The sequence below is a fragment of the Staurois parvus genome, unplaced genomic scaffold (assembly GCF_062004578.1).
Source record: "Staurois parvus isolate SC_StPar_1 unplaced genomic scaffold, SC_StPar_1.0 ptg001110l, whole genome shotgun sequence".
Classification (NCBI taxonomy): domain Eukaryota; kingdom Metazoa; phylum Chordata; class Amphibia; order Anura; family Ranidae; genus Staurois; species Staurois parvus.
Window position 1 is genome coordinate 1,018,642 of NW_028318906.1, and position 288,358 is coordinate 1,306,999.

General features: G+C 43.5%; 3 protein-coding genes and 1 pseudogene across 4 annotated transcripts; 2 read left to right on the plus strand and 2 right to left on the minus strand.

Moving 5' to 3' along the window:
- Window positions 1–1,512: 1,512 nt before the first annotated feature.
- LOC149440223 (NACHT, LRR and PYD domains-containing protein 12-like) lies at window positions 1,513–61,586 on the minus strand. The gene is made up of 11 exons (XM_089658887.1): window positions 61,463–61,586; window positions 54,957–55,062; window positions 54,791–54,848; window positions 48,843–49,112; window positions 35,745–35,780; window positions 33,718–35,497; window positions 28,930–29,085; window positions 17,532–17,702; window positions 3,255–3,422; window positions 2,260–2,342; window positions 1,513–2,172 (listed from the first exon to the last, which is right to left on the minus strand). Exons 3-11 carry the CDS (start codon window positions 54,810–54,812, stop codon window positions 2,144–2,146), a joined length of 2,715 nt encoding a protein of 904 aa, XP_089515013.1. The 5' UTR covers window positions 54,813–54,848; window positions 54,957–55,062; window positions 61,463–61,586; the 3' UTR covers window positions 1,513–2,143.
- Window positions 18,101–18,216, plus strand: LOC149440224 (U2 spliceosomal RNA; annotated as a pseudogene).
- Window positions 61,587–85,160: 23,574 nt separating the features above from the next.
- On the minus strand, window positions 85,161–226,264 carry LOC149440225 (NACHT, LRR and PYD domains-containing protein 3-like). 2 transcript variants are annotated; one of them, XM_089658889.1, is made up of 10 exons: window positions 226,162–226,264; window positions 202,169–202,221; window positions 190,699–191,001; window positions 187,386–187,424; window positions 185,378–187,136; window positions 169,852–169,938; window positions 162,778–162,927; window positions 134,619–134,789; window positions 94,449–94,628; window positions 85,161–85,889 (listed from the first exon to the last, which is right to left on the minus strand). In XM_089658889.1, the coding sequence occupies exons 2-10, from the start codon at window positions 202,191–202,193 to the stop codon at window positions 85,826–85,828; spliced, it is 2,778 nt and encodes a 925-aa protein (XP_089515015.1). In that variant the 5' UTR covers window positions 202,194–202,221; window positions 226,162–226,264; the 3' UTR covers window positions 85,161–85,825. The 2 variants fall into 2 exon arrangements, with proteins under 2 accessions (XP_089515015.1, XP_089515014.1); XM_089658888.1 differs by lacking the exon at window positions 226,162–226,264 and adding an exon at window positions 219,680–219,810.
- Window positions 226,265–249,647: 23,383 nt separating this feature from the next.
- Window positions 249,648–254,448, plus strand: LOC149440226 (E3 ubiquitin/ISG15 ligase TRIM25-like). Its single transcript, XM_089658890.1, has 2 exons — window positions 249,648–253,516; window positions 253,801–254,448. The coding sequence occupies exon 1, from the start codon at window positions 249,684–249,686 to the stop codon at window positions 251,277–251,279; it is 1,596 nt and encodes a 531-aa protein (XP_089515016.1). The 5' UTR covers window positions 249,648–249,683; the 3' UTR covers window positions 251,280–253,516; window positions 253,801–254,448.
- Window positions 254,449–288,358: the final 33,910 nt, after the last annotated feature.

Sequence of the window (288,358 nt, forward strand, 5' to 3'; positions counted from 1 at the left end):
CATGGACTGGAAGCAAGGGAATTCTCTATTTTTCTTATATAGCCATTTTTCATGGGATTTTCAATCATGTCCAAATGTCACTGGAAGTTCCGTGGAGCTTTATGGGCAGGCCGACATATGATAGACTTGTATCTGTTTATATCCACCTGTCCATCCAGGTTCAGAAAAAAAAGCTAAAAAAGAACTGTGTCCTTTTTCTGTTTTTCTGATCAGAGGTAGCCTAATGTAAATCGACACATGTCCATTTACATCTGGCCATTCATAGAGCTATCACTGGTCCACTCATGTCTGCTGGACACAAACTGAGCACAGATGTAAAAAATCTGAATCCTTGTTAAAGAGCCATTGGACTCTCTCCACTTTAAAATGTATACTTTCCTTCCTTTCCTGGTGGTAGAGCATGGACTGGGAGCAGGGAAAGTCTCTATTTGTCTTATAGACTCTTTCTACTATAAAATGTAATCTTTCCTTCCTTTCGGCTAGGTTTACATCTGTGCGGGTGGTGCTGCTATGGATCTGCATGAAAATCTGTGCAGCCGCACCACCCGCACAGAGAAATGCAGACCCGCGAGCGAGTGCCATTAGTTCTAATGGCATGCCGCCCACACTGGAAAACACAAACATACTGGGAACCGAGGTTCCCGTGCGGGCTGTGTTTTTAGAAGAAGTGCAGGGACTTCTTGCCTGCGTGTCACGGGCATGGGAGTCCATTCAAATGAATGGGCTCTTGTGCCCATGCAAAATGCGGCCTGCACGGTCGCATATATGTCAACTGGGGCTTCCTGGTGCTGGAGCATGGACTAGGAGTGAATAAACTCTGTTTATAGATTATCTCCACTATAAAATGTAAACTTTCATTCCTTTCATGGTAATGGAGCATGGACTGGGAGTGGGGGAAGTCTCTCTTTACCTTATTAACTATCTTCTCTATACAGTGGAAAATGTACTTCCTTTATGGTGGTGGAGCATGAACTGGGATCAAGGAAAGTCTCTGGGTTCAGCACTTACTGAAAGACAGGTTCACTTTCATGACTATGTAGAAGAATGCACCAATCAGTCGGCATGTTGGTCACTGTTCAGTTTATGCTATTGATTCAGAATGTGATTAATCAGCGCTCATCTACTTTAAATGTTGACTTGGTTGCTTTCTTGTATCATGAAGATTCTTGAGTTAATCCCTCCCTTGCATTGTTTTTTAGGTAAACGTTGATCAATGTGCCTCTTGTATTCAATATCAAACGCATGTCATTTTCACAATGTTACAGGTAGGGCGAACAGATCTCTATAAAACTGGGTCAACAGGACAGTAAGTGTTCTAGAACTACAGAAGAACCTCAATGTTATAAGGAGAAGGAGAGGGGTTTGGTTGTCCTAACACACTTCCTGTTGTGGGGTTACAACACTGCTCCTCCATAAATACAGTAGCGTGAGTGAATGTTGACACCCTAGGGCAGTAAATGTGTTACTGGCTGGAACCACATGTCTCATCACAGAGCATTCTATAAGTCACTATTAAAATCCTCAATTTTATTTTACTGCCATGATTATATATACACAATATTCTGCTAAGAATGTTTACTATCACCATTTCTTTTCTGACATTATCAGTATTTTTTAAATTTTCTAATTAGAAGTGAACACAATTTTTGTATATACGGGGGGCTAGGTATTAAAAATAATCAGTACAATCCAAGTATAAAAGTTGTAGCATCAATCCATATGGAGGAGTCATCCAAACCATGCACCAGTATGTAAACGTCAGATGAAATATGCCATATGTCACACAGTGCAGAACTTGTAAAAGACTGGAGACAGGTCCTTGAAGCTCCTTCAGATACAAGAAGAGAGTCCCAATGTGTCCTCATCCGTCCACAGAGGAGAATTGGGATGAAGGATGGAGATGGCCCCACACTGTAGTCACCAGTCACTGTTTATTTAGGTTCTTTTACTTGCGTAGGGTGAATCTTCATGTCATGAACACACATTTCCCAGTGTGCTGGTCTCCTAGCTGGAGGCAATTTTGGTGTGAAGATCCAGAACTCATAATTTGTAGTAATTAATACATTAAGGAGTAATTACCATATAATATAGAGGAATCAGAGGATCACTGCTCAGATAATTCTGGAATAATGTTCAGCAGATGTCACAGAATAGAACACTTACCCCCTGATCCTGGAAAAAAAAAAAAGGACAATGATGAATAATCACAGGTTAATCTGATAAAATTCCATTCTGGACATATCAGGATCCATGTATTACCTTCATAGTAGGAAAAGGAGACAGGCTCACAAAGACCATTTTCTAAGGTTCTTCTGTATATAATTGCATGCCAGATTCCATCGCTTCATAAAAGAATAATTTAAGAGTGTTAGATGAGAAAATGTTCCTGTGATGATGGAAAACAGGGAGCTCGTACTATTGACTGTAAGAATTGATAATTTTTATAATGGTAACTATTTTTATGTCTTCCTGGAAATGTGTGTAATGTAGAAATCTGCAGCCGTGTAATGTACGTCAGTGGTCCCCTATGCTGGGAGTAGATCTGACGTAGATTTTACAGTATGTAGATTAGATGTGAGATCTCTTCTCTTCATAACTGACCACACTATGCAAATTCACCAAACTATTCGCCCTGTCCTGACACTTTAGATGTTTTAAACGTTTCCCACATTTATAGGGCCCCACCACCTTGTGAATCACCCAGCTAATACTGAGCGGCTGTCACCATGGCAGGGGTCTGCACACTCATGGCTGTCCAATCTTTGGGATATCAGACTATTGCCTAGTGCGCTGGGCTTTCCTGTGTATAAGCTGAAAACACACATCAGATTTGCTCTGTTAATCCTGCAAAGTTATTTTTCTTTGAAGGTAAAACTTTGTGAAACTTGACTAAAATTATTAGTGGTGGAGCAAGTTCCTCATCCCCCCATTTGTAATGATAAAACTTGGGATCTGGAATAAATTTATTTATCATCTGGGAAATCTGTGACTGACACAGCAAATCTGAATTGTCTCTCTCATTATCTGTATAAACACAGAAATCTCCAAAGGGTTCTAGCAAAAATTATATAGAATGTTTGTTTGTCGCCCTGTCCTTTGTTTTTTTCATTATAGTGCAGCCTGGGTGTCAAAAAACCTCACAATAACCTTCCACTTCAACATCTCATACCCATCCAATGTTGTGTACATTTTAATATTCAAATTCTAAGGCTTAGTATGTGCATTACTCCCAAACATTTTTTCGATTTCTATACCTGGTGGATGTTGTTTCCTGGAGGACTTCCAAACAACAATCCTGCATTGGATCTAATCTCGCCTCATTATAGCCACCCAACCTTATCTTCAGTCTGGTCAGAGTTTGCTTTGTGCTGATATCTGAATGAAGTTCATCACAGGCTGATGTCTCTTCATGTTTACAAACACTGGTGGGAGAAAAAAAAGAAACAGACTTGAAATATTTTTCCAGTGACTGGCAGAAGTGGACACATTAAAATTAATAATTGGTAGACAGAGTCTTAGAAAATTAAATGAAATGTTTGGACATTGGGATGGATTATTCCAAGGAATATTGCTTGGCCCTCCCCTGTGAAATGTAGTTCAGCTGTCACCCACCTGAAAAGTCTTAGTCTGGATTTACACTGTTCCAGATACATTTCAGAGTGCGTGGTAATGCACACGTAGGTGTGAATGGTCCATATTGATTCCCTGTCACAATAAACTGCAGCAAATAGATGTTACCCAGCTACATAGGAAATAACAAACTTTCTACTTGATATGCATTTCCATGCAGCAAAGTGCATGAGTATTGCTGCATGAAAACGGATAAGTGCGAAAAGGCCCTTGAGGTTGATATCACATATATAAAGGAGACTCATCTGACCAATACTTAACTCCTTAACATAAAAACTGATTGGGTAAGCCCACTTTATTTTTCTCTTCATACTAGCAATGGTGAGTTAACATCTTTAGTCAGTAGGTATGAACTTGTAAGGTTTCTTTTTAAATCCATCAATTATTTTTTGCATGGCCTTTAAACTATGACCAGAAGGTTGTGAAAAGAAAAAAAACAGGGCTTTCAGATAAACCTGTACCCTCATTATAAAAGGTTTAGGGAAGCTGAAAATTTGCATTAAACTGCACTTTACTTCTGATTGCTAGCTCTTTGGGCAATCAACCCTTTTGCAGACATTTTTTTCTTATTATTGAATGCTTTAAGTTAATTTTAAAGGAGTATTTTGGGTTTTTTGGTGTAAATTTGGTGTTTCTTTTATATTGCTATGGTATTTTTTAAAATCTGAGATGCTCAAAATGTAGCTTTCACTTGCTTCTGGCCATCTGTTCTTGGGGTTGTTTTTTGTTCACAGAATGGTACTGCATGTTTCAAAAGAAAAAAACAAAGTGCAATAAAGGGGTGTACCTAACCCACTTCATATAATATTCAAACTCCCCAAAGTAAAAATTAAATTTAGGCATACACCTGTTAATCCTGTTCTCCCTGATTAAGAGTTTCTGCAGGCCAATTCTACATTGGTATATCATCTGTGATCTCCCAAATGCTGTAGTGAAATACCCATCTGTGCTTTTTGCTCTGTGTCTCTAGTGCATTATGGCCTAGTTTTGCTCACTAAAACTGTCCTAATTTTGGCCAATTTTTCAGTGCTCTGTCATCTGAGGTCTCCTAATTCTTAATGAGCGTTTGTTAGAAATTTCCCAGTGGCAGTGAAAACACGATTAATATCAGTAAACCACTGCACAATTTCTAACTGCTGTCAAAATGGGTATATTACTGCATGTAAAAGCATGTGTTCCTTCTAAAACTACCTGTATTTTTTTGTTAGCAGAAATAAATCAGATTGAGTGTGTTTTTGCTAAACGTAATGCACACAAAATCACAAATAAATTCAAACTCGTGTGAAAATCCATATAAAAAAACATGACTCCTGTGCTTCTAACTTATGAATCTCTCCTAAATTATTCACATGACGTGGCATCTACATTCAATAGTGTATGCCTAATTTTATACATAGTTCTCCAAATCCTAAATATTGTTTAATCTGATTTTATTGAGTTTTCAAAAAGAGAAAGTACAGGTCGCATTGTAACAAATGAAAAGGTGAAATTTAGCGCTAAACATCTAATGATAAAATTAAAGTGCATCAAAATAAAATAAATAAATAAATGTCCGTGAGGTCCAAGAACAAAAGAGGAAACAAAAATTAAGAATGTTGAAATTATGCCCATCCACCACCATAAAAGTGTTCTTGCTTGTAGCAAAACAACTCCAATCTAAATTGCCATCACCGTCTCCCAGTGAACTGAAAACTCACCAGAAATTATGGCTGCCACTACAACAGCATAAACACCCATAAATTTAAGCAGAAACGCATATACTGTATCTTGACATGAGACTCTGTAAATAAGTGTCATTCTGTCTGGCCAGGCTGTGGTGAAATAAAACTCATCAGGAGCAAATAAACTTCCAATACTGTAGTATTTATTAAATACCAAATGAATAAAAGTACATAAAACCAAATAACATATAGCAAAGGATGTCAGCTTACATGAACAGCTGCTGCCAACCTGGGATCGTGCAGCGGCATGACGTCAGCACTGTAAACAGTGAATTCTCTTGATAGTCACCTGGAGGGAGAACACAGACCCCCCCTCCCCCCGAGTCCTGTACTGATCACTATGGCCATATTGATGATGGGGCACGCAGATGTGCTCATTATTATATAGAAATGTGCTTGGGTGTCCTCTCCACCACACTGCCAGGAAACAACCAATCACATTGTCTTCACTGCACCCTGGACATTCCAACCACTGACTTCTCTAAGTGTAATAGTCCCTAGATGTGGGAAAACTGGGCGCTAAATAGGCTCAAGGATGGCGCCAACAGATAAACCGAGTGTGAAGTAGGCACCAGTAGACAAAACCCAGATGCAAGATAGCCGCTAATAGACACAAACTGGGTGTAAGAATGAAACCAAATGGGCATAAACCGGGTGTAAAATTAGAATTCCTAACAGATTCCATAAGCAATAAATTAGCATGATTGTACACTGATCACACACCTCTATTAGCCGCCCTCTACATCAGTTATCAGGTAACAGCAGTATCTGGAACTCCGGTCCAGCCTTTACACGAGGGCAGCTAAATACCAAACATTTTAATGGCTCCCAGGTCTGCTAGTCTGTAATAAGTGGGTGGAGAATCGCATAGGACAGCCCCCCACATATGAAAACTAAGATCTTGTGCATTTATTTCAAGAAGTATTGTATCCTCCATGCAGACTGGGAACCTGAACATCGATGGGACATTGATGTAAGGAGTGATCCCGGGGCTCTTTACTCCTCCTTCCTGTTATGTGGGGGTAACCTTTGCGACCCTGGTAGTTCCACCACTGGATCATATGGGTGGGCTAAATGCAATACAAAAGAGTCAAAAGAAGAGAGAGGGAGAGGAGTAGTGCCTGCAGACATGTTACCTCATACAGGAGTAGGGTATTTGTATTTACAAGCATTTGTTAAGGTAGTAAGTTATTGCAGAGTAGCAAATATTGATAGGAAGAAGGGAGATGGAAGAGAGAAAAAAATCTTAGATGATAGGGAGAAGGTGATTTCCATTCCTCTATGAATGCCAGAACCAATGCCAGAAGTCTGCCAAGCAAAATAGGTGATTTGGAAGCTTTTGGTGCATGAACAAAACTTTGATTTAATTGGTATTGCTGAATCTTGGCTTCATTCTTTACATGACTGGGTCATTAATATTCCTGGCTATGTTCTCTTTCGGAGAAACAGGGTAAATAGGAAAGGTGGTGGTGTCTGTCCCTATGTGAGAAGTGAGCGAGTGTGAAAGAGGACCTAGTTGATGAAGAGTGTGATGAGGCTGAAGCATTATGGGTAGAACTGATAATAATGGGGGGTTTTATTACCTGGAAATTTATTGGAGTAATGGTACTGCAGGAACAGTTAAAGGGTCAACATTTTTAAATTTACTACAGGACAATTTTATGGTATAGTTCATAGAGGCCCCAACTAGGAATGATGCTCTGCTGGACCTGGTAATCTTAAACCTTGCAGAGCTTATTACAAATGTCCATATAAATGAACATCTGGGTAGTAGTGACCATAACATGATTTCATTTATTGTTAGCTGTAAACAGCAAGCACATACGGGAAAAATAAAAACGCTCAATTTTAAGAGAGCTAATTTTCCAAGGCTGAGCGCTGCTCTCCAAGACTTAGACTGGGAGGGAATATTGACATCAATGAACACAACACAGAAATGGGAGTTCCTCAAAAAAGTCTGTATGTGAACACACTGCAAAATATATTCCCATGTGTATAAGTTTAACAATACAGCCAAAGTTTAAAAAGCCATAGATAATAAGAAAAGAGCTTTTATTAAATATAAAAATGAAGGAACACTATCATCGTTTAAACATTACAAAGAATATAACAGAATATGCAAAAAGGAAATAAAGGCCTCAAAAATTGAAAACAAATTACAGATTGCAAAAGATAGCAGGACAAACTCCCAAACATTCTTCAAATCTATTAATAGTAAAAATGTCCGGTCCGAGCATGTAGGCCCTTTACAAAATAATCTAGAGTGGGTGACTGGGGACAAAGAGAAGGCAAAATTATTAAATACCTTCTTCAGCTCTGTGTATACAAAGGAGCATGGGGGAGCTCTTGTCCATAATGGGCATGGTATTGACACAGCCCCAGATGATCCACATTGGCTCACAATTGATATGATCCAAAAATATTTAGACAGTATAAAGGTGAATAAAGCACCTGGACCGGATGACATACACCCACGGGTCCTTAAAGAATTGAGTTCTGTCATTTCAAAGCCATTGTTTGTAATTTTTAGGGACTCTTTAATAACTGGCATAATGCCACTGGATTGGCGTAAGGACAATGTGGTGCCAATATTTACAAAGGGGCCAAAATCTTTACCAAGTAATTATAGACCTGTTAGTTTAACTTCTATAGTTGGGAAGATACTGGAGAGTTTAATAAAAGACCACATAGATGAGATCTAGCTGGAAAATAATATTTTAAGCAACAGACAGCATGGATTCATGAAAGACAGAAGTTGACAAACAAATCTGATTTCTTTTTAGGAGGAGGTGAGCAAAAATTTGGACAGAGGGGTGGCGGTGGACGTGGTATGCTTGGACAGAGGGGTGGCGGTGGACGTGGTATACTTGGATTTTGCAAAAGCGTTTGACACAGTTCCCCACACATGGCTAATGTGTAAGGTAAAATCTACAGGCTTGGAAAAATCAGTATGTAAATGGATAGAAAACTGGCTAAAAGATCAGTGTCAAAGCTTATCTGAAACCTTTGCTCTGGGACAAATTTACTAAGCAGCCAAGTGGGCTGGTATTTTCTCACCAAGTATTGGGACTTTGTGAGAGTTCACTCAAGGTGACCTAGTGCTCCTTAAAGTAACATTGTATGCATGTATTGTATCTGTATGTAAATGAATAGAAAACTGGCTAAAAGATCATATTCAGAGAGTAGTGGTTAATGATTCATACTATGAATGGTCTAGGGTTGTCAGTGGTGTACCCCAAGGTTCAGTGTTGGGACCCTTACTTTTTAATTTATAAACACTATAGGGTCTGGGATTAAAATCCCATTTCAGTCTTTGCAGATGACACCAAGCTGTGCAGTGGAATAACGTTCTTACAGGATGTCTCCAATTTACAAGCCGACCTCAATGCTCTGTGTAATTGGGCAACTATGTGGCAAATGAGGTTTAATGTTGATAAATGTAAGGTTCTGCACTTGGGGGCTAAGAATATGCATGCATCATACATACTAGGGGGGGGGTCAATGATGGAGAAGGATCTGGGAGTTCTGGTAGATCACAAGCTTAATAATGGCATGCAATGCCAAGCTGTGGTTTCTAAATCGAGCAAAATCCTCTCTTGTATTAAGAGATATAGACTCCAGAGAGAGAGATATCATATTACCCCGGTACAAATCATTAGTAAGACCTCATCTGGAATATGCTGTTAAGTTTTGGCTACCAATTCACAAAAAGAACATTGGGGAACTGGAGAAAGTATAGAGAAGGGCAACCAAACTGATGAGGTATGGAGGACCTCAACTATGAGGAAAGATTAGAGGAGCTGAATTTATTATCTCTTCAGAAGAGGAGATTAAGGGGGGATATGATTACTATGTATAATACATAAGGGGGGATATGATCAGCATGTATAAATACATCAGTGGTTCATATAGTGAACTCGGTGTAGAGCTATTCACCCTGAGGTCATCACAGAGGACAATGAGGCACTCTTTACGTCTGGAGGAAAAGAAATTTAATCTCCAAACACGGAAAGGTTTCTTCACAGTGAGAGCTGTGAAAATGTGGAATAGACTCCCTCAAGAGTTGGTTCTGGCTAGCTTAGTGGATTGCTTTAAAAAAAGTCCTGGATTCTTTCTTGGATACACAGAATATAACTGGATACTAATATTTATAGGTAAAGTTGATCCAGGGAATATCTGATTGCCTCTCGGGGGATCAGGAAGAACATTTTTTTTCCCCTGCAGGAGCAAATTGTATCATGCTTTGCTGTTTTTTTTTGCCTTCCTCTGGATCATCTGTGGGTGTAGGATTATATCTTTTCTTTTTTTTTAGTGGTTGAACTGTATGTACTTTTGTCTTTTTTCAGCCAGACTAACTATGTAACTATATAATTAAAAGTATGACATGATTTTAAATATGAACCAGAGGCATAACTAGAACCTTCAGGACCCAAGTGCAAGGTCTTGGGGTCCCCCACAGTGGTGGAACAGCAGGGCCCAGTCGAAAGTAAGACCCTGGTAGTTCTACCACTGCGGTGTGTGTTTTGTAATGGTTTTCCACACTGCATTCAAATCACACTGTCCTTGTGATCTGCAACAAGTTTCCCTTAATGACACTCCAAATGCAGGTCACAAACGCCGACGCTCGGAGGTCATGCATTCAAGCCTGAAGCTGCCGCACCCTTCTTTGTCCCTGATGTTACATGTGCTCCTGTATCTCAGAAAAAAATCTATGCATATCAGCAGAGGCTGTTCCAGCTGTTGCCAAAGATTGGATATATAAGAGGAAGTGTTAAATGGCAGTATTGTCTGCAGCACACCATAAGAACTACATTAAATGAGAGAGGCTGCCACATTTGCATGCAAATGTATATGTAACACCCTCTAGTGCTAGATAGGATTTTTTGTGAGCTAGAGGCTTGTTAGAAGAGTTGGGATGAGTCAGGCTGGGAGTGAGGTAGTGGGTTCACCTCAGGACAGGCTGGTAGGCTCTACAGGTTAGGGCTTCTGGAGCTCTACCACCCGTCCAGAAACCTCTGGCACTTTCTGTAAGAGAAGCAGAGGAGGCCTAGATTTTCATGTTTAGAGGAACTTGGCCAATCCCAAGGCTGGAGGCTAGGCATGGTGGCCAAAGCAAACCTTAAAAGTGACAGTCTGTGCAGCAGGGGAGTCAGGTAGAACATGGACTGAAGGAAGGTGCTGGGGAGTAGAGCCTGTGAGGGGGCCCCACGGAGGGGAGCCTACCTACAGGCTGGTTGTTGGACAGAAGGATCTCCCATTGTGCCAAGTCCTAGGGAGGACAAGCCTGTCAGCAGGGAAGAAGCAAGCCCAGCAAAGGCCTGAAAGCAGCTACGGACCCACCACTCTGACAGGAGAGTGTAAGTACTCCTAATCACCTTGGGCCAAATAAAGGGAGAGGGTGGTCAGGTGTAAGATCCAACTAGTTTTCATCTGTGGCTAAGACATTGTTAGATCTTGGAATCCCTTGCCCTCAGTGCAGCCCGGAGAAGGAAAGAAGGATTTATCTGGGGTCCGAGGAGGTACATCAAGGGAACTTCAGTGCTTCTTAAACACTGCTATTTTTCCAATCCCCATTTTTGTACAGTATACAGTTTGCTATGAAGTCTGTCTTCAAGTTTGCAGTTCCTTGGGCATCCCATATACCCCTAGATCCCATCAAAGTTGTTAACTGCTCAATAAAAACAACAACATTTCTTCCATTAACTCTGGAGGATGGATTCTGAAAGGAGTGTTTCAGCACCCAGCAGGAACAGCTCAGATTTTACGGGATTATGTTAAGAGACAGATGGGAGGTATGCTAATGTGACAGGCAGGCCACCTGAGCCCTCTGGAGTGTGGGCCCTGTAACCCCTGAAGTTACGCCAGTGCTATGAACTGGTCTAGATGTCAGACCGAAATCTTAAAGGTCAGTTGCTTCCATAACAAGGGAGCCACCAGTTATTACTAGTGTTACGCAAAATCTGTGATTGTATTGTTGTGGGCAATGAGAGAAGCCAACAAGCTGAGGAGGAGTTAGCTATGGTTCTATTCACTAAGTGCATGGGTATGCAGTTGGTCATTGTCTTCCCGGAGATAAACTGAAGAAGGCATAAAGATAGATTATGAGAAAAATGTTGCCGTAGACTCTTCTATAAAACAAAATAAGTCAACTTCATGGATTATATTACATATATTAACTTTAAAAAATGTGGACATGTTTCAATGTATATACAGACACAGTTATGATTATCAGTATGTTTATAGGTGATTGCAATCTTTAGAATAAGAAATATGTACTTTTAATTATTGACACTTTTGGGCTCACGTTTTGTAAAAGGATACAAAAAGGGAATATCGTTGGTTCTACATATGTATATACAAGGTATAATAATATATGAAAAGACTTGATCAAGACAAAATATCATACTACCTAAAAAAGATTAATAATATTGCCATATTTTTGTTTGTGTGCAGTCATAATCATAAGAAAAGTGTTTTATCATTTAGATACTCAAGACGTTAAATGGAAATAGTTCAAATTGTGTACACATTATTTTTAAGTGTATAATTAATATTTTAATGTGGATGGCTATGTATATATAATGTTATCCCTGAAGCAAAGGTTCGTGTTTATATGGTAATATACAAAAGTTTAAAAATAGTGACTAATGCTGCCAAACCCTCAGAGATATTTATATAAAGTATCCTCTGAAAAAAATAACATAAATAAATCTTTATAGAATTATCACATAAAAATTGGATCCAAATAAATCAGTCTTTCCCTGAAAACCTGAGTTTTAAATTGTTAAATTGGTAATTTGCACTCCAATCAGAGCTGAGTAAATAATACTAGAGTAAGAATTTAGATTGTTTTTGGGAGATAAATAGTAAGCTTAGGTAGACACATGGGATCATGCACTCATCTTCTACAGGATGTCATTATATAGTCATCATCCATCATCACACATCACGGGACACACGTCCTCCATCTTGAGTAGATGCCATTAAGAGTCCATCTAAGCTCAGTTCATCTCCATCCATTGGACACCATTTTGAAGGCTTGGTCAGCAGCCATCTTAAGGTCATCCATACCTAGCAATCCACTCCATTTGCTTCTTAGGATAACTGTAGTGTCGTATTCTCTTGATGACTTGTATTCATATTCCAGTTGCAATCGTTTTTGGTGAGTTTTTATTTTAAATCTCACTCATGATACCCAAACACCTGGGGATGATATTTTAGCCATATTGGCATAATTTACAGGTGGTGCCCTTTAATTTGGCTAAAATTGGGCACAGTGGATATAGACAGTACAGTGCCTAAATGGTTAGCACCTCCACTTTGCAGTACTAGGGTAGTTGATTCGAATCCCAGCCATGGTAACACCTGCCTAGAGTTTTTATGTTCTCCTGTGCCTGCATGGGATTCCTCCGAGTATTCCGGTTTTCTCTTACATTCCAAAAATATGCTGGTAGGTTAATTGAATCCTGTCTATATTGACCCTAGTATGTGTATGTATGAATGTGAGTTAGGGACCTTAGATTGTAAGCTTGAGGGCAGGGACTAATGTGAATGTACAATATATACAGTCAGGTCCATAAATATTGGGACATCGACACAATTCTAACATTTTTGGCTCTATACACCACCACAATGGATTTGAAATGAAACTAACAAGATGTGCTTTAACTGCAGACTGTCAGCTTTAATTTGAGGGTATTTACATCCAAATCAGGTGAACGATGTAGGAATTACAACAGTTTGCATATGTGCCTCCCACTTGTTAAGGGACCAAAAGTAATGGGACAACTGGCTTCTCAGCTGTTCCATTGCCAGGTGTGTGTGTTATTCCCTCATTATCCCAATTACAATGAGCAGATAAAAAGTCCAGAGTTCATTTCAAGTGTGCTATTTGCATTTGGAATCTGTTGCTGTCAACTCTCAAGATGAGATCCAAAGAGCTGTCACTATCAGTGAAGCAAGCCATCATTAGGCTGAAAAAACAAAACAAACCCATCAGAGAGATAGCAAAAACATTAGGCGTGGCCAAAACAACTGTTTGGAACATTCTTAAAAAGAAGGAATGCACCGGTGAGCTCAGCAACACCAAAAGACCCGGAAGACCACGGAAAACAACTGTGGTGGATGAGCGAAGAATTCTTTCCCTGGTGAAGAAAACACCCTTCACAACAGTTGGCCAGATCAAGAACACTCTCCAGGAGGTAGGTGTATGTGTGTCAAAGTCAACAATCAAGAGAAGACTTCACCAGAGTGAATACAGAGGGTTCACCACAAGATGTAAACCATTGGTGAGCCTCAAAAACAGGAAGGCCAGATTAGAGTTTGCCAAACGACATCTAAAAAAGCCTTCACAGTTCTGGAACAACATCCTATGGACAGATGAGACCAAGATCAACTTGTACCAGAGTGATGGGAAGAGAAGAGTATGGAGAAGGAAAGGAACTGCTCATGATCCTAAGCATACCACCTCATCAGTGAAGCATGGTGGTGGTAGTGTCATGGCGTTGGCATGTATGGCTGCCAATGGAACTGCTTCTCTTGTATTTATTGATGATGTGACTGCTGACAAAAGCAGCAGGATGAATTCTGAAGTGTTTCGGCCAATATTATCTGTTCATATTTAGCCAAATGCTTCAGAACTCATTGGACGCCGCTTCACAGTGCAGATGGACAATGACCCAAAACATACTGCAAAAGCAACCAAAGAGTTTTTTAAGGGAAAGAAGTGGAATGTTATGCAATGGCCAAGTCAATCACCTGACCTGAATCCGATTGAGCATGCATTTCACTTGCTGAAGACAAAACTGAAGGGAAAATGCCCCAAGAACAAGCAGGAACTGAAGACAGTTGCAGTACAGGCCTTGCAGAGCATCACCAGGGATGAAACCCAGCGTCTGGTGATGTATATACGTTCCAGACTTCAGGCTGTAATTGACTGCAAAGGATTTGCAACCAAGTATTAAAAAGTGAAAGTTTGATTTATGATTTATTATTCTGTCCCATTACTTTTGGTCCCTTAACAAATGGGAGGCACATATGCAAACTGTTGTAATTCCTACACTGTTCACCTGATTTGGATTTAAATACTCTCAAATTAAAGCTGACAGTCTGCAGACAAAGCACATCTTGTTCATTTCATTTCAAATCCATTGTGGTGGTGTATAGAGCCAAAAATGTTAGAATTGTGTCGATGTGCCAATATTTATGGACCTGACTGTATGTAAAGGGCTGCATGAATTGATCGGGCTTTATAAGTACCTGTAATAAATAAATAAATAAAATTAGTCTAGTGCCCCAAGTGGTGTTTCCTTGGTTTTTCAGCTAGAAGTGCTGCCTATCAATCTGAGGAACTACATCCTGTCACACAGAAACACTCAAAGGTGATTATACAGTGAAGGAAATGCATATTTGATCCCCTTCTGATTTTGAATGTTTGCCCACTCACAAAGAAATGATCGGTCTAAAAACCGAATGGTAGGTGCATTGTAACACTAAGAGACAGAATAGCAACAAAAAATTCAAAAGAAATGCATGTCTAACAAATTATGCACTGATTTGCATGTTCATAAGGGAAATAAGTATTTGATCCCCTATCATTCAGCAGAATTTCTGGCTACCAGGTGTCTTTCATACAGGTAACAAGCTGAGATTAGAAGCAGTCTCTTAAAGGGAGTGCTGCTAATCTCATTTTGTTACCTTTATAAAAGACACCTGTCCACAGGAGCAATCAAACAATCAGATTCCAAACTCTCCACCATGGCAAAGACCAAAGAGCTGTCCAAGGATGTCAGGGACAAGATTGTAGACCTACACAAGGCTGGATTGGGCTACCAAACTTTCGCCAAGCAGCTTGGTGAGAAGGTGACAACAGTTGGTGCAATCATTCGCAAATGGAAGAAACACAAAACAACTGTCAGTCTCCCTAGGTCTGGTGCACCATGCAAGATCTCACCTTGTGGAGTGTCACTGATAATGGGAACAGTGAGGAATCATCCCAGAACTACACGTGAGGATCATCTCAATGGTCTCCAGGCAGCTGGGACCACAGTCACCAAGAAAACAGTTGGTAGCACACTACGCCAACAAGGACGGAAGTCCTGCAGTGCCCGCAAGGTCCCTTTGCTCAAGAAAGCACATGTCCAGGCCCGTCCTGGAGTTTGCCACTAAACATCTGAATGATGCAGAAGGACTGGTTGAAAGTGTTGTGGTCAGATGAGACCAAAATCGAGCTCTTTGGCATCAACTCAACACGCCATGTTTCAAGGAGGAGGAATGCTGCCTATGACCCCAAGAACACCATCCCAACTGTCAAATATGGTGGTGGAAACATTCTGCTTTGGGGGTGTTTTTCTGCTAATAGGACAGGACAACTGCATCGCATCAAAGGGATGATGGACAGGGCAATGTACCATCAAATCTTGGGTGAGAACCTTCTTCCCTCAGCCAGGGCATTGAAAATGATTCGTAGATGGGTGTTCCAGCATGACAATGACCCAAAACACACGGCCAAGGCAACAAAGGAGTGGCTCAAGAAGAAGCACATTAAGGTCCTGGAGTGGCCTAGCCAGTCTCCGGACCTTAATCCGATTGAAAATCTGTGAAGGGAGCTGAAAGTTCAAGTTGTCAAATGTCAGCCACCAAACCTTAATGACTTGGAGAGGATCTGCCAAGAGGAATGGGCAAAAATTCCTCCTGAGATGTGTGCAAACCTGATGGCCAGCTACGGGAAACGTCTGACCTCTGTGATTGCCAACAAGGGATTTGCCACCAAGTACTAAGTCATGTTTTGTGAAGGGGATCAAATACTTATTTCTCTCATAAACATGCAAATCAGTGCATAATCTGTTAGACATGCATTTCTTTTGAATTTTTTGTTGTTGTTCTGACTGTCTCTGTGTTACAATACACCTACCATTCAATTTTTAGACTGATCATTTCTTTGTGAGTGGGCAAACATTCAAAAACAGCAGGGGATCAAATACTTATTTCCTTCACTGTACATGCAAGCTGCTATGTGTGATGTGTAAGTTGTCAGTTGTCTTTTGCAACAAATGTTTTAAACCCTTACACTCAGATGAGCCCTCTACTGTTCCTAAGAAAGAAACATTGCACCTCCGATCTATGAATCGCAAGAGCAATGCCAAGCTCCTGCACACATTGGCTGCAGCTTTGTTGCCCATACCTTTGACACAGAGCTGTAGGCAGTGTGAATGGACTATGTACATTTGCAGTTCATTGAGAACTACAAGATGTTTGCTGTGGAGGCAAACTGGACTTGTAGTAGATTGCTGTTTTCAAAATGTGACAGCAGGTGCAAGGACAGGATACCCCACCCACTGTCACAGGGAGGGGGGATTTAGGATGGAGGTGCAGGTCTGGAGCATGTTACACCCTAAATATGGGTTTAAGGCTGCATTCACACTTGAGTGTTTTGTAGTTTGTAGCTTGAAGCTCCAAAAACACTCATACTGATATAATCAATTGTTCTCTATGGTGCCTGTTCATAGCATCAGGTGTGAACAGGCACCATATAGAACAATTGGCTTTTTATGTTTGAACATTTTTGGAGCTTCAAGCTACAAAACACTCAAGTGTGAATGCAGCCTAAAATGCTCCAAAAGGTGAACTTAGCTTTATCTTTCAGCTAGGTAACATATCTGGATCCCTCACACAAAAGTTTTAGTCCAAAATCTGGCAGAATATTATATAATTTATAGTATAACACTCCATTCATCTTCTACACAACTGTTGGTCATCAAGCTGCGGCCCTTTGCATGCTTTTCTCAGTCCTTGGGCGCTATTTCATCCACTGATACCAACAATGGGGCACAAATCCGCCCACTAACACCAACAATGGGGGCACTATTCCTCCCACTGATACCAACAATGGGGCACAAATCCTCCCACTGACACCAACAATGGGGCACTATTCCTCCCACTGACACCAACAATGGGGCCCAATAACACCAATAATGAGGCACAATTCCACCCAATGACACTGATGATTTGGGCATTGTTTTTTCCAACTGTCCTCAGGACCTTTTCTACTTCCAATGGCAAAAGTAAACTGGTCGTTTACCCCAGTGTCCTACAGGGTAAAACCTGGGTGTATGCATCCTACATGCATACGTTTTACTCACGCGTCCTGCAGGTTACTATATAATTTGTTATAATTCTCACCTCAGATCCGGAGGAGTACTGCCCAGTTCTCTGATTCCAGCAAACAAAACGTTCATTCCAGATTCCTGCAGATTGTTCCTTGATAAATCCAGTTTGGTGAGAGATGAGTTTGTCAAAATAAGTGAGCGGAGATCATGACAGTGCAATGGAGACAGATCACATCCACGGAGGCTGCAGGGACAAAATAGATCCAGAAACTATTTTAGGTGATGATTAAAATACCTAATGCTAGTCTTTATTTTTTACACAAATCATGTTATTCTCAGGCCCTCTACACATGCTGAGAATATCAGACAAATGCAGCCAGGCACATTCACTTGTTTTACTTCTGACTAGTCTAGGGGCATTGTTTTTGTTTCTTTTTTTGGAGAATTTGGATAGGGATTAGTGAGATGAGTGGGATATACCAGAATTAGAAACTTCATACACTGAGGACTTTATCTAATCTTCAGGGCAAGCTATGTTGTAGTCTGTGCTTGAATCAAACAGCAGACCTCATCTTTAAAGGCAGTAGTAAAAGCAATAGTAGTGGCAGTAACAGTGATAGTAACAGTATTAGTAACTTCTTTAGAGTTTCTCGGCCTTTTGGCTAAGATCAAGTGTAGTATCTGTTCTTATCAGTGTCCAGTGGGGGTGCTCCCGGCCATTCTAGCTTTGCGGGGATGGCTGTTGTATAGTACCCTCACTGGTATGATGGGGGTCCGGAAGGCTAGTACCGGAGGGACAGAAACCAGGGAGCGCCATGATTCGTTCTGGGGCCTTGGGAGTAATTCCTCTGGGAACGCTGGAAAGACCCAGTACCTCCTGATTTGGACGGATCTACCTTGGTCTGGCCAGGGGCTGAGGAGGCAGAAAGTCAGCAAACTCGGTGCCCCCTGAGTAGACGCTCTCAGGGGTGCCACTAGTAACACCTGGGTGTGGGACCCCACTGTGTGAACATGGCACATGGTCACTGTTTTTACATTCTTTTTGCACAGCGCCCTAAGGACCAGGCCTTTTGGCTAGGACCAGGGCAATTTTTGCTACGGGCCTCAGGGCCTGGTCTGTGCACAATTTGGCACGGTACCACTTTTTTATTTTTTATTTATTTAATTTATTCACCTCCCACGTTTGTCACTTTTTCTGTTACTTATGCGTGTGTTTTCACGGATGGAGGGTGTGGGTCCTCGGGCCTACCCTGAAGTCTAGGGGGAGGATGTGTGGCCTTTTGGTTCCTTCCTCCCCTGACCCCTAGGGGGCTTTTCTTCGGGAGAGCCCCCTGACCAAGTACTGTGTGTCTGGTTTCGGCTGGACACAAGGAACGGTGGCCCACCAGGCTTTTTGGCCAGGAGGACCAATTGGGAACCTTGTCCCCGTCAGGAGCTTCGTGCCCCGGGGGAACAGGGTAAGTGGTCCAAGCCCCTTTCGGGGTAGGACACAGCACACCCCTAAGTGCCCTTTTTCGTGTGGTGTTTTGCACTTGCACATTTTTTGTGAACACTTACGGGTTTTTACGTTATAGTTGCACGTTTGCGGACTTAAAAAAAAAAAAAAAAATTAGTAACTTCTTTAGAGTCCCAGAGCAATGTCCCTTTAAGTAGAAGGACAGGTGAAAGATCTTTGGAACACCAACCAGACCAGTGTAAAAAAAAAAAAAATTCTGCATCAATTTCAGCCAAAATGTATTCTGCGACATGTCTTTGCTAAAAATATCCCAGCATGTGTAAATTAATTGGTTTAAGTAAAAGTTATAGTGTTTACAAATGGTGGTGTATATATACTGGATTACACAGACACACAGACACACACACCTCAAAAAATTAGAATATCGTGCAAAAGTTCATTTATTTCAGTAATGCAACTTAAAAGGTGAAACTAATGTATGCAATACATTCATTACATGCAAAGCAAGATAGTTCAAGCCGTGATTTATCATAATTGTGATGATTATGGCTTACAGCTCATGAAAACCCCAAATCCACAATCTCAGAAAATGAGAATATTGTGAAAAGGTGCAATATTCTCGGCTCAAAGTGTCCCACTCTAATCAGCTAATTAAGCCATAACACCTGCAAAGGGTTCCTGAGCCTTTAAATGGTCTCTCAGTCTGGTTCAGTAGGAATCTCAATCATGGGAAAGACTGCTGACCTGACAGTTGTGCAGAAAACCATCATTGACACCCTCCATAAGGAGGGAAAGCCTCAAAAAGGTAATTGCAAAAGAAGTTGGATGTTCCCAAAGTGCTGTATCAAAGCACATTAATAGAAAGTTACGTGGAAGGGAAAAGTGTGGAAGAAAAAGGTGCACAAGCAGCAGGGAGCAGAGCGAGGCTTGGCTTGTGTGGAGGAAGAGGCAGCGAAGTGTATCCAGCATGATATTGAAATAGGTGATGGTCCTGTGTATTGTCTTCTCACTTCAGGAGCGGACAGGTCAGCGGGAGAAGAGGACAGCCTGATTCACAAGATCCATTGGAAAGCATAACAAGTGGACTTTCTGAGATCCTGTGCTGTGTAACTTCTTCACTGACTGCTGCATTCTAAGATCTCTTCTTGTACAGAGGTTTTCACCTTCATCTACCGTGTCAGCTTATTACCAAGGTTATAGGAGTCATTTTTTTCCCCTTCTGCCCCTTCTCTGATTTACAATCTCTGTTTTTTTATGAGTTTGGAGTGGAGAACTAAGAGAGGAGAAGGAATGAGTTTGCCAGGAGGGATATACCACTGAGGTGGAAACAGCTCTGCGGCCCTGTGAGGGTCAAGGAGGGGAGGTGAGCAGGCATTGCTGCCATTTAGAGGATTCATTTTACACCGAGAAGTGGAGAACACGAGTGGTTTTAAAAGCACAGAGTCACATGCATGGACAATTTTTTTCACCTATGATGTATATATAATGTGTGCAAATTAGGCACGAAATCTTAGTGGATAACTGATATATTATATGAGTTTTCATTCACCTGTAAATTCACTCTTAATTTGATTTGTGGAGTTTTTTTCACAGTGTACGTTAATTCACTATTATAAATAAGTTTGGTTGCACCATTTTTCTTCCTCTATTAGAGGGAGACATTAGTGTATATTATATAGCGTTGTCACATATTATTATGAAATTTATTTATTATAATTTTTGAAGGCACTTTTTATTTTTTATTATTTTTTATGTAATGTAAGCGCTTCACTATTTCTTTTTATTTAGCTGCACTAGTTTAATTGACAATTGCGCGGTCATGCAATACGGTACATAAATGAAATTTATGTCCTTTTTGTCACACAAATAGAGCTTTCTTTCTTTTGATGGTATTTGATCACCTGTGCACTTTTTATTTTTGGAGCTATAAACAAAAAAACAATATTTTGTCATTTCTGTCATAAAAAAAATCCAAAAAAACTAAAATTTCGGCAAATTTAGGCCAAATTTAAAAATTAAAAAAATCCCAATAAGTGTATATTGATTGCTTTGTGTGAAGTTATAGCATCTACAAACTATAGTATAGATAATGGAATTTGCACAGCTTTTACTTTCTGACTGCTCATCACATTTCTTAAGGCGCTAAAATACCAGGATAGTACAAACACCCCCAAATTACCCTTTTCGGAAAGTAGACACCCCAAGCTATCTGCTGAGAGGCATATTGAGTCCATGGAAGATTTTTTTTTTCCACAAGTTTCTGGAAAATGACAAACTTTTTTTTTTTTTTTTTTTTTTACACAAATTGTCATTTAAAATGATATGTGTAAAAGAGATCAGCGAGCGCTTAAAATCATACAGCAGCAAAATCCACCAAAAAGGAACCTGTAACCTTCAATAGCATATGTGATAAGAAAATGCAGAGCTCAGAAATCAACCAATGATAATGCAAATGATGAAAATATATAAAAATATTAAATTATATAAAAGTGCCAAGTGCGTATAAGCCAAGTAATAAATAATATAGCAATGTGCAATGAATAAACGTATGAGTAATCAAATAAATACATTTCAGTAAATCAATAAAACATCCAATGTGAGTGTGATATTGTCCTTAATTAATGCAAATCTTGTGCTCATGAAATAGAATCCTCTGTTCAGGTGAAGATATACTCCATGTAACAATTATTCCATTCGGTGAAGTGCAGAATGTGGTAAAAATGCACACTCACCAGATGCGCAGTTTAAATACGCAGTGTGTTATATATGGTGAAATCAGCCAGAGGTCCCCTTTAAGGTGGAATGGATGTACAGCCTGGAAAGGATATCCCTCCTCTGGATACTGGAGCTGCTTTACAGTTTGATGTCACCTGGGATTCTGCGGATTTAATTGCTCACTTCCTGATGCAGCACTGGACTGTCACTTGAGCTTGGAACACCTGGGAACCCCCTCCCCGTGATCCGCTCCGCTTTGCCTGTAGTCCCAGCCCAGCCAGCCCTCTCTGAAAGTCACTGATTGCCGCCATAAGTCGCTGATCACCGCCATTATTAGTATACAAAAAAAAATCCGGTATCTATACCGCCATCTGTAAATGCTATAACTTTCAAGTAAAACAATTAATTTACACGTATTGGAATTGTTTTTAGCAGAATACATTTTTGGCCAAAAATTTGACGAAATTTGATTTTTACATTTTTTTTACTGGACATGTTTTATAGCAAAAAGTCCAAAATGTTTTTTTTTCTCAAAATTGTTGGTCTTTTCTCTTTATAGCGCAAAAACTAAAAACCGCACAGGCAATCAAATACCACCAAAAGAAAGCCCAATTCATGGGAAAAAGGATGTAAATTTCATTTTGGCGCAGTGTTGTATTACCACGCAATTGTCAGTTAAAGTAACGCAGCGCCGTAACACAAGCCACTTATGTAACCACTTCCTGACCACTCTATAGAAGAAATACTACTGCTACAGGGCGGTACAGGTGCGCAAAATTACATATATACAGTATATATGTGATTTATGCTCCCATGGTTTTAACGCCCCTCCCAGAGAGTGTCAGATTGCCTGTCAGTACACCAGTCATCACATTTAACCCCTTGATTGCCCGGAAGACTCATACACAATAAACCTCCATTGCTAGTATAGTGTCTGAAAGGATCAATATCTTTGATCAGATCAGCACTATACCAGCATTATTATAGTGTCCCCAGAAACGCAGTGTTCGCAGAATCAGCTCCCCCATTCACTGTCCAACTTGGAATTCAGGTGAAAACAGCACATTTAACTCCTCCCCTTGATTTTCTGGAGCTGTTTTTTAGGGAAGATCTGCATGCATTGATTGTGGATCAAAGCAATTTATATGCACAACAATATATCGCCGCCAAACCAAATTCAAACCTTGCCAGACCATTCACATGGAATCCCATTACGGTTTCCAAATTTACATTTTTGGGGGGCCTAACCCTCAACATGGGCATTACTAAAAAAAATGAATTGCGGTTGAATTGGTCCACAGACCCGATTCATCATATACAGTGTTCTCTGCTGCCATGGCCAGGCATAGATATGAGAGTATAATGTGTTTTATGCATGTCAACGACAATACACTCTGTCATCCTTGGGGTAACCCTGAATTTGTCCGGCACCACAAAATTCAGCCCCTCGCAAATCACCTTAACCAAAAATTTGCAGATGTCTATACTCCCCAGCAAAACATCTGCGTTGATGAGTCCCTCATTAATTTTCCTGGCAGCCTTGCATTCAAACAATTTCTCCCCTGCAAGCGTGCCAGATATGGGGTCAAGATGTAGAAGACCTGTGAAAGGGCAACAGGCTGTACATATAAGTTTTGGATTTACGAGGGAAAAGATAGTCACGTGGAGCCCCCCCCGGATGCCCAGAATACATGGGGAGCAGTGGCAAGATAGTTTGGGACTTGGTGTCATCATTTTTCAATATGGGGTACCACATATACGTGGACAATGTTTATTCAAGTGTGCCACTATTTAGACATTTGTTCAATCTTGGAACTGGTGCATGTGGTACCATGTGACCTAATGTGTGCTCACCATTAGCAGTGGGTGGATGCAAAAAATGAGATCTACAAAATACTCACCATGCCTCTTTTCAATTCCTTGGGGTGTCTACTTTCCAAAAAGGGATCATTTGGGGGGATTTGGTGCTATCCTGGCATTTCAGGGCCTCCGAAACTGTGATAGGTAGTGAGGAAGTGAAATGAGGAAGTTAGGGCTCATTCACCCTTGACTGGCAAGCATTGGTCCAGCGTTTGCGGAACGTTTTTTAACGCTCGGCAAACGCCGCATGCGCGGTTCAGCGGTGGTTGCCAGGCCTTTGCCGAACATTAAAAATGCCCCACAAATGCCTATAATGAAGTTTGAATGGTGTTACCGCTCCTCAAACACCCCGCAACCGCGTCGCAAACGCCAGCCAGGCGTTTGCGGAGCGGCACCATAGACTAGAATAGGAGGCTTCAACGCCTCCTGACTCGACCAGAGGTGTCCGTTTTTGCCGCGACGCTAACGCTCACATTAGAATAGCACCATGTGCTGCAATGTGCAGAATTGTCCGAGGCGTTTGGGAAGCGGTAAAGACGCTTCCCAAACGCCTTTCTGCTGCCTGCACACAACGCTAATGTGAACGTAGCCTTATGCACCTTCAGGATTTCAAAAGTGGTCATTGGATTTCAGGCTCCTGTATGTGGCTAGGCTCCCAAAATGTCTCTCATATGGTATCCCCATACTCGGTAGAAGTAGCAGAATGTATTTTTGGGGTGTAATTCTACATATACCCATGGCTTGTGTGAGGAATATATAATTTAAATGACAACTTTGTGTAAAATAAAAAAAAAAGCTGAGTAAACACTTGTAGATTTTCATTGAAATTGTCATTTTAAAAACTATCGTTCAATTTTTTAATCATTAATGGGGTCAAACTGACATTTGTTTTTGACCATAGTGAAAGGAAAAATTTTAAGGATCCGGACATGGTCATCTAGATCCTATGGCAAACATGTCAAATTGTACCTCCCTAAAATGCATAAACATTGTGGGGTTGATTTACTAAAACTAGGAAGTGCAAAATCTGGTGCAGCTGTGCATAGTAGCCAATCAGCTTCTAACCTCAGCTTGTTCAATGAAGATTTGAAAATAAAACCTGGAAGCTGATTGGTTTCTATGCAGAACTGCACCAGATTTTGCACTCTCCAGTTGTAGTACATCAATCCCTATGTGTCAGCAAAAATCCCCCCACCAAAAAAAATTGAGCACTAATCTGCATGTTTACCCCCTAAGCATAAATTCCACCTCCTCTCAGTAGAAATCTTCCCCCTGCTGAAATCCCCCCTCCCAACACAAATTGTTGCCCCTCCCATCCCCCCTAGATCCTCAAATCCTCTCTTTCCCCATATCCTCCTAGCACAAATCCCCCCCCCCCCCGAAAAAAAATGTATCCCTCCTAGCACAAATCCCAGCCAATTTCCCCTTTTAGAACAAATATCTACAATCATCCCTACTAGCACAACCCCCCCCCCCCAAAAAAAAGATTCCTCTCCTAGCACAAATCCCCACCATATCACCTTTTTGCTTAGCACAAACCTCCCAAATCCTCTTCCGCCATCCCCCCTCCAAGACACAAATCCCTCCAAATTACCACTCCTAGGACACCTCCCTAAATTTGCCCTACTAGAACAATTCTTACCCCCACCACTCCCCAAATTCCCCCCCAACACAAATCCACTCCCCAGTCTCCTTGTTGTGCCCCCCCCCACACACCTCACATACAGTGCCTTGAAAAAGTATTCATACCCCTTGAAATTTTCAACATTTTTATCATGTTACAACCAAAAATGTAAATTTATTTTATTGGGATTTGATGTGATAGACCAACACAAAGTGGCACAGAATTGTGAAGTGGAAGGAAAATGAGAAATGGTTTTCAAATATTTTTACAAATAAACACAGTATGTGAAAAGTGTGACGTGCATTTGTATTCAGCCCCCTTTACTCTGGTACCCCTAACTAGAATTTAGTGGAGCCAATTGCCTTCAGAAGTCGCCTAATTAGTAAATAGATTCTACCTGTATGTAATGTATTCTCAGTATAATTACAGATGTTCTGTGAAGCCCTCAGAGGTTTGTAAGAGAACATTATTGAACAAACAGCATCATGACGGCCAAGGAACTCACCAGACAGGTCAGGGATAAAATTGTGGAGACGTTTAGAGCAGGGTTAGGTTATAAAAAAAATATTCCAAGATTTGAACATATTACCGAGCATTGGTATGAATACTTTTTCAAGGCAATGTAAATCTGCCAATCTGTGTATGTAGCATTGAAGCTTGAGGAGGTAGAGACCTAACATGCCACTAGGCCCCTCCCACCTATAAACAGTCTCTTTATTGTTCTGTCTCTCTCTGTCTCGGTCTCTCATTTTGTCTCTATCTCTTTATGTCTCCTTTGAGGGTCTCTCTTTCGGTCTCTCCCTCACTAATGAGTATATCCTCCATGACCCCCTGATCACATTGCTGACACAGTCTATTCTCCCTGGGTAGGTCTTTCTGTGCCAACCTGATTCAATTTCCAGGCTGTGGGCACTCAGTCTGTACAGGCTAAAGGTTTGTCTATTTTGGGGTCTTGTAGCACCTCCAGGTACATTGCCAGTTTGTAGTCTGTCTGCCATGACTGGTAAACAGTTTCTTGTTGTTATTTCATTTCTTCATTCTCCGACATATTTTTCTTTGGAATCATTCATTATGTTTTTTATTTGAGATTTTGTCAGGCTTAATTGTTGAGCGGTCTTTATTGGTCAGTAAGGCTTTATGGTGGTATGAATTGGGACTGCTTTTTTGTAGGTGTCCCAGAATGATAGCGCCCTCTTCTGTACTGTGACGAGTAAGGGAAATCTGCCCAACTCCAACTGGCAAGTACTGTTGAAGGTGGTCTGATGGACTTTTGAGGAGGTGCTTGCAGAATTCAAATGAAATGTTTCTGTTGGGCTGGAGTCCCATTTGGATTGGTCTGGGTAGGTGACAGGACCTTAAACTGCTCAGAACACCAGGGAGGATCGTTGCTGACAGAGAGTACAGACAGGTGTTAAACTCAGCTCAAACACTTTCTACTGATGATCTTTATTCATCCCACAGACAGAGCCAGTGCTTCCACTAGGCAAACTAGGTGGCCGCCTAGGAGGCACTGCCACCTAGGTGCAGCACAAGCCGTCACTTTATCTGTGTCGGACGCTGCCATCTCATAAATGATCCTTCAGCTGAGGGGAGGAAGAAAAGACAGAGGAAGATGCCTGGTGTCTGGGGCCAGTGTAGAAGCTGATCTGCCGCTCCTTTCAATGTTCCTCTCAGACTCAGTCCCTAACTGCAGGCCGGCTGGTGGCTGCTGATCACTGTGGAGTTCCATTCCTTCTCTTCCCAATCATCAGCAGAGGCGGAGCTGTGCCTGTGGAGGAAGATAATGTCTGACTCTGATGTCTCCTGTCTGTGTGAGTGTGACCCGGCCAGCCATCCATCACATGTGCAATGTGTCAGTGAGTGATGACATCATCATGACCCCACAGCCTGCTCTTCTAGAGCCTGCTGATTGGTGTCAGTGTTGGTGGGGGTGTGCTGTGTCAGATCTGTCACTGTGTGGGACCACTCCGTTCAGGTGTTCTCTGTGTGTGGGCTGGGCTGCCTGCTGTTATAGCGTTTTATCTCCCCCCATTGGCTGGGGAATTCCAGCCTGGGATCTGTCAGAGTGTGGATCCATCATCCTCCACTCACTGCAACTGTCACCCTGCCACTGCCAGCCACAGATACAGTCCATCTGTGACACTGATTTTGCCTTTAATATCGATGCTGGTGGCACCTTATGGCACTTATTTTTGCAAATTAAAATAATTTTAGCAGTTTCATGTTTTGTTGATCTAATATGTTCTACTGTTTTTAAAATGTTTTATTTATTTGGTTTTTTTTTTAGGGGGCTGGTCTTGCCTAGAGTGCAGCACCCGCACTGGAAACATGTTACATGTTCCACCCTAAAAACGGGTGGAATATGTAACATGTTCCCAAAGGCGAACTTATCCTTTAAAGCCATTCCAGACCCAAAGAACTGGGTATGAGTTTTAGGGAGACCCTACACTATTTTTTTGACCATCCTGACCCCTTAGTGTACTTTCACCTTTGTCAGCTAGGAACTCCAGATAAAAGCTGAGTGGGCCAGGCAAAGATGAATCATGGGTGTAAGGAGGCTAGCAGTCATCAGCTTCCTAGCAGCTAAAAGCCCTGAGCTTGGAGAATATATGCAGAGGTAGCAATACCCTTCTGTAGCCAGATGCTAAACATGACCAAACACCCAATTAGTTTGGTTGTTGAAGAATGTTGGACCAAGCTTACAGCTTATCATTGGCCTTGATCAGCAAAGAGTAAAAAAAAAAAAAGAAAAAAAAAAAGGAGTTGAAAATAACCCAGGGAGAGCAGATTCTGAAGGAGTACGCATTACATCAAAAGGCAATAATAGTAGATGCAGACAATCCATTTAGAGCTTATTCAGTAATAGTAGGTGCAGACAGTGACCGCTTATTCTAAAGGCACACTGTACATTAACAGGGCAGTAATTATAGGTGCAGACAGTCCAGAAAGAGCTTATTCTGAAGTTATATGGTACATCAACAGATGGTGTTAGTACAGGTGAAACTCGAAAAATTAGAATATCGTGCAAAAGTTCATTTATTTCAGTAATGCAACTTAAAAGGTGAAACTAATATATGAGATAGACTCATTACATGCAAAGCAAGATAGTTCAAGCCGTGATTTGTCAGAATTGTGATGATTATGGCTTACAGCTCATGAAAACTCCAAATCCACAATCTCAGAAAATGAGAATATTGTGAAAAGGTGCAATATTCTCGGCTCAACGTGTCCCACTCCAATCAGCTAATTAAGCCATAACACCTGCAAAGGGTTTCTGAGCCTTTAAATGGTCTCTCAGTCTGGTTCAGTGGGAATCACAATCATGGGAAAGACTGCTGACCTGACAGTTGTCCCGTGGTGTGTCCCCCGCAGCCCGTTTCACCAGCCGTTCTGTGTTCCAGGCGCCGGCATCTTCAGTGTGGGCACTCGGCTGTGAGAGCTTGCGGCTTCACAGCCGGGTACCCACTGCGCATGTGTGAGTAGCGCTGTGCTTCATGAATGGTCCTGTAGTCTTCTGGGACCTGTCACGTGTCCCAAAAGATTACAGGGAGGGAGGACACCTAGGCGATCGGACCGGAAGTGGGAGTGGGTACCTGTAAAAAAAAAACGTTACAAACCACCCAAGGCATGAGGAAGAAACCTGAGGCTCATGTATGAGTTAACAAAGGGGGAATATATGAGAAGAGGACAGGTGATGGAAGATTCTACATCATGAGGATGGAAGACACCCAGAGCTACAAGTAAACACCAAGAGACGGGAATAATCAGAAGATGTAACATTTACTGATTACTGCAGGAATCATAGATTTCTCTTACCATAAATCCTGAATATTACTCTCTGGGTTAATTAGAAAGGAAAGATTAGCAGGCTTCATTGTATCTTCTGAAGAGATGGACATTTCTTCATCTTCTGCTCTGTCCTCGCCCATATTATCTTCACCATGCCGTCTATGAAATGTACAACTCACAAAGCTAAAAGAAAATGTATATGACCTTTACCACCAAGAATATATTACACATTGTACCTCTGATAAAAAGAAAGAAAATGTGACAATCAACATTTGAAGTACTGTAAATGTAAACCCAAACTGGATAATAATTTTGCTCTGCGCACTGCGTATCATAAACCTTTGTCATGCTTTTTGTCCATTAAATAATATTTTGACCTTTTTTCCTTCTGAGCCCTGCTGATCTCCTGCAGCCACTTTGCTGCCTCTTTATGTCTCCATGTACTCCCGTGATGGCTGCACAGAATATGTCACAAATGATGAATGCATATGTTATTCAAAGACATCCAATCAAGAATATTCACTTGGTTATTCATCAGTCATTACGTTCCCCACTGGAGGATGGATGAGCCTCTAGTTTTAGTTTCAGTACCCCAGGTTAAGGACACAGCCAAGGTAATCCAACCCTCTCTCATTACTGAGATACTCAAACCCCCTCTCATTGAAAAGGTAATCCAACCCCCTCTCATTACTAGATAATCCAACCCCCTCTCATTACTAGATAATCCAACCCCCTCTCATTACTAGATAATCCAACCCCCTCTCATTACTAGATAATCCAACCCCTCTCATTACTAGATAATCCAACCCCTCTCATTACTAGATAATCCAACCCCTCTCATTACCAAGGTAATCCAACCCCTTCTAATTACAAAGCTAAGCCAACCTCCTCATTACCAAGATAAACCAACTCCCTCTCATTACCAAGATAAACCAACCCCCTCTCTTTAACAAGATAATCCAACCCCCTCTTATTACCAAGATAAACCAACCCCTTCTCATTACCAAGGTAATCCAACCCCTTCTCATTACCAAAGTAATGCAACCCCCTCTCATTACCAAAGTAATTCAACCCCCTCACATTACCAAAGTAATCCAACCCCCTCTCATTACCAAGATAATCCAACTCCCTCTCATTAGCAAGATAATCCAATCCCCTCTCATTGGCAAGGTAATCCAACCCCCTCTCATTACTAGATATTCCAACCCCTCTCATTACCAAAGTAATCCAACCCCCTCTCTTTACCAAGGTAATCTAACCCCCTCTAATTACCAAAGTAATCCAACCCCCTTTCATTACTAAATAATTCAATCCCCTCTCATTACCAAAGTAATCCAACTCCCTCTCCATACTAGATATTCCAACCCCCTCTCACTACCAAAGTAATCCAACCCCCTCTCTTTACAAAGGTAATCCAACCCCCTCTCATTACCGAAGTAATCCAACCCCCTCTCATTACTTGATAATCCAATCCCCTCTCATTACTTGATAATCCAATCCCCTCTCATTACCAAAGTAATCCAGCCCCCTCTCATTGCCAAGGTAATCCAGCCCCTTCTCAATACCAAGGTGATCTAACCCCCTCTCTTTACCAAGATAATCCAATCGCCTCGTTACCGAAGTAATCCAACCCCCTCTCATTACCAAGATAAACCAACCCCCTCTTGTTACCAAAATAAACCAACCTCCTCTTGTTACCGAGGTAATCCAACCCCTCTCGTTACCGAGGTAATCCATCCCCCTCTCATTGCCGAGGTAATCCAACCCCCTCTCATTGCCGAGGTAATCCAACCCCCTCTCATTGCCGAGGTAATCCAACCCCCTCTCATTGCCGAGGTAATCCAACCCCCTCTCATTGCCGAGGTAATCCAACCCCCTCTCATTGCCGAGGTAATCCAACCCCCTCTCATTGCCGAGGTAATCCAACTTTCTCATTGCTGAGGTAATCCAATCAACTCTCATTGCTGAGGTAATTCAATCAACTCTCATTACCAAGATAATCCAATTAGCTCTCATTACCAAGGTAATTCAACCCCTTCAAATTACCAGGGTAATTCAACCCCTTCTAAGTACCAAGGTAATCCAACCCTCTCTCCTTTCTGAGGTAACCCAATCCCTTCTCATTACTGAGGTAATTGAACCCCCTCTCATTGGTAGTCCAACCCCCTTTTTTTTACTGATATAATCCAACCCCTTCTCGTTACTGAGGCAATGCAACCCCCTCTCATTATTGAAGTACTTCAACCGCCTCTCATTCTTGGGATAATCTGACTCCCTCTCATTACCAAGGTAATCCAACCCCCTCTCATTACTGAAGTGATCCAACTACCACATATTCTTGGGGTAATCCAACTTCCTCTCATTACCCAAATAAATCAACCCCATCTCATTACTGAGGTGACCCAACACAATCTTTTTACAAAGATAATCCATCCCCCTCTTCTTTCTGAGGTAATCCAACACCCTCTCATTAAAGTGGTTGTAAACCCTTACATATACCCAGTGACGTGACTAGCCTCAGGTGATACACAGATAAAACACCTCCTACATCCTCCCTACATTTGTACCTTTTTATCTATAGCCGTCTGTTCCCTAAATCCATTCAATATTCCAAATGTACACAAGATCGCTCAGCTCTGAAAAACAGGGGGTGGGGACCTGAAGTTATACTCAGTGAGGAAAGATCTGACAGCTGAGTGGAGGAAAGGGACACACCCCCTTCAGGAACAATTAGAGGCTGTCCATTACAGGCTGTGCCCTCCCCTGTCACATTTTTTTCTCTTTGGGTCAGGAAAATTCATAAGAAATTATTCACTCTGATAAGAGATGAATAGGAAAACAGACAAAAATTACACTTAGTGCTCTGGATTGAGGCACTGCATACTATAAGGGGCAGTTGCAGGGGCGGACTGACCATTTGGAAACTCGGGTACCGCCCGAGGGCCCGGGGTCAGTAGGGGGCCCCATGAGATGCCCCTGGTACCTTTTTCATAGGCTTTTTTGAGCTTGGGAAAGGACACAGGGGCCCCATGAGTTGTCAGTCCACCCTGATAAGGGGATATTATGCTGCTATGGCTATTTATATGTTTTTTTTTTGCATGGATATTCTTAGGCAGGGTCAGATCAGGTACAGGCAACAGAATCAGGTTATGGAGTGCAGAACGTTCTAGACCAGAAGGCATAGGCTAAACTGTGTTGGTGGTTTAAATAGCCCGCATTGCAGTGACGTGTACACTAGTGCACATGTGCGCACTAGCACGCTCCTGCTCATGCATGCCCGCACGCTCCCGCGCACTCACACCACTGCGGCCAGAAGGGATCCGGCGCCCACGCACGGCTGAATGAGGGAGAGATCCCTGACACACTCACTGTGATTGTACACAATGGTAGTCTGTCAGCAAGTTCTGGCCAATGATTCATGGCCATGATCTGCTGATCAGCTGTGTGCAATCACAGCCCAGAGCCCTGACAATTAACACAGGCACTGTACAGAGGAAACAATCTCTTTGTTTCTTATCCCTACAAAGCAGGGATAAGAAACAGAGAACCGTTAGCAAAAACATTTTATAAATTTACCACTGATTTTTGTTTTGTGAATAGGCAGGGGCACTATGTACCCATTACTCATTCATATAGGTAGGCCAGGATATGGGGGCCTCCTTATTGTTAAAGGAGGCTTGAAGATTCTAGCTCTCACTTTGTAAATGAGTAAAGGGTACATAGTACCTCCATGTTGAGATCATGTGGCCTCAGTTGTGCTGAACTACTTTGTTTACTTGGCAGAGGTGCCCCACTTCAGGCAGGTTTAAGGGACCCCCAAGCAGTTTTTTTTTTAAAGAATAGTGCATTTTTAATATTACTCTTTCAGCATTATTAAATTTATTGCTACCTGAACAACAGTATTTTTTAAGCTTTCTTGCATTGGTACATGTCCCCTGTGACAGTGCCCCCACCCCCATTTATTCCATGGCTATTAATCCTAAAATTGGAGAAAATTGATTTGACAACTTCTCATCCTATTGACCTCAGTGGGTTTGCATTCACCATCTGTACTTTTGAAATGTTTGGCCTCCTTGAATCAAACTCAGGTGTGTCTGACTCATCCCCACTCTGGGGTTTTCTCTGTTACATTATCTACCAGACTAGGCTCTGGGGTGTGGTGTTAACAGTATAATATGAGTAACATTGCCTGTTTCTTGGATGGACAATCCCCGGTGAGTTGTCATCAGAGGACTGGACCAAGCTTTGACAGGCAGGGAAATTTTTTGGAAGGGTGTTTTTTTTGACAGGAAGTAGCCTGTACTTTAATCCTGGGGCTAAGGACAACACTTAAGGACCAGGTCCTCAGTGGGCAATTGTCTATAAAAAGCTGGTTGGTTGGGGAAGACATTGCCAAACTGTTCCTGTGAGGAACACCAGCGTACTGGACAATATCAGCCTAGGAAGCAGTAGGAACTGTGCTTTGAGTATTTCACCTTTTCACCTCAAATTCTGCAATAAAAACATCCATGTGCTAGATCACCTTTCTACAAGGAACTACAGTAAGTAAGTGTAACTACCTGGGGACAATCTTACCTCAGTTGGGGGTCTAAGTTGCTTGACCTTGACAGTAGGGCTACTTATCTGTAACCATCCTTTTGGAACGAGAAAGGTATTCGTTTCCAGGCCTTCTAACAAGTATGGTACAAGTGTGGAGAAAACTTCTGAAAATTACTGTTATACTGTATGCAGGTTCCTGCCGACTACAGCCTATAAAATGTTAAGATTGAACTTCGTTTTTCTGAATTCATTTAGGAAATATTCACACTCACTTACCTAACCTCCTGACACCTGTGTAGTAATGGAGATACAATTTTCTGGCACTCGGAATCCACTGTGACAGTTTGAAAATATAAAGACTGAAAACTTTCACTCTTCAAAGTTTTCAAGCAATAGCTCAATTGCTTGGAATAATTACTGTCCATATGCATGTATTCAGTAGAATAGCCATACACCATCAAATTTGAACATGAAGACAGAGTTCTCCTTATGAAGTCCTCATCCTGAGTCTCATACAGACAACAAATAGCATGAGTCGTGAAATTCCCATCGATGTCCTTCATACCCCATTCTTTTATTACAGATCCAGCTCGCAGTGAGATGTTGATGCCTGTACTCTTTGTGAACACCTTAACCTCCCTTTCATTTAAGAGACCAAACAAGAACTGCACAGCTAAAGCTATATGTGAATGATCAAATGATAAGTCTAGGAGTGATGTCACTTTACAGATTTCTGGGAGTGAAGGGTCTTCTCTCACTTCAGAGGCCCCTTCCTCATTTCCAGAACCATCATCGAGCACATAATACAGAGCACAAAGGAACTCCTGTACACTCAGGTGGATGAAGCTGTAGCAGGTCTGGGTGCGGATGTCCCAATGAAAGATGTTCTCATTCAGAAACACAGACTCCACATCAGACAGGGAAAGTCCATGTCTTTCTAGATCTTCTTTCTCAAACAAGATTTGTTGGTTCAAAATTCCTTCATTAGCAAGAGCACACAACTTCTTTAGACAGGTGTGTAAGGCTTGGAGTTTCCTATCCACAGGTTGGTCCTTTTTGCTATGGTGGTTTAATAAAACTTCTAAATAGAGAAGGTAAATAGAAGTCATTGTTTTAAATTGAATTAAATCCAAATCGTTTTTTATTTCTTGTTTTAATACAGTGCACACAATCCAGCATGTGATGGGGATAGCACACATGGTGTAGATAATTTCACTGTCTTTTATTATACTAAGAACCTTGTTTGCATCTTCTTTATTTCCAAAGAATTTATGGACATATTCTTTACGATCCTTCCTTGTAAATCCCTGGATTTCCACATAGCGATAATCAATGCTAGAGTCATCAATGAATTTGTTAAGTTTCTTCATGGCCAATGACCTTGTAGTGATAATCAGAGAAGATTGTTGGAGAACCTCTTTCCTGAGCAGTTTTTGGAGAATTATTTCTTTGTGGGTTTCCATAGAAATGTCAAGACAACCCTCAAATTCCTCCTCCACAGTCCACCTCAGTTCATCAAAACCATCAACTATAAAGAGATGTTTTCTTTCATTTCGAGGATCCTTCAGAATAGACACAAAGTCATCTGAAAACTGCAGTCTGCAGGTACTGGATAAAAGTCCCACAAGGCTTTTGTTTCTAGTGATGGCTGTGATTTCTCTACAGCTCAGAAAAAACACAAAGTCAAACTTGTCTTTCCAGAGTTTCTCAGAGGCCCATTCCAGCATGATCTTCTTAGAGGTCATTGTTTTTCCAATCCCAGCAGCTCCTTCTAACACCACAATGTGAGGAATGTTACCATCTTCATCAGGGTCAAAGAGAGCCTGGATTGTGGTTGGGGAGTATTTATCTACAGATCTTTTCTCCATGATTGGTAGATGTCTTTTGCCTGTAAACATTATTTCTTGATCTATTTCTTCAATTTTCTGGGATCCCTTTCTCATGAATAAATTGGTGTATCTTTCCTGTAGATTAACGGTCTTCCCCCTACAAGAATTATATTCTCTATCTCGCTGGAACTTCCTTTTCATGGACTCTTTGTATTCCTTTTTAATGTCTTTATAAGAGAAAGGAAAATATTTTATTTTTTATACACACATAAAATAGTATTTATAAGACAGAGTCATAAATGTTGAGTTGTAACCATAAGCACCCAGAATTTAATCAAAGTAAAATACCCTATGAAATACAGGAATATTGTAGAAGAATTCAAAATATTCACTCACCATCCAGGCTACAACAGAACAAAATAATTATCCAAAGAACAAAAGAGATTTGATATCAAATTTGAATGTCCTACTAACCTGTTAATGTGTTGTGTGTCATCTTATTCAGTTCGGCTGGAAAAAAATAATATATTTAGGTGGATCATTATTATTATACAGGATTTATATAGCGCCAACAGTTTGCTCAGCGCTTTACAATATAACGGGAGACAATACAGCAACAATACAGTTCAATACAAGAGGGTTAGGAGCTTACAATCTAAGAGATCACAGATCACAAGTCTCAGAACACCAGAAGAATGGAAAAATCACTGGGAGTGTTGTGTATAGTCACAAGGTGCATACTAAGGAGACAATGTTCAACTGTAAAGTTTTTCTATAAAATATTTTTTTTAAATATCATTCTCATTACTTTCTTGACTCACCTTGTACAGTCATAGATGTGAAGGTTCTGTGAAATAGGCAAAGGGCTACAGTTTTATCACACTGTCTGGCATGCTGACTGATGCTGAGAAGTCGTTAAAGGGCATTTATCAAGGAAATTAGTGGTGCAGTTGGATTGAAATCAGGCTGCCTCTCATTTAACAAAATTTCGGTGACAGGCTTAGAGTGCATTTGCGACCCTGTAATGAATTCCTGTGCAGCTGAATGCAACAGATTTATTGCTGAATACACACACTATATTGCCAAAAGTATTGGTCCAGCCCTCCAAATCATTGGATTCAGGTGTTCCAATCACCTCTATGGCTGCAGGTGTATAAAATCAAGCACCTAGGCATGCAGACTACTGCTACAAACATTTGTGAAAGAATGGGTCACTCTCAGGAGCTCAGTGAATTCAGGTGTGGTACCGTGACAGGTTGCCACCTGTGCAATAAGTCCATCCATGAAATTCCCTTGTTATTAAATATTCCATGGTCAACTGTTAGTGTTATTATGACAAAGTGGAAGTAACGGGGCACAACAGCAACTTCATGAAGTGGTAGGCCATGTAAAATGACAGAGTGGGGTCAGTGCATGCTGAAGCGCACAGTGCATAGAAGTCACCAACTGTCTGCAAAGTCAATATCAGATTTCCAAACTTTGTGTGGCTTTCAGATTAGCACATCAACAGTGTGTAGAGAACTTCATGGAATGGGTTTCCATGGCTGAGCATCTGCATACAAGCTTTACATCATCAAGTGCAATGCAAACCGGCAGATGCCGTGGTGTAATGCACACCGCCACTGGAGTCTAGAGCAGGGGAGACATGTTCTCTGGAGTAATGAATCACTCTTCTCTGTCTGGCAATTTGGGTTTGGTGGTTGCCAGGAGAATGGTACTTGCCTGACTGCATTGTGCCAAATGTAAAGTTTGGTGGAGGGAGGATTATGGTGTTGGGTTGTTTTTCAGGGGTTGCGCTTGGCCCCTTAGTTCCAGTAAAGGGAACTCCTAAGGCATCCGCATACCAAGACATTTTGAACAATTTCATGCTCCCAACTTGGCAGAAACAGTTTGGGGATGATCCCTTCTTGTTCCAACATGACAGCGCACCAGTGGACAAAGCAAGGTCCATAAAGACATGGATGAGTAAGTTTGGTGTGGAGGAACTTGCCTGGCCTGCACCTCAAGCCAACAGAACACCTTTGGGATGAATTAGAGCGGAGACTGAAAGCCAGGCATTTTCGTTCTTATCAGTACCTGACCTCAAAAATGTCAAACCTTCCCATAGACACACTCCTAAACCATGTGGACAGCCTTCCCAGAAGAGTTGAAGCTGTTATAAAAAGAGTGGGACAATTCAATATTAAACCCTATGGACTAAGACTGGGATGCCATTACAGATCATGTGCATGGAAAGGCAGACGTCCAAATACTTTTGGCAATATAGTATATTTTCACTCCAAACAGCAGCAGCATTATGAAGGGGTTAGGGTCAGGTTTCATTCAGTCTTAGGGAGATATTAAAGCAGCTAATGGAAAAAATGTATTACTCAAGCTGTACTCCTGTCAGGGATCTCCTCGATCCCCGCCGCGATGGGCTCGGCGCAGGCGCACTGCTCCACCCAGCGCACGGGCACTAGGTCCGGGCCGGCCGCGGCGTTCGAGTTCGCGCATGCGCAGTAGAAGCCGCGGCCGCCCGCTGGGCACCAATGGCAGCGCAGGGCGGGATATTTAAAGGTCCCTGAGCTGTCATTTCGTTGCCTTCTGGTCTTACCTGCTTCCTGTGTTCCTGTACCTGTGCCTAGTAAGTTATTGACCCGGATTGCCTTTGACCTTGCTGATTTCTCCTGCCCAGACCCTTGCTTGCCTGACCTCTCTCCCTGGATGCCCCTTATTAGATCTGACCTCCTGCTGCTGACCTGGCGTGTGACCCGACGATTCTCTGCCTGCTCCCTTGTACCTTACCGTCCTCTACAATACCGACTCGGCCTGTCTGACTACGCACTTGCTCAGCCATCCATCCATCCATCCCATCGGGGTCACCCGACCTCCTCACATCTGGCTCTCCCTGGTTGGAGCCCCTGGCGAACACCACTACCACTGACAGGTGTGCTCAGCAGAGGCGACCTGGTCTCGGGGTACTACAAGTCCATCCCCACCATCAGGGGCCCTGGTGAACAAGTACCCTGGGGCTTAGACTCCGCGCTCTGGGCACGCCTGACCAGTGGAGTGCTAGTGGTGCCGCTCGGCGGTCCCTCACAACTCCTGTAATGAATGTATCACATGAACTGTTTCTTTGCTCCTGTTTATCATCACCTTACTGTGCAACAGAATCGATAAATTCCCCCATAGTGCTATGGTAACAAAAGGGCATGATGATCAAGGAAAAGAAGTTCCAGGAGCCACAAATCACACAAAGCCCTCATCTAAAGAGTGGAAGCAGCCTAAGCCTAGACTCTGTCCAGGCCACACCTCTGACATTTTTTTCACCTGGACCATGGGACTTTTATTTCCATGAATGGGTGGGGCAAAATGTGTTGGGGGTGTAGCCTGGATGTAGTCTAAGCTGAGACTGCATCCACTCATTACATGGGGGTTTTGTGTGATGTCCGTCAGGGAATGACTAAACCCTGTGGGAAGGGCAAAACACGTTGGGGGTGTGGCCTGGATGGAGTCTAGGCTGAAAATTCCTTTCCTTCCTCATTGACTTCTGTGGAGCTCACCTTACTGTGCAACAGAATTGATAAATTCCCACATAGTGCTAAGGTAAAGAAAGGGCTTGATGATCAAGGAAAAGAAGTTCCAAGAGCCACACATCACACAAAACCCCCATCTAAAGAGTGGAAGCAGCCTCAGCCTAGAATCCATGCAAGCCACACCCCAATATGCTTTGCCCCACCCACAGGGCTTAGTCATTCCCATGATGCACATCACACAAAACCCACATGTAAAGAGTGGAAGCAGCCTCAGCCTAGACTCTGTTCAGGCCACACCTCTGACATGTTTCACTCCGCCCATGAGACTTTAATTTCCATGAATGGGTGGGCCAAAACATGTTGGTTGTGTGGCCAGGATGTACTCTAGGCTAAAGCTGCATCTACTCATTACATGGGGGTTTTGTGTGATGTGTGTCAGGGGAATGACTAAGCCCGGTGGGTGGGACAAAATGTTTTGGGGGTGTGGCCCGGATGGAGTCTAGTCTGAGACTTCCTTTCCTTCCTTATTGACTTCTATGGAACTGGGATGAGTTCTTTCCCTGCCTGCACTCCCAGCGGTTATCAGCATATAAGTAAGGACCTACCAGAGCCTGAAGTGACACCCTTAATTTCTTTGTATGGGGGCACAAAGGAAGGGCTTAGCAACAGGTTGGTGGCCTTGAAGAGAGCTGAGAATGTTCCATACATATTGTACATATTGTTCCATACATATTGGCAGGGAGCTTTCTTAAGCGTTCCATGACCTTTTAGTGGAAATGTGAACCCAGAAAAGGCCCTCCATTCAGTGGTATAACCATAAATAATATATTCATAGTATGCACAGTAGATGCACTGATTTCACTCTTGTGGACGAATTTCCCTTGATTTACATAAAAAGGATAATTGTAACAAAGCAGAATGCACAGCCAATACCTTGGATATGGAGCACTGTTGCGTGACTAGGACCCCCCCCCCCTCAATGGAACACACACCAGGTGACCATGACTCCTATGGGCCTGTGTGCTTGACTAGACTTTTGGAACTCTAATCTGAACCACGACTGTATTGCAGGGTACTACATGCAGTGTGCTCCAGGCACATGGGGGTTGTTTTGGACTTGTATAGAAAGGATGGAGTGTTAATGTCTCAAACCATCATCTGTGCATGTGTGTGGCAGGCAGGCTTGTTTGAGAGGGCCTGGCTGGTTACAGTGAACAGAAGATGGTCCTGAATAGCCTTCTTTTCCTTTGGAGCATTATCTAAGAGACTTCACCTTGAAGAGTAACTAGTGCTACACTTACAGAATTAGTGTAGTTGGCAGGAATGGCTGATGTGGAGAAGGAGGCAGGCCTAAGGCCAAAGTCATTGTGATTGAATGCTGATAAGAGTTGGGAATTCCTAAGAAGGTGATACAAAGAAATTCAACATCTAAGAGGGAGTACATGGTAAAGCCAGCATAGAGCTGCACTGAGAAAGATTGCTTCTGATTGACAATGATCTGTTTTTCTGACCTGTGCAAAATGGCTCTTCCCTGAAATGTGGGTCATAATCTGTTCTTTGCTTTTTGTGTGACCTGTCTTGAATTTTGCAAAGAGGCCAGCCTATGGGCACGATGTCCATCACATAGGGCTTTCTTGTTTGAACTGCTGTCAGAGTGAGAAGCTGCATAGGACATACCAACCAGAAATTGAGACTGGGAAAAACTGGTGGTTGTTGTACCCCCTATGGATCCAGCTGTACTATTTGTAAAGCCAGAGTACCCACTAGCCCTCTTGTGGACCTCTAGTCCCTGTTTCCCTGAACTTTGCACAGTGGAGTGTGGGGTATAGGGTTGAGCTTCCGCAGGTTAATGTTGGCCCTGGCAGAGTTGGAGATTGAGGAAGACTAGCAAATTGGCTCAGTGCTATACTAGGAGAGCATGGTTGTGATTTACCCAAACAGAGTAATGCTTCCAGTGCTGCTGCACCAGAACCCCCATAGACAGGTATGGCAGTGTGGAATAAAAGTCTCAGGGCGCCCAAAGTAAAGTTACACTTTATGCCCACCTGCAATGTAGGCAAAGCGATGTACCCGTGTGTCACTGCCTACCGCCGGCACCTGCTATGATTATACACAGTGGGAGCTTGTCAGCAAGTCTTGGCCAATGATTCATGGCTGGGACTCGCTGATCGGTTGTGTACAATAACAGCACAGAACTCTGTGTTGATAAACAACACAGAGCTCTGTACAGAGGGAGCAATCTCTCAGTTTCTCATCCCTGCAAATCAGGGATGAAAAACTGAAAGATCATTAGTAAAAATCAGCACACTTTACACATAGTAAACATTGTTGATTGCCCAAGATGTTATCCCCTTTCCAGACAGTGTATAGTATTATCACTGATCACTGTATTAATGTCACTGCTGATATCAGTGGCAATTAGTCAGTTCCACCCACATCAGTTAGTGTCAGATTGCCCACCGCACTATCACAGTCCCACTATAAATCGCTGATCACCGCTATTAGTAGAATTAAAACAAATGTCAGTATACAGTATATACCATAGATTGTAGGCACTATAACTTTTCTGAAAACCAATCAATATACACTTGAGATTTTTGTTATCAAAAACATATAGCAGAATACATTTTGACCAAAACTTATGAAGAAATTGTATTTATTTTTTAAATTTTTTCATTGGATATGATTTATAGCAGAAAGTAAAATATATATATATTTTAATTTCAGCCTTTTTTCATTTATATTGCAAAAAAATATAAAAACTAGTATTGATCAACTAGTTGAAAATAGGAGTGAAACCCCTGTGCTACCTCAATAGTGAGAGGAAAAAAAAAACACACACACACAAAACGCACACAAGCAAAAAGGAAAATAAAATCATCAGATGCATAAGACATGAATAGTGAGTTCAGCTGACAAGTGAAGCCGGCATCTGATGATTTTATGGCATTTTATTCATTTACTACATTACTGACTTTATTACTGCTTCTTAATAACTTTTTATATTACTACATACTCCACCATGAGAGTGTCCTTTGTTCCCTTTCAAGGATAGGAATGCGTGACCTCCATCAACTTTTTAAAGGGACCAATCCCTGGCTCTAGTTTGACAATCTACTGAAAGCTCAAAGGTGTTTGATTACTATCACATGGCTGTGGATTGAAAAAGTGAAGAATCCCTTTGCCTATTTGATATCATAAAGCACATTTCCATGTGCTCCGAGGTGAAAGGTCTGTGAGCACTGAGGTGGCACTATATGTTATGTGCACTATTTTACTTGATGGTGTTTGGGATATCAACACAAGAAGAAAACAGATGAATTATGGAAGAATCTTTATTACAAATTGATTGATTTTACATATATGGACTCTTTATGGACGTTTTATTCAGCTAAGTCACTCTTTTATTTTTTGTAGCTATTATTTAGCTATATTACGCCCTCCCAGGACTGGACAACCATGCTGTAGCTGTCATTCGGCTATAGCGGGGTTGCCAAGTGGTTAAAGCGCTCTAAAGGTTCCATCATGAATGAAGAGTCAGCATGGTTTACTGGCTTCTAAGCCACCTCATCTGGGAATTTATGGACAGCAGCAGCCTACAACCCAAATACAGGCACAGTGATGCAGAAGGATACAGTCAGTGTGCAGAATTGAAAGCTGTAGTAAAGACACTTCAGCAGGATTCTTCTTCCTATGTCACTATCTAAGCTGACAGCTGGGTGGTCTTTAACCACTTGGCAACCGCATTATAGCCGAATGACGGCTACAGCACACTTGTCCAGTTCTGGGAGGGCGTCATATGACATCCTTCCAAAAGGCTCCCTCCCGCGCGCTCCCAGTGGTGCGCACCCAGCGATCTCTATGATCGCTGTGTCCCATGGACACAGCTGATCACATGATGTGGTAAAAGGCCAATCACAGCGGCCTTTTACCATGTGATCAGCTGTGACCAATGACACCGCAGATCACCGAGTAAATGCAGTTGTCGGTTATCGGCTGCACTTTCCTTGCACTGTCACAGCATTGTCAGAAAACAGATCGGCACTGATGATCAGTGCCCAGCAGTGTCATCTACCTGTGCCTAGCAGTGCCACTCACCTGTGCCCATCAGTGCTGCCTATCAGTGCAGACTCATCAATACACACCAGTGAAAAATTTAATAATAGAAACAAAGAAAAAAGTTTTTTTTTCAAATTTATTGCTCTTTTTATGGTTATAATGCAAAAAATAAAACACCGAGTGGCGATTAAATACCACCAAAAGAAAACTCTATTTGTCTTAAAAAAATTATAAAAAGTTCATATGGGTACAGTGTTGCATGACCGCGCAATTGTCATTCAAAATGTGAAAGTGCTGAAAGCTGAAAATTGTCCTGGTCAGGAAGGTGGTATAAGTGCCCGTTAGGCAAGTGGTTAATGGACTGACAGCTTGGATACCCACGTGGAGGTCCATTGATTGGATGATTGATGGAAAAGTTGTGTGGTGAGGCAACAATCTGGAAAGAAGCCCACTTGTGCACTATAAAAGTGGGGCATGTTGGCACACATATGCCCGTGCTCTCAGACTTCAAAAACGACTGTAAAATAGAATGGCAAATTAAATTGCAAAGGTGGCTGCAATTGTGCCATTTGATCCTGTCTTGATGAACCTGGCCAATTGGACTCCAAAGCAATCAGGACTTTTGGAGCAGAAAGAAACATGTGAATGGGCACAATAGAGAGGATTTCCCATATCCATGAACAAGTTAAAGACTGTAATAGGGATCTGTACAGTGTGTGGAGAAGTGCGACAATAGCCATCATAAAAAGTACTCCACTGGGACAATTAGGAGAGGTGAGAGGACTGCAGAGATTAGGCAGGTTGACTTCATTGCGGTCCCTTGCCCTTAAGAAACAATTGATTGAGGTATTGTTGTACTGCAGCAGATACCTATTCAGGATAATGGCTCTCATTTCACTGGATCAGCAGCATAGCAGTGGGCCAAAGATTCTGGAGTATACTGGCTCTGCCACATTCCACACCATCCACAGGCAGCTGGTTTGGTTGAAAGATACAACGGGCTATTGAAGGGCCAGATATGTAAACTTACACCCACAAACACACACACACACTAAGGGGATAGGTATGGGTCCTAATGCAGTTAGTTCTGTTAAATTCTAGGCCAATAGCCAAACATACTCCATATGAGAGGATGGTCGAGGCTGGGGTATGGTCCCAAGGCTGGAGTGCAGATTTTAGTATTTACATAAGGTTCCTGAAAAAACAGGTCCTAACAGGTACGAAGTCACTGCCTCCAATGACAGAAACAAAAAGTGACATACACTATATTGCCAAAAGGTATTGGGACAGCCCTCCAAATCATTGGATTCAGGTGTTCCAATCACCTCCATGGCCACAGGTGTATAAAATCAAGCACCTAGGCATGCAGACTGCTTCTACAAACATTTGTGAAAGAATGGGTCGCTCTCAGGAGCTCAGTGAATTCAAGCACGGTAACGTAATAGGTTGCCACCTGTGCAATAAGTCCATCTGTGACATTTCCATACTATTAAATATTCAACAGTCAACTGTTAGTGGTATTATAACAAGGTGAAAGCAACTGGGAACAACAACAACTCGGCCACGTAAAATTACAGGGTGAGGTCAGCGCATGCTGAAGTGCGCAGAAGTCGCCAACTGTCTGCAGAGTCAATAGCTAAAGACCTCCAAACTTCATGTGGCCTTCAAGTTAGCACAACAGTGCATAGAGAGCTTCATGTAATGGGTTTTCATGGCTGAGCAGCTGCATCCAAGCCTTACATCATCATGTGCAGTGCAATCCAAAGCGTTAGATGCAGTTGTAAAGCACGCCACCACTGGACTCTAGAGCAGTGAAGACATGTTCTCTCAAGGGACCAATCACGCTTCTCTATCTGGCAATCTGATGGACGTGTCTGGGTTTGGCGGTTTCCAGGAAAACTCATTAGCAGTTTCATGTTTTGTTGTTTTAATATTTTCTAATGTGTTCATTTTTTTTGGGTGGGAGGGCAAAAGTAGCTGGTCTTCCCTAGGGCGCAAAATAGTCTAGCACCAGCCCTGACCACAAGAGCTGTGGAATGCAAGGCCTTTAATGTGTTGCAAGCCTGGATTTGTTTCTAATGAACTTTGCTAAAATATGGAAACACCTTCTCAATGGTAGAAATATGGGCGGTGGTTGTTTTCATGGTGAATGATTGTTTGGTATGAGGGTTGCTTTAAAAAATTAAGTCATTTTCTATGTGGTGTCTGAATTATCATTGGCTAAATGGGTTGGAGGTTCTGTGATTTGTCAGACTTACAAAAACACATTTGTTGTTTTAGGATTAAAACAGGTGCGGACTGATCATTTGGAAACTCGGGCACTGCCCGAGGGCCCAGGGTCAGTAGGGGGCCCCATGAGATGCCCTGGTACCTTTTTTTTTTTTTTTTTTTTTTTTTTTCATAGGCTTTTTTGAGTTCGGGCAAGGACACAGGGGCCCCATGATCCCCTATTGCCCGGGGGCCCCATGAGTTGTCAGTCCGCCCCTGGATTGAAAATCAGTTTTCTAGTGTGAACACTTCTCAAAAAAATGAAATTGGAACAATGTCTGCACAAAGACTTGCTTTTCTGTTCTCTGACACAATATAGAAACAGATACTATAATTGTTGTATATCTGGGCAAGTACACATTTTTTCAAACATATGACCCAGAGCTATGCCAATAGAGGTTAACAAAAGCCTGACTTTTTGACATATTTGACCCATGACTTGTATTATATTACAGTTCCATTTAGAGCAGACCTGAGCAAACTGCAGCCCCTGAACCACATATGGTCCTTTGGCTGTCCCTATCCGACCCTCTATGTCTCCACTGTCAGCATGCCTCTCTGAGGCTGTCATCTTCCTCACTCTGGAAGGTACCCGCTCCTCCCAAATAAGTGCCAAATGTGGCAGTGGAGGGGGTATTATACAAACAAGCGGAACTTCCACTTCTGGGTGTTGTTCCACTTTAACCCTATAATGCTGCACTACAGCTCTGGAAACCCATGTATTGTATGCAGTTCCAATAAACTCAGTCGAGTTTGACAAGCTGTGCCACTTGTCAAACTCTGCAACCCGAATAAAAAATGCATCGTGATCACAGGATGTGAACAGCGCCATCTGGCTGTTATTTTACAGTTGGCAGCCATTCGGAAGGCAAAACCACAGCTCAGCCATCTATTTTTACCACCCCTGACTGCCCTTCTCAAAGAAACCTTTTTCATGGACAGTATCCATTCTTGTGCCAGGTGTGTGTACTCTATACGTAGTCTATTACGTACATATGGACCTGTCCAGCTCCAGAACAGTCCCAGTTTTGCATGTGGCCCATTGGCAAAAATGAATAGTACACCCCTGATCTAGAGTTTGGAGTTAGAAAATGCTTCTCTAATAGAAACTGATGAAAGGAATAAGCCCATGTGGGAAAGGCTAACCAAACTTTCTACAATGTAAATATAGGGCCAGCAACAAAAGCTGAAAGGGGGACCCCACCAGATTAAAGAAGGGACCTGACCTGAGGTTGACAGTAAATCTACACTACAAGAGAACCCAGTTTCCTGCAATAGGTTGAGTAGCCTGGAGTCCTGTTTGTCAGGGAGATTGTGAACCAACTATAATGCAAGCTAAGTGACTTTTTACTGCAATTCTACAGCATACAGACCATTGTCAATACTTATTTGGAATTAGAAATTTTAAATAGTATGTGTTGTATGCATAGTTGTTGTACTCTGTGTTTTATATTGTTTTTCTACATTTGTAAATAGTTTGTTTAGCCACTTGCCTTCTGAAACATGTACTCCCCTTTATGAGTAGGCCATTTTTTGCTACGCAGCGCCAAATTACTTTAACTGACAATTGCGCGGTCATGCAATGCTGTTACATAGTTAGTCTGGCTGAAAAAAGATAAAAGTCCATCTAGTTCAACCATAAAAAAAAGTTATAATCCTACACCTACAGTTGATCCAGAGGAAGGCAAAAAAAACCCAGCAAAGCATGGGCAATTTTGCTCCAGCAGGGGAAAAAAATTCCTTCCTGACCCCCCGAGAGGCAATCGGATATTCCCTCGATCATCTTTATCTATGTATGTTAGTATTCAGTTATATTTTGTGTATCTAGGAAAGAATCCAGGCCTTTTTTAAAGCATAAATAAAGAAAACGTATATCTTTTTTTCACACACATAGAGCTTTCTTTTGATGGTATCTGATCTCCTTTGGGTTTTTCTATTTTTTATTATATAATAGAAAAAAGACACAATTTTGGAAAAAAAAACAATATTTTTTACTTTCTGCTATAAAACATATCTCATAAAAATTTTTTAAAAAATCATATCTCTTAAACATTTTGGTCAAAATGTCTTTGGTAAAAAAAACACAAAATGTATATTGATCGGTTTGTGTCAAAGTTGTAGCGTCTACAAACTATGGGTTATCTACTAAAATTATTTATTTTTTTTGTACTAGCAATGGCGGTGATCAGCGACTTATAACGGGACTGTGATAGTGCGGGGGCCAATCTGACACTAACTGACACTTTGTGGGAACTAACTTCTACTGACATCACCAGTGCCATTATTACAATGATCAGTATAAACCCCCATGGCTGTATTCCCGAGTGTAGCTCGGGGTTAACTTTCAGTACCAGAAGCGGTAACCCCGAGCTACACTCGGGAATACACTGCAGCGTTGCTCAGAGATTCCCTCCAGCACTTACCTTGTCCAGCGCTCCCGCGATGTCCCCCCTGCAGAGTCCCCGGCCATCTCCTCCGGCTGATGCCGGCATCCATCTTCTGGGTTCCGTTCCCTGCGAGCATCATGACATACGGGGACGGAATCGGCAGGAAATTCAAAAATTTTAAAATGTGACGTCTACTCAATACACTAAAATCATATAGTAAAACATTACTGCATCAAACCATTTCACATACATTTTGTCCCGAATGCTTTGTCCGGCGCCCTGCCTGCATTTTTACTGTTCTTTCTGCCTGGAAACGGAGAAATGTCCATGGCGTCCAAAAAGCGTCCCTTTAGGTCAAAAGTGGTTTTAGACCGGCTAGAGAACAGCGATCGTAAATCAGAACCACTTGCAGAATTGAGTGATAATGATTCGTGGGGAAATTCGTCATCAGACACTGAAAACGATTCTGCGACTTTGCTCAGTGATGTGCGAACTTGGAGCTATATTTCAAATTTCAGTTTTTTTGGTTTGATTACATTATTGAATTAAATGTATTATTATTATATTATTATTTTTTTATGATTATTATATTATAATTTATGATTTCGTGTTTCAAATTTTATCATACCCGGGATGTTTACTAGACTCTTGTTCGGACAGATTTCAGTGAGTTATTCCTAAAAATTACAGGCCTACAATAAAAAAAAATACATATTTCCATGCAAAAAATATGTACCGCTTTGAGCACAGAAATACTGACATAATCAGACCGCTAGGGAGGTTAATAATATGTACTGTCACTGTACTAATGACACTGGGCAGGAAGAGGTTAACATCTAGGGTGATCAAGGGGTTAAATATGTGCCTAACAAGTGTTTGTGTGTGTACTGAGTGCTGCTTTTATTGGGGATCTAGTTTTTTTCATTCCCCGCTTAGCAGGGAATGAAAAGCCAATTAGATCCCGTGTAACTGAGCACAGTTCTGTGCTGTTTACACTCAAAGAGCTGTGTTCTGTAAGACTCAGAGCCAATCGTTGGGTGCTGCCGGTCAATCATTTGCCAGGACCTGGTGATCGGTATGTGCTATGATAAATCACAGCACAGCTGGGCGGGTGTGTGCAGGCGCGCCCCCACCCGGAAATGCAGAATCACCTATGCATACATGATTCTGTGCAGAGCAGCCACCCTGTAGCAGAAAAGCTACATGAGCTGGTCACCATCTGGTTAATGTAACATTCTTGTTTAGGAAAAGCATGTTAATATACTACAGGGTTTTGTTTGTTTCCTTGCCTTACCACGAAGTAGGAGAAAAGATACAAGCAAAACATCAGCGGATAACTTTACCTGATAATGATGTTCCTTCCAGCTTTTCTATGACCCCAGGATTGTTGGCTTTGAGAGCTTGGTAGAACATGTCCTTGTCATGGTTGCTCCATCCCCTGCTAAACTGATACAGGCACCTCATCTTCTCCTGGGTTGTCTCCTTAGCCTTCACCGTGTCATAATGTTCCTGAGTCAGAAGACCTCTTTGAAGTAAATAGTCCAAGACTGGATGTACCATAGTGATCTTCCGGATGAGCTCTGCCCGGTGCTGACACACAAAATGTGTCCGATCTTAATGCAAAAATATAAATCACATGTTCACATTATTATTATTATTATACAGTATTTATAAAGCGCCAATAGTTCGCTCAGCGCTGTACATTACAGAGGGGAACAGAACATGTGACAGAACAATACCAATATAATGCAAAACATGAGGGGATCGAGGGCCCTGCTCTTTCGAGCTTACAATCTAGGAGGGAGGGGATGGTGGCACAGGAGGAAATAGCTGTGGGGGATGGAGTGGTAGGAAGAGTGGAGGAGGTCGGCAAGTTAGCAGGGGGCGGGGTAGGCTTCCCTGAAGAGATGGGTTTTCAGGGTGCGCCTAAAGGAGAGGAGAGTAGGTGATAATCTGATGGGTTGGGGCAGGGAGTTCCAGAGGATGTGTGACACCCTGGAGAAGTCCTGGAGGCGGGCATGGGAGGAGGAGACCAGGGAACTAGAGAGAAGGAGGTCTTGTGAGGAGCAGAGTGTGCGTGCCGGGCGGTACTTGGATATTAGGTCAGTGATGTAGTTTGGGGCAGTATGGTGGACAGCTTTGTACGTCAGTGTTAGGATTTTGAATTTGATCCGTTGCGCAATCGGAAGCCAGTGGAGGGATTGGCAGAGGGGGGTGGCGGAAACGGAGCGGTTGGAAAGGTGAATGAGTCTGGCAGCCGTATTCAGGATGGACTGAAGCGGGGATAGCCAGCGGCGAGGCAGGCCAGTGAGGAGGGAGTTGCAGTAGTCGAGTCGTGATATGATGAGGGAGTGGATGAGCTGTTTAGTGGTTTCTGGAGTTAGGAACGTGCGTATTTTGGCGATGTTGCGGAGGTGGAGTCTGCACGAGTTTGTTAAAGAGTGGACTTGGGGCTGGAAGGATAGGTTGGAGTCCAAAATGACACCAAGTATTCTGGCCTGCGGGGCGGGTTTTATGGTGGCGTTGTTGGACATGATGGAGAAGTCAATGGGGGGTGGTGTCCGGGCTGGAGGGAAGACAAGAAACTCGGTTTTGGAGAGGTTCAGTTTAAGGAAGTGGAGCGACATCCAGTCTGATATGTCGCTCAACAGGTGTGTGATTCGGGCGGAGACCGAGGGGGTGAAGTGGGGGGTTGAGAGATAGATTTGTGTGTCGTCGGCATAGAGGTGGTAGTTGAAGCCGTGAGAGTGTATGAGTTGGCCAAGGGAGGAGGTGTAGATGGAGAAGAGAAGGGGCCCGAGGACAGAGCCTTGAGGGACCCCAACAGAGAGGGGGAGTGAAAGGGAGGTGGTGGCATTATAGGTAACGCTGAAAGAGCGTTGTGACAGGTAGGATGAGAGCCAGGAGAGAGCAGAATCTCTGAGGCCGAGGGAGTGTAGTTTTTTGAGGAGGAGGGGGTGGTCGACTGTGTCAAAGGCCGCAGAGAGGTCAAGGAGTAGGAGCACTGAATAGTGGCCATTAGCTTTGGCGGTTAGCAGGTCGTTGGAGAGTTTGAGTAAGGCAGTTTCGGTGGAGTGTAGGGGACGGAAGCCGGACTGTAGGGGATCGAGGAGGTTTTTGTCGTTGAGGTGAGAGCATAGGCGGGCGTAGACTAGGCGCTCGAGGAGTTTAGATGTAAATGGGAGCAGGGAGATGGGTCTGAGGTTGTTCGGGTCATTGGGGTCCAGGGAGGGCTTTTTAAGTATGGGGGTGATGTGTGCATGTTTCAGAGGGGAAGGGAAAGTGCCGGAGGAGAGGGAGAGATTGAAGATGTGGGTGAGGGAGCGTAGGATGGAGGGGGAGGGAGGTTGCAGGAGTTGTGAGGGGATAGGGTCGAGGGGGCAGGTGGTGAGGCGGGCATCAGAGAGGATCTTGGAGACTTCTTCGATGGTAGTAAGGTCAAAGGTGCGGAGTGTTGGGGTAGCTTCAGTATGAGGAATGTAGGGTGGGGTGGGATTGCTGCTAGTTCATATGTAATTGATAAAAACTGCACATACACTGGCCAGCCATAGATTATCTTGTTACAATGGAAGGTGGGTGGGATACTGTATATCAGGCAGCAAATGAACATGTTATCCCTGAAGCCGATGTGTTGAAAGCAGAAATAATAGGAAAGCGGAAGGATCTGGGCAATTTTGGAAAGGGTCAAAATGAAATGGCTAAACTGGGTCAGAGCAACACCAAAACTGCAGCTCTTGTGGGATGTTCCTGATCTGCTGCAGTGGTCAGGACCGACCAAAAGTGGTCAAAGGAAGGAAAACAGGGTCATGGGCAGCCAAGGCTCACTGATTGTACATCAGTGCCAGGACAAGCTCATGTAGAGCCCAGGGTGAACATGCCAAATCACGCCCCCTCCCCCAAAGATGTTTGAGCATTATGTGTCAGCAAAAATCCCCTCCCCTCAAAAAAAAATAAAGCACTAATTTGCATGTTTACCCCCTAAACATAAATTCCCCCTTCTCCCAGTACACACCCCCCACTAAAATTAAAGCCTCTATCTCCCCCAGCACAAATCCAACCCCAAAATTTTCTCCTCCTAGCACAAATCCTCTATCCTCCAAATTTCCCCTCCTAGCACAAAACCTCTATCCTCCCTACTAACATGAATTTCCCTTCCCCAATCCCCCATCCAAACACAAATCGCCCCTTCCCCCAAATTTCCACTCCTAGTACAAAAACCCCCAATCATCCCTTCTAGCACAAATTCCCCTTCCCCAATCCCCCATCCTAGCACAAATCCCCCCCTCCCCCCAATTTCCCCTCCTAGCACAAAAAACCTCAATCATCCCTACTAACATGAATTCCCCTTACCCAATCCCCCATCCTAGCACAAATCGCCCCTCCCCCCAATTTCCCCTCCTAGCACAAAAAACCTCAATCACCCCTACTAGCATGAATTCCCCTTCCCCAATCCCGCATCCTAGCACAAATCCCCCCCCCCCCCAAATTTCCACTCCTAGTACAAAAACCCCCAATCATCCCTACTAGCACAAATTCCCCTTCCCCAATCCCCCATCCTAGCACAAATCTCCCCCCCTCCCCAAATTTCACCTCCTAGCACAAAAACACCCAACCCAATCATCCCTACTAGCAAAAATTCCCCCCCCCCCCAAAAAAAAACAAAAAAGCCTAGCACAGATCCACTCCCCTCTTACCATATCATCTTTTCTAGCATGAACCTCCCCAAATCCTCCCCTCCTAGCACAAATGCAAAGAAAAAACAGATTAATATATGGCCTGCTAAAGTAGGAGTATGCTGATGCTGTCCCTGTTCCCACTGACACAAAACTGTCTTTCGGCTGGACCTTTTCTATGACACTCATCTTAAGAACTAAGAGACCACAGATGATGAGTAAAACTGGCCAGCAGCATGACAACTTTAATGAGGGAGAATATGCCTAAATATACTAAAGAAAAAGAATACTGGCACGTTTTACTACAGGTATTAAAGGACTACAGAGGATACATCAATGTAACATTGGCAAGGAGCAGGACAATTTTAATCATTAAATAGGAGCTCCAGTCAAATTTGTAAAAATGTAAAGTCACCAGGTCTCTCACGCTTTCAAAAACTGTAGCTGCTGACTTTTAAAAAACAGATACTGACCTGTCCCAGGATCCAGCGCTGCGTTCACCCGAGCCATTTGTTCCGCCAGTCTTCGGTCCCCGTTGGCAGCATCTTAACTGTGGGCAGCTGGCTGTGACAGCCAGGAGGTGGTACAAAAGTTAATATATGGAGTGGATGATCTGATGGGAGTGACTCTATTACAGTTTTTTTAGGTGGCGGTGGGGTAGGCTTTCCTGAGTTCATGAGTTTTCCAGGATTGCCTAAAGGTGGACAGGGTAGGAGCTGACCTGACATACTGGGGCAGGGAGTTCCAGAGGATGGGAGAGATTCTGGAAAGGTCCTGGAGGTGAGCATGGGAGGAGGTAACAAAGGAACTAGAGCGCAAGATGTCTTGGTTGCACCAGAGAGGACGATTTAGACGATATCTGCAGATGACGTTGGTGGTGTAGCTAGAAGTGCTCTGGATGACTTTGTATGTTGTTATTAGTGTTTTGAATTTTATACGTTGGGCTAGTGGAAGGGGGTAAGATTTAGCCAGTGATTGGATGTGGGCCCAAAAGGAGAAGTGAAAGTCTAGGATTACACCTAACACCCTGGTATGTGTGGAGGGATAAATGGTTGTGCTATTGAAAAAAAGTATTTTGTTAAAGTGGTAATCAACTCTTTTTTTTTTTTTTACTTTTACCTATAAGTAAGCTTATAATAAAGCTTAGCTGTAGGTAAAACCACCATTTAGGAGATATTCACTCTTTTTGAGAGACGGCGCATGCGCCCTGAAGGAAAGGCATACTCTGCCGTGGTCTGAGACTAGTGATGGGCCTAACACCCCCCTGTTCATCTTACAGTCGAACATTCGAATCTACTAAAAGTTCGACCACGAACTTAGAACATGGACAATTTACTGAGCGGTATATTACCGCATCTGAGTATGTGATAAGATACCGCTCAGCTACTAAAATACTGCATGAGTTATATTATTAATTTATGCAGTATTTTAGTAGTGAAATATTCTTTCTATGTTTCAGCTGTCAGCCGTTCGCCGCTGACAGATGAATGTCAAAAAAAATTGCCAGCATTGGCTGACAATTTTTTTTTTAAAAACAACGTGGGGCCCCCTTCCCTTCCATACCAAGCCCTTCAGGTCTGTTATGAATTTTGAGGGGAACACCCCACGCTAACATTTTTAAAAAATGGCGTGGTGGTCCACCCAAAATCCATACCAGACCCTTATCCAAGCATGTAGCCCAGCACGTCAGGAAAGGGAGGGACGAGCAAGCACCTTCCTTCCTGAACCATACCATGCCACATGCCCTCAATATGGGGGGGTGCTTTGGGGCAGTGGGGCTCCCCCCCAAAGTACCTTGTCTTCATGTTGATGGGGACAAGGTTCTCTTCCCCACAACCCTGGCCAGTGGTTGTGGGGGACTTATCGGAATCTGGAAGCCCCATTTAACAGGGGCCACCAGATCCTGGCCCCCCCATGTGAATGAGTATGTGGTACATGGTACCGCTACCCATTCACAAAACAAAAAGTGTAGTGTAAAATGACACGAGACAGACTTTGACAAGTCCTTTATTAAAAATAAAAAAAAGTCCCCCAAAGTAGCTCTGACGTCAATCATGATGCTGGCCACCACCGCCGACCCTAAAAAAAGAACAAAAAATGCTTCGCTCTCGACGTTGGCTCAACTCGAACATAAAGCTTAACACTATCTGAGACATGAGTGACGTCATTGAGGCTCGGCCAGTCAGATGATCAGATCTCGCAAATTCGGAAGCCTGGTTGAAGATGGAAGCCCTGGCAGTGGTGACGATGCGCTGATGGAGGGCTTCGTTTCAAGGTAATTCCTTCATAATGTGCTAGTATGCAATGCATACTAGCACGCTATAACGTTACCTTGCAGGGGATGTTTTTTTTACCTGTGATTTACTAAACTTTATTACATGTTCCTTAATACATGTTCTTTAATACATGTTAAAACCCAGTCCTTCAATTCTTATTATCAAATAAACCTTACTTCTGAAGATGTTTACTGGCTACAAGATTGGACTGGCTAGTTCCTGAATGGCATAGGTATCTGTCTGTTTCTGTTCTACATCATATTTTCTTGTGCCTTTTTCTAAATTAACATAAATTCTACAAGAAAGTAAAATGAACAACCTGTCCAGCATGGTAGTTCTTACCTCTAGGAATATTGGATGCCATCGTTTATGGTATGAGACCCACTGGCCAGATATTGACCTGGAATTAAAAGGAAACAATTATTATAGCTAAATTGTTTAAATTGTAACATATTTTTGTAAACTCAGGCATCAGGCCTCCAAATTAATATCACAGCTAGACAAATACCTATCAAAAACTGTAGATGACCCCCCAGGATTTTTCTCCAGCTGACACCATAAAGGACCAGACCACTCTTCGTGTACTTCTACGGTTGAATAGTCATAGATCTGAGCTACAAGTCAAAAGAAACATGAATATCAGAATTATGAGCATCACAAACTATCTCTCATTTCTAGGGTTGCCACCTCATCTTTTTGAAACTGAGCACGTTAATTACAAAGATTCTGTGGCTGATTACTGTGGTAATCAAACTCACCTAGTGCCTTATCTGCATTGTTATTCTCAGAAACTGTATAATTAAGATGTGCTCACTTTTTAAAGAGATGAGGTGGCAACCCTACCCGTTCCCCTTTACATTCCTTACTAGGCAGGTGCTGTGGCCCCAAAGAAACTCTGCATCAGTATGCCATGGTGTTACAACCTCTTACAGGAAAAGGTCTACAAAACAAAAGGATCTTTGCCCTCAGTTATCTTTGAGAAATGTTCTTATCATTCAGAGTGAAAAACGGAGACAGGTCATAGTATTGGCTTGTACATGTTTATTGCTGATATAAATCATATAACAAACATTACTTGATTCCAGATGTTTGGTTGGACTTTGTGACAGTGCGATGCCTTGCCAAGGAGAAAGTGATACAGGATTTGCACATAGGCAGACTGCAGGCTCCAAAATGTAATTTTAGAGAAGAGAAATGTGGTTTTTCATCTTTCTCCAGGATTTGTAATTACCAGATCAGGGTCTGGAGACTTTGAAGTGTCTTGGTTGGGAAGAAGTCTTCAACACAGTGTCTAGGTTTTGCAAAAGAGCAGCAGGGTCTGTTTCTGAGGGCACCACCCTTATAATGAATGCTTGGGTACAGGGGCGGACTGACCATTTGTAAACTTGGGCACTGCCCGAGGTCAGTAGGGGGCCCCATGAGATGCCCCTGGTACCTTTTTTCATAGGCTTTTTTGAGTTTGGGCAAGGACACAGGGGTCCCATGATCCCCTATTGCCCGGGGGCCCCATGAGTTGTCAGTCCGCCCCTGCTTGGGTATAGATCAGGGCTCCACCCAAGAGACAAGAGATCTTTGCATAGGAGTCAGGATGACTCCAACCTTCTCCAGGAGTCAAGGAGTTTGCTTGGGGCAGCCAGAGTGTGTATGTCTGCAAAGTTCATGTGTAGTTGGTGACAGAACAGCAGGGATCTGCAAGAGAGCCAGGATGTCAGGAGAACCCCTATCCTGAAGCCAGGAGTGGTCCTGTGCAACAGGGTGTTGTGACTAAAGGCTGAGTGAGCCAAGGGAACCAGGAAAGCTGGGTGATACCGTCAGAACCACTGGCAAGAATAGCAGCTGTGCTGGTGACCAGGAAGCAAGGAGACGTGGCATTTTTAGATGCTGTTCAGGTTGATGGTGGAAACCCCATGTGTTACCTGTTCTGTTTTAATATAATTGGGCTGCCATGTCCTCAAATACAGTTTGGACTAACAACTCATTGGAAAAGGCTTCTACCACATAAATATTATCTCTCTAACACCACACCTCATAAACACTTCTTTCTTCTCTGTCACATGTGTGAAAAAAGGGACAAGCTGGGATGAAGACCTTAGTGCAGAGTGGTACAGATTGCAGATTTTTGTTTTTTTTTATTTTTATCTCTATAGAATGAGAAGAATTTCATTAAAACCAGAAACTTTTGGGACAATGAACACTTTGGTCAGGATTATGTAATGTACAAAGTGCAGGTGTCAAGAGTAACTGTCAGGTAAGGCTTACCCAGGCACATACAGTACGTATGCATATGCGCAGGAAGACTACCGGCCAGGCAGATGTGCGCACATGTGTACATGTATTCCCATGTGTGTGCCTGTCAGTAATACTGGCACTAATGAGCCATTTAAACAGGGCTGTAGCACTGGCTCATTGCTGTTTGGTCCACTGCATTCCATGTGCTTTATTGCCTGATTCCTGTGCCTGACCTCTGATCCTGACCCAGCTTAATTCCGACCACGTTTGCTTGCTACCTGCCCTGACCTCAGCTTGTCCACCGGACTCTTTTTCTGCCTCCTGCCTGATCTGCTTCATCGTTGTGACCCTGGCCTATGACCTGACTATTGTCCTGCCTTCCGCTTATACCTGATCTGACTGTCTGTTATGGACTCAGCTTGTCTAACCGTGCATCTTCCTCCCTGTATTCCAAAATCAGGGTCCTCAGTCACCCCCCTTTATGTCAGGTTACCCAGAGCCACCCCCTTATGTCAGGGTTCCCAGAGTCTACCCCTTTAACATCAGGGTCCTTAGAACCCCCCCTTACATCAGGATCCCCATTGTCACCCCACTAACATCAGAGTCCCCACAGTCATCCTCTCTTACATCAGGGTTCCAAGAGCCCCTTTTGAATTATAGACCACAAGAATTAAAGATAAAAGGTAAGGGTTGCTTCTGAAGTCGGCCATAGATGGACTGATATTTCAACATCAAAACAACATATAGAGTGCAGCATTAGGACAAGCCCACCTGTTCACATCAGATTCCCTCTTACATCACCACAACTTAGAAAGCCATCCACAACTCAGCCCCTACTTGCATCACTAACCTGGTCTCAAAGTACCAATCAAAATGTTCTCTTTGTTCCTCCCAACACCTCCTGCTCTCTAGCTCCCTTGTCACCTCCTCCAATGCTTGCCTCGAGGATTTCTCCAGAGCCGCTCCCATCCTCTGGAGCTCCCTTTCTCAATGTGTCCGACTATCTCCATCTCTGTCCACTTTTAGACAATCCCTGAAAACTTATCTCTTCAGAGAGGCCTATCCTACCTCTACCTAACTGTACATGTATTTTGTCCATCAGCCAATCCCTCACAGTTATAACCTTTTGTACCAACCCTCAACCCTCCCTCTTAGATTGTAAGCGCTAAGGAGCAGGGCCCTCTGAATCCTCCTGTATTAATTTGTATTGTAATTGTACTGTCTACCCTTATGTTGTAAAGCACTGCGTAAACTGTTTGTGCTATATAAATCCTGTATAATAATAATCAAGAATCCCCATCAGTCTTCCCCCTTACATCAGGGTCCGCAGAGTCCCCCCCAACATCAAGGTCCCCAGAGTCACCTCCCTTATATCAGATTCCCCAGAGTCACCCCCTCATATCAGGGTCCCCAGAGTCTGGGTTCCTGCTATACTGGGTGAATTTTGATCCATGTATGGGCAGGCTGGCTGTACTGAAGTCGATCTATCGATCGACTTCAGTACAACCAGCCTGTTTGAGTTTTTTAATACAATTACTTCCAGTGGCTATAAATAGCAGCAGTTATTGTATTCTGACGGCGGGGAAACCTTCCTCTGTCAAAATACAATAGAGCATTAGAGGGATTCCCCCATCAACACTGACTGTGTTGATGGAGAAATTGAACAATTTTCTTTCTTTCAACCCATGTTTGAAATAAAGAAAATTGCTTAATGTATGGCCAGCCTAAGAGTAGCCAAGCAAACAAATACACAGAAGTAAAGGGTTAAATTAAATACACTGTCTCACATGATAACAGAGGCCTACATTGAGTGGAGACTAATAGAGAGAGGTAGTTAAGCTGTTGACATTTTTAGGAGAAACCCCATAACATTTTTGTGGGATCACCATTAACATCTATATCAGACTCTCATCCAGGATAAAGGTCTGGTGCAGATTAATGGAATCTCTGGTCACTTTTTTGCAGCAACAGTAAGTAGATGGGTGCTGTTTTGTTGGCAATTTAAACAGCAATTTTATTTTTTGTAAAGGTCACTTTTGCTGTAGTAGGTTATAAACAGATGTGCCTCTTCACAGGCAGAGTCAGAGCATCTCCCAGACATGTTCAAGAGAATTTTGCATTTTTAATGTTGTTATACGTTAACCCTTACCTTGCAAATAATCCATTCTGTTTACAATAGAAATGCATGGCAAAGCATATTTGTGTGTGTGTATGTACACGCACACACACACACAATATTGCCAGAAGTTTTGGGACACCCCTCCAGATCATTGAATTCAGGTGTTCCAATCACCTCCATGACCACAGGTGTATAAAATCAAGCCCCTAGGCATGCAGACTGCTTCTACAAACATTTGTGAAAGAATGGGTCGCTCTCAGGAGCTCAGTGACTCCAAGTGTGGTCCGGTGATAGGTTGTCACCTGTGCAATAAGTCCATCCGTGACATTTCCTGGCTACTAAATATTCCATGCTCAACTGTTAGTGGGATTATAACAAAGTGGAAGCAACTGGGAACAACAGCAACTCAGCCACGAAGTGGTAGGCCACGTAAAATGAGAAAATGGGGTCAGTGCATGCTGAAGCGCACAGTGCGCTGAAGTCGGCAACTGTCTGCAGAGTCAATAGCTAAAGACCTCCAAACTTCATGTGGCCTTCAGATTGGCACAACAGTGCATAGAGAGCTTCATGGGATGGGTTTCCATAGCCGAGCAGCTGCATCCAAGTCTAACATCACCAAGTGCACTGCAAAGTGTCAGATGCCATGGTGTAAAGCACGCCGCCACTGGACTCTAGAGCAGTAGAGACGTGTTTCCTGAGTTACGAATCATGCTTCTCTGTCTGGCAATCTGATGCGTCTGGGTTTTGGCCTGACTGCATTGTGCTAAGTGTAAAGTTTGGTGGAGGGGCATTATGGTGTGGGGTTGTTTTTCAGCGGTTGGATTTGGTCCTTTAGTTCCAGTGAAGGGAACTGTTAAGGTGTCAGCATACCAAGACATTTTGGACAATTTCATGCTCTCAGCTTTGTGGGAAGAGTTTGGGGATGGCCCCTTCCTGTTCCAACATGACTGCGCACCCGTGCACAAAGCAAGGTCCATAAAGACATGGATGAGCGAGTTTGAGATGGAGGAACTACAGAGTCCTGACCTCAACCCAATAGAACACCTTTGGGTTGAATTAGAGCGGAGACTGCGAGCCAGGCCTCCTTGTCCAAAATCAGTGCCTGACCTCACAAATGTGCTTCTGGAAGAATGGTCAAACCTTCCCATAGACACCCTCCTAAACCTTGTGGACGGCCTTCCCAAAAGAGCTGAAGCTGTTATAGCTGCAAAGGTGGGCCAACTCAATATTGAACCCTACAGACTAAGACTGGGATGCCATTACAGTTCATGTGCGTGTAAAGGCAGGCCGACCAATACTTTTGACAATATAGTGTATGCAGTATACTGTATGTATGTACACATATTTATGTATTTTTTTTCTTTATAGGATATCACATGATTGCTGTTCTCAGCTGGATAAGGGACTTAGAGAGGTGAGGATGGAGGCTAACTTGTCAGCAGAGGGAAAGAAACAGCAGTACACTGAACTTTCCAGAGAATGGCTGTGCATGGGGGGTTGTCAGCACAAGTCATGGCAGTCACAAAGGAAGCAATGCAAAGAGAACAGTACACTTTTTAACACAAATACAAAGCAGAACAGATATATGGAATATGAAATATTGGTTTAGCATACTCTTAAGCATTATTAAAATTTCTGTTCCAATTTTAAAATGTCTTGGTTTGGTAAATGTTTCTCAGGACAGTGTCTAGCCTCCTATGCCATTTGTGACAATCTCATGACTATTAGTCTAGAAAATGGCCATAACTGATCTCCAAGATTCAAATTCTATTGAAGTTGATGGGGTTTGGACTTGGCACCAGAACTTCTGTAAAGTTTGCCGAACCTGCCAAACCCAGATACGTTCAGCTCATCATTAGTTGCCATGATGGAATGAAATATAGTATATAATGAATAATTATATACCTTATACACAGTGTGTGGTCTTTTCTGATGCTGCTTAATCACAATGGATCATTCTAATAACTTTTTGCTGTCATACAAGGAGCATTAGGGAAAGCTTTCAGGAGACCAAGTCTAGCCATTAGCCACTGTCACTTCAGAAATTGTTAATCAGAAATCAGTAGACTGAAAATCATTGACCACATTAACAATCTCTATGTGGACATTTGTGGGAAGAACTCCATCACACAAGCTGAGATCCTCAAGTCTTACAGATATAACAGAAACATGATATACAAGCCCTGGTGTTAGCAGAGATTCCGATTTTATATGGAAATGATTCCATCAAATGGAACTCCATCTCCATTCTTCTTAACCAGGGTTCCTCCAGAGATTGCTAGGGGTTCCTTTAGCAGTGAGCAAGTTCTGCCTCTCAGACACAGTGGGGTTTATTTACTAAAGCTGGAGAGTCCAAAATCAGACTCCCTTCTGCATAGAAACCAATCAGCTTCTAACCTCAGCTTGTTCAATGAAGCTTTGGCAATGAAACCTGGAAGCTGATTGGTTTCTATGCAGAAGGGAGTCTGATTTTGGACTCTCCAGCTTTAGTAAATAAACCCCAGTAAGTTCTCACTGACACTCAGGGTTCCCTAGAACCAGAACTTTATTTCAAGGATTCCTCGATCTTGAAAAGAACTGTTCTAAACTATAAACCAGATCATGCAGATCTATGTAAAAATGTCATAACGCACAATGACAGGATAGCCCCAATATGAAATACTCACCCAACTCCAGATACTCTTCTCTACATGAAACCTGAAGGTATTTATGGGTGCTCATTAGATCAGCTTCTCTGCAGTATAGGAAAAGAACTGAAACCACCTTGCATATCCTGTTATAGAAAATCCACGATAAACGGCCAAGCCCTTTTCATTGTGAGCAATGTTTATCTGTAAAACAAACTCCCTCCTTCTCTACGAACCAATCATATACCCTGAATGAATTTTTCCTCATATTTTTCTTGTTTAAAACCATGAGAGAGAAAGCTTTGACCCAGACAGCTTCACTAGGACAACTCTTCAACTATAAATACATTTCTATGGATAAGAGGACCAAAAATAGGAAATACAACATTCTATAAATGTATATGTTTGTTTGTGGCAGTTTTACATTTTTATAGCTCTGACATATTCTGCCGTGCTTTACAGAGAACATTGAGCTAGTCAATCGGTCTCTGTACCATCGGTCTCTGTACCATAGGAGCTTACAGTCTAATGTCCTCTTCATATGCACACCCTATTAATTGTATTATACATTTGTATAGCTCTGACATATTCCATACTGTTGTACAGAAAACACTGTGCCAGTCACACCAATCTCTGTACCAGAGGAGCTTACACTCATTACACTCTAATTTCCACCACAGTCAGACACTATTATTATATACATCTTTATATCTCTAACATATACCACAGTGCTGTATATCAGCCATTCACATCGGTCTCTACATCAGAGGAGCTTACACTCCAATATCCTTTTAGTAGTTAATGGTAATAAAAATACAATTAAAATGTTTCTTTGTATATAGTTCTATTTTTTTTTCAAATTTTTGCAAAAACTGTTTTCTTTTCTATTACAGTTTGCTTGTTTTTGTTATGTATCTATGTTTTTTTTTATTTTACTTATTTTTGTATATATGTAAATATATCTTTATTAACAAGCTGTTTGCAAGATTTTTAACAAACACAAATGCATACTCTAATGTCCTCCCACAGTCACGTTATTATTACTATTAATATTATACATTTATATAGATCTGACAGTGTTCTCTGTGCAGCACTGTAGTATACAGTATGTCAGTCAAATCAGTGTCTGCACCAGAGGAGCTTACACTCTAATGTTCCCCCACAGTCACAGAGGGCCGGATCTAGCCTATCTGATTTGGGGGTGCAGTAAAAAAAAAGTCAGGGAGCATAATGTCAATACAGTGTGAGTCACTGGCAGTCTATCACACAGTGTCACAACTTGGGAAATACTGCTATGGATTAGGCTTTGAGATTAGGGTGATTAAAAAGAACCTGTGCCCCCTTAAATCAGATGTCCCTATCAGTCCCCTTTTATTTAAGGAGTCCTCATCAGACTCCCCCCTTTATATCAGGTTCCCAGCAGATTGCCCCCTTACATCAGTGTCTCCATCAAAGTCCACCCTTACATTACAGTCCCCTTTAGAGTTCATCTTAGAAGTCCTCCTTCACATCTGGGTCTCCATCTGAGCCCCCCTTGCTTCCAGGTCCCCATCAGAGTCCCCCTTTACATCAGTTTCCCATCAGAGTGCCCCCTTACATCAGTGTCTCCATCGAAGTCCTCCTTTACATCACAGTCCTCTTCAAAGTCTCTTAGAAGTCCCTCTTCACATCTGGGTCCCCATCTGAGCCCATCTTATATGCAGGCCCTCATCAGAGCCTCCCTTGCTTCTAGGTCCCCATCAGAGTCCCCGTTACATCAGGTGTCCCCATCCCCGATCAGAGTGCACCTTACCTCATGTATCCCCTTCCCTGATCAGAGTGCACCCTTACATCAGGTATCCCCGTCCCCCTTCAGCATGCCCCCTTACAGCAGGTGCCCAAATTGGAGTTCCCCCTTACATGGATTGTTGATGTAAGTGCCTCCTTACATCAACTGCAGGGGCGGACTGACCATTTGGAAACTCGAGCACTGCCCCAGGGCCCGGGATCAGTAGGGGGCCCCATGAGATGCCCCTGGTACCTTTTTCATAGGCTTTTTTGAGTTTGGGCAAGGACACAGGGGCCCCATGATCCCCTATTGCCCGGGGGCCCCATGAGTTATCAATCCGCCCCTGATCAACTGTCTGCATTAGGCTGACTTATGGATTAGTAGATGCGCTCTCAGAGACCTGGGAGGGGCACAGCTAAAATCTGGGGAAGGTACAGCCCACCCTAGCACCCACCTAGATTCAGCCCTGGTCACAAACCATTATAATTTTACATTTATATAGCTGTGACATATACTGCAGTGCTGTACAGAGAACACTAAACCAGTCACATCAGTCTCTACATCAGAGAGGCTTACATTCTAATGTACCCCACAGTTACATACTATTATCATACATTTATATAGCTGTGACATTTTCTGCAGTGCTGTACAGAGAACACTGAGCCAGTCACATCTGTCTCTCCAGCAGGTGGTGCTGTTCTCCAAGGTGCTGCTGGCTCACTCTGCTCTGATCACAGCTAGGAGCAACACCAAGCCGGGGGCTCTCCTACAGCCCTTTCCCCATCCAGGATGCAGCAGGCCAGGGAAGATGAAGGCAGGGGCTCTCCAGAGGGACTGAGGCCTACGGCACATGCTCAAGCTGCCATGGATTTTGGGCTTGAGCCCTTACCCGCTTTCCAGGACAGAGTGGTGAATAAACTTTGTTGCATAACTAAGGAGGAGCAGAAGCTTGCTGTCCTGAAAGTGGAATTCAGGAAAAAGAAGACTCTGCATGGCAAGACATGGAGCAGTAAGAGGCAAGACTCCAAGGTGAATCTCTGGAGGAGGCATTGAAAAAGCAAAAGAAGTTAGTCACCTCTCTGAAAGAAAGCAGCGGAGTGTTCAGGTAGACCTTTGAGAATAAGGAAAGGTTCCAGAAGATGAAGAAAGGTGCCTGTGCTAGTCCTAGCCAGAGGGCGGATACCACAGCAATGGTGACAGTATGGTTGGGGGGTAAGGAAGTGGTTTCACATGCTGGCCCCAGTACTACCCCTGTCTCAGGATCTGTTGCATCCAAGTCCGTATCTGCCCCCCTCTCTCCCCAGCAGCCTGAGTCATCTCTGGATGAGGTTGAGGAAAATGGCAGATTGTTGCAAGTCATTGAGGAAATGGAATCTCCCTTGAGTGGCAGGAAGTTTCAATTTCCCACTGACTTGTCAGATAAGGAGGAGCATGTCGTCTCTCGGCTTGTAAGGGAGAAATTTGTGGACAAGTTATCGTTTGTTAAGTCTCAAGATGGTGGCAGTAATACAGTGTCTGCTGATGGAGGACATGCTGGAACTTTTTCAGTTCACGGAAATGTGGGTAAAGAAATGCTTATAGAAAATCTCTCTGTGTGTGGAGGACTTTCCTGTGATTGCTGCTACAGAGAGAGAGACTGTGTCTGCTGACCGATCTTTACAATCAGCAAGGGATGCAAGATGAGATGGCGGGAACAAGGAGCAGGAGTCCCACATAGACACTAAGACTGCAGAGCAAGATTGCCATATGGACACTAAGACAGCAGGTGTTTTTTTCTGAACAGAGGACTTTATCTGATAACAGGACTTCTGGTAATTGTAGTACTTCTGGGAGTATGGTGAGTGGGACTGCTGTGCTGGAGGAAAGATCATGTGGTGGGTAGTCTGCCAAACCTGAGTTCAGAGGATCCTATGCAGCTAGAAAATGTATCTAAACCTGGGAATTCTGTGTCATCTGTCCCAGGTAAGAGCTATGCTAAGGCTGTATTTGGACAAAGTCATGCTGCTGCTGATAGGGAGCCAGTTGTGAATCTTTTGCCTAGCTCACCTTATGCCATTAAATGCAGGAATGTTGTAAAGCTCAGGTGGGAAGGAGAAGGTATTCCACCTACCAGTAGGGTGGTTGTGGACAGGATCCTAGCCATGGGATTTAAGACAGAGGATATGTATGCTCTAATCTCTAGCCCTGTGGGTTCCTATGAATATGGTTTATCATTTGTACATCCAGAATCGCTAGATCTGTTTTGGGAATGGTAAGAGCATGTGTATAGGGGCCAGCTGGACTGGAAGGGGCTTGTCCCCAAGGTAATATCACGGCAACCCTTGATTAAAAATGTGACTATCTTGACTAGGAATGAGTGAATACACCTGGAGGATTTATGGGTGTGGTTCAAGAGGTTTGGTGAAATGTGGTGTCCCTTAAAAAAGATTGTGGATGATAGAGGAATATGGGTGGGTGTCGATGAGGTTGAGAGTGTGTGGGAATGTGGTCCAGCATTTGCCCTCCTCTACCTTTATTAGTAGAAATAGGATTACCATTCCTCTACCCTGGTCAACCTAAGCTGTATCATAAATGTGGAGTCAAAGGACATTTCTTCTCTTCCTGTCCAGAACAGAAGTGTTCTTTGTTTCAGGGCCTGGGGCATCTGCTGAGACACTGTACAGTTATTAGGTGCAACTTATGTGATCAGATTGCTCACCCTTATAGCTGGTGCCCCTAGTCTATGCCTAATAAGCCAGAGTTAGTGGAGGAATTATTTTGCCTGGACAGGAAAGAGTCTGAGTTGACTGAGGTTGTATCAGGGAATCTTAGTGTCTCTTTCCCATCAGAATCTGTGTCTGTTAGGCCATCTGAGGTGTTGGTGCCCCCCCCCAGTCTGTGGTTCCCCAGTTAGTGTCAGAAAGTGTGGTTATCAAGTCTGTGCCTGAACCTGTTGATTCTCCCAGAATAGTAAAGGGCACTAGACCAGCAAGTATGGTTGTACCAACCCTTCTTCTTCGGCGTAGCAGAGGTCAGCAGATGCCAAGATATGGAATGGGTGATGGATTGGATGTTGGTGGTGGAGGGGGGTAGTTGTGAAGGAGATGAGAGTGGCCGATAAAGAAGGCGAGGTGAATGATGTGAAGGTTGGTTGACTGATGTGGGGAGAGGGGTAAATGGCGGAGCTTTGGCTGAGGATGTCCTGAGTAGGTTGGGGGGGTTCTGCCATCAGAATTGTCAAGTAAGGATATGGAATGGTTTGAGGCTAAAAGGACACCTGGTAAAAGGCAGAAGAGGAGGAAGGATGTCAGTGCTCCAAAACTGGTGGGGGTGGAGGTGCCAAATATATTTGAGGAGTTTTCTGAGGTGGAGGGTGAGAATTTTTCTGGTGAGAAGTCAGTGATTTCTATGGAAGAGGAATCACAAGGAATATAGAAGCGTGTAGGATCTCTGAGTGGGAAGGGGGGTAAGCAGGCTAAGAAAAATCTATCTCAATCTTTCTGATGTTATTTAAAAAGTCACCTGGGCCAGATGGATTTACATATGAGTTTTATAAGCACTTTATATATTTGATGGAGGTTTTAAATGGCTGTCTGAGAGAGGGTTCGCTTTCTCCCTCCGTGTGACAATCTGCAGAGATTCTTCTGTCAAAGGGTAAAGATTCTTCGAAAATTGAGAACTGGCAGTCCATTAGTCTTTTCAATGTCAAAAGGAAGATACTTGACAAAAATCATTTTCTGGGGTTTTATCATCTGTAGCGGGCAATTTACTTTCTCATTGCCAGCACTGTTCAGTTCAGGGTAGAAGCACTTTTTTAGCTGTGTTAGCTGTCCAGGAAGCCCTGGAACAGTGAAGGGCTGCATGCTGAGGAAAATTCCTGCTGGCAATGGATAAGACTAAAGCTTTTGATTGTGTCAATAATGAGTATCTATGGCTGTTTCTTGGCAAGTATGGCCTGGAGGGGAGCTTTATTGATTTGTTGAAGACCTTATACAGGGGGGATGAAATGGTTAATGGTTGGATCGGACAGCCCTTTGAGGTTAGCTGAGGTTTGCATCAGGGGTGTCCTTTATTATACGTGTTTGAATCGATCCCTTTATTAGCAGGTTAGAGAGTGGACAGTTGTGTGGAGAGTCTTTTGGGCATTCCCGGTGAGCCTCCTCTTAGGGTTGTAGCCTATGCTGATGACGTATCTGTTTAATCTCTGGGACAGAGGAGGTAGGGGAGGTGCCCTCAGTGATGGAGAAGGATGCTGAAGCATCTGGCTTAAAGATCAATCAGGAAAAGAGTGAGGTTTTCTGGATGAGAGAAGAAGGCAACGGCTTTGCGCTTCCAGAAACCTTCCCAGAGCCCCAAAAGGAAATTAACGTTTTAGGGATCAAATTTGGTCCCAGACTACAGCCTTGCAAATTGGGTAAGTAGACTAGAGATGCCAAGGTTGCCAGCTGGAAGGATTAGAAACTCTTCCAGGGAAAGGATTGACCTGATTAAGACTTACCTGATCCCAGAATTTCTGTATGTCAGCTTTGTCTGTGTTTTGCCAGTGTCTCCATATGCGAAGATCTCCCAGCTATTTTTTCCAGCTGTTATGGGGGAACTGACTGAACCTCATTAAGAGGTCTTTAATCCACCTTTCCAGGTGGATGGGTGGTTTAAATATGGTCAACCCAGTGGTTTTCTTTTCTCGGATGGTTTTGAAACATAATTTTGATAACATGCTGGCAGAGGAACCACCTGGGTGGGTGTTTTTCTGTCCTGATTTGGGCCTTTTTTATGAAGCTGGCAGAATGGTGAGCCAGTGAAAAGCCTGAGGGTCCGACATGGTAACCTAACAGCATATGTTGCTCCATGCCTGAAAATGCTTCAGCAGTGGCGAGTGAACACGGAGGAAATTAGGTCTCTTCCTAGGAAGGCCCTAGAGAGGAAGGTTGTTGAATCTCACTTTAGCAAGCCACTGGCCTTGAGGGATTTCCCAGGCCCTGTTATGAGGGAGGGTCTGCATTTGATGAACCTGGAGAGAATCCCTTTAAAGTGTTGGGATTTGGCCTTATGCTTGTTTTACGGCAGACTCTATATGAAGGGTAACTTGAAGCATCACTTAGTGACAACCGTAGTTGTCCAAGAATGGCATGTGGTGGGGTGGAGGAGACGATGAACCATTTCTTGCTTCAATGCCAGTTATAGAAGTCTATAAGCGGGTGGGTGAGGTTCTGGGTATCCCTTTCCTTTTCTGCTTGAGTTACACTGAGTGGTCATACAGAGCCTTTCAAACTCACTGAGATTTTGTTTTTAAGACCCTTTTTCTAGCTAGCTCTGAAAAAAGTCATTCCTTTTGAAGGGGTGGTGTACAATGTTCTTGGTGAAGTTGGGAAGATTCAGGGTCTTGAGAAGGATGGGTGGCGGTGGGAGGCCTGGAAAAAGGCTTAAAGGAATGTCAAGTCCCCATAGCTGCTGTCTGTCAGTCTCTGGGTGTGTGGCTTTTCTTTCTGTCCTTTCACATCCCCTAGCTTTTTAAAGGGTCAGATTTTTTAAAAAAGCCTGAATGCATTGGTTCAATGTTTAATCGTTTCTTAGCCTGAGGGTGTATATAGGTGGAGGTAGGGTTGTGTACCTGAAGGCCTCCTCTTTCAGGCTCACACTATTTGGTCACTGCCAATGTTTCTTCTGCCTCCTCTTGCTCCAGCGCAACTGCATCCATCATTCCACTTATTCTCTGTTGCAAAGCTCTCTGGACTGGCTTGGCTTTCATGTCCACTATGAACTGATCCTTCAACATGTGGTCTGATGTGGTGCATGGCTACTGCATAATGAGTAAGACTTTCATCCTCTTGATGTTCCCTAATAAACAATTTCTGCTTCCACTCTGAGATACTACACCAACCATTCGTGTTATTACACTCACCACCAATGCAAGTTAATACTTCTCAATTGTCCACCAATGCAAGGGGACATTAAATTGACTCAAATGTAAGGAGACACCACATTGACACCAAAGTTATCATATACTACACTGACCACCAATGTAACAGATCACTTCTCCACTTACCACCAAATTATAGAGAAACTACACTGACCACCAATATAAGGAGACACTACACTGACTACCAATATAAGGAGGCACTACTCTGACCACCAATGTAAGGAGACACTACTCTGACCATTAATATAAGGAGACACTACACTGACCACCAATAGTATCAGCTACTACACCGATTATCAGTGCAAGGGATTACATCTCCACATACCACCAATGTAAAGAGACATTTCACTGACCACTAATGTAAAGTACTACATTAACAATTAATGTAAGGGGTTATTGCACTAACAATGTTTGATACTACACTGATTTCTAATGTAAGGGGTCACTTATTCACTGAACACCAATGTAAAAAGACACTAGACTGACCACCGCACGATGTATCCTGTAATGAGGCATCCACTTTACATACCCTGCCGGAAGTGACGTATCTCTCGCGTGCAACGAGGAGGATCAGGTGAACCGCTCGCTTCATGTGATATACAGATACCCTTAACAGTATTTGTGGATATTTTGTCATGCTTTCATTTATTTCATGTGAGTGCAATACTTTCTACCCAATAAATGGTTTTTAATGGATTCACACTGAGTTTCCTTGATTACGGAGTGTAATAGTTTGGAGGATGTCCCTCCATCATATCCGGCTCTAATTGATGAAGGGCTTGTTGTTTGATGATCTGTACTACGCTGACACTCACCATAAGCGCTATTGTCTATCAGGTTTGGATGGGCCACAATATCTCGTGAGTGCTACTGAATTGGGGGAAGATTTCCTCTGGAGCACGTGGCAATATCTGAGTTCATCTTACTCAATCAATTATCGTTAAGTTGTTCACATGGTGATTTCGGTGGATCAATAAGGACTTTGCACTTCATCACAATTTTCATTTCTCAGTTGATGGACTTGCGTCAAATGATTTAAATATTTGTGTACATTTACAGTGTTATATTTTGTGCCATATTTTCACTCTGCTAGTGTGTGTGTATGTATATATGTATATACAGTTGCAAGAAAAAGTATGTGAACCCCTTGGGATTACGTGGAGTTTTGCATGAATTGGGCATAAAATGTGCTCTGAACGTCATCTAAGTCACAACAATAGAAGAACACAGTCTGATGAACATAATACTACACAAACATTAGATATTGCCATGGTTTAATTGCACATAACATGTAAACATTGACAGTGCAGGGAGGAAAAAGTATGTGAGGCCCTAGCTTAATGACTTCTCCCAGAGCTAATTGGAGCCAGGAGTGAGCCAACCTTGACTCCAATCAGTGTGATGATATTGGATGTGTTGCTGACAGCTGTCCTGCCCTTACTGCTTTCAAGAAGCACTGTCTGATGTGAAAAATTCCAGGTAATCCCAAGGGGATGCAAAACTCCAGGTAATCCTAAGGGGTTCACATACTTTTTCTTGCAACTGTGTATATATATATATATATATATATGTATATATATATATATATATATATATATATATATATATATATATATATATACATTTATTTATTTTTTTGCGCTGCTTTTATTCACCATTGTTTCATGAGGTGATTATTGCATTATTCACTATTAGGGCAGCTGCATGCTTACATATTCTATGCACTCATTTATTACATTTATTAACTTGAGTGATTTATTATGCATTTTTTCAGGTGTTAGATGTTTTTTTTTTTCTTCTTTTTCTTTATTTTCACATCTCATGTGCGTGGTGAATATACGGTTTAAATATTGATTTTGAAGGCAATAGAAAATAAATATGTAGAATAACTAAAAAATCTCCATATACAGAATTCTATAGCCGAAGTTGATTAAGAGGAAAGCAAAAAAACCCCTATAAACCACGGTCCAATTTTCTCCAGCAGAGGAGCAAATAAATTCTTCCTAATCCCATAGAAGACAGTTGGATGAACAATTCCTGGTGTTATTGGCTATCAATGTTAATATCAGTTATGTTTTGTTCTTTTTGAAGGCATCCAGATCCTTTTTAAACAATCTACTGAGCTTGTTAAAGGGGTCTTCCAGATTACAATAAGCCCCCACTCACAGACCCTCCCCCCCCCCCCCCCACACACACACACACACAATCACTGGGCCAGGGATGTGAGGAAAAGGCTCTTATTTCCATCAAAATTGGGACAAGGTGCTTTGCCAAGGAGGATTCCCCTTGCAAAGACCACCCATGTTTAGGGCACATGGCATGGTGTGGCTCAGGCAGCCAGGAATGTGTTTAATCCAAGAATGTATGTGAGTCTGATAAGTCAACTGTCTGCGGTCAGCTGAGATCTGTTCACCATGCCCCCCAGACCAGTGCTGGCCATTCACTATGCATCCCAGGCTCTGCTGTCCCACCTGCTTTCCCAAGACTGGCAGAGCAGATGCTACTAAATAGAGAGGAGGAAAACTGGTGAATATCCTTTAGCTGATCTTCCTTACCTACAAAGGGCCTGGTATGAATTATGAGGGGAACCCCATAGCTTTTTTTAATCTATCCTGGTATCCCAGCCACTTTGCTTACATGGCTGGCCTTTCACAGCCAGAAAATGAATGGGGGCAGTGATGTCACTGGTTTCTAAGGACTGGAAGGTGCCAGTCAGCAGTAAGTTGCTTCCTTGACAGCAAAAGATGGAAGCTGTCATACATGGTAGCAGGGGAAAATCCCTCTGAATATATAAAGTTTGGCTCCTGCTGAAAGGACTGAAAGTCTGTATTCACATTATTATTATTATACAGGATTTATATAGCGCCAACAGTTTCCACAGTGCTTTACAAAATGAAATGCTTGAACAAGCAAAGTTTTTTGTTCTGAACCTGTGCTTGGATGTAACTGGGAGATCATCCCTATTCATGTTAAAATGGGTAGATAACCACAAGTGTAAGGGGGTACATGAGTTGGGTACAACAAATGATCTGAGAAACCGGAATGTGATGTGCAAATGACATTTTTAGAAATGTATTTCACTATTCAATCTGCAATAACTACTCTGCACCATCATGACGCCACGGACAAATAACCCTCTAGAGTCTTTTCATAAACTAGCCAATGGCTGGTTTAGGGAAAGGCTAGTTTATGGAATAGCTAGTGCTTGGCAGGTGTAAGGAAATATGTCTTAACTGGCATCCATTTTGTATAATGCCTCCATTTCTACATGTGTGAACAGTTAGTTTCGCTTGTAACTCCTCTCTTGTTTTCTGAGACTAGTTTCATTTTACTGTAAATGGTACCACCTTATATGGTATCCCTCAACTACTTTCAGTTTCTGTTCTTCCATGTAACTATATTGATAATGGAATGTTTCTTTGGTCATCCTAAGATTAAGCAACATCTATTGAGGTTTCTGTATGTTGAGTTCTCTCTCTCTCCCCCCCCTCTCTCTCCCCCCTCCCCCCTCCCCCTCTCTCCCTCTCTCCCCCCTCTCTCTCCCTCTCCTCACACCTCCCTCTCTCTCCCCCCTCTCTCTCCCCCCCTCTCTCCCCCCCTCCTCCCCCCTCCCCCTCTCTCCCTCCCCCTCCCCCTCCCCCTCTCCCCCCCTCTCTCCCCCTCTCTCCCCCTCTCTCTCCCCTTCTCCCCCTCTCTCTCCCCCCTCTCTCTCCCCCTCTCTCTCCCCCCCTCTCCCCCCTCTCTCCCCTCCCCTCTCTCCCCCCTCCCCCTCTCCCCCTCTCTCCCCCCTCCCCCTCTCTCCCTCTCCCCCTCTCTCCCTCTCCCCCCCCTCCCCTCTCCCTCTCCCCCTCCCCCCCTCCCCTCTCTCCCTCTCCCCCTCTCTCCCCCCCCCCCCTCTCTCCCTCTCCCCCTCTCTCCCTCTCCCCCTCTCTCCCTCTCTCCCTCTCTCCCCCCCTCTCTCCCCCTCTCTCCCCCTCTCCCCCTCTCTCCCCCTCTCCCCCTCTCTCCCCCTCTCCCCCTCTCCCCTCTCCCTCCTCCCCCCTCTCTCTCCCCTCCCCCCTCTCTCTCCCCCTCCCCCCTCTCTCTCCCCTCCCCCCCTCTCTCCCCCTCCCCCTCTCTCTCCCCCCCTCCCCCTCTCTCCCCCTCCCTCTCCCCCTCCCCCTCTCCCCCCTCTCTCCCCCCCTCTCCCCCCTCTCTCTCCCCTCTCCCCCCTCTCTCTCCCCCCCTCTCCCCCCTCCCCCTCTCTCTCCCCCCCCTCTCCCCCTTCCCCCCTCTCTCTCCCCCCTCCCCCCCTCCCCCTCTCTCTCTCCCCCTCTCCCCCCCCTCCCCTCTCTCTCTCCCCCCTCTCCCCCCTCCCCTCTCTCTCCCCCCTCCCCTCTCTCTCTCCCCTCCCCCTCTCTCTCCCCCCCCCCTCTCTCTCCCCCCCCCCTCTCTCTCCCCCCCCCTCTCTCCCCCCCCCCCTCTCTCCCCCCCCCCCCTCTCCCCCCCTCTCCCCCCTCCCCCTCTCTCTCCCCCCCTCCCCTCTCTCCCCCTCTCTCTCCCCCTCTCTCTCCCCCCCCCTCTCCCCCCTCTCCCCCTCCCCCTCTCTCTCCCCCTCCCCCCTCCCCCCTCTCTCCCCCTCCCCCCCTCTCTCCCCCTCCCCCCTCCCCTCTCTCTCCCCCCTCCCCCCCTCCCCCTCTCTCTCCCCCCTCCCCCCTCCCCCCTCTCTCCCCCCTCTCTCCCCCCCTCCCCCCTCCCCCCTCTCTCCCCCCCTCCCCCCTCCCCCTCTCTCTCCCCCCCTCCCCCCTCTCTCTCCCCCCCTCCCCCCTCCCCCTCTCTCTCCCCCCCTCCTCTCTCCCCCCCTCTCTCTCCCCCTCTCTCTCCCCCCCTCTCTCTCCCCCCTCTCTCTCCCCCTCTCTCTCCCCCCCTCTCTCTCCCCCTCTCCCCCTCTCTCTCCCCCCTCCCCCTCTCCCCTCTCTCTCCCCCCTCCCCTCTCCCCCTCTCTCTCCCCCCTCCCCCTCTCTCTCCCCCCTCCCCCTCTCCCCCTCTCTCCCCCCCTCCCCCTCTCCCCCTCTCCCCCCCTCTCTCTCTCTCTCTCCTCTCTCTCCTTCCTACAAAAAATGTAAAAAAATAAAATTGAAAAAATGTAAATAAAAATAAAAACCTACTGGCACTAGTGGTGAAACTAACAGGGTCGCAAAGGCTGCTCTTACGACCAGACCCTTGCTTTCCAGGCTCTGAGGAAAGGGTCCCTGGGCTTTTTGCTGCTCAGTCCAAAGTGCCCGGGCCTATTTTTTGTCCCAGTCCAGGCCTGGCCATGACCAATAAAGGGCACAATGTCTATGAAGATCTTGAGGTTCTAGATCTAGTACAAGATGGCGTCCGGAGCGGCCGCATAACTGCCAGCTCCGGCGCCCCCGGAATATAAACATGAATATAAATTATTAACTTACAAAACTATCTTGACTTCCCCTTTGGACCTGCTATGGTCCACAATTAGACCCCAATTATACTCTGCACCAGGAAAAGGTCTGCAAAACAAATGGATATTTTTGCAACCAGACCATTATCAGTGTTACTGCTGGCTCTTGTTTGTGGCCCAAGTAAGCCTTATCCACCACCCGGGGACCACAGAGATAGAGAGAGAGAAGATATGGACTGCAGTGCCTGCTGGGAGGAGCTGGGACTGATAAGAAATTAATTATCCACACTATAATGCCAATATTCCCATCGCACACATTCCTGGATATGGGTTCATCAGTAGTGGGTGCTGCAGCGATTACTAGCTGGAAACGACTCATCACAGATCAATGCATATACATTATATTGCCAGAAGTATTTGTCGGCCTGCCTTTACACATATATGAACTTTAATGGCATCCCAGTCTTCATCCATAGGGTTCAATATTCATTTGACCCACCTTTTGCAGCTACAACTTCAAATTTTCCGGGAAGGCTGTCCACAAGTTTTAGGAGTGTGTCTATGAGAATGTTTGACCATTCTTCCAGAAGTATATTTGTCAGGTCAGGCACTGATGTCAGATGAGAAGGCCTGGCTCGCAGTCTCTGCTCTAATTCATTCCAAAGGTGTTCTATCGTGATGAGGTCAGGATTCTATGCAGGTCTGTCAAGTTATTCCACCCCAAATGTACTCATCCATGTCTTTATAGACCTTTTTTTATGCACTGGTGCACAGGCATGTTGGAACAGAAAAGGGCCATCCCCAAACTGTTACACAATAAAATATGTTAATTACTTGCGAGCCACTAATAAGAGTTGAAAAAGGATCACTGACAACATCACATTCTCATACTGTGTATATAAAGCATAAAAAAAACTCTACAAGTCCCGCTCCCAATATACTACAAATAATTGAATTCAATTACTACAAGTAATTGAATTACAACCCCCTGATGAAGCCACGTGTCCAATGGAGCAACACGTAGGGGAGGGGCTACAACGTCACTCGACGCCAGAGGATAACGGCAAGTACACATGCTGTGAGGCACACACAGACAAAGACATTGATTTTACAAAGTGCTGTTTGCTTTTATACTATGTGAGCGCATTATTTGGGCACCTTAATAAAGGTTTACTTATAAAGGATAAAGCACTATGTCCATATTTCTTTTTTGCTCTATGACATCGAGGAATATCTAGGAGAGGATTAAGGAGGAGATCCATAGAAGCTGAAGGAGTGAGAGATCCCTGCAGGGATAACGAGCAGACAAGTGCTGCAGAGCACTTAGGAGACACCCAACATCTATGTTATGCTGCAGCAAATCATAGCAGGTTCCATTTATGTGAACAATAAGCCTATCTGTTAGGCTTGTAAGGAGGTGAGCATACAACTTTACCATTACAAGGATTCACAAAAAGTCACAATTATTGCATTTTGGATCACGCAATCACTTTTTTGGGGGACTTTTTTTGTATATATAAAATTCTTTTATTTTTTATTTTTTGAATGATCAAAGGGACGTTTTTGTTTTATGACACTTTTTTCTTTCTGGGGATTATTTTGAGATTCACGTTTTTTATATTATTGTTATAATTTAATAAAGGTGTTATTATTTAGGTATTTTTGATATATTTTTTTTTTTTTGTTTTGATTTGATTGATATTTGTAGTATATTGGGAGAGCGACATGTAGAGTTTTTTTATGTTTTATATACACATCCTCAAACTGTTCCCACAGTTGGGAGCATGAAATTATCCAAAATGTCTTGGTATGCTGATGATTTAAGAGCTCCCTTCACTGGAACTAGGGGGCCAAGCCCAACCCCCTAAAAACAACCCCACGCCATAATCCCCCCTCCAACAAACTTTACACTTGGCACAATGCAGTCAGGCAGGAAGTACCGTTCTCCTGGCAACCGCCAAACCCAGACTTGTCCATTAGATTGCCAGACAGAGAAGCGTGATTCGTCACACGTCTCCACTGCTCTAGAGTCTAGTGGTGGCGTGCTTTACACCACTGCATCCAACACTTTGCATTGCTTTTGGTGATGTAAGGCTTGGATGCAGCTGCTCGGCCATGGAAACCCATTTCATGAAGCTCTCTACACACTGTTGTGCTAATCTGAAGGTCACACCAAGTTTGGAGGTCTTTAGCTACTGACTCTGCAGACAGTTGGCGACTTCTGAGCACTGTGTGCTTCAGCATGCGCTGACCCCGCTCTGTCATTTTACGTGGCCTACCACTTGGTGGCTGAGTTGCTGTTGTTCCCAGTTGCTTCCACTTTGTTATAATACCACTAACTGTTGACCGTGGAATATTTAGTAGCAAGAAAATTTCACGGATGGACTTATTGCACAGGTGGCAACCTATCACGGTACCACACAGTCTGCATGCCTAGGTGCTTGATTTGATACACCTGTGGCCATGGGACACCTGAATCCAATGATTTGGAGGGGTGTCCCAATACTTTTGGCAATATAGTGTATGTTAATGCACATAAACCAATTTGTAGATTTCTGTCCCTGTGAAAGTTTCCCTAAATTTAATCCTATCCCTTGAAATTATTATATAGGATTTATGTATTGCCAGTAGTTTGCACAGTACTTTACAATATAATGCAGTTCTGATCCATCTCCTGATAAGGTAGAAGAAGACTATAGTCTCCAGAGATGGATCAGAACCACATTATGGAATGCTATAACATATCCATTTTGCTAGTCCATCCGATCCTGTGCATTACCTAGTGGTATGGATAATAATTTTTTATAAATGCACATTTTATTAATAAATACTGCAGTAGGAGCATATTTTTTTTGGTTTCCATTACTCACCACCCATGAAAGATGAATCTATGGGACACCAGTGAAGGGCCAGAAGTGCTGGGGAACATATATGACCAGAGCAGTGCAAAACCCATCGGTTGATGCAGAAACCATTGTCTGAGGAAATGCTGAGTGCATAGAAGGTCACTTTTGTCCACCTGTAGGTGGCTGGGGAATGCTGACCTTGCTGAGATCTCCATGGTACTGGGATCTGGGAGTCCGGTTAGCAGCTTTATTACTTCTTTGGAGAAGGCACACTGGATTCACTATTACAACACAGAAAACCTACATGATTACACATCTATAGGACATTGTTTTGTGTTATTATTCATTCAGCTGTGGAACTTTAGTTACATCTGTTGAATTCTCTTTTATACAATTTTAATATCTGATTCCCATATGAAATATTATTGTTTTTCATGAGCACTATTTTCGGTAAGAAAATTTGATCTTAAAGGCATAGAAACATTTTTTAATACATTGAAGCAGTGCAACACAGTTTGTTTTACCATACTAAATGCACACATTTAAACAGACAGACTGTAAGGGAATTAAATGTGAGAGACCACAATAAAGGCTAGACCAGTAAAAATATGGACTGCCAGAATAAAGTAAGATTTGGGGCAAGTATAAAACATGTGTTGTGATAAACATAATGTAAATGAAAATGGTGGATTAGTCAAAATTCTGTGCAGAAAGTGTTAGGCAAGGCAGTATAAGCTTTGATGATACTAACATTTGGTGTCCTCAGTAGTTGGGTATATGGAGTTAATATGTTGAATCTGTAGTCTCATTTATTCTTTCTGAATGAAGTATTTTCAAGGTGAAGATCCAGAAAGGCTCTGTTGCCTTTAGTTCTTTGAGCATATCTCATTTATCAGAAGCTGTTTTTTCATAGGATTAACATTGAGTGTCAAGTCATTTGACATGTAACAGAGTATAATGTTTGGATACGCTAGGGTCCAAAAAACTTTGGGGATGTTTTGCCGTGCTGTCTAATTATGGTTCTAGATTTTTGGTGTAGTTCTGGCTACATATTGTAGGCCACAGGGACATTCAAACAGGTATATTGAGTAATCTGTGTCACAGGTTTTGATTTGATTTTTTATGTTTCTATTGCATTTGGGATTTTGGCTTGGGCCCTACTGGAAATAATGGAGCATGCTAAACATTTGGGGTGTTAGTGCAGTGCTTGCCCCAATGCCAAGATCAGAAACTATAGCTGGTGAGTGTCACCTTACAGCAGCTTTCTCTTAAAGCTGAAGTTTAACCAACAACAATCTTCCCTATAACTTTAGTGGGCTAACTTAATTGAAAAGAAGTATGTCCTGTGATGTATATTCCACATTCCTGAAGAAATCTCACTGCAGGAGCCCCTGATGGGGACCAAACCCCTGCTACCTCCTCCTCCTTTGCGAAAAGTTGTTTCATAGTGTTCACAGCATGTGACACAATCCGTGAATGGGAGAGAGAATCCTGTGATTCATCAGACGTGTTACAGTAAGATATGCCCATGTGTATTGGGCGTTTTTTTTAATTTCTTTATGCTTACTGTTGTATTTGGTTACTATATGCATATTGTAATTTAAGGGGTCTTGTTGCTTTTGGACTTTGCGTAGTTAAGATTCATGGTCAAGATTTCTAGCTTTCATCATAAAGTTGTGGATTAGTGTTAGGGAGAATGCTTTACTATTAATTTTCGTGTGAGGAAGGGGGATTTTTGGTCATATTCTTGTAATGAAGTCAGTTTCTGCAAATACTTTGGGGATATTAAATTATCATCTATGTTCTGTTTCAAATTTTATTTATTACAGTACTTCTATAGCGCCATCAATTTACGCAGCGCTTTACATATATATTGTACATTCACATCAGTCCCTAACACTTCAAGAGGCGGACAATCTAAGGTTTCTAACTTACATTCATACATACACATACTAGGGCCAATTTAGACAGGAGCCAATTAATCTACCAGCATGTCTTTGGAGTGTGGGAGGAAACCAGGGTACCCGTAGGCTCAGGGAGAACATGCAAATTCCAGGCAGGTGCTGCCGTGGTTGGGATTTGAACCAACAACCCTAGTACTGCCAGGCAGAAGTGCTAACCATTTTGCTACTGTGCTGCCAATGCCACTTTATGCATTGACATTCCCCCTTAGACCCAGTCTGTCTGGACAGTACTGTATGGTCACCTGCTTACTTCCCCATCCACAGGCAGTTTAACTCTCCAACAAGACATAGAAGTTGAATCAAAACAATTTTACTTCAGCTTATTGCAGTTCAGAAGATGTTTTTCCAGTATTTTTGAAGTGTAAGAAAACAATAACTTTCCTAAGCCTTGTCTCTGTTAATAATTAACACTGACTAAGGGAACATGGAAGAGGTGGGGGGGGGGGGGGGTCTAGCTAGGATTAAACTAACTAGCACTAAACAGGAGGGGAGGACAGAAGGAGCTACAAATATCACATTGTAAACAAGTTTCAGTGACTGAAATTGCCACTAGATGTCAGCATACCACAGAACAATAACAACCTAATTCCTAATTCAGTTCAAAACAAGATATAAAAAATGCACAGAAGGTGGAGGTGTAGCTGGCGCTTGAAGGAGGTGGCAGCCTGAACACACAGCGCCTACACATAGCAGAGGTGTGTCAGACACTACCAAAGGCAGTATACTGGAAAATAGCTGAAACCCCAGTGACCCTTGGGTGCATGACCAAAAAAAGAAAAGCAGAGGAAACTCCAGAAAATAACAGCGTTCTCCCTCCGGCCAGATCAAAGCACAATCCAAGATGGTGGCGGCTCAGGATCTCCTTACTCCCATTCATCACGCAGGCAAGTTCCAGCAGCTTCTCCTCCCAATGGGGCTTCTGAAATAACAAATCTACTAACACTGTCCAGTGCTCTACTGACACAACTTATGTTTTAATACAATATATATATATAGTGAAGGAAATAAGTATTTGATCCCCTGCTGATTTTGGATATTTGCCCACTCACACAGAAATGATCAGTCTAAAAATTGAATGGTAGGTGTATTGTAACACTGAGAGACAGAATCACAATTAAAAATTCAAAAGAAATGCACGTCTAACAAATTATGCACTGATTTGCATGTTCGTGAGGGAAATAAGTATTTGATCCCCTTCACAAAACATGACATAGTACTTGGTGGCAAATACCTTGTTGGCAATCACAGATGTCAGATGTTTCCTGTAGTTGGCCACCAGGTTTGCACACATCTCAGGAGGAATTTTGGCTCACTCCTCTTGGCAGATCATCTCCAAGTCATTAAGGTTTGGTGGCTGACGTTTGGCAACTTGAACTTTCAGCTCCCTCCGCAGATTTTCAATTGGATTAAGGTCTGGAGACTGGCTAGGCCACTCCAGGACCTTAATGTGCTTCTTCTTGAGCCACTCCTTTGTTGCCTTGGCTGTGTGTTTTGGGTCATTGTCATGCTGGAACACTCATCCAAGACCCATTTTCAATGCCCTGGCTGAGGGAAGAAGGTTCTCACCCAAGATTGGATGGTACATTGCCCTGTCCATCTTCCCTTTTGATGCAGTGCAGATGTCCTGTCCCCTTAGCAGCAAAACACCCCCAAAGCAGAATGTTTCCACCACCATGTTTGACAGTTGGGATGGTGTTCTTGGGGTCATAGGCTGCATTCCTCCTCCTCCAAACACGGCGAGTTGAGTTGATGCCAAAGAGCTCAATTTTGGTCTCATCTGACCACAACACTTTCAACCAGTCCTCCTCTGCATCATTCAGGTGTTCAGTGGCAAACTTCAGATGGACCTGGACATGTGCTTTCTTGAGCAGAGGGACCTTGCGGGCACTGCAGGATTTCAATACTTGTCGGCGTAGTGTGTTACCAATTGTTTTCTTGGTGATTGTGGTCCCAGCTGCCTGGAGATCATTGACAAGATCCTCACGTGTAGTTCTGGGATGATTCCTCACTGTTCTCATGATCATTGACACTTCACGAGGTGAGATCTTGCATGGTGCACCAGACCTAGGGAGACTGACAGTTGTTTTGTGTTTCTTCCATTTGCGAATGATTGCACCAACTGTTGTCACCTTCTCACCAAGCTGCTTGGCGATAGTTTGGTAGCCCAGTCCAGCCTTGTGTAGGTCTACAATCTTGTCCCTGACATCTTTGGACAGCTCTTTGGTCTTTGCCATGGTGGAGAGTTTGGAATCTTATTGTTTGATTGCTCCTGTGGACAGGTGTCTTTTATACAGGTAATGTGATTAGTAGCACTCCCTTTAAGAGACTGCCTCTAATCTCAGCTTGTTACCTGTATGAAAGACACCTGGTAGCCAGAAATCCTGCTGAATGATAGGGGATCAAATACTTATTTCCCTCATGAACATGCATTTCTTTTGAATTTTTATTGCTATTCTGTCTCTGTGTTACAATACACCTACCATTCGATTTTTAGACTGATCATTTCTTTGTGAGTGGGCAAACATTCAAAATCAGCAGGGGATCAAATACTTATTTCCTTCACTGTATACATACATGTGTGTTTGAGCTTTGGGGTGCACACCCTAGTACCATAGGCTGTGTACACCCATGCACCCTAGTATACATCAAGTGAAAAATCATGTCTATATATACAGATCTATTTCATGTACTTTATATCCGCACTTTTAGGTCCATTAATAGCCAAAGAATCTTTTTTACAATTATCCTGCACCTATTTATAATGTGTTATTTTTTCTTAAATGTTTTTCTATTTGATATTTTACCTGTTGTAGAATTTGTTACACCTTGTGTCTGAGGAAATGACAAATTGTCACAAAACCCATCATTGGTGTTGACAAATAGCTTTTTTTTTTCATCATGAGAACACTCAGGGCTTGTTCACACCATACATACCTGAAAACTGATGGAAACTGATGTGCAGGTTTCACTTGCAGAGATATCAGTTTACATTAGTTTTCATAAGAGTTTTATAGACGTTGCCATTTCCTGCACAGAAAAAAATCTGCAGGTGATACTAGTGTTGTGGTGTGAACAGGGCAAATAGAGAACAACTGATTTTGTTCTGCCCTTGCAGATCGTGTGCAAAAAATACTGACGTCTCTGCACATTGTGAATGAGGTCTCAGAGATTTTTCTTCCTTTATGGTCTACATGTTTGTGAACACATTCCATCTAAAGGCGTTTCTGCAAAACCAGATACATTTGGTATTTTTTTTCACAAAAGATCCAAGAAATTCCATGGATGAGAATTGGAATAAAGGATGAAGATGTCCAATGTCCTCATTGCTCTGTCACTATGCGTTTGATGTCTTCTACTTGGAAAATACCATTTAGTCCTAAAAGGACAAAAAGTGTTATTGGCCATACATTTAGTTTGGCTAATATAGGAGGTGAGCGTACACCTATTCCTTTACACCGAGAGTGTTCCACGGCACATATTTTGGCACCAACAAGACTGCAAGCACAGAGTGGACTGTAGTACATTTTATATGCACTTTGCACAGTTTTTCATTGTTTGAAGCACTTTTTTCAGCACTTTTTGTTTATTGTATTTTTAAGTTTATTGATGATTTTTTATATCGTGTTATATAGTTCTATTGTTTTGACATTTGAATGCACATTGTAGAGCACGACATATATGGTTATATTTATACAATTTATTTATGCACAGTTTATGTGTATAGTGTTGATGCACTACTATTTTTATTGACATTTTATAAGTTTATTTGATTAATATTTTTATTCACATTTTCATTTTTGCACAAACAAAAAGGGAATACCACATTTTAGCTCACAAGTATTTTTATACAATTTTACTCTGTTACACAAGCTGTACAGTCAATACTTTACATTGTGACAAAGTGTCATTTCTTTAGTGTTGTCACATGAAAAGATATAATAAAATATTTTCAGAAATGTGATGGGTGTACTCACTTCTGTGAGATGTGCTTTTTATATATATATATATATATATATATATATATATATATATATATATGTGTGTATATATATATATATATATATATATATATATATATGTGTGTATATATATATATATACACACAATATAAAATAAAACAGTTAACTCTGTATGTATATGTGTGTGTGTGTGTGTGTGTGTATGTATGTATGTATGTATGTATATATATATATATATATATACACAGTTGCAAGAAAAAGTATGTGAACCCCTTGGGATTACGTGGAGTTTTGCATGAATTGGGCATAAAATGTGCTCTGAATGTCACCTAAGTCACAACAATAGAAGAACACAGTCTGCTGAACGTAATACTACACAAACATTAGATGTTGCCATGGTTTATTTGCACATAACATGTAAACATTCACAGTGCAGGGAGGAAAAAGTATGTGAGGCCCTAGCTTAATGACTTCTCCCAGAGCTAATTAGAGCCAGGAGTGAGCCAACCTTGACTCCAATCAGTGTGATGATATTGGATGTGTTGCTGACAGCTGTCCTGCCCTTAAAAAACACACACCTGTTTTGGGTTTACTGGTTTTAAGAAGCACTGTCTGATGTGAACCATGCCTCGCAGAACAGAGCTCTCAGAAGACCTACGATCAAGAATTGTTGACTTGCATGAAGCTGGAAAGGGTTACAAAAGTATCTCCAAAAGCCTTGATGTTCATGTGTCCACGGTAAGACAGACTGTCTACAAATGGAGAAAGTTTAGCACTGTTGCTACTCTCCCTAGGCATGGTCGTCCTGTAAAAATGACTGCAAGAGCACAGCGCAGAATGCTGCATGAGGTAAAGAAGAATCCCAGAGTGTCAGCTAAAGACCTACAGAAATCTCTGGCACATGCTAACATTTTTGTTGACACATCTACAATAAGGAAAACATTAAACAAGAATGGAGTACATGGGAGGACACCACGGAGGAAGCCATTGCTGTCCAAAAAGAAGATTGCAGCACGTTTGAAGTTTGCAAAAGAGCACCTGGATGTTCCACAGCACTACTGGCAAAATATACTGTGGACAGATGAAAGCAAGATTGAGTTGTTTGGGAAGAACACACAACACTATGTGTGGAGAAAAAGAGGCACAGCACACCAACATCAAACCCTCATCCCCACTGTGAAACATGGCGGAGGGAGCATCATGGTTTGGGGCTGCTTTGCTGCCTCAGGGCCTGGACAGATTGTTGTCATTGATGGGAAAATGAATTCCAGAGTTTATCAAGACATTTTGCAGGAAAACGTACGACCATCTTTCCACCAACTGAAGCTCCGCAGAGGATGGGTGATGCAACAGGACAGTGACCCAAAGCATACAAGTAATTCAACAAAACAATGGCTGCAACAGCACAGAATACGCCTTCTGGAGTGGCCCAGTCAGAGTCCTGACCTCAACCCGATTGAAATGCTGTGGCATGACCTTAAGAGAGCGATTCACACCAGACATCCCAAGAATATTGCTACACTGAAACAGTTTTGTGAAGAGGAGTGGTCCAAAATTACTCCAGATCGTTGTGCAGGTCTGATATGCAACTACAGGAAACGTTTGGTTGAGGTTATTAATGCCAAAGGAGGGTCAACCAGTTATTAAGTCCAAAGTTTCACATACTTTTTCCTCCCTGCACTGTGAATGTTTACATGTTATGTGCAAATAATCCATGACAACATCTAATGTTTGTGTAGTATTATGTTCAGCAGACTGTGTTCTTCTATTGTTGTGACTTAGATGACGTTCAGAGCACATTTTATGCCCAATTCATGCAAAACTCCACGTAATCCCAAGGGGTTCACATACTTTTTCTTGCAACTGTATGTGTATATATATATATATATATATATATATATATATATATATATATATATATATATATATATATGCATATATAAAATTGTTTGGTTAAACATACAAAGTTGTAAAAATGTTATTGTCCTTGGGATGGCGAATTCTTATCAAAACAGGAAGAGTGTGATTTAATGATGAACACTTTGGGCATCATACAGTCTGTAGATAAGGATTTTAACTGAGTAAAACTTTAGCCAAAATCTGGTATAAATAATTGTTAATAAACATATAGGAATTGTGGGAATCAATAGGTTTGTCTGAATGTATGACAGATGTCAGATTTATGGTTAGTTACAATGGCATAGATCTTAGCAACCAATCATATTGTACCACATGTGAAACTGTTATAAAAACGGCCTGTGCCAATAAAAATCATTTTAAAAAAACAAATATTATTTTAAAAAAAGCATTAAAATGTATTTTAAAAAAAGGCCTGCATGCCTTATTTCTTTGAGCAAGTAATGCACTCGTTCCCAGTTGCATCCACCTTGTTAAATGGACTGTAGTGTGTTTCTCCAAAATACACTAAAAAAACACATAGATGTGAACCAAGGGTAGCACGGAATATGAAAGAAGGGAAATGATAAAACATCCGTTTCGTGAACAGGTTAATCTGATCTAATTCCATTCTGGGCATTGTCTTCTTATCAAGATCTGTGTATTGTGTTAACTCATGGTACAGCTCTGATTTTTTCTTCTGTATGTAATTAGAATCTGGCGTTCTCCATCCCTTCATAAAAGAATAAAATAAGAGTGTTAGATGAGGAAATGGTACTGTGATGAATGGAAAAGGGGGGAACATGCACTGTGGTCTATAAGAAATTATGGTAATTTTTACAGTATCCACACTAACTGGAAATGTAAGGTTGTCCTGGAAATGTGTGAGATGTGTAACAGCCTCTGATGCTGGGAGTAGATCTGAAGTAGATTGTATGACTCCAATAAGCAAATACACTAAACTATCCCCTCTGTCCTCATACGTCAGGAGTTTAAAAAGTGGCCCACATTTACAGAGCCCCTTGTGAATTCCCCACCTATTGCTGAGGGGCTACCACCATGAATAGGGCCCACACATTAATCTAGCCATTGGGATACCAGATAGTATGCATGGTGTGCTGGACTGTTATGTATAAAGGCTGAGAACACACATCTTGTTTTCTCAGTTATACAGACAAATAGGACAGACGGCAGGGGAGGGGTATCTTTTAACCACTTGACCTCCAGAGGATTTACCCCCCTTAATGACCAGGCCTCTTTTTGCTACTCAGCGCTGCACTAATTCAACTGATAATTGCGCGGTCATGCAATGCTGCACCCAAACAAAATTTACGTCCTTTTTTTCACACAAATAGAGCTTTCTTTTGGTGTAATTTGATCACCTGTGCGCTTTTTATTTTTCACGCTATAAACAAAAAAAGGCCAAAAATTTTGAAGAAAAACAATATTTTTTACTTTCAGCTATAAAAAATATATAGTAAACTCAAAGTTGGTTATAATTTTAGGCCAAAATGTATTCTGCTCCATGTTTTTGGTAAAAAAAATCCCAATAAGTGTATATTGATTGCTTTTTGTGGAAGTTATAGCGTCTACAAACTATGGTATAAATACTGCAATTTACGCCATTTTTCTGCTATACAGCACTGCGCTAGTTTAATGGACAATTGCGCGGTCATGCAATGCGGTACATAAATGAAATTTACTTCCTTTTTTCCCCACAAATTGAGCTTTCTTTTGGGGGTATTTGATTGCCTGTGCGGTTTTTATTTTTTGCGCTATAAAAAAAAAGGCTGACAATTTTGAGGAAAAAAAAACAATATTTTGGACTTTTTGCTATAAAACATGTCCAGTAAAAAAAATGCAAAAATCAAATTTAGTAATAAATTTCTGCCAAAATGCATTCTGTGACATGTCTTTGCTAAAAAAAAAAAAAACAAATACATGTAAATTAATTGGTTTACGTGAAAGTTATAGCATTTACAAATGGCGGGAAAGATACTGGGATTTTTAGTTTTTTTTTTTTTATACTAATAATGGCGGCGATCAGTGACTTATGGCAGGGCTGCGGGACTGCGGCGGACATTCTGACACTGGGGGGTACTGACTTGGGGTCACTGACATCCCCAAAAACACTAATACAGTGATCAGTGCAAAAAAAAAACACTGACACTGTACTAATGGCACTGGGGAGGAAGGGGTTAACTTTATTTTGCAGGGAAGGGTTATCTGAGTGAGGGGAGTGTTTCACTAGGGGGCGGGGGTGTGTGCTGGACGGGACAAGGCTGATCGAGAGAGAGAAACTGTTCTTTCTTGATCAGCTCGTCCTCGAGCTGTCAGGGAAGTGACAGACAGCACAGCTACTGCAGCTGTGCTGTCTGTCACTGTTTGCCGCCGATCACCGGGAAACAGCCGGTAAGGACCGGCTGTGACCCGGCGACTCACATCCGCGGCAGTGATCGGCGGGACAGATAGGGCGGCGGTGCACCTTGCGCGCGCCCCCTATCTGTTTACAAAACACACATTTTAAAACGTGGTGTTGCCTGCCAGTGCCGCCCTGCCGCCGTATTTCTACAGTGGCAGGGCGGCAAGTGGTTAATGAAAGTAAAGTTATTTTTCTCTGGGGGCCAGTTCACACCACAAAAACGCACTCCGGATGCATGCATTTTTGTCCTGGACCTTGCTGCCCAGCTATGTACTGATCCCAGCTTGTGTCCTGACTCTGTCTCTGCCTGATGTTCCTGTACCTCGCTGCCCAACTGTTGAAGATCTTTTGGCTTGTGTCCTGACTACACTCTTGTCTGCCAAGCAAGTGTCCCCATGTTCCAAATCCCGGTTTCCCGCCTAGTGATCTACAGTCATTTGCTTCCTGTAAACCCCAGCTGGTGCTGCCTGCTACATTGGCCCTTGTGCCACTCTGTGTCCGCACACTCCCTGTCTTCACTATCAGTGGTGTTGGACAAGAGGAACAAGAGAAGCCCCCTCTCCACATACAACACCGACTTTGACATCCTGTAGGGTGCGACTCCATACTGGCAGGGTATGGGGGGACAGCAGACCCAGCTGGGGCTCTTTACTGAAATATGGGCAGTAAAAAAAAACATTGATTTTTACCCTGTTTGCCTTGGGAGATGGCGTTTGGTGTGGTGGAGTGAGCACAGAGAGACCTATGTCCTTGGGTATGTTTATACAAAGGGGGCTGTTCTGGCCTTTTATGTAGGTTTATTTTTATAGGTTCTCTGTGGCATGGCATATTTGAGACTCTTCCTCTGTTTCCTTATATACTGTACTTCAGCCTTCCTCTGGTGACTCATGAAGACATGGGGAATTCAACAATTTTCTTTCTATTGGATTGTGAGGGACCCAATTTTTTTTACTAGAGAGGTAGGTATAGGATGGGACTGGCCCAACTTCATATTAAATTGACATGGTGTTATACAGGTGAAACTCGAAAAATTAGAATATCATGCAAAAGTTATTTTATTTCAGTAATGCAACTTAAAAGGTGAAACTAATATATGAGATAGACTCATTACATGCAAAGCAAGATAGTTCAAGCCGTGATTTGTCATAAATGTGATGATTATGGCTTACAGCTCATGAAAACCCCAAATCCACAATCTCAGAAAATGAGAATATTGTGAAAAGGTGCAATATTTTAGGCTCAAAGTGTCCCACTCTAATCAGCTAATTAAGCCATAATACCTGCAAATGGAAGGCACAGTCCTCCATTTTGTTAAGAATTTTCCATGTTGTACCATCTCTCACTCCCAAAGCAGGCTTCCTCCTACAATCATCCCCCCCTCCCTCTCTGTTGAGTGGCGTGTGGTCTGGGTGATAACAGAGGTCACAGGCAAACCAGGCACAGTAGGAGAGCTCCGAGCTATAAAACCCCCAATGGAGCTGGGGCCTAGCTGTCTGGTAGCTGTGCAATCTGGGATATCGTAAAAGTGTAAACCAAGTCCTTCACGGGAGTTCAAAGACATTCCAGAGAAGGCATAAAACTAGACACCACATTCAACATCCATTTTCCCCTATGATTTAATATCTTGGAATATGACAGACTTACATAAAAACCAGGCATATCTTTATATTGGTCACGTTAATACAAATCGTTTGGTATATTACATTCCCTAGCTGAGATCAACAGGAGAGCAGAAAATAAAATCTCCTTAACAATCCCAGCAGGTATGTCTTATTTCATATGTAGACATTTAGCAGACGATTCTGCATATTAATCTACCCGTGGGTGGAATGTCACATGACCTAGGAAAAGTTATGGGTCAAAATATAAGCTATGAGAGTTTCTGGTTATAACTTAGGTCTCCACCTGTAGTTCCCTCCCCAAAAGAGACGATTGGGTTACTGCTCCAGGGAGACACCCTGTGGATTTGCTAGAAAAGCTAGGCTGAGTTGAGCTGGGTGTGAGAGTTGAAGGTATCCCTGCTTTAACATCGAAACTAACAGTGGGAGATCAAAGCATCCTTTTGGCTCATGAGACTTGAAGCTGCTTAACCCAAGGCTTTTTGGCAAGTACTTATCTACCTAAACTTCTTTCTGTTATCTCTGCGCTATGCTATTGTTCCTTGTATTTATATATATAGTATATTGGCTACATCTTTTTCTGTAAATTATTTTTATTGCACTCTTTTGACCTTTTAGTAATAAATCTTACTTTCTGAAAGTGTTGAACTGTTTCTAATGCCTTTAATGCAAACTACGAATTCCTGCCTCTAAAGAGTGTTTTAAACTTGGGTATATCTCTGCCTGTGGTGACAGTGGTATACCGACGATTATTCAACCATCATAGTGTTATTGCTAATATTGCCGAGTTTCCTCTTTCTCTGTACAAAAAGAAGGTGGTGGCAGCAGTGTGAAGGGTTAATTGCGTAATTAATCTGACCCAGTAACAATCGCTACCAGGCTGCCGGTACACAGACTGTGGTCTATTAGCTGGAAAATCTGTGTGCAGGGTGCAGCTGGGCGTGGCATTGTTACGCATGTGACAGCGCGGTTTTAGATTGGCTAGTCCTTCTGTCACGAGTTTGGTGAGAAGGGCTGGGGTCTGACGCCACGATCGTCACAATCATCCCTTCAAGGAGTTAAACCCTGGAGACTTAACTTAACAGGCCTGTGCAACACATAGACTCACACAGTGTTACAATCCCACAGTATACAAGTGAATTTGGGACTGAGCCTAAAGAGACTTCAGTTCAGTTGGGGGACATATTGCTGCTATAGGGGGTTAATTCTGATCTATAGCTATACTGAATATATATATATATGAATATTGTGTTTATTGATGTTATTGTGCCAATTCTAGAAGGTTTGTGTATTCAGTGCATTTAACTATTTTCCAAGTTAATTTGCAGTCTATTTGCAGAGTTTTACCTGTCTTATTAAATCTGTTATAAAACTTCCCACAAAGTGTACTGGTGTGCTGTGGATCCAATATATATACATATACAGTAGATAGGCTCAGAAAGAACCTGAAGGCAGACTATGAAAAGGCACCAGAAGCTTTTGATAACAGATCAGTGGTATAGGAAGAATTATGACCTAAATGTTCGGATCCATGATTTACAGCCAGGTGACAAGGTGTTGCTATGGAATCTGGGCCCCTCTAGAAAGCATAAATTAGCTGATCGGTGGAGTTCTCAACAATACGTCATTTGCAGGCAGTTCTCTAGCCTGTCTGTATACCAAATCCAGCCTGATGGCAAGACAGGTCCCTTAAAGACCTGGCATCAAACCACCTACTGCCCCTTAGTGAAACTGTCAGAATACCTGTGAGAACTTCATCACCCAAACCATCTTCCTCCAGGCGAGTTCCAGTCATCAGGTCTCAATCTCTTCCATCAGATGAGGCTGCAATTGGAGGAGATGATAGTGATGATGATTTGGAGGTTGGATGGTTGTGGCCATATGAGTCCATGGATGCCACTTCATCCACGTCCACTGCTAACCAGCACTCAGACATGCTTCGGCCCGATTCACCTGAATTTATACCGGAAAACACAGAGCTAATAGAGGAAGACTATATCCGTCTCTGAACCGGATGAGGAACTTCTGGATGAGAATGCCTCTCAACCTGAAGAAGGATTTTCTGAGGAAAGCCACCTTGGACCTGATGAAGAACCCTGTGAAGAGATGAAACTTGAGCCCAAAGAACAGAGAGTTAAGAGAACAGTGAGACCCCCACTCAGAATAATAAATTACACCCCTGGAACCAGCTCAGAAGAAACCCCTATTTCTCCAGAAGAAGAGAGAATTGAATCCCCTCAACCTGTACTTCAACTAGAAGATGATTGTGCAGATGAAGGTCCCTCATGGCTTCTAGAATCAAGATCTAAGCAACCGGTGCGACCTCCTCAGAGACTCACGACTTATCCAGTAATAGCACAGAAGAAGCTGTAACTACTGTGCGAAGATCACCTGAGGTGTCCACCCTGTCCATAGACGTATCAAAGGACTTGAGTCCTCCCCAGGCCATCAGCACACCTTGGTGGAATTTCCCCCTACCCACCTCATTTGTTAAGAGGTGGTGCAAATTGAGTCTACCTTCTCAAAGAAAGGGTGTATAATTTGAAATGTTGTGTAGTTTTTGCAAAATTGTTGAAATTTGTAGCTCCAAAATCTCCTGGCAGATGGCTGCATTGACTCTGGACTTAATGAATCACAGTGGACCAACACCAGCAGATGACATAGCTCTCCAAATCAACACAGACTGTGGAAATTTCACACTGAACTTCAAGCATCTTGCAGTGTGTGCCTCTCCATTCTTCCTCCATACTCTGGGTCCTTAGTTTCCAAATGAGATGCAAACGTTGCTCTCATCAGAAAAGAGGACTTTGGAAGAGGAGCAACAGACCAGGTCTGTTTTTCTTTAGCCCAGGTAAGACACTTCTGACGTTGTTTGTTGTTCAGGAGTGGCTTGACAAGAGGAATATGACATTTGAAGCCCATGTCCAGGATCCGTCTGTGTGTGGTGGCTCTTGATGCACTGACTCCAGCCTCAGTCCACTCCTTGTGAAAGTCCCCAACACTTTTGAATGGCCTTTTCCTGACAATCCTCTCCAGGCTGCGGTCATCCCTGCTGCTTGTGCACCTTTTTCTTCCACACTTTTCCCTTAGACATAACTTTCTATTAATGTGCTTTGATACAGCACTTTGGGAACATCCAACTTCTTTTGCAATTACCTTTTGAGGCTTTCCCTCCTTACGGAGGGCGTCAATGATGGTTTTCTGCACAACTGTCAGATCAACAGTCTGTCAGGGCAGGAACGCTGGAATGGGCGGGCAGGCAGGCCTATGGTACGGTCACGCTGCGACTGACGACAGCCACTACCCACAGACCAGAGTCCCTCAGGGCGCGGAGTCTAAGCCCCAGGCTACCCTTCACCAGGGCCCCTGATGGTGGGGATGGACTTGACGCAGCCTGAGACCAGGTCGCGGCCCCCGAGTGACCCCAGCTGCGATAACGACTGCCGCCAATGGCGTACAGCTGGTGGGAGCTAGATGGGAACACGAGTAGAGTAGTCAGACAAGCCGGGTCAATAACAACGGAGCAGACAGTACTAGACGGTAGGCAAAGAATACTCAGGTCACGGGCCGGGTTCAGCAACGGGAGGTCAGATAAAGGGTTAACGCAGAGAGTAGTCTTGTCCAAGCCGAGTCGGTTACCAGAAGAGCAATGGGAACAACACAAGAGCTTGCAACAGGGCAACATACAGGACACAAGTGCAGAGCACACTTGCAGACAGCAGGTTTAAATGTGCTCAACCACACCCTTCTGAGGAGGAGCCGCAGAAGCCTGAAGGCATAAAGGTTCCCACCATGCTTTGCAGAAAACCAAGATGGATGCCAGCTCATGGAGATGCACAAGCTCTGAAGAAAGGTAGGACCTTGACACTTTCCCATGATTGTGATTCCTACTGAACCAGACTGAGAGACCATTTAAAGGCTCAGGAACCCTTTGCAGGTGTTATGGCTTAATTAGCTGATTAGAGTGGGACACTTTGAGCCTAGAATATTGCACCTTTTCACAATATTCTCATTTTCTGAGATTGTGGATTTGGGGTTTTCATGAGCTGTAAGCCATAATCATCACAATTATGACAAATCACAGCTTGAACTATCTTGCTTTGCATGTAATGAGTCTATCTCATATATTAGTTTCACTTTTTAAGTTGCATTACTGAAATAAATGAACTTTTGCACAATATTCAAATTTTTCGAGTTTCACCTGTATATGGTTCATCACAGAATTAAGGAGAGAAGTGCCCGTTAATTCCAGTGGCTACTTCAGGGGTGAGCGCTACATACACTTAATACAAGAGACAAACAATTGAAAGGTTTCTGACTGGCTTATCAAACACTTGTGATCTTGTTGTTAAGATAAAAAAATCCTACCCTATCAATTGATGCCAACTGTAGTGTTTACAACCTTTGTTTACTAGGACATTAAATAATTGCTTAATTGCCCAATTAACATAAGGATGTTTTTACACTACTATTTGCATTGGTCTTTGGAATAGAGTTTGTGTAGGGAGAGTCTGCCAATTCTATTCTATATTTGATTATTATTATTATTATACAGTATTTATAAAGCGCCAAAAGTTTGCTCAGCGCTATACATTATAAAGGGGGACAGAACATGTGACAGAACAATGACAATACAATGCAAAACATGAGGGGATTGAGGGCCCTGCTCTTTCGAGCTTACAATCTAGGAGGGAGGGGATGGTGGCACAGGAGGAGATAGCTGTGGGGGATGGAGTGGTAGGAAGAGTGGAGGAGGTCGGCAAGTTAGCAGGGGGTGGGGTAGGCTTCCCTGAATAGATGGCTTTTCAGGGTGCGCCTAAATATTAATTTCCTTTTAATGTGTAAATGGAAATCTAGCTGTTACCAAATTTTCTGTCTATGCATGTTCTTTCAAGAATATAAATACATTATGTCACACACATATTGCATATCCTGCAGATTGTGGGTGGAGCTACTTTCCCTTATCCGTTTATCTCAAATGAAAAAACTTGGAATCAACATGGCCAGGAAATCTAAATAATTTCTCTCATTATCTGTCTAGCTACAAAGATCTCCAATGGGTTCTATAAGAATGTATAGCATGTTTGTCACTAAATGCTTTGAATTTTCATTACAGTACAGCCCTGATGTCAGAAGACATCACAACAATGTCCCACTTCCAACATCTCATCACCATCCAATGTTGTGTAAATTTTTCTATTCATATTTTAAGGCTTAGTATGTGTGTTACCCCCAATATAACAGTTCTTACTTGTCTCTATCCACAGTGAAACCAGCTTTCTGGAGAGCCTCACAACAATGATCAGCTTCTGAGTTCGACATCTTCTCATCACGATGCAATGTTATCTCCAGTGTGGTCAGAATTTTGTTTTTGGTGATAACTGAGCATAGATCCTTATAGCATGCTAATGTTGCATTACAGTAACAAACCCTGGTGGGAGAAATATGAAACAGGTTTGGAATCATTTTCCAGTGAATGGCAGACGTAGAAACATTCCAATGCATAATTAGTGGACGGGGTCTTAGAAAATGAAATGTTTGGACATTGAAAAGATTATTTAATGTAATATTGGATGACCTCCCCTGTAAAATGTACAACTTAGGTGAGCTGTCACCCATCTGAAAAGTGTTGGTCTGAATTTACACTGTTCAGGGTACATTGCAATGTGTGTGGTAATGAGCCAATATAGTTTCCCTTTCACACTAACCTGCAGCACATAGATGTGAACCATAGTAAATAATGGGATTTTTACTTCACATGCATTTTCATGCACCAGAATACACGAGTATTACACAAGTGTGAATGGGCCATTAAGGCTGATATTGCATACATAAAGAAGACTCATCTAACCAATACTGAACTCTTTAAAGTGATATTAAAGCAAGTTAAAAAAAACAACAACAAACATAAATAATGTTATACTTACCTCCTCTTCTGGGGACCCACACCAGAGCTCCTGGCTCCTCCCTCCTGCCCCATAGCAAACAGCTTGATCCCGAGCTGCTGCTCTGTGTGTCCATTTACACATGAGCCATAGCTCAGCCATGCCCTCTCTCTCTCCTCATTGGCCGTCTCAGCCAATGAGGAGGCAGAGTCTCCGGTTAACCGAGGCTCTCGTGCACATCGCTGGATCGTGATGGGGATCAGGTAAGTATCTGGGGGCACTGCTGCACACAATACATAGAATGCATGAAGGTAAACAACCTTAAGCCTTTAGAACCACTTTTTCCTAAAAACTGATCAGGTAAACCCAATTTGTTTTTCTCCTCACATTTACAGTTTATTGACAGTTCTAGTCGGTAGGTATGGACTCAATTTTTGTGCAAGTTCTCCAGACACAAATGTTTTAAACCATAATGCACTGTTTAGTCTAAAAACAATGGCAGCAGTCTTATAAACCAGGCCCCTCACAACAAAAGGGGGTATAGTGTTAGTGTATTGGAAGCTTGTTGGCCGGTGCAGTTAGATGACTCTGTCCCCATTACTGTATGACAAAGGGAAAGTTTTAGTTAGTTGTTAGCTCCCCTTTTAGAGAAGGCCTTCCTTTAGTGATGCAATGGGTAAAGTTAGTGCCCACATATATGCCAGTGGTGGGAAAAGTCTAGTGTAGCTGAGGCATGGGGACAAGATATCCTAGAGCTGATAAGATGTACAGTCAGGTCCATAAATATTGGGACATCGACACAATTCTAACATTTTTGGCTCTATACACCACCACAATGGATTTGAAATTAAACGAACAAGATGTGCTTTAACTGCAGACTGTCAGCTTTAATTTGAGGGTATTTACATCCAAATCAGGTGAACGGTGTAGGAATTACAACTGTTTGCATATGTGCCTCCCACTTGTTAAGGGACCAAAAGTAATGGGACAATTGGCTTCTCAGCTGTTCCATGGCCAGGTGTGTGTTATTCCCTCATTATCCCAATTACAATGAGCAGATAAAAGGTCCAGAGTTCATTTCAAGTGTGCTATTTGCATTTGGAATCTGTTGCTGTCAACTCTCAAGATGAGATCCAAAGAGCTGTCACTATCAGTGAAGCAAGCCATCATTAGGCTGAAAAAACAACAAAACAAACCCATCAGAGAGATAGCAAAAACATTAGGCGTGGCCAAAACAACTGTTTGGAACATTCTTAAAAAGAAGGAACGCACCGGTGAGCTCAGCAACACCAACAGACCCGGAAGACCACGGAAAACAACTGTGGTGGATGACCGAAGAATTCTTTCCCTGGTGAAGAAAACACCCTTCACAACAGTTGGCCAGATCAAGAACACTCTCCAGGAGGTAGGTGTATGGGTGTCAAAGTCAACAATCAAGAGAAGACTTCACCAGAGTGAATACAGAGGGTTCACCACAAGATGTAAACCATTGGTGAGCCTCAAAAACAGGAAGGCCAGATTAGAGTTTGCCAAACGACATCTAAAAAAGCCTTCACAGTTCTGGAACAACATCCTATAGACAGATGAGACCAAGATCAACTTGTACCAGAGTGATGGGAAGAGAAGAGTATGGAGAAGGAAAGGAACTGCTCATGATCCTAAGCATACCACCTCATCAGTGAAGCATGGTGGTGGTAGTGTCATGGCGTGGGCATGTATGGCTGCCAATGGAACTGGTTCTCTTGTATTTATTGATGATGTGACTGCTGACAAAAGCAGCCGGATGAATTGTGAAGTGTTTCGGGCATTATCATCTGCTCATATTCAGCCAAATGCTTCAGAACTCATTGGACGCCACTTCACAGTGCAGATGGACAATGACCCAAAGCAGACTGCAAAAGCAACCAAAGAGTTTTTTAAGGGAAAGAAGTGGAATGTTATGCAATGGCCAAGTCAATCACCTGACCTGAATCGGATTGAGCATGCATTTCACTTGCTAAAGACAAAACTGAAGGGAAAATGCCCCAAGAACAAGCAGGAACTGAAGACAGTTGCAGTAGAGGCCTGGCAGAGCATCACCAGAGATGAAACCCAGTGTCTGGTGATGTCTATGTGTTCCAGACTTCAGTCTGTAATTGACTGCAAAGGATTTGCAACCAAGTATTAAAAAGTGAAAGTTTGATTTATGATTATTATTCTGTCCCATTATTTTTGGTCCCTTAGCAAGTGGGAGGCACATATGCAAACCGTTGTAATTCCTACACCGTTCACCTGATTTGGATGTAAATACCCTCAAATTAAAGCTGACAGTCTGCAGTTAAAACACATCTTGTTTGTTTCATTTCAAATCCATTGTGGTGGTGTATAGAGCTAAAAATGTTAGAATTGTGTTGATGTCCCAATATTTATGGACCTGACTGTATACTCCTGCAAAGATGATCTAGAGGGCCCTTTGCAGGGCTGAATTCCTGGGCAAGGTGGAACAAATCATTTGTGGATAGTGGTGGAAGCTTGGGAATAAGTGTGCCATCAAGAAGTGTGCTCACCTGGGTGAAACTATAGAAGGGATTGGGAGGAGACTGGTACACTAAAGAAAGCACCTAGATCCCCCCAACCCTCAACCATAAGTCCTGTGACTTGGTGAAGGAAGCTTAATGCTGTGAAGTTAGTATACTTGGAGAAGTGGTTCGAACTCTGTGATGCTCCCTAGAAGGATTGGTTGTGTAGAGGGAAGATTGCAAAAAAAAAAGTGTGCTTGTGCTCTGCAATGAAAGGACTGCTGCAGAATGTTTAACCTTACATGTGGCATTCTGCGACAAAGAATTCTGCTACTATGTCCAATGTGATACTGTATGTCACGTAAAAGTTAGTAAAGTGCGGAAAATGCATTTTTTGTGTGGACATTCATTTTTTCATCAATATTAAAGTGTTACTAAACCCATAACAGTAAAATCAGTTTGTATATGCAGTAAAGTATGCTTGTTTTACTCACTGTGGAACCTAAAGTGGCAATCCTCCACATTGTGTAAAAAGGCTGTTTGATCCTGTCTTCTTTTTTCCTCCCTTTCTTTTACTGTCTCCAGTCTATCTTCTGATAGTACAGAGCTCTAGGAGTCACTCTAGCAATACACACTAAACTGAGCGTGTGCAAAGATTTTTTTTTTCTTTGGGAGGGTGCATGTGATCAGCACAAGGCCAATCAGCAACTGTCCAGACAGAGGGTCAGGGGTTATGCAGCCTCATAGGACAGCCAGAGCAGAATGAAAACTCTTCTTATAAGCTTTACCCAGTGATCAGCTGAACACTGATAGAAGTCACAAGACTGCTATATACTGATGAGAAAAGGTATTTAGCAGTTTATTTTACAAAAAAAATTGCATTTCGGTGTTCTGTGTACTGTAGGAGACCAGATATAGTGAATGCAGGGTCCTGGGTTCAGTAACATTTTAAGGCCTTTGGTTGGGGTTGTCGAGAGTGGGCCTCAGGCCATATGACACAAGATGGTGGAGAGTTTAACGCAGGGTGTAACATGTTATGAAAGGAGTAGGAAAAGCTTAGGGCCTACGTCTGTATCATCAGAAATCTCCTGTGTTGGGTTGGACTGGGCAGGCTTCACTCTGCTTTTCTTGGCAGGTGCTGCCTTGAGTTCAGGCCTATTCAGCGCTGACTCTCCACTCCATTAGTTGTAAGTTCCTGGTTTGCTGAGCTTTCCCGCTAGGCTGTTGTACTGTTTTTAAATTCTACAATACATCATTTCCTGCATTCTGAGCCTGTGTGTTTACTGCCGCCGCACTACACTGCACCTTTCCCACAAATGCACTGGTATTGTTCCTGTCCTGCCGTTGGCCATTTCACACTGCTGTATTTATCTACAGTCTCCTAACTACTGCATTTATAGACCTACCAATGTTCTGCATCTCTTGTATATTTTGGCCTAGTCTTGCTCAGTAAAACGGGATCTTTCACTTACATGTAAAATCTTTTTTATAAAGCATATCACAAAACACAGGGTTTAGTAACCGTTACTGTTGGGTATATATTGCCACATACAAATTAATGGGCACTGACGCTCAAAGTGAACAGGGGGTTAAACTCAACAAACTGGCTACCCTTCTTTCTCTCCTCTGAGCTACCCACTATCATTCTTCTAGACTTCAACATCCCTATCAATATCAATAACCCGGCTACATCCCAACTCTTCCACATAACCTCTTCTTTTGCACTAGCACAGTGCATACAGTCCTCCACTCACTCTGATGGGAACACTCTTGACCTTGTCTTCTCTCACTTTTGCACTCCCTGCAACCTCACAAACGCCCCCTTTCCTCTCTCCGATCACAACCTCATCACCTACTCCGTCTCCTCACCCTCAAACACCTATCCCTCCAAACGGCCAACAATTACCAGCAGAAACCTCCGGAACTGGAACCCTGGTCCCTTCCACTCTGCAACTGACCAACTTTACGACAGTATCCTTCCCGTCATGCCTTGACCTGGCCACTACTGTCTATAACAACTCGCTTTCAGCCACTCTAGACTCGCTCGCACCCCCAACAACACGAAGCATTAGGCCCCGACCTCTACAACCCTGGCAGACCGACCACACCAGAAACTTCATACGACAATCATGCGTTGGACCGACTATGGCGTAAAACCAAATCCCAACAAGCTTTCACCCACTATTAATCTGCCTTCTTAACGTACACTTCCTCCTTTCACGCTGCAAAACAAGCCTACTTTATTACCCTCATTAATACCTTCTCCTCCAGTCCTCGCCGGCTCTTCACTTTTAACACTCTACTTTCTCCGCCTCCACCTCCACCCAGTACCTCACTTACCGCCCACAAGATTGGTAACCACTTCAAAAACAAGATTGACACAATTTGTAGGGACATCGCCACTGCTCAGACACCCACCCCACTTAACACTCCTCACACAATAACTCCCTCAACACTTTGCTCCCTTGACCTCACTACTACCAAAGAGGTCACTAAGATTTTCTCCGAAGCCCACCTTACCACCTGCCCCCTGGACCCTGTCCCCTCACAACTCCTGCGGTCCCCCTCCTCTTCCATCCTATGCTCCCTCACTCACATCTTCAATCTTTCCCTCTCCACCGGTACCTTCCCCTCCCCTCTAAAGCACGTGCACATCACTCCCATACTTAAGAAACCCTCCCTGGACTGACCTGAACAACTTAAGACCCATCTCCCTACTGCCATTTACCTTTAAAGTCCTAGAATGCTTAGTCTACAATCGCCTAAGCTCCCATCTCACCAACAACAACCTTCTCAACCCTTTACAGTCCGGCTTCCGCCCCCTACACGCCACCAAAACTGCCCTACTAAAACTCACCAATGACCTACTAACCGCCAAAACCAATGGCCACTATACTATACTCCTACTACTTGACCTCTCTGCGGCTTTTGACACAGTTGACCACCCCCTCCTCCTCAAAAAACTGCACTCTCTTGGCCTCAGAGACTCCGCTCTCTCCTGGTTCTCCTCCTATCTATCGCAGCGCTCCTTCAGTGTTACCTATAACACTGTCACCTCCCCTTCACTCCCTCTCTCTGTTGGGGTCCCTCAAGGTTCTGTCCTCGGACCCTTCCTCTTCTCCATCTACACCTCCTCCCTTGGCCAATTGAAAAAATCCCACCGCTTCAACTACCATCTCTTTGCCGACGACACACAAATCTATCTCTCTACCCTTCACCTTACCCCCTCAGTCTCCAATCGCATCACCAGCCTACTAAGTGACATATCGGACTGGATGTCACTCCACTTCCTCAAACTCAACCTTTCCAAAACTGAACTCGTAGCATTCCCCCCAGCCTGTGTCCCCCCCGACTTCTCCATCAAGATCAACAACACTACCATCAGTCCCACCCCTTACGCCATGGTACTAGGTGTAATCCCAGACTCCCATGGTACTAGGTGTAATCCCAGACTCCAATCTGTCCTTTCATCCCCAGGTTGAATCGCTGACAAACTCATGTAGTCTTCACCTCCGCAACATCTCCAAGATACGACCGTTCCTAACCTCAGAAACCACTAAGCAACTCATTCACTCCCTTATTATATCACGCCTTGACTACTGTAACTCCCTCTTCACTGGCCTACCTCATCGCAGGCTATCCACACTCCAGTCCATCATGAACGCTGCTGCCAGACTCATTCACCTTACTAACCACTCTGCATCTGCCACCCCTCTCTGCCAATCCCTCCACTGGCTTCCAATTGCCCAGCGGATAAAATTCGAAACACTAACGTATAAAGCCGTTCATAACACTGCCCCTAATTGCATCACCGACCTTGTCTCTAAATACCACCCAAACCATACTCTCCGCTCCTCGCAAGACCTCTCCTACCACTCCATCCCCCACAGCTAATTACCTCTTCTACCACTATCCCCTCCATCCTAAATTGTAAGCTCCAAGGAGCAGGGCCCTCTAATCCCTCTTGTACTGAATTGTATTGTTACTGTACTGTCTCCCTCCATAATGTAAAGTGCTGAGCAAACTGTCGGCACTATATAAGTCCTGTATAATAATAATATTAATAACTGTGAGCTGAGGGTCTAAAAAGTCAGGTTCAGAGTCACACTAATGCAATGTCAGCTGCCCCTCCCTGAACTCTCAGCACACTGACAAAGGACTGTTGGGAAAGCAGCCTTTTATAGTATGCAGAATGCTACTTAGGTCAAAACCATCACTGGCTAAAGTCTTGCACTTGACCAGAGGCAAGGTGCCAGTCTTTGGACAATGAGGGCTTTGGCAATGCATTATGCAATGCTTGATGGAGCTATTCCTACCAAACATCCCAAAAGTTTGATATTCGGCCGAATGTATGAAGAGCTAATGTGCAATCCAAACTTAGGTTCAGACTGAACACTTAGCTTATCCCACATGATCAACAAGGTAGGCCTGTCTCTCGATCAATATACTGAATTGGAGCAATTTGTCTCTCCTTACAACACTGGACATTACAGCTTTATGGATCATATTTTAGGGTTTCTTCAGTGAAAGTTGTATCATTTTTTGACTCTTGGTAGTATTAGAGGCCAGATTTAGGCTTTTGGTATTCTTTTCCTTTGTATTTGACTGTAAAGACAATTGTGTAGGGGGATTAGGTGCATAGCTACTCCTGTACATAACTAATAAAAGGTATAAAGTGAGCGCTCCTAAGTAAGCAGCTAAGGCACTAAAGGTAATCACAGTATACCTACAAGTAACAGATAAAAACAGAGTGCAGCGCTAAAAAATATGAATACAAACGAGAAAAGTCCGTAATAATTAAATAGATGTATATCTTAAAGAATCCCAAGGAATAGCTGATAAAGCCCGGAGACAATGGAAAGAGTGCGCACTCACCGGACGCGCATGGAAAATGCGCATATAATAAATATCCCCTGGAATCTTTATGGAAATGAAGAGAATAAGCTCCAACTCTGTAAATCAATCAGCCTGGAGATGTATGAGAGAAGTCCGGAGATCCCCTTTACAGGTGGTAAGGTAATCAGCCAGGATCCAGAGCTCCGTCCCTCCGGTGGTGGTAAACACACACTACAGGAATCCTGCAAATGGATTTAGCTCCCAAACAGGAACCAAAAAACAGGTGCCCATAGTGTAGTAATTCAAACCAATTTTAATAAAACAATCAGGATAAAAATACAGGGTAGTAGGCTGTGTACAATGGATATATTACAGCAGAGTACGCAGCAAAAGGTACTGACCCTAAGTTAAAATGGCCGCCGGGCTATCTCGTGGCTCCGGGCGGGAGATGACGTCATGCTCTGTCGGTTCCTCCTAAGGCCTTTCGTGCCCAAGCACATCATCAGAGGGGATACCAACCAGAGCATGACAGACGTCCATCTAATTTATACTGAATAGCGGCACTCGCGCATGCGCAGTACGGCGCCGCCATTTTGCCGAAGTTCATGGAGTGCGCATGCGCGGCTCCATAGAGGCCATTTTGCCGTGGGTGAAGTCATATGCAGTTTGTAATAAACAAAAACGGTTGCTACCAACATTCAATGGTGCAACCAGAAGATTTATTCTTTACACCAGGGAATTAAATAAGGTTAAACACTGGTGTTATAAATAGTAGATGGGTAAGATGAAAACCCATAAGGTGCAATTACACTGCCAAATGAGGATCAGCATTATTATACTCTGCACTACGGCAAAAGGGACACAAGGGGGTGCCAAATCCACCAAAAGGATAAAACACAATTTAAAATATATATACATTGCAGATCATAATAACAACCTATTAAATGGTTGTAAAAATCAATACATGATTAATTCATATTGATAGTAAAAGCATAATACCAAAATATACAAAACCCAGAGAATCATAATATGGCTCAACATTAAAATTAATGAAATGTGAAAGAAAAAGAAAGATAGGAAAAAATACCAGGAATCCAGTAGTATCCAAATGACCTTATGTGGCGAAGACTGTATAGATGCATAATATATTATCAATCAGTGATTTGCAATAAAGCAGTTGACATCAATTTCAATATTGTGTCCTAATGGGTATAAAGTACCCAATTCGTATACCCACTTGGTTTCTGCTTGTGAGACTGCGCGTGTTTTGTTCAGGCCTCTCCAATGTGGGGTAATGATATCAATAGCCGTGAACTTAAGCGAGGTAGGATCTTGATTGTGATAAATCCTGTAATGATTAGATAGAGCATGATCCTTGTATCCTTTCTTAATATTGGATACATGCTCGCGTAAACGATCACGTAATCTTCTAGTGGTACGTCCCACGTATTGCTTTAAGCAGGGACATTGGAGTAAATACACAACGTACCTGCTATTGCAAGAAATAAAGTGTCTTATAGTATATGTTTTCCCAGTGACATGTGAATTAAATAAATTCACCCTGCGTTTTCTGGTGTTGTCACATTTACATATAACACACCTATTGCATGGGTGAAAACCTAATATATCAGCAAATAGTTTAATATTTTTAGGAGGGTCAACTACATTCGGTGCCAGACTATGTCTCATAGAGGTCGCTCTCCTAAAAACAATCTCTGGTTTATCTGGCAGAATCTTACCCAGAATAGGATCAGTTTTCAAGATATCCCAGTTCTTTTTTATTAATCTGCTGATAGATCTATGTTGTACTGAAAATGTTGTAACAAATGGACAAACTTTAGCTTGTATAGGTCTAGTACTGTTCTGTAGCATTACACTTCTATCAGTGTTGGCTACATCATTGAGGGTATCTGCCAGAGTGTTCTTATCGTATCCCTTTTCAAGGAATCGATTTTTCAGGATCTGAGCTTGGGAATGATATACCTCTAGATCTGTACAATTTCTCCTAATCCTCATGAATTGACTCTTGGGTATATTCGCCAACCAGTTAGGATGGTGACAACTGTTGGTAGGGATATAGCTGTTACGATCCGTATTCTTAAAGAAAGACTTGGTCACAATTCTTCCGTCCATGTTAATGAGTGTTAAGTCTAGAAAATTGATTTCTTGCTTACTATAAGTGTATGTAAGGTGAATATTTAATTTATTATTATTCAAGGTGCCAAAAAAATTGGTCAAAGATTCCTCATTACCATTCCACACCAACACAATGTCATCTATATATCTTTTATAAATAGTTAATTCCGGCCAGTCTCTAGCATATATCAAATCTTCCTCCCACCTTGACATAAACAAATTTGCGAGACTGGGGGCAAACTTTGCCCCCATGGCAACTCCCTTAATCTGCAAGTAATAGGTCTTATTAAACCAGAAATAGTTTTTCATCATGGCAAAATCCAACAAACGTAAGATGAAATCTTTCTGTATAGTTGGTAGGGAACTATGGTGTGTTAAATAAAAATCAGCGGCCTCCATTCCATCACAATGATTAATATTAGTATACAATGAAGCTACATCCGCTGTCACTAAAAATGTATCTGAAGAAATAGTGACATTATTCACGAGATTTAATACTTGCTTAGTATCCTTTAAATAGGACGGTGTCTGTGTGACCAAAGGTTGCAAGAAGAAATCGATATATTCTCCAATTTTTGAGCACAAAGACCCTATTCCACTAATTATAGGACGACCTGGCGGTTTAATAGGGTCTTTGTGGATCTTAGGCAATATGTATAAAATGGGTAGTTTAGGGGCAGCTGGAATCAAAAAAGCCTTCTCTTTCTTATTTAATATATGGTTATCATACCCATAATTAATAATATCCTTGAGAGACCGTTTAAAGTTAGTAAGGGGGTCTTTTGCTAATGGGACATATGTAGTCCGGTCTTTCAAAATATTTTCGACTTCTGCTATATAGTCAATTTTATTGAGTATCACTACCCCGCCCCCTTTGTCTGCCGGTCTTATTACCAAGTCTTTCTTTTCAAGAAGTGATCTGATGGTTTTATAGTCTCCTGATCCATCAAATGGCCGTTTAACGGATAAATTACCCAATTCTTTAAGAACTTTATCTTTAAATATGTTAACATGAGAGTTAGTTTGTGGAGGGGGGTTGAAAGTTGAAGCATTACGTAAGTTGGAATGTGTAAAATTATCATAAGTTGTAATGTTATGAGGACGGTTAGCAAAAAACCTTTTTAAAGATAGTTGCCTAGCAAATTTGTGTATATCCATGTATACTTGGAATTTATTCAGTTTACAGGGAGGGGCATATTTAAGCCCTTTATCAAGCAACCTAAGTTCATCATTTGTAAGTTCTTTATTACTGAGGTTAAATAACCCTTTACCTACTACATCTTTCTTTTCTTGTTTGTGTCTATTAGTCCTCCTCCCTCCCCTTTTTCCTCTGTAGTGTTTCTTCGCTTTCGTGTATTGCCATTCCCTAAAAAAGGTTGTCGTGGATTCATATTTCTATTGGGAGTCATAGGGGGTGCCTGGTAACCATACGATTGATTAGGAGGTGCCTGATAACCATAAGATTGATTATTCCTTCTTGGACCTTGCCAGTATTGTCCATTATGAGATGGTTGTGTCCTTCTATTATTATATTGACGTGGAGGATAGTAAGAATTGTCATATTGGCGTGAAGGAGGATAATGAGAAGAGTTATCATATTGGCGTGGAGATGGATAGTAAGAATTATCCCCATTACGCCTTTGGAAATTATCGTGTCGCTGAAACCCATTTTGCTTAGGGGTATGAGTGTGCATATATGTCGATGTCTCCATGGTAGGGTGCCAGCGAGAACCAATATTATCATCATATGGTTCATAACGAGGTTCAAACCTATTATGAGTCTGAATATTGTAATGTTGAGTCTTTTGATTACCGGTATGATATGTAGGTCGAGATACAGGACCTGAAGTGTTCGGTATGGGGTTATTGATAGGTGGTACCGGTTGAGTTTCCTTATTTTGCCAATTAAATACAACATGTTCAGAATAGTCTTTATGGTCCCTCTGGTATTTTTTCCTTTTCTTAACCTTCTGTTCCTTTTCTACTCCTTCCAGATGTGTTTTTAATCTGTCTGATTCTATTTTATATTTCTCATTATCTTTATATGGCATGAGTTTTTCTCGAACTGTATTAATTTCCTTATCAAGATTTATTAATTTTTTCTTTTTCCTCAAAATGAGAAATTTAAGTAAGTCTATGCCAGCAGCATTAAAAAATTGATACCATTCCAAATGGCCTTTAATATCATCTGAATCGGGAGGTACATCCCATCGTAAAGATCTTGGCACCATTTGCTCTTTTACATATTTATCTAAAAAAGAGATATCCCATAACGTTTTTATTTCTGCTGTGGTGAGATTTTTAAGATGTAGAAAAAGACCTTTAAGGTCATCACTATCACTGTCAATAGTGAAAAAATCGTCAGATAACTCTGTCCTAGATAATCTGAGGTCAAATATATCTCCCATATTAAATGGTGATAAGTAAAAAGTCTCGCAAATTTGTTTATGTCAAGGTGGGAGGAAGATTTGATATATGCTAGAGACTGGCCGGAATTAACTATTTATAAAAGATATATAGATGACATTGTGTTGGTGTGGAATGGTAATGAGGAATCTTTGACCAATTTTTTTGGCACCTTGAATAATAATAAATTAAATATTCACCTTACATACACTTATAGTAAGCAAGAAATCAATTTTCTAGACTTAACACTCATTAACATGGACGGAAGAATTGTGACCAAGTCTTTCTTTAAGAATACGGATCGTAACAGCTATATCCCTACCAACAGTTGTCACCATCCTAACTGGTTGGCGAATATACCCAAGAGTCAATTCATGAGGATTAGGAGAAATTGTACAGATCTAGAGGTATATCATTCCCAAGCTCAGATCCTGAAAAATCGATTCCTTGAAAAGGGATACGATAAGAACACTCTGGCAGATACCCTCAATGATGTAGCCAACACTGATAGAAGTGTAATGCTACAGAACAGTACTAGACCTATACAAGCTAAAGTTTGTCCATTTGTTACAACATTTTCAGTACAACATAGATCTATCAGCAGATTAATAAAAAAGAACTGGGATATCTTGAAAACTGATCCTATTCTGGGTAAGATTCTGCCAGATAAACCAGAGATTGTTTTTAGGAGAGCGACCTCTATGAGACATAGTCTGGCACCGAATGTAGTTGACCCTCCTAAAAATATTAAACTATTTGCTGATATATTAGGTTTTCACCCATGCAATAGGTGTGTTATATGTAAATGTGACAACACCAGAAAACGCAGGGTGAATTTATTTAATTCACATGTCACTGGGAAAACATATACTATAAGACACTTTATTTCTTGCAATAGCAGGTACGTTGTGTATTTACTCCAATGTCCCTGCTTAAAGCAATACGTGGGACGTACCACTAGAAGATTACGTGATCGTTTACGCGAGCATGTATCCAATATTAAGAAAGGATACAAGGATCATGCTCTATCTAATCATTACAGGATTTATCACAATCAAGATCCTACCTCGCTTAAGTTCACGGCTATTGATATCATTACCCCACATTGGAGAGGCCTGAACAAAACACGCGCAGTCTCACAAGCAGAAACCAAGTGGGTATACGAATTGGGTACTTTATACCCATTAGGACACAATATTGAAATTGATGTCAACTGCTTTATTGCAAATCACTGATTGATAATATATTATGCATCTATACAGTCTTCGCCACATAAGGTCATTTGGATACTACTGGATTCCTGGTATTTTTTCCTATCTTTCTTTTTCTTTCACATTTCATTAATTTTAATGTTGAGCCATATTATGATTCTCTGGGTTTTGTATATTTTGGTATTATGCTTTTACTATCAATATGAATTAATCATGTATTGATTTTTACAACCATTTAATAGGTTGTTATTATGATCTGCAATGTATATATATTTTAAATTGTGTTTTATCCTTTTGGTGGATTTGGCACCCCCTTGTGTCCCTTTTGCCGTAGTGCAGAGTATAATAATGCTGATCCTCATTTGGCAGTGTAATTGCACCTTATGGGTTTTCATCTTACCCATCTACTATTTATAACACCAGTGTTTAACCTTATTTAATTCCCTGGTGTAAAGAATAAATCTTCTGGTTGCACCATTGAATGTTGGTAGCAACCGTTTTTGTTTATTACAAACTGCATATGACTTCACCCACGGCAAAATGGCCTCTATGGAGCCGCGCATGCGCACTCCATGAACTTCGGCAAAATGGCGGCGCCGTACTGCGCATGCGCGAGTGCCGCTATTCAGTATAAATTAGATGGACGTCTGTCATGCTCTGGTTGGTATCCCCTCTGATGATGTGCTTGGGCACGAAAGGCCTTAGGAGGAACCGACAGAGCATGACGTCATCTCCCGCCCGGAGCCACGAGATAGCCCGGCGGCCATTTTAACTTAGGGTCAGTACCTTTTGCTGCGTACTCTGCTGTAATATATCCATTGTACACAGCCTACTACCCTGTATTTTTATCCTGATTGTTTTATTAAAATTGGTTTGAATTACTACACTATGGGCACCTGTTTTTTGGTTCCTGTTTGGGAGCTAAATCCATTTGCAGGATTCCTGTAGTGTGTGTTTACCACCACCGGAGGGACGGAGCTCTGGATCCTGGCTGATTACCTTACCACCTGTAAAGGGGATCTCCGGACTTCTCTTATACATCTCCAGGCTGATTGATTTACAGAGTTGGAGCTTATTCTCTTCATTTCCATAAAGATTCCAGGGGATATTTATTATATGCGCATTTTCCATGCGCGTCCGGTGAGTGCGCACTCTTTCCATTGTCTCCGGGCTTTATCAGCTATTCCTTGGGATTCTTTAAGATATACATCTATTTAATTATTACGGACTTTTCTCGTTTGTATTCATATTTTTTAGCGCTGCACTCTGTTTTTATCTGTTACTTGTAGGTATACTGTGATTACCTTTAGTGCCTTAGCTGCTTACTTAGGAGCGCTCACTTTATACCTTTTATTAGTTTGCCATTTATCCAGTGCTAAGTTGAAGCGGCTCTTTTATTCAGTGATACTACTTTTTACTTATCACCATTTAATATGGGAGATATATTTGACCTCAGATTATCTAGGACAGAGTTATCTGACGATTTTTTCACTATTGACAGTGATAGTGATGACCTTAAAGGTCTTTTTCTACATCTTAAAAATCTCACCACAGCAGAAATAAAAACGTTATGGGATATCTCTTTTTTAGATAAATATGTAAAAGAGCAAATGGTGCCAAGATCTTTACGATGGGATGTACCTCCCGATTCAGATGATATTAAAGGCCATTTGGAATGGTATCAATTTTTTAATGCTGCTGGCATAGACTTACTTAAATTTCTCATTTTGAGGAAAAAGAAAAAATTAATAAATCTTGATAAGGAAATTAATACAGTTCGAGAAAAACTCATGCCATATAAAGATAATGAGAAATATAAAATAGAATCAGACAGATTAAAAACACATCTGGAAGGAGTAGAAAAGGAACAGAAGGTTAAGAAAAGGAAAAAATACCAGAGGGACCATAAAGACTATTCTGAACATGTTGTATTTAATTGGCAAAATAAGGAAACTCAACCGGTACCACCTATCAATAACCCCATACCGAACACTTCAGGTCCTGTATCTCGACCTACATATCATACCGGTAATCAAAAGACTCAACATTACAATATTCAGACTCATAATAGGTTTGAACCTCGTTATGAACCATATGATGATAATATTGGTTCTCGCTGGCACCCTACCATGGAGACATCGACATATATGCACACTCATACCCCTAAGCAAAATGGGTTTCAGCGACACGATAATTTCCAAAGGCGTAATGGGGATAATTCTTACTATCCATCTCCACGCCAATATGATAACTCTTCTCATTATCCTCCTTCACGCCAATATGACAATTCTTACTATCCTCCACGTCAATATAATAATAGAAGGACACAACCATCTCATAATGGACAATACTGGCAAGGTCCAAGAAGGAATAATCAATCTTATGGTTATCAGGCACCTCCTAATCAATCGTATGGTTACCAGGCACCCCCTATGACTCCCAATAGAAATATGAATCCACGACAACCTTTTTTAGGGAATGGCAATACACGAAAGCGAAGAAACACTACAGAGGAAAAAGGGGAGGGAGGAGGACTAATAGACACAAACAAGAAAAGAAAGATGTAGTAGGTAAAGGGTTATTTAACCTCAGTAATAAAGAACTTACAAATGATGAACTTAGGTTGCTTGATAAAGGGCTTAAATATGCCCCTCCCTGTAAACTGAATAAATTCCAAGTATACATGGATATACACAAATTTGCTAGGCAACTATCTTTAAAAAGGTTTTTTGCTAACCGTCCTCATAACATTACAACTTATGATAATTTTACACATTCCAACTTACGTAATGCTTCAACTTTCAACCCCCCTCCACAAACTAACTCTCATGTTAACATATTTAAAGATAAAGTTCTTAAAGAATTGGGTAATTTATCCGTTACACGGCCATTTGATGGATCAGGAGACTATAAAACCATCAGATCACTTCTTGAAAAGAAAGACTTGGTAATAAGACCGGCAGACAAAGGGGGCGGGGTAGTGATACTCAATAAAATTGACTATATAGCAGAAGTCGAAAATATTTTGAAAGACCGGACTACATATGTCCCATTAGCAAAAGACCCCCTTACTAACTTTAAACGGTCTCTCAAGGATATTATTAATTATGGGTATGATAACCATATATTAAATAAGAAAGAGAAGGCTTTTTTGATTCCAGCTGCCCCTAAACTACCCATTTTATACATATTGCCTAAGATCCACAAAGACCCTATTAAACCGCCAGGTCGTCCTATAATTAGTGGAATAGGGTCTTTGTGCTCAAAAATTGGAGAATATATCGATTTCTTCTTGCAACCTTTGGTCACACAGACACCGTCCTATTTAAAGGATACTAAGCAAGTATTAAATCTCGTGAATAATGTCACTATTTCTTCAGATACATTTTTAGTGACAGCGGATGTAGCTTCATTGTATACTAATATTAATCATTGTGATGGAATGGAGGCCGCTGATTTTTATTTAACACACCATAGTTCCCTACCAACTATACAGAAAGATTTCATCTTACGTTTGTTGGATTTTGCCATGATGAAAAACTATTTCTGGTTTAATAAGACCTATTACTTGCAGATTAAGGGAGTTGCCATGGGGGCAAAGTTTGCCCCCAGTCTCGCAAATTTGTTTATGTCAAGGTGGGAGGAAGATTTGATATATGCTAGAGACTGGCCGGAATTAACTATTTATAAAAGATATATAGATGACATTGTGTTGGTGTGGAATGGTAATGAGGAATCTTTGACCAATTTTTTTTGGCACCTTGAATAATAATAAATTAAATATTCACCTTACATACACTTATAGTAAGCAAGAAATCAATTTTCTAGACTTAACACTCATTAACATGGACGGAAGAATTGTGACCAAGTCTTTCTTTAAGAATACGGATCGTAACAGCTATATCCCTACCAACAGTTGTCACCATCCTAACTGGTTGGCGAATATACCCAAGAGTCAATTCATGAGGATTAGGAGAAATTGTACAGATCTAGAGGTATATCATTCCCAAGCTCAGATCCTGAAAAATCGATTCCTTGAAAAGGGATACGATAAGAACACTCTGGCAGATACCCTCAATGATGTAGCCAACACTGATAGAAGTGTAATGCTACAGAACAGTACTAGACCTATACAAGCTAAAGTTTGTCCATTTGTTACAACATTTTCAGTACAACATAGATCTATCAGCAGATTAATAAAAAAGAACTGGGATATCTTGAAAACTGATCCTATTCTGGGTAAGATTCTGCCAGATAAACCAGAGATTGTTTTTAGGAGAGCGACCTCTATGAGACATAGTCTGGCACCGAATGTAGTTGACCCTCCTAAAAATATTAAACTATTTGCTGATATATTAGGTTTTCACCCATGCAATAGGTGTGTTATATGTAAATGTGACAACACCAGAAAACGCAGGGTGAATTTATTTAATTCACATGTCACTGGGAAAACATATACTATAAGACACTTTATTTCTTGCAATAGCAGGTACGTTGTGTATTTACTCCAATGTCCCTGCTTAAAGCAATACGTGGGACGTACCACTAGAAGATTACGTGATCGTTTACGCGAGCATGTATCCAATATTAAGAAAGGATACAAGGATCATGCTCTATCTAATCATTACAGGATTTATCACAATCAAGATCCTACCTCGCTTAAGTTCACGGCTATTGATATCATTACCCCACATTGGAGAGGCCTGAACAAAACACGCGCAGTCTCACAAGCAGAAACCAAGTGGGTATACGAATTGGGTACTTTATACCCATTAGGACACAATATTGAAATTGATGTCAACTGCTTTATTGCAAATCACTGATTGATAATATATTATGCATCTATACAGTCTTCGCCACATAAGGTCATTTGGATACTACTGGATTCCTGGTATTTTTTCCTATCTTTCTTTTTCTTTCACATTTCATTAATTTTAATGTTGAGCCATATTATGATTCTCTGGGTTTTGTATATTTTGGTATTATGCTTTTACTATCAATATGAATTAATCATGTATTGATTTTTACAACCATTTAATAGGTTGTTATTATGATCTGCAATGTATATATATTTTAAATTGTGTTTTATCCTTTTGGTGGATTTGGCACCCCCTTGTGTCCCTTTTGCCGTAGTGCAGAGTATAATAATGCTGATCCTCATTTGGCAGTGTAATTGCACCTTATGGGTTTTCATCTTACCCATCTACTATTTATAACACCAGTGTTTAACCTTATTTAATTCCCTGGTGTAAAGAATAAATCTTCTGGTTGCACCATTGAATGTTGGTAGCAACCGTTTTTGTTTATTACAAACTGCATATGACTTCACCCACGGCAAAATGGCCTCTATGGAGCCGCGCATGCGCACTCCATGAACTTCGGCAAAATGGCGGCGCCGTACTGCGCATGCGCGAGTGCCGCTATTCAGTATAAATTAGATGGACGTCTGTCATGCTCTGGTTGGTATCCCCTCTGATGATGTGCTTGGGCACGAAAGGCCTTAGGAGGAACCGACAGAGCATGACGTCATCTCCCGCCCGGAGCCACGAGATAGCCCGGCGGCCATTTTAACTTAGGGTCAGTACCTTTTGCTGCGTACTCTGCTGTAATATATCCATTGTACACAGCCTACTACCCTGTATTTTTATCCTGATTGTTTTATTAAAATTGGTTTGAATTACTACACTATGGGCACCTGTTTTTTGGTTCCTGTTTGGGAGCTAAATCCATTTGCAGGATTCCTGTAGTGTGTGTTTACCACCACCGGAGGGACGGAGCTCTGGATCCTGGCTGATTACCTTACCACCTGTAAAGGGGATCTCCGGACTTCTCTCATACATCTCCAGGCTGATTGATTTACAGAGTTGGAGCTTATTCTCTTCATTTCCATAAAGATTCCAGGGGATATTTATTATATGCGCATTTTCCATGCGCGTCCGGTGAGTGCGCACTCTTTCCATTGTCTCCGGGCTTTATCAGCTATTCCTTGGGATTCTTTAAGATATACATCTATTTAATTATTACGGACTTTTCTCGTTTGTATTCATATTTTTTAGCGCTGCACTCTGTTTTTATCTTTTAACTCCTGTACATAAACTTTTGGCATCATGGGGACTGAACCTAGTGTCAGTAGCTCTCCAACATTCTCCCTTTGAATCTGTGAGTAGCATCTCTCCCTCTGGTGTTACCAGGAAGGTGGTCTTTCTGGTGGCCATTACTTTGGCTTGAAGAGTATTGGAATTGGCAGCCTTGTCCTGTAAAGTGTCATTCTTCATTCTACACAAAGATAAGTTTGTTCAAAGGCGTAGGCAAGATTTATTGCGTAAGGTTATTTTATTATTTCACATTAATCTAGACATTATCTTATCTTCTTTTTTTTCTTACCCTTATATGCAGTTTGAACTATAAGGGCTTATCTCTCAGCAACAACATCTATATGTAGGTCAGACTCCCTGTTTATTTTACCAGAGGGGTCATGAAGTGGTCAAGTAACCTCTGTGAAGAACCTGTCCCTTTGTGATAACATTTTGCCTTTTCCATTCTGGTTTTATCCCCTTGTTAAGTGGCCTTCCCGTTCTACCTTTTTTAAAACTGTATATGTTTAGCAGCTGTTATGTAGACAGGCATTCTGCAGTTTGCTTACATAATGGGGACTTGTAGCCTTTCACTTATCCAGATTTCATACTGCGCTGATTACTGCTGTATTGTACTGTAGAGTTTTGGGTGTGGGTGGGGAACCAAGTGCCAGACTGGTGGGGGTGGAGGGGGGCAGGGATTACTGCCAGCATGTACTGTAAAAGTTGAGTTGTGTTCAATAAAGCAATGCATTTATTCACCCTACACAAAGTTCTGACTCATGGTTTGGGATATCGGGGAAGGATTGCCTTTGAGCTTTAATACCTGCCTTGTCAGAGCGCTGGAAGACTTGCCAGAAAAGTAGACCATTGGCTGAGACTAAGCCGTGGACGCCGCATCACTCCACAAGAGGAAGCCCAGGTGGAACGGTTCCGCCACAACCGGTTGGCAGTGGTGGGATCTTTCCTCATTGTGGAGAAAGTCCAAACCACCAATCGGGACCCATCTTTTTCTCAAAGATGTCCCTGCTCAGCCAGATGGATGTATGGTACCAGCCAGTTCTCCAAAGCCTGCTTGTCGCTCGGAGAGGTATTGCTGGCTGCAAGACCAGAGAGGAACTGTTGGCCGAGATTATGGCCCTGGACCAAGCGGATGCCACAACCTCTCACTCTACTATTGTTATACAGATAAGACCGGTTGTTATTCAGGTTTTTAACCTGTAAGGGAAAGTAAGAAGCACATTCTATGAGGGACATAAGCACTTCTTCATGTTGACATTTCTACATCAAGCCTCAGCTTCTCAAATCTGTGTAACGTGGCTACTTCGTGACTTCGGTACATGTCATTACAAATTCCATAAGGTGGATGTTCAAGCATCAGCTGATTAACGTTTTGGACATTAGGTCCTTTAGGCATCGCTACAGTAGAGCCTGTTCCCTCCTCTCATAGCATTGAATGGGGGCATCCCAATGGTAATGATTAGAAAGCCATGTGCTCTGGAATGTATGATGAAGAAAACAGAACTTTTTATTTACGTGTTGTGGCAGGACAAGGCCATGCCACTATGTATAATGGTAGTCTAGGCCAGGTTTTGGATAAACCAGTCACGCTAAGGGCAGAGGTGTGTGCTGTTTTTTTTTTTTATTTATAGCAGAGCCAGGATTAGAGGTCAATGCTCCACCCTTCTGAGGGGGTCAGTGTGTTGTAAGAGAGAAGAGTGTTGCATGTCTGCACAATGCTGTCCAAAAAAAGACAGACCAAGGTCCGAGCCAGAGAGAGAGTCTGAGAGATGCAGCAACAAGGAAGGACACAGAGCTGGAAAAAGTACAGCATTTGTGCTCGAACACTGGGAAGTATATTAGATGGTCTGGAGGACGATGGCTTGAGGCCTGAGTAGTAGAGCTGCAAAGAAGAGGCAAGAGGCTGAATACTATGTTTATGTGTCATTTGATGGTGGAAACCCCCTGCGTGGTGTTTTAAATAAAAGTGGGCATAAAAAGCCCAGAAAAGACATGTCTGGCTTGGAGTAAACTCATTGTTTTATGCTACCAATGAGCTAAAACCCCCCAAGCTGCATTAATCCATTATTCACCTCAGAATTTTTAAACTCAGTAGACAAGCAAGTTTTACCACTTGTCTCTCTGCTACACAGGACACTGCATGGGGATGAGTCCTTATCAGTCCTCAGTCTCGCTGCGGGTTCAGTTTCCCCACTACACAGGGTACTTTTTCAGGGCTCCAGGTATGACCAGAGGTGTATGAACTGACACAGGGAAACGCAGGCTTCAGATATAGTATAAACAATATAATTTATTTAAGACTAAACAATACATAAACGCAGTGCAAGACTAAACATAAACACAGTGCAAACAAACCAAACCAAAACCCCCAACAGATAACAAAAGAACAATACTAAGCGTAGTCAGGCAGGCCGGGTCGGTAGCAAACGGGTAGGCAAGGTACAAAGGAGCAGGCAGAGCGTAGTCAGACGGGCCGGGTCAGGAACAATCAGGCAGACAAGGTACCAAAGGAGCAGGCTGGAGAGTGGTCAGGAATAGCCGAGGTCAGGACAGGCGGAGTTCAATCAGAGTCAGGGATCAAAGCAGGATCATACAGGAAGCAGACAGGATGCAGGTACAGGGGCTCTTGGGAAACATACACCAAGGCACTGACTGCAGGTCTGGCCATTCCTTAAATACACCTCCTGCAATCAGCCTCAGGTGTTTGGCTGATTGCAGGAGTGAGCTTCTGGTTGCTGAGAGCACCCGCTGGCCAGCCCTGGTACTGCAGCCCACAAGGCAGGTGAGTCCCACCACTATTGGCGAGTCCATTCCTGACAGTACCACCCCCTCAAGGAGTGGCCTCAGGACGCTCCAAACAGTCCTAAATGGGCCCGGGTCTGGTAACTGGCGGGATATAAAAGACTGGCACATCAGGCTGGGCACCGGACAGAGGCACTTCAGGCTGGGCACCGGACAGAGGCACTTCAGGCTGGACACCGGACAGAGGCACTTCAGGCTGGGCACCGGACAGAGGCACTTCAGGCTGGGCACCGGACAGAGGCACTTCAGGCTGGACACCAGACAGAGGCACTTCAGGCTGGGCACCGGACAGAGGCACTTCAGGCTGGGCACCGGACAGAGGCACATCAGGCTGAGCAGCAGGTACTGGGCCACCAGGTGAGGCAGCGGGCACCGGGCCTTCAGGCGAGGCAGCAGGCACCGGGCCTTCAGGCGAGGCAGCGGGCACCGAGGCAACTGGCAGAACAGCGGGCACCGAGTCATCTGGCAGCACAGCGGGTACCGAGTCACCAAGCACGACAGCGGGCACCGAGTCACCAAGCACGACAGCGGGCACCGAGTCAACTGGCATGACAGCGGCTACCGAGTCACCAAGCTCGACAGCGGGCACCGAGTCACCAAGCTCAACAGCGGGCACCAAGTCATCTGGCAAGACAGCGGGTACCGAGTCAACTGGCACGACAGCGGGCTCCGAGTCACCAAGCTCGACAGCAGGCACCGAGTCAACAAGCTCGACAGCGGGCACCGAGTCATCTGGCAAGACAGCGGGCACCGAGTCACCAAGCTCGACAGCGGGCACCGAGTCATCTGGCAGGGCAGCGGGCACCGAGTCATCTGGCAAGACAGCGGGCTCTGAGTCATCTGGCAAGACAGCGGGCACTGAGTCAACTGGCAAGACAGCAGGCTCCGAGTCATCTGGCAAGACAGCGGGCACCGAGTCATCTGGCAAGACAGCGGGCACCGAGTCAACTGGCACGACAGCGGGCACCGAGTCAACTGGCACGACAGCGGGCACCGAGTCAACTGGCACGACAGCGGGCACCGAGTCACCAAGCTCGACAGCGGGCACCGAGTCATCTGGCAAGACAGCGGGCACCGAGTCATCTGGCACGACAGCGGGCACCGAGCCAACTGGCACGACAGCGGGCTCCGAGCCATCTGGCAAGACAGCGGGCTCCGAGCCATCTGGCAAGACAGCGGGCTCCGAGCCATCTGGCAAGACAGCGGGCTCCGAGCCATCTGGCAGAACAGCGGGCATCGGGTCGTCAAGCTCGACAGCGGGCACCGAGTCATCTGGCAGGCACCGAGTCATCTGGCATTGGATCATCTGGCTTGACAGTGGGCACCAGGTCATCTGGCAGGACAGCAGGCACCAGGTCATCAGGCATCGGATCGTCCGGCACGACAGCGGGCACCGGGTCATCTGGCTCGACAGCGGGCATCGGGTCACCAGGCATCAGGGTATTAGGCTGAATTGCGGGTGCCGGGCATCAGGCTGAACCACGGAAGGCGGGTTCTCCAATGGCAGGCTGACCGGTTTGGATACTGGCAGAATGGTATTGGTTGGAAAGAATTTTCGCCTTTTCCTGGTTTTAGTTACTGGAGCACAGGAAGTAAGCTTAGGTGTAAGGGACCGCCCGGCGATACCACTAGCACTCCACTGGTCAGACGTCCCCAGCGCACGGAATCTAAGCCCCAGAGTACTTGTTCACCAGGGCCCCTGATGGTGGGGATGGACTTGGAGTACCCTGAGACCAGGTCGTGGCTACTGAGTACACCTGTCAGTGGTAGCAGTATTCGCCAGGGGCTCCCACAGGGAAGAGCCTGATATGAGGAGGTCGGGTGACCCTGTTGGGATGGATGGATGGCTGAGCAAGTGTGAGGTCAGACAGGCCGGGTCGGTAACTGTGGGGACGGTGCGGTACAAAGCAGCGGGCAGAGAGTAGTCGGGTCACACGCCAGGTCAGCAACAGAAGGTCAGATCTAATAGGGGGCATCCAGGAGAGAGGTCAGGCAAAGCAAGGGTCTGGGCAGGAGAATACAACAAGGTCAGGTACAATCCGGGTCAGCAACTCACAATTCACAGGTTCGCAGATACAGGATACAGGGAAAGACCAGAAGGCACTGAATGACAGCTCAGGGCCGTTTAAATATCGCGCCCTGTGCTGTCATTGGTGCCGAAAGCGCGCCCGCGGCCTCTACTGCGCATGCACGGACTCGAACACCGCAGCCGGCCAGGACCTAGTGCCCGCGTCCCTGCACAGGGCGGCGCACTGCGCCTGCGCCGGGACCAGCGCCGCGGCGATCCCCGACAGCAGGTTTGTAAGTGGATAGAGCAGCTGTAGGCAGAGAAGAGCTGAGGGATGGAACAAAGGAGGGAGCAGTTGCTACAGAGGACTTATTTACAGGGTTAAAGATAGGATAGGTGCAGCGAGGGGGAGCAAGGGACTGATATGTGGTAGTTAGCAGAGCATACTGGGCCGTCACTGGGGGTGCTGTCGGGGATGAGGAAGAGTGCCTTGAGCAGAGGAATGATGTTTTAAGCTGACTGAGGCTGGGTGCAACAAGTCTGACCAAGTCTGCAGTATGGGTTGAACAAAGCTCAGCTTACACAAAGCCTGTCTGGTCAAAGACTGCACTGCGTTTATACAATCTTTTAGCACCTGTTGTGAACATGCAGAATAACTCTCCAAGAAGTAATCCACATCGTCCTCCAATAACCATACCAGGGACTCTACCTGGTCGGCACTAAATGGCGGCAAAAATTCATCCCTGCTTTCGGGGGTACCAGATAAAGCCAACTCTGCACAAACCTGAATCAATGGTTGCACCTCAGAGAACTCTGTGCCCTGATCTACTAGGCAATGAGCGATCCTTATGCATTCTAGTAGTTGATCCCTGGTATACTCCTTCAGAGTCTGATAAGCATAATCTCTGTTATCAAACACTAGCAGAGACAAATACACCACCTCATCAAGATGCATTCTTCCCAGCAACAATAAGCCAAGATGGCTTCCCTGTGCAGCCACTTCTGGTCAGGAATGGCCTTGGTGTAATGTCAGGGCTCCAGGTATGACCAGAGGTGTGTGGACTGACACAGGGAAACACAGGCTTCAGATATAGTATAAACAATATAATTTATTTAAGACTAAACAATACATAAACGCAGTGCAAGACTAAACATAAACACAGTGCAAACAAACCAAACCCCCCAACAGATAACAAAAGAACAATACTAAGCGTAGTCGGGCATGCCGGGTTGGTAGCAAACGGGCAGGCAAGGTACAAAGGAGCAGGCAGAGCGTAGTCAGACGGGCCGGGTCAGGAACAATCAGGCAGACAAGGTACCAAAGGAGCAGGCTGGAGAGTGGTCAGGAATAGCCGAGGTCAGGACAGGCAGAGTTCAATCAGAGTCAGGGATCAAAGCAGGATCAGACAGGATGCATGTACAGGGGCTCTTGGGAAACATACACCAAGGCACTGACTGCAGGTCTGGCCATTCCTTAAATACACCTCCTGCAATCAGCCTCAGGTATTTGGCTGATTGCAGGAGTGAGCTTCTGGTTGCTGAGAGCACCCGCTGGCCAGCCCTGGTACTGCAGCCCACAAGGCAGGTGAGTCCCACCACTATTGGCGAGTCCATTCCTAACAGTACTACACAGTAGCAGGTCTCTCTTGGAAGAGGATTTCCTCACCAGACTTACTGCCTTTTCACTGGTATTAGACACATATTAGGTCTTTGTCACATTTACAGCAGCAACATTCTTAACACTCCACGTTGCAGTTGTGGCAATTTTCCTTTGCGTGTGTCACCTCCAGGAGCCATTCCTCTGCGGCACTTTCCCTGTCACATTTCCCCATGCGGCCTAGGCATCACATCAGAGACTCTTGGGCATTCCAGCCCTCTCCAGACCGACTTGATGCTTCGTTGAAATGGGTAACAACACCCATCTGCTCTTGTGATTGGACACAGCCATCATGTGATCAGAAGGGCCAATCACAGAGCTCATCTGCCAAGCAGTGGTGTGCTGTGTCCAGGGGGCACAGGCACACTGGGGGTGTGCAGCTGCATGGTCACATTCTGAGGAACATATGGGTACATCCACTTAGAACAGCACTTGTCCCACCCGGCCATTTAAGTGCACTGGCCGAGTGGGAAGCTCGGTTAAAGAAACTAGTGTGAAAAAATGTGTTGAAAAAGGTCAGTTGGTAGGACAATTGCTTATGGTGTATTGGACAACAGGAGGTGATGTGGGGAGTAACTGCTTGCGCATACCTGGTCTCTCTGCAGACACTGTTTTAGCAAACAATGGGACAAGAGTTCTTGATGTTGAAAATAGTGAGTTCAGTAATCCATTGTGGAATATGGCTATTGATGACTGATAAACATAACAATGTTATGATAATGCTAAGATAACAATCTTAGATGGTTTGGTTGCTGAGGGTAACCACACAGGTAGTAGCAAACCTGAAAAACAGATGGCGATGGCTGAAGCTAATACAGGTAGTGAGAGGGGTAGTCCCCTGACATATGCTGTAGAAGTAGGTCCTCAAGACTCCTGGGAGACTATTTCTGGCGGAGGTAAAAAGAAAAACAAGAACCCAAGGACAGAAGGTAGAAGGGATGGTAGATAGACCAGTGGGATCCCAAGGTTTAGGAAGAGGTGCTTGTGAAAACACACTCGTAAAAAGAAAATCAGACAGGATAGGACCCCTATTGGTGATAGTTGGCAAAGAGGTGCCAAGCTTAAGGATTGGTGTGCTTGTTTTTTAACAAAGCCAGGATTGGGGTTCAGTGTGTTGTAAGGGAGCAGAGAGGTGCAAGTCTGCACCAGGCTAGACAGGACAGACCAAGGCTTGAGCCTGAAAAAGAGTCTGTGAGAGATGGAGTTTGCAAAGATACAGTGTTTGTGCATGGGAAGTGTGTTAGACGGTCTGGAGGAACAAGGCCTGAGCAGTAGACCTGCAAAGAAGAGCTAGGAGGCTGTGTGGCAGGCGCAGCACCCTTTGGTGCCTAGTGCGCTGTGGCATTAGAAAAATTATGCAATTGCTGTTTCTTTGTTTGATTAGATTGACTTTACTCTGTAATTCCTCCAATGCCGCTCTATGGATGCAGTAGGTTTAAAGAGCACACCGAATACTTTAGTTAACTTCTTTAATAACTTCAATCTTCTTCATATAACACTGCTTACAATGGCTTGTTTCTTTCATATTACAATGGTTTAATTCGTATTACAGTGGGTTGATTCGATAGCTTATCTCGATAGGTTCAATAGATTTGATAAATTAGTTCTGTATATTTCGATAGATTGATAAATTCACTTGGATTTATAAATTCGTTAGATTACTCTACAGTGACTTGATTCGTAAGTTCGGTGGAACTACAAGTAAACACATACAACAGTTTTTACATACAGATCTACCTGCATTACTAAACAATAGAGGAACACACAAGTGCATTAAATACCTATTTGGCCTTCTCTGCCTCCTTAAAGCTTTTCTGACTGGAACCTTGTCTGTTTCCTCTTCTGTCTGGTGAGCATGTGTCTCTAGAAAATCCTAGCAGGGAGTTTTACACAGGCACAAATGTGAAACTGGCTGGGATTGGTTAAGGCTCTGTACAGTGTGAGGCTGTCTGTGATTGGCTCACCTTTAACTAACTCTTAAAGGCATATTTTCCTTTTCTGCTTCTGCTAACACAATGAATATAGAAATGTCATATAACAATTAAAGACATAAATCACAGCAATGATTCTGCTTTTGGCTTTAACATATGCACATATATACTGTACTGAGGTTATTGGCAGATTTGGTATACACATATATGTGAACCATATTAACAACCTAGGACTGGTCTTAGCTGGCCAGCTACAGGCTGATAACCATATTTATGTTTAATTTGATGGAAAATTGGTGGAAAAGCCCCGCTTGGGCAACTGTCATCTTGTGTTGAAATTTTCTTTGCTGACTGTTTTGCACTACCAATGAGTTACAAAACCCCCAACTTGTCACACTGTCAAATCCTTTTTCATTATCCCAGGATAGGAGGATCCCACCCCCGTCTATTTTCAATTGCTTGCCACTAAACATGGAGCCTGCTGGACTGGGAGGGGTTATATACCTGGGATAAGGTCATCCCCTTTATCACCTTTTTTTCTGAGGTTTTATTCTTTCTACACATACTATAAAGGCTATCGTAGGCTGACTATGTGGTAAGGCATGGCTGTCGCGCTTTGTTTCCTAGTAGAGACTGCATATTGGTATACAGTACATCCTTTACAATTTTGTGATCTACTAGTTGGAACCGCTATAGAGTATAGTCCTGGCAGGCAATTTCATACATGACTTCTGCATTCATTAAATTTATGCAAATTTAATTACTTTACCAGGCTTGGTGCACAGGATTTCCTTCAGGGTTTGAGTTAATTATTATTTTCTTACAGCGCCGTCAATTTACACAGCGCTTTACATATATATTGTACATTCACATCAGAGTTAGGTGGGTTAGGATTACCCTTTGAGTCTGGTATGGTTTTTTAAGAGCACAAAAAAACAAAAATATATACCAGACTCTTAATCTGTATGCATGCAGCCTAGCTAGACAGGAAAAAGGGGATGGGATTCTGAGATTTAAAATGGCCAGGCTAGGAGAATAGTGGTAGTGGTGTGGCAATGATTTTGGAGATTATGTGAAAGATGGAAAGCCATCTTGGCTAACATTTTACAAGACCAGAGTATGTGGTACAATATGCTCACCTGTCCACACCCTCTCCAACATAAATTAGATGTGTGGTGGTAGAACTTGGATGATCGATATGGAGTTATATATCCACTAGAAATGTCAACCAGTGGGAATTAGAGAAAAATATAATATTGGGTGGGTACCTAAGTAGAGGATAAAGCTTGTTCCATTGGGTTGTGGTAAAAGCAGATCCTACCTCACTTTCCCAAACTATAAAGGGGAGGCCTTGGTGAAACAGGTTTTACCTTGCAAAAGTGCATAAAAAGGGATATACCCTCTGTAGCTACTTTGGAACGGTGGTAATAGTACACTGCATCACCCAGATGCTGACAAGTTGCCACAGGGAAAGAAAATAAGTTAGGTACTGTACTGGGGAGAGTTTTGAATAGGTACAGTAATTGAGGCAATACCATCATTTTGAAAGCTGCTAGTTGGCCCGACAAAGTTTGTATTTTGAGATTCTAAGCAATGATGTATGTACTTTATGGAAGAAAGGCATGTCATTTTCTCTAAACAACAAGGTAGTAGAACCAGTAAGCTCAATGGCAGGATAAGTAATAACTTTTGTCCTTCCAAACGTAAAAAATAAGAAGCCTCCAGTTTCTGTTTTACATTTGAATTCTAAAGAGGTCTTAAATATAACACTTATTCATATTAACTTTATGGTATAAGATAGAATTAAATATAATGCATCCTGAACCGATCCCAGTTAGACCTCAGCATTAAAATTATATCGACAGTAAAGAGACTAATAGTGTGGATAAAATTATATGCAGAAACCACCAGTGGTTCCATCAAGAGGTTAAATATTAGGGTAGATAGTGGGCCTCCTTGCTGGGTGTTGTTGGTTATATAAAAAGGTTGAAACATCATACTGGATGTATATACCTGATCTGAGGGGCAGGTGTAAAGGGTCATAACGGCTGAGAATATACACCCTGACTCCGTTTGGTAAATCCACATTAATCAGGATGCATCAAAGTAGGCAACACAACCACCAAATGAAAAGAGAGGAGTTCTGCATAAAGCTTCAGGTCATTGTTCAATAGCGCTTCGTTCACACCAATGCATTTCTTAGTGCTTTTTGCAGAAATGCACTACAGTCCCTTTCCTATGGGACATGTTCACATCTATGCTTTTTTGAGCTGCTGCGTTTTTGGAAAGGGTCAGGAACTTTTTTAAAAGCAAAAAGCAATGTTTTTGCTACAATAGAGTTCAATGGAGAAGCGTTTGAAATGCATGGTAGTATATTTTTGCCGGGGTTTGTGTTTTGCATTTGTATTCTGTCCAGAAACAAAAAGAAAAATCCACTTTAACTGCTTTACTGCTGCCCTATAGCAGGAATACTTCTACAGGGCAGCAGGGGTGCGCCAAATCACGTATCTATACCCGTGCCATTATTCGCGGCCTTGGCTGTCAATCACTGGGTCCCGGACGGTGATCGCCCCAGTTACTACTACTTAAACAAAAAAGTCAAAACTATAGTTTTTCTCTCAAAATTGTCGGTCTTTGTTTGTATATAGCGCAAAAAATAAAAACGCACAGGCAGTCAAATACCACTGAAACAAAGCTCTATTCATGGGAAAAAAGACACAAATTTCATTTGGGTGCAGCGTTGCATGATTGTGCAATTGTCAGTTAAAGTAACGCAGCGCCGTAACACAAAAAATAGCCTGGTCAGGAAGGGGGGTAAATCCTCTGGAGGACCAGAGCTGAACAAAATGCGGTATAAACACATCACAAATGCCTCAAAAATGTATGTAGAAAAATGCAAAACAAACTGCAAAAAGCACTGGAGAAAGCATTAAATGCAACACGCATATACAGTATGTTAAAAGAGCCTAAAGAAGGGTTCCAAGGAGTGTTGGGAATTTTCCCAGTTTGCAATGGTATAAAAAGAGCTTTGAGCATTTTCTGGGTAAAGAAAGAGGAGGCTGCAGCAGAGTTATAAATCGTGTTTAGATAAGGAGCAAGTAGAAGTTTGAAATTCTCCTCCATACCCATCACAACATGTAGTGATGTTGATAGCACTGAATAAATCATAAATAAAATAATGCTGCACTGCAAAATAAATCAAAATAAAATTGAACTGAATTAAAACATAACTGAAATAAAGTGTCCATAAAAATGAGTCCATAAATGTAAAATCATCAATAATGATTCCGTGGTATAACTTTTCACACATTAATATGCTTCTTCATGTGCTGATATCCCAACACCATCAGATGAAGTGCTATAGATCATACAGGCAGTGTCACCTCACCTCAGAGTAATAGAAATGTGCTTTGTAATACCAAATAGGGAACAGGCTCTTCACTTTCCCGGTCATCAACCATATGAAAGTGGTCAGACACCATTGAGCTTTCAATAAAGTATCAAGCCAGAACTAGGGACCGGTCCTTTTAAGGAAGTTGGAGGTCACAGATTTCTATCCTTAATAGAGGAAACAGAGGACACTCTGGTGCAGTATGTACTATCAGATGTATTTATTAAAACAGTGGTACACTCACATGTAAAAAATTAATAAACCGCCATGTAAATAGATAAAAATCACCAGCTCCAAACTGCATTTCCTTGCAGCTATATTCGCAATTTGTGTCTGCCCAAAGCCACGCCTCCTATGAGTTGCGTCACGCCCACGTGACTTCATCAGAAGATTGGTAGAGGTGAGATGAGGAATCCTTATATAGTGTCTGAGAGCCAATGAAACGGTGGCCATTTTGCCAAAGCCCATGGTGGCCATTTTCTATTAGTGCAGAGTTCTACAGTGGCCATTTTCTCTTGGACTGAAACATAATTATTAAACCACGGCCATGATAACAGAAAGGAGGAATGGCGGCGGCTATTTGTTAGTAGTGCAGCGTTCTACGGTGGCCATTTTCCCTTGGACTGAGACATAATTATTAAACCACGGCCATGATAACATAATGCTCGATCATCATGCAATCTTACAAACTTCACGATCCACGGGATCTAAAGTGACTTCCAGTTGCACTCACACCTCCTCGTACATCGCAGACACTGTATCCCATCTGCACATGGCGAACGTATGGTGCCTTTCTCACCCAACTGACAGGGAATTTACCTACTACTTGACTCCGCATGACACTATGTTCTGTATTGACTATATATTCTACTCCTCCTCCCTTTTACCTATGGTGAGATACTCAGAGATCTTGGTAATAGACATCTTGGATCACAACCCGGTTGTGGTCACCCTTGACAATCTACAATCTAGCGGTAACCCACCCCCTTGGCGGTTCCCCTCCTACTTCACAGACAACAAGGACTTTCGCCATATGATACTCAATGCTTGGAATGACTATGTCCTCACCAACGCAGTACATGCTACTGACCCCATTTTATTTTGGGAAATGGCCAAGGCGGTCCTGCGGGGTAAAATTATATCTCATGTTTCCCAGTACAAGAGGCACTCTTTGGACCAGTTCTGCCTGGCTACCACAACTCTTCGAAAGGCCCAATTAGAACTTGGCCAGAATAGATCCACGGAAAGGAAACAGAAATGGCAGGAAGCTAAAAGAAATTTTGAGCTATGGGTCGAACAAAGGGAGCGAATTAAAACATCTTATCGCTCCCTACAGTTCCATAAATACAGCAATAAGGCCGGAAAACTTTTGGCCAACCTTTGTCGTGGCCCCCTATGCTCCTACCCATATTATGGCACTCAAGGACCCTCGTGGAAATCTGACGACCTCCTCGTGCGACATATCCTCTTTATTAATGAATTTCTACCAACAACTGTACTCTGAGGAACAGGTAGATATGGAAAAAGCAGAATTGCTCCTACAGTCTCTTCACTTACCCCGTCTTTCTCAAGCTCACTTAGATGTGCTGAACGCACCTATCTCTTCGGAAGAGCTCCTGACGACTAATGCTAATCTATCTAATTGTAAGGCCCCTGGCCCAGATGGCTACTCATCTGAATTTTACAAGTTATCCCGTGAATATGTTCATCATACCATGTTGCAAGTATACAACAATATATGGAAGGGTGGTCCTTACCTCCCTACGGGATCCACAGCATTTATAAAGTTACTGGCCAAAAAGGACAAAGACCCCACTCTTCCTGGTTCATATCACCCTATCTCATTCATTAATGTGGATGCTAAGATCTTGTCCAAAACAGTCGCCTCACGTCTGGTGAGTATTCTCCCTGGCCTGCTGCACCCTGCTCAGTCAGGGTTTGTCAAAGGTAGATCAGCAATTCTACATATCCGCAAAGTCATTATGGCGCTGGAACAGGTTAAGCTTCACACGATCAAGATATGACCATTCTGTCTCTTGACGCGGAAAAAGCATTCGATAATATTAATCTCCACTGGCTCTTCTTAGTCTTGAGGAATCTCGGTTTTCAAGGAACAATCCTGGAATTTATTTCTTTCCATGTATTCCTCTCCTACGGCTAGGTTAATCACTCTGAGTACAGTACCCCACTGGGTTCATTTGTGTCTTTTGTCTGCTCAGAGTGTTACTGAGGGCCTGGATATCCCCTCACAGCCCTACCTTATCCTCTGTCAAGAAAGATCTGAAATCACTTTTATACCTTGAACAATTGGATACTCTGATCCAAAATGTTGGCCCCACCAAACATTTTTTCACACGTTGGAGGTCTTTTATCGAACATACATTTTCCCAACGGGAAATAAATCAACTTATGGTTACACTCCATTATACTGCCTGGTATACTAAATCCAACCTGGCTAATACCCTAGATCGCCTGAAGGTCTCTGACACCACATCTACTATGGGAAATGCTCTCCCCCCCATCCTGGGGGATTTTCTCTTACACCTGTCGGGCAAACGGAGTAGGAGTAGTTAATCCAAGCACCTATCCCTACTGGATTCTCATTAAGTATCTCTGTTCTCATTTTTGGAAATCTGCCTGATGTAGATGTAATCTTGACCATGTGAAGTTTACTTTCTGTTACCATGACCCGTATATGTGCCATTTTGGGACAGAGTTGAGGTCTCCAGAGTTCGGCTTTCCTCTGTATATGTCTGAATATGATGTGTCTGACTTGTGAATGACAAGCTTTCCTCTGCTTATTTGTCTTGAAGTGTACATTTGTCAGGAATGGGCTCACCTGCCGTGTGGGCTGCAGTACCAGTGCTTGCCAGCGGGTGTGTCAGGAATGGCCTCACCTGCCGTGTGGGCTGCAGTACCGGTGCCTGCCAGCGGGTGCTTTCAGCAGCCAGGATCTCACTCCTGCAATCAAGCCATCACCTGCGGCTGATTGCAGGAGGTATATTTAAGCAGCAGGAGGTATATTTAAGCAGCACCAGGCCTGCAATCAGTGCCTTGGTGTTTTCCCATGTGCCCTGTTGTCCTGATCCTGTTTTCTGTATCCTGTCTTCTACCTGCTTGACTCTAACTCTGCTAGAACTCCGCCTGCACCGACCCCGGCTATTCCTGACCATTCTCCTGCCTGCTCCTGTTGTACTTTATCTGCCCGATTGTTCCTGACCTGGCCAGTCCTGACCACTCCACCTCTCCAGCCATGACTACAATTGTACATATCTATTATTAGTTGGAGGTTTGGTTTTTGGTTGCATGTGCGTTTGTATATTTGTGCTCCTAAAAAAATTTTATTATTATTTCATCATTTCTGAAGCCTGCTGTTCCCTGTGTCAGTCCACACATCTCTGGTCATACCTGGATCCCTGACAACATTACATCTAGTTACTCTGTTGATTTGTTATTTCTTTTGTTGCTTTTGTCTCCTGCCTGGTTCCCTAATATCGGGATTTTTTATATTTTCTTTTGTGATTATGTGAAAAGGAAAAATTTAAACTCTGAATAAAAGATAATTATGGGATGTAAGTAAGGAAAAGATTCACATCCTAGATCTTGACATCTCAGTAGATGAGCAGAAATTATGCACCAAAACACATTTCAAAAATGTTGATAGGAATAGCTACCTCCCTATTGATAGCTGCCATAATTTTTCTTGGCTGTATAATATACCTAAGGGACAACAAATTCGACTGAGAAGAAATTGTACCAAAAAGGAGGCTTTTTTTTAACAAGCTAGTATGATGGGCAGAAGATTCACCTCCGAAGGATATGATCAACAGTTTATTAATGATACAATAAAAGAAGTGGCGAACATGGATAGGGATAAATTGATCAACACTGCAATTAATGATAAACAGAAAGATATAGTACCGATTATCCTGGAGTATATTCTACAACACAAACAAGTAGAAAAGATTGTACAAGGACATTGCTATATACTGAAGGCTGACAAACATCTTCGTACTACTCTACCAGATCGACCTAGATTTGTATACAAGAGAGTCCCCACTCTAAGGGATAAAATAGTAAAGAATGTTACTGAACCACCACCAATAAACCAATTCTTTTTTCGGGAAAAGGCTTCTATCCATGCAAAAGATGTAATGCGTGTAGCCACACTGTTTTAATAAATACATCTGTTAGTACATACTGCACCATCAGAGTATCCTTTGTTTCCTCTAATAGAAATCTGTGACCTCCAACTTCCTTAAAGGGACCGGTCCCGAGTTCTGATTTGATACTTTATTGAAAGCTTAATGGTGTCTGACCACTTTCATATGGTTGATGATCGGGAAAGTGAAGAGCCCATTGTCTATTTGGTATTACAAAGCACATTTCTATTGCTCTGAGGTGAGGTGACACTGCCTGTATGATCTATAGCACTTCATCTGATGGTGTTGGGATATCAGCACAGGAAGAAGCATATTAATGTGTGAAAAGTTATACCACTGAATCATTATTGATGATTTTACATTTATGGACTTATTTTTATGGACACTTTATTTCAGTTATGTTTTAATTCAGTTCAATTTTAATTTGATTTAATTTGCAGTGCAGCATTATTTTATTTATGATTCATGGTTTGGTTGTGGGAACACAATTTTAATGCTAGCAGCAGCAGCCTTCATTGTTAAATATTTTTTCACATCATTTTGTTTGTTCACTTTATTTAGGTAGTGCAGGGTTTTTTGCATTTAGATAGCACTGAATAGCTCTGCGGTAGAACACTAGCACAGCACAGTAGCACAGAACTCTCTCTCCCTTCACCACAGGGTGCAGTCAGCCGTCCTTCTCTATAACTTCAACATGCTGACAAATGGGCTGCTGGAAGAGCTACCTTTTTATAGTGAGGGGGCTGACACTTTTTTTTTTTTTTTTAAACTGCATTATGACCACAGTATTGCACCTGACCAAAGTTCTTAGTGCACTGCAAGCCATTATGGGATGTTCCTTTTGGCGCTCCCATTGATTGTCCTTGAAAATTTGGGGTTTGGCTTTATTTACCATTGGTCCAAACCTGAAAGTCATTCCTACAGGACATGTTTTTTAAATTCAATCTCCTACATATACAAGTCAATAATAAATAGACAACATGCATTTTAAACAAATGAGTTACAGCTGAAACCAGGAGATGAAACAATACAAAATTGTGTACATAATATCCATATTCAATTTTGCATGCATTTACCTAAGAAATTTCATTCAAAATTCTTTCCATTTATGGCCAGCTTAACTTGCCAAGCAAAAGTCTGTTTTTTGTGTACTGTATTTTTTGCTCCATAAGATGCACTTTTTTCCCCCCAAAAAAATGGGGGTAAATGTCTACGCGTCTTATGGAGACAGCTTGAGGCTTCACAGCTGAGTGCCCACTGCGCATGTGCTAGAAGCGTTGCACTTTGTGAATGGCCCCGTAGTCTTCTGGGACCTGTCACGTGTTCCACAAGACTACAGAGAGGACAACTTCCGATCGCCTAGGCGATCGCAGCGGAAGTGGGAGCGGGTACCTGTCAAATTCGGGTACCTGTTTCCCAAAGGTCTGCAGTCTCCGGTCATCTTCTGTACCATGTCTGCAGTCTCTGGTCATCTCCTGTACCATGTTTGCAGTCTCTGGTCATCTCCTGTACCATGTCTGCAGTCTCTGGTCATCTCCTGTACCATGTCTGCAGTCTCTGGTCATCTCCTGTACCACGTCTACAGTCTCCGGTCATCTCCTGTACCACATCTGCAGTCTCCGGTCATCTCCTGTACCTCGTCTGCAGTCTCCGGTCATCTCCTGTACCTCGTCTGCAGTCTCCGGTCATCTCCTGTACCTCGTCTGCAGTCTCCGGTCATCTCCTGTACCTCGTCTGCAGTCTCCGGTCATCTCCTGTACCTCGTCTGCAGTCTCCGGTCATCTCCTGTACCTCGTCTGCAGTCTCCGGTCATCTCCTGTACCACGTCTGCAGTCTCCGGTCATCTCCTGTACCACGTCTGCAGTCTCCGGTCATCTCCTGTACTATGTCTGCAGTCTCTGGTCATCTCCTGTACCATGTCTGCAGTCTCTGGTCATCTCCTGTACCATGTCTGCAGTCTCTGGTCATCTCCTGTACTATGTCTGCAGTCTCTGGTCATCTCCTGTACCATGTCTGCAGTCTCTGGTCATCTCCTGTACTATGTCTGCAGTCTCTGGTCATCTCCTGTACCACATCTGCAGTGTCTGGTCATCTGTAGTATGTCTGCAGTCTCTGGTCATCTCCTGTACTATGTCTGCAGTCTCCGGTCATCTCCTGTACCACGTCTGCAGTCTCTGGTCATCTCCTGTACCTCGTCTGCAGTCTCCGGTCATCTCCTGTACCACGTCTGCAGTCTCCGGTCATCTCCTGTACTATGTCTGCAGTCTCCGGTCATCTCCTGTACCATGTCTGCAGTCTCTGGTCATCTCCTGTACCACGTCTGCAGTCTCTGGTCATCTCCTGTAATATGTCTGCAGTCTCTGGTCATCTCCTGTACCATGTCTGCAGTCTCTGGTCATCTCCTGAACCATGTCTGCAGTCTCTGGTCATCTCCTGTACCACGTCTGCAGTCTCTGGTCATCTCCTGTACTATGTCTGCAGTCTCTGGTCATCTCCTGTACCATGTCTGCAGTCTCTGGTCATCTCCTGTACCATGTCTGCAGTCTCTGGTCATCTCCTGTACCATGTCTGCAGTCTCTGGTCATCTCCTGTACCATGTCTGCAGTCTCTGGTCATCTCCTGTACTATGTCTGCAGTCTCTGGTCATCTCCTGTACCATGTCTGCAGTCTCTGGTCATCTCCTGTACTATGTCTGCAGTCTCTGGTCATCTCCTGTACCACATCTGCAGTGTCTGGTCATCTGTAGTATGTCTGCAGTCTCTGGTCATCTCCTGTACTATGTCTGCAGTCTCTGGTCATCTCCTGTACCACGTCTGCAGTCTCTGGTCATCTCCTGCAGTATGTCTGCAGTCTCTGGTCATCTCCTGCAGTATGTCTGCAGTCTCTGGTCATCTCCTGTATTATGTCTGCTGTCTCTGGTCATCTCCTGTACCATGTCTGCAGTCTCTGGTCATCTCCTGTACTACGTCTGCAGTCTCTGGTCATCTCCTGTACCACGTCTGCAGTCTCTGGTCATCTCCTGTACCATGTCTGCAGTCTCTGGTCATCTCCTGTACCATGTCTGCAGTCTCTGGTCATCTCCTGTACTATGTCTGCAGTCTCTGGTCATCTCCTGTACCACATCTGCAGTGTCTGGTCATCTCCTGTAATATGTCTGCAGTCTCTGGTCATTTCCTGTACGATGTCTGCAGTCTCTGGTCATCTCCTGTACTATGTCTGCAGTCTCTGGTCATCTCCTGTACCACGTCTGCAGTCTCTGGTCATCTCCTGTACCACGTCTGCAGTCTGGTCATCTCCTGTACTATGTTCGCAGTGTCTGGTCATCTCCTGTAATATGTCTGCAGTCTCTGGTCATCATCCCCTGTAGTATGTCTGCAGTCTCTGGTCATCTCCTGTACTATGTCTGCAGTCTCTGGTCATCTCCTGTACTATGTCTGCAGTCTCTGGTCATCTCCTGTACTATGTCTGCAGTCTCTGGTCATCTCCTGTACCATGTCTGCAGTCTCTGGTCATCTCCTGTAGTATGTCTGCAGTCTCCGGTCATCTCCTGTACTATGTTTGCAGTCTCTGGTCATCTCCTGTAGTATGTCTGCAGTCTCTGGTCATCTCCTGTACTATGTTTGCAGTCTCTGGTCATCTCCTGTAGTATGTCTGCAGTCTCTGGTCATCTCCTGTACCATGTCTGCAGTCTCTGGTCATCTCCTGTAGTATGTCTGCAGTCTCCGGTCATCTCCTGTACTATGTTTGCAGTCTCTGGTCATCTCCTGTAGTATGTCTGCAGTCTCTGGTCATCTCCTGTACTATGTTTGCAGTCTCTGGTCATCTCCTGTAGTATGTCTGCAGTCTCTGGTCATCTCCTGTACCGTCTGCAGTCTCTGACCATCTCCTGTAATATGTCTGCAGTCTCTGGTCATTTCCTGTAGTATGTCTGCAGTCTCTGGTCATCTCCTGTACTATGTCCGCAGTCTCTGGTCATCTCCTGTACTATGTCCGCAGTCTCTGGTCATCTCCTGTACTGTGTCCGCAGTCTCTGACCATCTCCTGTACTGTGTCCGCAGTCTCTGACCATCTCCTGTAATATGTCTGCAGTCTCTGGTCATTTCCTGTAGTATGTCTGCAGTCTCTGGTCATCTCCTGTACTGTGTCCGCAGTCTCTGCTCATCTCCTGTACTATGTCCGCAGTCTCTGGTTATTTCCTGTACTATGTCTGCAATCCATTGGTTCAGAATATTTTTTTTCTTGTTTTCCTCCTCTAAAACCTAGGTGCGTCTTATGATCAGGTGTGTCTTATGGAGCAAAAAATACGGTACCTTGTGGTCGGGTAACATGTCTGGATACCTCACGCCGAAGTTTTATTCCAAAAACCATCAAAATATTATATTGATTGTAGCATAATTCTCACCTCAGTTCTTGCAGTACACATTTGTAATGTATGAGTCCCCGACACAGACGTTTTATTCCAGAGTCCTTCAGATTATTTTCTGATATGTCCAGTCTGGTGAGGGATGGGTTTGTGAGAAGAACAAAATACAGCTGATCGCAGTTCAAAGGAGTCAGGTCACATAAAATGAGGCTGCAAGGACAAAACAGACCCACAAGTTATGTTAAATGAAAATTAGAAAGACATAAAAAGGAGAAGTTCACAGAAGACTGTGAATAAATGATGCGGCTTTGTGGGCGGAGCCCTGCACGGCCACGCTGTTTTCAAATTTGACAGAAAGTACAGGGAAACTTCTTCCCGTATTATCTGTCAGAGGGAGGGGGGGCGGCGGGGGCGGCTGCAGCTATGGGAACATGTTACAAATTTCTCAATCATCTCCTGCAAGGTACAGCTTGCATCTCTAACACAGAATGTTTATTACATAACACTCTACATAACTCCAGAATAAATATAGTCTGGTGAGGGATAGGTTTGTGAAAGGAATGGTATTGCACTTGACCAAAGTTCTTAGTGCACTGCAAGCCATTATGGGATGTTCCTTTTGGCGCTCCCATTGATTGTCCTTGAAAATTTGGGGTTTGGCTTTATTTACCATTGGTCCAAACCTGAAAGTCATTCCTACAGGACATGTTTTTTAAATTCAATCTCCTACATATACAAGTCAATATTAAATAGACAACATGCATTTTAAACAAATGAGTTACAGCTGAAACCAGGAGATGAAACAATACAAAATTGTGTACATAATATCCATATTCATTTTTGCATGCATTTACCTAAGAAATTTCATTCAAAATTCTTTCCATTTATGGCCAGCTTAACTTGCCAAGCAGAAGTCTGTTTTTTGTGTACTGTATTTTTTGCTTCGCAGTAGAAGTGGGAGCGGGTACCTGTCAAATTCAGGTACCTGTTTCCCAAAGGTCTGCAGTCTCTGGTCATCTCCTGTACTATGTCTGCAGTCTCTGATCATTTCCTGTACTATGTCTGCAGTCTCTGATCATTTCCTGTACTATGTCTGCAGTCCATTGGTTCAGAATATTTTTTTTCTTGTTTTCCTCCTCTAAAACCTAGGTGCATCTTATGGTTAGAGCCGCCTCGGCACCGGGAGGTCTCTGGTTGAATTAAAAGTGCAAGATACCAAAGAGGATCAGACTTTTCTGAGTTTACTCCTGTGATAGACACACAGGAGATGATGACTGGTGTCTTCCTAGAAGGAGGTTAGAAGATGCATGGAAAACTGGAGAAGAATAGTTCTGTATGGACTGTGCTTTGCTGTCTGAATGGCTGGGACTTGTATTTCCATGTTGTCTATGCAGCTACCTGGACACTGGGACACTGGCCCTCCTTTCTGCTCTTCCTGCAACAGCTGTCTGTGGTCTGGTTGCTATGGCCAGGACACACAGCCCTCTGAGGACCCGTGATGTTCCTATGAAGGACCTCTGCCTACCAGACCTCCTTTCCCCTCTTACGCAGCCTGGACTTCTTCTTCTTAGGAGGCCACTGTTGGCTGGCGGGTCCCTGAATCTCTCCATGGGGTGGTCTATGTGCTGTTTTTTTAACCACTTGCCTACTGGACACTTTTACCCCCTTCCTGCTCAGGCCAATTTTCAGCTTTCAGTGCTGTCACACTTTGAATGACAATTGCATGGTCTTGCAACAATGTACCCATACCAAATGTTTATAATTTTTTGAGACAGGGATTTCTTTTTTGCTAAACAAACTAAAACGTTTAAAAAAAAAAAGAGTTTTTTTCTTAGTTTTTGTTATAAAATTGTGTGAATAAGTAATTTTTCTCCTTCACTTATGTGTGCTAATGAGGCTGCAGTTCTAGGCATTGATAGGCTGCACTGATGGGCATGGATAGGCACTACTGATAGGCAGCAGTGATGGGTACTGACAGGCATCACTGATGGACATTGAAAGACGACACTAATATGAGGCACTGATAGGCGGCACTGATGAGAAAACATTGAAATAAAAAGAAATCAGATTTGTCTGACAACTTCTGTCTTTCATAAATCCATGTTGACTTTGGTTAAACTATTTTTTCTAGCAAAAACTGATCAATATGGTTATTTATTAAACTCTCCAGTATCTTCCCAACTATGGAAGTTACACTAACAGGTCTGTAATTACTTGGTAAAGATGTTGACCCCTTTTTAAATATTGGCACCACATTAGCCTTATGCCAATCCAGTGGTACTATGCCAGTCATTAAAGAGTCCCTAAAAATTAGAAACAATGGCTTTGAAATGACAGAGCTCAATTCTTTAAGGACCCGTGGGTGTATGCCATCCAGTCCAGGTGCTTTATTCACCTTTATTCTGTCTAAATATTTTTGGATCATAGCATTTATGAGCCAATGTGGATCATCTGGAGCTGTGTCAATATCATGCCCATTATGGACAAGAGCCCCCCCCCCATGCTCCTTTGTATACACAGAGCTGAAGAAGGTATTTAATAAATTAGCAGTCACCCCCTCTAGATTCTTTTGTAAAGGGCCTACATGCTTGGACCGGACCTTTTTACTATTAATATATTTTAAGAATTTCTTTGTGTTTGTCTTACTCTCTTTTGTAATCTGTCATTTGTTTGGAATGTTTGTGGCCCTGATTTCATTTATCATCATTTAATTGTTACAAGGAATATAACAAAACATGTAAAATGTTCATTTTTACAAAAAAAATTTAAAGCTCTTTTCTTATAGCTTTTTTAACTTTGGCCGAGAGCCACATAGGTTTTATTTTTTTTTTTCAGCCTTTTAAACTTGTTGCCCATGGGAATATATTTTGCAGTGTTTCACACATATTTTCATTTTGAAGAATTGCCCTCCCATCCATCCTTTCCTCAGCCTTGGAACATTTTCTTTTATTTGTTCTCCTCTTAGAATAAAGGATGCAGGCATGTTTTTATTCTTTAGCCCTGGACCACACCAATGCGATTTCAGTTGCAACATGCTATGTCGCATCTAATGTATTTCTATGGCACTGTTTTAATCAGTACAATTTGAAGTAGCGCAATTTCAAAAATAGTTCCTGCACTACTTTTTTTTTATTTCATTATGACTGCATTGGCTTCTTCTAAACAAAGTCACAAGCCGCAGTAAAATCGAAGGTACAAATTACACTGATCTGCGGCTTTGAAATCACGCTACTTCAAGTGAAGTAGCACGATTTCAAAGTCGCACTTCGTGTGAACCAGGGCTTAAGTGCATAACTTTACATTTAGCAACAACAAACCTCATTTGCCACATAGTTGCCCAATTAAACAGAGTATTGAGGTTGGCTTGTAAACTGGAGACTCCTGTAAGGATGTTATTCCACTGCAAAGCTTGGTGTCATCTGCAAAGACTGAAATGGTATATTTAATCCCAGACCCTATATTGTTTATAAATATATTAAAAAGTAAGGGTCCCAACACTGAACCCTGGGGTACACCACTGACACCCCTAGACCATTCAGAGTATGAATCATTAACCACTACTCTCTGAATACCATCTTTTGGCCAGTTTTCTATCCATTCACATACGGATTTTTCCAAGCCTGTAGACTTTACCTTACACATTAGCCGTGTGTGGGGAACTGTGTCAAACACTTTTGCAAAATCCAAGTAAGCTATGTTCCATACACACAGCCACTCCTTATCTAAGTTTTTGCTTTCCTCCTCATAAAAAGAAATCAGATTTGTTTGACAATTTTTTTTTTTTTTTTGTGAATCCATGCTGACTATTGTTTAAAATATTATTTTCTAGCAAAATTCCTTCATGTGGCTTTGGTTTCAGGACCATGCCAATTTTGATCTATTGTGGATCATTTGGGGCTATGTAAATTGTGACGTCATGACAGTATATAAGAACTGTCATTGGGGGCGCAGCTGTCAGACAGCTGGAGCCAGCATCGAGAGCAGAACGCTTTTTTAAAAAAAAGTTTCGGGTAGTGGCGGCACAGGACATTGTGATTGATGTTGATCTACTTCAGGAGACATTTTTTATACTTTTATTTTTAATAAAGGACTTGTTAAAGACTGTCTCTTGTCTTTTTTTTATACTACATTTTATTTTTGTGAATGGGTAGCGGTACCGCATACTCATTCACATGGGAGGGGGTGGGATCTGAGGGTCGCCTTGTTTAAGAGGGCTTCTAGATTCCAATAAACCCCCGCAGCCCCCACAACCACCAGCCAGGGTCGTGGGGAAGAGGCCCTTGTCCCCATCAAAATGGAGAAGAGTCTCTTGTTCCCATCAACATATTGACAAGGTGGAGCCCCCCCAAAGCACCCCCCTATGTTGAGGGCATGTGGCCTGGTATAGTTTGGGGAGATGCCACTCGCTTGCCCCCCCCCCCTTTCCTGACCTGGCGGGCTGCATGCTCGGAAAAGGGTCTAGTATGGATTTTGGGGTGGACCACAGCTCCTTTTTTAAAAAAAATGTTGGCATTGGGTTCCCCTCAAAATACATACCAGACCCGAAGGGCTTGATATAAATGGGAAGGGGGACCGAACGCTGTTTTTTTTTTTTAATGTAATTGTCTGGCAATACCGATGCTTCTTTTTACATTCAGCTATCAGCGGGGAACCCCACTGACAGCTGAACATGAATGAATGTTTAAGTACTACAATACTTAATAATATAACTTATTCGGTATTTTAGTAACTGTGCGGTATCTTACCACATACCCAGATGCCGTAAGATACTGTTCAGTTTGGTTCGTGTTCAAAGTTCACGGTCGAAAATTCTGCAGGTTCGGATGTTGGACCGCAAACTGAACAGGGAGGTGTTCGGCCCATCACTAGACTTGAGTTCCCCCCACTTACCTTGGTATACACAGAGCTGAAGAATGTATTTATTAAATTTGCCTTCTCTTTGTCCCCAGGTATCAACTCAAAATTATCTTGTAAAGGGTCTACAAAGTCCAATAATTAACTTTGAAAAACACAGAATCATATGCAGCCCCACTCATAATGCTTCACCACCATCACACTCTCCATTACCAAGGTTCTCTTGCACATTCACTTTGAGATCACTTCTCACATAGAGACAAACATCACCGCCTTTCCGTTTTACCCTGTATCTCTGAAAAAGAGCATAGCCAGGAAAATAATATCCCAGGGTTGTAAAGAATGAAGCCAAGATTCAGCAATACCAATTAAATCATAGTTCTCTTCATGCACTGAAGCTTCCAACTCTCCTATTTTGCTTTGTAGACTTCTGGCATTGGTGAACAAACACTTTTATTCATGGTCACATTCTGCATCTTTTTTTTAACAGTACTTGTAATATTAACTTTTAATATCTAAATTTTAATTCGGTCTCTAGTAAATTCTGAAATATGCCTGGCAGAATATATACCCTCTTAATTGCATGTGAATGCGAGGTTTTGAAATTGAGTAGTAACAGATATGAATTGTTTGTGTCTGGCTTAGATAATTAGGAAAGGTCTAGGTTTATGATTTCTTTAGAACTGCCTATGTAAAGTATATCTTGTTTTGAATTCATATAATGAGTCTGCGAGTTTAAATTGTATTCATAAATCATGTATTCAGACAGCTGTATGTAATATAAGAACTTCAGAGTTCTCTTCTAGAATGTCCATGTCAATCATGTTAATTGGCCTAGCTGACTGAACAGAAACACATGTGTTGCTACACTGGGAGGAGACAAGGGGAGTGGTTAAGGAGCCCGCAAATTTGAAACAAAGGATAGTGGGAGGACTTAGTTCCTTGTGCATTTTAAGTATGATAGCCCATTCAAGGAACAGGCTCACTTTCTCACTTCTTCTCTTCACTTCACTCCATTCAGACATACATACACTTCAACACAAAAATAATTTGCGCTAGTAAATAAATAAATGTTCCAAAAAGCAATTAGACCTGTGAACATAAAAATAAAAATATTATCAATGTGAGTAATAAATATAAATACATAATTGAAAAAATTAATATATAAGTGTCCAAAAAAAGTCCAAAATAGAATGTGTAATACAAGTCCAAAGAAAAGTGCACAAAAGTATGTCAATCCACCACCAAAAGCACTAAATAAACTCACCAGAGCTATTAAAAACTGAAGCATATATTGCTCTGGGGGCGATGGTTTAGCAGAGCAATGAACCACTCATGGATGTTGTAGCAAACTTGCTCATCAGAGATGGACCAGAGTTCCCCTTTTTTATTAGATGTAATCCTCAATCCTTCCTTCCCTACCCCCTCCCTTCCTGAGAGGCACAGGGACAGATGTGTAAGTGTTAAAAGTTGCTGGCAGGCTGGAGCTGCAGGGGGGCCCAGCGCTACAAAGCCCCCCCATGAGCAGCAGATGCTCAGTCCCAAGGCCTGTGAAAACTCACTCCTCCTAATCAAGATAAGTTTTTTCCCAGGACTTGAAAGAGTTGGAACCTCATAAAACCTAACAGTTAAAGGTGACAGAATGAAATTAACATTCCTCAAGTCAGGTTTTTCCCCTATGTTTCATGTCATGGATTATGACAGATGTTGGTTCTAATTCAGAGTTCGCCCGACTGACCCCTCCCAAAACAGCGTATTGGCCAGTATTCAGAGCCATTCCCCCCCCCTGCAGGGGGACTTTAAAAGACAGGCTGGCAAGCCTAAAAAGTTAAGCTAAGCACATCTCCCAATTTTAACATCAATATACCACCTAGGGAGTCCCTTTTGCTCTGCACAGTGGATCTGCTTACAAACCAAGGCGTACTGGCAAATAACTTAACCCTTTAATTTCCTTCCTATTATCTTTTTGCTATATCTTGATATATATATATCTTAGTTACATGTCTTTGTAAATATTTTATTGCACCTGTTTAACACTTTCAGAAAGAAAGATTTATTACTAAAAGAGTCAAACTGTTTTTAAGCTCTTACTTGCAATTCACGAATTCCTGCCTTTGAAGAGACACTACTGTTTGTTATAATCTCTGTATAACAGGCCTGCGGACTGTGTTATACAGATCAATATTTCAATCATTATAGTGTATATTTGATAAAGGGAGTTTCCCAGTCTCCGACAAAAGTGGTGGTGGCAGGTAAAGGGTTAGTTGTGTAATTAACCCGACCCAGTAACAAGCGCATTCAGGCTGCAGGCACTGATTGTAGCCCATTAGCTGGACAATCGCTGTGTAGGGTGCAGCTGGGTGTGGCCTTGTTACGCGCATCACACCGCGGTTTTAGATCGGCTGGTCCTTCGGTCACGAGTTTGGTGAGAAGGTCTGGGGTCTGACGCCAGGGTCGTGACGTATTGTTGGTTGCGGTCGTGGGATTGACGCATGATTGGTGGCGGCGATCCGGCGATTGTGACAGATGTGTCTTCACGGAGTAATATTCTGCAGAACCCAGCTCCAAGCAGACCAATGTAAAAGAAGCAATGCTCTGTGATTAAATACCACTAAGGAAATCCACTTCTCCAAGAGATCACCTTATTCGTATCCAAAGGGGTTATGCCAGACACTCAGAGGAAACAACAACAACAACTTCATAGTGCAGTATTCTTAAAAACAGCTTCATTTATTATGCACTCATTGCACTTAACTCAAGAGGTGTCCCAGCTGACACCAGCGTTAACAGCATATAGGAAACACAATAGAACGAACCCAGCCACTCGGCACATGCGCAGTAGATCGCTGGGAAACTTAATGACGTCACATCAATCAAGCCCCACCCTACGCGTTTCATCATCGACGTCCTCACGGAGCGGAAGGTGATCTCTTGGAGAAGTGGATTTCCTTAGTGGTATTTAATCACAGAGCATTGCTTCTTTTACATTGGTCTGCTTGGAGTCGGGTTCTGCAGAATATTATTCCCTGAAGACACATCCATGAATGGTTCATTACTCTGCTAAACTATCGCCCCCAGAGCAATATATGCTTCAATTTTTAATAGCTCTGGTGAGTTTATTTAGTGCTTTTGGTGGTGGATTGACATACTTTTGTGCACTTTTCTTTGGACTTGTATTACACATTCTATTTTGGACTTTTTTTGGACACATATATATATATTATTTTTTTCAATTATGTATTTACATTTATTACTCACATTGACAATATTTTTATTTTTATGTTCACAGGTCTAATTGCTTTTTGGAACATTTATTTATTTACTAGCGCAAATTATTTTTGTGTTTTTTACACTTTATTAATTTATGGTGGATTTTGCAGCTGGTATATCAGATAGTGATCCATTTTTTTACCCTTTCCATAGGCGCCATTATATTTACTTATTAATACATACACTTCAGACACACAAAAGAATCACGTGGTAAGCTTGAACAAAGGAAAGCACATGGTCACTTCTTACAAAGGAGCACATGGCATACTTGAACAAAAGAACTACATTTCGTCTTATATCCAAAGAACAAACAACGTATATTCTTTATTTTTATTTTAAGCTGCATATCTTTTTGTATTTGAATTTGCTATTTTTAGATTGGCTTTGTATCTTTTGGTGTGTGATTAAATAAAGTCACACTGCTTTTTCCTAACTGGCTTTGAAAAGGATTTCTTCCCACAACCATCTACAAATACAGGAATACTAATAGAGTTTTTTCCAAAACTCTTATTTTCCAACAGTACTATAATTGCCAATGGATGTTTGTAAAATGGTAAATTCGTTATGACCTGCCATATCCCTCCTCCCATCTTCCCCTATTCCATGGCCTGTTAGTTTCTGACCCCTGAGTGAACTGATGGCCCCATTATATTCTAATTCTCCCTACCCCCTCAGTCCTAAAATAGATACTCCTCCAGCTTTCCAATAAGCCACCTTTAGCATAAATCTTGCACCCCAATGAAAACTCAGCCCAGTGCTCTAGAAGCCCAAATCTTTCTCTTTTACACCAGGTCTTTAGCCATGCATTCTGCTCTCTAATCTGCTCCTTGCTTTCTTTTAATATAATCAAATCAAACACTATGCTTCTTCCTTATTTTGATATTCTGATACCTCTATGACTTTTAAGAATATTTGCAACACAGATTACCATGCATCAGTGATTATTTCCATTGTATACCCATCAATAGTGATGTCATGCTCCCCTTTGATGCCTAAATATACTACAAATTGGGAATCAAATCTTTAGACCTCTATCTCCCATCAAAACTGGCAAGACATCTGGTCTAATATATCAAAAGTTCCATTAGCATTGCAGGCAAAAGAAACTAGATATAAGGTGTTGATGTGGTGGTACTTGGTCCATTTTTGTATTTCCTGTGCAATTCCTGGATATGCGTCCAGTTGTTCTAGGTCAGTGATGGTGAACCTTTTTGAGCCCGAGTGCCCAAACTGCAACACAAAACCAATTTTTTATTTCAAAGTGCCAACACTGGAATTAATCACTTGCCTACCGGGCACTTCTACCCCCTTCCTGCCCAGGACAATTTTCAGCTTTCAGTGCAGTTGCACTTAACAATGACAATTGTGCGGTCATGCAACACTGTAACCATATGCAATTTTTATCATTTTTTCACACAAATAGAGCTTTTTTTGGTGGTATTTAATCACCACTGGGTGTTTTATTTTTTGCACTATAAATGAAAAAAGAGCAAAAAATTAAAAACATAAAAGGTTTCCTTTGCTTCTATTCTAAAATTTTGCAAACAGGTAATATTTCTTCTTTAATGTACGTTGGTGAGGCTGCACTGATAGGCAGCACTGATGGGCATTGATGAGGCGGCACAGATAGGTAGCACTGATGAGGCGGCACTGGTGAGCATTGATGAGGAGGCACTGATGATACACTGATATGCAGGAAATGATGGGCACTGATAAGCGGCACTGACTGATAGCACCAACTGGAGGCACTGACAGACAGCACTGACCGGCGCCACTGCTGGGCATCATTGATGGGTGGCACTGATGGGCAGTACTAATGAGGTGTCACAGATAGGTGGCACTGATATGCGGCACTGATTGGTGGCACTGATAGGCGACACTGATGAGTACTGATAGACAGCACTGATAGGTGGCACTGACTGACATCACTGCTGGGCACTGACTGGCACAACCGCTGGGCACTGACTGGTGGCACTGACTGGCAGCACTGCTAGGCTGCACTGATGGGCACAGGTGGGTGGCACTGGTGGGCACAGGTGGGTTGGCACAGGTAAGTGGCACTTCTGGGCACAGGTGGGCGGCACAGGTGGGTGCATTGCTGGGCACAGGTGGGCGCACTGCTGGGCACAGGTGGGTGCATTGCTGGGCACAGGAGGGCAGAACTTGTGTGTGGCACTGCTGGGCACCGATCATCAGGGCACTGATGATCAGTGACCCTGATGATCGGTGCCGTTCCCTGCTCTGACAACTGCCGGTTTTCAGCAGTACTTTCCTCACGATCTGACAGCGTGAGGAAAGTGCAGCCGAGAACCGGCATTTGCATTTCCCGGTGATCAGCGTGTCATTGGACACGGCTGATCACGTCGTAAAAGGCCGCTGTGATTGGCCTTTTACCACGTCACGTGATCAGCTGTGTCCGTAGGACACAGCGTTCACGGAGATCGCCCGGTGCGCGCCCCCGGGGGTGCGCAGGAGAGCACGTTCTTCCTCTTCTTCCTGGCGTGCCCACTGAGATGGCTCTGCGTGCCAGCGGTTCGCCATTACTGTTTTAGGGGATGCAATGCAGATGGTAAATTTAGACAAATTTGGTGGGGCTGTCTGAAAAAAAAAATCACCATTTTTGGTCTCGCACATACAAGATAATTTATTTAATCTTGAACAGACCCCTATGGAAATATCCAGTGGAAGCCCTTCTAAATAGGAAACTAGCTGATTGCTCCAAATTGGAATTCCGTTTACTCATGTGTGCCTTTTCTGCTGCAAAAACAGTCCATTTCCATGTCATGGAAAAAACAAACATCCCCTTTTGAGGATCTTGAATCTTGCATTACTTTATACATGTTATATGAGAAAATGGCAGCCATATTAGATTATAGTTTACCTACATTTCAGAAGATATGGAATCCCTCAATCATAAACTGCTTGCCTGTAGACTTGACCATAAACTCCTTACTATCAAAGTCTATTTCATCAGGCCTTGATAGGCGGGAGTTTATTTCAATGAGCACTAGTTATCCTCCCACACCCCTTTTTTCTTCTTCCTTCCCTTCTCTCCCCACAAACCTCCTTCACCCAGCATTAACCATTATTCTTTTCCCTCCCTCCTTTATCCTCTCTCTCCAGCATGACTCCCTCTTTTTTCCTTTGGCAGCGCTTGCCAAAATTCTATTCTTTTTAAATTTTCAGCTCACTTACAGCATAGGTCGTTTTATTTCTTTAAAACAACCTACGCAGGTCTGTCCAGGAAGAATTTTTTAATACAGCCAGCTGGACACTAAGCCCAACAGCTCCAGTAAGGGTTGTTACTTGCCTGTGGTTACCACTAGATATTTGGATTTCCACTCTTTTTCTTCAGCTCCATTGGAAAAGTGGGTCTCTTCTTCTCTCCTTGGATGGTTGGAAACACATTCACTATTGTGGACATTTATTGAGCACAGACTTTTTTTTGGAGGATCATTGTGGACATTTATTTGAGCATGGAATCTTTTTGGTGGAAGTTCTAATATAATTGATTATTTCATTTTAGCCCTGCACTTTTTGTATTATGGTTAGAGATGAGCGAATCGAAGTATCCGAAGTGGAATTCGAGTCGAATATCGGAAAAATTTCGATTCGTGCCGAATCCGAAAAACAGCCTAATTCGGACGCGCGAATCGAAATTTTTCCGAAAATGGCGGCTGACATGTGCGGCGACGGAGCGGGGATGTCGGGGAAGGCGCGCAGACAAGGCGCGCTGCCCCATAATGCATTCCTCAACGACATGTGATCGCATCAGCCAATCAGCAGCCAGCCAGCCAGCACTGTGTAATGGTCGAGGTATATATAGCGGCCATTTTGGAAATCTTCATTTGCCTGCAGTCATTGAACAGAGGCAGACCGCTCTGTACTAGGGACAGGGACAGAGTTAGGGCCACAGAAACGAGAATTGGGGACAGAGAGAAGTTACTTAGGGACAGAGAACCATTACTCAGGGACACAGACTTGTTAATGAGGGCCACAGAATCGTTATTTAGGGACAAAGAAACGCTAGTTAGGGCCACAGAATTCATACTCAGGGACAGACAGAATTTTCACTCAGTGCCAGAGAATTGTTACTTAGGGCCACAGAAACGTTATTAGGGCCACAGAATTTTTACTCAGGGACAGACAGAATTGTTACTGAGTGCCAGAGAATTGTTACTCAGGGACAGACAGAATTGTTACTGAGTGCCAGAGAATTCTTACTCAGGGCCACAGAATTCATACTCAGGGACAGACAGAATTGTTACTCAGGGACAGACAGAATTGTTACTGAGTGCCAGAGAATTGTTACTCAGGGACAGACAGAATTGTTACTGAGTGCCAGAGAATTGTTACTCAGGGACAGACAGAATTGTTACTGAGTGCCAGAGAATTCTTACTCAGGGCCACAGAATTCATTCTCAGGGACAGACAGAATTGTTACTCAGGGACAGGCAGAATTGTTACTGAGTGCCAGAGAATTGTTACTCAGGGACAGACAGAATTGTTACTGAGTGCCAGAGAATTGTTACTCAGGGACAGACAGAATTGTTACTGAGTGCCAGAGAATTGTTACTCAGGGACAGACAGAATTGTTACTGAGTGCCAGAGAATTGTTACTCAGGGACAGACAGAATTGTTACTGAGTGCCAGAGAATTGTTACTCGCACAGACACAAAATTGTTACTTGCACAGACACAGAATTGTTACTCGCACAGACACAGAATTGTTACTCAGGGCCACAGAATTCATACTCAGGGACAGACAGAATTGTTACTGAGTGCCAGAGAATTGTTACTCAGGGACAGACAGAATTGTTACTGAGTGCCAGAGAATTGTTACTCAGGGACAGACAGAATTGTTACTGAGTGCCAGAGAATTGTTACTCAGGGACAGACAGAATTGTTACTGAGTGCCAGAGAATTGTTACTTGCACAGACACAAAATTGTTACTTGCACAGACACAGAATTGTTACTCGCACAGACACAGAATTGTTACTCAGGGCCACAGAATTCATACTCAGGGACAGACAGAATTGTTACTGAGTGCCAGAGAATTGTTACTCAGGGACAGACAGAATTGTTACTGAGTGCCAGAGAATTGTTACTCAGGGACAGACAGAATTGTTACTGAGTGCCAGAGAATTGTTACTCGCACAGACACAAAATTGTTACTTGCACAGACACAGAATTGTTACTCGCACAGACACAGAATTGTTACTCAGGGCCACAGAATTCATACTCAGGGACAGACAGAATTGTTACTGAGTGCCAGAGAATTGTTACTCAGGGACAGACAGAATTGTTACTGAGTGCCAGAGAATTGTTACTCAGGGACAGACAGAATTGTTACTGAGTGCCAGAGAATTGTTACTCAGGGACAGACAGAATTGTTACTGAGTGCCAGAGAATTGTTACTCAGGGACAGACAGAATTGTTACTGAGTGCCAGAGAATTGTTACTCGCACAGACACAAAATTGTTACTTGCACAGACACAGAATTGTTACTCGCACAGACACAGAATTGTTACTCAGGGCCACAGAATTCATACTCAGGGACAGACAGAATTGTTACTGAGTGCCAGAGAATTGTTACTCAGGGACAGACAGAATTGTTACTGAGTGCCAGAGAATTGTTACTCAGGGACAGACAGAATTGTTACTGAGTGCCAGAGAATTGTTACTCGCACAGACACAAAATTGTTACTTGCACAGACACAGAATTGTTACTCGCACAGACACAGAATTGTTACTCAGGGCCACAGAATTCATACTCAGGGACAGACAGAATTGTTACTGAGTGCCAGAGAATTGTTACTTAGGGACAGACAGAATTGTTACTGAGTGCCAGAGAATTGTTACTCAGGGACAGACAGAATTGTTACTGAGTGCCAGAGAATTGTTACTCGCACAGACACAAAATTGTTACTTGCACAGACACAGAATTGTTACTCGCACAGACACAGAATTGTTACTCAGGGCCACAGAATTCATACTCAGGGACAGACAGAATTGTTACTGAGTGCCAGAGAATTGTTACTCAGGGACAGACAGAATTGTTACTGAGTGCCAGAGAATTGTTACTCAGGGACAGACAGAATTGTTACTGAGTGCCAGAGAATTGTTACTCAGGGACAGACAGAATTGTTACTGAGTGCCAGAGAATTGTTACTCAGGGACAGACAGAATTGTTACTGAGTGCCAGAGAATTGTTACTCAGGGACAGACAGAATTGTTACTGAGTGCCAGAGAATTGTTACTCGCACAGACACAAAATTGTTACTTGCACAGACACAGAATTGTTACTCGCACAGACACAGAATTGTTACTCAGGGCCACAGAATTCATACTCAGGGACAGACAGAATTGTTACTGAGTGCCAGAGAATTGTTACTCAGGGACAGACAGAATTGTTACTGAGTGCCAGAGAATTGTTACTCGCACAGACACAAAATTGTTACTTGCACAGACACAGAATTGTTACTCGCACAGACACAGAATTGTTACTCAGGGCCACAGAATTCATACTCAGGGACAGACAGAATTGTTACTGAGTGCCAGAGAATTGTTACTCAGGGACAGACAGAATTGTTACTGAGTGCCAGAGAATTGTTACTCAGGGACAGACAGAATTGTTACTGAGTGCCAGAGAATTGTTACTCGCACAGACACAAAATTGTTACTTGCACAGACACAGAATTGTTACTCGCACAGACACAGAATTGTTACTCGCACAGACACAGAATTGTTACTCAGGGCCACAGAATTCATACTCAGGGACAGACAGAATTGTTACTGAGTGCCAGAGAATTGTTACTCAGGGACACCTAATCGTTGAATTAAATAGTATGTCAGACAACATGCAGAGGAGTGGCAGAGGAGGCAATGTTTTAGGAGCGAGCAGACGTGGCAGCAGAGGAAGGGGTCGAGGCAGCAGTATTCGCAGCCAGAGGCCAGTGCTCCCGGTGTCATCCAGCGGTCGTGTCTCCACCGACAACCCTGCCGTCATTGATTGGTTGGCTCGGTCGTCTTCCTCTTCCCAGGTCACCTCTGACACCTACAGCCAACGGTCGGTGGGTACGTCAGACACAACCGTTAGTTGGCATGGCCCGGGACCAAGCCCACTGAAATCACGTGTCCTCTACCTGCCCCTGTCCTTTGCTGTTCCCTCACCAAGCGAAGTATCGCATGCTGTGGGCTCAGCCCCACTGTACAGTGAGGAAGAGCTAACAGAGGGCGGTCAGGAACGGGGGGAGACATCGGCCTTTTCAGCAGCCAAGCGAACAAGTACTGGCGAGGAGAGTGGCTCGGTAGCCGGTCTAGAGACAGGTCTGTCTCCTGACCCAGACGCAGCCGAGGGGGCTAGTAGTGAGGCGGAGACCCTACTTGATGATGAGGAGGTTGATCGCACTTGGCAGCCTCGTCGTCATCAGGCAATTTCTTCCGCATCATCAGGAGAAGAGGGTGGCAGCTTGGCAGCGAGCAAAACAGTCGGTGGGTTGCCCAGGAGACAGCAGCAGGGTCGCATCAGTGTCAGTGGAGCCAAACGTCCACGGAGTAGAGCACCAGCTCCACTGCAGCCTACCACCACGGCCAGTAGTGGTGCCGGTGCGCACGGAGGAAGTAGCAGTCAGCCAGTGAAGAGTAGCGGGGGCAAAGTTTCCTACTCGGTGGTGTGGCAATTTTTCCTCAAGCCGCCCGAGGAAGTAAACGTAGCCGTATGTCGACTATGTGGCCAGAAATGCAAGCGTGGCCAGGGGGCCCATGTTGGGACTACAGCGTTGCGTCAGCATATGCAGCGTCACCATTCGGTGGCCTGGGAAAACCGTGATAAACATACGGCGGTTCTGCCTGCCCCAGCCCCCGCTCCATCACCCGCTCCGTTACTTGCTCCGTCACCCGACGTCGTCAATCGCCCTCTATCAGCCAGTCAAGGCTCCAACACCTCTGCTGAGGGGAGTTGTCGCTCATTGGCATCTTCCGCTCGTTCAGATGCTCCTTCTCCTGCTACTCCTCTTCTCGGATTCCGTCAACAGTCTTTCTTGGAATCCGTATCCAAGAGACAACAGTTTGCGAGCACGCACCCGACGGTGCAAAAGCTGAACGTCCTCCTGTCCAAGTTGCTGGTGCTGCAGTCCCTCCCTTTCCAACTGGTGGACTCAGCACCTTTCCGAGAAATGATGGCTTGTGCCGCGCCGCGGTGGAGAGTGCCAAGCCGTCATTTCTTTGCCCAAAAGGCAGTGCCAGCCCTGCATTCACATGTAGAAGAGATGGTGGGCCAGTCTTTGAGCATGTCGGTCTCTGCCAAAGTGCACGGCAGCGCCGACGTGTGGAGCTGTAACTACGGTCAGGGACAGTACATGTCATTTACGGCCCACTGGGTGAACGTGGTGCCGGCACAGCCGCACCAGCAACTTGGACAGGTCACGACGCTTTTGCCTCCACGTTTGCACGTCCTTGGTCCAGCAAGCATGTCCGCCTCTACCACCTCTTTTTCCGCCGTGTCCTCAGCCGCCACCCCCGTGCCAAGTCCCATTACCCGACCGGCATATCACATGTGCAGGGCGCAACGGTGTCACGCTGTGCTGCACCTGGTATGCCTTGGCGAACGTAGTCACACAGGGGAGGAACTGCTGAGTGTAATGAACAGAGAAATCGACAGATGGCTGTCTCCGCGCAAACTAAAAATCGGAACCATGTTGACTGACAACGGAAAGAACATGGTGTCTGCTCTGCGTCAAGGAAGGTTGTGCCATGCGCCATGCATGGCTCACGTGTTCAATCTGGTTGTCAAGCGGTTCCTAAAATCCACCATCCCACTGCAAGACATCCTTAAAATGTCACGTAAACTGTGCATGCATTTCAGCCATTCCTACACCGCAAAGAACACCCTCATTGAGCTGCAGCGGCAGAACGGAATTCCACAGCATCGCCTGATCTGCGACGTTGCAACAAGGTGGAATTCAACCCTACACATGTTAGACCGCCTTTACGAGCAGCGAAAGGCCATCACCGATTTCCTGATGTTACAAGCGGATAAAGGTACTCCCCTGTGTAACTTAGATGTCAGCCATTGGCAGCTCATGCGTGACACCTGCCGCTTGCTCAGGCCCTTTGAGGAGGCCACGCTATTCGTGAGTCGGCAGGACTATGGGATGAACGACGTCATTCCTCTGTTGCACGTCCTGGAACAAATGCTGTTAACAATGGCTGGTCAGGGTGCGGTAGACGTGGCGCACAGATCTCAACGCCACATGACCCCTGTGGGGGCAGGACAGGAAGAAGAGGAGGAGGTAGAGGAGGACATTTGTGCTCAGGAATTATTGAGTGAAATGGGTGGTTTTTCCACTCAGCGGACAGGAGTGGAGGAGCAGGAGCATCTGGTAGAGGAGGAGGAGGAGGAGACAGAGGACCCAGACGCACCGTGGCAGTATGCTGTGGAGATGGAGGCAGGGAGTCCCTCGCATTCCTTGGCACAAATGGCCCATAGCATGCTCGGTTGCTTGCGTAGCGACAGCCGAATAATAACCATCAGACAGAGGGATGACTTTTGGCTGTCCACCTTGTTGGACCCTCGCTACCGGTCCAAAATGGTGGCCTTTTTCACACCTGCTGAGAGGGAGGCCAAAATTACGTACTATAAAAACCACCTATGTAGTCAGTTGGTCTCTGCCTTTGTGCGCCAACGTCCATCCTCAGACACTGTGGGCCCTGTGCGCTCGCGTTCCGCTGGCATGGCAGCAGGGGAGGGGTGGGGTGGTAGGAGCATTGGCAGCTCCACCAGCAGCGGCTGCCTCAGTCTGCAGTCGATGATGAGTAGCTTTCTTCACCAGCGCAGTGAGGAAACTACTAACCAGCCGCAGCAGCAGCAGCAGCATCAGGTGGACCTGGAGCAGGAGCTCAAACAACAGGCTTGGGCCTACTTGGACAGCACCCTGCCAACCGAGGTAGACAATCCCCTTGACTACTGGGCAACGAAACTTGACCTTTGGCCCCAACTAGCTGAATTTGCCCTTGAAAGGCTGTCATGCCCGGCCAGTAGCGTGGCATCGGAGCGCGTGTTTAGTGCGGCAGGAGGTATTGTAACTCCGCGGAGGACACGACTGTCCACCCAAAGTGTGGAGAGACTCACGTTTGTGAAAATGAATCAGGCGTGGATTAGTCTGGATTTCAAACCACCAGTTCCTGACACAACTGACTAAATCCGCCATGAATCATGCCTCAAACATGTGCCACTTTCAGGTCTCCTCACACTGCTGGTGTGTTTAATTTTTTGACATAGGGTGCTGGCAGATTACGGGCCTCCTATAGCTGCTGCCAGGCCCCTAATCTGCCATAGGCCCCTATATACCGCCTCCTCATGCTGCTGCCAAGTCCAGAGTCTCTCATGGGTCCCTGTACGGCCTCCCATTGCTGCTGTCTCCATCGCCACACTCTGCTGCCATGTGCCACTTTCAGGTCTCTTCACACTGCTGGTGTGTTAAATTTTTTGACATAGGGTGCAGGCAGATTACGGGCCTCACATAGCTGCTGCCAGGCCCCTAATCTGCCATGGGCCCCTATATACCGCCTCCTCATGCTGCTGCCAAGTCCAGAGTCTCTCATGGGTCCCTGTACGGCCTCCCATTGCTGCTGTCTCCATCGCCACACTCTGCTGCCATGTGCCACTTTCAGGTCTCTTCACACTGCTGGTGTGTTAAATTTTTTGACATAGGGTGCAGGCAGATTACGGGCCTCACATAGCTGCTGCCAGGCCCCTAATCTGCCATGGGCCCCTATATACCGCCTCCTCATGCTGCTGCCAAGTCCAGAGTCTCTCATGGGTCCCTGTACGGCCTCCCATTGCTGCTGTCTCCATCGCCACACTCTGCTGCCATGTGCCACTTTCAGGTCTCTTCACACTGCTGGTGTGTTAAATTTTTTGACATAGGGTGCAGGCAGATTACGGGCCTCACATAGCTGCTGCCAGGCCCCTAATCTGCCATGGGCCCCTATATACCGCCTCCTCATGCTGCTGCCAAGTCCAGAGTCTCTCATGGGTCCCTGTACGGCCTCCCATTGCTGCTGTCTCCATCGCCACACTCTGCTGCCATGTGCCACTTTCAGGTCTCTTCACACTGCTGGTGTGTTAAATTTTTTGACATAGGGTGCAGGCAGATTACGGGCCTCACATAGCTGCTGCCAGGCCCCTAATCTGCCATGGGCCCCTATATACCGCCTCCTCATGCTGCTGCCAAGTCCAGAGTCTCTCATGGGTCCCTGTACGGCCTCCCATTGCTGCTGTCTCCATCGCCACACTCTGCTGCCATGTGCCACTTTCAGGTCTCTTCACACTGCTGGTGTGTTAAATTTTTTGACATAGGGTGCAGGCAGATTACGGGCCTCACATAGCTGCTGCCAGGCCCCTAATCTGCCATGGGCCCCTATATACCGCCTCCTCATGCTGCTGCCAAGTCCAGAGTCTCTCATGGGTCCCTGTACGGCCTCCCATTGCTGCTGTCTCCATCGCCACACTCTGCTGCCATGTGCCACTTTCAGGTCTCTTCACACTGCTGGTGTGTTAAATTTTTTGACATAGGGTGCAGGCAGATTACGGGCCTCACATAGCTGCTGCCAGGCCCCTAATCTGCCATGGGCCCCTATATACCGCCTCCTCATGCTGCTGCCAAGTCCAGAGTCTCTCATGGGTCCCTGTACGGCCTCCCATTGCTGCTGTCTCCATCGCCACACTCTGCTGCCATGTGCCACTTTCAGGTCTCTTCACACTGCTGGTGTGTTAAATTTTTTGACATAGGGTGCAGGCAGATTACGGGCCTCACATAGCTGCTGCCAGGCCCCTAATCTGCCATGGGCCCCTATATACCGCCTCCTCATGCTGCTGCCAAGTCCAGAGTCTCTCATGGGTCCCTGTACGGCCTCCCATTGCTGCTGTCTCCATCGCCACACTCTGCTGCCATGTGCCACTTTCAGGTCTCTTCACACTGCTGGTGTGTTAAATTTTTTGACATAGGGTGCAGGCAGATTACGGGCCTCACATAGCTGCTGCCAGGCCCCTAATCTGCCATGGGCCCCTATATACCGCCTCCTCATGCTGCTGCCAAGTCTAGAGTCTGTCATGGGTCCCTGTACGGCCTCCCATTGCTGCTGTCTCCATCGCCACACTCTGCTGCCATGTGCCACTTTCAGGTCTCTTCACACTGCTGGTGTGTTAAATTTTTTGACATAGGGTGCAGGCAGATTACGGGCCTCACATAGCTGCTGCCAGGCCCCTAATCTGCCATGGGCCCCTATATACCGCCTCCTCATGCTGCTGCCAAGTCCAGAGTCTCTCATGGGTCCCTGTACGGCCTCCCATTGCTGCTGTCTCCATCGCCACACTCTGCTGCCATGTGCCACTTTCAGGTCTCTTCACACTGCTGGTGTGTTAAATTTTTTGACATAGGGTGCAGGCAGATTACGGGCCTCACATAGCTGCTGCCAGGCCCCTAATCTGCCATGGGCCCCTATATACCGCCTCCTCATGCTGCTGCCAAGTCCAGAGTCTCTCATGGGTCCCTGTACGGCCTCCCATTGCTGCTGTCTCCATCGCCACACTCTGCTGCCATGTGCCACTTTCAGGTCTCTTCACACTGCTGGTGTGTTAAATTTTTTGACATAGGGTGCTGGCAGATTACGGGCCTCCCATTGCTGCTGCCAGACATGTAATCTGCCATGGGCCCCCGTACCGACTCCTCATGCTGTGACGTTGCAACAAGGTGTAATTCAACCCTACATATGTTAGACCGCCTTTACGAACAGCTAAAGGCCATCACAGATTTCCTGATGTTAAAAGCGGATAAAGGTACTCCCTGTGTAACTTAGATGTCAGCCATTGTCAGCTCATGTGTGACACCTGCGCTTGCTCAGGCCCTTTGAGGAGGCCACGCTATTCGTGAGTCGGCAGGACTATGGGATGAATGAGGTCAAATCGGCCATGGGCCCCCGTACCGCCTGTTCACGCTGATGCTGGTCCCACAGTGTGACCTGGGTCCCTGTACGGCCTCCCATTGCTTCCACTCTGCCATGTGCCACTTTGAAATCTCCTCACACTCCTGCGGTTGTCCATTTTGTCATAGGTTGCTGGCAGATTACAGGCCTTCCATAGGTGCCACCAAGCCCCATATCGGCCATGGGCCCCCGTACCGCCTGGTCACGCTGCTGCTGGGCCCACAGTGTGACCTGGGTCCCTGTACCGCCTCCCATTGCTCCCACTCTGCCATGTGCCACTTTCAGGTCTCCTCACGCTCCTGCTGGTTTCCATTTTGTCATAGGTTGCTGTATGGCCTCCCATTGCTGCTGCCTCCACCGCCACACTGTGGCTCCAAACACTGGTTTTGGCCCCGTGACTGGCCAAAGGAGTGAAGTGTGCAGTGATTCTAAGATCGACGGCACTCATCTGCATGTCATACTGACAGACAGTATTATTTCTCTTCCCCAGCAGACTCCAAGGGCATTTAAATTAAAGGTACAGTGTTCTGCACTAATATTAAGTCTCTCTGAAGCCTAGAAACACCCTTTTTTAAGTTAAATTCACAGCGAATTTATTCGACTCGAATCGAATATTGTCCACGAATTCGCCGAATCAGTCGAATCGAATTTTTCATTTCTTCGCTCATCTCTAATTATGGTATTTGAGGTTGTGTATCTTTCACCTGTGCTAGCTGCTCTTATCACATGGTTTAATCCAAGCACAGAATTATATTGGTTTTGATTTTGACGTGTTCTGTCCAGAAAAAATTTTTTTATACAGCTAGCTAGACACTGTTTTTTTTTACTAAAGTTCACTCAAATTCTCCTGCACTTTTGCAGGGAAACCAGTCAGCCTTCCAGGTTTTATTGCTCAAACTTAATTTAGCAAGCTGAAGATAGAAGCTGCTTTGCTACCATGCACAGCTGCACCAAATTCTGAGTGACCCAGCTTTAGTAAATAAACCCCTAAGTGTGAAGCCCAAGGTGGAACCGCCCAAGGTAGAGTCCCAAAGCACGTTTTGGCTTTTTATTAGGTTGAAGGCCCAACAGCTTTGGTAAGGATTCTTACTACTAGATGTTTGGATTTCTACTCTTTCTTCAGCTTCAAGGAAAAAGTGGGTCTCTTCTTCTCTCCTTGGACGGTTGGAAACACATTCACTATTGTGGACATTTATTGAGCGCTGACTTTTTTTGGTGGATCATTGTGGACATTTATTTGAGCACGGAATCTTTTTTTGGGGGGGGGGGGAGTTATAATATAATTTGATTATTTCATTTTAGCGCTGCACTTTTTGTATTATGTTCTATTTCTTTAAATGTGCTAACCCCTATTCCCAGTCCCAGGATGGAATATTTTTGGGGTAGTTATTTCTAGTGTAAATTCTAGCCACTACTACAGACGTATGACCTACCTCACTGAGCAAAAAAGACAATCATTTGTGGTTGTCCTTCACTTATATTGTTGATTTAAGCCTAATAAATTGTTTACCATTTTGCGCTAACTTAATAAAATTTATTGAAAAGGGAAAACAAACATATCAGGAAAGACTGCAGGAACAGCCTGGAGGAAAGAAGGAAAAAGGGGGACTTGAGTACGACCTTTAAATATATGAAACGTGTGAATAAGCTTTAGGAAGGCGGTATGACAAAACTAGTAGGGCGGGGCTTCTTTTGGATGTGACGTCGGGACGCTCCTTGTAGACTGTCGGCTGTGATATCGCGGTGAGTGAGGCTCGTCCCTGCTTTCTTGAGGCTGTCATTGCTGGTGTCGGCTAGACACCCTGTGTAATGAACTGTCTAGTCGCCCCTCTAGTAGCCCACGGCACAGGTTCCCCCAGAGCGCGGAGTCTAAGTCCTGGTTCACTTGTTCACCAGGGTCCCAGTTTCTTCAAAGGACAAGATATTTTCAAGTTTGTGGTTGCCAACCAGATCTGGTCCCCAGGTTGCAACATTAGTTCCCCCCTTCGCTTCTTATCGAAGGTTCTTTTGTTGTCTTCTTGGGCTCTTAAAATAGCTTCTTGAAGCACTTTGTTGTTAGTAGAAAAAAAATTGAGAATGCTTTGCGTAGCAGGGACTGAACTTTCAGCAACTAGGTCGGGCAGAAATGTGGGATGGAACCCATAGTTCGTGAGGAATGGAGATTGCCCCGTGGCTGAATGTTTTGCGTTATTGTAGGCGAACTCTGCCAGTGGTAGAAGTACCAGCCAATCATCCTGCAGAAAGGCCGTGTAGCATCTTAAGTACTGTTCCAGTGTTTGGTTGGTCCTTTCTGTCTGCCCATTAGTCTGTGGGTGGTAAGCGGAGGAGAGAGATAATTTGATACCTAACTACTTCTCGTATGAAGATTTGCGCAGTTTCCAGTGCTGATGGCGTGTTCTTTAAGGGTAGGAAATGGGCCATTTTTGACAAACGGTGCACTACCATGAAAATTGCGGTGTGGCCCTGGGATGGTGGAAACTCGACTATAAAGTCGATCGCAACCATTTGCAACGGTCGATCGGGTATAGGTAGCGGGCGTAGTAAGCCCCAAGCCTTGCTCTTATACGGTTTGTTTCTTTGGCAAATGGTGCAGGATTTAATGTAGAGCTCACAGTCCTTGACCATGCTTAGCCACCAAAATGTGCGCTGGAGCAACTCGAGCGTCTTCGCCTGCCCGAAATGACCTGCCATCGGATGATCGTGGCAGTGTCCCAGGACCAATGGTCGGACCTCTTCTGGTACCACGATTAATCCTTCCTTCCATACGAGTCCTCCCTTGCTCTGGAGGGACACCCCTGGTAGGGTTGGCATATCCTGGGATGCATTTTGCAGCCTAGAACGTGGCTCCATTTGGAGGGCCAGAAAGTTCCCTAAAGATAAGATGGTATCCGGTTTTGGAACTTCCTCAGGATCCTCGAACATGCGTGAGAGAGCGTCGGGCTTCGTGTTTTTGGAGCCTGGTCTGTACATGTTGTGGAACAAGAATCGGGAGAAAAAGAGTGCCCATCTCGCTTGGCGTGGTCATAAGCATTTAGCTGTCCTCAAATACTCTAGATTTTTATGGTCAGTAAAAATCAGAATAGGATGCGTGGCTCCTTCCAGCAGGTACCTCCATTCTTCTAATGCTGTCTTTATAGCCAACAGTTCTCAATCTCCAATGTCGTAGTTCCTTTCTGCCAGAGATAGCTTCCTCGAGAAAAACGCCACGGGGTGCAGAAGTTCCTTGGTGCCCTTCCTTTGGGACAGGATGGCCCCTACTGCATTTTCAGATGCATCTACCTCCACGACATAAGGCAGAGAGGAATCAGGATGACTGCGGATGGGAGCAGTGGTGAATAATTTTTTTAGCGACTCGAATGCTGCCTGAGCTTCGGGCGTCCATTTGAAGCGGATCCCTTGTTTAGTCAACTGGGTAATGGGGGAGACCAGACCCGAGACGTTTCGGATAAACTTCCTATAGAAGTTAGCAAACCCAATAAAGCGCTGAACACCTTTCTTATCCGTGGGCACCGGCCAGTCCAAGATCGCTGAGACCTTCTGAGGATCCATCGCGACCCCCGTGGCGGAAATAATCAGCCCTAGGAATGTAATACTGTGCTGCTCAAAGCTGCACTTGTCAGCCTTGGCATACAGGCCATGTTGGCGTAATCGTTCCAATACACATGTCACGTCCCCCCTATGAGCTTCGAGGGAGGAGGAGAATATTAATATGTCATCCAGATAAACGATCACAAAGATGTCAAGATATTCCCTAAATACATCATTAATAAAATGCTGAAATGTAGCTGGGGCATTGCAGAGTCCAAATGGCATGACCAAATACTCGAAATGGCCAAATCGAGTAAGAAATGCTGTTTTTTCCATTCATCCCCCTCCCTTATGCGGACCAGATTATATGTTCCCCTCAAATCTAGTTTGGTGAAAATGGTTGCAGACCTCAGTCTCTGGAAAAGTTCTGGGACCAGGGGTAGTGGGTAGCGATTTTTATCGTGACCTTGTTTAGCTCGCGATAATCAATGCAGGGTCTCAGGGACTTATCCTTTTTCTCCACAAAGAAAATTCCAGCTCCTGCTGGAGAAGTGGAGGGGCGGATGAATGCTTTTTGGAGGTTCTCATCGATGTACTCTTTGAAAACCCCAATTCTAGCTCGGATAAGGGAAAAATTCGTCTGAACGGAATCTCTGAGCCAGGTAGAAGGTTGATGGGGCAATCATAGGTTCGGTGTGGAGGCAGAACGTCTGCCCCTGTTTGCTGAACACGTCCAGGAAACTGTGGTAGGCCGAAGGGACGACCCCACTCAGAATGGAGTCCCCATCCGAGCACAGGAGTACTTGGGGAGTTGCGGGGCCCGATGCGTGGCAGTGTTCCTGACAATATGGGGAAAGGAACTGAACGGAACCGGTCTCCCAGTCAATTTGGGGGTTATGGGCCCGCAACCAAGGAAGCCCCAAAATGACTGGGAAAAGGGGAGACGCAATGGCGTCCAGTCGGAGAAACTCCTGATGATGACCCGCTACCGTGGTAAAAATGGGGGGAGTCTCCTGATCTACCAGTCACGACTTAATCCGTGACCCGTCAGCCAAAAAGATATTAAGGCCCTGTTCCCTACTCTGGGGGGGGATTTTCTGCTGCTGGGCAAAGTTTAGGTCCACGAAGCAACTGCATGCTCCGGAGTCAATTATGGCCGTCACCTCCAGGGTTCTTCCTGGGAGCTGGAAGGAAATAGGTATGGCTAAGTAACTGGATGGTCTTAAATTTTTAGCAGATAAAAAAGAAAAAATAGAAGCAGACTTACTCGTTTTCAGTGGACAGGACGCACCATGTGACCGGCTTCCCCACAGTATAGGCAGAGATTTTTTGGATTGTCTCCTCTGGCGTTCTTCAGGTGACAGAGACGGCCGAGCCAGTCCCAGCTGCATGGGCTCGTGGGTATCCATAGGCTCTGGGGACCAGTTCCCCTCTAGCATAGGTTAGCTTGTGCCCACGTTGTTCTCTGACCCTGGCTGGTTCTTTCATACCTGCGTTCCCACAAGCTACGGTCGATCTGGATGGCCAGTGAAATAAGGTCCTCCAAAGACTCGGGCAGACCTACTCGTGCTAGTTCGTCTTTAATGGCTTCAGATAGCTCTATGCGAAATTGGTGGCGTAGGGCGGCATCATTCCATTGAGTGTCTCCCAGCCATTGTCTGAATTCCGACGCATATTCCTCCGCTGCCCGGTGGCCCTGTCTAAGGGAGTATAAGGCAGATTCTGCGGAGGCTGCCCGCTGCGGGTCATCATAAAGTATGGCCATTGTCTCGAAGAAATCCGTTACTGTCTCCATGTGGGGGTCTTGATTCTCCATTAATCGGTGGGCCCAATCCTGGGGCTCATCCTGGAGCAGGGAAATTATGAATCCCACCTTGATTGACTCTGTGGTAAATGTGCGTGGCTACAATCTGCAGTATAGGAGACAGGCATTTTGGAAGGCCCTGAACTGCGCTCGGTCCCCGCGGAAGCGTTCTGGTAGGGGAACGCGGGGTTCAGCAGCAGGCAGCGCTGCTGATGCTCCCGTGGATGGAGCTGGAGATTCCCCAGATGGGGCCGGAGAAGCCGGGGTCTGGGAGGTGGTGTCCGGTATAGTCAATGTCTGGAAGCGGTTTTCCAGATTGGTGTATCGATCCTGAAGGGCCGTGACAGCCTGAGTCAGGGCCGCCAGGTGCCTGCATATGTCCTCCAATGGGGAGGGTCCTCTTCCAGACTCTGTCATGGCCGAATGGTACTGTAATGAACCGTCTAGTCGCCCCTCTAGTAGCCCACGGCACAGGTTCCCCCAGAGCGCGGAGTCTAAGTCCCGGTTCACTTGTTCACCAGGGCCCCTGATGGTGGGGATGGACTTGGAGTAAACCGAGACCAGGTCGCGGCTCTGGAGTACACCTACCCGTGGTAGAGGAGTTAGCCAGGGGCTCCTGCAGGAATAGAGTCTGATGTGAAGAGGTGGATATATCCAGGCCAGGTGGATGAATGGATGAGCGAGAGCTTGGTCAGACAAGCCGAATCGGTAGCCGTGGGAGCGCTGCGGTACAAAGCAGCGGACAGAGAATGGTCGGGTCACACGCCAGGTCAGCAACAGAAGGTCAGATTCATAAGGGGGCATCCAGGAGAGAGGTCAGGCAAGCCAAGGGTCAGAGCAGGAGAACACAGCAAAGTCAGACAATCCAGGTCAGCAGCAGTAGTCAAAATAGCACAGGTACAGGATCAGGATCAGGATACAGGAAAGACCATTCGGCAATTCCTGTCAGCACAGGGCGGATTTAAATATCGCGCCCTGCGCTGTCATTGGTGCCAGGCGCGCACTCGCGGCTCCAAGTGCGCATGCGCGGACTTCGTCTCAGCCGCGGCCGGCCATGAGTTTGTCTTATAAATTAGACTCAATGGACTCTCACCAGATTTCTTAACCGTTTGTGAGTGTGGGTCAAATAAAACTTGATTTGAAAAAAATTGTGTCTTGTCTTCATTTATTTTTAATTATTGAGATTAGTATTATTAATATGAAGCTAAGATCAAGAACATGGAGACATGATCTCCAGCTCCCAGTAGGAAGTTCAAAACTAACCTTAGTAAAGATCTTTGTTTGTCCCAAGCATCAACTACTCTTTTGGCAAAAAGTACTTTCTAAGATAAAAAGATTAAAAACCACCACTGTTCTGTGTTCTCATCCAAACCCTGTATGCACACCCTGTATGATTATTTGCAAGACAAGGGTTTTATATAAAAAGTGGTAAAAGAAACTAGTTTAAAAGGCCAGCTTAAAATGTATAAAATTGAAAATGAGTAAAACTGAAATAAATCTATTTAGAATTTTCTTTTTAAAGTTATAAACCAACCAATAAAAGTCATTAAGGGAAACCCAGAGGCCTATGGATCAGATAACAAAGGGGAGATATATTTATGGAGGGGGGAACACATGCAAAGAGGACATGTGATGGAACATTCTACATCGATGAGGATAGAAAACACCCAGAGCTACAAAGAAACACTGAAGGACAGGAACAATCACAAGACATCACATTATCCAATCACTGCAGTAATCACAGATTTCTCTTACCTTAATTTCTGAACTGTACTGTCCTGGTTCAGAAAGGAAATATTAGCAGGCTCCATTTTATCCCCTGAAGAGAACTCTCCTTCATATTCCACTGCGTATTCTCTCACAAAACTTTCATCATAGAATTTGTTATATAGCGAGTAACCAACCCTAAAAGAAATTGATTACATAACAATACCAAGAATGTATTACCTTTGATAAAAAGAACAATGTAGCACTCAACATTTAAATGAGATGTAAACCCAAAGTGGAAAATAATAATTTTGCTCTGTGCAGGGTATATCATAAACAATTGTAATTTTTTCCTTAACCTCCTTAGCGGTATTCCCGAGTGTAGCTCGGGGTAAAATTTGAGTAACAAGAGCGGGAACCCCGAGCTACACTCGGGCTTACCATGCAGAGTTGCTCAGGGAGTCCCTGCAGCACTTACCTTGTCCTTCGCTCCCACGATGTGTCCCCTGCAGCGTCCCCGGCCATCTCCTCCGGCCGATGCCGGCATCCGGCTTCCGTGTTCCGGTCCCTGTGACGTCGGGATGTACGGGCGCCGCGAAATTTGAAAGTTTTAAAAAATGAAATTTTTTTCAAAACAAATTTTACATAGTAAAACATTACTTTATTTCAACCCATTTCACATACATTTTGTCCCTACTGCTTTGTCCTGCGCCCTGCCTGCATTTTGACTGTTCTTTCTGCCTGGAAACTGAGAAACGTCCATGGCGTCCAAAAAGCGTCCCTTTACGTCAAAAGCGGTTTTAGACCGGCTAGAGAACAGCGATAGTAAATCAGAACCACTTGCAGAATTGAGTGATAATGATTCGTGGGGAAATTTTCCTAAAAATTACAGCCTGCAATAAAAAACTATTTCCATGCGAAAAAATGGTACCGCTTTCAGCACAAAAAATCGGAAAGAATCATACCGCCGAGGAGGTTAAAACCTCTTTCCATCCTTTTTCCTTTCTCAGTTCTGCTGGTCTAACATAGCCTCTTTGTAGCCACTTCCTTTCTAAATGCATGCCAGTACCAGCATGCATTTAGATGTTCTGTGTCCCCTGAGGATGTTCATTTTGACAAGAAGCATACGGAGGGAAAGTGGTCTGATGTCATTGTGCATACATACCAAGTGGAGTGCCATGTTGTACATGTTGTTACACATCTACATTTGTAGGTATATACAATTAATAAGTCCAGATTGTTGTTGGCGATATTATGCTATGTGTGGTTTATTTTTCCCTTAAATTTGGTTATGATCTATGTTAATGTTTTGGAGGCATTCTGAGGAGCAGGTGCATGAAACTACACCCCTCCCTTAGGTCACGCTTGTCTCCACCCCTACCCACCTCCTAGAACCTCCCCTTGCCTCCACCCCTAAAAAACTCTGAGTCCCATCCCCTTTAGAGAACAGGGAACCAAGTATTATTTTGAGGGAATATACAAATAATTTGTATATAATTTAAAACAAAGCAATGCAGTAAAATGTACAAAACATCACCCACTACAGCAAGAATAGATCCTTTCAGCAACAATAGACAGCCCCCCATATTCAGCAACAGACAGCCCCCCATATTCAGCAACAATAGACACAGCCCCCCTATTCAGAAATAGACAGCCCCCATATCTAGCAACAATACACTGCCGCTCCATATCCAGAAACAATACACAGCATCCCCCATATCTAGCAGAGACATCCCCCCATATTCAGCAAAGAGACATTCCCATATCCAGCAACAATATACAGCCCCCCTCCATATGCAGCAAGAGATATCACGTGTATCGAGTAAGACACATCCCCCCATATTCAGAAAGAGACAGCCCCTATATCCAGGCAGCATTAATAAACAGTCCCTATCCAGCATCATTAAAATTAAATTACCAAGCAATGCACTCAGCAGGACAGTGAGGACAGGAAAGGACACTGGATACTGTGGAAACACTGCAGCGCAGTTCTTCCTCACAGCTGCTACTGGTGCCAAAAGAGAAGAGCATCCAGTTGGCTATAGTAAGAGGCAGATTGCAGCTGATATCTCTCCACATTTCACTCTCTCACGGTTGCAGCTGGCACTATCCTACTAACACATTATCTATTACTGTATTGCATTTTGATTGATGTACCCTTGTGTAGTCACTTGTTAGACTTCTCTCATGTGCCTATTCTGGAATTGACACTGGTAGGCACAGTAATAACATTCCACCGGCAATTTCAGGATCCCTCTATTTCTACCCTTTGCAATATTATGAAGACATGACAAACCATTTAATAGTTGCCTCAAAGCAATCTGAAAAACCTTTTTATTTCAAAAGGCTTCTAAAAATTGTTTCAAACTGTCAGGAATAGGCTCGTCAATGGTAGTGGGACTCACCTGCCTTGTGGGCTGCAGTACCAGGGCTGGCCAGTGGGTGCTCTCAGCAGCCAGATGCTCACTCCTGCAATCAAGCCATCACCTGAGGCTGATTGCAGGAGGTGTATTTAAGGAATGGCCAGGCCTGCAGTCAGGGCCTTGGTGTATAGTTTCCCATGAGCCCCTGTACCTGGTATCCTGTCAACCTTCTGCATTGTTCCTGACCCTGCTGACCGTCTCCTGTTTAACCCCTGGCTTGCCTGACCATCCTTCTGCCTGATCCTCTGTACCGTGCTGCTCGTGAGTTACTGAACCCGGCTTGTGACCCTGACCATTCTCTGCCTGCTCCTCCGGTACCTCACTGCCCACATGTTGCTGACCTGGCCTGCCTGACTACGCCTTACGCTACCCAGACGATCCATCCATCCATCCCGCACGGATCTGTCCCTGTTACCAGGTCTGCCAGCCTCTTCACGTCAGGCTCCTTTCCACACACACCTCTGACGACGCTCTCTGCCATTGCTGGACTTACTCAGGGGTTGCGACCTGGTCTCAGTCTGCTCCAAGTCCATCCCCACCATCAGGGGCCCTGGTGAATAAGCAGATTGGAACTTAGACCCTGCGCCCTGAGGAACCCCGTGCTGTGGGCTGCTAGAGACGCCGCCTGGAGGTACTTAACAGTACCAGACAGCCTGCCTGACCATTCCATCACTCCAGCCCTGACTACACCTGTGTTCCCACACATTTCTGGTCATAACTGGATCCCTAACACAAACAAACATATATAACAAGGCAATGAGCAAAGTTACATGTTTTCCCTCTTTCCTCACAAAGATATATTTCAGAATAAAAGTGATAAAACATAAACTTTGAATTTTCTAATTACAAGTCATCCTGCCAGCTCAGTGCACCAATTCCAGTAAAGTAATTCATGTATCCAACCTGCTTTGCTGAATACTTGGTAGCCTGGAATGTCCTAGGTCAAGAGGTGTGAGTCGATCAAGGCGCTCCTGTCCTTCAACACGGATATTTCTTCCAAGTCTCTCCCGATCTAATGGTGCTAGAGCAACATACCCCTGTGCATGTCGCCGCAAGTAGTTGTGGAGCAAACCACGACAGAACTATACTGTATTTTGTATAAGGCCAGGTTCCACAGAGAATCTTAGCCTCCTACCAGTAGAGATGGAGGAAGGAAAGCTATCCCATTCATGACTAATTTAATACCACATGTTGCTAGAGTGTACAGAAGAACCAAGCTTAGTGTATGTATATATTTTCACATACACTATAAAATCTATTTATTTTATTTTTCCCAATCCAGAACAAATAAAAATATAACACCTCAATTATTCTATTAAGATCCAACATATCCATATGTATGTTAGTATGTTAATAAGCAGATATTCGATATTAAATAAGGGAAAACTTCTAACACTGTGCCTCCTGAAAATGCAGGAAAATGTCACTGCACCTTTTCCGAATATGCAGCCTACATGGAAACCACAAGTGCAGTGCGGTTCCAAGTGTGGGAAGCCATATTGTGGTTTCCAGTGCGTGAGGTTGCTATTAGTATTTTTTTTTTTTTTTTTTTTTTCGGCTCACTGGCGCCTGACACCGTGATTGACGTTGGATCTACTTCAGGGGACATTGTTTTATTAAAGGACTTGTCAAAGACCGTGTCCTGTGTTTTTTTACACTACACTTTGTTTTTTTGTGAATTAGTAGCGGGACCATGTACCGCATACTCATTCACGTAGGGGGGGGGGGGGGCTGGGATCTGGGGGCCCCCTTGTTAAAGGGGGCTTCCAGATTCTGATAAGCCCCCTGCCCAACATGGGGACAAGGTGCTTTGGGGGGAGCCCCCCTGCCCCAAAGCACCCCCCCATGTTGAGGGCATGTGGCCTGGTATGGTTCAGGAGGGGGGACGCTCGCTCGTTCCCCCCCCGTTTTCTGACCTGCCGGGCTGCATGCTCGGATAAGGGTCTGGTATGGATTTTTGGGGGAACCCCACACTGTTTTTTTTTATTTCGGCGTAGAGTTACCCCTTAATATACATACCAGACCCGAAGGGTTTGGTATGGATGGGAGGAGGGACCCCACACAGTTTGTTTTTTTTTGTTTTTTTTTTTATTGCAGACCTTTATTTTTACATTCAGCTGTCAAAATAAATATTATCTAGACCTTCAAAATAAGTAAAATCATTACAGAAATAATAATAAAGGAGAAGAAAAGAAAATAGAATCAATAGAACTAAGGAAATCAAATTAAAATACATAAAGATATGTAGCCTAGTGCTGTTTGTCAAACACAGTAGACGCGATCGAGTGCCATCTGTCAGTGGATTCCACACAGAGATTTACTATTGAACAGGGTCTAAAAAGAAAGCGCCCACGGAAGACGTCTAAAATGTGTTCTGCACATGCTCAGTTATATCCGGCCATAGACACTGGAAAAGAGTCTAGTTCTTCACTGTGACAACTTGCTTTAAAAAAACAATTTTTTACACATTTTAAACATTTTTTGAAATGTCAGATATTGTTTAAAGTGAAGTCCTGATATTTGGCAAAGCAAATTTCAATGTGAACATGTCTCTGCAGTGATTTTTCATGATGTTAGACGTGCTTCTTAGCAAGTCTGCTTTTTGAGTCTGATTCCTGGGCTGTGTCTCGTTAGTAAATTCAATTTGGAGTCTACTTGTTGACACTTCTCTTTAGTAAATGTCTTTGCAGTCTAAAAGTAGACGGTCACTATTAAAAAGTAGACGTTAGCCCCCAGAAATGTGTATAGGCACAATAGTAAATTCGGGCCACAGTGACAACAGACATATTAAGTCATAGCACAAACATGAGATTCGGACCTCGGCACAAAAAAATTTTAGTGACCGGACATCCTTGAATTTTAATTCAATATCCCTGTTCTAGCGGGTGCAGTGTTGAAGGCACATTTAGACATTTTTGGCAGGACTATCCAAAAAGTCACTGCTTTTGGTCTCACATACCATATAATTTTGGACAGACCCCTATGAAAAATTTACATACTAAATATGGTTTTCTTATATGGGTTGCTTATAGCGGGTGCAATGTTGAAGGCACATTTATATAATTTTGGACAGACCCCTATGAAAAATTTACATACTAAATATGGGTTTCTTATAGCGGGTGCAATGTTGAAGGCACATTTTAGACTTTTTGGCAGGACTATCCAAAAAGTCACTGCTTTTGGTCTCTCACATACCATATAATTTATATAATTTTGGACAAAATTATAAAATTTATGAAAAATCTGGTAGAAGCCCTAAATACAAAACCAGCTGATTGCCCCAAATCAGAATTCAGCTTATTCACCCATGTATTTACTGCTGCATAACAGACCAATTCCACATCATGGAAAAAAAAATATCCCATTTTGAGGATCTTGAATCTCACATTAATTTGTGCAAGTCATATGAAAAAATTGCAGCCATATAAGAAACCCATATGTAGTATGTAAATTTCAGATGATATGGGATCCCTGGATCATACACTACTTGTAGGCAGCCTTTGACCGTAATCTCCTTATCTATCTAAGCCTTTTTGTTTAGGCTTTTATAAATTGAAGTTTATCTTGTTTAGCACTTGAAACCCCCGCCAACCCCCCAGCCCCCTTTTTTTGTAACTGATTCTTTCTTTCTTCCTCCCCTCGCCAATTGTCACCCCCCAGCATTACCCATTATACTTTTTCCCCTCCCTCATTTGCCTCTTTCATGTATGGCTCCCTCTTTACTCAGCAGTAGTGCTTGCCCAGGTTCTGTTCTATTTCTTTTTTCTGCTCGCCCACTGTGGAGGTTGTACTTTTTCTTTAAAAGTGCTTACCCCCCATTCCCAATCCTGGGATGGAATATCTTGGGATTGTTATTTCTAGTGTACATTCTGGCCACTACTACAGATTTATGCAAAAAGACAATTTTGTGGTTGTTCTTCCTCTTACATTGTTTTAAGCACAATAGATTGTCTATGTATTATCTTGTTCTAGTTTCTATGTTACACTTGTAAACTATATAACTTAATAGAATGTATTAAAAAGGAAAAAAAACATATCAGGAGAGACTGCATGAGCAGCCTGGAGGAAAGAAGGGAAAGGGGGACATGACTGAAATCTTTAAATATATGAAAGGTGTGAAGACGTGTCAAGAGGGCAGTATTTTTACTATGAAGCTAAGATCAGGGACATGGGGGTATGACCTCCAACTAGCAGGAGGAAAGTTCAAAGCTAACAGTAGAAAGCAATATTTACTGAAAGTTGATGCTTGGAATAGACATCCAGCAGACATAGTGAATCAGTCAAAACAAAGTGAATTTAAACATACTGTACTTGGGACAAACAAAGATCTATAATAAGATAAAAAAAACACTCTATGTTCTTATGCAAACCCTATATGTGCATTATTGTTTGCAAGATAATGGTTTTATTTAAAAGTGATAAAATAAAGTGGTTTAAAAAGGTCAGTTTAAAAGTATAAACGTAAAAAAAAAAATAAAGTAAACCTGAACCAAATCCATTACAATGCACTTTTTAACAAACCAAGCAATGAAAGTGATTAAGGGGAATCCAAAGACCCATGGATTAGATAACAAAGGGTGATATTTCTTTATTCTACATTGGTGAGGACACCCAAAGCAACAAGGAAACACCAAGAGATGGGAATAATAACGAGATGGCATACTTCCTAATCACTGCAGGAATCACAGATTTTTCTTACCATTGTAATAAGGAAGGTCGAAAATTCTGCATTTCATCTCTCCGATTATCTGCACCAGATGGACTTGGAAACTTACACTCCTTAAACCTAAAATAAAATAATTGCACAGTAATTACAACCAAGAATGTATCGCCTCTAACAAAAAGAAGGAAAATGTAAAGATTTACATTTAACACAGATATAAACCCAGAAGTGGATGATAATTTTGATCTATGCACTGTGTATCATAAACAATTGTCCTTTTCTTCCCTAAAATCTAACTTTCACCTGGTTTCTTCCTTTTACCTTTTTTAGTTCTGCTAATCTCATGCAGTCTGTTTGCCGCAACTTACTTTCTAAATGCACAAAAGCGCTGGCTGCATGGCCTTTATCCAGAGGCGTATGTACAGGGGTTGAAAGTGCTGCCATTTTGACCCAGCCCGTGCAGCCCCTCACACATCTGGATAGGAGGGCAGCGGGGGCAGCTGCATGTATCTGAATGCCCAAATCCCCTCTTCTCCCTCCTGCAGACATTCAGTGGTTGCAGGAGGGAAATGGAGGGTATCTGTTCCTCTACATGCTGCCCCACTGCCTCTCTATCCCTGCCATGCTGCCCCAGACCCCTGTGTGATTACCTGGCCCCACCGCAGTGCAGCCAGGTTTCCCCCTCCCACCTCCTGCTGGCTGCTGCGGGGGATCTGTCAGGATGAAGGTCATTTACCAGCCCCTTCATTGTCTTAATGAATAGAGTCAGTGATCGGTACTGATTTTTTTAATTCATTTATAGCTGAAGCATAGTAAACTGTGTTAACTATTCTTCAGTTTATGAATGAATAGGAAGCTCTGTACAGAGCTATTCCTGTCCATTCATTCTGTGTGGCTGAGGCTGCAGAGAAAGGGACCAAAGAATCTGTCCTCAGTCCCTTTCTCTGTCTTAAAACTGAGACATCAGGGGTCTGTTTAAACCCCTAATATTTAGCTAAAGACCCCCAATGGTAAAAAAATAAAACAACAAAAATAAAAAAAAACTACTAAGGTGGCCTGCGGGGCCATAATAAAGGGTCCCACAATGGGAGTCCAGGGCCCTGGAATCAGTGGGAAGGACCTCAGTTGGGGGCCATTTCATGTTTTTTTCCACCAAGGCCCTGAAGGTTCTAGTTATGCCTCTGCAGTTATGAAGGCGAGTTACCTGATGTCAATGACAGTAGGCCATGTCTGTGTAACATGTACTGTATATTCAATCAGAATCCAATGTGACAGGGTTACATAACAGAAGCACTACGGATAGGCAGGGGAGAATGTTTTCAAACTGTAATTTATTATAAATTTTAAATGGGCATTTTAAATTGATAATGAATGAAAAAGGTCTGGGAAGCAATTAGTTGCTCATGCTTAAAAACAGACTGGGGGACAAAGAAGTAAAAACAAAAAACTTACAGATAATAGATGTAGCACTACCCACATAAGGACCGCTGAGTTTTGAATTGGGTTGCCCTATGCTCTGCGCGGCCAGGCAACACATATTTTCCACACTTTGCATTTTCCACACTGGAGTCAGAAAACAGTCCTTGAGCTTGGTTTTATGACTTTATTAAGGGGTTAAACTTGGATGGGGTCTGGGGGTATATGGGATGCCCAAGGAACTGTAGAACTTGGGGACAACTCCTTAGCAACTATGTACAAAAAATACAGCTAGCAACAGTCTCTTCTTGAAGAGCACTAAAGGCTCTTTGGTGTACCTCCTCAGACCCCAGATGATTCCTTCTCTTCACCCAGCTGCCTGAGTGTATTCTTGAGTAAGGGGGCCCAAGAGCTGTCAATTGAACAGTCCCAGATGAGAAGCTAGCTGGATATTACACCTGACTGCCCTCTCCCCTTTTCTGGGGGGGGGGGGGGTAAGAGTAACAATACTCACACTGTCCTCTCCTGTTAATTTAGTGGGTTGGTGGCTGTCTTCAGGCCTTTTGCTTGGCTGGCTGCTTCCCTGCTACATAGACTGTCCTCGCCAGGAGATGTTGAGACAGAGGAGATCCTCTTCTCCAGCGACCTGCCTGTAGGTAGGCTCTCCTCCCTAGGGCCCCATTCCAGGCTCCACACTCCAGCCTTCCTCAATCCATCTTCCACTTGACACTGCAAACTGCTTCCTAGACTGATATTTGAGGGTTGCCCTAGTCACCATTCCCAGCCTCCTGTCAGGAGATTGGCCAAGGTCCCTCAAACATGCTGATCTGGGCATCCTACTCTTCCCTCCCCTGTTCCAGAAAGCGCTTAGGTTTCTGGAAAGGTGGAAGGGCTCCAGAAGCCCTGACCAGTTAGAGCCTCCCAGCCTGTCCTGATGTGACCTCACTACCTGACTCCCAGGCTGACTCATCCCAGGCTGCTACTCAGCCTCTATCCACCAAAAACAACAAACCTAGCTAATCTAGAGGGCGTTACATTGATAACTGGTGATGTGTATGCAAAAGAACCTTTGGTGTTGACTATGTCTGAAATATGTAAAAAAAAAAAGAAAAAAATATGCATGTGTATAGTGTTCAAAATTCATACAATTAAGACAATTCAATTTGGTATTCATCAGTGATTACTTCCCCTCTCTGAAGAATGGACAAGTCTCAATATTTTGTATCAATATCTCAAGTTAAAGATACATGTAGGCCAAAATAATCCAGCCCCCTCACTATCGAGGTAATCCAACCCCCCTCACTTGACTACTTGGCACTGCTGGAACAGTTAAAGGGCATAGATGTATAAACCTATTACAGCAAACTGTATCATGCTTTAGTGGGTTTTTTTGCCTTCCTCTGGATCAACTTTGGGTATAGGATTGTGTATATTTTTCCCTTTTTAATGGTTGAAGTGGATGAACTTGTATCTTTTTTCAACCAGACTAGCAATGCAACTTTGTAGCTATCAAGGTGTTCCAACTCTATAAAGTGAAGTGGGGAAATGCCTCTGCCTTGAAAATATATTACTATGTATACACTGCTCAAAAAAATTAAAGAAACACTATGAAAACACATCAGATCTCAATGGGGAAAAATCTCATACTGTATATCTACAGTATACTGATATGGACCGAGTAATGTGTTAGGAACGTAAGGATGCCCCATTGTTTGATTTTCAGGGTGTCTTAGAATTCAGTCTTCTGCTAGGTGGATAATTTTCATTTCCATCAAAGTAAAAAGTGATGCAGCAGGCTAATCCATTTTGCTGAAATTTCATTGCAGAAACTCAAAATGGTACACAGTAGTTTGTATGGCCCCCACGTGCTTGTATGCATGACTGACACCATCGGGGCATGCTCCTAATGAGATGACAAATGGGATATTTCCTCCCAGATCTGGACTAGGGAATCACTGAGCTCCTTGACAGCCTGAGGTGCAACCTGGCGGCGTTGGATGGATCGAAACATGATGTCCCAGAGGTGTTCTATTGGATTTAGGTCAGGCGAGCGTAAGGGCCATTCAATAGTATCAATTCTTTCATCCTCCAGGAACTGCCTGCATACTCTTGCCACATGAGGCCGGCATTGTAGTGCACCAGGAGAAACCCAGGACCCACCGCACCAGTGTAGGGTCTGACAATGGGTCCAAGGATTTCATTCTGATACCTAATGGCAGTCAGGGTGCCACTGTCTAGCCTGTAGAGGTCTGTGCGTCCCTCCATGGATATGCCTCCCCAGACCATCACTGACCCACCACCAAAACAGTCATGCTGAACGATGTTACAGGCAGCATAACATTCTCCACAGCTTCTCCAAACCCTTTCATGTCTGTCATATGTGATCAAGGTGAACCTGCTCTCATCTGTGAAAAGCACAGGTCGCCAGTGTCGGACCTGCCAATTCTGGTGTTCAATGGCAAATGCCAATCAAGCTCTATGGTGCCAGACAGTGAGCAAAGGGCCCACTAGAGGACATCGGGCCCTCAGGCCACCCTCATGAAATCTGTTTCTGATTGTTTGGTTAGAGACATTCACCGCAGTGGCTTGCGAGGTCATTTTATAGGGCTCTGGCAGTGCTCATCCTATTCCTCCTTGCACAAAGGAGCAAATACCGGTCCTGCTCATGGGTTAAGGACCTTTACGGCCCTGTCCAGCTGTATTAGAGTAACTGCCTATCTCCTAGAATCTCCTCCATACTCTTGTGACTGTGCTGAGAGACACAGCAAACCTTCTGGCAATGGCACGTATTGATGTGCCATCCTGGAGGAGTTGAACTGCCTGTGCAACCTCTGTAGGGTCCATGTATCGTCTCTTGCTACCAGCAGTGACACTGACCCTAGCCAAATCAGAAAATATTAGTATGGAAAAAAATGTCAGTGGCCTCCACCTGTAAAACCATTCCTGTTTTGGGGGTTGACTTATTGTTGCCCATTTAGTGCACCTGTTGTTAATTTCATTAACACCAAAGCAGCTGAAACTGATTAACAACCTCCTCTGCTACTTAAGTGACCAGATCAATATCCCAGGAGTTTCATTGACTTGTTGCTATACTCTGATTAAAAAGTGTTCCATTAATGTTTTGAGCAGTAATATATATATATATATATATATATATATATATATATATATACACACACACATACACAGTGCATCCAGAAAGAATTCACAGCGCTTAACTTTTGCTACATTTTGTTTCGTTACAGCCTTATTCCAAAATGGATTAAATTAATTTTTTTCCCTCCACATTCTACAAACAATACCCCATAATGACAACATGAATGAAGTTCGTTTTGAAATCTTTGCAATTTATTAAAAATAAGAAATGAAAAAAAAAACACATGTACATAAGTATTCACAACCTTTGCTCAATACCTTGTTGAAGCACCTTTAGCACCAATCACAGCCTCAAGTCATTTTGAGTATGATGCTACAAGCTTGGCACACCTGTTTTTGGGTAATTTCTTCCATTCTTCTTTCAGTACCTCTCAAGCTCCATCAGGTTGGATGAGGAGTGTCAGTGCACAGCCATTTTCAGATCTCTCCAGAGATGTTCAATCGGGTTCAAGTCTGAGCTCTGGCTGGGCCATTCCAAGACATTCACAGAGTTGGCCCATAGCCTCTCCTTTGTTACAGTATACTGGTCAAGGGATTCAGTGATCCCCTCCCATAGGAGGAGGATGTCATCTATATAATCAACTCTGGCCTGCAGTCATGATAGATGACGCACTCCTCCCATTTGGCCATAAAGAGATTGGCCATACTTGGTGCAAACTTTGTGCCCATGGCCACACCCAGCTGCTGTAAAATATAGGCGCCTTTAACCACTTGCCTACCGGGCACTTATACCACCTTCTTTACCAAGCCAATTTTCAGCTTTCAGCGCTGTCGCACTTTGATTGAGAATTGCGCGGTTATGCAAGATTGTACCCATATGAAATTTTTATCATTTTTTTGCTCTATAAACAAAAAAAGTGCAAAAAAATTTAAAAAAAAAAGTTTCTTTGTTTCTATTATAAAATTTTGCAAACAGGTAATTTTACTCCTTCACTGATGTGCGTTGATGAGGCAGCACTGATGGGCACTGATAGGCAGCACTGATGGGCACTTATTGGCGGCACTGATAGGCAGCACTAATGAGGTGGCACGGATAGACAGCACTGATAGGTGGCACTGACTGGCATTACTGCTGGGCACTGACTGGCGGCACTGCTAGGTATTGACTGGCGACACTCTTAGGCATTGACTGGCACAACCGCTGGGCACTGACTGGCAGCACTGCTGGGCTGCACTGGTGGGCACCGGTGGGTGGCACTGGTTGGCACAGGTGGGTGGCACTGCTGGGCACAGGTAGGTGGCACTTCTGGGTGGCACTGCTGGGAACAGGTGTGTGGCACTGGTGGGCACAGGTGGGTGGCACTGCTGGGCACAAGAGGGTGGAACAGTTGGGTGGCACTGCTGGGCACTGATCATCAGGGCACTGATCATCAGTGCCCTGATGATCGGTGCCGATCCCTGCTCTAACAACTGCCGGTTCTTGGCAGTACTTTCCTCTCGATCTGACAGCGTGAGGAAAGGGCAGCTGAGAACCGGCAATTGCATTTCCCTGTGATCAGCGTGTCATTGGACACGGCTGATCACGTGGTGAAAGGCCGCTGTGATTGGCCTTTTACCACATCACGTGATCAGCTGTCTCCGTAGGACACAACGATCACGGAGATCGCTGGGTGCACGCCCCCAGGGGAGCGCAGGAGAGGGCATTCTGGGAGGACGTCATATGACGCCCTCCCAGAATTGGCCGGCCGCAGTGTAGCCGTCACTCGGCTATCTGCAGTCGGCAACTGGTTAAACCAAAAATAATTATGCCCCATGGCAAAATCTAACAAAGAAAGGATAAACTGGTGGTGGCTTAAGAGTGACATCCATTTGAAGGAAACAATCCACCGCCTCCATCTCATGTTCATGTGAAATGATAGTATAAAGTGAAGCCACATCAGCTGTGGCCAAAAGATAGGTCTCCTTCTATTCAATAGTACTCAAAATATTGATTACTTGGGTGGTATCTTTCAGGAAGGGGTGGTACACACCAGAGGCTGTAAAAATGAGTCAATATATTTGCCAACCCTCAAGGTGACCGAGTCAATACCGCTGATAATCGGTCTACCAGGAGGGCTGGACAAACTCTTATGAATTTTAGGTAGATAATAAATCACCGGGACATGAGGGGCCACCAGGATTAAAAACAATTTTTCCTTCATAGTAATGATCTTTTGGCCAAAACCAGTGTCAACAATATGTAGTAATTCCTTTTTAAACTTCACCGTAGGATTCTGACCAAGAGGGGCGTAAGTGTCTCTATCATCAAGTAATCTTTCCAATTCCTGATAATAGGCCTTGCGGTCCAAAATAACGATCTCCCCCTTATTGGCTGGACGAACCACTATATCATTACGTGATTTCAAAGCATCCGTACCCTGCTTAAAGTTAAAAAATCATCTTATGATCCCAAATTTAAGACTTTCCAAATCTCTAAAGACCAAGTCCCTAAAAACTAAAATAGAAGCAGCAGTATTACTAGGAGGATTAAAAAGAGGCATTGGAGAGGGATGAACATCTATAGGCATTCGCACCACATCCACCCACCCACATCCACCCACCTTAGATGGGTTGTTGACAAAATACCTTTTAATGTTCAGCTTTATAACATATTTATGAACGTCCATAAACGTTTCAAACTTATTAATTGGGCAAACTTATTTATTAAACCATGGTTGAGTACATATTTCTCCTCTACAGACAAACTGGCTTTACTTAGATTGAAAAGTCCAAACCCGCCCTCTTTTTGATCACTTAATCTTTTTACCCCTGGTCCCCCCGGGAAAAAAATTATTATTAGAATGACTAGGGGCTAGTTTGTTGTGGGGCATAGGGAACCTCATAAGGGCCTTGTGTAGGGAAATCATGCCATTGACCATTCCACTGATTGGTAGATTGGAGGGGATGCTGAGTAATATATCTATCTAACCCCCCATATTGGTCATTGTTATAATGACCCTAAACTTCAAATCTATTTGAAGCTGGGAGAGATGGACCTCTGGGAACCCCAACATGGCCACGTCTGCCCCTATTTCTTCCCCTAAAAACTGGACACCATTCCTAACCCCTGGGTTTGAGGTATTATAATGGGTCTAATTGTCTATACCCTGTTGGTCATATCGCCAGGAAATAGACTTAGGGGTATCAATAACTTGGCTATGAGAGGGTAATAATTTACCCTTAGATCCAGACTGGTGGCCCAAATTTGACTTGGGCAAATCATTAATTTGCCACTTGAACACCCTGTTAGACTTGCAATAGTCCACATCCCTAAGGTATTTTTTTACCTTTCTTAACCTTTTGCTCAGATTCCTCCTTCTCAAGACATTTTTTGAGGTTATCAGACCTCTTTTTATACTCTTCAGTATCTCTATAGGGGTCTAGTTTAGATTTTAAAGAACTAATCTCTTCATCAAGTTTAAGAAGTTTTTGCCTCTTTTTCCTGACAAGGAAACTGATAAACTCCAAACCCACCTTATTAAAGTACTGAAACCATTCAAGAGCATCAGTGTCATCATATTGGGGAACCACTTCCCACCTCAAACTTCTAGGGACCATATTTTCAGACAGATATTTTTCCAAAAACGCTATGTCGCAGTTAATGTGTACTTCTGTAGTGAACAGATTCTTAAGTCTCATAAATATACGCCCCACATCACCATTGGAATCATCTGTGTTCTCAAATATACTGCCAACATCAATGGTGTGTGAGGATCTAAACTCAAAAATATCCATAAGGATCAAAATCCAGCAGCAAGTATCAGAAGCCAATAATCTCCAATCAAATATAATACACAAAAAAACCTGTGCTTGGACGTGGCTACACTCTAAATTCAAGAGTGCAAAATAGTAAGGAAAAGCAGCTTGCACACAAAAGGCAAGTGAATAACAAAAATGCAGAGCTAATCAATAATATAAAATATCAACATAAAAGTCCAAATAAATCCTCAAGTAAATCCTCCATGGGCCCTTGAGTTTGGAAGTGGCCCATTGGGGTAGCTATGGCTGGTTGAGTCTTTCTTTGAATGCAGTGTAGGCATGTGTGGCAGTAGTGAATAACAAAAATGCAGCACTAATCAATAATGCATAAAATATCAACATAAAAGTCCAATTAAATCCTCAAGTAAATGAGACAGGTTTCAGGAGAATATTTTGGCATCATAAACAGTCACCAAAACACCCGAATAAATAAGCCCCTTACCGGACGTTCAGACCATGTAATATCGGTCAATATGTGCAGTACTTAAGGAATCAATGAGGCAGGTAATTTTCACTAGAAATCCTCCTTAAGATGATGAATACGCCTCCTCTTTAAAGATCTTCACAAGCAGGAAAAACTCCCACCCAATATTCAAATAAGGAATATAAAACAAAAGCAACTCATAGTGTAGTATTTCAGTAAAGTTTTGACAAATGTAATAAAGGATCCACGTACATAAAGCATTAAAACAACCAGCATTGACTGTAAAATGTTTCAAACTGAAAATATGGCCACCGTTCCCCCAGAACGTGGTGATGTCACACGCCAAAGCTCCACCCAACGCGTTTCGTCATCAGGAAGACGTTGTCAGGGGCGAGGCCAGCGTGACGCACCGCCGTCTATATATAGGACATGGATGGACACTCCCATTAATCGGGATGCGTTCCACAGAGCGGAAGGCATATCCGAAACAGGAAGGAGAAGCAGAACGGACCACGAGAGGGGCCCGCCCACACCTTAACAACTACTAAAGCGGCGGACATAAGGAAAACACACATAACTTACATACCAAACTAAATTACTAAGGTTTAATGGGGGCAATAAAATAATAATAAAAACAATGGGGGCAAGGTCCAATAAATAGAAGACCTTAATAGGCATACAGGAGTGACATCACCGCTGGAGAGACAGGGCCATCTTGTGGTAAGAAAACAAACTGCAATGTTAACACACAAACAGTAAAAATCATGAATAAAAGTTGATAAAAGAAAGAAAGAAAGAAACAATAAGTATTACAAAAAATAAAAAAAATGAAAAGAAATAACTCCGGTATTGTTAATGAATACATTAATGTCCCACTCTATGTTGAGGCCAAAGGGGACGTATGTCTTAAGGGAATATATCCACAGGGTCTCTAATTTAGAAATTTTGCGTCTAACATGGCTACCTCTCCAATTTGCAACAAATTTATCAATCGCCAAGAATAAAAGTGGCTTCCGAATTTTTATTGTGATGTATTCCATAATGTTTTGAAAGGCTATGATTAGGGAAACGAATACTTCTAATATGTTCATCCAGTCTAATGCGCAACATGCTCACCGTCCTGCCAACATACTGTAACCCGCAATGGCACCGTATTAAATACACAACATTCTTAGTGGAACATGTGATGAACTGCCCTATGTTATAAGATTTAGAGGTACAATGCAATTCAAACGTAGTGAACTTTCTAGACCTATTGATATTAATATCACACATTTCCTACATGGATAGTAGCCCTTCATATTTTGAAAAAACTAAAGGTTTTTTTAGGGGGGTCCAGAACATTGGGAGCAATATTCAGACTTAGGGGTGGAACACCTCTATAAATAACCGCTAGATATTCTGATAACAGAGGTCCTAGTACACAATCGTTTTTGAGTACCCCCCAGTGCCTACGTAAAATATTTTTCACTGCATAGTGTTGAGTGGAATATTGCGTGAAGAAGGCATAATTAAAGGAGGAGTCACCTTCCCTCTGTTGTTTGGGTTTCAGCATCTCCTCCCTAGAGATGGTATCTACTTGAAGGAGAGCCTCCTCTAAGGCATCTGATGTATACAGTAACCCCTATCCAAGAAGCATGCTTTCAGAAAGTTAGCCTCTCGATAAAGTCATCATGATGGATACAGTTTCTCTTCAAACACATTAGACTGGATGAACATATTAGAAATATTCGTAAGGGTTTCAATAATAATAGCCTTTCAAACCATTATGCAATACATCACAATAAAAATCTGGAAGGCACTTTATTCTTTGCGATTGATAAATTTGTTGCAAATTGGAGTGGTAGCCATGTTAGCCGCCACATTTCTAAATTAGAGACCCTGTGGATATATTCCCTTAAAACATATGTCCCCTTTGGCCTCAACATAGAGTGGGACGTAAATGCATTCAATAACAATAGCTGAGTTTTTTCTTTTACATTTTTTAATTTTTTGTAATACTTATTGTTTCTTTCTTTCCTTCTTCCTTTTATTAACTTTTATTCATGATTTTTACTGTTTGTGTGTTAATATTGCATTTGTTTTCTTATTTGGTTTGGTAATTTAAGTTATGTGTGTTTTCCTTATGTCCGCCGCTTTAGTAGTTAAGGTGTGGGCGGGCCCCTCTTATGGTCCGTTCTGCTCCTCCTTCCTTTTTCGGGTATGCCTTCCGCTCTTAATAGGAGTGTCCCTCCATGTCCTATATATAGATGGCGGTGCGTCCCGCTGGCCACGCCCCTGACAACGTCTTCCTGATGACGAAACACGTTGGGCGGAGCTTCAGCATGTGACATCACCACATTCTGGAGGGACAGCGGCTATATTTTCGGTTTGAAACATTTCACATTCAATACTGGTTGTTTTAATGCTTGATGTACGTGGATCCTTTATTAAATGTCAAAACTTTACTGAAATACTACACTATGAGTTGCTTTTGTTTTATATCCCTTATTTGAATATTGGATGGGAGTTTTTCCTGCTTTTGAAGATTTTTAAAGAGGAAGAATATTCATCATCTTAAGGAGGATTCTTAGTGAAAATTACCTGCCTCATTGATTCCTTATGTACTGCACATATTGACCAATATTATATGGTCTGAACGTCCGGTAAGGGACTTATTTATTCGGGTGTTTTGGTGACTGTTTATGATGCCAAAATCTTCTTCTGCAACCTGTCTCATTTACTTGAGGATTTAATTGGACTTTTATGTTGATATTTTATGCATTATTGATTAGTGCTGCATTTTTGTTATTCACTACTGCCACACATGCCTACACTGCATTCAAAGAAAGACTCAACCAGCCATAGCTACCCCAATGGGCCACTTCCAAACTCAAGGGCCCATGGAGTTGGTGCACATTGATTTATTATGACTAGAATCTGACTTGAGTGAACAGGGAATTGTCCTGGTGGTGACAGACCATTTCACCCTTTATGCCCAGGCATTCCCAACAAAAGACCAATGAGCATCCACAGTAGCCAAGGTCTTAGTGTAAAAGTTCTTTGTGCACTATGGACTGCTTCAGAGAATCCATTTCTGATCAGGGAAGAGACTTTGAAAGCAGACTCATTAAAACACTGCCTGATTGCTAGGCATCCAAAATCATGAAAAACACCATATTACCCACAAGGGGATTCACAGTCAGAGAGGTTTAATTGAACTCTCTTTTGACATATTTTAGACTCTCTCTGCTGAAAGAAAGCAACATTGGAGCAGACACATCTCTCCCGGCTGTGGGGCACACATACAATAGCACAGAAATTATGCCACTGGCTTTTCATGTTCGGGAGGGAAACTTACCTGTTAGTAAATCTGAATCCAAGAGTTCAGGTTCATGATTTTCATCCAAGAGACAAAGTGTTACTGAGAAACTTGGGACCATCTGAGAATATAAGGTAGCTGAGCAGTGAAGTCCCCAGTCATATGTCATCTGCAAACAGTTGCCTGGTCTTCCTGCATACCAAATCCATCCCCATGGGAGGAGAAGGCCTCTGAAGACTTGGCACCAAAAACCATCTAATGCCTCTGAGTGAAGCCATCGGAGTATCTACCAGAACTGAGATGCCTTTGCCCCATCCATCCTCTTTCAGAAAATATCCAGTGACCTGGTCACAGTCTCCATGACCAGACACTGATGAAGGAGAAAGCAGTAAGGAGGTTTAAATGAACTGTATATAGCCATCTATAGTATGCCAATGGATGCTACTACACCTAACCCTCCTGCAGAGACTGAATCAGTGACTCTCTGGCCTGAGGTGCCAGAATTCAAACTACAAGTCCAGAAGGATGTGCCAATTCCAGTTCTAATGACACAAAGACAGTTCAATCACCTTCAGAGGGATAAAAATCTGCTGTAGAAGGGTCATCTGAGCCAAAAGAGCAGAGAACCAAGAATGCCATCTGTTCACCAAATAGACTAACACATGACCTTCTGGGTGAGAGTTCTGAAGAGGCTATAATCACCGCCCAAAGAGCACATACATGCCAGCCTTCATGACTCCAGTGTCTATAGAGGGTGACACTAGCTCATCCCCTGACACACTTTGGTGGGTCATACCAGTATCAGTATCAGCTTGGTTCCCCCCTCCTGCTTTTGCAGACTAGACAAGACTGGCTCTGTGTCAGTGAGGAATTTCCTGTTTGCTCCCCCTGAAGTCAGATCAGATCCAATCAGAGAATGCATAGAATGCAAGAACCAATGGGAACATCAGAGAGGACTAGTCATGCAGATACCAAGCATTATGGAAACTTTAGTTCTTAAAGGGGCACTGCACTATACTTGTCAGTGCAGGCTAACAGGTTGTGGACTTCAATTACCACAAATCACAGCACTTATAAGAGGAGAGCTTGATAGTTTTCCCAGGCAAATGAGGAGGGATCAAGGCCAATCTAAAGAGGAGAGGGAGAGTACATACCTATTGTCAGAGTCTGTGCTCTACACCCAAGAGACCAGGGCTAAGGAGAGGAGTTGAGTGGATCTGCTGAAGTGCTTGTCCACCTTCATCAGAGAGAGAGAACTGACCTGTCTTCAAGTCTGCCAAGTTACCCCAGAGACTGAGCTAGAGAGAGAGTTGCTGCATTTCAAGGACTGGGCTGAGAGACTGAGCTTCTGGAACCTGCATCTCATCAAGCCATCGGGTCCACACTACGTCTTAAGTGCCTGCTACACATTATACACCCAAACAGGCTGCCCCTACTTATCAGCCAATCTATTATTCCTCACCCACACTCTTAAAGGGATAGTTTACATGCAGCACTTAAAGAAGGGCCCCACTGAAAGCCGGCCAATGTTAACTAGGTACTTTGTCACCTTTAGTGGGTACCCCATGCATTAGGAGTTCATGATCCCACCTGCTTCTGGGGTTATATGCAAGTGCTCACATATGGACCTTGTTACCCTTCAGAGTTAGTGGGTGTCATTATAGAGACCGTAGGTACATCTGTTATAGTTCATTTTGACTCTTATATAGCCTTCTTGAGTGCCAGTTAGTGGGTCATTGATAGTTCATCTATGATAGTGCTTGTGGCCTAATTCATATGTATTATTACTGAGTGGCAGCTTACTAACTCTTAAGTCACAGTGGCGTATTCTACAACAAGGTGTGCCAGTGGGGATCGAGCAGTGAAGAAAGTCACAGCAGAACAGAGAACCCATCATTACCAGCGGCTCCTGCGGGGGTAGTGCTACACAAAAAATTAAAAATTACATAGAAAATAAACACACACCATAAAGTCCTTTTTAAAAATAAAAAATATCCCATAATATAAAAAAATATAACAATACAAAAAAATGATGCCTCAAGATGTAAATGTCCCACAACTATCCTCTCTTACAGCTACTCTTTCATGAATGACAGCTTCCTGGCTGGTTACTGAATGTAAAAAAAATTGGCCAGGGTGCATGCAGATGTCATTGACCAAATAAAATCTTGACCATATTTGGTCAAAAATGTCACATGGGATCCCTGACCGGTTTGTTGACATTCAGCTGCCAGTCAGAGAATTGTCATCTGGATATGGACCTGCATTGCTTTACAGTGCAACACTGAATTTATATTAAGGAAGATTTAAAAAAAAATATGAGTTACTTTTTCATGACACTTGTGTGTTCATTTATTGAGAGGTACACCCCTGCATATTCACACAGAGGAAAGGCTGGATATTTAAGGACCCCTTTATATGAAAGTGTGCTTCCAAATTCTGATAAGTTCCCCTTGCAGACCCACACATTCACTCTACCAGGGATTTGGGGAATAGGTGACAAGGTTCCCATGTTGAGGTAATTTGGCCTGGTATGGTTTAGGAGTAGGGGGACATGCTTACCACTCCCCCTTTCCTGGACAGCCTTATGTCTGATATGCATTTCGGGGAGACCCCAAGACATTTTATTTTTATATTTAAAATCTATTCCATACTCTCATCTCGGATAAGGGTGTCAAGAGACATCTCCAACTGGAACATTTCATTAAGCTTCAATAGGAGCATATTTTTCTTTGAATTTTCATTTTTCGTTAGTTTAAGGCCTCTTTCACACGGGCGTACTTAAGTGTACACCCTTATGAAGGACTGTTTTTCACTTTACAGGGTGCATAGCCACTGTTCCTAATTTTATGTCTATGCAGGTGCATGCAAGTGTGCATCTCCAAACTCACCTTGTCTGTGTTTGGCACAAACCCACACTTGCACTGATATCTAATTTGGAGCAGCGGCTTTGTCAGTGCAGCTGCTACATCCCAATAGATATCAATGGGACTGCTTGCATGAGGATGTATGGAATGTCTGTACATCCCATGCAGTCAAACATAGCCTTTTGCATGAGTGTTCACTTAAATATGTGAATTAGGCCTAAGGTATCCACCAAGAATGTCATGTATATTAATTTTGTATTTTTATTGCTGTCCTGTAAGCCTCATTAAAATACTTGCTCCCGGCTGAATGATATTTTGAGTCTTGTGCCTGTTTGTTGGATGGTCAATCCCTGGTGAAATGGCATTAAGGGGCTGGACCAAACTTTAACAAAAAAGTTACCCAGCTTTCAGGAAGGGTCTTTTGCTAGCAGACTGTAGCCAGGATGTACTTAAAACCATCGGCAAGGGACCAAGGCCTGGGAGACAAGTCCTTTGTGGACTGGTTGCTTTTAAGAAGCTGTCTGATCTGGGAAGACTTTACCCAAGCTGTTCCAGTGCGGTACACCAGAGCTAGCAAACAATGTCAGCCTAGAAAGCATCAGGAACTGCAAATAAAGTGCTGATTTTTTTCCAAATTAGGAAATAAACATACTCACTTACCAAACTATCTGACACCTTTGTAGTAATGAAGATAAAATTTCCTTGCACTCGGGATCCACAGTGAGCAATACAAAATATATAGCTTGAAAACTTTCATTCTTCAAAGTCTTCAAGCAATAGCCCAACTGCGTTGAATAACTATTGTCCGTCCACTTGTGGCAAGCATATGAGCCATTTATTTTCAAATGTGAACGACAAGACATAATTCTCCTTATGAAGTCCTCATCTTGAGTCTCATACAAACAGGCAATAGCACGAATAGGGAAACCCTTATCGGAGTCATCCATAGCCCATTTTTCTATTGTAGACTTCACACGGAATGAAATTCGGATGCCTGTACTATCTGAGAATGCCATGATTTCCTTTTCATTTATGAGACCATACAGGAACTTCACAGTTAAACCTAAATGTGGATGTTCTGAAAAGAAGAAGCATGAGAGTGATTTCCCTTTAAAAATTTCCGGGGCTGTATGGTCTCTTTTTTCCAAGGTCTTTTTCCCATCTCCAGAATCATCATCCAGCACATAATACAGAGCGGCAAAGAACTCCTGTACACTTAGGTGGATGAAACTGTAGCAGGTCTGGGTGCGGACATCCCAGTGAAAAATGTTCTCATTAAGAAATACAGAATCCACCTCAGACAGAGAAAGTCCATGTCTTTGTAGATCTTCTTCCTCAAATAAAATCATCTGCTTCAAAACTCCCTCATTGGCCAGAGCACACAGCTTCTTCAGGCAAGTTTGTAGGGCCTGGGGATTCCTATTCTGGTCCTTCTTTCTATGGTGAGTTATTAAGACCTCCAAGTAGAGAAGGTAAATTGAAGTTTCTGTTTTACATCGAATGAAACCCAAATCTTTCTGTATTTCTTGCCTCATTACAGTGCACAGAATCCAACATGTGACGGGGACTTTACACATTTTGTACAGAATTTCATTATCTTTTATTATTTTGAAAACCTTGTCTGCATCTTCTTTATTTGCAAAGGATTTATAGACATATTCCTTACGATCCTTCTTTGTAAATCCCCGGACTTCCACATACCGAGAATCATCAATGAATGTATCAAGTTTCTTCATGGCCAGTGATCTTGTGGTTATGATCAGAGATGATTGTTGGAGAATTTGTTTCCTGAGCAATCTTTGGAGAAGTATTTCTTTGTCGGTTTCCTCAAAAATGTCAAAACAACCCTCAGATTCTTTTTCCAGAGTCCACTTCAGTTCATCAAAGCCGTCAACTATAAAAAGAAGGTTTTTTTGACTTTCAGGATCCTTCAGAAGAGAAACCAGATCATTTGAACACTGCAGTCTGCAGGTTCTGGATAAAAGTCCCTCAAGGTTTATTTTTCCAGTGATTGTGCTGATTTCTCTACAACTCAGATAAAAAACAAATTCAAACCTGTCTTGGTAGAGATTTTCAGAAGCCCAATCAAGCATAATCTTCTTGGAGGTCATCGTTTTTCCAATCCCAGCAGGTCCTTGTAACACCACAATCTTTGGGGTGAAACCATCTTTATCAGGGTCAAAGAGGGTTTGGATTGTGGTTGAGGATTCATCAGAAGATCTTTTCTCCCTGTTCTGTTTATGTTTTCTGCCTGAACTCCTCATCTCTTGCTCTTTTTCCAATTTATTCTGGAGTCCCTCACTCAGTGATAACTTGGTGTATATTTTCTGTAGACTAACATTCTCCCCCATACGAGAATTATATTCTTTAATTCTCTGGAATATCTCTTTCATAGACTCTCTGTGTTTCTTTCTGAAGACTTAATGAGGGAAAGGAGAATGTTTTATTCCTTATACAACCAAGATTAATATTTTAAAACAGAATATGAAATATTGTATAGTATTGTAACCATAAGAAATAATTTAAAAATGAAATAATGTAACTCATAAAATACAGGAGTATTGTGGAAAAAGTAAAAATATTCACACATCACCCAGAATAAGACAGAACAAAATGTTCAGTAAAAGTGCAAAAGAGATTTTATATCAAATGTGCATGTCCCACTAACCTGTTAATATGCTGGCATGAATCATCTTCTCCAGTTTGGCTGGAAATGATATATAAATATATATAAATATGGCATAAGAAGCAGGTTGTGGTAAGCAAAATATTTTCTACAAATCTGAACATATTTAGTTCAAACATACCTCCTGCAATTTCTAAACTACTTTCTAAGAATGTTATCAGTGTGGCAGGTATTTACAGGCACCATAGACCCACCTGACTTTCTGGAGAATAGAGACTTTCCTCCTACTACTTCTGCAAACAGGCGATGGATATTGTCTTTGGTTGTCTAGTAACATCTCGTAATGCGTGTAACTGTGTTGAGGGGACTAGAAGTTCCTTTTTTCTTCTTGTCAACTTTTACTGGCATACACTTGGAATTTGGAGTGTTTGCTCCTTTTTCCAATTGGGGGTGAACTTTAATTTTGGGTCAGTGGCGAGTTCAACCCAGACTCTAGCCATTCAGTGTTTTCCAAATAAACTGAATGGCTAGATTTGATTAGTTTGATGACTTAACCTCTAACTTCTTTGCCCAGATGTCTTCCTACTCACCCATCCGCTTCTTCCACATAAGAAACAAAACAACAGGAATCCCAGGTGATGCCATTGGCCTTGTACCTGGCCAGGGAAGTGTGGTGAAAGTAAGACAGGAGCAGATTGTCATTCTGATTTGTTCGTCATTACTGACTGAATGGAGTAATCACCTGTGACTGATTGGCCCTGGATGCAGACTTTGATCACTCACAGGTGATCGCTCCATGAGCAATGGCATGCGAGTGACCGCAGTTAGCTTTGGTAGCTGTCAGTTTCCCATTGCTTTCAATGGGGCTGCCTCCAGCAGCTAAGAGCCGGGAACTCCTGCTGGGGTTTTCACATGTAATCTGTGTCAGCCCCATTCTCAAATGTGCATGAGACCTAAATGTTACTTTTTCAGGGGTACATAGTACAGGTGAGGTACCGCCACTTTATGTGCAGGTTTATGGCATCTCCAAAGTTATTTGAAAGCATTGCATATTTTTAATGTTCTCTTTAACCACTTCAATACCGGGCACTTTTACCCCCTTCCTGCCCAGGCCAATTTTCAGGTTTCAGCGCTCTCACACTTTGAATGAATTGCACGGTCATACAACATTGTACCCAAACTAAAATTTTATCATTTTCTTCACACAACTAGAGCTTTCTTTTGGTGGTATTTAATCACACGCTGGGGTTTTTATTTTTTGCTAAAGTAACAAAAAAAGACCAAAGATTTTGAAAGAAAAACACATTTTTCTTTGTTTCTGTTATAAAAGTTTGCAAATAAATAATTGTTCTTCATAAATTTAGACCAAAATGTATTCTACTGCATGTCTTTGGTGAAAATAACCCAAATTAGGATGTATTATTTAGTCTATAGGAAAGTTATAGAGCTCACAAGCTATGGGATATATCTGAACATTGATCAATCCTGAAGTACTGACAGCCAATCTAATTTCTTGAGGTCCAAGAATGTCAGAACAGTACAGATATCCCCCAAATGTCAGAACAGTACAGATATCCCCCAAATGACACCTTTTTGCAAAGTAGACAGTCCGACGTATTTCATAACAGGCATGGTGAGTTTTTTTAAGTTGTAATTTTTTTGTCATTTTTTTGTCAATTGATTTTCACTATATTTTTTTTTTCACACTGTCACCAGTGCAGTACAGCGTCATCATTTAACTGTCATGGCGGTGATCAGAGACACTGACTGGTGACCGTACGAAAAAAAAAAAGATAATTTTTTAAAACTTTTTTATTATTATTTATTACATTTTTTTCTCTTTTTTTTAAGATTTTGTTTTCATATTTCACTATGACCAAAGTAGTATAAAGTTACCATAGTAACATTGTACTACTTTGGGGAAGTGATCAGTATTTTTTTTGTTTTGTGTTTTTTTACACAATTTGCTTATAGCAAAGAATTACTTTGCTATAAGCCAGCATTTACCTGAATGAAATCGATTCATTCAGGATTTTTTCTTAACTGTGATTTGGCCACAGCTAATCACATGACACAGCTGGGCTGTGATTGGCCCAACCTGTGCATGTGATCGCTGTGACCATTCACAGCTAGCCACATTTGTATACAAAGGATGGCATGATAGGAAGCCATTCATTGTATACAACTGTCATGTGACCTTCTGTGATTGGTCACATGGTACTGGCAACGGGGCCGGTACACAGATCTGTCATCGGCCTTGTCCAAGGTACACGGCCGGTGACAGATCGCGCCGCTGTGCAGCTCTGCGGGCACGCAAACTGCGCATGCCTGAAAGGATGCCATAGGGCGTCCACCCGGAGGGACGAGGTGTTTTGCCGGCCGCCATCTGGCTATAGGCCGGGCGGCAAGTGGTTAAAAAAAATAACCTTCAGTGGGAAGCGGGTCTTTTCATAAACCTTTAATTTGTTTTGGAATGTTCCAAACTGCAGTGCCAAGCTCCCTATGCCTCATTTACCACAACCGTGCATACCAGCTTTGATAAGGCCATAAAAAAAACAAAACTTTGCTCCTATGGTCCTCAATGAGGTTTGGTACTTTGTTCAGGATTGCAGATTTCAGGCTGGTTTCTTAGAGCCAGTTTGTGTATCTACAGTATATTTCTGAGGGAGATTTAGGAAGGTTCACAGGACAGAAGGTTCAGAAGACTCATGAGGGTCATCTACTGTAGGTGTGGAAGCTCTATGAGCAAGTGGCTACAATTATTTTATACTTCCTGGCATGCTGAGTGATGCTGTACATTCATTGTGCTATGGTGATTGACCACAAGAATCCTGAATTATAATTGTTACTCTGCATCCCTGTTTTCCTGTTACTTTGTTCCAGAATATCGTAACCTTTTTCTCAGTCCACAAGATTGTTATTCAAATTTATTATATTCTGCAAACTACCTCAAGATTGCTTCATCCAGTTAGAAGTGCCTAGGCAGAGATGGGTTAAGGCAGAATGGGACCCTAAACAAGGAAGCAGCTTTGGTCCTTGTCATCCCTTCAGCTGTCATTAAAAAGGATTGAAATGGGCACAAAGAATTTGCCCCATTTGTGCTGCCTATACTGTCCTGGCTTCATCGGACAGCAAATGGCTACATACCGTACAGTCTGAAAATTTCTCTAGCACCATGGTTTACTGTCGGAGAATGAAGGATGTAACTAGACTTCTCACTTTCCTAGGTTACCATGTGGATGATGCAACTCTGCTCAAATAGCACTGGCTTTCCCTGTATAACATCGCTAGTTCTTCTTCACACAGGTATTTATCAGGAATTGTAAGTAAATGGTCATTAAAGATGGGAACTTACCATGTTGTGCTGTCCTCTCCTGAAGGTTACTTGCAGGCCCTATAAGACTGATCAGTGTAAATACTTTACTCGTGACATCCAAAGCTCCTTCTTCTCCATATGTGTCTATCAGGATGTCCTTGGTGGTGATCCAGTCTGCATTTTCTAATTTTCCTCTGGGAATGGGAGGTCTATCTCCATAGGAGAAATCAGACAATTTATTCTTAAATTTCTTGAAGTCATTTCCGATTAGATTCTCCAGAGAATATTGGATAAGATCCCCAGAGGTTTGTGGAATAGTTCCCAGAATACCAGAAGGAAACCCTGCAGATCAATCAGTAATTATAAACATTATTCTTGATTGGACAATTTCTGACACAAGACAGAAGATAAGTCTGTACTGACAGCTGGTGGTGATATGAAAAGCATATGAAAGGGAAAGGTAAATTTCCCTCAACATGTTTACAGATACATTATCTTAGGGACTCCAACCTCTCCTTGGGCAATCTCACACGACTATTTCTATGATGGTAACGTACCTGTCTGATGAGCAAATATTAGGTGCACACACTTAGGCAGGCTATACATGATTCATTTTCTTTCAGAGGGTTTAAAGAAAGAAAATGACTTGATATGTATGGGGGAATTCCTCCCACTGAGCTATTGTATTGTGAAAGCCCTCGGAATAGACTGATCAGTGCTGCTGGCTCCATCTGACAGCACTGAGTGAGCAAACATTTTCCAACGGGCTGGCTGTACAGAAGTTGATCAAAAGATCTACTTCTGTGCAACCAGCCTGCCCATAGATGTTTTGAAAGTCGGCGGGTCCCTGCTAAATCAGTCAAATTTCGATCCATCTATGCTTTAGACTATATATAGGGATGACAGTTTTCACACATCATGTTTAGTACTTGTTTCCTACTAAAGGTAAATAAACTTTGAATCGTTTAAAGAACTACCCCCTGAATAACAATGTGTCTGATCACCGTAGATCAACAACTACAGATACATCCAAATTTCCCAGCAGTATGTGACATATAACATGACTGTTTTCTCCTTAGGATAATAGATGAAGGTTTACCTCAACCACTACACAAATAACCATAAAATGTGGTAGTCATCCAGCCACTATACACTACAGAAGATCATATTTGTCCATGATAAATAAAACACAAAGACACAATGAGGGAAATTTACTAAAATTGAAAGAATCTGAAGGAGCTGTATATGGCAACCAATCAGCTACTTTATTTAAAGTGGTTCTAAAGCCTTGGTGTTTTTTAACTTAATGCATTCTCTGCATTAAGGTTGAAAAAACCCCACTCTAACTATTACGAAATACAGCAATCCAGTGTTGTCCTGGCTTCAGGTTTTCTCTCCCCTCTCTTCCTCTTCTCACAGTAACTCAGTCTACAGGGTGAGCCATTTGTTCATACTGCTGTCAGTCAAATCCTGTGGGCTGAAAGTGGGACAGTAGAGCAAGAGGCTTACTATGATGGCACACAGAGGAGGAACTTGGAATGCCACTCTGTTCAAAACCATCACACAGTGCAGGTAAGTATGATGTTTAAAGTGATTGTAAACTCAAATGTTTTTTTATTAAAATATAAACTTTCAAAATCAAACATAGATGCTAATCGATTGCTATGCTGTGCTGCGTCTGATATATATACAGTATACTGTGAATATATATATATATAGTTATGTTCAAAATAATAGCAGTCAGACATCACTAACCTGATCAATCACTGTTTTTGGTAGAAATTATATTTCTACATGGCAAATAATTTACTAGCAGGTGTAGTAGAGTAATAGAAATCCAACAGACCCAACAGTCATGACATGCATGCTGCTGATTCTGTGTAATTGAATCACTAATTGAAAGGGGCATGTTCAAAATAATAGCAGTGCGGAGTTCTATTAGTGAGGTCATTCATTCTTTCAAAAACAGGTGGCAATTACTGCCCTTATTTAAGGAAGGAAGGCAGAAAATGTTGTACATGCTGGTTACAGTGCATTTCTCTCTGAAATTCTTAGGAAAATGGGTCGTTCCAGACATTGTTCAGAAGAACAGCGTACCTTGATTAAAAAGTTGGTTGGAGAGGGGAAAACATATAAAGAAGAAAATGATAGGCTGCTCAGCTAAAATGATTGCAAATGCTTTAAAATGGCAACCAAAACCTGAAAGACGTGGAAGAAAGCAAAAAACTACCATTCGAATGGATAGAAGAATAGCCAGAGTGTTTACTGTGAATTTTTTTACTGTTTGCCCGCATGAGAGATGTGATAGTCCAAGTGTTTGCTAATTCTAGGGACCATGAGATGGGTTGCATAACTAAGATCTCAGAATCGATGTGTTTATTATTATTATTATTATTATAATACAGTATTTATAACGCGCCAATAGTTCGCTCAGCGCTGTACATTACAAAGGGGGACAGAACATGTGACAGAACAATACCAATACAATGTGATACACGAGGGGTTCGAGGGCCCTGCTCTTTCGAGCTTACAATCTAGGAGGGAGGGGATGGTGGCACAGGAGGAGATAGCTGTGGGGGATGGAGTGGTAGGAAGAGTGGAGGAGGTCGGCAAGTTAGCAGGGGGTGGGGTAGGCTTCCCTGAAGAGATGGGTTTTCAGGGTGCGCCTAAAGGAGAGGAGAGTAGGTGATAATCTGATGGGTTGGGGCAGGGAGTTCCAGAGGATGGGTGACACCCTGGAGAAGTCCTGGAGGCGGGCATGGGAGGAGGAGACCAGGGAACTAGAGAGAAGGAGGTCTTGTGAGGAGCGGAGTGTGCGTGTTGGGCGGTACTTGGATATTAGGTCAGTGATGTAGTTCGGGGCAGTATGGTGGACAGCTTTGTACGTCAGCGTTAGGATTTTGAATTTGATCCGTTGCGCAATCGGAAGCCAGTGGAGGGATTGGCAGAGGGGGGTGGCGGAGACAGAGCGGTTGGAAAGGTGAATGAGTCTGGCAGCCGTATTCAGGATCGACTGAAGCGGGGATAGCCAGCGGCGAGGCAGGCCAGTGAGGAGGGAGTTGCAGTAGTCGAGTCGTGATATGATGAGAGAGTGGATGAGCTGTTTAGTGGTTTCTGGGGTTAGGAACGTGCGGATTTTGGCGATGTTGCGGAGGTGGAGTCTGCACGAGTTTGTTAAAGATTGGACTTGGGGCTGGAAGGATAGGTTGGAGTCCAGAATGACACCCAGTACTCTGGCCTGCAGGGCGGGTTTGATGGTAGCGTTGTTGGATGTGACGGAGAAATCAATGGGGGGTGGTGTCCGGGCTGGGGGGAAGACAAGAAACTCGGTTTTGGAGAGGTTCAATTTAAGGAAGTGGAGCGACATCCAGTCTGATATGTCGCTCAGTAGGTGTGTGATTCGGGCTGAGACCAAGGGGGTGAGGTGGGGGGTTGAGAGATAGATTTGTGTGTCGTCGGCATAGAGGTGGTAGTTGAAGCCGTGAGAGTGTATGAGTTGGCCAAGGGAGGAGGTATAGATGGAGAAGAGAAGGGGCCCGAGGACAGAGCCTTGAGGGACCCCAACAGAGAGGGGGAGTGAGGGGGAGGTGGTAGCATTATAGGTAACGCTGAAGGAGCGTTGTGACAGGTAGGATGAGAGCCAGGAGAGAGCAGAATCTCTGAGGCCGAGGGAGTGTAGTTTTTTGAGGAGGAGGGGGTGGTCGACTGTGTCGAAGGCCGCAGAGAGGTCAAGGAGTAGGAGCACTGAATAGTGGCCATTAGCTTTGGCGGTTAGCAGGTCGTTGGAGAGTTTGAGTAAGGCAGTTTCGGTGGAGTGTAGGGGACGGAAGCCGGACTGTAGGGGACTGTTTAGATATGGAACCTTTTGCTCTAAGCTAATGAAGTCTGTGCCACTTAATTTCAGGAGGCCTTTATTGTCCTAGCTGAGGCCTGGTATTAAACCACAAGATTCATGAATCTACTACCCTTTTAAACCAGTTGAGAAGCTAGAGGAGACTAAAACAAAATTGCCAGGGCACTAGATAAGGTTAAGGCCAGAACGAAAGAAAATATGCAGAAGAGAAGGTAGAGAAAAGACTGGAGGTTCATAGAAAACCAAGCTAGTTATCTATAAGAAACAAAAATGGGTGGACTGATTAAAGTGGTAGTAAAATCTTGAAGAAAGAAAATAATATTCTCCCTGATAAGCAATGTCATAATGTTCTAGTGCACATTTCATACTAGCACATGAAAAACATACCTAAATATGAAGCCCTCCAGCAGTGTGCTGTCACTACTGACAGGGCTTCCATCTTCACCTGGTCTTCCTTCTGGGTTTGCGGGCTTCGGCTGTTTTAATGGCTGAGCCACGATGACATCACTCCTTTGTATATACACCGGAGTCACAACCACAGCACAGAGCTTTGAAGGGATGGCATGCTTGTACCTTCAGGGAACATGCTCTAGTTACGTCACCGGCTGCACAGTGAATATCTCCTAGACAGTGCATGTTTAGGAGATATTTCTTGTACCTACAGGCAAGGTTTATTATAAGCTTACCCATAGGTACAAGTGAACAAGCAGTATTTACTACTGCTTTAAAGGTAGGAGTACCTAAAAATGAGATAGATGGGATTTCTACTGCAGAATTGCTGAAGAGGTGGAAAGAGTTAGTGGGGGAAACTGTCAGGGTTAGAAACACTGTTCCTAGTGAATATAATATCAGTATAGATTTGAAGGAAACAGAATAGACCCATCCTGTTAGCCCCAAACTAATCCCCGAAACTACTGATAAACCCAAACCCAAATCTTTTTATCCAGGAAATGAGTTAGTCTCCTGCTATCACTGGAGACCCACCTTCCTTTCTCTGAGACTGACGCCCATATGCACTTGTCACTGTATGGTGGAGGAAGTCATCCTCTTTTACACATGTGATGGCTGTATTTGATACTGGAGCTTAATTTACACTTTCTTTGTTGGGGTGAAGTGTTTTCTAGAAAAAATTATTCATGTAGAACAGGGGTAGGCAACCTTAAAGAGGTGGAGATCTTTAAGCTCATTTAAATCTCAAATTGCCATACTACCATGTCACAATCACGTGCATTGTACGACAATCATGGGTTTAAATCAGGTGGTGAGGAGGCAACACATCACCTCCTCACCACCTGTCAAACACACTTGGATCAGTTTGCAGAGAAGCAGCAGGGCCTACTGCACCTTTGAATGAGCCCTTAGTTGCATTCATCATTGACACTCTTAGAGTTCATTCACATGTAAAGTTAGGGGGGTAAAACTCTGTGGTTGAGTTATGGTTTTCATGCCCCCCCAATCTCTACCCCCTTTACCCTTTGGGTGCTACTGCCTGACAGCCGAGACCGATTCACGTAAATGTGGCCCCTTGAGTTACTCGATATAGTAGGTCCCTTTCCACAAGGAAGTACAGATAAGCACAAGTCTTATCTGGATTCACTAGTTCTCCATCTATTTTTACCACATTTTCCCATGCTTTTATCAGTGTGGGATCTTTTAACTGTTCGGTGGCAAAATTTTCCCTATGAACCTCTAAGTCAGAAAGCTCAACAGCTGGCATGTTTTCATCTGAATAGGTAGGTTCTCTCAGGGCTCCAGGTATGACCAGAGATGTGTGGACTGACACAGGGAAACAGCAGGCTTCAGAAATGATTAAATAATAATATTTATTATGAGCTGCACAAAATAAACAAACACAGTGCAAAACAAAACTATCCTTAAACTAATAGGTACAGGTGCAGTCAGGGCTGGAGAGGTGGAGTGGTCAGGCAGGCCGGGTCAGGAACAATCAGGCAGAAAGGTACAATGGGAGCAGGCAGAAGAATCAGGAATAGCCGGGGTCAGTGCAGGCGGAGTTCTATCAGAGTCAGAGTCAAGCAGGAGAGTCGAGCAGGCAGGAGACAGGATACAGGAAACAGGGAACATGGGAAACAAACACCAAGGCACTGACTGCAGGTCTGGCCATTCCTTAAATACACCTCCTGCAATCAGCCTCAGGTGATGGCTGATTGCAGGAGTGAGCTTCTGGTTGCGGAGAGCACCCGCTGGCCAGTCCTGGTACTGCAGCCCACAAGGCAGGTAAGTCCCACCACCATTGGCGAGTCCATTCCTGACAGGTTCCTCCCTAGTTCCTTGAGTCTCCCCTGCTAATTCCGACAAGGGGATCTCGGGAGAGTCCTCACCACACTCAGAGGATTTCTGGGATTCACCTTCCTGGTCTGAAGGGGAGACAGTCAGGACAAATCCAGAGTTCCCAGAATTTTGGAAAATCCCTCTCCAAAATGGCATCATGTGGTAAGTGAGGCACCAACCCTACCTGATGAGACAGGTTACCTTTGGGGGTCCCTAAAGACACGGTTGCCACTGGATACTCTCTGGTGTCCCCATGCATAAAATTAACAGCCACCTTTTTATGCCCAGAGACCTCTGTAGTGACTAATTCCCCTTTTATCAATGTTACAAGGCTACCTGAATCCAGCAACACAACAACATTACTTCCATTAATAGACATTTTACATAAATGTTTTTCAGTTCCCCAGATGGCAGTGCATGCGACTGTCGCAAACAGTGACTGACGTCTGTCCCTTAGAAAGTCACATTGCATTGGCTCATTCACAACTGGGCAATTGTCTGCAATATGTCCATCTTGCCTACAGTGGTAGCAAATAACCTTTTTCGCCGCCTCTTGTGGCCTTGACCTTCCCGGCCGCTCTTGCCAGACATTGGGTAGGATTCCCAACCTCTCACTCTCTCCACCCTCACCCCTTGGAATCATCTTACCCACCACTGGGGATGGTCTGGTCTTAGGGTGGAAAGTTAGTGAGTCTCTGGAAGAGGAGGTCAGGTTCTCTGTAGCCAAGTACCTCTTAACTAGATCCACAAGCTTGTCCGCTGTCTCTGGGTCTCTATGGCTGACCCACTTTTCTCAGGAACCGATCCATCACCACACGTTCCACAATTTTTGGTATGGTCAAACTCTCTGGCTGCAGTCAATTCTTGCTCAGGTGAATGAGATCATACATCTGCGACCTGGGAGGTTTCCCAAGCCGATAAGTCCAATTATGCACACGCTGAGCCCAGACAGCGAGAGTAACATCCAATTGTGCCAATATTTCTGCTTTCAGCACATCATAGTCTTTTGCTTGGTCAGGCTCCAAGTCATGATAAGCTTTCTGTGACTCACCAGCTAATAACAAGGCCATCAGTCCAGCCCACTGCTCCTTAGGCCACTTTTCCCTTTCAGCAGTCCGTTCAAATGTGGTTAAAAACACCTCAGGATCATCCTCTCCAGTCATTTTTGGCAATAAACGGCCCACACAAATTATGGTGTACTACCGGAATCACTCCCAGCCTCAGTCTGCTGCCTCTGCTGTAGCTGCTTCATGACGGCCTCAATTTGTTGCTGGTGTCTCTGGTCCTGCTGCACCAGCAATTCCCTATGGCTGGCCTCCGCTTGTTCCAGGGCTTGCTGGGGGGGTTGCAATGCTCTGTGGGAGACTTGCATTAGTCTGTTGTTGATTGGCATTCGCCAGAGCCAACTGTCTTATCTCCTCCATGCTGGCCTTTATTTACCACAAACTGCCCGCATCCTCCACCATGTGTAATGGGATTTGCTTGGCAGCACAACACAAAACAGGCACAGCAAAACAGTAGTATAGGTTAAAAACAAAAGGTGCGGTTTATTTACACTATTTACAAGCGCAAAACATCAAAACAAAAAGAAACATGAAAATAAATCCTTGCCAACTTGGTCACTTACTATACAAAAAGCTTCCCTTGCTATCAACTAGGTGCAGCCTTGTGCTACACCCAGTCCCTATCTCCCTGTTAATTTGAGGCTAACCACACAGGCGTTTGTCTCACCGCACAGACAGGTATGATGCTCCCCAGTCTACTCAGGCACAGAACTAGTTCCAGGATGGGCTTATCACCTCACTGCTGAAGGCTCAGCACCTCCCCCTAGTGGAACAAATCCAACATAGAGCCTAAATCTCGGACAAATGTATCTGCCATCCTGGACGCAACCAGGTGATTTTACCTGCCTACTGTCACTAACTATATATATATAATTTTTTTTTTTATTATTATTATTATTAGTATAATTTTTTTTCGGGGGGGGCAGACTTTGTTGTTTTAGTAGTAAACATTAGGTTTCTTTGACTAGACAATTGTTAAACAAAGGCCACTGAAAATGTTTCACATGCTGTCCTCCAATGCAATGGGAATTGGATACTGCAATTTTGCTCTCCATCTGATCCGAGACATTCGATAAATAGCAGCTAGACTCAAAATCAGTTTACTGCAGCAGATCAGGCAGCAATTGTGATTGGTTGCTAGAGTTTACAGCACATTGCTTGATGGGGGTGGGGGGGTAGAGTGTGATCAGTGGCAATGGTTGTGGTGTAAATGGGATGAGTGGCAGTGCTGGGGGGGATGGGATGAGTGGCAGTGCTGGGGGGGGAAATCAGTGACAGTGCTGGGTGGGTGGGGGGGGGGGGTTGATGGAATAAGTGACAGTGCTGGGTGGGGGGGGGGGTTGATGGAATCAGTGGCAGTGCAGGGGGAATGGCATCGGTGGCAGTGCTGGTTGGGGAATGGGATGAGTGATAGTGCTGGTTGGGGGATGGGATGAGTGGAAGTGCTTGGGGGAGATGGGATGAGTGGAAGTGCTTGGGGGAGATGGGATCAGCGACACTCACTTGCTGTTATGTGCCAGTTAGTGTCCACTCAGTTCCCCCTGCCTTAATTGGGGGGGAGGGATAAGAGAGAGGAGAATGAGAAAGAGAGGGTGAGGGAAAGAGAGAGGGGTGAGAAAGGGGGTGGGGGGGGTAAGGGACAGAAGGGGGTGAGAGATACAGAAGGGTGAGAGAAAGGGGTGGGGATGAGAGAGAGGTGAGAGGTTAGGAGCGAGAGAGAGAGAGAAGGGGGTGAGAGAGAGGGAGGGAGAAATGGGTGTGACAGAGAGAGGGGGAGGATGAGAGAGAGAGGTGAGAGAGAGGGGAGGAGGTGAGAGAGAGAGGGAGGGAGAGTGAGAGGTTAGGAGTGAGAGAGAGAGAGGGGGGTGAGAGAGTGGGGGAGAGGATGAGAGAGAGAGGGAGGGAGAATGAGAGGTTAGGAGTGAGAGAGAGAGAAGGGGGTGAGAGAGAGATGGGGTGAGGGGGGGGAGAGATGGGTGTGAGAAAGAGATGGGGAGGATGAGAGAGAGACCCCTAGCCCTGTCTGCAGTTCCTCCTGTGCCTGCCTGTCTCATTCCCCTTCTGCGGATAGGTGTATGTAATGCCTGGTACCTGGCATGATAGCAACAGGCAGAGTCCGTTCTCTCATTCTGGAGCAAAGGGGCAATCTGCTCCTTACTCTGATCTGCAGTCCCTAGCTGTCTGCGCTCCCGCCTGTCCTTGTCCTCCGGGCCACTGGTCAGCCTGTCCTCTAGGTGGCCGTTACTGTTGTTGTTGGAGCTGCAATCTGGGAGGTTTTTTTTGATTGAAAAGATACTTTTATTACAGAAGTATAAAAAACAACATGATACTTGTAATCGGGGTACATCTCACCCTGTACTGCGACGCAGCGCACCACATTGCAATACAGTTCCAAGCATACGATAAATACATTCAAACAATAAATAAGTACGTTCATTCAGCGGTATGATGCCTGACGTGATGTGCGTGGAGGACGAAACCCCAGACCAACACGTCATGCATAACGCCGCTTACCCCGAAGCCATAGCATCCTAATACACAGTACATGTCCTAATATCACGAAGTCATGCAAAAACGAAAACCGAATGTTACACTATACAATAAGCATCGGGTGTGTGGGGGGGAGGGGAAAAAGGAGGGGACACAGGCCCGAAGCTTTATTGAAGGGACAAAGACACGCAAGGGGGAGTAGGGGGAAGATGAGATCTTCAGACATCCTCTTCCTCCTTAAAGTCCATCAAGGTATAGTCTCTGAGCAGACTGAGGATCAGTCTGCGGCAGTCCTCAATGGACATCCTCTCCCGCTGGTGGATGAGGCGCTTCCTGGCGCACCATAAAGCGTCCTTAAAACAACACAGCACCCGCCAGGCACCGTCAATGTCCTCCAGAGAAAAAGTTCCACAGAATAGTCCATTCAACACCCCAAAGTGAGTGATGGCTGTCTGTGGTACAAAGTCCTTCAGTTCAGGTTCCAGGGCCCCCAACAGGGCCTGAGCAAAAGAGCACTCCCAGAAAACGTGGTGAGACGTTTCCTCATGGATGATGCAGAAGGGGCAGTGTCTGTATCTGCTCAGGTTCCTGGCATGCATAAATGCATGCAATCTGGGAGGTTGGAGGAGTCAATGCTCTGGGAGGCATCGTTGCCGGGAATGTTGTGCCTGCTGCTGCTCGCCTCTCTGGGTGTCAATAGAGGTCTTCTCGCTCATGGGCTCTTAATCCTAGCGACCCTCGATGCTTGCCTTCCCCCTGTTCCCGCCACCACCAGGACACTCCAAGACAAAGGGCAGCTGCTTTGGGCCCCACAACAATGATTCGGCCCGGGGCAGCTTCCCCGCATTAAAGACAGCCCTGATTGTTGTGCGTTGAGCCAATGTAAATGAGTCGGTTAGCATGTATACAGTTTTAGCTGTTTGAATTGTTTTAGGGGAGTTCATGTCAAAGAAAGCTTTGTGAATAAGGGTCAACAATAGCCTGACCTTTTGATATATTTGACCTATATGGCATGGTATAACAGTGCCATCTAGAGTTTGAGTTGTGGAACATTTTCTCTCATAAAAACTATGGTAGAGGAAGTAATTAGAAGGGCCACACCAATTTGGGAGTGGTTAAACGTTCTAAATAAAAGGCCAGTAGCATAAGCTGAAAGGAGCGCTCAACAACAATAAAGGAAGGTCTGTGCCAGAAGGGCTCCATAACTGCAAAATTACCAAGGAAGGAAATTCATAGAAGGATGATACTAAAGCTACCCAACGAGAGAGACCAATATCTGCGATTGCTCAAAAAGCCAGGGGCCCTGGTTGCCTACAGTGACCATGAAGCCACTTTAACCTAAGCTAAGTGACTTTTAGTGTATTCCTATTGTACATAGACCATTGTTCATGCTCATTCATTAGGAAAGGTATGTAGAGTGTGCATGGGTTGTATGTATATCTGTAATACTTTGTAAGTCTTGTATTGTTTTCCTACAATTGTAAGTAGTTTGTATGTACAGCATTATCATTTATTAAAAGCAAATTAATGCTCTACAGATTTTTATGCTTCCTTTCATTTACTGCAAAGTGACCTTAAAAGATACAAATCAAAACACATGCATATCTGCTCCAGATTCTTTCTTCTTGAGTGTTTGTAAATTTCCATCAATACAATTATGGAATTTATGAAAGCTGCCGAACTCTTCGAATGAGTGGACTGACAAGATGTCTACAGGAAATATACAGAAGACATCCCATGTCTCCATTTCGCATTTCCAGAGTTTGGAAATGGATTAAACACTGGAACGGATTGTGAGTATTAGCAGTCATACCTTGTGAGGAGGAAATGGTTGCCATGATATAAGTTGACCAGAGATGACATCACCTGAAAGGAGAACAGATAATAAAACCATTTTTAGTTTGATAAATGGAATCAATATGGACTTTTTTTTTTAAACTTAGAATATGGAGGATTTGTTTCCCTTATGTGGATAACAATTGGCTTCCTGGTTGTATAATCAAAGAAGATCAGAACTGGACGGACGTCTGTCAATTACAATCCATAACTATGAGGATAAATCAGTACCTTCATCCCAGCATCCTACTATTGGTATATTGAGGTCAAACAGGATTTTTACCGTGTTTAGGGCCACAATTTATACAGACAAACGTGCCAGTGATAGCCAAGAAGTATACTGATCAGCACCAAAGTATCAGCCCAGTTAAATGTCTACCAGATAGATAATGTGATACTTCAGGTTTGGGGGTTATCTAAGGGAAGGGTAGTTAAGAGTTTAGGAGCAGTTAGGGGGCTAAATGTGTTATTAAAGAGTACAAATGAAGGTTGGGGGATGGACAAGATGAAAGCCAGGGTGACAATAGAAGCCCATTGATGATAAAACACTCAGAGATGTGTGTGAGAAATATTGTACTGTGATTTATTAGGGTTTCTCTCTTCTTCTGGATCTACTGAAATATTTGGATGTGTAAGGATATTTTAAGTGTATTTCCTTTCTACTTACTCATTTTCCCTTTTACTCAGACTAAACAGATTAATATGGACATACAGTATATCCCTTCTAATCTTTACCATGTCCCAGCAGCAATCATATTACAGAGGAAGATTGCTGACTGTATTGGCACGATAAATAAAATAATGAGCGCCAAAAGGATTTGTTCATTTATTACAGGTACTTATACAGCGCTAGCAGTTTACGCAGCACATTACATATACAGTATCTCCCAGAAGTGAGCACAGCCCTCACATTGTTGTATGTATTTTATTCTATCTTTTCATGTGACAACACTGAAGAAATGACACTTTGCTACAATGTAAAGTAGTGAGTGTACAGCTTATATAACAGAGTAAATTTGCTGTCCCATCAAAATAACTCAACACACAGCTGTGACAATTGTGAGCAATAGAGACATGGACCCTGTACACGACAGCCATCTTGTTAAGGTCTCAGCCATTTTGTTTCTGATGAGCGATCACCTTCTCCCCTTCTCTCTCCTCTTGGAATGGAATTTGAGGCTATAAGTTATCTTAAATAAAACACAAATAGATGAAGCTCCAGGCTGTAAACCACTAATTAGGCTTGGCAGGATGTCTACATTGCAAAGACACTTTCCTCTGCCCTATCATAAAACAATAACTCAGTCTTCCGTAATAACATAACTTCCGTTACACAGAAGAGGTTGTGTCCTCAAAACGCGTTAGCCAGTTGGTCATCCAGGGTTCCATCTTATGGACTCAGATGTTGCTTGGATCATACATCTTGTTCAGTTTGACATGCCTGTGTTTTTATGTCTATTGTGAGTATGATACTTACTTTATTTCTTCAATAAAAATTTAAACGATAATGCACTAGGTCGGTGCGCCCTTTTTGTTTCTCCATTTGCATCCAGCCGTTACACATGACATGTTAGGCATTAGGGCTCTAGGAATGCAGAGCATGCCATAAAACATGTTACAATTTCACATACAATTCAAAAAATTCAACAGGAACTGGGCACATTAGGTATATATTTGGATAGATCATTTCATGTCAAGCCAGGCAAGGTCATACATGACTGTGTTGGCACATAGGAGAGAGGAGAAAGCAGTCTCTTCCCTCCTGCGTGACAAGGGTACTCTGTGTTTGGTATCCCTGGGTTTGAAATATAATTCTGAATAATAATCTGCCAGTTGCTAGAATGCCACCTGCACGTATTGGAAGTTATTGATATCAGTATGAAATTGTAGTGCGACACGGTCATAAACTTGGTGGCCTCCTAGAACCCATCCACAAACTGGATGATTGGTCAGTTGTTCTCAGGTGACACCCCTTTAATATCCTAGAAAAGGACTGACAGGCCTGGAGAAGGGAGCTCTTGTTTAACATCAATCAAGAAACATCTTAACGGACTTGAGAGCCAAGGCAACATTTTTGCTTGGACAATTGGACTCTGCTAAAACCAGGATTTTGCAAGTATTCTGCCTTCTTAACTCCTTTCTTTTATTTCTCTGTTGCATTAATGTTCTCTTTATGTCTTTGTAACATCTTTTTCTGTAAATATTTTAATTGCACCATTTTGACCTTTTTAGTAATAAACCCTATTTTGAAAAGTATTGAAACTGTCTCTAAAGCTTTTAATGCAAACTAAGTAATCCCTGTCTCTTGATGAGTGCTACTGTATACAATAATCCTCTGAACATACTTGTCTGTGTGTGTTGCAGATGCTTATGCTAATATCATAGTGTTAATTAGAGATGAGCGAATCGAAGTAGGCGAAGTGGAATTCGTTTCGAATATTGGAAAATTTTTCCTAAAATGGCGGCGACATGTGCGGCGACGGAGCGGGGATGTCTGGGAAGGCGCGCAGACAAGGCGCGCTGACCCATAATGCATTCATTAATGACATGTGATCGCATTAGCCAATCAGCAGCCAGCCAGCCAGCACTGTGTAATGGTCGAGCTATAAATGGCGGCCATTTTAGAATTCTTCATTTGCCTCCAGTCATTCAAGAGAGGCAGACCGCTCTGTATTAGGGACAGAGTTAGGGCCACAGAAACGTTACTTGGGGACAGAGAAACATTACTTAGGGACAGAGAAACGTTACTTAGGGACAGAGAAACATTACTCAGGGACACAGAATTGTTACTGAGGGCCACAGAATCGTTACTTAGGGCCACAGAAACGCTAGTTAGGGCCACAGAATTGTTACTCAGGGACAGACACAGAATTGTTACTGAGGGCCAGAGAATTGTTACTGAGGGCCACAGAAACGTTACTCAGGGACACAGAATTGTTAGTGAGGGCCACAGAACTGTTACTTAGGGCCACAGAAACGTTAGTTAGGGCCACAGAATTGTTACTCAGGGACAGACACAGAATTGTTACTGAGGGCCACAGAACCGTTACTTAGGGCCACAGAAACGTTACTCAGGGACACAGAATTGTTACTGAGGGCCACAGAACTGTTACTTAGGGCCACAGAAACGTTAGTTAGGGCCACAGAATTGTTAATCAGGGACAGACACAGAATTGTTACTGAGGGCCACAGAATTGTTACTGAGGGCCACAGAACCGTTACTTAGGGCCACAGAAACGTTACTCAGGGACACAGAATTGTTACTGAGGGCCACAGAACCGTTACTTAGGGCCACAGAATTGTTACTCAGGGACAGACACAGAATTGTTACTCAGGGACACAGAATTGTTACTGAGGGCCACAGAACCGTTACTTAGGGCCACAGAAACGTTACTCAGGGACACAGAATTGTTACTGAGGGCCACAGAACCGTTACTTAGGGCCACAGAATTGTTACTCAGGGACAGACACAGAATTGTTACTGAGGGACACAGAATTGTTACTGAGGGCCACAGAACCGTTACTTAGGGCCACAGAATTGTTACTCAGGGACAGACACAGAATTGTTACTCAGGGACACAGAATTGTTACTGAGGGCCACAGAACCGTTACTTAGGGCCACAGAAACGCTACTCAGGGACACAGAATTGTTACTGAGGGCCACAGAACCGTTACTTAGGGCCACAGAATTGTTACTCAGGGACAGACACAGAATTGTTACTGAGGGCCACAGAACCGTTACTTAGGGCCACAGAATTGTTACTCAGGGACACAGAATTGTTACTGAGGGCCACAGAACCGTTACTTAGGGCCACAGAATTGTTACTCAGGGACAGACACAGAATTGTTACTGAGGGACACAGAATTGTTACTGAGGGCCACAGAACCGTTACTTAGGGCCACAGAATTGTTACTGAGGGCCACAGAACCGTTACTTAGGGCCACAGAATTGTTACTCAGGGACAGACACAGAATTGTTACTGAGGGCCACAGAATTGTTACTGAGGGCCACAGAACCGTTACTTAGGGCCACAGAAACGTTAGTTAGGGCCACAGAATTGTTACTCAGGGACAGAAACAGAATTGTTACTGAGGGCCACAGAATTGTTACTGAGGGCCACAGAACCGTTACTTAGGGCCACAGAAACGTTACTCAGGGACACAGAATTGTTACTGAGGGCCACAGAACCGTTACTTAGGGCCACAGAATTGTTACTCAGGGACAGACACAGAATTGTTACTGAGGGACACAGAATTGTTACTGAGGGCCACAGAACCGTTACTTAGGGCCACAGAAACGCTACTCAGGGACACAGAATTGTTACTGAGGGCCACAGAACCGTTACTTAGGGCCACAGAATTGTTACTCAGGGACAGACACAGAATTGTTACTGAGGGACACAGAATTGTTACTGAGGGCCACAGAACCGTTACTTAGGGCCACAGAATTGTTACTCAGGGACAGACACAGAATTGTTACTCAGGGACACAGAATTGTTACTGAGGGCCACAGAACCGTTACTTAGGGCCACAGAAACGCTACTCAGGGACACAGAATTGTTACTGAGGGCCACAGAACCGTTACTTAGGGCCACAGAATTGTTACTCAGGGACAGACACAGAATTGTTACTGAGGGCCACAGAACCGTTACTTAGGGCCACAGAATTGTTACTCAGGGACACAGAATTGTTACTGAGGGCCACAGAACCGTTACTTAGGGCCACAGAATTGTTACTCAGGGACAGACACAGAATTGTTACTGAGGGACACAGAATTGTTACTGAGGGCCACAGAACCGTTACTTAGGGCCACAGAATTGTTATTCAGGGACACAGAATTGTTACTGAGGGCCACAGAACCGTTACTTAGGGCCACAGAATTGTTACTCAGGGACAGACACAGAATTGTTACTGAGGGCCACAGAATTGTTACTGAGGGCCACAGAACCGTTACTTAGGGCCACAGAAACGTTAGTTAGGGCCACAGAATTGTTACTCAGGGACAGACACAGAATTGTTACTGAGGGCCACAGAATTGTTACTGAGGGCCACAGAACCGTTACTTAGGGCCACAGAAACGTTACTCAGGGACACAGAATTGTTACTGAGGGACACAGAATTGTTACTCAGGGACACAGAATTGTTACTCAGGGACACAGAATCGTTGAATTAAAGAGTATGTCAGACAACATGCAGAGGAGTGGCAGAGGAGGCAATGTTTTAGGAGCGAGCAGACGTGGCAGCAGAGGAAGGGGTCGAGGCAGCACTAGTCGCAGCCAGAGGCCAGTGCTCCCGGTGTCATCCAGCGGTCGTGTCTCCACCGACAACCCTGCCGTCATCGATTGGTTGGCTCGGTCGTCTTCCTCTTCCCAGGTCACCTCTGACACCTACAGCCAACGGTCGGTGGGTACGTCAGACACAACCGTTAGTTGGCATGGCCCGGGAGCAAGCCCACTGAAATCACGTGTCCTCTACCTGCCCCTGTCCTTTGCTGTTCCCTCACCAAGCGAAGTATCGCATGCTGTGGGCTCAGCCCCACTGTACAGTGAGGAAGAGCTAACAGAGGGCGGTCAGGAACGGGGGGAGACATCCGCCTTTTCAGCAGCCAGGCGAAGAAGTACTGGCGAGGAGAGTGGCTCGGTAGCCGGTCTAGAGACAGGTCTGTCTCCTGACCCAGACGCAGCCGAGGGGGCTAGTAGTGAGGCGGAGACCCTACTTGATGATGAGGAGGTTGATCGCACTTGGCAGCCTTGTCGTCATCAGGTAATTTCTTCCGCATCATCAGGAGAAGAGAGTGCCAGCTTGGCAGCGAGCGAAACAGTCGGTGGGTTGCCCAGGAGGCAGCAGGGTCGCAGCAGTGTCAGTGGAGCCAAACGGCCACGGAGTAGAGCACCAGCTCCACTGCAGCCTACCACCACGGCCAGTAGTGGTGCCGGTGCGCACGGAGGAAGTAGCAGTCAGCCAGTGAGGAGTATCGGGGGCAAAGTTTCCTACTCGGAGGTGTGGCAATTTTTCGTCAAGCCGCCCGAGGAAGTAAACGTAGCCGTATGTCGACTATGTGGCCAGAAAGTCAAGCGTGGCCAGGGGGCCCATGTTGGGACTACAGCGTTGCGTCAGCATATGCAGCGTCGCCATTCGGTGGCCTGGGAAAACCGTGATAAAGATACGGCGGTTCTGCCTGCCCCAGCCCCCGCTCCATCACCCGCTCCGTTACTTGCTCCGTCACCCGACGTCAATCGCCCTCTATCAGCCAGTCAAGGCTCCAACACCTCTGCTGAGGGGAGTTGTCGCTCGTTGGCATCTTCCGCTCGTTCAGATGCTCCTTCTCCTGCTACTCCTCTTCTCGGATTCCGTCAGCAGTCTTTCTTGGAATCCGTTTCCAAGAGACAACAGTTTGCGAGCACGCACCCGACGGTGCAAAAGCTGAACGTCCTCCTGTCCAAGTTGCTGGTGCTGCAGTCCCTCCCTTTCCAACTGGTGGACTCAGCACCTTTCCGAGAAATGATGGCTTGTGCCGCGCCGCGGTGGAGAGTGCCAAGCCGTCATTTCTTCGCCAAAAAGGCAGTGCCAGCCCTGCATTCACATGTAGAAGAGATGGTGGGCCAGTCTTTGAGCATGTCGGTCTCTGCCAAAGTGCACGGCAGCGCCGACGTGTGGAGCTGTAACTACGGTCAGGGACAGTACATGTCATTTACGGCCCACTGGGTGAACGTGGTGCCGGCACAGCCGCACCAGCAACTTGGACAGGTCACGACGCTTTTGCCTCCACGTTTGCACGTCCTTGGTCCAGCAAACATGTCCGCCTCTACCACCTCTTCTTCCGCCGTGTCCTCAGCCGCCACCCCCGTGCCAAGTCCCATTACCCGACCGGCATATCACATGTGCAGGGCGCAACGGTGTCACGCTGTGCTGCACCTGGTATGCCTTGGCGAACGTAGTCACACAGGGGAGGAACTTCTGAGTGTAATGAACAGAGAAATCGACAGATGGCTGTCTCCGCGCAAACTGAAAATCGGAACCATGTTGACCGACAACGGAAAGAACATGGTGTCTGCTCTGCGTCAAGGAAGGTTGTGCCATGCGCCATGCATGGCTCACGTGTTCAATCTGGCTGTCAAGCGGTTCCTAAAATCCACCATCCCACTGCAAGACATCCTTAAAATGTCACGTAAACTTTGCATGCATTTCAGCCATTCCTACACCGCAAAGCACACCCTCCTTGAGCTGCAGCGGCAGAACGGAATTCCACAGCATCGCCTGATCTGCGACGTTGCAACAAGGTGGAATTCAACCCTACACATGTTAGACCGCCTTTACGAGCAGCGAAAGGCCATCACCGATTTCCTGATGGTACAAGCGGATAAAGGTACTCCCCTGTGTAACTTCGATGTCAGCCATTGGCAGGTCATACGTGACACCTGCCGCTTGCTCAGGCCCTTTGAGGAGGCCACGCTATTCGTGAGACGGCAGGACTATGGGATGAACGACGTCATTCCTCTGTTGCACGTCCTGGAACAAATGCTGTTAACAATGGCTGGTCAGGGTGCGGTAGACGTGGCGCACAGATCTCAACGCCACATGACCCCTGTGGGGGCAGGACAGGAAGAAGAGGAGGAGGTAGAGGAGGACATTTGTGCTCAGGAATTATTGAGTGAAATGGGTGGTTTTTCCACTCAGCGGACAGGAGTGGAGGAGCAGGAGCATCTGGTAGAGGAGGAGGAGGAGGAGGAGACAGAGGACCCAGACGCACCGTGGCAGTATGCTGTGGAGATGGAGGCAGGGAGTCCCTCGCATTCCTTGGCACAAATGGCCCATAGCATGCTCGGTTGCTTGCGTAGCGACAGCCGAATAATAACCATCAGACAGATGGATGACTTTTGGCTGTCCACCTTGTTGGACCCTCGCTACCGTTCCAAAATGGTGGCCTTTTTCACACCTGCTGAGAGGGAGGCCAAAATTACGTACTATAAAAACCACCTATGTAGTCAGTTGGTCTCTGCCTTTCTGCGCCAACGTCCATCCTCAGACACTGTGGGCCCTGTGCGCTCGCGTTCCGCTGCCATGGCAGCAGGGGAGGGGTGGGGTGGTAGGAGCAGTGGCAGCTCCACCAGCAGCGGCTGCCTCAGTCTGCAGTCGATGATGAGTAGCTTTCTTCACCAGCGCAGTGAGGAAACTACTAACCAGCCGCAGCAGCAGCAGCAGCATCAGGTGGACCTGGAGCAGGAGCTCAAACAACAGGCTTGGGCCTACTTGGACAGCACCCTGCCAACCGAGGTAGACAATCCCCTTGACTACTGGGCAACGAAACTTGACCTTTGGCCCCAACTAGCTGAATTTGCCCTTGAAAGGCTGTCATGCCCGGCCAGTAGCGTGGCATCGGAGCGCGTGTTTAGTGCGGCAGGAGGTATTGTAACTCCGCAGAGGACACGACTGTCCACCCAAAGTGTGGAGAGACTCACGTTTGTGAAAATGAATCAGGCGTGGATTAGTCTGGATTTCACACCACCAGTTCCTGACACAACTGACTAAATCCGCCATGAATCATGCCCCAAACATGTGCCACTTTCAGGTCTCCGCACACTGCTGCTGGTGTGTTTCATTTTGTCATAGGGTGCTGGCAGATTACGGGCCTCCCATAGCTGCTGCCAGGCCCCTAATCTGCCATGGGCCCCTGTACCGCCTCCTCACGCTGCTGCAAGGTCCACAGTGTGTCATGCCATGTGCCACTTTCAGGTCTCCTCACACTGCTGGTGTGTTTCATTTTGTCATAGGGTGCTGGCAGATTACGGGCCTCACATTGCTGCGGCCAGGCCCCTAATCTGCCATGGGCCCCTGTACCGCCTCCTCACGCTGCTGCAAGGTCCACAGTGTGTCATGCCATGTGCCACTTTCAGGTCTCCTCACACTGCTGGTGTGTTTCATTTTGTCATAGGGTGCTGGCAGATTACGGGCCTCACATTGCTGCGGCCAGGCCCCTAATCTGCCATGGGCCCCTGTACCGCCTCCTCACGCTGCTGCAAGGTCCACAGTGTGTCATGCCATGTGCCACTTTCAGGTCTCCTCACACTGCTGGTGTGTTTCATTTTGTCATAGGGTGCTGACAGATTACGGGCCTCACATTGCTGCGGCCAGGCCCCTAATCTGCCATGGGCCCCCGTACCGCCTCCTCACGCTGCTGCAAGGTCCACAGTGTGTCATGCCATGTGCCACTTTCAGGTCTCCTCACACTGATGGTGTGTTTCATTTTGTCATAGGGTGCTGGCAGATTACGGGCCTCACATTGCTGCGGCCAGGCCCCTAATCTGCCATGGGCCCCCGTACCGCCTCCTCACGCTGCTGCAAGGTCCACAGTGTGTCATGCCATGTGCCACTTTCAGGTCTCCTCACACTGCTGGTGTGTTTCAGTTTGTCATAGGGTGCTGGCAGATTACGGGCCTCACATTGCTGCGGCCAGGCCCCTAATCTGCCATGGGCCCCTGTACCGCCTCCTCACGCTGCTGCAAGGTCCACAGTGTGTCATGCCATGTGCCACTTTCAGGTCTCCTCACACTGCTGGTGTGTTTCATTTTGTCATAGGGTGCTGGCAGATTACGGGCCTCACATTGCTGCGGCCAGGCCCCTAATCTGCCATGGGCCCCCGTACCGCCTCCTCACGCTGCTGCAAGGTCCACAGTGTGTCATGCCATGTGCCACTTTCAGGTCTCCTCACACTGCTGGTGTGTTTCATTTTGTCATAGGGTGCTGGCAGATTACGGGCCTCACATTGCTGCGGCCAGGCCCCTAATCTGCCATGGGCCCCTGTACCGCCTCCTCACGCTGCTGCAAGGTCCACAGTGTGTCATGCCATGTGCCACTTTCAGGTCTCCTCACACTGCTGGTGTGTTTCATTTTGTCATAGGGTGCTGGCAGATTACGGGCCTCACATTGCTGCGGCCAGGCCCCTAATCTGCCATGGGCCCCTGTACCGCCTCCTCACGCTGCTGCCAGGTCCACAGTGTGTCATGGGTCCCTGTACCGCCTCCCATTGCTGCTATCTCCAACGCCACACTCTGCCATGTGCCACTATCTGGTCTCCTCACACTGCTGCTGGGTTCCATTTTGTTATAGGATGCTGGCAGATTACGGGCCTCACATTGCTGCTGCCAGGCCCCAAATCTGCCATGGGCCCCCGTACCGCCTGGTCACGCTGCTGCTGGTCCCACAGTGTGACCTGGGTCCCTGTACCGCCTCCCATTGCTCCCACTCTGCCATGTGCCACTTTGAGGTCTCCTCACACTCCTGCGGTTTTCCATTTTGTTTTAGGTTGCTGGCAGATTACAGGCCTCCCATAGGTGCCGCCAGGCCCCAAATCGGCCATGGGCCCCCGTACCGCCTGGTCACGCTGCTGCTGGGCCCACAGTGTGACCTGGGTCCCTGTACCGCCTCCCATTGCTCCCACTCTGCCATGTGCCACTTTGAGGTCTCCTCACACTCCTGCGGTTTTCCATTTTGTCATAGGTTGCTGGCAGATTACAGGCCTCCCATAGGTGCCGCCAGGCCCCAAATCGGCCATGGGCCCCCGTACCGCCTGGTCACGCTGCTGCTGGTCCCACAGTGTGACCTGGGTCCCTATACCGCCTCCCATTGCTCCCACTCTGCCATGTGCCACTTTGAGGTCTCCTCACACTCCTGCGGTTTTCCATTTTGTCATAGGTTGCTGGCAGATTACAGGCCTCCCATAGGTGCCGCCAGGCCCCAAATCTGCCATGGGCCCCCGTACCGCCTGGTCACGCTGCTGCTGGTCCCACAGTGTGACCTGGGTCCCTGTACCGCCTCCCATTGCTCCCACTCTGCCATGTGCCACTTTGAGGTCTCCTCACACTCCTGCGGTTTTCCATTTTGTCATAGGTTGCTGGCAGATTACAGGCCTCCCATAGGTGCCGCCAGGCCCCAAATCGGCCATGGGCCCCCGTACCGCCTGGTCACGCTGCTGCTGGTCCCACAGTGTGACCTGGGTCCCTGTACCGCCTCCCATTGCTCCCACTCTGCCATGTGCCACTTTGAGGTCTCCTCACACTCCTGCGGTTTTCCATTTTGTCATAGGTTGCTGGCAGATTACAGGCCTCCCATAGGTGCCGCCAGGCCCCAAATCGGCCATGGGCCCCCGTACCGCCTGGTCACGCTGCTGCTGGTCCCACAGTGTGACCTGGGTCCCTGTACCGCCTCCCATTGCTCCCACTCTGCCATGTGCCACTTTGAGGTCTCCTCACACTCCTGCGGTTTTCCATTTTGTCATAGGTTGCTGGCAGATTACAGGCCTCCCATAGGTGCCGCCAGGCCCCAAATCGGCCATGGGCCCCCGTACCGCCTGGTCACGCTGCTGCTGGGCCCACAGTGTGACCTGGGTCCCTGTACCGCCTCCCATTGCTCCCACTCTGCCATGTGCCACTTTGAGGTCTCCTCACACTCCTGCGGTTTTCCATTTTGTCATAGGTTGCTGGCAGATTACAGGCCTCCCATAGGTGCCGCCAGGCCCCAAATCGGCCATGGGCCCCCGTACCGCCTGGTCACGCTGCTGCTGGTCCCACAGTGTGACCTGGGTCCCTGTACCGCCTCCCATTGCTCCCACTCTGCCATGTGCCACTTTGAGGTCTCCTCACACTCCTGCGGTTTTCCATTTTGTCATAGGTTGCTGGCAGATTACAGGCCTCCCATAGGTGCCGCCAGGCCCCAAATCGGCCATGGGCCCCCGTACCGCCTGGTCACGCTGCTGCTGGTCCCACAGTGTGACCTGGGTCCCTGTACCGCCTCCCATTGCTCCCACTCTGCCATGTGCCACTTTGAGGTCTCCTCACACTCCTGCGGTTTTCCATTTTGTCATAGGTTGCTGGCAGATTACAGGCCTCCCATAGGTGCCGCCAGGCCCCAAATCGGCCATGGGCCCCCGTACCGCCTGGTCACGCTGCTGCTGGTCCCACAGTGTGACCTGGGTCCCTGTACCGCCTCCCATTGCTCCCACTCTGCCATGTGCCACTTTGAGGTCTCCTCACACTCCTGCGGTTTTCCATTTTGTCATAGGTTGCTGGCAGATTACAGGCCTCCCATAGGTGCCGCCAGGCCCCAAATCGGCCATGGGCCCCCGTACCGCCTGGTCACGCTGCTGCTGGGCCCACAGTGTGACCTGGGTCCCTGTACCGCCTCCCATTGCTCCCACTCTGCCATGTGCCACTTTGAGGTCTCCTCACACTCCTGCGGTTTTCCATTTTGTCATAGGTTGCTGGCAGATTACAGGCCTCCCATAGGTGCCGCCAGGCCCCAAATCGGCCATGGGCCCCCGTACCGCCTGGTCACGCTGCTGCTGGTCCCACAGTGTCATAGGTTGCTGTATGGCCTCCCATTGCTGCTGCCTCCACCGCCACACTGTGGCTCCAAACACTGGTTTTTGGCCCCGTGACTGGCCAAATGAGTGAAGTGTGCGGTGATTCTAAGATCGACGGCACTCATCTGCATGTCATACTGACTGACAGTATTATTTCTCTTCCCCAGCAGACTCCAAGGGCATTTAAATTAAAGGTACAGTGTTCTGCACTAATATTAAGTCTCTCTGAAGCCTAGAAACACTCTTTTTTAAGTTAAATTCACAGCGAATATATTCGACTCGAATTGAATATTTTCCACGAATTCGCCGAATCAGTCGAATCGAATTTTTGAATACTTCGCTCATCTCTAGTGTTAATGCTAGGATTTGTGAGTTTCCTCCTTCTCTGTAAAAAGGTGGTGGTGGCAGTGTGAAGGGTTAATTGTGTATTTAACCTAACCTAGTAAGAATCACTCTCAGGCTGCTGGCACACAGATTGTGGTCCCACGAGCTGGAAAATCTTTGTGAAGGGCGCAGCTGAGAGTGGCATTGTTACGCAAGTGACAACGCTGAGCGAGAAAAGCTGGTCCTTCGGTCATGAGTTGGTCTGAAGGGGAGGGGTCGGGCACCGCATTCCGTCACAACAGCCATTAATGTCTAAACCACTGGCAACAAAAATGAATACACCCCTAAGTGAAAATGTCCAAATTGGGCCCAAAGTGTCAATATTTTGTGTGGCCACCATTATTTTCCAGCACTGCCTTAACCCTTTTGGGCGTGGAGTTCACCAGAGCTTCACAGGTTGCCACTGGAGTCCTTTTCCACTCCTCCATGATGACATCACGGAGCTGGTGGATGTTAGAGACCTTGCGCTCCTCCACCTTCCGTTTGAGGATGCCCCACAGATGCTCAATAGGGTTTAGGTCTGGAGACATGCTTGGCCAGTCTATCACCTTTACCCTAAGCTTCTTTAGCAAGGCAGTGGTCATCTTGGAGGTGTGTTTGGGGTCTTTATGTTGGAATACTGCCCTGCAGCCCAGTCTCCAAAGGGAGGGGATCATGTTCTGCTTCAGTATGTCACAGTACATGTTGGCATTCATGGTTCCCTCAATGAACTGTAGCTCCCCAGTGCCGGCAGTACTCATGCAGCCCCAGACCATGACACTCCCACCACCATGCTTGACTGTAGGCAAGACACACTTGTTTTTCTACTCCTCACCTGGTTGCTGCCACACACGCTTGACACCATCAGAACCAAATAAGTTTATCTTGGTGTCATCAGACCACAGGACATGGTTCCAGTAAACCATGTCCTTAGTCTGCTTGTCTTCAGCAACTGTTTGTGGGCTTTCCTGCGCATCATCTTTAGAAGAGGCTTTCTTTCTGAGAAGATAGCCATGCAGACCAATTTGATGCAGTGTGCGGCGTATGGTCTGAGCACTGACAGGCTGACCCCCCACCCCTTCAACCTCTGCAGCAATTATACGTCTGTTTCCCAAAGACAACCTCTGGATATGACGCTGAGCATGTGCACTCAACTTCTTTGGTCAACCATGGAGAGGCCTAATCTGAGTGGAACCTGTCCTGTTAAACTGCTATATGGTCTTGGCCACCGTGCTGCAGCTAAGTTTCAATGTCTTGGCAATCTTCTTATAGCCTAGGCCATCTTTATGTAGAGCAACAATTCTTTTTTTCAGATCCTCAGAGAGTTCTTTGCCATGAGGTGCCATGTTGAACTTTCAGTGACCAGTATGAGAGAGTGAGAGTGATAACACCAAATTTAACACACCTGCTCCCCATTCACACCTGAGACCTTGTAACACTAACCAGTCACATGACACCGGGGAGGGAAAAAGGCTAATTTGGCCCAATTTGGACATTTTCACTTAGCGGTGTATTCACTTTTGTTGCCAGCAGTTTAGACATTAATGGCTGTGTGTTGAGTTATTTTGAGGAGACAGAAAATGTACACTGTTATACAAGCTGTACACTCACTACGTCACATTGTAACAAAGTGTCATTTCTTCAGTGTTGTCACATGAAAAGAGAATAAAATATTTACAAAAATGTGAGGGGTGTACCGACTTCTGGGAGATACTGTATAGTGTACATTCACATCAGTCCTAAGCTCAAGGAGCTTACAATTTAAGGTCCCTAACTCACATTCATACACATACTAGGGCTAATTTAGACAGGAGCCAATGAACCTACCAGCATGTCTTTGGAGTGTGGGAGGAAACCAGAGTACCCAGAGGAAACCCATGCTGGCACAGGGAGAACATGCAAATTTCAGGCAGGTAGTACCGTGGTTGGTATTTAAACTAGTGCTGCTAGGCAGAAGTGCTAACCACTTAGCCACTGTGCTGCCTACTATTGTATTTCTATCCCTGTGAAAGTCTCTTTAACTACTTGATCCTCCAGGTCAATTCTGACATTTCTGTCATACATGTAAAAAAATTGTACCTTTTGTACTAGAAAATTACTTAGAATCCCACACATTATATTTTTTAAGCAGAGGCTGTAGAGAATAAAACGGTGGGTATTGCAATTTTAATGTCACATGGTATTTGCACAGTGGTTGCTCAATGTTTTTGGAAAAAATAAGCCTTATTAATTTTTAGTGCACACAAACACAACATAATAACCATTTTTTTTAAAAAAAATAAAAGATGATGTTGCACTGAGTAAATAGATACTCAACATATCACGATTTAAAATTTGGAAAACAAAAGTGAAGCTCCTAAATGATCAAGAATGAATATTCTTAAATAGACCAAAGTGCAAATAATATACTTAAGACAATAAAACACAACAAAAGTGACATTAAAACATGCAAAGTCCCTCAAATTTGTGGCTTTTCTTAATGGTAAATAATAACTCCAACAGTTGCACATGTACAGGTGAAACTCGAAAAATTTGAATATCGTGCAAAAGTTCATTTATTTCAGTAATGCAACTTAAAAGGGGAAACTAATATATGAGATAGACTCATTACATGCAAAGCAAGATAGTTCAAGCCGTGATTTGTCATAATTGTGATGATTATGGCTTACAGCTCATGAAAACCCCAAATCCACAATCTCAGAAAATGAGAATATTACATGCAATCAATAAAACAAGGATTGTACATAGAACAATATCGGACCTCTGAAAAGTATAAGCATGCATATGTACTCAGTACTTGGTTTGGGCCCTTTTGCAGCAATTACTGCCTCAGTGCGGCGTGGCATGGAAGCTATCAGCCTGTGGAACTGCTGAGGTGTTATGGAAGACCAGGATGCTTCAATAGCGGTCTTCAGCTCTTCTGCATTGTTCGGTCTCATGTCTCTTATCTTTCTCTTGGCAATGCCCCATAGATTCTCTATGGGGTTTAGGTCAGGCGAGTTTGCTGGCCAATCAAGCGCAGTAATCCCACGGTCATTGAACCAGGTTTTGGTGCTTTTGGCAGTGTGGGCAGGTGCCAAGTCTTGCTGGAAAATGAAGTCAGCATCCCCATAAAGCTCGTCTGCATGAAGTGCTCCAAAATCTCCTGGTAGACGGCTGCGTTGACCCTGGACTTAATGAAGCACAGTGGACCAACACAAGCAGATGACATGGCTCCCCAAATCAACACAGACTGTGGAAACTTCACACTGGACTTCAAGCATCTTGCAGTGTGTGCCTCTCCATTCTTGCTCCATACTCTGGGTCCTTGGTTTCCAAATGAGATGCAAAATTTGCTCTCATCAGAAAAGAGGACTTTGAACCACTGAGCAACAGATCAGGTCTGTTTTTCTTTTCTCTGACGTTGTTTGTTGTTCAGGAGCAGCTTGACAAGAGGAATACAACATTTGCCCATGTCCAGGATCCGTCTGTGTGTGGTGGCTCTTGATGCACTGACTCCAGCCTTAGTCCACTCCTTGTGAAAGTTCCCAACACTTTTGAATAACCTTTTCCTGACAATCCTCTCCAGGCTGCGGTCATCCCTGCTGCTTGTGCACCTTTTTCTGCCACACCTTTCTCTTTCACATAACTTTCTATTAATGTGCTTTGATACAGCACTTTGGGAACATCTAACTTCTTTTGCAATTACCTTTTGAGGCTTTCCCTCCCTATGGAGGGTGTCAATGATGGTTTTGAGAAGACTATCCTTCCTCCACCCAACAACTATACATGTATTTTCTCCATCAGCTCATCTCCCACAGTTATTACCATTTGTATCATTTGATCCTCCCTTTTTAGATTGTAAGCTCTAACGAGCAGGGCCCCCTGATTCTTCCTGTATTATTTGTATTGTAACTGGACTTGACAGGCAGGGTCAGGGCATCCCCCAGGCATGTTGTGTAAGAGAACTTTTCATTATTATATTGCTTTGGTACATGTTTCCTAGAGCAGTGCCCAACCCCCATGACATTTATTTGACAATCCTTTACCTATTAGCCTAGAAAATGTCCAGATCTCCAACATTCAAATGCCATTGAGTTCAAAGGGGTTTCGATTCAGCACCCAAATTTCATTAAAGTTGGCTGAACCCGCCTTCATATATTGAATAATTATATACACAGTGCATGATCTTCTCTGGCACACAAACGATCATTTTACAAATTTTTCCCTGTCATACCTGGAACATTAGGGAAGGCTTTCAGGAGACTTCCATAGATTTTCTAGGAGTCTACTTTAATTAAGTAGAAGGATTACAGTCTTATGTATTGATTGTTTAAAACAGGAAGGTTTCTATTGCCGGAGGAACATAGGATGGGCACATGACTACTCATAATAGTTCTTGTGGACAAATTGGCTCATCTATGGCCAGTTTTAGGTCCAGAGATTACATATGTACATGTATGAAGGAACTGGTCTGATACACAGAAGGCCTTTTACTGCAGAAAAAGCAAATGTCACTCTGCAAATTGCAAATAGAATGACAATTGCTGACCGAATTAATAACCTCTGCATGGACACCTGCACACCAGCTGAGTTTTCAGAAATCCTTGGGTCCTACAGATATATGAAGCCCCGGTGTGAGCTGAGGTTTGGAATTTATATAGAAATGGTTCCATCGAATGGATTCCATCTATGTTCCTCTAAACTATGAGCCAGATCATGCAGATCTGCATAAAAAGCTTGTAAAACACAGTAATAGAATAACCCGATATCATATACTATACTCACCCAACTCCAAATACTCTTCTCCTCTACATTAAACCAGGAGGTGTTTATGGGTGTCAATTAGACCAGCCTCTTGATGGTATATGGTGGCATAATGACTGTGTGCTTATTTTAAAAGAACTAAAATCAACTTACATTTCCTGTTACCTATTGCCTATTATAACCAGCCAAGCCCTTTTCACAGAAATGATTATCTGTAGCGTGATCTCCCTCTTCCTTCTGTAAACCAATCATATTCTCTGAATAAATATTTCCGCGTATTTATAATTATCCACAAACCAAAACTGAAAATTCTCTGACCCAGACAGCTTCACTATGACTAATCTACAAAGATATTTGTACTGATAAAAATATTTAAATCAGGAAAAGTAACATTCTTTAGAAATATTACTTTGCAGCAGTTATATATTTGCATAGCTCTGATATATACCATAACGCTGTACAGAAAACACTGAGCCAGCCAAAACAGTTTCTGCACCAGAGGAGCTTACACTTTATTGCCCCACCACAGTAACATACTATTATTATACACATATACTGTAGCTCACCACAGGAGCTTACACTCTAATTTTCCTCACATTCACACAGTGCTATTATTACATTTACAGAACTCTGGCACATACCACAGTGCTGTACAGAGAAAATTGAGCCAGTCACATCAGTCTCTCAACCAAAAGAGCTTACACACTAATGTAGCCCCACACTAATATTTTTATACATCTATATAGATCTGAGATATACCGTAGTGTTGTACAGGGAACACTGAGCCAGTTACATCGGTCTCTGTACCAGAGGAGCTTACAATCTAATTCCCCCCCACAGTCACACACTATTATTATTAGTGTACATTTATATAGCTCTGACATTCTGCAGTGTTGTACAGAGAACACCGAGCCAGTCATATCAGTCTCTGTAGCACAGGAGCTTACACTCTAATGTCTCCCCACAGTCACACACTATTACTACAAGAAAATGGCACCCAGATGCACACAGGGCCAGCAGACTGTAAAGTTAAAAAAGTGAAAGATAACAGAAAATTGTATCAAATACTTACCATAATTTTCCTTACCTGACGCCAATCCATGGCAGCATATAGTTCCGCCCCTATATCAACCCACAGGACCTGTGTAAATCTATAAAAGTCTGACTAAGAGCAACCTCCCCCGTTCTCCATACAAAGAACAAGAGAGGGTTCGTATGCTGCCATGGATTGGCACCAGGAAAGGAAAATTACGGTATTTGATACAATTTTCCGTTTTCCTGACGCCAACATGGCAGCATACATGTGATAAATGACGAGCTAAACAGAGAGGTCTAAACTGTAAAAAAACCTGTAGTAGAATGGACATGGAAGTCTAGACTACCATTCTGTTGAAGTCTATTGACATACAAGCCCCTGTAGCGTCTCAGGCAGGTGCACTGTAGCAACTAGCCAACTGCTTTGCAAAAGTCTCTATAGACACTTTGCGTGTGCTGCCCTGAATGTAGAGATGGACCTGGCTGAAGGAGCCTCTACCACTTCTGCAGGTTCTTGCCTGACCACACTATGTTTTCAGCACAACCTTGACACTCCAAGATGACAAGCTTTGCTGCAGCTTCCTCCTCCGAATTTGCCTGATGGAAACACAAACAGCCTCCCGGAGGATTTAACTGTATCCCACTCGCCCGCAATGCACTACAGCCGGGCGGCAGCTACAGGCAAAGCGACATACCTGTATGTCGCTTTGGCTGTACTAATACAGTCGGCTTGGGCTTGCAGCGCTCCCCCCACCACAACTGCTGTGTCCATCAGACACAGCGAAATGAAGATACCGATGAACAGGACCCTGTGATCGCATAGCGATCACAATGTAAGCAAGGCTGTTGTGAACAGGGGCGGACTGACAACTCATGGGGCTCCCGGGCAATAGGGGATCATGGGGCCCCTGTGTCCTTGCCCACACTCAAAAAAGCCTATGAAAAAGGTACCAGGGGCATCTCATGGGGCCCCCTACTGACCCCGGGCCCTCGGGCAGTGCCCGAGTTTCCAAATGGTCAGTCCGCCCCTGGTTATGAATCAATCTCATTCATAACAGCTCTGCTTCTCTTCCTGTGATTGGCCCGAAGCTCACATGATACCAAGGGCCAATCACAGGACCCTGTACCATATGACCAGCCCCAGCCAATCACAGATCACTATCTGACAGTTCATGAATGAGTTAGATTCATGACAGCAAGCTTTGCATTGCAGGAGAAATCATCTTTATTTCTCCTGCAAAGCAAAGTGTAGAAAAAAAGAAAAAAAAATCCCTGATCACCCCCCAAGAGTACACTGTTACTATGTTAAAGTTAAAAGTATTAAAAAAAATAAAAAAGGTACAAAAAAAAAAACAAATAACATATTGAGAATTTTTTTTTTAATTTTTAAGGAATTTTTTTAACTACTTGCCGACTGCTTACCCTTATTTAACCCTTGATCGCCCCTATTAAAGCTTTGATCGCCCCGTCACCCAGCCAGTGCCATTAGTACAGTGTCAGTATATAGAATTTTTCACTGATCCTTAGCTTCCTAGTGACATCATATAGCAACACTAGTATAGTGTTTGTACAGATCAAGATATTGATCATGAACAGAACTATACTAGTGCCTGCTTTGTATAGTGTCCCCAAAAACACAGTGTTAGCAGGATCGGCCCCATTTGCTGGCAGCACTAGCGTTTAGCCCCTCCGCTGTTTTTAATGGAAGATTTGTACCAATTGATTGTGGACCAAGGCAATTTATACACACAATACATGGCCGCCCACCCAAATTCAGCTCTTGCCAGACAATTCGCATGGAAACCTATCACGGTTTCTGAATTTAAAACTTTTTTAGAGCCTAACCCTCAACATGGACATTACAAAAAAGATTAATTTGCAATCATATTGATTCACAGAACCGATTGATCACATGCCTGTGTTCTCTGCTGTTACATATATCCCCAACATGGACCAGCAATGTATTGGTATGTCAGTGGACTTTAAGTGCTTATACCGGGATGATACCTGCAGCTACAGACATCATCCTGGTATAGTTTTTTTCAGCTGGTGGTCGGCTTTCATGTAAAAACACTTCTAGTGGCCAGTTAGCTGATGAATCTTTTTTTACAAGCAGCGGGAAGGGACCCCCCTCCTGCTGCCTTCCACAGTTTGCTTGGGTTCTCCTGTCCCACAGGGGAACCCGAGAATACAGCCAACAGTTCCGCTGGCTGACTATAGAGCTGAGTAAAGACCAGAATGGCTCCAATAATCTCTATGGTCTAGGAGACCAGAAGCTATGAGCATTTCAGAATTTCCATTTCGTCGGACTTTAACAGCGACATTTGTAAATTGGGAAAGCATCTGATCACATCGATCAGATGATGTAAGAGCAAGCAGAGGAGATATCTTGAGTCTAATAGACCCCAGATTTCTCAAAAAAGAATACCTGTCAATGCCTATTGCAGTCACAGGGGATATTTTTATTCCCTGTGATAGCAATAAAAGTGAAAAAAAAAATGAAAGGGACAGTGTAAAAATAATAAAAAAACAGAAATAAAATAACTGAAAAAAAAATCTCAGAGCGAATGTGAAAGAGGACCTAATTGATGGAGAGTGTGATGAGGCTGAAGCATTATGGGTGGAACTGCACATGGGGGTGCGTACTACAAAGATAATCATTGAAGTTTGTTATAAGCCTCCCAGTGTTAATGAGGAGGTGGAGACTCAGCTCCTTGCACAGATCAAAAGGGCTGCAAGGGCTTAACTACTTTGACTGGAGTAATGGTACTGCAGGAACAGTTAAAGGGCAAACATTTTTAAACCTACTACAGGACAATTTTATGGTACAGTTCATAGAGGCCCCAACTTGGAAAGATGCTCTGTTGGACCTGGTAATCTCAAACCATGCAGAGCTTATTACAAATGTCCATATAAAAGAACATCTGGGTAGCAGTGACCATAACATGATTTCATTTATTGTTAGTTGTAAACAGCAAGCACATACAGGAATAATAAAAATGTTCAATTTTAAGAGAGCTAATTTTCCAAGGCTGAGAGCTACTCAACAAGACTTAGACTGGGAGGGAATATTGGCATCAATGAACACAACATAGAAATGGGAGTTCTTCAAAAAGACTGTATGTGAACACACTGCAAAATATATTCCCATGGGCAACAAGTTTAAAAGGCTAAAAATCTAATTTATGTGGCTTACGGCCACAGTTAAAAAAGCTATAGATAAGAAGAAAAGAGCTTTTATTAAATATAAAAATGTTTAAACATTACAAAGAATATAACAGAATATACAAAAAGGAAATAAAGGCCACAAAAATTGAAAACGAACGACAGATTGCAAAAGATAGCAGGACCAACAATTCTTCAAATATATTAATAGTAAAAAGGTCCGGTCCGAGCATGTAGGCCCTTTTCAAAATATTCTAGAGTGGGTGACTGGGGACAAAGAGAAGACAAATTTATTAAATACCTTCTTCAGCTCTGTGTATACAAAGGAGCATGGGGGAGCTCTTGTCCATAATGGGCATGGTATTGACACAGCTCCTGATGATCCACATTGGCTCACAATTGATATGATCCAGAAATATTTAGACAGAATAAAGGTGAATAAAACACGTAGATCGAATGGCATACACCCACGGGTCCTTCAAGACTTGAGCTTTGTAATTTCAAAGCCATTGTTTCTATTTTTAGGGAATCTAATGACTGGCAAAGTACCAGTGGATTGGCGTAAGGCCAATGTAGTGGCAATATTTAAAAAGGGGTCAAAATCTTTATCAAGTAATTATAGACCTGTTAGTTTAACTTCTATAGTTGGGAAGATACTGGAGAGTTTAATAAAAGACCACATAGATGAGTTCTTGCTGGAAAAAAATATTTTAAGCACCAGACAGCATGAATTCATGAAAGACAGAAGTTGTCAGACAAATCTGAGAAATAATTGTATAAACCTCTTGCGCTTCTACCTATGATCAATACACATAACAGAGAGAAGCTGCTAACATCCAATCATATACCAAATGATCAAATGAAGTGAGATAAGAAAGAAATTATCTGATTTCTTTTATGTGGAGGTGAGCAAAACCTTGGACAGAGGGGTGGTAGTGGTATACTTGGACAGAGGGGTGGTGGTGGACGTGGTATACTTGGACAGAAGGGTGGCGGTGGACATGGTATACTTGGACAGAGGGGTGGAGGTGGATGTTGTATACTTGGACAGAGGGGTGGTGGTGGACGTGGTATACTTGGACAGAGGGGTGGTGGTGGACGTGGTATACTTGGACAGAGGAGTGGTGGTGGACGTGGTATACTTGGATTTTGAAAAAGTGTTAGACACAGTTCCCCACACACAGCTAATGTGTAAAGTAAAGTCTACAGGCTTGGAAAAATCAGTATGTAAATGGATAGAAAACTGGTTAAAAGATCGTATTCAGTGGTTAATGATTCATACTCTGAATGGTCTAGGGTTGTAAGTGGTGTACCCCAAGGTTCAGTGTTGGGACCCTTACTTTTTTTTTTTTTTGTAAAACGTTTTTATTGCCATATACAAACAAATACATATCCAAATATGCATACATGTAAAAAGAAAACATTAGCAAAACATCAAACAGTAGGAATGTTACATTCTTCCAAGAGTTATGACATTTATCATACACCTAATCACTGTATGGAAAAACAGATATAAACATATCAAAGCTAAGTATGTGGCAATTAGTATCACATTCGCATAAAAGCCTTTCTTACATTTTGTAAACATGGATAACCAGAACCACTCAATCAAACTATACCCCCCCCCTCCCTCCTCCCCAATTCAAAAAGAAAAACTAGCCGGGATAGCATTTCTCCACCAAAAAAAAAAAGAAAAAGGTAGAAATACATAATCTCTGAGGCTCATCACACCACTCAGTTCCAAACAATGTCAGAGCACCTCCCCTGCAAAAATGAAACCTATCTTCCTTCTTTAAGAATCATCCGGTACGGTTTCACCAGAGTCCACCCACCAGGACCATATCTTTCTGAATTTCCCTGCACACCCCCTTGCTTCATATGTCATCTCATACATCTGAAGATCCACATTAACCAATTTTTTCCATGCCCTCAAATCCAGAGTATCAGAACGTATCCAGTGTAATGCTATCAGTTTTCGCACATAAATGAAAAAGATTCTCAGAAAAAGTTTGGTAGCATTATTCATATGTTCATCTTTAAGTACTCCTAAAAGACACACCGTGGGGCTACATATATTAGGCAAGTCAAATGTATCAGAGATAAATGCTGTGACTGCAGACCACAATGGCCTAACTTCAGAGCATTCCCAAACCATGTGTAAAAAGGATCCCGTATTAACCTGACATTTATGACAAATGGCTGTGTTACATCTCCCCATACAATAGAGACGCTGAGGTATATAGTAAATTTGATGTAAATAACACAGTTGAATAATTTTGTCCCTTGAAGAAATAACTACTCACATAGGTGTCCAAAACATCTTTCCAGCTCTCTTCTGTTAAATCTGGAACAATGTCAAACCAGCGCTCGCGTGTACAATGACATTGCCTACTGTCAAAGTCAATTCCACGTAGTATGACGATACCAATCTAGTGTGTTGCGTTTGTACGAGAAGGTTTTCCAGTATGGTATTGTTCAGAGTAACTTCCCCAGGGCCATATTGAGCTACTGCTGCATGCCTCAACTGAGCATACCGAAGATACCAAGAACCCTCCACTCCCTGTTCCAACCTCAGTTGCAGAAAAGATTTCAGCCATCCTTGCACAAAAAGGTGATATGCATATTTGAGACCATATTGAGCCCATTGTTGCCTCCCCTCCATCTTATAAAATTCAGGCAAATTTGGATCACAACAGAGAGGTGCACTTAGCGATATGGCTACGGTTGTATCAGAAACATATTTTGCACATACCTTAAGAATTTTTTTGGACACCGATAGTATAGCCATACCATCTTTGGATGGAACCTCTCCTCTATAGAAATGGTTCAATAAAACCTCATAAGAGGTAGCCACCGCCGCCTCAACAGCCGTGGCAGCATTATTTAATTGCAGAAACATCCTCCAGTGTACATACATCAACTGAGAAGCAAAATAATACATTTGTAAGTAAGGCTAGTCCCCCCTGTGTATTGGCAATTGAAGTATTTCCAGGGCCACCCAAGGAGGCCTGGAACCCCATAAAAAGGAACCAAGCAGGGAATTAATACATTTAAAAATTTGTTTAAAAATATAAATGGGCACATTGGAGAGGACCTATAAAGATTTTGGTAGATATATCATTTTAAACAAGTTTACGCTGCCTAGCAGGGTCAAGGGCAATTCCTTCCAATTACAAACCCTGTCTTTAAACACACTTACTATAGGCCAAAGATTATTGTCTAGGTACGACTAACGGAAGCTGAATAGTAATCCTGAGATATTTAATTTTATCCAATATTCCAATGGGGTACCCTAGATCCAAAATCTGTAGCCGCTGGCCATCCAAGGGAAATAATCTATATTTAGACCAATTTATTTGAAAGCCTGAATAATTTTCAAATTCTTGCATCAACGAGAAAGCTCTAGATAAGGATACCTGACCGTCATTTAAATACAATAACATGTCATCAGCATATAATGACACACATTCTTCCAACTCCCCCAATCGCAAACCCTGGACTCATACATCCTCTCTCAAACTTGCAACCAATGGCTCAATGGCCCATGCAAACAAGAGGGGAGATAAGGGGCAACCCTGTCTGGTGCCCCTATGGATCTGAAACGCTTCTGATATGAGTGCTGATGTGAGCACTAGGCTGCCAATACAAGAGCTTCACCCAGGAAATAAACGTGGGGCCAAAGCCAAACTTAGCCAGGAGTGGAAAGAGATACTCCCATTCTACTGAATCAAATGCTTTTTTTGTACCCAATGACACTATCACTCTATCCTCTGCATTATCATGCGTGACTTGTAAATTAACGAAGAGCCTCCTAAGATTAATATGAGCACATCTTCCTGGCATAAAGCCAGTCTGGTCAGATCCAACCAGCTTTAGAATTACCGTTTGTAAGTACCTCGCCAACACTTTCAGCAAAATTTTTACATCTGTGTTAATCAAAGAAATGGGCTGATACGATTCACACTCTAATGGATCTTTTCCCAGTTTCAGGAATAAGACTATTAGAGCCTCCTGCATAGATTTTGGGAGTTCCCCCTGTCTCCTAGATAAATTATAAACCTGTAGAAGATATGGCACCAGCAGTTCTCCATACATTTTATACTATTCTATCAGATATCCACCAAGACCAGGAGATTTATGAGGGGCAAAGGATGCAATCGCAACCTCAATCTCCTTTGAGGTAATAGCCTGTTCCAAGCCTTCCCTATCTTCCCATGACAGTGCCGGTAAAGAAATAGATGCCAAATATTCCTACATCGAAGTTGTTGAAACATCACCCTGAGCCCGGTACAAAGATTTCTAAAATTGTTCAAAAGCCCACAATATTTCCCTCATCTCCTCAACAATCTCACCTTGAGGAATACGCATACGTAAGATAGAAATCGAAGTGAAGGGGGGTCTGGCTAAGAAGAAGACATCCATTTTTATCTCCAAATTCAAATATATGTCTACGTTGATACAGTTGGCCTTTACTCACCTGCTCTGCCAATAGTATACGATACAAGCGTAGATATTCCTGCCATGTTTTATAATTATCAGAAGTGGGATCACCTACATCTAAGCGTCCACCTGAGATACCTGTGTTTTAAGTTGTTCCACATTCACTCGCAGAGCTCTAGAGAAATCACCTACTACCTTCATATAAGCACCCCTAAGGGTTGCTTTAAAAGCATTGGGTATCTCCATTGGGTAAACATATCTTCTTCAATATAATTTTCCTTCCATTAATAGTGTATTGCTTCCATACATCCCAGATTCACATACTCCTCTTGCAGCCATCCCGCATTCATCTGCCAAAGCTTAATTCAGGAGTGTACCCCCAACTGTAAATTACTTTCCATGGGAGAATGATCCAAAATTGTCCTCGATAAATACCTCACCCATCAATGAAAGCCCAGCGCTTGTAATGAGAAACATGTCAGTTCGGGACAGAGTACAATGAGTTTCAGAATGACAGGAAACTTCATTCACCCCCGGGTTCCTATATCTCCAAACATCCACCAGCTCATGTGCCTCCAGCCAAGTTGCCAATTCCAGGTGAGACCCAGATACACATCCCTGACGATCCGGAGCAGCAGGTGACACCACATTAAAGTCCCCTACAAATAATAAGGTCCCTTCTGCCACAGAGATTACTATTGAAAAAATTTCCTCTAACACTCTAAAGGAGAATGGTGGAGGAATAGATATACTAATAATAGTACACCACTGATTAAAAATTGTACATACCAAAATAATAAATCTACCCCCTGGATCCATCTTGATCCTTAACCTGCACATTCAACGATTTGGCCAGTAATATAGCAACCCCTCTTGAATATGTGGAGCACTCCGCATGAAAAACTTGGGCAATAGAAGAACTCTGCAGAGCCATGACCCTGGAGCCCTGTAAATGCGTCACTTGAAACAGAACAATGTGCGGCTTATACTTTTTGATATAATCAAACACCAAAGATCTCTTAATTTTAGAGTTGAGGCCCCGGACATTCCAAGACATTATCTGAGATAGCATCATAAAATCATAAATATCCGACCCACCGAGGAGCTCCAGAGCCACATCGCCCCGACCGTCCTTCATAAATACAAAGTGGGCATACCAATTCTCAGACACACCACATAGAAGAAGCAGGTAAGCAGCACTTCCTAGCAATAATAAAAAACAGTCCCCAACTTCCCCCTCCCGGCACACAACCCCAACATGTTGAGTGCTTTATTCCCATAACGCAAACAGAAATAACCAACCTTGGAGGTCAAAGGTCTACGCCAAACCGTCCAATATCAAAATAGGGGGTCCCGTCTCTACACCTTATGGAGACTGAATTCCCTATCCAACAAGGCACTTATTAAACACTTAGTAACAGGAAATGACCACCTTTTAGAAATAAGAGTAACAGTTCTCCCGTACAGGAGTAAGTCAACTTGTGTATCACATAGGGCCAAATAAAAAGGGGGGGGGGGGGAGGGGAGTGGAGAAAAGGGGGGGCACAGAATTATCATTGTCAGAGAGCAAATTCACAGCATAATGTCCCTAGAGAGGTCACATATAGCCTCATAGTCTTCCTGAGTAGCAAAAGAGAACAAGTTCCATTTAGTATGAAAAACAAAATATCAGTAGAAGAGATGTCTTCCATGTGGCCATCTGGCACTGGTGGATGTCCTCTGGCATCCAGCCAACGAGAAGTCTCCACGGGACTGTTGAAAAAGTGCACTGTTCTCTTATCCACCACCCTCAGTTTAGCAGGATGCAACATACTGTAAATCAATTTACATTCTCACAGGCATTTTTTAACGGCTTGCGGACCCGCCGCAGTGTTTTTACTGTGGCAGGGCGGCACCTGTGTGCACAGCGCTGTCTTTTAACAGCGCTCTGCAAAACAGGTAGGGGGCGCGCGAGAGGTGCGTGCCCGCCCTACCCGTCCCGCAGATCGCAACAGCGGGAGTCCATCACCGGATCCCGGCGGGTCATTAGCCGACGGGTGCCGGCGATTACCGGCAATCACTGACAGATGGCATGGCTGCAGTGTTTACATTGCAGCTCTGCTATCTGTCAGTTCAGAGCACACTGAACCTGAGAGACTTTATCTCTCGGGATCAGCATGTTCCTGTGAAGTACACACCCCCGCCCCCTAGTAAATCACTCCCCTCAAACAGTTAACCCTTTCATTGAATAAAAAAGTTAACCCCTTCCTCCCCAGTGCCATTAGTACAGTGTCAGTTTTTTTTTTTGCACTGATCACTGTATTGCTGTCACTGGGGATGTCAGTGACCACACGTCAGTTCCCCCCCAGTGTCAAAATGTCCGCAGCAGTCCCGACATAACTCGCTGATCACTGTCATAAATCGCTGATCGCCGCCATTATTAGTATAACAAAATTTTAAAAAATCCCAGTATCTTTCCCGCCATTTGTAGACACTATAACTTTCACGTAAACCAATTAATTTACACGTATTGGGATTTTTTTTTTAGCAAAGACATGTTGCAGAATACATTTTGTCAGAAATTTATGACTAAATTTGATTTTTACATTTTTTTACTGGACATGTTTTATAGCAAAAAGTCCAAAATATTGTTTTTTTTTCTCAAAATTGTCAGCCTTTTTTTTTATAGCGCAAAAAATAACGCACAGGTGATCAAATACCACCGAGAGAAAGCTCAATTTGAGGGAAAAAAAGGATGTAAATTTAATTTGGGTGCAGTGTTGCATGACCGCGCATTTATCAGTTAAAGTAACGCGGCGACGTAACACAAACCGCTTCTGTAACCGCTTCCTGACTGCCCTATAGCAGAAATACTACTACAGGGCGGCATGGGTGCGCAAAATCACATATATATATATGTGTATATATATATATATATATATATATATATATATATATATGTGATTCACGCTCCCGTGGTTTTCATGCCCCTCCCAGATAGCGTCAGATTGCCCGTCAGTACACCAGTCATCACATTTAACCCCTTGATTGCCAGGAATACGCTCATGCACAATAAACCTCCATTGCTAGTATAGTGTCTGAACGGATCAATATCTTTGATCAGATCAACACTATACCAGCGTTCACATTAGTATAGCGTCCCCAAAAATGCAGTGTTAGCGGGATCAGCCCCGACACCTGCCAGCACCTGCGTTTAGCCCCTACGCTTACCCCCCCTTCTCCCCCAGTAAGTGCAGTGTCAGTAGGTCACTGTCACTTCATACATCGCACACAAAACCGCAGTGTTCGCAGAATCAGGCCTGATCTCTGTTAGCACTTGTTGGTAAATTTTGATGACTCTCATATGCAGCAGAGTGCCAGTACTAGTGCCGCCCTACCTTTTGGTGAACTGGCGAGTACCAGCGGTCTAGTACATCCTGGTCTTTCACATACCTCCTTGATTTTTGGAGCTGTTTTTCACGGAATATCTGAATGCGTTGATTGTGGATATAGGCAATTTATATGCACAACAATTTATCGCTGCCAACCCAAATTCAAACCTTGCCAGACCATTCGCATGGAAACTCATTACGGTTTTCGAATTTACATTTTTTTTTGGGCCTAACCCTCAACATGGGCATTACTAAAAGAAATGAATTGTGGTTGTATTGGTCTGCAGACCCAATCCATCATATGCCCGTGCAGCAAAGTGCCAGTACCGGGGTGAGTGCCATGTTTTATTTATTTATGTTTTATTTAAATAAAACTTGGCACTCACCCCGGTTTATGAGCACCTGCCCCTGGTCCTTTAAATGCATGTGCCTCTACTATGGGGACTCTCAAATTTGTAGAGTTAGGACCACAGAATACCAGGGTGCCGTGATGTGGCTCTGTGGCTTACGTATGTATTTGCAAATTTGTGCTAACTAAACCCATTTTTAACGCATACTGTTAAACAGGTTAATTTGGTTGTTGGCAAGCTGGCTGGCGAGTTGATTTTTGAACCCTTTTTTTAGTTTTCCTTTATTACTGACATGCGTTACTCGGTTCACGTAGTCCTTGCTTCATAAGCCAGTTATAGACCGGGGTGGGTGCCATGTTTTATTTTATTTTACCTTAGCTTGTACACCCCTTGAGGGTTAGGGACTAGAGATGAGCGAATCGAACCAGGCGAACCGGAATTCGAGTCGAATTTCAGGAAATATTCGATTCGCGTCGAAACCGAAATTTTGCCTACTTCGGGTGCGCGAATCGAAGATTTCCCGATCAGCCGGCAAAAGTGTCCCTGCAGTGAGCTCCGCTATTTCTGACAGTTCTCTGACAGAAGGAACACATGTTTAGCGGTTGAAACATTGTATCTATTAGTTTACATTTAGGATACAGATGTTTCAACCACTGTACATGTGAAGAAGCTGTGAGAGAACTGTCAGAAATAGAGGAACTCTGCACATACACTTTTTGCCGGCTTGGAATTATTCTTCTTTTCATCCTACTTCTTCTTCTTCTTCATCCTCATCCTCAGAAGAAGAGGATGAGGATGAGGATGAAGAAGAAGAAGAAGAAGTAGGATGAAAAGAAGAATAATTCCAAGCCGGCAAAAAGTGTATGTGCAGAGTTCCTCTATTTCTGACAGTTCTCTCACAGCTTCTTCACATGTACAGCGGTTGAAACATCTGTATCCTAAATGGAAACTAATAGATACAATGTTTCAACCGCTGTATGGAAGGACAGTCCCAGAACTGTCATTAATAGTCTATTTCTGACAGTTCCATGACATTCCCTCCATACAGCGGTTGAAACCGCTGTATGGAGTGATTGTCCCAGAACTGTCATAAATAGTCTATTTCTGACAGTTCTGGGACATTCACTCCATACAGCTGTTTCAACCGCTGTATGGAGGGAATGTCATGGAACTGTCAGAAATAGACTATTAATGACAGTTCTGGGACTGTCCTTCCATACAGCGGTTGAAACATTGTATCTAAGGACAGTCCCAGAACTGTCATTAATAGTCTATTTCTGACAGTTCCATGACATTCCCTCCATACAGCGGTTGAAACAGCTGTATGGAGTGAATGTCCCAGAACTGTCAGAAATAGACTATTTATGACAGTTCTGGGACATTCACTCCATACAGCGGTTGAAACATTGTATCTATTTTTTTCCATAAATGACATTCTGCAGATACACTTAGAGGAGCGCTGCAGATACACTTTTTGCCGGCTTGGAATTATTCTTATTTTCATCCTACTTCTTCTTTTTCTTCTTATGAGGATGAGGATGAAGAAGAAGAAGTAGGATGAAAATAAGATTAATTCCAAGCCGGCAAAAAGTGTATCTGCAGCGCTCCTCTAAGTATATTTGCAGAATGTCATTTATGGAAAAAAATAGATACAATGTTTCAACCGCTGTATGGAGTGAATGTCCCAGAACTGTCATAAATAGTCTATTTCTGACAGTTCTATGACATTCCCTCCATACAGCGGTTGAAACAGCTGTATGGAGTGAATGTCCCAGAACTGTCAGAAATAGACTATTTATGACAGTTCTGGGACAATCACTCCATACAGCGGTTTCAACCGCTGTATGGAGGGAATGTCATAGAACTGTCAGAAATAGACTATTAATGACAGTTCTGGGACTGTCCTTCCATACAGCGGTTGAAACATTGTATCTATTTGTTTCCATAAATGGATCCATTTATGGAAACAAATAGATACAATGTTTCAACCGCTGTATGGAAGGAATGTCCCAGAACTGTCATAAATAGTCTATTTCTGACAGTTCTATGACATTCCCTCCATACAGCGGTTGAAACCGCTGTATGGAGTGAATGTCCCAGAACTGTCAGAAATAGACAGAAACTGTCACAGAACTGTCCTTCTTCTCATCCTTCTCCTTCTTCTCATCCTTCTTCTCATCCTTCTTCTCATCCTTCTCCTTCTTCTCATCCTTCTTCTCATCCTTCTCCTTCTTCTCATCCTTCTCCTTCTTCTCATCCTTCTCCTTCTTCTCATCCTTCTTCTCATCCTTCTCCTTCTTCTCATCCTTCTCCTTCTTCTCATCCTTCTCCTTCTCCATCTTCTCATCCTTCTCCTTCTCCATCTTCTCATCCTTCTCCTTTTCCTTCTTCTCATCCTTCTTCTTCTGCTTCTCCTTCTCCTTCTTCTCATCCTTCTCCTTCTTCTCATCCTTCTCCTTCTCCTTCTTCTCATCCTTCTCCTTCTCCTTCTTCTCATCCTTCTCCTTCTTCTCATCCTTCTCCTTCTCCTTCTTCTCATCCTTCTCCTTCTTCTCATCCTTCTCCTTCTTCTCATCCTTCTCCTTCTTCTCATCCTTCTCCTTCTTCTCATCCTTCTCCTTCTCCTTCTTCTCATCCTTCTCCTTCTTCTCATCCTTCTCCTTCTCCTCATCCTTCTCCTTCTCCTTCTTCTCATCCTTCTCCTTCTCCTTCTTCTCATCCTTCTCCTTCTCCATCTTCTCATCCTTCTCCTTCTTCTCATCCTTCTCCTTCTCCTTCTTCTCATCCTTCTCCTTCTTCTCATCCTTCTCCTTCTTCTCATCCTTCTCCTTCTCCTCATCCTTCTCCTTCTCCTCATCCTTCTCCTTCTCCTCATCCTTCTCCTTCTCCTTCTTCTCATCCTTCTCCTTCTTCTCATCCTTCTCCTTCTCCTTCTTCTCATCCTTCTCCTTCTCCTCATCCTTCTCCTTCTCCTTCTTCTCATCCTTCTCCTTCTTCTCATCCTTCTCCTTCTCATCCTTCTCCTTCTTCTCATCCTTCTCCTTCTTCTCATCCTTCTCTTTCTCCTTCTTCTCATCCTTCTCCTTCTCCTTCTTCTCATCCTTCTCCTTCTCCTTCTTCTCATCCTTCTCCTTCTCCTTCTCCTTCTTCTCATCCTTCTCCTTCTTCTCATCCTTCTCCTTCTTCTCATCCTTCTCCTTCTCCTTCTTCTCATCCTTCTCCTTCTCCTTCTCCTTCTCCTTCCTCATCTCCAAGGGCATTTAAATTAAAGGTACAGTGTTCTGCACTAATTTAAAGGCTCTCTGAAGCCTAGAAACCCTTTTTATAAGTCATCTTCGTAGCGGAGAAATTCGCATCGAATCGAATTTCATACTGGAATTCGCCGAATCAGCCGAATCGAATTTTTCATTTCTTCGCTCATCTCTATTAGGGACTGATGTGAATGTATAATATATATAGGTAAAGCGCTGCGTAAATTGACGGCGCTATACAAGTACCTGAAATAAATAAAATAAGCATTGCGATGTTGGTACGTGAGTTTCTCCCGTGGGAGTAAAGAATTAACATAATCTATCCATTGCTTACTAGTTGGAGGAGCCACCGATAACCAGTAACTTTTTTGGATTATTGAAGGAATGCCATGGAACCTCCCTCAGTCAGAGCGTTTTTTGTGTCTCTGTCAGAGGGAAACTTTTTGGACCTACACCTTGGATGTGTTATCCCCTGGTGGCCTAAATGAAGAGCTTGAAACAAGCTCCATTTTATAGAGACATTCGCTTCCTTCCAAATGGTGCTTATAAATATCAACACAATATCCTTATACAGTATAGAGCTAATTGAAATAAATAAACAGACACTTTTTTGTACCAGCTCCTGGCTTTTCAGGAAACTAAGTACAGCTTCATCATCTGGTCGTTGAAGTCCACCCCTCCCATGTTAAGGTTATAGTCGGGGACACAGAGGGGTTTCTCAACAACAGCTGCTGTGGCAATTTGGATGGTCGTATCTGCGTGAATGGCAGACAGGACGAAAACATCATGTTTGCGAGCAATTCCTCATTTCTCAAGCAGGTTTTTTCCCCCTTTCTAAGCTGGGTATTTACAAGTCGTTGTGGGAAGCCCCAGCGATTAGGTCGCACGGTGCCACATGCGCCAGTTCCAAGATTGTACAAATGTCTATATAGTGGCACGCATGAATAAAAATTTCCCACATATAAGTGGTACCCCATATTGAAAAAGGATGACACCAAGTCCCAAACTATCTTGCCACTGCTCGCCATGTAGTCTGGGCATCAAGGGTGTTCCACATGACTATCTTCTTCCTCGTAAATCCAAAACTTATATGTGTAGCCTGCTCCCCTTTCACAGGTCTTATAAATCTTGACCCCATATCTGACATGCTTGCTGGGGAGAAATTGTTTGAATGCAAGGCGGCCAGAAAAATTAATGAGGGACTCATCAATGCAGATGTTTTATTGGGGAGTATAGACATCTGCAAATTTTTGGTTAAGGTGATTTACAAGGGGCCGAATTTTGTGGAGCCGGTCAAATTCAGGGTCACCCCAAGGACGACTGAGTGTGTTGTCATTGAAGTGCATAAAATGCATATCTATGCCTGGCCATGGCAGCAGAGAACATGGGCATATGATTAATCAGGTCTGTGGACCAATACAACCGCAATTCATTTTTTTCTTAGTAATACCCATGGTGAGGGTTAGGCCCAAATAAAGTTTAAATTCAGAAACCGTAATGGGTTTACATGCGAATGGTCTGGCAAGGTATGAATTTGGGTTGGCAGCGATAAACTGTTCACAATCAATCAACAGATCTTCCATGAAAAACAGCTCCAAAAAAACAAGGGGAGTAGTTAAATTTGCCATTTCCACCTGAATTCCGGGTTGGGCATTGAATGGGGGAAGTACGGGTGCTGCAGAATTTGTGGGCTGCCAATCGGGATTTGCAAGCACATCCGGAAGGACAGTAGGGGCTCTAGGGGCCTGCATGTGAATTCTTGGTGGCTATGGGACACTACTTGTGCTCGTCACCGCACCAGCTTGTACTGCACTTATGGGACTTGCCACATCATCAAGTGATACTGCAGTACTGGTATGTGAAAGATCAGGATGTACTAAGCCGCTGGTACTCATCAGTTCACCATAAGGAAGAGCAGCACTAGTACTGGAACTCTGCTGCATATGAGAATCATAATGCAATTGTAACAGCTCAGCAACCCGAGAACAGGGTCGGTTATGCCTGATCTTAGCAGGGACCTCTTCTCCATCATCTGAACTGCCTGTCAGGGTGCCACTGCTGTCTACAGGTTCGTATTCTGAGGCGGATTATGTCAGGGAGTCTTCCCCTTTGCTCTCACCTCACATTCTCAGAATCCTGTAGGCCTCTTCACTAGTGTACCTTTCGTTGGACATGTTGGCCACTAAATTTATAGGCACCTAGTGTGACTCACAGAACAAAAGAATGCCTGGCTTTCCGGGACTGCTTGAACCACTACAAACAAATTTACCGGCAAGTGCTAACAGAGATTAGGCCTGACGCTGCGAACACTGCGGTTTTGTGTGCAATGTATCAAGTGACAATGATCTACTGACACTGCACTTGCTGGGGGAGAAGGGGGGTAAACATAGGGGCTAAATGCAGGTGCTTGCTGGTGCCGGGGCTGATCCCACTAACGCTGCGTCTTGCTCGCACACAGTGGTGAGCGCATACGTAGGTCATGCCTGCACATGTAAACAGTGTTCGCACCACACATGTGAGGTATCGCTGCGAACATCAGCGGGACAGCAATAAGTCTAGCAGTAGACCTCCTCTGTAACTCTAAACTGGTAACCTGTAGAAATTTTTAAAGCTTCACCTATGGAGATTTTTACATACTGTAGCTTGGCACCATTCCACAAGCGTACGCAATTATAAAGCATAACATGTTAGGTATCTGTTTACTCAACATAATATCTCATATTAATATATTTCATATATTTCATATTTTACACAAAAATAGGGTATATATTGTGGGGTTTTGTTTAAGTTTATTAAAGTGTATTTTCTAAAAAAAAATTGCATTTAGAAAACCGCTGTGCAAACACCTTGTGATATACAAAATTGCAACAATTGCCATTAAATTCTTTAGGGCCTCTGCTAAAAAAATATATAATGTTTGGGGGTTTTAAGTAATTTTCTAGCAAAAAATACTTATTTTTACTTGTAAACAAAAAAGTGCCAAAAAAAGGCTTGGTCCTGAAGTGGATATGGTGTTAATTACATTAACTGCTTTTAATTAATACAATTCTGCATTTGTATATAGCTGTACTGCCCAACAAACACAGTCAGGTCCATAAATATTGGGACATCGACACAATTCTAACATTTTTGGCTCTATACACCACCACAATGGATTTGAAATGAAACGAACAAGATGTGCTTTAACTGCAGACTGTCAGCTTTAATTTGAGGGTATTTACTTCCAAATCAGGTGAACGGTGTACGAATTACAACATTTTGCATAAGTGCCTCCCGCTTGTTAAGGGACCAAAAGTAATGGGACAGAATAATAATCATAAATCAAACTTTCACTTTTTAATACTTGGTTGCAAATCCTTTGCAGTCATTTACAGCCTGAAGTCTGGAACGCATAGACATCACCAGACGCTGGGTTTCATCCCTGGTGATGCTCTGCCAGGCCTCTACTGCAACTGTCTTCAGTTCCTGCTTGTTCTTGGGGCATTTTCCCTTCAGTTTTGTCTTCAGCAAGTGAAATGCATGCTCAGTCAGATTCAGGTCAGGTGATTGACTTGGCCATTGCATAACATTCCACTTCTTTCCCTTAAAAAACTCTTTGGTTGCTTTTGCAGTATGCTTTGGGTCATTGTTCATCTGCACTGTGAAGCGGCGTCCAATGAGTTCTGAAGCATTTGGCTGAATATGAGCAGATAATATTGCCCGAAACACTTTAGAATTCATCCTGCTGCTTTTGTCAGCAGTCACATCATCAATAAATGCAAGAGAACCAGTTCCATTGGCAGCCATACATGCCCACGCCATGACACTACCACCACCATGCTTCAGTGATGAGGTGGTATGCTTAGGATCATGAGCAGTTCCTTTCCTTCTCCATACTCTTCTCTTCCCATCACTCTGGTACAAGTTGATCTTGGTCTCATCTGTCCATAGGATGTTGTTCCAGAACTGTGAAGGCTTTTTTAGATGTCGTTTGGCAAACTCTAATCTGGCCTTCCTGTTTTTGAGGCTCACCAATGGTTTACATCTTGTGGTGAACCCTCTGTATTCACTCTGGTGAAGTCTTCTCTTGATTGTTGACTTTGACACACATACACCTACCTCCTGGAGAGTGTTCTTGATCTGGCCAACTGTTGTGAAGGGTGTTTTCTTCACCAGGGAAAGAATTCTACGGTCATCGACCACAGTTGTTTTCCATGGTCTTCCGGGTCTTTTGGTGTTGCTGAGCTCACTGGTGCGTTCCTTCTTTTTAAGAATGTTCCAAACAGTTGTTTTGGCCACGCCTAATGTTTTTGCTATCTCTCTGATGGGTTTGTTTTGTTTTTTCAGCCTAATGATGGCTTGCTTCACTGATAGTGACAGCTCTTTGGATCTCATCTTGAGAGTTGACAGCAACAGATTCCAAATGCAAATAGCACACTTGAAATTAACTGTGGACCTTTTATCTACTCAGTGTAATTGGGATAATGAGGGAATAACACACACCTGGCCATGGAACAGCTGAGAAGGCAATTGTCCCATTACTTTTGGTCCCTTAACAAGTGGGAGGCACATATGCAAACAGTTGTAATTCCTACACCGTTCACCTGATTTGGAAGTAAATACCCTCAAATTAAAGCTGACAGTCTGCAGTTAAAGCACATCTTGTTCGTTTCATTTCAAATCCATTGTGGTGGTGTATAGAGCCAAAAATGTTAGAATTGTGTCGATGTCCCAATATTTATGGACCTGACTGCATATTGAATTTTAAACATATTTGTGTATGCTATGAGGAAGGCTTTGTAAACTGAAGTTTGTCAGCATGTTTGATTCTGTGTTACTACTTATGTAATCAATAAAGAATTCATAATAAGAATCATTCGGAGTTGCCAAATATCATCATTATGAGTTTTTTTATCCTGATGGATAACTTTCACCCCTGCAAAAATGAGGGTGAGGTCAGCAGAAACAACTATAGTAAAGGAAGAAACTTTTACATTTTTCCCAAAAAGGTAGGTATTTTTTTGACAATCAACTGTGAAATACCCCATCAACACGTTTCATGGCTTCAAAGTGTACTTCATCAGGACAGGTGTAAGAACGATTTATAAAAATAGAGAAAGGATCAATGTAGCCCTAAAGAAATTTCTTTCTTTATCTAATGATCTTTTTTTCATTTTACAAATGAAATTGTACATTGCCTCTATTCTTCGAAAATTTTCTCAGAAGGATTGGGGACATTCCTTGGATACATTTCTGGGATATCCTAACCCAGGTAAAAGAGCAACTTCCATTCTATACAATTTTTTCAGACAACTGCTGGACTATTTCTCTTCAATGTCTGGTCTTAACAAATGGACCAGGAATTTCTCCAGCTTTCAGTTGATGCTAGAATTACTGCATTTGTCTTGGGGCACGATCAAAGCCACCATGTACCGTGCAACATGCACCATGTTCAATTTTTTTCCATCACTTGTATATCTCTGCATTGTTCCTACCTTATGAGCCTAAGCACCTCTTCTTGCTGCTTGAAATGTGGACAATTAGATGCTGACCTGTTCCATGCTTTTTGGTAGTGCCCCAGGATTAAATGTTTCTGGAACTCTGTAGTGCATTAGGCTACCACATACCTAGTAACCTATCTACCTCTAACTCCTGAATGGGCTCTTTTTGGCCTAATCAATTTCCTGGTCATTAAAATCTCAAGGGGCTGCAAGCAACTCTATACTATCCTATCCCTTGTGGCATGGAAACCCTTTTTACATAAGTGGATCTACCTGGAACCCCCCACTGTCTCTTTATCCATAGATAAATGATCCTGTTTTTTGCACGGAATGGGTGAAGGCCTCCTTGCATAAAGAATTACGGGTTCAAAATGTCTTCAACATTTGAGAATCTTTCATTCAAATCTTGTCCATAGAAACTGAACAATCTATAATACAATGCATTCAATATACTAAATGGTATCTATTCAGACTCCTAGCCAATGATCTTCCAACTAACATTCCATGCCCCACTTAAATTAAATTGCACTTTTATCATCTAATCATTAAGGCCTCCCCCTCTTCCCTTTGCTTGCTGCTTACTAGTCTGTCCACTCAAATGTTTCTTAACGTACACCACTAGACCCAGCACTGTTTGACTTGTTGGCCAAATGTTGCAGCCATTATTCTTGTTAATTGCATTCTCACAATAAAAAAACAAACATATTTAACACCATGTCCTGATACTGGTTGCAGTATGTAAATGGACAAAATGGCAGTGTCCTGCAGCCCAATTGTACAGACTCTGTAGAGAAGCTTTGTGGGATGCATATGCTGAATTGCAGGACTTCACTGCTTGACAGGCAAACTAGAGCTCCCAGAGGAGCTGGCGTATGGGCGGGAGCAAATAAATACAGAAGCCAGGGAACTCAGGACAGGGAGTAGACAGAGAGAGAGCTGGAGAGCAGGTGTGATGAGGAGGCTGTGTGGGACACTGGAAGTCCAAGCTAGGCCCAGCCACAAATAATGAAGGAGAAGGAATTGCTGATCTCTGTTGTAACAGCGTATACCCAGAGATGAACGTGGTTCAACCATTTTGGCTTCAACCTCCATCTTGGCAAAGGGATTAACCATCCTGACAAATATATTTCTCCCTCATTCTTCCCCCCTCCCTCCTTAGAGAGGCCCAGCGACATTTGGTATGCAGTCTGCAGTTAAAGCACATCTTGTTTGTTTCATTTCAAATCCATTGTGGTGGTGTATAGAGCCAAAAATGTTAGAATTGTGTCCATGTCCCAATATTTATGAACCTGACTGTATATGGAGAGCACACATGGAGAAATAAATACACTGCATATTCTATCATATAAGTGAATAAATAGATAAATTAATGACATACGCAAATCAGTAAGATACATTTAATAATATAGGTCATGGCCAAAAATATTGACACCCCTGCATTTCTGTCAGATAATGCACCACTGTGCCCAGAAAATTGTTGCCATTACAGATGCTTAGACATTCTCATGTTTATTTCATTTGTTTGTATTTGTATGACACACAAAAGTGGAGAAACAAAAAGTCAAATCTGACACAATTCACGCAAAACTCCAAAAATGGACTGGACAAAATATTTTTTTTTTTGCATTCTGTCACAGGTCAGTGTCCATGATCACCGCCACACCAGTTTTATAATGCTGTACTGGACTGGTGACAATATGTAAAAAAAAAAAAAAATTTGTGTTTTTTTTTTTTTTTGTTTTGTTTTGGGGTTTTTTTCTACATTTTCAAAAAAATTGTAACAAAAAATTACAACCTCCAAAAAACTCACCATGCCTCCTACTAAATACCTTGGACTATCTATTTTCCAAAAATGGGTAATTTGGGGGGTATTTGCACTATCCTGGCATTTTCGGGCCTCAAGAAATAAGATGGGCCATCAGTGCATCAGGATTGATTGATTTTCAGATATATGTAGCATGGTTTGCGGACTCTATAACTTTCCTACAGACTAAATAATATACACTCAGGAGTGTGGAATTTTTTTTAAAAAACTACTTGTCCAAGGACTAAATCAGGGTTCCAATCTTCTTGTTCCTCATGACAATATGTTTGTCCTGATGAAAATAAAAAAAAAACAATTTTAGCCAGTTTGGAAAATATGAAGGGTTGATTTTTTTTTATTAGGCAGAGTTGCTTTTAGGAATGTCTAGGGCTTTTAAAAACAAAAGGGGCTTTATGGCGACTTAAACTGCTATAACATTTCTTAGAATCCCCAAGCATTTTATATTTTTTTAAAAGCAGAGGCCCTAGAGAATAAATTGGTGGGTTTTGCATCTTTTTATGTAGCATGGTATGTGCGCAGCAGTTTTTCAAACACAATTTTTTGGGAAAAAATAAATAAAAAAATTTTAATGCAAAAAATAATACAATACTAAACCCAATTTTTTGGTAAAATATAAAAGATGACGTTACTCTGAATAAATAGATACCAAACATGTCACGCTTTAAAATTGCGCACACCCGTGCAGCGGCCACAAACCATGTAAATTTTACTAGCCATAGGTGACGGTTTGAACGTCTTTACAGGTTACCACCTTAGATTTACAGAAGAGGTCTGGTGCTAGAATTACTGATCACGAGCTGAAATTCTTGGTGATCCATCACATGTGTGGACCGAATGCTGTTTTCATGTGTGCAGGACCAATGCATGCATCCGCCTACGGGGACAGGGGTGCTTTAAAACTTTTTAACTATTTTAACACAGTTGCTTTAATTTTTTTTTCTTTTTTTGATCACTTTTATTGCTGTCACAAGGAATGTAAACATCCCTTTTAGCCACAATAGTGACAGGTGCTCTTTATTGAGAGATCTGGGGTCAATAAGACATTAGTGTGATCAAATGCTTTCCATTTTTAAAAATGGCACCATTTACATACGGAGAAACCAGAAGTAATGTATGCAGAGCGCTTCTTGTTTTCTGTATCAGAGCGGAAGCACCAGATGGTCGATTGGGTGTCCTAGTGCGACAGGACAGCCCGTGGAAAGGGGACATGTCCTCTCCCACTGCTTGTTAACCACTTCCATACCGGACACTTTTACCCCCTTCCTGACCAGGGCAATTTTCAGCTTTCAGCGCTATCACACTTTGAATGACAATTGCACGGTCATGCAACACTGTACCGAAATGAATTTTTTACCATTTTTTTGAGACAGATAAAGCTTTATTTTGGTGGTAATTATTCACCGCTGGGATTTTTATTTTTTTTGCTATGTAAATGAAAAAGTCCAAAAATTTTGAAAAAAAGTGTTTTTTTTTTTAAATTTTGCAAATAATAATATTTCATCATAAATCTTGGCCAAAATTTATTCTGTTATCTTTTTAGTAAAAAAAAAAATCCAAATTAGTTTATAACCAAAAATTATAATTTTTAAACATTTTTTTTACATTTTGATTTTATTTTTTTATATTATCATTTTTTATTTTTATATAATTTTTTTTTTTACATACTGTCACCCTAGCAGTACAGTGTCACCATGGTGACACTGTACTACTTGTGGGGGGTGATGAAGATTTTTTTTTTTTTTTTACACTGATTGCTTTTACACCCATATAGGATGTAAAATCAATAATTTCTCTTTCTCTCTGTCTGCATTTTTGCAGTCATTGAGAAGTACTGAGTGAGCTGTGATTGGTCACAGCTTGTCACATGGTACAAGGCTGTTGTGAATAGCCTTGTACCATGTGACCTCTGTGATCATTCACAGATTTCACACGTAGTAAGCAATGATGTCACAAGTGACATCTTGCTTACTACTTTGCATGTGATCACTGATTAGCCAATCAGTGATCAAATGATCGGGACCTCATATAGAGGTCCCGTCCGACGTTCGGTGTTTCACTATGTCCAGAGGACACAGCGGGCACCGGATCGCGGTGCTGCGCACTCCCAGGGAGCACGCACAAGCAGGGTGTGGGGAGGCCATTTATAAACGGCCACCCGACCCTGCACTGCCACCGTCCGGCCGTTTATATACAACGGCCGGTCGGGAAGTGGTTAAAGCAATCCAGTGGCTAGTTATTCGCTTGGATTTTTTTTACAACAGAGCCGACCATTGGCTCTAATTCCTGCTGCAAGCCCTCAGCAGGGCTAAATATAAGGAAAAACCTCTTGCCCGCACCCAGAACTGCATGTCCTGGGCTTGGGGCTATAGGAATTGCACATCCCTGTACACTAATTTGGGGTATTTTCACCAAAGAAATGTAGCAGAATACATTTTGACCTAAATTTATGAAGAAATGTTATTTATTTGCCACATTTTATAACAGAAACAAAGAAAAATGTGTTTATTTCAAAAGTTTTAGGTTTCTTTTGTTTATTTAGCAAAAAATAAAAAAAACTCAGTAGTGATTAAATACCACCAAAAGAAAGCTCTATTTGTGTGAAAAAAATGATAAAAATTATTTTATGGGTACAGAGTTGCATGACCGAACAATTTTGATTGAAAGTGCGACAACACTGAAAGCTGAAAATTGGCCTGGGCAGGAAGGGGGTAAAAGTGCTCGGTATTGAAGTGGTTAAAGTCCTCATTTTTTTTCTGAAAACAGTAGAATGATGGGCTTTACCAAAAAGCTGTAATTTTGTTTCAACTGTTCCACAGCATATTCTCCCAAAAGGATTTTGGTTTCCTCAGGTACGTTTTGGCAAACTCCAATCTGGCTTTTTTTATCTTTCTGTGCCAGTAGTGGTGTCCTCCTGGGTTTCCTACCATAGTGTCCCTTTTCATCCAGATGGAGATGTATAGAGCGAGCGGACACAGTTGTACCCTGTGCCTGAAGGTCAACTTAAATTTGTCTGGAAGTTGATTGAGGTTCTTTATCCACCATTCCAACAATCCTATCTTGCAATCTTTGATCAATGTTTCTCTTTTGTCCATGTCCAGGGAGATTAGCTACAGTGCCAGGGGCTGTAATCTTCTTGTCAATGTTGCGCACAGTGGACACAGGAACATTACGATCTCTGGAGATGGATTGTAACCTTGAGATGGTCCATGCTTTTCCACAATTTTTGTTCTCAAATCCTCAGACAATTTTTTGCTGCTCTTTCTCTTCTCCATAATGCTCCATGTGGCACACAGAGACAAACAGAAAGGTTGAGTCAATTTTTCACCATTTGAACTGGTTGTCGGTGTGATTTCTATATTGTCAGCACCCGATACAGGTGAGTTTAATAACAAATTACAGGAGCATCACAAACATAATGGAATTATTTCTTACAATTTTGAGAAGGTGCCAATAATTTTGCCCAGTCCATTTTTGTGGGGTTTGTGTAGAATAGATCAGATTTGGCTTTTTTTTTCTCCACTTTTTTGTGTCATACCAATACTGACATAAGAAATAAACATCAGAATGCCGAAACATTTGTAATCGCAACAGTTTTCTGGGTGAAGTGGTGCAATATCCGACAGAAATGCAGGGGTACCAATATTTTTGGCCATGATTGTGTATATTGGAAAATTGATTAATCCTGATATACAGACAGCCTATCTCATTTCTTGACACCCCAAAATGCCAGAACAGTACGAATCCCCCCTCCCCCCTGCTCAAATGGCCCCTTTTTGGAAAGTAGACAGCTCAAGGTATTTAGTAAGAGGCATGGCAAGTTTTTTTGAAATTGTGAAAAAAAAAATGATTTCATTTCTTCATTTTCAAAAAAATTGTGACTGAAATTTTTTTTTTTTTTACCCACTATTTGCTTTTTACATCCTGTCATCAGAGTAGCTTGGTGTCACCATAGTAACACTGTACTACTCTGGGGAAGGGGGGGGGGGTGATCAGGGATTTTTTTTTTTTTAATTCACTGTTATTGCTTAAATAGTGATGATCACGGCATAACCAATAGTTTTAGCTGGGTTTCCCATTCATAAATAGCTTACTTATGATCTGTGATTGGCTACAGCTAATCACAAGGTACAGATAGCCAGGTACCATGTGAGTGCTGTGGGCCAATCACAGATCGCAATAGTAAGCAAGCTGTTCATGGATGGAAAGCCATTCATCACAGGCTGCTTACATTGTTATGACAGGTCTTAGTGACCACATGATAACTGGTTAACAGTAACATTAATCCGCTGTGTCCACAAGACACAGCAGTCACAGAAGTGTGTTGCGTGCCCCAAGGGGCGCTCTCATAACCCAGAAGAGGCAGAAACACACACATACTGTGTATATATATATATATATATATATATATATATATATATATATATATTGGGACCTAGCATCACTGGTAGAGCTTTTGAAGCGCACAGCCACTCGCTTTTCTTATTTTTAAGGACCGTTTTTGCCCAATTTTATTTAAAAGAAAGTTCCATACAATATAGGTTTCCCACGCAGGGGTATCCACCATCAATACAAACAAAACAAAGATTCAGCCTCCAGGCTCTCTCAGGTATACAGCTAGCAGCCCCTTGCTGCTCTGGCTCCCACCTCTCCTAGGTAGAGCCCTCCTGACTCCTGGGCAACTACCTCTTGTCTGCTGGGGTGGAGCCTAGAACCATGGCTTAGCCTCTACAAAAAGGGCTGCACACACCTGTGCAATTAGTGTGCTGGGGGTTCTGAAAACCTGGACCCAGGATTGGAGATTTCATCCCTCCCAAATCACTTCGAAATCTCCAGGTCCCAAAACGGGCTTTACGAACCAAAAAAGAAACTGACAAACCAGTTTCCTCTGCATTAAGCAAACCGCCTGGAACCCCTCAACCTGTTTAGTTGAGGACCCTGGGTCATAACCTTGATTTATTCCAGTGTTTCTCAACTCCAGTCCTCATGGACCCCCAACAGGTCATGTTTTCAGGATTTCCCTCAGATGAAACAGCTGTGGTGTTTACTAAGGCAGTGAAACTGATCAAATCACCTGTGCAAAATAATGGAAATCCTGAAAACATGACCTGTTGGGGGTCCATGAGGACTGGAGTTGAGAAACACTGATTTATTCCGTGGCAGGATACCGCACTGCCACTATATATATATATATATATATATATATATATATATATATATATATATATATTGTGACAGTGTGGCAATCTGTCACCCAGGATTCTCAACAAGGCAGGTTGAGGGGCTCCAGGGTAAGTGTTTGATACGGAGGAAAGTGGCTTTTCACTTTCCTCCTTTGTTTGTAAGGTCTGTTTTGGGATCTGGAGCCTGGAGATTTCAAAGAGATCTGGGAGGGATGAAATCTCCAATCCTGGGACCAGGTTTTGGAAATGGCCAGGAGACTGATTGCACAGGTGTGTGCAGGCCTCTTCATAGAGTCAGCACCAGGGTTCTGGGCTCCACCCTGGCAGATAGGAGGGCTCCACTTGGAAGACAGGAGGTCACTGCTTGGGGTCAGGTGGGCTTCACCAAGGAGAGGTGGAAGCCAGACTAGCTGTGTGCTAGAAGTTTGCTGTGTGTGCAAAAACCAACCTTTTGGAAGGAGTCTGCGGGAGACAGACATAGAGTGGTATCCCTGAGAGAGCCAGAAGGCTGAGTATTGTTTAATTTGTGTGAAGGTGGAAACCCCTGCATGGGAAACCTTTTATGTTACGGGACTTTCATTTAAATAAAAGTGGGCTAAAAAGGCCCTGAAAAATAAGCGAGTTGCTGTGTGCGTTAACAAAGCTCTACCACTTTGAAGCGAGTTCCCACAATATATATATATATATAATATATCTGAGCCTGCAGCTGCCCCCGCCCGCAGTAAATGTACTGTAGCAGGGTGGCAAGTGCTTAAGCCAAGCAATAATGTAAAAATAAAATAACCTATTACACAAATTGTGTGATATCAGAATCCAAGGTCACTGACACTGTTTTTTAGGGTCATATTGTTCTGCAACACCACATCTTCTTAAAGCCCATCTCCAGGCAGAAAAAATATCCCTTGCAGTGGGACTATGCCACAATGCAAAGGTTAAGTGTTGTTTTGTTCAGGGATGAGGAGAAACTGTTATACTTACCTGATCCTTCACTCCCTTAGAAAGTGGCGCTCCCCTACGATCCAGCAGTGGACTGTTCCTGGCATCCTCGTGTCCAGTGCAAGGCTATGGATGCTACTCTAGCCTTGATGTCAAGATTTGAGACTCCTAGAAAGCAGGGGTGCAAGAGCTGTAGAGCCCAGTCTCGTGTGGGGAGGATCAAGTAAGCACTGTATCTATTATGTTTTTCCTAGACCTAAATGAACCTAAATTAAGACCTATCCTAAACCTAATTAACCCTTGAAGTGCAGGTACAGTTCCATAGCAAGGGAAGACTTTCCATTAGCCACGGAGTTCAGCTTTGAAGGCATCTCCCAAGACTGTTTTAGAAAGGATTTGAGTTTTTTCCCATTTTGCCCCAGAAGTCACTTAAAGGAGAACCCTCTCCCAGATGAATGGTATTTTGAAAATAAAAAGGAATTTTGCATTGGTATACTGTATGTCCTCCCAGGAACTGCCCTGCACTCCATGCACTGTGTTTGACAATTCCTTGACTATTAGCCTTGAAAATGGCCAGAATTGATTGTCAAGATTTGCCCATCCCCTTCTGACTTTATTAGAGTTCGAATTAAAGTTTGGAGTTTCCTGTTTTTACCATGAGTCGCTCAAATGTAATACCTATATAACTGTACTCTTATAAGCCAGAATGGAGCTAAAATATAATAACATTGTAGTTCCATTCGTCAGGACGGAGCTATCATATAATAAAAATCTGCAGAGTCATTAGCTAGGATATGGATTTATAATATCACTATAAATTCTCTGAGTGTTCTGATCACATCAGTAAATTCTTGGGTGGTGTGATTAACAGATCCCTTCCCTCCCTCCAATCCCTCTTGTTCTGCACAGAGAGATATCTCCATAAATCCTCCTCTGCCCCCTCCCTCAGACACACATCCACTTGGTTTCGTTTCACTGTTCTGCAGTCAGCGATGGCATTTTCTGGAGCAAGGAAGGAGCTGGACTGTTCCATATGTCTGAACATTTATACCAATCCTGTGACACTGGGATGTGGACACAACTTCTGCCGGGACTGTATAGAAGGTGTGCTGGATACACAGGAGAGGTCTGGAGTATATTCCTGTCCTGATTGCAGAGAAGAGTTCCAGGAGCGGCCTGCACTTATCAAGAACATAACACTGCACAACATAATGGAGAGTGTCCGATCTACCGAGCCAGAGAAAAAGGAGAGCCAGATCTTCTGTACATACTGTATTCACTCTCCTGTACCTGCTGTTAAATCTTGTCTGCTGTGTGAAGCTTCCCTGTGTGATGACCATCTGAGAGTCCACAGCAAGTCATCACAACATGTCCTATCTGACCCCACCACTCCCCAGAAGAACAGGAAATGCTCCATCCATGAGAAGATCCTGGAGTATTACTGCACCGAGGACTCAGCCTGTCTCTGTGGGTCCTGCAGGCTGCATGGAGACCATCAGGAACACCAGGTTGAGACACTGGAAGGGGCCTCTGAGAAGAGGAAGGAGAACCTGACCAATTCTTTGCAGAAGTTGATGAAAAAGAGAGAGGAGATGGAGGAAAGCATTGAGAGTCTGCTGAATTACATAAGAAAAGTACAAGACAGTGCAGCCGGTGTAACCAAGAGAGTCTCCACCCTATTCAGAGATATCAGGAGACAACTGGACATCCTGGAGAGGAGAGTTCTTAAAGAGATAACAAGGAAGACAGAGAAAGTCTCATTCCCAGCCTCTGATTTTATCCAGGATCTGGAGATAAAGAAAGACGAGCTGTCCAGGAAAATGCGTCACATTGAGGAGCTGTGTAACATGACGGATCCTTTGAGCATTTTACAAGTATCAGACACAGGTGACTTGTGTGATACTGAGGATGGAGATGAGGAGAACAAAGAGAGATGTGATAAACTACTGCATGGTGGGGGGGATCTGGATGTTACTGAAATCTCACACATATTACATACAGGATTATTTGATATAGTAACAGGGGTAAATAGATGGATAGCTATACCAGAACCTGACGATATAACACTGGATGAAGACACGGCTCATAACAAAGTATGTATTTTAGATGACAGGAAGACAGCACGCACAGTAGCCAGAGACCTAAGTCGTCCTGCAATACCAAAGAGATTTGTAGGAATGACAAAACAGGTGTTCAGCAGTCAGTGTTTCACCTCAGGACGACATTACTGGGATGTGGATGTTAGGGGATCATCGCACTGGAGAGTTGGGTTATGTTACTCTAATGTAGATAGGACACAAAACGATGCAGACATTGGAAGTAATTACCTTTCCTGGTGTCTAGAGGGAAAGTCTAATCAGTTATCAGTGAAACATTGCAACAACTCTACCACTTTAGCTCGTAATTTCTTAGCAGCCAAAGTCAGAATAAATCTGGATTATGCAGCTGGGCAAATTTCATTTTATGAGTTGGGTATCCCATTCCAACACCTCCACACCTTCACCGCCACCTTCACCATGCCAATTCATGCTGCGTTTTATCTAGGCGAAGGTTGTATAAAGATATATAGAGGGAATCAGGAGGTGTGACAAATTTACCCCAAGACTGGTAACAACACTGAGCCTTCTGATTGGTGCACCTAGGGTCATATATAATCCATACATCTGTAAAGTGTCTCTTACTGATAGATGATGTTGTCACTGACATGTCAGATTTTGGGGCAACAGCAACCACGATGCTGCGTAAGTCTAATCAAGCAGTGCAGCATTGATTTACCAAAAGAAAACTCCATTTTTCATTAAACAGATAGTCAAGGTAACTGATACATCATCCATATTATAATTTATTGATCTAAAAAGCAGTTAAGAATCTCCAGTAACACTTGACAGAATGCTTTCCAAGTCTAGAGCTGACCTTGCAGAGATTGTTTTCTATGTTAATGCTCACTATTATCAAAGTAAACCTGTCCCTTTCCCCAATCTGGTCAAAATAGATTTTCTAGTACTGTTGCTTACCTCCTTTGCTACTAAAGCCCCATTCACATCTGAGTGATTTGGAATCACAGGGAGAATCGGCCTGAGTCTGCTCATGCTTCCAAATTACACTACAAATGCGGCAAAACGTGTAATGTGCTTTTGGGCGCAATTTACTCTTAATGACATCCCAAACGCAGTGAGATTTTGCCGCAATTGTTGCTCAACAAATTGTGAAAATTGTGACAAAACGAATGTGATAAAATGCTCCTGGCCTGGTGGGTGTTACTGTCTGTCCCTGGCTCTTTGCGCTGCATTGTGTGGATGGAGTGAGGGAGCATTGCGCATCCTCCCCCCTCCCATCTGCACCTGCTTCGGCCCCTATCACGCTCCCCCTCCCCTTTTTTTTCCTCTCTTTTGAGGCCCCAATTTTGGACACTGCTCAGGGTTTTATGACTCCCTGAGTGCCTGTTTTGACAATATTTTCCTATTCCCATGGTTTAAAGGAACAAACCGGTTTTCCACAGTGAAATGCATGCATTGTGTATTTTGGGATCATTACCCCTCATTCCCAGTATATTTGATTGGTATCTTACCAGTCTCTTGTGTAGACATTATGTACTTCATCTAGTGCAGTGTTTCTCAACTCCAGTCCTCATGGACCCCCAACAGGTCATGTTTTCAGGATTTCCATTATTTTGCACAGGTGATTTGATCAGTTTCACTGCCTTAGTAATTACCACAGCTGTTTCATCTGAGGGAAATCCTGAAAACATGACCTGTTGGGGGTCCATGAGGACTGGAGTTGAGAAACACTGATCTAGTGTTATCGGATACTGGAAAATGACTGGCAGGTTGTGCTCTTACGAGCTATTGCTGGTTCTTTGTGGAGCTCTTGATCACATTAAATGCTTATATAATTAATGCACAATGTCTAAATCAAGAATTACATAAAGAAAAAAAAAATGTGCCTGCCTTTTTGCCAAAATTTGGTATATGACCTTCTTTGGTGCATCAAATGCCTAGTGAACGGGCAGCCCAAGGCGCAACAAATGCGGAAATGCATGCATAGTGAAAAAATAAATATCAATCAGGAACACTCATTCTCGCTATGAGAAATGTGAACATGACCTCATACTTTCCTTCCCTGTGCTACCTGTTACTTTACCTTGATTGCATGACTTCATGTATGACTATTCTAATATAGCACCCTTATAAACCATTCTTTTACAATGTATCATTATTATAAAATTCCATACTGCACTATATCACTATTCTGATGTATCATTGTTATAAACTATTCTGTTACAATGTATCACTACAATGAATTGTCATTATTACAATGTATTATTATTATTATTATTATTATTATGAACAATTACTGCTTTGCTATATACTGTAGCTATTATTATCTATCACTAATAAAAATAACAGGTATTCCACTAATAAAAAGAACAGGTATTTCAGTCTATCACTAATCTAATATATCACTAGTAATAAGACCAGGTACACCAATGTATCACAATTATTATCACTAATCTAATATATCACTAGTAATAAGACAAGGTACACCAATGTATCACTATTATTATCACTAATCTAAGATATCACTAGTAATAAGACCAGGTACACCAATGTATCACTATTTATTATCAGTAATCTAATATATCACTAGTAATAAGACCAGGTATACCAATGTATCACTATTATTATCACTAATCTAATATATCACTATATGGTGGGAGGTGTGCAGTATGGGACTGTAGTACAGTGCTGTATCAGGCAGTGCAGGGTGGGAGGTGTGCAGTATTGGACTGTAGTACAGTGCTGTATCAGGCAGTGTAGGGTGGGAGGTGTGGAGTATTGGACTGTAGTACAGCGCTGTATCAGGCAGCATAGGGTGGGAGGTGTGGAGTATTGGACTGTAGTACAGTGCTGTATCAGGCAGTGTAGGGTGGGAGGTGTGGACTACTGGATTATAATATCAAGTAGTGCAGGGTATGGGGTATAGTGTTGGATTGTGGTACCACTGTACCAGGGTCCATGTGCATCAAAGTACAGTGCTGTAGGTAGAGATTATGGTGGGCACAGTACTGGATTTTAGTACAGTGTTGTATCAAGCACTGCAGGGTGGGAGATGTGTAGTACCGGATTGTAGTACAGTGCTGTATCAAGCAGTGTAGGATGGGTGTAATATTGGACTGTAGTAAAGCATTGTATCAGGCAGTGCAGAGTTTGAGGTGTTAAGTATTGCTTCTACATTGATTTGCTAATATATGCAACAAAAACTTCTGTATCAGAACCTGGATCACCTTCAGGTGGTACTGTGCTTTCTAGAGCAGAAGGTGTAGTTCCAGTGTCCTCCAGAGGGTGTCTCCTAGTAGCCAGCAAATCTCCACCGGATGCTGGCTGCTGAGCATGTATATAAACCCTTCCCTAGCTTCCTTCACTGGCTTAGTGTTTTGCTTGTGTGCCATGTATCTAGTTATTGATGTGCTGCTCCTGACCTTGATTCTGGTACCTGCTGTAATTCTGTTTCATTACCTGCATCTTGTACCCCGCTATACCATATCTGTTTCCTTTGTTCTTAAACCCAGTTCTGCCCCCGTTCCTGATACCTCTTACCCTGTTTATCCATGTTCCCCCTTTTGTATATATGGTATCATAATTTGGTATTTTGTCCTTTGGTTTACTGTTTATGTATATTTTCAATTTGCGGTGTATTCTGTTTGCTGGTGCTGGCTGGGTTTGTGCTTAATTTTTAATAAATCTGATTTAAATCATACACAGTCTGGTTTCAGTTCCTTAAGCACAGCTACACTGATCTGGTCAGCCCTGCTGTTGCTGGATACCAGCACTCAGTATCCTTGAACTCTGTTTATGCTGTCCTACTAACGGTTCATCACCAGATAGGTAACAAGTCTGACAGAAGCAGTGTTGTGTTTCATTCAAAACGGAATTTACTTCTGTGTATAATTCTGTAAAACTCCAATACAATCACATAAACTGAAGTTACAATATGCTTGTAGGCATGTTTCTTACAAATGCATACAATGAACATATTTCTTACAAACGGCTACCTACAAACACATTAAATATATTGAAATGTGATCTATATATATTGACAAACACACAGAACTTACAGGCATATGTGTATCAAAGAGAGGAGGAAAGTCTTCACTGGTGTGTTCTGGAAGCTAAATTTGACCTGGATGGATGTGTGAGTGCAACTTCCCATTTCCCATTTCAAAAAAGAATGCACTGCAATTGCAATGGCTCCCTACTCAACACAATGATGTGATATAGAGCACTATAACTGGAGTTGCTAAACTGATTTTTTTTATTTATTTTACTGGATAGCTTGAAGGTGTGCTGGGGCCCCTGCTGCACAGTTGAGTATATTGTACCTTTTGCCTTTTTGCTAGTCAGAGCGACTGCTATATTTATTGTCATGCAATACTCACTTCTATTATCAATCTGATGCAGGGGCGGACTGACAACTCATGGGGCCCCCGGGCAATAGGGGATCATGGGGCCCCTGTGTCCCTGGCCAAACTCAAAAAAGCCTATGAAAAAAGTACCAGGGGCATCTTATGGGGCCCCCTACTGACCCCGTGCCCTTGGGCAGTGCCAGAGTTTCCAAATGGTCAGTCCGCCCCTGGTCTGATTGCAACTGCATGCTTTGGCAGTGTATACAAACCTCTCAGGCAGGGCAAGGCAACATCATAAGGCATTAGGAGACTGACAACCAAAGGCATGACTCCCAGAGGTAATGACTTAATGGAATTTCTCATTTTACCACAGTTGGAGTGCTGAGGTTGCCACACCCTGCATAAGTACTTTGTATAAACCAGGCTTGTGCACAAATTGCAATTAGACTGATACAGAAATGAGTATTACATGACAAAAAGCATGGCATCCACTCGGATTGGTTAAAACTAGCAAAAAGGCAAACGTGCTATAATGCCTGGTGTGGTTCAGGACAGGGAGGGGCGCATTCACTGCCTTCTTGTCCTGACCAGCCAGGCTGCATGGTCGGATAGGGATTATGAGGGACACCCAAAAATGAATTTTGTAAATTAAGGGGACAGCTGTTAAAGCCTTGGTTCATATTTCTGAGACCCCATCGCTGTGCCGATTTCCAGTGCTACTTACTTGCAACTTTTATTCAAGATTAAAGTCTACAGGACTCAAAATCGCATCAAAGTAGTGCAAAAGTTGCTTGAGTCACATTGATTGGAACGGCCGCCTTTGTAGTAAATTCACTTTTTTTTTCGCAAGTCACAGCAGTGTGAACCAGGGCTAGGAGGGGAATTGCTATTATTTCCTGTTGTGTCTCTGGGACAAGAAGTAAAGGAAATTTTCTCCCATGGTACACAGACTTCCAGAAAAAAAATCAACAAGGGTTTAGCCCTTCCCTACTGTATCAAAAATGGAAAAGAATTGCCTATATAGTAACATAGTTAGTCTGGCTGAAAAAAAAACGTCCATCCAAAAAAAAAAAAAAAAGTTATAATCCTATACCCACAGTTGATCCAGAGGAAGGCAAAAAAAAAACAGCAAAGCATTATCCAATTTGCTCCTGCAGGGGAAAAAAATCCTTCCTGATCCCCCGAGAGGCAATCAGATATTCCCTGGATCAACTTTACCTATAAATGTTAGTATCCAGTTATATTCTGTGTAAAAAGGCCTGGATTCTTTCTTGGATAAAGCAACCCACTATCGTCTGTGATGACCTCAGGGTGAATAGCTCTACACCGAGTTCACTATATGAACCACGGATGTATTTATACATGGAGATCATATCCCCCCTTATGTATTATACATGGATATCATATCCCCCTTATGTATTATACATGGAGATCATATCCCCCTTATGTATTATACATGGTGATCATATCCCCCCTTATGTATTATACATGTTGATCATATCCCCCCTTATGTATTATACATGGAGATCATATCCCCCCTTATGTATTATACATGGAGATCATATCCCCCCTTATGTATTATACATGGAGATCATATCCCCCCTTATGTATGATACATGGTGATCATATCCCCCCTTATGTATTATACATGGTGATCATAGCCCCCCTTATGTATTATACATGGAGATCATATCCCCCTTATGTATTATACATGGTGATCATAGCCCCCCTTATGTATTATACATGGTGATCATAGCCCCCCTTATGTATTATACATGGAGATCATATCCCCCTTATGTATTATACATGGAGATCATATCCCCCTTATGTATTATACATGGAGATCATATCCCCCTTATGTATTATACATGGAGATCATATCCCCCTTATGTATTATACATGGAGATCATATCCCCCCCCCCCTTATGTATTATACATGGAGATCATATCCCCCCCCCCTTATGTATTATACATGGAGATCATATCCCCCCCCTTATGTATTATACATGGTGATCATATCCCCCCTTATGTATTATACATGGTGATCATATCCCCCCTTATGTATTATACATGGAGATCATAGCCCCCCTTATGTATTATACATGGATATCATAGCCCCCCTTATGTATTACACATGGAGATCATATCCCCCCTTATGTATTACACATGGTGATCATATCCCCCCTTATGTATTATACATGGAGATCATATCCCCCCTTATGTATTACACATGGAGATCATATCCCCCCTTATGTATTACACATGGAGATCATATCCCCCCTTATGTATTATACATGGTGATCATATCCCCCCTTATGTATTATACATGGTGATCATATCCCCCCTTATGTATTATACATGGAGATCATATCCCCCCTTATGTATTATACATGGAGATCATATCCCCCCTTATGTATTATACATGGAGATCATATCCCCCCTTATGTATTATACATGGAGATCATATCCCTACATGGAGATCATATCCCCCTTATGTATCATAGATAGTGGTCATATCCTCCCTTATGTATTATACATGGAGATCATATCCTCCCTTATGTATTATACATGGAGATCATATCCCCCTTATGTATTATACATGGAGATCATATCCCCCCTTATGTATTATACATGGAGATCATATCCCCCCTTATGTATTATACATGGAGATCATATCCCCCCTTATGTATTATACATGGAGATCATATCCCCCCTTATGTATTATACATGGTGATCATATCCCCCCTTATGTATTACACATGGAGATCATATCCCCCCTCATGTATTATACATGGAGATCATATCCCCCCTCATGTATTATACATGGAGATCATATCCCCCCTCATGTATTATACATGGAGATCATATCCCCCCTTATGTATTATACATGGAGATCATATCCCCCCTTATGTATTATACATGGAGATCATATCCCCCCTTATGTATTATACATGGAGATCATATCCCCCCTTATGTATTATACATGGAGATCATATCCCCCCTTATGTATTATACATGGAGATCATATCCCCCCCCTTATGTATTATACATGGAGATCATGTCCCCCTTATGTATTATACATGGAGATCATGTCCCCCTTATGTATTATACATGGAGATCATGTCCCCCTTATGTATTATACATGGATATCATAGCCCCCCTTATGTATTATACATGGATATCATAGCCCCCCTTATGTATTATACATGGATATCATAGCCCCCCTTATGTATTATACATGGATATCATAGCCCCCCTTATGTATTATACATGGAGATCATATCCCCCTTATGTATTATACATGGAGATCATATCCCCCCCCCTTATGTATTATACATGGTGATCATATCCCCCCTTATGTATTATACATGGTGATCATATCCCCCTTATGTATTATACATGGAGATCATATCCCCCCCCCCCTTATGTATTATACATGGTGATCATATCCCCCCTTATGTATTACACATGGAGATCATATCCCCCCTTATGTATTACACATGGAGATCATATCCCCCCTTATGTATTACACATGGAGATCATATCCCCCCTTATGTATTACACATGGAGATCATATACCTACATAGAGATCATATCCCCCTTATGTATTATACATGGAGATCATATCCCCCCTTATGTATTATACATGGAGATCATATCCCCCCTTATGTATTATACATGGAGATCATATCCCCCTTATGTATTACACATGGAGATCGTGTCCCCCCTTATGTATTACACATGGTGATCATATCCCCCCTTATGTATTATACATGGAGATCATATCCCCCCCCCATGTATTATACATGGAGATCATATCCCCCCTTATGTATTGTACATGGAGATCATATCCCCCCTTATGTATTATACATGGAGATCATATCCCTACATGGAGATCATATCCCCCTTATGTATTATACATGGAGATCATATCCCCCCTTATGTATTATACATGGAGATCATATCCCCCCTTATGTATTATACATGGAGATCATATCCCTACATGGAGATCATATCCCCCCTTATGTATCATACATGGAGATCATATCCCCCCTTATGTATTATACATGGAGATCATATCCCCCTTATGTATTATACATGGAGATCATATCCCCCCTTATGTATTATACATGGTGATCATATCCCCCCTTATGTATTATACATGGTGATCATATCCCCCCTTATGTATTATACATGGTGATCATAGCCCCCCTTATGTATTATACATGGATATCATAGCCCCCCTTATGTATTATACATGGATATCATAGCCCCCCTTATGTATTATACATGGATATCATAGCCCCCCTTATGTATTATACATGGAGATCATATCCCCCTTATGTATTATACATGGAGATCATATCCCCCCCCCTTATGTATTATACATGGTGATCATATCCCCCCTTATGTATTATACATGGTGATCATATCCCCCTTATGTATTATACATGGAGATCATATCCCCCCCCCCTTATGTATTATACATGGTGATCATATCCCCCCTTATGTATTACACATGGAGATCATATCCCCCCTTATGTATTACACATGGAGATCATATCCCCCCTTATGTATTACACATGGAGATCATATCCCCCCTTATGTATTACACATGGAGATCATATACCTACATAGAGATCATATCCCCCTTATGTATTATACATGGAGATCATATCCCCCCTTATGTATTATACATGGAGATCATATCCCCCCTTATGTATTATACATGGAGATCATATCCCCCTTATGTATTACACATGGAGATCGTGTCCCCCCTTATGTATTACACATGGTGATCATATCCCCCCTTATGTATTATACATGGAGATCATATCCCCCCCCCATGTATTATACATGGAGATCATATCCCCCCTTATGTATTGTACATGGAGATCATATCCCCCCTTATGTATTATACATGGAGATCATATCCCTACATGGAGATCATATCCCCCTTATGTATTATACATGGAGATCATATCCCCCCTTATGTATTATACATGGAGATCATATCCCCCCTTATGTATTATACATGGAGATCATATCCCTACATGGAGATCATATCCCCCCTTATGTATTATACATGGAGATCATATCCCCCTTATGTATTATACATGGAGATCATATCCCCCCTTATGTATTATACATGGTGATCATATCCCCCCTTATGTATTATACATGGTGATCATATCCCCCCTTAATCTGCTCTTCTCAAGAGAATACATTCAGTTCCTCCAATCTTTCCTCATAGCTGATCTCCTCCATGCCTCTTATCAGTTTGGTTGCCCTTCTCTGTACTTTCTCCAGTTCCCCAATGTTCTTTTTGTGAATTGGTGCCCAAAACTGAACTGCATATTCCAGATGAGGTCTTACTAATAATTTGTGCATGATTTTTTTATTTTAAAGAGCAACTTCAGTCCCCCATAATGTGGGCCAGCACTACCTTCTTTGATAATCTGGCACCAGGGCCATCTTTAACTAGCTGCCGACCGCAGATAGCCGAATGACGGCTGCACTGCGGCCGGCCAGTTCTGGGTGGACGTCATATGACGTCCTCCCAGAACGCGCTCTCCTGCGCTCCTTAGGGGGCGCGCACCCGGCGATCTCCGTGATCGCTGTGTCCTACGGACACAGCTGATCACGTGATGTGGTAAAAGGTCAATCACAGCGGCCTTTTACCACGTGATCAGCGGTGTCCAATGACACGCTGATCACAGGGAAATGCAAGTGCCGATTCTCGGCTGCACTTTCCTCACGCTGTCAGATCGTGAGGAAAGTACTGCCGAGAACCGGCAGTTGTCAGAGCGGGGATCGGCACCGATCATCAGGGCTCTGATGATCAGTGCCCTGATGATCGGTGCCCAGCAGTGCCACCCGCAAGTTCCGCCCAGCAGTGCGCCCACTAGCTCCGCCCACCCGTGCCCAGCAGTGCCCCCACCTGTGCCACTCTGCAGTGCCACCTACCTGTGCCCAGCAGTGCCACCCACCTGTGCCCATCCACCAGTGCCGCCCACCAGTGCCACCCACCAGTGCAGCCCAGCAGTGCTGCCAGTCAGTGCCACCAGTCAGTGCCCAGGGGTTGTGCCAGTCAGTGCCGCCAGTCAGTGCCCAGCAGTGATGCCAGTCAGTGCCGTCTATCAGTACCCATAATCAGTGTCACCTATTAGTGCTGCCTATCCGTGCCACCTCATTAGTACTGCCTATCAGTGCCCTTTAGTGCTGCCTATCAGTGCCCATCAGTGCTGCTTCATCAACGCACATCAGTGAAGGAGAAAAAATACCTGTTTGAAAAATTTTATAAAAGAAACAAAGAAACTTTTTTTTTTTTTTCAAATTTTTTGCACTTTTTTTATTTATAGCGCAAAAAGTAAAGCGCCCAGTGGCGATTAAATACCACCAAAAGAAAGCTCTATTTGTGAGAAAAAAAATGATCAAAATTTTATATGGGTACAATGTTGCATGACCGCGCAATTGTCAATCAAAGTGTGGCAGCGCTGAAAGCTGAAAATTGGCCTGGTAAATAAGGGGGTATAAGTGCCTGGTAGGCAAGTGGTTAAGGAGGGGCAAAAGGGTCAGCTGCCCTGGGCCCAGTCATTGTTGTGGGGCCCAAAGCAGCTCCCCATACTCGCCAACTGTCCCAGTTTACATTCCCTTGTCCCTTTAAGTCTTCGTCCCGCGCTGTGTCCTGATATCTCAGTGTGAAGTGCTGTGACTTTTGCTCCCTAGCTCTGCCCTGTTGCCATGTATAGATGACTCACATGTGCAGACCATGTCAGCATTCACATATAAAACACAGGCATTCATATGCTAATAACGGCATCATTCATATGTATAGTATGCCCCCCCAAAGGTTCCAGCCACCATCACCTCTGCTGAATGCTGCCCATTGGGGAATAAACGGGAATGCTTGAAAGTCCCGCTTGCAATTGTGGTCACTGAGCCCACTATCAGCCGGTTCTACAAACATAAGTAAAGTGGGGGGGGGATTTGCGGAGGTAGGCAGATTAGAAATGACAGTTTGGGGTGCACAGGTGAGGAAGGAGGGGATGTACAGAGGGAAGGAAGGTGGGTGCAGAGGAGGCATGTAGAGTTAAGCTGGGGGAGGAGGTTGGAGGGGAGAGGATGGGGGAGGTTTGGGGTGCAGAGGTTAGCAGGGAAATTTAAGATGCATAGGTGTACTGATGGGGTGGATATAGCTGTACGTCATGTGTAGGTCAGCCAATTCATTTCAATGGGCTGCTCTGTGCACTAGAAATGTGAAAAAACGTCCCTGACCCTTTTAAAAAATAACATTGAGCCACACAGTACCACACCATGGTGAATTTTTGTGAAAAAGTGCACATCAGGAGATGCGGGAGGGTGTCATTAACAATTAATGGCACTGCTATGTATCTGCTATAGGGCAGCACATTTCTGTGGTGTCAGGAAAGCAATTTTGCATGCGTTCCCAATACGTACAAATGTGAACATAGGCTAAATGTCTCAATTACATTGGTGGCCAGTGTATATCTTCTTATTACATTGGGGCATGGTATAGAATCCTTTCATTCACACTAGTGGTCAGTGTGAATGTCCCCCTTACATTGGCTGTCACTGTGAATGCTCCTATTACATTAGTGATCAGTGTAAATCCCCTTTACATTGGTGGCCAGAGCAGAAACTCCACTTTGTATTGGTAGTCGGTAAAAATAATCCTAACTTGAATTTGTGGTCAGTGTCAAATTCCTCCCTTACAATCGTGGTCCATGTAGAAGCCCCCCTTAAATTGGCCGTCAGTGTAAAATCCCTCGTACATTGGTGGCCAGTGTAGAAATTTACTGGTTGGTAAAAGACCCCGTTACATTGGTTGTCATTGTAAATTCTTCATTACATTGGTGGTCAGTGCAAATTCCTCATTACTTTGGTGATCAGTGCAAATTCTTCATTAAATTAGTGGTCAGTGCAAATTCCTCATAATATTGGTGGTCAGTGCAAATCCTCATTACATTGGTGGTCAGTGAAAATTTTCCTTTAAGTTGGCGGTAAGCACAGAATTGCATTTACCCTGGTGGTCTGATAGGAATCAGCCTATGTCTGTAGCCCCTGTCCTCGTTATTTTCACCCTCAGGCTTAGGAGAAATGAAGCTACAGACACCGAAGTGTGCAAGCTAAATCTCCGAAAGTTTAATACAAAACAAGAACGGTTATATAGAACTCAGTAGGCGTTGCTTAATCTTAGGATGACCAATGAAACATTCCATTCTTATCAATATAGTTACGTGAAGAACAAAAACTGAGGGATACCATATGAGATAGTTTCGGTTACAGTGAAATGGAAACTATTCTCAGAAACCAGAGAGGAGTTACAAAAACAAAACTAACTGTTCAAACATGTAGAAATGGAGGCATTATACAAAATGGATGACAGTTAATAAGACATATTTCCTTACAGTTCCACAGTTGTTTTTTCCAATATGAATCCAGGTTCTTTAACCACTTGCCGCCCGGCCTATAGTCAAGCGACAGCCATGCAAACACCTTGTCCGTCCAGGAGGGCGTTATATGACCTCCTTCCCAGGTCATGCTTTGCGTGTGTCTGCAGGGCTGCGCTGTGGCGAGATCTGTCACCGCTCGTGTACCTCGGACACGGCTGATGACAGCTGTGTACCGGCCCCGTTGCCAGTACCACGTGACCTGCTGTGACCAATCACAGCAGGTCATATGACAGTTGTATACAATGGATGGCTTCCTTTCATGCCATTCCATTGTATACAAGTGTGTCTAGCTGTGAATGGTCACAGTGATCACATGCACAGGCTGGGCCAATCACAGCCCATCTGTGTCATGTGATTAGCTGTGGCCAATTACAGCTAATCACAACCAAAAAAACCTGAATGAATCGATTTCATTCAAACAAATGCTTGCTTATGACCACAGATTTGTGGCCATTCTTCTGGATTATAGTAGCAGTAGCTAGCCCAGTAAGCCACTGAAAAAGTTATCACTGAAAGACAACCCGATCAAAAGAAAGTTCTTGCAAGCTGACTCTGGATGAAGCAGCATCCTGAAGATTGGAGAGTGTTTATAGGTCTGTCTCCTTACCTTGTTCCATCTGTTGTTCCTGGTTCTTCAGTGGTTCTGGGATCCTCTTTACTCTAGAAGCATGTATCCAGATGTTGGAATCAGCCGTCAGAACTGCGGTTCTCATCAGAGCCGTCACTATGGTAGGTTCCCCATACGGTGGATCTGTGGTCTTGTTTCTGTGAAAGTCCTAAACCACTACCCGATCTCCTGGCTTGTACGGGTGGGTTGGATCATCTGTGGGAAGAAAGAAAACGAGAGAGATACATCACTGTATATATCATTCGACACCCTAATTAATTCCTGGATATATCTTTCCTGGATTAATTATAAATCACCTGGTATAACTACCAAAGGACCTCTTGTCCAAGGGCTGGGGAATGGCTTGCCCATAAAAATTTCACAAAGGAAAATTTGGTGACTTTATTAGATGTCATCTTCATCTCAGCCAGAACAGCTGGCAGATATACCTCCCCCCATCCCTTAAATGTCCAACCTGTTGCCTTCCTTAGTTTTTCCTCAGGGTCCTATTTGCCCATTCTACCTGACCAGAACTCTGTGGATGGTAGGGTATATGGAACTTCCAATCAATGCTCATCAGTTTGGCTACCTGTTGTGTAACCTTTGATGTAAATGTTGGTCCTATGTCCAAGTCTATACTTACCAGACATCCCAATCGAGGGATGAATTCCTTTGCAAAAAATCTTTTCTTTATTTCATCTCTCACTCCCTGCCAACCCCGATGTCCTATGTCATTGAACTGTGCACTGTGACATGGGAGTCCTGTTATACCTCCCTTTGACATCAGACCATTTGCATGACCATGTCAACCCTTTTTGTTGCATGTCTATTCTGGGATTCTGGGAGTGGTGTCTTCATATATGACCTGAATACATGAGGACACATGGGGGGGGGGGGGGGAGGGGGGATTATTTGTTTCACCCTTTATCCCTAGCAAACAATTTAACATAGCTAAGGGACCTGAATTAGAACCTGCATATTTCACTTCCAAATTAGCAGTTGATGTCAAAATCACTTCATAAACACTTGCCCTTTGTGCTGTCATGTGTTGTGTAATAAGGTTTTTAACCCCTTGAAGCCTCCGTCACACAAATATGCGGCCTCACAGAACTGGGCTTTTTTCCATGGGGCCGCATATGTGCGTACCTGTCTTTCTGCTAGGAGTGCACCGTACAGTGCACTCCCAGCACAAAGACCGGGGTGTCACTGAGAACCCCGGGACCCGTTCTAACGATAGGGACCCATGACTCCCGATTCCGGGTCACATGATCGATGTACATTACATGATTACTGTACAGCCCGCCCCCTTGTTTTTTGTTCTTCTCTCTATGAATGGAGGAGAGAGATACATTGTATCTCTCTAACTCCTGGCATAGAGGGGAAAAAAATGTTTTTTAAAAAAAAATGATACATAAATAAACATAAAGAAAAGAAAAAAATAAAGAAAAAATGCCTAGAGCAAGGTTCGATCTAATTTACTGCCAGGGTAAGTGTTTGGGTCAAGGTCAAAAGGTCAGGGTCAAGGTCAGGATTAAAAAAAATTGGTGGCAGTGTCAATGTGTTTTAGGTAAAAACAAAAAACAAAATGTGCACTATTTCTGGGATGTACTACGGGTACACACAACAAATAACATACACATATATGGTATTGCTGCGATCGTCAAGAGCTGGAAAATTTATTTGGGTTGTTCTTTGATGGTAGGTTATGGTAGTAACAAGAAACCCACAGCTAAATTTAAAAAACGTTTTTTTTTACTATTTTGTGCCAGTTTTCCTTTGATAATAAAAAAAAATCAGGAGATATCCATTACCATTTACCAACAAATGAAAGCCCAATTTGTCCTGAAAAAAAAATGGTATAATTCACCTGGGTGTACAAAGTAGTTGTGATTATATGTACGATTTTGCTAACACATATCAATGTTGCAAAATTGTGCTTAGGCATTTAGATTTGTTTTACCCTTAGGCGTGAAGGGGTTAAGGACATGCAGTACATGATGGGCAGTGTGAAGGAGGGTTCTATGTCCCAGAGTCACACTTATTGAGTCCTCTACTGCCATGGCACAGACGACCAGGGCTCTCAAACATGCCAGCATGCCCTGTACTGGACTTGGCACTACTTTTGAAAAATAGGCTACTCGCCTCATTTGTCCTCCATGATCCTGAGCGACCACAGCCACCATGGTTTTACAATTATCATGAGCATACACATGAAAATCCACATCAAAACCCAGAGCAGGAGAGGAAACTAGTGAGGACCTCAAGATTTGGTAGGCATTGGTGGATACTTGGTCCCACTTAATGAGGTCTGAGGCCTCAGTCTTAGTGTGCTGCCTGAGTATGTTGTCATAATGGGAGCAGTCAGGTATCCATTAGTGACAATAGTTGACCATACCAAGGAAGGAGAGCATTTCCTTTTTGTTTTTGGGTGGGGCAGACCTGTAATATCTTGGATCCTGGACTGGCTCACCATTCTGGCGCCTTGTGACAGAGTGAAACCCAAGTAATCCACCCAAATTTGACAACATTATACCTTATGCCTTGCCACCTTGTGTCCCTTTGTACCCAGAAAATTTAACAGAGATATTACTTTGTTCACCCAACAGGGAGGCTTGTAGGCAGGACAGTATAAGTCATACACGTACTTAAGCAACGTGGAACCATGGTGGGGTGCCCAACCCTTTAAGGATTCTCGGAGAGACATGAGAATTCACGTAGCCTTAGGGCAATCTGGAGTGGAACCAGACGCATATTTCAGCCAGTGAAAACCTGCTGCTTTCAGATACTGTATCCCATAATAATACCTTTAGCACACATTCCTTACAAGTTAGTTAACCTTGACAATTCAGGATTTTCTTGTCTTTTTTTTTTTCAACAATATCACTTAACACTTTAGGCGGAAGCTTCGGAAGTCAGAGATCCATTACCTTTGGATTCTACCTGTCTTTGACGCAAAACAGCTGTTAGGCAAAGCAATAAATATTACAGTGTCAATACTTAGGCTGGCCATACATCATACAATTTTCTTGAGAATTTTGCTTTAGATTTACCAAAAACCATACAATATGAGGTCAAACCTAAACAACACTTTCAATTGTATCCAATTAAGCAGGCCCTTGTATTACATAGTTGAAGGTAAATCTAAAGGAAATTGGGCAGAAATTGAACAGAAAATTGTATAGTGTATGGCCAGCCTTATTCTCTGAAGTGGAGAGGCTGTAATGCCGACAAAAACTCCTGAACTGTTGAGAAGGCTAACACTTAAAAGTACGGACATTGAAATAAACCTATACTGTAACAAAATTACTACATAATGTAATGGAATGCAGCGCCTGACCTCCGCCCTTCTCACCAACTCGTGACAAAGGAACAGCCAATCTCACACCGCGCTGTCACTTGCGTAACAATGCCATTCTCAGCTGCACCCTGCACAAAGATTTTCCAGCTCCTGGGACCAAAATCTATGTGCCAGCAGCTTGAGAGTGATTGTTACTGAGTCAGGTTAATTATGCAATTAACCCTTCACACTGCCACCACCTCCTTTTTACAGAGAAGGAGGAAACTCAAAAATCCTAGCAATAACACTATGATATTAGCATAAGCGTCTGAAACACACACTGTCACCACAGACAGGGATATTCAGAGGAGTTTTACATACAGTAGCACTCTTCAAGAGACAGGGATTCTTTAGTTTGCAAAATAGGGTTCATTACTAAAAAGGTCAAAACGGTGATATTAAAATATTTGCAGAAAAAGATGTTACAAACACATAGAAAGGAGTTAAGAAGGCAGAATACTTGCATTTATTTCTCTGTTGCTTTATTGTTCTCTTTAAGTCCTGGTTTAGCAGAGTCCAATTGTCCAAGCAAAAAAATGTTGCCTTGGCTCTCAAATTCATTAAGATTTTCTTGATTGATGTTAAACGAGACCCCCCCCCTTCCCCAGGCCTGTCAGTCCTTTTCTATGATATTAAAGGGGTGTCGCCTGAGAACAACTAACCAATCATCTGGTTTAGGGGATGGGTGCTAGGAGGTCACCAAGTTTATGACCAAGTCCCAACTACAATTTCATCCTAATATTAATAACTTCCAATATGATACATAGTTACATAGTTAGTCTGGCTGAATAAAGACAAAAGTCCATCCAGTTCAACCACAGAAAAATAAAAAAGTTATAATCCTACACCCACAGTTGATCCAGAGGAAGGCAAAAAATAACCCAGGAAAGCATGATCCAATTTGCTCCTGCTGGTAAAAAAACTCCTTACTGATCCCCCGAGAGCCAATCGGATATTCCCTGGATCAACTTTACCTATAAATGTTATATCCAGTTATATTCTGTGTATCTAGGAAACAATCCAGGACTTTTTTGAAGCAATCCACTGAGCTGGCCAGAACCAACTCTTGAGGGAGTCTATTCCACATTTTCACAGCTCTTACTGTGAAGAAACCTTTCCGTGTTTGGAGATTAAATTTCTTTTCCTCCAGACGTAAAGAGTGCCCTCTTGTCCTCTGTGATGACCTCAGGATGAATAGCTCTACACCGAGTTCACTAGGTGAACCACTGATGTATTTATACATGGAGATCATATCCCCCCTTATGTATTATACATGGAGATCATATCCCCCCTTATGTATTATACATGGAGATCATATCCCCCCTTATGTATTATACATGGAGATCATATCCCCCCTTATGTATTATACATGTTGATCATAACCCCCTTATGTATTATACATGGTGATCATATCCCCCCTTATGTATTATACATGGTGATCACATTCCCCCCTTATGTATTATACATGGTGATCACATTCCCCCTTATGTATTAAACATGGTGATCACATTCCCCCCTTATGTATTATACATGGAGATCATATCCCCCCTTATGTATTATACATGGAGATCATATCCCCCCTTATGTATTATACATGGTGATCATATCCCCCCTTATGTATTATACATGGTGATCACATTCCCCCCTTATGTATTATACATGGTGATCACATTCCCCCCTTATGTATTATACATGGTGATCACATTCCCCCCTTATGTATTATACATGGAGATCACATTCCCCCCTTATGTATTATACATGGTGATCATATCCCCCCTTATGTATTATACATGGTGATCATATCCCCCCTTATGTATTATACATGGTGATCATATCCCCCCTTATGTATTATACATGGTGATCATATCCCCCCTTATGTATTATACATGGAGATCATATCCCCCCTTATGTATTATACATGGAGATCATATAACCCCTTATGTATTATACATGGAGATCATATCCCCCCTTATGTATTATACATGGTGATCATACCCCCCTTATGTGTTATACATGGTGATCATATCCCCCCTTATGTATTATACATGGTGATCATATCCCCCCTTATGTATTATACATGGAGATCATATCCCCCCTTATGTATTATACATGGAGATCATATCCCCCCCTTATGTATTATACATGGAGATCATATCCCCCCCTTATGTATTATACATGGAGATCATATCCCCCCCTTATGTATTATACATGGAGATCATATCCCCCCTTATGTATTATACATGGTGATCATACCCCCCTTATGTGTTATACATGGTGATCATATCCCCCCTTATGTATTATACATGGAGATCATATCCCCCCTTATGTATTATACATGGAGATCATATCCCCCCTTATGTATTATACACGGTGATCATATCCCCCTTATGTATTATACACGGAGATCATATCCCCCCTTATGTATTATACATGGAGATCATAGCCCCCCTTATGTATTATACATGGAGATCATATCCCCCCTTATGTGTTATACATGGAGATCATATCCCCCTTATGTGTTATACATGGTGATCATATCCCCCCTTATGTATTATACATGGAGATCATATCCCCCCTTATGTATTATACATGGTGATCATATCCCCCCTTATGTATTATACATGGAGATCATATCCCCCCTTATGTATTATACATGGAGATCATATAACCCCTTATGTATTATACATGGAGATCATATCCCCCCTTATGTATTATACATGGTGATCATACCCCCCTTATGTGTTATACATGGTGATCATATCCCCCCTTATGTATTATACATGGTGATCATACCCCCCTTATGTATTATACATGGTGATCATATCCCCCCTTATGTATTATACATGGAGATCATATCCCCCCTTATGTATTATACATGGAGATCATATAACCCCTTATGTATTATACATGGAGATCATATCCCCCCTTATGTATTATACATGGTGATCATACCCCCCTTATGTGTTATACATGGTGATAATATCCCCCCTTATGTATTATACATGGAGATCATATCCCCCCTTATGTATTATACATGGTGATCATATCCCCCTTTTGTATTATACATGGAGATCATTTCCCCCCTTATGTATTATAAATGAGATCATATCCCCTCTTATGTATTATACATGGAGATCATATCCCCCCCCCCTTATGTATTATACATGGTGATCATATCCCCCTTATGTATTATACATGGAGATCATATCCCCTCTTATGTATTATGCATGGTGATCATATCCCCCCCTTATGTATTATACATGGTGATCATATCCCCCCCTTATGTATTATACATGGAGATCATATCCCCCTTATGTATTATACATGGAGATCATATCCCCCTTATGTATTATACATGGAGATCACATCCCCCTTATGTACACCCCCAACACTGTCTCTGTATTATTCAATGGAGATCACATCCCCCCTTATGTATTATACATGGTGATCACATCCCCCCTTATGTATTATACATGGAGATCGCATCCCCCTTATGTATTATACATGGTGATCATATCCCCCCTTATGTATTATACATGTTGATCATATCCCCCCTTATGTATTATACATGTTGATCATATCCCCCCTTATGTATTATACATGGAGATCATATCCCCCCTTATGTATTATACATGGAGATCATATCCCCCCTTATGTATTATACATGGAGATCATATCCCTCCTTATGTATTATACATGTTGATCATAACCCCCTTATGTATTATACATGGTGATCATATCCCCCCTTATGTATTATACATGGTGATCACATTCCCCCCTTATGTATTATACATGGTGATCACATTCCCCCCTTATGTATTATACATGGAGATCACATTCCCCCCTTATGTATTATACATGGTGATCATATCCCCCCTTATGTATTATACATGGTGATCATATCCCCCCTTATGTATTATACATGGTGATCATATCCCCCCTTATGTATTATACATGGTGATCACATTCCCCCCTTATGTATTATACATGGAGATCATATACCCCCTTATGTATTATACATGGAGATCATATCCCCCCTTATGTATTATACATGGTGATCATATCCCCCCTTATGTATTATACATGGTGATCACATTCCCCCCTTATGTATTATACATGGTGATCACATTCCCCCCTTATGTATTATACATGGTGATCACATTCCCCCCTTATGTATTATACATGGTGATCACATTCCCCCCTTATGTATTATACATGGAGATCACATTCCCCCCTTATGTATTATACATGGTGATCATATCCCCCCTTATGTATTATACATGGTGATCATATCCCCCCTTATGTATTATACATGGTGATCATATCCCCCCTTATGTATTATACATGGTGATCATATCCCCCCTTATGTATTATACATGGAGATCATATCCCCCCTTATGTATTATACATGGAGATCATATAACCCCTTATGTATTATACATGGAGATCATATCCCCCCTTATGTATTATACATGGTGATCATACCCCCCTTATGTGTTATACATGGTGATCATATCCCCCCTTATGTATTATACATGGTGATCATACCCCCCTTATGTATTATACATGGTGATCATATCCCCCCTTATGTATTATACATGGAGATCATATCCCCCCTTATGTATTATACATGGAGATCATATAACCCCTTATGTATTATACATGGAGATCATATCCCCCCTTATGTATTATACATGGTGATCATACCCCCCTTATGTGTTATACATGGTGATAATATCCCCCCTTATGTATTATACATGGAGATCATATCCCCCCTTATGTATTATACATGGAGATCATATCCCCCCTTATGTATTATACATGGTGATCATATCCCCCTTTTGTATTATACATGGAGATCATTTCCCCCCTTATGTATTATAAATGAGATCATATCCCCTCTTATGTATTATACATGGAGATCATATCCCCCCCCCCTTATGTATTATACATGGTGATCATATCCCCCTTATGTATTATACATGGAGATCATATCCCCTCTTATGTATTATGCATGGTGATCATATCCCCCCCTTATGTATTATACATGGTGATCATATCCCCCCCTTATGTATTATACATGGAGATCATATCCCCCTTATGTATTATACATGGAGATCATATCCCCCTTATGTATTATACATGGAGATCACATCCCCCTTATGTACACCCCCAACACTGTCTCTGTATTATTCAATGGAGATCACATCCCCCCTTATGTATTATACATGGTGATCACATCCCCCCTTATGTATTATACATGGAGATCGCATCCCCCTTATGTATTATACATGGTGATCATATCCCCCCTTATGTATTATACATGTTGATCATATCCCCCCTTATGTATTATACATGTTGATCATATCCCCCCTTATGTATTATACATGGAGATCATATCCCCCCTTATGTATTATACATGGAGATCATATCCCCCCTTATGTATTATACATGGAGATCATATCCCTCCTTATGTATTATACATGTTGATCATAACCCCCTTATGTATTATACATGGTGATCATATCCCCCCTTATGTATTATACATGGTGATCACATTCCCCCCTTATGTATTATACATGGTGATCACATTCCCCCCTTATGTATTATACATGGAGATCACATTCCCCCCTTATGTATTATACATGGTGATCATATCCCCCCTTATGTATTATACATGGTGATCATATCCCCCCTTATGTATTATACATGGTGATCATATCCCCCCTTATGTATTATACATGGTGATCACATTCCCCCCTTATGTATTATACATGGAGATCATATACCCCCTTATGTATTATACATGGAGATCATATCCCCCCTTATGTATTATACATGGTGATCATATCCCCCCTTATGTATTATACATGGTGATCACATTCCCCCCTTATGTATTATACATGGTGATCACATTCCCCCCTTATGTATTATACATGGTGATCACATTCCCCCCTTATGTATTATACATGGAGATCACATTCCCCCCTTATGTATTATACATGGTGATCATATCCCCCCTTATGTATTATACATGGTGATCATATCCCCCCTTATGTATTATACATGGTGATCATATCCCCCCTTATGTATTATACATGGTGATCATATCCCCCCTTATGTATTATACATGGAGATCATATCCCCCCTTATGTATTATACATGGAGATCATATAACCCCTTATGTATTATACATGGAGATCATATCCCCCCTTATGTATTATACATGGTGATCATACCCCCCTTATGTGTTATACATGGTGATCATATCCCCCCTTATGTATTATACATGGTGATCATATCCCCCCTTATGTATTATACATGGAGATCATATCCCCCCTTATGTATTATACATGGAGATCATATCCCCCCCTTATGTATTATACATGGAGATCATATCCCCCCCTTATGTATTATACATGGAGATCATATCCCCCCTTATGTATTATACATGGAGATCATATCCCCCTTATGTATTATACATGGAGATCATATCCCCCCTTATGTATTATACACGGTGATCATATCCCCCTTATGTATTATACACGGTGATCATATCCCCCTTATGTATTATACACGGAGATCATATCCCCCCTTATGTATTATACATGGAGATCATAGCCCCCCTTATGTATTATACATGGAGATCATATCCCCCCTTATGTGTTATACATGGAGATCATATCCCCCTTATGTGTTATACATGGTGATCATATCCCCCCTTATGTATTATACATGGAGATCATATCCCCCCTTATGTATTATACATGGTGATCATATCCCCCCTTATGTATTATACATGGAGATCATATCCCCCCTTATGTATTATACATGGAGATCATATAACCCCTTATGTATTATACATGGAGATCATATCCCCCCTTATGTATTATACATGGTGATCATACCCCCCTTATGTGTTATACATGGTGATCATATCCCCCCTTATGTGTTATACATGGAGATCATATCCCCCCTTATGTATTATACATGGAGATCATATCCCCCCTTATGTATTATACATGGTGATCATATCCCCCTTATGTATTATACATGGAGATCATATCCCCCCTTATGTATTATACATGGTGATCATACCCCCCTTATGTGTTATACATGGTGATCATATCCCCCCTTATGTATTATACATGGTGATCATACCCCCCTTATGTATTATACATGGTGATCATATCCCCCCTTATGTATTATACATGGAGATCATATCCCCCCTTATGTATTATACATGGAGATCATATAACCCCTTATGTATTATACATGGAGATCATATCCCCCCTTATGTATTATACATGGTGATCATACCCCCCTTATGTGTTATACATGGTGATAATATCCCCCCTTATGTATTATACATGGAGATCATATCCCCCCTTATGTATTATACATGGAGATCATATCCCCCCTTATGTATTATACATGGTGATCATATCCCCCTTTTGTATTATACATGGAGATCATTTCCCCCCTTATGTATTATAAATGAGATCATATCCCCTCTTATGTATTATACATGGAGATCATATCCCCCCCCCCTTATGTATTATACATGGTGATCATATCCCCCTTATGTATTATACATGGAGATCATATCCCCTCTTATGTATTATGCATGGTGATCATATCCCCCCCTTATGTATTATACATGGTGATCATATCCCCCCCTTATGTATTATACATGGAGATCATATCCCCCTTATGTATTATACATGGAGATCATATCCCCCTTATGTATTATACATGGAGATCACATCCCCCTTATGTACACCCCCAACACTGTCTCTGTATTATTCAATGGAGATCACATCCCCCCTTATGTATTATACATGGTGATCACATCCCCCCTTATGTATTATACATGGAGATCATATCCCCCCTTATGTATTATACATGGAGATCATATAACCCCTTATGTATTATACATGGAGATCATATCCCCCCTTATGTATTATACATGGTGATCATACCCCCCTTATGTGTTATACATGGTGATCATATCCCCCCTTATGTATTATACATGGTGATCATATCCCCCCTTATGTATTATACATGGAGATCATATCCCCCCTTATGTATTATACATGGAGATCATATCCCCCCCTTATGTATTATACATGGAGATCATATCCCCCCCTTATGTATTATACATGGAGATCATATCCCCCCCTTATGTATTATACATGGAGATCATATCCCCCTTATGTATTATACATGGAGATCATATCCCCCCTTATGTATTATACACGGTGATCATATCCCCCTTATGTATTATACACGGAGATCATATCCCCCCTTATGTATTATACATGGAGATCATAGCCCCCCTTATGTATTATACATGGAGATCATATCCCCCCTTATGTGTTATACATGGAGATCATATCCCCCTTATGTGTTATACATGGTGATCATATCCCCCCTTATGTATTATACATGGAGATCATATCCCCCCTTATGTATTATACATGGTGATCATATCCCCCCTTATGTATTATACATGGAGATCATATCCCCCCTTATGTATTATACATGGAGATCATATCCCCCCTTATGTATTATACATGGAGATCATATCCCCCCTTATGTATTATACATGGAGATCATATAACCCCTTATGTATTATACATGGAGATCATATCCCCCCTTATGTATTATACATGGTGATCATACCCCCCTTATGTGTTATACATGGTGATAATATCCCCCCTTATGTATTATACATGGAGATCATATCCCCCCTTATGTATTATACATGGAGATCATATCCCCCCTTATGTATTATACATGGTGATCATATCCCCCTTTTGTATTATACATGGAGATCATTTCCCCCCTTATGTATTATAAATGAGATCATATCCCCTCTTATGTATTATACATGGAGATCATATCCCCCCCCCCTTATGTATTATACATGGTGATCATATCCCCCTTATGTATTATACATGGAGATCATATCCCCTCTTATGTATTATGCATGGTGATCATATCCCCCCCTTATGTATTATACATGGTGATCATATCCCCCCCTTATGTATTATACATGGAGATCATATCCCCCTTATGTATTATACATGGAGATCATATCCCCCTTATGTATTATACATGGAGATCACATCCCCCTTATGTACACCCCCAACACTGTCTCTGTATTATTCAATGGAGATCACATCCCCCCTTATGTATTATACATGGTGATCACATCCCCCCTTATGTATTATACATGGAGATCGCATCCCCCTTATGTATTATACATGGTGATCATATCCCCCCTTATGTATTATACATGTTGATCATATCCCCCCTTATGTATTATACATGGAGATCATATCCCCCCTTATGTATTATACATGGAGATCATATCCCCCCTTATGTATTATACATGGAGATCATATCCCTCCTTATGTATTATACATGTTGATCATAACCCCCTTATGTATTATACATGGTGATCATATCCCCCCTTATGTATTATACATGGTGATCACATTCCCCCCTTATGTATTATACATGGTGATCACATTCCCCCCTTATGTATTATACATGGAGATCACATTCCCCCCTTATGTATTATACATGGTGATCATATCCCCCCTTATGTATTATACATGGTGATCATATCCCCCCTTATGTATTATACATGGTGATCATATCCCCCCTTATGTATTATACATGGTGATCACATTCCCCCCTTATGTATTATACATGGAGATCATATCCCCCCTTATGTATTATACATGGAGATCATATCCCCCCTTATGTATTATACATGGTGATCATATCCCCCCTTATGTATTATACATGGTGATCACATTCCCCCCTTATGTATTATACATGGTGATCACATTCCCCCCTTATGTATTATACATGGTGATCACATTCCCCCCTTATGTATTATACATGGAGATCACATTCCCCCCTTATGTATTATACATGGAGATCACATTCCCCCCTTATGTATTATACATGGTGATCATATCCCCCCTTATGTATTATACATGGTGATCATATCCCCCCTTATGTATTATACATGGTGATCATATCCCCCCTTATGTATTATACATGGTGATCATATCCCCCCTTATGTATTATACATGGAGATCATATCCCCCCTTATGTATTATACATGGAGATCATATAACCCCTTATGTATTATACATGGAGATCATATCCCCCCTTATGTATTATACATGGTGATCATACCCCCCTTATGTGTTATACATGGTGATCATATCCCCCCTTATGTATTATACATGGTGATCATATCCCCCCTTATGTATTATACATGGAGATCATATCCCCCCTTATGTATTATACATGGAGATCATATCCCCCCCTTATGTATTATACATGGAGATCATATCCCCCCCTTATGTATTATACATGGAGATCATATCCCCCCCTTATGTATTATACATGGAGATCATATCCCCCTTATGTATTATACATGGAGATCATATCCCCCCTTATGTATTATACACGGTGATCATATCCCCCTTATGTATTATACACGGAGATCATATCCCCCCTTATGTATTATACACGGAGATCATATCCCCCCTTATGTATTATACATGGAGATCATAGCCCCCCTTATGTATTATACATGGAGATCATATCCCCCCTTATGTGTTATACATGGAGATCATATCCCCCTTATGTGTTATACATGGTGATCATATCCCCCCTTATGTATTATACATGGAGATCATATCCCCCCTTATGTATTATACATGGTGATCATATCCCCCCTTATGTATTATACATGGAGATCATATCCCCCCTTATGTATTATACATGGAGATCATATAACCCCTTATGTATTATACATGGAGATCATATCCCCCCTTATGTATTATACATGGTGATCATACCCCCCTTATGTGTTATACATGGTGATCATATCCCCCCTTATGTGTTATACATGGAGATCATATCCCCCCTTATGTATTATACATGGAGATCATATCCCCCCTTATGTATTATACATGGTGATCATATCCCCCTTTTGTATTATACATGGAGATCATTTCCCCCCTTATGTATTATAAATGAGATCATATCCCCTCTTATGTATTATACATGGAGATCATATCCCCCCCCCCCTTATGTATTATACATGGTGATCATATCCCCCTTATGTATTATACATGGAGATCATATCCCCTCTTATGTATTATGCATGGTGATCATATCCCCCCCTTATGTATTATACATGGTGATCATATCCCCCCCTTATGTATTATACATGGAGATCATATCCCCCTTATGTATTATACATGGAGATCATATCCCCCTTATGTATTATACATGGAGATCACATCCCCCTTATGTACACCCCCAACACTGTCTCTGTATTATTCAATGGAGATCACATCCCCCCTTATGTATTATACATGGTGATCACATCCCCCCTTATGTATTATACATGGAGATCGCATCCCCCTTATGTATTATACATGGTGATCATATCCCCCCTTATGTATTATACATGTTGATCATATCCCCCCTTATGTATTATACATGGAGATCATATCCCCCCTTATGTATTATACATGGAGATCATATCCCCCCTTATGTATTATACATGGAGATCATATCCCTCCTTATGTATTATACATGGAGATCATATCCCCCCTTATGTATTATGCATGGTGATCATATCCCCCCTTATGTATTATACATGGAGATCATATCCCCCTTATGTATTATACATGGAGATCATATCCCCCCTTATGTATTATACATGGAGATCATATCCCCCCTTATGTATTATACATGGAGATCATATCCCCCCCTTATGTATTATACATGGAGATCATATCCCCCCTTATGTATTATACATGGAGATCATATCCCTCCTTATGTATTATACATGGAGATCATATCCCCCCTTATGTATTATGCATGGTGATCATATCCCCCCTTATGTATTATACATGGAGATCATATCCCCCTTATGTATTATACATGGAGATCATATCCCCCCTTATGTATGATACATACATATTCTTAGCCCCCAAGTGCAGAACCTTACATTTATCAACATTAAACCTCATTTTCCACATAGTTGCCCAATTACACAGAGCATTGAGGTCGGCTTGTAAATTGGAGACATCCTGCAAGGACGTTATTCCACTGCACAGCTTGGTGTCATCTGCAAAGACTGAAATGGGATTTATAATCTCAGACCCTATATTGTTTATAAATATATTAAAAAGTAAGGGTCCCAACACTGAACCTTGGGGTACACCACTGATGCCCAGGAGCCCTAAGTGCATGGGGAGTGCCCTTGCAGTTTCCTGCTGCAGGTCCTCCGCTTTCAGTTCAGGTCAGTTCCGTTATCGGTTTCTCACATCTCCAGCTGTCTTCTCTCCCTCCCTGGCATCTTCCTCCCCACCTCAGCCTGTATCCCAGCCTGCTCACTTTCATCCTCACACAGACCCATCCACCTCTGCCTGGCACACTGCCTCTCTCTCAGATCATTGTTAACCCTCGCTCCCTTCTCCCAGCCTAGCAGGCCTACTAATTCATAGCCTCATCCCCCAACCGGCTGGAATTCTCTTCCTGACACTTTCTCAACAAGAGTCCCTCCAGTTCGCTCCCCCTCCCTTCACGTCTACCTGCTTCTTCTCTGGGGGCCCTTCACCTTCACACTTGTGCGTGTCCCCCCCCATACACACTTTTACACAGGTGTGTGTCCCCCCCATACACACTTTCGCACAGGTGTGTGTCTCCCCATACACACCTTCACACAGGTGTGTGTCCCCCCTATACACAAACACTACAAATGGCTGGAATTGCCCTCCCGGCACACCCCCAACACTGTCTCTGTATTATTCAATGGAGATCTCTCCCTCTCTCCCAGCCAGCCCATATGTTATAGCTATACTGTGGTTATTCCTCACCAGCCAGTAGTATTCCCCATGACCAGGGGCAGACTGACCATTTGGAAGTTCGGGCACTGCCTGAGGGCCCGGGGTCAGTAGGGGGCCCCATGAGATGCCCCTGGTACCTTTTTCATAGGCTTTTTTGAGTTTGGGCAAGGACACAGGGGCCCATGATCCCCTATTGCCTGAGGGCCCTATGGGTTGTCAGTCCGCCCCTGCCCATGTCCATCCCTGCCCATCCCTCTCCTTGACCCCTTGACACCCCCATTTATTTGCTTCTCCCCCCCTTCCCTCATCCCCCTCCTTTTTCATCCTTACATAGACCAGGATCTCAGTTTCACTGCAGTACTTATCCCTCATCTAGTACCCACCCCCTCCCCTTCTCCCCTGCCCCATGGTTCCCAGCCTAACCCCCCCCCCCCAACCACCAAATTTTTGTAGAGGTTAAAGAAGAACCCCGAGATGGAGCATCTTACTGCTGCTGCTGCTTGTGTGGGCAGGATGTGTACCGCACCAATCCTCTGCTGACCCTCCTCTCCTATCCCTCCCATGTGCCATGTGATTAGCATAGTAAACATCCCGCCCACACAGGCAGCAGCAGTAATAAGAGGCTCCACCTCAGAGTTCTTCTTTAGCCCCTGAAAAGAGCCAGAAGCTAGCCAGAAACTCCAGAGGGGAAGGTAGAGGGGGAGATGTCCTTCCAGTTGTAGATTAGCCCAGTGACAGCCTGCCAGAATAGATCGGATCTGTGACAGCTGCTTCCCTGCGTAGCTCTGCTTGAGGAGAAAATATCTATTATACATTATTGCCCCTATACTGTACCCTCCTGCCCCCGTACTGTGTTCACTTACCCTCCCTCTGTACTGTACCATGTATCCTTCTTTCCCCCGTACTGTATCCTCCTAACTGCTCTACTGTATCCTCCTTCCCCCCCATACTGTACCCTCCTTCCCCCACTGTACTGTATCCTCCTCCCCCCCCGTACTGTACCCTCCTTCCCCCACTGTGCTGTATCCTCCTTTCCCCCCATACTGTACCCTCCTTCCCCCACTGTACTGTACCCTCCTCCCCCCCCCCCCCTGTATCCTCCTTTCCCCCCATACTGTACCCTCCTTCCCCCACTGTACTGTACCCTCCTTCCCCCCCCATACTGTACCCTCCTTCCCCCCCATACTGTACCCTCCTAACCGCTGTACTGTATCCTCCCCCCCCCCCATACTGTACCCGCCTTCCCCCACTGTACTGTATCCTAACTGCTGTACTGTATCCTCCCCCCCCCATACTGTACCCTCCTTCCCCCACTGTACTGTATCTTTCTCCCCCCCCATACTGTACCCTCCTAACCGCTGTACTGTATCCTCCCCCCCATACTGTACCCTCCTTCCCCCACTGTACTGTATCCTCCTCCCCCCCCGTACTGTACCCTCCTTCCCCCACTGTGCTGTATCCTCCTTTCCCCCCATACTGTACCCTCCTTCCCCCACTGTACTGAACCCTCCTCCCCCCCCATACTGTACCCTCCTTCCCCCACTGTACTGTACCCTCCTCCCCCCCCGTACTGTACCCTCCTTCCCCCACTGTACTGTATCCTCCTTTCCCCCCATACTGTACCCTCCTTCCCCCACTGTACTGTACCCTCCCCCCCCCCCATACTGTACCCTCCTTCCCCCCCATACTGTACCCTCCTAACCGCTGTACTGTATCCTCCCCCCCCATACTGTACCCGCCTTCCCCCACTGTACTGTATCCTAACTGCTGTACTGTATCCTCCCCCCCCCATACTGTACCCTCCTTCCCCCACTGTACTGTATCTTTCTCCCCCCCCCATACTGTACCCTCCTAACCGCTGTACTGTATCCTCCCCCCCATACTGTACCCTCCTTCCCCCACTGTACTGTATCCTCCTTCCCCCCCCATACTGTACCCTCCTAACCGCTGTACTGTATCCTCCCCCCATACTGTACCCTCCTTCCCCCACTGTACTGTATCCTAACTGCTGTACTGTATCCACCTTCCCCCCCCCATACTGTACCCGCCTAACCACTGTACTGTATCCTCCTTCCCCCCCCATACTGTACCCGCCTAACCACTATACTGTATCCTCCCCCCCACACTGTACCCTCCTAACCACTGTACTGTATCCTCCTCCCCCCCCATACTGTACCCTCCTTCCCCCACTGTACTGTATCCTAACCACTGTACTGTATCCTCCTTCCCCCAGTACTGTACTCTCCTAACTGCTGTACTGTATCCTTCTTTCCCCCCCCCCCGTACTGTACCCTCCTAACCATTGTACTGTATCATCCTTCCCCCCATACTGTACCCTCCTAACCACTGTACTGTATCCTCCCCCCCCCCCCCGTACTGTACCCTCCTACCCCCGTACTGTGTTCACTTACCCTCCCTCTGTACTGTACCATGTATCCTTCTTTCCCCCGTACTGTATCCTAACTGCTCTACTGTATCCTCCTTCCCCCCCATACTGTACCCTCCTTCCCCCACTGTACTGTATCCTCCTCCCCCCCCCGTACTGTACCCTCCTTCCCCCACTGTGCTGTATCCTCCTTTCCCCCCATACTGTACCCTCCTTCCCCCACTGTACTGTACCCTCCTCCCCCCCCCATACTGTACCCTCCTTCCCCCACTGTACTGTACCCTCCTCCTCCCCCGTACTGTACCCTCCTTCCCCCACTGTACTGTATCCTCCTTTCCCCCCATACTGTACCCTCCTTCCCCCACTGTACTGTACCCTCCTCCCCCCCATACTGTACCCTCCTTCCCCCCCATACTGTACCCTCCTAACCGCTGTACTGTATCCTCCCCCCCCCATACTGTACCCGCCTTCCCCCACTGTACTGTATCCTAACTGCTGTACTGTATCCTCCCCCCCCATACTGTACCCTCCTCCCCCCACTGTACTGTATCTTTCTCCCCCCCCCCATACTGTACCCTCCTAACCGCTGTACTATATCCTCCCCCCCCCCCCATACTGTACCCTCCTTCCCCCACTGTACTGTATCCTCCTTCCCCCCCATACTGTACCCTCCTAACCGCTGTACTGTATCCTCCCCCCCCCATACTGTACCCTCCTTCCCCCACTGTACTGTATCCTAACTGCTGTACTGTATCCACCTTCCCCCCCCCCCATACTGTACCCGCCTAACCACTGTACTGTATCCTCCTTCCCCCCCATACTGTACCCGCCTAACCACTATAACCACTATACTGTATCCTCCCCCCCATGCTGTACCCTCCTAACCACTGTACTGTATCCTCCCCCCCCCCCCCCCCCCATACTGTACCCTCCTTCCCCCACTGTACTGTATCCTAACCACTGTACTGTATCCTCCTTCCCCCAGTACTGTACTCTCCTAACTGCTGTACTGTATCCTCCTTTCCCCCCCCCCCGTACTGTACCCTTTTAACCATTGTACTGTATCATCCTTCCCCCCATACTGTACCCTCCTAACCACTGTACTGTATCCTCCCCTCCCCCCCCTGTACTGTACCCTCCTAACCACTGTACTGTATCCTCCCCCCATACTGTACCCTCCTAACCATTGTAATGTATCCTCCTTCCCCCTCTGTACTGTACCCTCCTAACCTCTGTACTGTATCATCCTTCCCCCCCTTACTGTACCCTCCTTACCACTGTACTGTATCCTCCCCCCCGTACGGTACCCTCCTAACCACTGTACTGTATCCTCCTTCCCCCCCATACTGTACCCTCCTAACCACTGTACTGTATCCTCCCCGTACTGTACCCTCCTAACCACTGTACTGTATCCTCCCCCCTGTATGGTACCCTCCTAACCACTGTACTGTATCCTCCCCCCTACTGTACCCTCCTAACAACTGTACTGTATCCTCCCCCCATACTGTACCCTCCTAACCACTGTACTGTATCCTCCCCCCTCAGTACTGTACCCTCCTAACCAATGTACTGTACCCTCCTTCCCCCTCTGTACTGTACCCTCCTAACCACTGTACTGTATCATCCTTCCCCCCCCCCCATACTATACCCTCCTGACCGCTGTACTGTATCCTCCCCCCCCCCCCGTACTGTACCTTCCTAACCGCTGTACTGTGTCCTCCTCCCCCCCCCCATACTGTACCCTCCTAACCGCTGTACTGTATCCTCCTTCCCCCCCTGTACTGTACCCTCCTAACTGCTGTACTGTACCCTCCTTCCCCCCCTGTACTGTACCCTCCTTCCCCCCCTGTACTGTACCCTCCTAATCACTGTACTGTATCCTCCTTCCCCCCATACTGTACCCTCCTAACTGCTATACTGTATCCTCCTCCCCCCATACTGTACCCTCCTAACTGCTGTACTGTATCCTCCTCCCCCCATACTGTACCCTCCTAACTGCTGTACTGTATCCTCCTCCCCCCATACTGTACCCTCCTAACTGCTGTACTTTATCCTCCTTCCCCCGTACTGTACCCTCCTAACCACTGTACTATATCCTCCCCCTGTACTGTACCCTCCTAACCACTGTACTATATCCTCCTTCCCCCGTACTGTACCCTCCTAATCACTGTACTGTATCCTCCTTCCCTCCCCGTACTGTACCCTCCTAATCACTGTACTGTATCCTCCTTCCCTCCCCGTACTGTACCCTCCTAATCACTGTACTGTATCCTCCTTCCCTCCCCGTACTGTACCCTCCTAATCACTGTACTGTATCCTCCTTCCCTCCCCGTACTGTACCCTCCTAATCACTGTACTGTATCCTCCTTCCCTCCCCGTACTGTACCCTCCTAATCACTGTACTGTATCCTCCTTCCCTCCCCGTACTGTACCCTCCTACTATATATATATATGTGTGTGTGTTGTACGGAGTTAGTGCACCGCATTTACACTTACTGTATATACAGTTTTTGAGTGAGAAAACACTGGTTGAGTGGTTGCAGCAGTCTCCATAATTTTGATTTTGATGTATTCACATAGTAATAATATTGTTTTATTATTGTATAGCAGTGCACAGGTTCCACTGGTTACAAAAACCATTGGCTCAGTAAAGGCTTCTTACTGGCAACTCAGACACTAACTACAATTGAAATAAAACCACAGATGTGGGAAATTAACCATTAATTGCCATTTTAACCTGTGTGTCACCTTGTGTGTCTGTACCAAGGCCAAGCATTCCAGGGGAGGGAACCTTTTGATTAGGGTCATTTGGCTGCTTTTTAAATCATAATGATAAAAGAAATCATCCAAACAGCTATGTGATAATAACTGGCTTCATGTGATCACTACCCTTAAATAAAGGGCAGTTTTCTGGCATACTGGTACATCTCTGCCTGCTTCCTGGTTTAGGGCACGCACATGTGCAGGACTTTGTCAGAAAGTATCGACCAGTGATTCATAGCTAGGACATGATGATCAGCATGTCCAATCACAGCTCAGAGCCCTGTGTTGACAGTCAACATAGGGCTCTGTACATCCTGGAAAGCAAGGGTGAGAAACAAAGAGATTTATTAGTAAAAGCAGCACATAATACACTCATTACACATAGTTAGGCACACATTTAACCCCTTGATCACCCTACATGTTAACCCCTTCACAGTCAGTGTCATTAGTACAGTAACAGTGTGTAGTATTATCACTGAATTAATGTCTCTGGTAATGTCAGTAGCAGTTAGTTCCAACAACGTCAGTTAGCGTCAAATTTCCCTCCACACTCCTATCACAGTCCCCTTATAAGTCACTGATCAATGCCATTAGCAGTATAAATTAAAAAAATAAAAATTCCAATATATATTTACAGTATATACCAGCCTTTTTCAACCACAGTGCCTTGGCTAAATGCCTAAAAACAGTATAAAAGCCAGCAGGTGGATCAAGCCTGCCTTTTAGTTACACAAAGCCACAGGTTTTCATTGTGCACCATTACAACATTACAACCAATGACATCATCAATTGATAAGAAGGACCTCGGGCACCTATACAGCATCCTTGCTTGCCCCTCTGTCAGCACTAGGGGGGTCGCATTATCTGAGCTAGAGAGAAACTGAAGGAGTAACATTGGAATACTAGTTAGTACCAGTGTGCAAAGGTGTATTTGTTTTGGAAGAACAAATCATCTCTACCATTGGGTGTCCTACATGTACAAATGTTGCTACATTCTGTAAAACTATTCATTTAGTTTTTTACATTTTATAATGGGTGCATTAAAATTGTGCATAAAAAAATGGTCGCTCGAATATCGGCCATTGCTGTGACACCCAGGTTCACATATGTGCGGTGCATCGCATGTGATTCGCACAGGAACCTCACCGCATTCCTGTGCAAATCACATGCGATTTGTGTGCGATGCAATTGGAGACGTACATTTTGTATGGCTCTAATTGCACCGCACTCGCACCAAAAAGGTGGAGAACCCTTTTTTTGGTCCGCACTAGAATCGGATCACATAGGAAATTCACACCTATGCGATCCGATTCTGCACATCGCACCGTGTTTTGCGGACCGACTTCAGGGTGTTGTTAACTTAACATACACACCAGCAGCGGTTCGCAAGAACGGGGTGCGATTCTGATGCGGTGCGGAATTCGCACAGAAAATGCTGCGTATTCCGCACCGTATCAGTGTGAACCTGGGCTAATGGTGTGAAATTCGAACGAAAATGCTCTGAAAAGATTTTCGAAAGAAAATTCTTTCTGAATTCAACCCATGTATGGCTGGCTTTATGCAGGCCATAGATGGGTTGAAAATCGGCAGATTTTTCTTTTAAAAAACGTAAATTCGGTCGTTCAAGCGGCCGACGTTACCATCAATGGCCGATTTTCATCCCTTCTACAGCCGGCAAAAAGTGTCCCTGAAGAGAGCTCTGCTATTTCTGACAGTTCTGACAGTTCCTTGACATTTACAGCGGTTGAAACATTGTATCTATTTGTTTCCATTTAGGATACAGATGTTTTTATTCGGAAACAAATAGATACAATGTTTCAACGGCTTTAAATGTCAAGGAACTGTCAGAGAACTGTCAGAAATAGCGGAGCTCTCTGCAGAGACACTTTTTGCTGGACTGGAATTCTTCTTATTTTCATCCTACTTCTTCTTCTTCTTCTTCATCCTCATCCTCATCCTCTTCTTCTTCTTCTTCTTCTTCATCCTCATCCTCTTCTTCTTCTTCATCCTCATCCTCTTCTTCATCATCATCATCCTCATCCTCTTCTTCTTCTTCTTCATCATCTTCTTCTTCTTCATCCTCATCCTCTTCTTCTTCTTCTTCTTCTTCTTCTTCATCCTCATCCTCTTCTTCTTCATCCTCATCCTCATCCTCTTCTTCTTCTTCTTCATCCTCATCCTCTTTTTCTTCATCATCATCATCATCCTCATCTTCTTCATCATCCTCATCCTCTTCTTCATCCTCATCCTCTTCTTCTTCTTCATCCTCTTCTTCTTCCTCTTCTTCTTCTTCATCCTCTTCTTCTTCATCCTCTTCCTCTTTTTCTTCTTTTTGTCTTCCTCTTGCAGGTCACTGCTCATGCGCAGATTTTTTTATCGATTCGCCCACTAATTGCCGCGAAAATCGGCCGATCGGCAAAATCGGCCGATTTTTTTCCAACTTTACCGAAAAAAAAAACCGGCCAAAATACCGAAAATCGGCCGACCAAATCGCCCACTAACGATCCGAAAATCGGGCGATTTTATTTTCGGCCGAAAAATCGGCCGATTTTCGACCCATCTATGGCCTGCATTAGTCTGGAAGTGTATCCAGAGCAATCAATCAGAAGTACAACACCTGTTACCCAGCAATCATTAAATAGAGGTTTGTCTATGCAGCCTTGCATAGGGGACTACCCCAGAAGTCTGTCAATTGAATCTTGCAGGATCCACAATTTATGTTTCTTCATCAGCCTGGGGGTGGGGCATTTGCCAAAATCAAACATAGAAATCTGATTAAACCCCAGACTGACCCCCGGTTC

Excerpts from the sequence above, each read along its gene's own strand:
- LOC149440225 (XM_089658889.1), bottom strand. The coding sequence starts at position 202,193 with ATGGCAACCATTTCCTCCTCACAAG. Across the intron at positions 191,002-202,168 it reads AACCATTTCCTCCTCACAAG|GGTTTCCTTCTGGTATTCTG; the intron begins GTATGACTGCTA and ends ATTGATCTGCAG. Across the intron at positions 162,928-169,851 it reads CGACCTTCCTTATTACAATG|GGTTGGTTACTCGCTATATA; the intron begins GTAAGAAAAATC and ends AATTTCTTTTAG.
- LOC149440226 (XM_089658890.1), top strand. The coding sequence starts at position 249,684 with ATGGCATTTTCTGGAGCAAGGAAGGAGCTGGACTGTTCCATATGTCTG.
- LOC149440223 (XM_089658887.1), bottom strand. The coding sequence starts at position 54,812 with ATGGCATCCAATATTCCTAGAG. Across the intron at positions 49,113-54,790 it reads GGCATCCAATATTCCTAGAG|ATCGGACACATTTTGTGTGT; the intron begins GTAAGAACTACC and ends TTTTGCATTAAG. Across the intron at positions 17,703-28,929 it reads AGTAATATTCAGGATTTATG|CCTCCGTGGATGTGATCTGT; the intron begins GTAAGAGAAATC and ends TTGTCCCTGCAG.